This window comes from Phytophthora ramorum (genome assembly GCF_020800215.1).
Source record: "Phytophthora ramorum isolate Pr-102 chromosome Unknown Phyram_PR-102_s0026, whole genome shotgun sequence".
Classification (NCBI taxonomy): Eukaryota; Oomycota; class Peronosporomycetes; order Peronosporales; family Peronosporaceae; genus Phytophthora; species Phytophthora ramorum.
This window is the reverse complement of record NW_027150672.1, coordinates 1-268,187: the sequence shown is the minus strand read 5'-3', so window position 1 is coordinate 268,187 and position 268,187 is coordinate 1. Positions and strand designations below refer to the sequence as shown.

General features: G+C 52.9%; 68 protein-coding genes across 68 annotated transcripts; 29 read left to right on the top strand and 39 right to left on the bottom strand.

Moving 5' to 3' along the window:
* Nucleotides 1-8,330: 8,330 nt before the first annotated feature.
* Nucleotides 8,331-9,145, bottom strand: KRP23_15241 (uncharacterized protein; the record flags this gene model as incomplete). The annotated part of the gene is made up of 5 exons (XM_067886158.1): nt 8,331-8,365; nt 8,507-8,539; nt 8,779-8,830; nt 8,909-8,933; nt 9,054-9,145. The coding sequence occupies 5 exons, from the start codon at nt 9,143-9,145 to the stop codon at nt 8,331-8,333; spliced, it is 237 nt and encodes a 78-aa protein (XP_067736744.1).
* A 30,431-nt stretch (nt 9,146-39,576) lies between these two features.
* KRP23_15240 (Uracil phosphoribosyltransferase) lies at nt 39,577-41,410 on the top strand (the record flags this gene model as incomplete). The annotated part of the gene is made up of 6 exons (XM_067886157.1): nt 39,577-40,244; nt 40,360-40,512; nt 40,609-40,787; nt 40,887-41,038; nt 41,123-41,219; nt 41,301-41,410. 6 exons carry the CDS (start codon nt 39,577-39,579, stop codon nt 41,408-41,410), a joined length of 1,359 nt encoding a protein of 452 aa, XP_067736743.1.
* Nucleotides 41,411-45,240: 3,830 nt separating this feature from the next.
* Nucleotides 45,241-45,681, bottom strand: KRP23_15239 (uncharacterized protein; the record flags this gene model as incomplete). Its single annotated transcript, XM_067886156.1, has 1 exon — nt 45,241-45,681. One exon carries the CDS (start codon nt 45,679-45,681, stop codon nt 45,241-45,243), a length of 441 nt encoding a protein of 146 aa, XP_067736742.1.
* Nucleotides 45,682-46,866: 1,185 nt separating this feature from the next.
* KRP23_15238 (General transcription and DNA repair factor IIH subunit tfb2) lies at nt 46,867-48,466 on the top strand (the record flags this gene model as incomplete). Its single annotated transcript, XM_067886155.1, has 3 exons — nt 46,867-47,103; nt 47,182-47,256; nt 47,327-48,466. The coding sequence occupies 3 exons, from the start codon at nt 46,867-46,869 to the stop codon at nt 48,464-48,466; spliced, it is 1,452 nt and encodes a 483-aa protein (XP_067736741.1).
* A 165-nt stretch (nt 48,467-48,631) lies between these two features.
* KRP23_15237 (Protein GLUTELIN PRECURSOR ACCUMULATION 3) lies at nt 48,632-50,340 on the bottom strand (the record flags this gene model as incomplete). Its single annotated transcript, XM_067886154.1, has 4 exons — nt 48,632-48,771; nt 48,852-48,893; nt 48,967-50,115; nt 50,184-50,340. The coding sequence occupies 4 exons, from the start codon at nt 50,338-50,340 to the stop codon at nt 48,632-48,634; spliced, it is 1,488 nt and encodes a 495-aa protein (XP_067736740.1).
* A 1,307-nt stretch (nt 50,341-51,647) lies between these two features.
* Nucleotides 51,648-51,962, bottom strand: KRP23_15236 (Glutaredoxin-C4, chloroplastic; the record flags this gene model as incomplete). Its single annotated transcript, XM_067886153.1, has 1 exon — nt 51,648-51,962. One exon carries the CDS (start codon nt 51,960-51,962, stop codon nt 51,648-51,650), a length of 315 nt encoding a protein of 104 aa, XP_067736739.1.
* A 541-nt stretch (nt 51,963-52,503) lies between these two features.
* Nucleotides 52,504-53,100, top strand: KRP23_15235 (Peroxiredoxin-2; the record flags this gene model as incomplete). The annotated part of the gene is made up of 1 exon (XM_067886152.1): nt 52,504-53,100. One exon carries the CDS (start codon nt 52,504-52,506, stop codon nt 53,098-53,100), a length of 597 nt encoding a protein of 198 aa, XP_067736738.1.
* A 166-nt stretch (nt 53,101-53,266) lies between these two features.
* KRP23_15234 (uncharacterized protein) lies at nt 53,267-54,697 on the bottom strand (the record flags this gene model as incomplete). Its single annotated transcript, XM_067886151.1, has 1 exon — nt 53,267-54,697. The coding sequence occupies one exon, from the start codon at nt 54,695-54,697 to the stop codon at nt 53,267-53,269; it is 1,431 nt and encodes a 476-aa protein (XP_067736737.1).
* An 879-nt stretch (nt 54,698-55,576) lies between these two features.
* On the bottom strand, nt 55,577-56,173 carry KRP23_15233 (Peroxiredoxin-2; the record flags this gene model as incomplete). Its single annotated transcript, XM_067886149.1, has 1 exon — nt 55,577-56,173. One exon carries the CDS (start codon nt 56,171-56,173, stop codon nt 55,577-55,579), a length of 597 nt encoding a protein of 198 aa, XP_067736736.1.
* Nucleotides 56,174-56,714: 541 nt separating this feature from the next.
* Nucleotides 56,715-57,029, top strand: KRP23_15232 (Glutaredoxin-C4, chloroplastic; the record flags this gene model as incomplete). Its single annotated transcript, XM_067886148.1, has 1 exon — nt 56,715-57,029. The coding sequence occupies one exon, from the start codon at nt 56,715-56,717 to the stop codon at nt 57,027-57,029; it is 315 nt and encodes a 104-aa protein (XP_067736735.1).
* A 410-nt stretch (nt 57,030-57,439) lies between these two features.
* Nucleotides 57,440-58,036, bottom strand: KRP23_15231 (Peroxiredoxin-2; the record flags this gene model as incomplete). Its single annotated transcript, XM_067886147.1, has 1 exon — nt 57,440-58,036. The coding sequence occupies one exon, from the start codon at nt 58,034-58,036 to the stop codon at nt 57,440-57,442; it is 597 nt and encodes a 198-aa protein (XP_067736734.1).
* An 813-nt stretch (nt 58,037-58,849) lies between these two features.
* Nucleotides 58,850-59,446, top strand: KRP23_15230 (Peroxiredoxin-2; the record flags this gene model as incomplete). The annotated part of the gene is made up of 1 exon (XM_067886146.1): nt 58,850-59,446. One exon carries the CDS (start codon nt 58,850-58,852, stop codon nt 59,444-59,446), a length of 597 nt encoding a protein of 198 aa, XP_067736733.1.
* A 1,935-nt stretch (nt 59,447-61,381) lies between these two features.
* KRP23_15229 (putative threonine aspartase) lies at nt 61,382-62,596 on the bottom strand (the record flags this gene model as incomplete). Its single annotated transcript, XM_067886145.1, has 1 exon — nt 61,382-62,596. One exon carries the CDS (start codon nt 62,594-62,596, stop codon nt 61,382-61,384), a length of 1,215 nt encoding a protein of 404 aa, XP_067736732.1.
* A 153-nt stretch (nt 62,597-62,749) lies between these two features.
* On the bottom strand, nt 62,750-63,187 carry KRP23_15228 (Cytosine deaminase; the record flags this gene model as incomplete). Its single annotated transcript, XM_067886144.1, has 1 exon — nt 62,750-63,187. The coding sequence occupies one exon, from the start codon at nt 63,185-63,187 to the stop codon at nt 62,750-62,752; it is 438 nt and encodes a 145-aa protein (XP_067736731.1).
* Nucleotides 63,188-63,544: 357 nt separating this feature from the next.
* Nucleotides 63,545-65,143, top strand: KRP23_15227 (Malonate--CoA ligase ACSF3, mitochondrial; the record flags this gene model as incomplete). Its single annotated transcript, XM_067886143.1, has 1 exon — nt 63,545-65,143. One exon carries the CDS (start codon nt 63,545-63,547, stop codon nt 65,141-65,143), a length of 1,599 nt encoding a protein of 532 aa, XP_067736730.1.
* A 33-nt stretch (nt 65,144-65,176) lies between these two features.
* Nucleotides 65,177-67,633, bottom strand: KRP23_15226 (uncharacterized protein; the record flags this gene model as incomplete). Its single annotated transcript, XM_067886142.1, has 11 exons — nt 65,177-65,303; nt 65,363-65,582; nt 65,656-65,853; nt 65,918-66,158; nt 66,224-66,261; nt 66,327-66,409; nt 66,481-66,527; nt 66,593-66,784; nt 66,849-66,984; nt 67,054-67,372; nt 67,435-67,633. The coding sequence occupies 11 exons, from the start codon at nt 67,631-67,633 to the stop codon at nt 65,177-65,179; spliced, it is 1,800 nt and encodes a 599-aa protein (XP_067736729.1).
* A 231-nt stretch (nt 67,634-67,864) lies between these two features.
* KRP23_15225 (uncharacterized protein) lies at nt 67,865-68,284 on the bottom strand (the record flags this gene model as incomplete). The annotated part of the gene is made up of 1 exon (XM_067886141.1): nt 67,865-68,284. One exon carries the CDS (start codon nt 68,282-68,284, stop codon nt 67,865-67,867), a length of 420 nt encoding a protein of 139 aa, XP_067736728.1.
* A 3,291-nt stretch (nt 68,285-71,575) lies between these two features.
* Nucleotides 71,576-72,007, bottom strand: KRP23_15224 (uncharacterized protein; the record flags this gene model as incomplete). Its single annotated transcript, XM_067886140.1, has 1 exon — nt 71,576-72,007. One exon carries the CDS (start codon nt 72,005-72,007, stop codon nt 71,576-71,578), a length of 432 nt encoding a protein of 143 aa, XP_067736727.1.
* Nucleotides 72,008-72,667: 660 nt separating this feature from the next.
* KRP23_15223 (putative O-acetyltransferase) lies at nt 72,668-73,978 on the top strand (the record flags this gene model as incomplete). The annotated part of the gene is made up of 1 exon (XM_067886138.1): nt 72,668-73,978. The coding sequence occupies one exon, from the start codon at nt 72,668-72,670 to the stop codon at nt 73,976-73,978; it is 1,311 nt and encodes a 436-aa protein (XP_067736726.1).
* Nucleotides 73,979-74,107: 129 nt separating this feature from the next.
* Nucleotides 74,108-75,403, top strand: KRP23_15222 (M-phase inducer phosphatase 3; the record flags this gene model as incomplete). Its single annotated transcript, XM_067886137.1, has 1 exon — nt 74,108-75,403. One exon carries the CDS (start codon nt 74,108-74,110, stop codon nt 75,401-75,403), a length of 1,296 nt encoding a protein of 431 aa, XP_067736725.1.
* Nucleotides 75,404-76,269: 866 nt separating this feature from the next.
* KRP23_15221 (uncharacterized protein) lies at nt 76,270-77,160 on the bottom strand (the record flags this gene model as incomplete). The annotated part of the gene is made up of 1 exon (XM_067886136.1): nt 76,270-77,160. The coding sequence occupies one exon, from the start codon at nt 77,158-77,160 to the stop codon at nt 76,270-76,272; it is 891 nt and encodes a 296-aa protein (XP_067736724.1).
* A 425-nt stretch (nt 77,161-77,585) lies between these two features.
* On the bottom strand, nt 77,586-78,950 carry KRP23_15220 (BSD domain-containing protein 1; the record flags this gene model as incomplete). Its single annotated transcript, XM_067886135.1, has 2 exons — nt 77,586-78,010; nt 78,077-78,950. The coding sequence occupies 2 exons, from the start codon at nt 78,948-78,950 to the stop codon at nt 77,586-77,588; spliced, it is 1,299 nt and encodes a 432-aa protein (XP_067736723.1).
* Nucleotides 78,951-79,177: 227 nt separating this feature from the next.
* KRP23_15219 (Peroxiredoxin-2) lies at nt 79,178-79,804 on the top strand (the record flags this gene model as incomplete). Its single annotated transcript, XM_067886134.1, has 1 exon — nt 79,178-79,804. One exon carries the CDS (start codon nt 79,178-79,180, stop codon nt 79,802-79,804), a length of 627 nt encoding a protein of 208 aa, XP_067736722.1.
* Nucleotides 79,805-80,072: 268 nt separating this feature from the next.
* On the top strand, nt 80,073-87,308 carry KRP23_15218 (DNA polymerase epsilon catalytic subunit A; the record flags this gene model as incomplete). The annotated part of the gene is made up of 1 exon (XM_067886133.1): nt 80,073-87,308. The coding sequence occupies one exon, from the start codon at nt 80,073-80,075 to the stop codon at nt 87,306-87,308; it is 7,236 nt and encodes a 2,411-aa protein (XP_067736721.1).
* Nucleotides 87,309-94,215: 6,907 nt separating this feature from the next.
* KRP23_15217 (Helicase SWR1) lies at nt 94,216-101,934 on the bottom strand (the record flags this gene model as incomplete). Its single annotated transcript, XM_067886132.1, has 1 exon — nt 94,216-101,934. The coding sequence occupies one exon, from the start codon at nt 101,932-101,934 to the stop codon at nt 94,216-94,218; it is 7,719 nt and encodes a 2,572-aa protein (XP_067736720.1).
* Nucleotides 101,935-104,337: 2,403 nt separating this feature from the next.
* Nucleotides 104,338-106,683, top strand: KRP23_15216 ([F-actin]-monooxygenase MICAL3; the record flags this gene model as incomplete). The annotated part of the gene is made up of 1 exon (XM_067886131.1): nt 104,338-106,683. One exon carries the CDS (start codon nt 104,338-104,340, stop codon nt 106,681-106,683), a length of 2,346 nt encoding a protein of 781 aa, XP_067736719.1.
* Nucleotides 106,684-107,402: 719 nt separating this feature from the next.
* Nucleotides 107,403-109,898, bottom strand: KRP23_15215 ([F-actin]-monooxygenase mical1; the record flags this gene model as incomplete). The annotated part of the gene is made up of 1 exon (XM_067886130.1): nt 107,403-109,898. One exon carries the CDS (start codon nt 109,896-109,898, stop codon nt 107,403-107,405), a length of 2,496 nt encoding a protein of 831 aa, XP_067736718.1.
* Nucleotides 109,899-112,067: 2,169 nt separating this feature from the next.
* On the top strand, nt 112,068-112,682 carry KRP23_15214 (uncharacterized protein; the record flags this gene model as incomplete). The annotated part of the gene is made up of 1 exon (XM_067886129.1): nt 112,068-112,682. The coding sequence occupies one exon, from the start codon at nt 112,068-112,070 to the stop codon at nt 112,680-112,682; it is 615 nt and encodes a 204-aa protein (XP_067736717.1).
* Nucleotides 112,683-115,725: 3,043 nt separating this feature from the next.
* On the bottom strand, nt 115,726-118,350 carry KRP23_15213 (uncharacterized protein; the record flags this gene model as incomplete). The annotated part of the gene is made up of 5 exons (XM_067886127.1): nt 115,726-116,452; nt 116,527-116,595; nt 116,676-117,344; nt 117,402-117,592; nt 117,652-118,350. 5 exons carry the CDS (start codon nt 118,348-118,350, stop codon nt 115,726-115,728), a joined length of 2,355 nt encoding a protein of 784 aa, XP_067736716.1.
* Nucleotides 118,351-118,632: 282 nt separating this feature from the next.
* Nucleotides 118,633-120,882, bottom strand: KRP23_15212 (uncharacterized protein; the record flags this gene model as incomplete). The annotated part of the gene is made up of 1 exon (XM_067886126.1): nt 118,633-120,882. One exon carries the CDS (start codon nt 120,880-120,882, stop codon nt 118,633-118,635), a length of 2,250 nt encoding a protein of 749 aa, XP_067736715.1.
* Nucleotides 120,883-121,726: 844 nt separating this feature from the next.
* Nucleotides 121,727-124,199, bottom strand: KRP23_15211 (uncharacterized protein; the record flags this gene model as incomplete). Its single annotated transcript, XM_067886125.1, has 4 exons — nt 121,727-122,453; nt 122,519-122,587; nt 122,656-123,515; nt 123,576-124,199. The coding sequence occupies 4 exons, from the start codon at nt 124,197-124,199 to the stop codon at nt 121,727-121,729; spliced, it is 2,280 nt and encodes a 759-aa protein (XP_067736714.1).
* A 631-nt stretch (nt 124,200-124,830) lies between these two features.
* KRP23_15210 (Thaumatin-like protein) lies at nt 124,831-126,271 on the bottom strand (the record flags this gene model as incomplete). The annotated part of the gene is made up of 3 exons (XM_067886124.1): nt 124,831-125,679; nt 125,749-125,822; nt 125,890-126,271. The coding sequence occupies 3 exons, from the start codon at nt 126,269-126,271 to the stop codon at nt 124,831-124,833; spliced, it is 1,305 nt and encodes a 434-aa protein (XP_067736713.1).
* Nucleotides 126,272-128,896: 2,625 nt separating this feature from the next.
* KRP23_15209 (uncharacterized protein) lies at nt 128,897-131,659 on the top strand (the record flags this gene model as incomplete). The annotated part of the gene is made up of 5 exons (XM_067886123.1): nt 128,897-129,517; nt 129,594-129,784; nt 129,851-130,522; nt 130,595-130,663; nt 131,617-131,659. 5 exons carry the CDS (start codon nt 128,897-128,899, stop codon nt 131,657-131,659), a joined length of 1,596 nt encoding a protein of 531 aa, XP_067736712.1.
* A 7,445-nt stretch (nt 131,660-139,104) lies between these two features.
* Nucleotides 139,105-140,373, top strand: KRP23_15208 (uncharacterized protein; the record flags this gene model as incomplete). Its single annotated transcript, XM_067886122.1, has 1 exon — nt 139,105-140,373. The coding sequence occupies one exon, from the start codon at nt 139,105-139,107 to the stop codon at nt 140,371-140,373; it is 1,269 nt and encodes a 422-aa protein (XP_067736711.1).
* A 2,027-nt stretch (nt 140,374-142,400) lies between these two features.
* Nucleotides 142,401-143,720, top strand: KRP23_15207 (Zinc finger protein 143; the record flags this gene model as incomplete). The annotated part of the gene is made up of 1 exon (XM_067886121.1): nt 142,401-143,720. One exon carries the CDS (start codon nt 142,401-142,403, stop codon nt 143,718-143,720), a length of 1,320 nt encoding a protein of 439 aa, XP_067736710.1.
* Nucleotides 143,721-146,267: 2,547 nt separating this feature from the next.
* On the top strand, nt 146,268-146,894 carry KRP23_15206 (Heat stress transcription factor C-1b; the record flags this gene model as incomplete). Its single annotated transcript, XM_067886120.1, has 1 exon — nt 146,268-146,894. One exon carries the CDS (start codon nt 146,268-146,270, stop codon nt 146,892-146,894), a length of 627 nt encoding a protein of 208 aa, XP_067736709.1.
* A 1,536-nt stretch (nt 146,895-148,430) lies between these two features.
* On the bottom strand, nt 148,431-149,138 carry KRP23_15205 (Heat shock factor protein HSF24; the record flags this gene model as incomplete). The annotated part of the gene is made up of 1 exon (XM_067886119.1): nt 148,431-149,138. The coding sequence occupies one exon, from the start codon at nt 149,136-149,138 to the stop codon at nt 148,431-148,433; it is 708 nt and encodes a 235-aa protein (XP_067736708.1).
* Nucleotides 149,139-176,597: 27,459 nt separating this feature from the next.
* KRP23_15204 (uncharacterized protein) lies at nt 176,598-177,572 on the bottom strand (the record flags this gene model as incomplete). Its single annotated transcript, XM_067896010.1, has 1 exon — nt 176,598-177,572. One exon carries the CDS (start codon nt 177,570-177,572, stop codon nt 176,598-176,600), a length of 975 nt encoding a protein of 324 aa, XP_067736707.1.
* A 2,974-nt stretch (nt 177,573-180,546) lies between these two features.
* KRP23_15203 (uncharacterized protein) lies at nt 180,547-181,431 on the top strand (the record flags this gene model as incomplete). The annotated part of the gene is made up of 3 exons (XM_067886118.1): nt 180,547-180,600; nt 180,712-181,255; nt 181,313-181,431. 3 exons carry the CDS (start codon nt 180,547-180,549, stop codon nt 181,429-181,431), a joined length of 717 nt encoding a protein of 238 aa, XP_067736706.1.
* Nucleotides 181,432-181,551: 120 nt separating this feature from the next.
* On the bottom strand, nt 181,552-182,437 carry KRP23_15202 (Protein-S-isoprenylcysteine O-methyltransferase; the record flags this gene model as incomplete). Its single annotated transcript, XM_067886116.1, has 3 exons — nt 181,552-181,639; nt 181,706-182,084; nt 182,167-182,437. The coding sequence occupies 3 exons, from the start codon at nt 182,435-182,437 to the stop codon at nt 181,552-181,554; spliced, it is 738 nt and encodes a 245-aa protein (XP_067736705.1).
* A 12,870-nt stretch (nt 182,438-195,307) lies between these two features.
* Nucleotides 195,308-196,261, top strand: KRP23_15201 (Quinone oxidoreductase 2; the record flags this gene model as incomplete). The annotated part of the gene is made up of 1 exon (XM_067886115.1): nt 195,308-196,261. One exon carries the CDS (start codon nt 195,308-195,310, stop codon nt 196,259-196,261), a length of 954 nt encoding a protein of 317 aa, XP_067736704.1.
* An 867-nt stretch (nt 196,262-197,128) lies between these two features.
* On the top strand, nt 197,129-198,082 carry KRP23_15200 (Quinone oxidoreductase 2; the record flags this gene model as incomplete). The annotated part of the gene is made up of 1 exon (XM_067886114.1): nt 197,129-198,082. The coding sequence occupies one exon, from the start codon at nt 197,129-197,131 to the stop codon at nt 198,080-198,082; it is 954 nt and encodes a 317-aa protein (XP_067736703.1).
* A 638-nt stretch (nt 198,083-198,720) lies between these two features.
* KRP23_15199 (Quinone oxidoreductase 2) lies at nt 198,721-199,674 on the bottom strand (the record flags this gene model as incomplete). Its single annotated transcript, XM_067886113.1, has 1 exon — nt 198,721-199,674. One exon carries the CDS (start codon nt 199,672-199,674, stop codon nt 198,721-198,723), a length of 954 nt encoding a protein of 317 aa, XP_067736702.1.
* Nucleotides 199,675-202,547: 2,873 nt separating this feature from the next.
* On the bottom strand, nt 202,548-202,850 carry KRP23_15198 (uncharacterized protein; the record flags this gene model as incomplete). Its single annotated transcript, XM_067886112.1, has 1 exon — nt 202,548-202,850. One exon carries the CDS (start codon nt 202,848-202,850, stop codon nt 202,548-202,550), a length of 303 nt encoding a protein of 100 aa, XP_067736701.1.
* A 29-nt stretch (nt 202,851-202,879) lies between these two features.
* KRP23_15197 (uncharacterized protein) lies at nt 202,880-203,751 on the bottom strand (the record flags this gene model as incomplete). Its single annotated transcript, XM_067886111.1, has 2 exons — nt 202,880-203,288; nt 203,351-203,751. The coding sequence occupies 2 exons, from the start codon at nt 203,749-203,751 to the stop codon at nt 202,880-202,882; spliced, it is 810 nt and encodes a 269-aa protein (XP_067736700.1).
* Nucleotides 203,752-204,917: 1,166 nt separating this feature from the next.
* KRP23_15196 (uncharacterized protein) lies at nt 204,918-205,435 on the bottom strand (the record flags this gene model as incomplete). Its single annotated transcript, XM_067886110.1, has 2 exons — nt 204,918-205,010; nt 205,097-205,435. The coding sequence occupies 2 exons, from the start codon at nt 205,433-205,435 to the stop codon at nt 204,918-204,920; spliced, it is 432 nt and encodes a 143-aa protein (XP_067736699.1).
* A 217-nt stretch (nt 205,436-205,652) lies between these two features.
* KRP23_15195 (uncharacterized protein) lies at nt 205,653-206,120 on the bottom strand (the record flags this gene model as incomplete). Its single annotated transcript, XM_067886109.1, has 1 exon — nt 205,653-206,120. One exon carries the CDS (start codon nt 206,118-206,120, stop codon nt 205,653-205,655), a length of 468 nt encoding a protein of 155 aa, XP_067736698.1.
* Nucleotides 206,121-208,628: 2,508 nt separating this feature from the next.
* KRP23_15194 (uncharacterized protein) lies at nt 208,629-209,179 on the bottom strand (the record flags this gene model as incomplete). Its single annotated transcript, XM_067886108.1, has 2 exons — nt 208,629-208,889; nt 208,988-209,179. 2 exons carry the CDS (start codon nt 209,177-209,179, stop codon nt 208,629-208,631), a joined length of 453 nt encoding a protein of 150 aa, XP_067736697.1.
* A 16,704-nt stretch (nt 209,180-225,883) lies between these two features.
* KRP23_15193 (uncharacterized protein) lies at nt 225,884-228,635 on the bottom strand (the record flags this gene model as incomplete). The annotated part of the gene is made up of 6 exons (XM_067886107.1): nt 225,884-226,160; nt 226,234-227,062; nt 227,243-227,342; nt 227,432-227,764; nt 227,881-228,225; nt 228,354-228,635. The coding sequence occupies 6 exons, from the start codon at nt 228,633-228,635 to the stop codon at nt 225,884-225,886; spliced, it is 2,166 nt and encodes a 721-aa protein (XP_067736696.1).
* Nucleotides 228,636-228,872: 237 nt separating this feature from the next.
* On the top strand, nt 228,873-231,169 carry KRP23_15192 (Deoxynucleoside triphosphate triphosphohydrolase SAMHD1-like protein; the record flags this gene model as incomplete). The annotated part of the gene is made up of 12 exons (XM_067886105.1): nt 228,873-228,924; nt 228,996-229,018; nt 229,084-229,233; nt 229,297-229,529; nt 229,603-229,889; nt 229,961-229,995; nt 230,072-230,407; nt 230,479-230,544; nt 230,626-230,691; nt 230,754-230,820; nt 230,894-231,038; nt 231,136-231,169. 12 exons carry the CDS (start codon nt 228,873-228,875, stop codon nt 231,167-231,169), a joined length of 1,494 nt encoding a protein of 497 aa, XP_067736695.1.
* Nucleotides 231,170-231,322: 153 nt separating this feature from the next.
* Nucleotides 231,323-231,763, bottom strand: KRP23_15191 (Beta-1,2-xylosyltransferase; the record flags this gene model as incomplete). The annotated part of the gene is made up of 1 exon (XM_067886104.1): nt 231,323-231,763. The coding sequence occupies one exon, from the start codon at nt 231,761-231,763 to the stop codon at nt 231,323-231,325; it is 441 nt and encodes a 146-aa protein (XP_067736694.1).
* Nucleotides 231,764-231,801: 38 nt separating this feature from the next.
* KRP23_15190 (uncharacterized protein) lies at nt 231,802-232,737 on the bottom strand (the record flags this gene model as incomplete). The annotated part of the gene is made up of 1 exon (XM_067886103.1): nt 231,802-232,737. The coding sequence occupies one exon, from the start codon at nt 232,735-232,737 to the stop codon at nt 231,802-231,804; it is 936 nt and encodes a 311-aa protein (XP_067736693.1).
* Nucleotides 232,738-233,756: 1,019 nt separating this feature from the next.
* KRP23_15189 (uncharacterized protein) lies at nt 233,757-235,184 on the bottom strand (the record flags this gene model as incomplete). Its single annotated transcript, XM_067886102.1, has 1 exon — nt 233,757-235,184. The coding sequence occupies one exon, from the start codon at nt 235,182-235,184 to the stop codon at nt 233,757-233,759; it is 1,428 nt and encodes a 475-aa protein (XP_067736692.1).
* A 542-nt stretch (nt 235,185-235,726) lies between these two features.
* Nucleotides 235,727-236,200, top strand: KRP23_15188 (putative acetyltransferase; the record flags this gene model as incomplete). Its single annotated transcript, XM_067886101.1, has 1 exon — nt 235,727-236,200. One exon carries the CDS (start codon nt 235,727-235,729, stop codon nt 236,198-236,200), a length of 474 nt encoding a protein of 157 aa, XP_067736691.1.
* A 990-nt stretch (nt 236,201-237,190) lies between these two features.
* On the bottom strand, nt 237,191-238,147 carry KRP23_15187 (Quinone oxidoreductase 2; the record flags this gene model as incomplete). The annotated part of the gene is made up of 1 exon (XM_067886100.1): nt 237,191-238,147. One exon carries the CDS (start codon nt 238,145-238,147, stop codon nt 237,191-237,193), a length of 957 nt encoding a protein of 318 aa, XP_067736690.1.
* A 611-nt stretch (nt 238,148-238,758) lies between these two features.
* On the bottom strand, nt 238,759-240,071 carry KRP23_15186 (Quinone oxidoreductase 2; the record flags this gene model as incomplete). The annotated part of the gene is made up of 2 exons (XM_067886099.1): nt 238,759-239,891; nt 240,002-240,071. 2 exons carry the CDS (start codon nt 240,069-240,071, stop codon nt 238,759-238,761), a joined length of 1,203 nt encoding a protein of 400 aa, XP_067736689.1.
* A 904-nt stretch (nt 240,072-240,975) lies between these two features.
* KRP23_15185 (Quinone oxidoreductase 2) lies at nt 240,976-241,965 on the top strand (the record flags this gene model as incomplete). The annotated part of the gene is made up of 1 exon (XM_067886098.1): nt 240,976-241,965. One exon carries the CDS (start codon nt 240,976-240,978, stop codon nt 241,963-241,965), a length of 990 nt encoding a protein of 329 aa, XP_067736688.1.
* A 621-nt stretch (nt 241,966-242,586) lies between these two features.
* Nucleotides 242,587-243,543, top strand: KRP23_15184 (uncharacterized protein; the record flags this gene model as incomplete). Its single annotated transcript, XM_067886097.1, has 1 exon — nt 242,587-243,543. One exon carries the CDS (start codon nt 242,587-242,589, stop codon nt 243,541-243,543), a length of 957 nt encoding a protein of 318 aa, XP_067736687.1.
* Nucleotides 243,544-247,229: 3,686 nt separating this feature from the next.
* On the bottom strand, nt 247,230-249,044 carry KRP23_15183 (uncharacterized protein; the record flags this gene model as incomplete). Its single annotated transcript, XM_067886096.1, has 1 exon — nt 247,230-249,044. One exon carries the CDS (start codon nt 249,042-249,044, stop codon nt 247,230-247,232), a length of 1,815 nt encoding a protein of 604 aa, XP_067736686.1.
* A 1,548-nt stretch (nt 249,045-250,592) lies between these two features.
* On the top strand, nt 250,593-251,896 carry KRP23_15182 (uncharacterized protein; the record flags this gene model as incomplete). The annotated part of the gene is made up of 2 exons (XM_067886094.1): nt 250,593-251,237; nt 251,303-251,896. The coding sequence occupies 2 exons, from the start codon at nt 250,593-250,595 to the stop codon at nt 251,894-251,896; spliced, it is 1,239 nt and encodes a 412-aa protein (XP_067736685.1).
* Nucleotides 251,897-252,179: 283 nt separating this feature from the next.
* On the top strand, nt 252,180-253,436 carry KRP23_15181 (uncharacterized protein; the record flags this gene model as incomplete). The annotated part of the gene is made up of 1 exon (XM_067886093.1): nt 252,180-253,436. One exon carries the CDS (start codon nt 252,180-252,182, stop codon nt 253,434-253,436), a length of 1,257 nt encoding a protein of 418 aa, XP_067736684.1.
* Nucleotides 253,437-253,654: 218 nt separating this feature from the next.
* On the top strand, nt 253,655-254,857 carry KRP23_15180 (uncharacterized protein; the record flags this gene model as incomplete). Its single annotated transcript, XM_067886092.1, has 1 exon — nt 253,655-254,857. One exon carries the CDS (start codon nt 253,655-253,657, stop codon nt 254,855-254,857), a length of 1,203 nt encoding a protein of 400 aa, XP_067736683.1.
* Nucleotides 254,858-255,253: 396 nt separating this feature from the next.
* KRP23_15179 (uncharacterized protein) lies at nt 255,254-256,600 on the top strand (the record flags this gene model as incomplete). Its single annotated transcript, XM_067886091.1, has 1 exon — nt 255,254-256,600. One exon carries the CDS (start codon nt 255,254-255,256, stop codon nt 256,598-256,600), a length of 1,347 nt encoding a protein of 448 aa, XP_067736682.1.
* A 1,698-nt stretch (nt 256,601-258,298) lies between these two features.
* Nucleotides 258,299-259,157, top strand: KRP23_15178 (putative WRKY transcription factor 19; the record flags this gene model as incomplete). Its single annotated transcript, XM_067886090.1, has 4 exons — nt 258,299-258,595; nt 258,664-258,733; nt 258,815-258,964; nt 259,036-259,157. The coding sequence occupies 4 exons, from the start codon at nt 258,299-258,301 to the stop codon at nt 259,155-259,157; spliced, it is 639 nt and encodes a 212-aa protein (XP_067736681.1).
* A 408-nt stretch (nt 259,158-259,565) lies between these two features.
* On the bottom strand, nt 259,566-260,111 carry KRP23_15177 (TSET complex member tstD; the record flags this gene model as incomplete). The annotated part of the gene is made up of 2 exons (XM_067886089.1): nt 259,566-259,762; nt 259,832-260,111. The coding sequence occupies 2 exons, from the start codon at nt 260,109-260,111 to the stop codon at nt 259,566-259,568; spliced, it is 477 nt and encodes a 158-aa protein (XP_067736680.1).
* Nucleotides 260,112-260,241: 130 nt separating this feature from the next.
* KRP23_15176 (putative WD repeat-containing protein) lies at nt 260,242-261,641 on the top strand (the record flags this gene model as incomplete). Its single annotated transcript, XM_067886088.1, has 5 exons — nt 260,242-260,248; nt 260,348-260,447; nt 260,558-260,610; nt 260,678-261,461; nt 261,527-261,641. The coding sequence occupies 5 exons, from the start codon at nt 260,242-260,244 to the stop codon at nt 261,639-261,641; spliced, it is 1,059 nt and encodes a 352-aa protein (XP_067736679.1).
* A 289-nt stretch (nt 261,642-261,930) lies between these two features.
* Nucleotides 261,931-263,689, bottom strand: KRP23_15175 (putative magnesium transporter NIPA8; the record flags this gene model as incomplete). The annotated part of the gene is made up of 6 exons (XM_067886087.1): nt 261,931-262,328; nt 262,391-262,478; nt 262,571-262,753; nt 262,824-262,970; nt 263,046-263,396; nt 263,537-263,689. The coding sequence occupies 6 exons, from the start codon at nt 263,687-263,689 to the stop codon at nt 261,931-261,933; spliced, it is 1,320 nt and encodes a 439-aa protein (XP_067736678.1).
* A 2,737-nt stretch (nt 263,690-266,426) lies between these two features.
* KRP23_15174 (putative arabinan endo-1,5-alpha-L-arabinosidase A) lies at nt 266,427-267,437 on the bottom strand (the record flags this gene model as incomplete). The annotated part of the gene is made up of 1 exon (XM_067886086.1): nt 266,427-267,437. The coding sequence occupies one exon, from the start codon at nt 267,435-267,437 to the stop codon at nt 266,427-266,429; it is 1,011 nt and encodes a 336-aa protein (XP_067736677.1).
* Nucleotides 267,438-268,187: the final 750 nt, after the last annotated feature.

Genomic DNA, 268,187 nt, shown 5'->3' with positions numbered 1-268,187 from the left:
CTATATACTACGTAGTAGTGTTTTTGCTGAGAATGGCCCAAGCGTATGGCCGCTCCAGCTACAACAAGAGCAACACTGTCCCTTCCTACTGCAGCAAATGGTCAATAATACAAACTACCGCCAACTTTCTTAGGCGGGAAAATGCTGCTTTTCATGGACAAACTTGACTGTGTTCAGACACAGATAAACCAGAAAAAAAAGCAATGCTGCCGACGTGCACGCATACAAGCGACTGACTCAATTCAATTTGTCGCTCATCCAGCTTTCTCGATCTCCAACATTGCTTGATCGGACACAGCGGCGAAAATTAGATATGAATGGGCCTCATCGATGTCCCTGCAATTAATTGGCCAAAACTCACGGTAATGCACCTATTGCAATATGGATCCACCCTACTTCGCGTCAAGCGAATCGCGGAGAAACAACTTCTGCGTCACAATTCGAATATCGACATCGAAAGCGCCAAACAATCTATCTTTTCCTCATGCTGACACTGCAACGATTCCCCTCGTCACTACATGTGTAGGTTTATCCTTAGGACGCATTTTTTTGGCAGGACGCGAAAGTCAGCGGGCCTCCCAAGTAAGCTGGCTGCAACCGCTGCTAAGCCGTTGCCACAAGCCACCAATCCGACTCCTGGCACACTCGTTGACGAGAATTTGGCTTCTGTTGTCGCGAATTTAACCAACGAAAGTATGTGTAGGTTACAATCCACGGACACGTGAGGTTTTACCCAGTGATGCAGTGCCGACAGGGCAAATGCAGAGCAAACAGAACGCAGGGAATCCAAGACAAGAGTAGTCCATACTGCCGGACTGCAGCAGGTTGGTGGTATATCCTCTTTAATATCTATCTCGATGCCCGTGGCGATATAATCCACGCGTATCCACAATATCCATGGTCCATAGAAGAGGAAATCCGACTTTGAGCACGAAAGCAGCATTCAAAAGTCCGAGAGACACAACAAGCGAAAAATGTCAGCGCAGGGCAGCAGGGGGGGGGGGGGGGCGCCGCAGTAGAGTGACCACTTCTTCTCCTCACGACACATCCAAGCAGTTGAAATTCTCGCTTCCAGCCGTTGATGCCTTGGAAGTTTCAAGTTGGAGCCCCTAGAATTATCCACGGAACAGCTGAAGGGAGCCACATCTGCTCGTGTCTCCTGAGCTGATCTCCCAAGACACGGACACCATGTTGGAGCGCACAACGCAAAACGGCAGGAACCAGCGCAGTCACCAAGTCGCAGGCGGGCCTTTCTTCTGTCTCTTCCCGGTCCGGGCCTCCGGGAATCCTGGAGAGGCTTGAGTCAAATGTGCGTAATCAAAAGATTTGAGTCTGACCTAAAAATAGAAACTGTGACTCACAGTTTCCGGACCCAAAAGCTCACAGCGATGGTACCAGTGATACCAGCCGGATTGCTGTATTCGTTGAGCGGCATTCTGAAGCGCACAGTTGAACTGTCCGCACAGCCAACCGGGCGACTTGCAGTGATGAACTATCATCTACAATGCCTTAGTATCCGTTTACACCAAGCTAGTGTTCGCACATTCTTCGAAGTACTTGCTATCACTACTGTTTGCAAACTGTTTGTTAGTGTGTAGCTAATCTGGCCATAATGTATGTGGAGTTAGGCGGTTCTCGTTGGTGCATTGTAGATCTTGACCTCGGCTCGCTTGGTCTAAGCAATGACAGGCTGAGAAAAACTACTGCACCGCCACCAGTCATCTCAATTGAGCTCTGGCTTGCACGCATTCCTTCTTTATTTTCCAATGATCAAGCTGCCTATCAGTTCTTGTGCTTAGTATTGTAGGAAGCGCAAACAGGCTAACACGTTTGCAAATACCACTTACTGTTAGTTAGTGAGTAGTGATATTCAGAAACATGTCTGTGGAGTACACTACAAACAGGACTGCTGAAAATCTATTGAAAATCCATTGGGCGGCCAGGTGATCGTATCCACTTGACCGTCCAATACAGCACTGCAGTAATACGAGAGCTGACTCGGCTATATTTCTGCTGTTAGGAGCGCTGGTCAGACTTGCACATGTCGGAACATTGGAATCGCTTTGACACAGTCCTTGCATCAAAATAAATGCCAGATTGCAGCGTGGGGTGAATCACAAATATTTTCAATTGCATCGCCACCGGTACTGCACTATTGTATTGCAAAGTGATAGCCAACTGTAGCGACAGTGTCTGCTTCGTATGAGTTCCTTATTCGTTTTGGCCGCAGAACTCGGGTTTTGATTTCAGAAGCACGATGGTTCCTGGTAGTGAGACGGTGTCGCCATAGCGAATTCACCTTATTTCCGGTTCTGACTCTCTCCTGCTGGGACAAGTCCCTTTGCTACTGCACGATAGCTGAATAAGTGCCTCACGGTATATCGATTCCGCAAATTCAGAAAATTGCGTCGCTTGTCCGCTTATTTTTTTTAGCGATCTATTACGGTGCCATGCATATTGAAGTAAACAACAAATTGCAAGCGGAATTGGGACTCCAACGGCGAGAAACGTCAGGAATCCTTGCCAATTTTTTTCAACCACCTCTTCAATCCTCTGCAGCTGAAAATGTGCTCCACCTGGTTTCCTTCTGCCGCGCTATGCACCGACTCGTATTGTATTTCCAGAAATTCCTGCTGAATATTTGGGATAATTCTTGTTCAACCGCCTCGAAAGTGAGAAATGGTTGTAGCGAGGCTTCATCACCCAGTGACAGATACTTTGGATCCACATAGCTCAACGAGAGAATGACGTCTACTAGTGCTGTGATCGAATTGTAGCTTTCAACACTGGTGATGTGAGTGTTGATACTGCGGGCTGCTAACAACTGCGTACAATCGTCAATGAAAAAATCGTGACTAAGAAGTCTTAGAATTGGAGTGGTCTCCTTGCTCACAAATTGGACGTCAACCGCAATCGCCATCATCATGATTTGCTGCACACGCTGCGTTGAAAACGCGCCAAGCAGCAGACCTGCAGATAAACCATACCATTTGCTCTAAAGCAGCGTTCTTCGCCGTAATGACAGCAGCATGTTCAAAAAATTCCTAGTGAGAACGCTGAAGCGACATCTGCCACCTAGTCTCGCTCAGCAGCTTCCCCTCTGCGTATGCCTTTCTTCAGTATGGATTAAAGCTTGGTCACTGTCTCTAGACACGAAATTTTATTTGACCAGGGACGGCAGCGGCGCTAATGAGGTTGCTGAGTGTGCATGTCGCTTGGAGCCCCTCATGATTGCCGATTGCATCACTTTACCCGCGTCAGATGGATTCCAGATTTCCAATGCACTGCAGTCATCAAGTTGACTTCGTGTCGCTGCAGTCAACCTCCTCTTGATTTTGGTCTGCATATATTGGGATAATTCGCTTCTTGGTCGCGTACATTTTGACTGTTGCAGTGTTTCATCTCTCGACTTTATCACTACGCTTGCTCCTTGTTGTCTTACAGCACCTTTCACGCATTCCCGTCCTCGATATTGCGGCGGCAATACGAAATCATCGCGAATAAAAAAATCGAAACCGTCGTGAATCCAGAAGATGGCAACGACGTTCCAGTCTGAAGTTGGTATACCGGCCGATGATGTAGGAAAAATAAATGCGCAGCGAGCACGTGTTTCATTTCATACTGCGTCTTAGTAGAGACGCTTTCGCAACGGGGGCAGTGGTGGTTTGCTGAGCACGAACAAAGTCGTACTTCTGCTGCGTGAAAACAATAATAAATCCAATCCATCGTAAAGCTGGTCAAGATTCACCAGCACCACAAAAGTCATCACGAGTCAAGCACTGTCCAATAGCAGCGTAAATCTGAAAACTGCTGCTGGTCCTCATCGTTTGCCCTTTCAGCGCACAACCTGTCGCTCTCGCACCACGGCGATTGAAGCCTTAAGAGAAAGCAAGCACACCCAACCAGGTGTCATTCCCATCGACCACTTCTGCAGCCTCAACACCAATCACATCGTGGTTCCCCGAAATTAGCAGGACGCATCGCAGTTAACACGTTAAAACCGGATTTGCGCCTGTGGACATGTCACAGTAACAAAAATTAGAGTCCCGCGTATATTTTCCACGGGGGCCAACTGATCACAAAAACTGGCACAGTATGCGTTGGTACGCACGCGAGGCAAAGGGAGACGCACCTGATGTAGAGCTGGGCGACGAATTCGCGGTCGCTGCGACGGCTGAGGCACAGGGAGGCACAGGAGCCGACGTAAACGCTGGTCGCCATGATTGCGACTTCGCGGGGTTCTGTGGAAACTAATTTACCAACACAAATTACAATTTTTGAGTGATCTGAACGAGTGGAGAGGGATTGGGACGAACATGTGGAAACTGAAGCGCAACGAGATCGACACCGTTTGACTGCGAAATAGAAATTCTATGTTGCCATTCATCGCCACTTTACTACGGCCTCGGTGGCTGTGCGGGTCTGGATTGTGTTCGCCTCGAGTGGACTTTTAAACTCGCCAGAGATGACTTTGCATTCCCTGTTTAGGTTTTGCAAAGGAGACGTGTCAACCAGAGGAGAGGGATATTTCTGGGTGCACGTCCTGCCAAGGCTCGTGAATATATTGTTGGGCTCGCACACTGATGTGCACGGCTGTAGAGACAATTGCTGAATTTTCAAGCGTCAGGCTTTACTCGCATTGCATGCTAACGACGTTAAAAAGCCCGGTAAACAGCAACACGGGGTATTGCTGTTCGAGGGGGGATTGCACTTGATTTGCTGTTCTGACAATCCATGAATTGATATTTAACGGTGTGCTGCTGGTGTGGAGGTCAGAGATGTCATGATTGGTTTTGGTGGGTTCACTTTGGGATGGAGTTTTTGAGGAATTTACTGATGCAGCAGTACATGCATTTTCGTTGTCAAGGAAAATTGGACTTCTTTGGCGCAACTGTGCGTGGTTAATCATGAAGCTGTCGCTTTGTTATTGCGATTAATTTTGGTGGGGCCAAATGAAAGGCATCATGGCGAGTTATACGTTCGACTCAGTGCCGGTAGCACACTTAGCTGGGGCCCGAAGGCGAGCACGGTTTCAGCGACGTTAAAGACTCACACTCTATGGAATCTCAAGTAAAATTCAGTGATAATATGGGGACAAACAAACACAAGGAAGACCTGGATGTTCGAAACCAGTCAAGCCGCCCGATGATGCCGCGGGGACGAGCACCTCGCTATTAGGTCTGCTTTGAAACGTTGAATCGTGCCCAATCCAGTACTCTCTGGACCGTGAGATGATTTAGCGCTCTTGTTCAACGACAAGGAGTCACTGATTAACTTGTCTATTTTTCAATGATCGTGAAGTGTCAGAGTACTACGGCATTTTCGCTGGAGGAGGTTACGGTTCCTGCAAGGCTTGAGCAGAGCCTTGCTCGTCAACCAATGAATGAACACAATGAACAACATTTCCCCCAAAGCGTGGATGTATCGAGGGTAGACACGAGGGACCTGGATTGCATTTTGCACTATTCCTGCTCCATTGGACCGTTGCTCGTTGACAAGCGCTTCCTTTTGTATTTGGCGGTGGTGTGAATTGAGCGTAAATGGGGGTGGGCAAAACCTTCACGACTGCTCTCTAAATGGTGCCCTGAGAGTGGTTCGACGTGAATAAAATACAGCGGCGAGCACGTACAAAATGGTACGGTATTCTGCAGTATCACTCCTGCGCGATAGCTCCAGCTCGCCGACGAGAACCATTTTGTACAAGTAGTTGCATCACTTGTATCATGAACACGAGTTTGACCCAGATTGCCGAAGCGTGGCAGCTAGAATACCCGACGTTTGTGGCGGATAGTGAGAGAAATGTCATAAACAGAGTGATGCCGTGCAAGGTGGCTCCCAATGTAGCAACGCGACGCCACAATGTAAAACATGAGATCGTTTGCGCTCGAGTTGCCCACGTTCTAGGACGAAGCGCCAAGGACGCGCAACTTATTCGTGCGGTCTACAGGCTGTGGGCGAGCTTCAGACTCAGGTCACGAACGATTTGACATGAGCCTTCATTTGATCGACGTCTCGTCAGGTGTGCTGGACCAGCAGCTCGGAGACATTGCAACAAGCACGACAATAAGGCTTACTAAAACTTGTGCGCTGGTGTCGTCGGAGACTAAAGCTAAACATCAGTTGGGCACATCTGGGATTGGCATGGCCAGTAATCTCCGGCACCTTGTCTCAGCCCGCAAAATCGAGTTAAGTCTCTTGTGGTAAAATCGTGTGCCTTAGCTGGTCCACGTTTTTTTAGCTGGAACTACGTTTCAAACCTAATGTATACCGCACGTATTTCCATCGTCGACTCCAAGAGTGGAGCAGACATGCCGTCGAAGCAGCAGTCACTTGTCTGTCGACGCAGCAAATCCTCCGACGTAGATACATCAACCAGGATAGATAAACCGAGTTTTTCGCACCCTTCCAGTTCGGCTAAAGACACCCTCACTCGGATTCGGCCCCCACTGAATACGGAATCAGTCAAAGAAGTATCTGCTTCTTCGAGCATCTGGTTAGATGGCAATGCGAACAGATACAACTCCAGCGAGGCACCATTGGTAGACAATCGGCCCTTGTACTCGTATACGCAGCAGCTTGCACTACATAGTGCTGCACATACCGCAGGTGACCACCCATTCGGTAACGATTGGAGCGTATGTACTTGATCATCCAGAATGAGCACCGTCGCTGACGCTGTTGGAATCGTTTCGTCCAGAACTGAAGCAATAGTGAGCCGTGTGCCTTGTAACTGCACATCCACACATGAGAGCATGCGGGTTAAGGCGATGATAGATAGAAGTGATGGCGCAGTGGATGGACCACCAGCACTTTCGTTTGTCTCTTTGCTATCTGCTTGGAGAGAGAGCGATGCTGGGTTCAGCAACCATCGATGGCTCCATGCGCCACTCGGGGATGTTGAGTCCGCCAAAGCAGGTCGTGCTAGTGAAGGATCAGGCTTTTTGGGTTCACCTGGATGTGAATAAACGTCCACATGCTGGTCTTCTCCGATGACACCTTGACCTGGATTGTACCGCACACCCCGAGATAATTGCTGCTGCGTCAGATATGACTGGAAGAGCCTTCGCACTGAAGCCCCCAAGAAGTCGTTTCTGTGGAGTAGCAAGGCTGATGCAAACCGGCGAAGGTCCTGGTATTCTGGCTCCGTATAAATCACCGAAAGAACATTGTCCACCAGCTCTGAGATTGACACGTGACCATCATCGTTGTTCCCTGATGAATATGCATCATAATGTGGGTTTAAACGCCTGGCACGAGCCAACAGGAGCTGGCTCAGCTCGCCGAAGAGGTCCTCAACCAGCCGACTGAATTGCTCACACGACTCAGACAGCGACGGATGGTCTGTAGCCTCGTTTCCGTGTTCATACATGCATTTATCGAGCTCCCACGCCAGTATCTGCTGTACTCGCATTGATGAGCACGTATCCAGTAGCAGATCTGCGCACGCCCGCAACACCGCATGCTTACGTGCCAAATCTTTCGCAGTCATGGCATTTTCCAGTGACGGGTGAACCATACACCTGCCCAACGAAAAAGTCGAGACGATGTTTGCCGCCATCCTGCGCTCTGATGAAGCCGTCGCGAGTTCATGTTGTTGTGCCTGGTTGGACGGCAACAACCCAGTGAGCCGTTGACTCTGGATGTGGACGTTCATCTCATCGAAGTAAAAGGAGAACGCGTCAAGTGGTGTGAAACGCACAAAGAGCTGGAGCAGAAGCAACGTCTCAAGACGCTCCATCGTGTCGTGGTTCGACATGCTCTGAAGTAGCGTCAATGTTTCGCAGCAGACCTGACATTGAATTGTTCTTCCCCGCGACATCGCCCTCGGCGACTCGACTGAAGATGTGTCGGAATATGTCCTGGTTCCTATCTCGTCGTTCGTCTCCACATTTTTACTGAAGTTTGTAGAGTTTGTGCCCTCAAAATTGCCAGAAACCTGCTCGCCTTCCGAGTTCATCTGAGTATGGGGTGCCATAGTGTGGTCTGGGGCGAACGCTTCTACTGTGGACGCTGAGGGTGATTTCAACTCCGATACCGGCACCGACACCGGATCGCACGTATCTTTCGCTACGGCTTCAATATCATCATTTCTGTCGGACGATTCCTCACTGACAAGCGTTTCCTTCGAGCGACGTACATTGCTTTGGCGGCGATACGAAACCATCGTGAATGACGGTGACGTCTGGCGATAAACCACCGTTGCCAGTCGCACTGTGGATGATGGACGCTTTGGTAATGGATCCAGCATAAACATATATGCGGCGAGCACGTGCTTCATCTCTCGTTGGGCCTTGGTAGATCCGCTCTCGTACGAGTAGCACCACTGTGGACTAGTCGTGTTGTTGAGCACGTACAAAATCGTATTCTTCAACATAAAGGCAACACCACCATCACAGTGTTAGACGTCTTTCTTACACATCGAATCCACCAGCGTGTTTCGGGCTCCAGCACCTACGAAATGCACTGTGTGAATCCGTGCCGTTTGCCACGGGTAATCAACGCCTACCTCTGGGAACTGCTGGTGGTAGGTGTCGCTGGCCTTTTCAGCACGGACCCAATCGCTCTCGATCGTCTTCGACGCAGGTCGCTGCAAAGCACTACGTGGTAACGCGACGATAGCACCTGGTAGCACCGCTGCCACAATGTCACCCATACCAGGCTCGACTACAGTGGTCGCCGCCTCAAACCGCGCGCACACGACCAGGTTGCCATTCCGGTCAGCGATCGCCGCGGCATCGGCCGACTGGAAGGTCACGAGCAGATGCAGCGAGCAGCCACAATAGCTTCGTTGCTTGTGGTCCGGGCAGCAGTGCGGGAAGCAGCGAAACAGCTAGACGTGGCAGCAGTGTTAGTATCTCTTACTGTTAAGCTGGTACAGTCTGAAGCTCCAGATTAGTATTTCGTCTACCTTGGCGCTACGTTTCTTGTTGCTCCTGCTCATAGTTTTCGTTGGAAGCACCAAAACACATCAAATGAAGTTCACCTCATTACTACGGTACGATACCCTCTGGAGAACAATAAGTGAGACCAAATTGCACGGTCCACAGACGCACCTGACGTACGAGGGGGAGAAGAGCTCATGCTGCTCGTCACGACAGCCGAGACGCAAGAAGCGACAGTTCGTGACGTTCGGGCAGATCGCCATGCTTGTGCGTTTGTTTGCCGCTGGGGTCTCACTGCAATAAGGACCAGTTTTGAGGAATTGGCTGCTTTTGACTTGAAGTGAGTATGCCGCATCTGCAACAGTACTTGGTGCAGTACTAAGTACGATTGGGATACAATATTTTTCAACTGTATCAAACGCTCGAATGGTGCGCTGCTTCGTATTCTCCTGGGTTTCTGCAGCAAGGTTATATTGTAGAAAAGCAAATCGACCGTTGTCATAGATTGGGAATCGAAGGCTCTCAAGTGTGAACCCCAAGCAAGTCTATCTACCTGTGCTAGCGTTGTGGGCAAGAATCCCCGTCGCTGTTCTAAACGAAGAGCACCGTCCAGTTGAACGCAGTGAAGAGGTTTAAGCGGAGCACATCACCGGAATGTGTGGTTACTAGCGAGCTTATATCCTACACACAAGGTTTTCATGACCCGACCAGTATAACATCGACGCCGAAGGAAACTCGATGAATATAACCACCACAGTCAAATTGGAATCGACCAGCAATCGAATCATGAACCTCCATCAAGACCACGAAAGTCACCAGCAAGAAAAGCGTAAATCAGCTGTCAAGCGCAATAGCAAGGTGCATACATTTCTAGCACGCTACGATAGTTCTTACGAGCTGCGACTCGTTTGATGTCACTAAGTGCTTTGCCGAACAGCGCCCTATGTCTAGTACTGTACATTTTCAAGTGAATACGAAGACAATTTTGAGGGCATCAAAGTCGACCTATGGTCTAGGCGCTAAGCTACTTAGCATATTCTGCAATGATCAACAATATCGGCTGGTTGTTATATGTTTTCTTCAGGGACACATCACTCGATCGTCCACGATTTGGTGATGGACAATGGACAGAACCATCGGGGAAAATATTTTCTCCAAGCAAACAGCGGATAGATTGCTTCAGTCAATCACGCTCGGAGGCGGCTTACCGAACATGATCGTTTTGGTTGGCTTTACTGCCGAACTCGACGACCTACCTACCACCACCACGATTCACCCATGACATTATGATCCCAGGTTTCTCGCCGTCGACATTTACTTCGAATTCGTCCAGGTGACAGCGACATAGCCACGTCAATGAAGTTGTCGAGACTCGAAGACACGCATCGCTCGATAAAAAACGTTCAAGAGCTTGTTATTTACGGGTCGTCTAGACGGAAAGAAGCTTTGTTTACGACGGCGGGATGTCATCTAACGACATGGCACCCGTCCACATGTAGCACATCTTGCAGTAATTGCGAACAGATTCAATCTGTGCCACATCAGGCGAACGAAATGATTGCGATACAGTTTGTGTTGTGCGAACATTAGATTGATGAATGTACGAAACCACATTAACTTCACACACTTGCTCTGAAATTCCCGTGCTGCTCGAACCTCCCGCCCGCGATTTAGATAGGGACGATACCTCGAGAAGTAAGTCAAACAGGTATCCAGATCCGGGTGGAAAGAAATAATTGAAGCCATCAGTGATCACCATGTCCGCAGAAACTTTTGGCGACTGTCCGCTTGCTCAACCTCGCAAACGCGCCAAGGTTGCCCCATTGGTTTGTTGTATTCGCTTGTGGCACTAACATGTAAGCATACAAGCTATACGCAATGAATCGGGTCTTGACCCAACCAGCACGCTTATTGTCCAAAATTGGCGATTTTGTTTCCGCAGCAATTTTTTACGAATACCGTAAGCTTCATCGAAAGCCTTGGCGTGGGAAACAGCCTGGGGCCGTTCGGGATAGGACGCGTCAAATTCACAACAGCACCGAGAAAATTCGAAAACAACACTCGCACTTGGAATGCCGGTTTTGAGAACACAAACTGTTGTCAACTTGCACATTTTCAGATATCAATATCAAAACGATTGCGATATTGGCCAGATTTCCGGTGATCAAGAAAATTTGTGAAACAGAAGAGGGACCTATATGGACGCGGACGTCACCACGGCGGAAGACCCAAGTATCTTTTAACTCTACTCGTCCCAATCCTTTACCGAAATTCCGCCGATGCATGGTGTTGTCAGATCTGTCCCGAGCCATTGATGTATTCATCGCGCCCGCGGCTACATAACGACCACATGGAACTCATGATGATGCTACTCTTGCTGCATTTATTCGTCAGCTTCACACCTCCAGACGTATATCCTTCATTTCGGCCACTTGGACTTCCACAGTCAGCGACAAACTTAGCGCTGTTAAAACAAAACAAAAAGGATCCATTGCAGCGCGGAGGCTTGTGACAGCATCCCGTCAACGATTGCGCTGTCGATATCGGTGTATCAGTCGTTCCATACCGCAATCACAGCCGTCAAAGTTCCTGCGCGGGAGAAAATGGCCTTGCAATTATGGCGCGGGCTCTTGAGCGTTTTCACATCTCTACGTTTTCAAAACGATGACACACAAGGACGTAGTAAGAAAAAAACTCCTGAAAGAGTGGTGGACCGTCGAGCAAGTAATCCAGCTCCATCTACGTTGTGCGTGCATCTCAATAGGTTGGTAGCCAAAATTACGATGAAATCTGTTTGTAATCATACCATTTTGGTACTCGCCTCCAAGTCTAGAACGCCGAGTGATTCCCGCACATGTGGATGATATCACTTCATGCTGAGCAGGTTGTTGCGCGGACCAGCGACAACCAGGCTCGATGGAATTACCCGTTCAGCGACTGCTGCGGCGCATCAGCAGCAGAGCTTCCGTGCGTTGCACAACCACACCAACCAGGACTTGGAAGATGATCGTAGACAATGGAACCTTTCCCATGAGCTGTGGCGACGATAGACCTTGCTGCGGATGTTTCAAAATTCTCAAGGGGCTGGAATCGGCGATGATTCTTAGATCCTGGATTGATCTTGGTTCATCCTGTTGTCGCTGCAAGGAATGGTAACAATGACGGTGTTTCTGCGTGTAGTCTCTTGTTGGTGTGTATCGACCCGTATCCTGGTCGGTATGCTGCAGCTCGATATTTTATCTGGAAATTATAGCAAGACCAGAACCAACGGCACACATCTGCGCTTGATAATCTTGTCGTCTCGTGTAGGCGCCGCGCTCTCTGATCAGTGCTGGAGCGTACATGAGTACGATGGCCGTGATGGGGATGAGCTTGCTCTGTCTTTGCAGTACAGTGTATGGCGATTATATACCACGGGCCTGTGGTGTTTGAATGGTACGTCGCGTCCGTATTCCGACGTTGAAGCATTCATGTCGCTTACCGTCGAGCGATCTGCAGCGAGATAATCACCAGTGAGCGAGGTCAGGACTAGATAGTCGTTGGTGCTTATCTCCAGAGCATTCAGTACCCTTCTTGTCTTCCAGGCTCCGTGTCGACCAGCGGAATCGTTCCGTTTCGCCATGTGCGATTAGCACACTCCGTGTTCCCTCTATTTTTATGCAAGATCGCCATGATATGTATAGGTCGACACAATCTAGACTATATTATAGTCCCTCCACAGTACCGTATAATACTTCTTTGATCCGACAACTTCTTATATCCGACATCGCCCAGCAGCCAATTAACTCACAGCGAATTGCACCAGTGAAATATACTTCTTTTATCCGACTGTACCACTAGTGTACCAATATTGCGGCTGTCACCACCATTCACTACACTCTTGCAAGTGCAATGGCGAGCACAACTCCCTCACGACGAGGACAGCGACACTGTACTGGGAACAGAGGAGCACTGATATGATAGATGCGCAAGTAGGCCAAATCTCAGATAGACAAGATGTGATCTCGTCGCTGCTTGGCACTAACTAAATATATGTAGCCACTCGTTTTCGCTTGACGCTATTCACTTGAGAACGCGTGTATGCATGTGCGTGGGTACTTTGTGGGCTCGGTGCTCGTTTTGGGAGTGTTTCACGGTATAACCCCCCTCCAGAACACGGTTCAGACCATTATTCATTTTGATGAGTTTTTCATCAAAGCAGACATATGGTACGAAGATTGCAATTTTGCCAACGTCCACTTGCCCTACACCTATCCGAAGATTTAGTGTCGGGTCAAAGAAGAATTATACGGTAAGGAGAACTCAAGGAGAGCGAGGGAGTTTAGATTGGTGATGGGCGGTGTGGAATACACTAAGGTCTCCACCAGTAAGGTTAGGGAGCGACCGCAGCAGGCCAGACGGGTGCTCCAAGTCAAGACGAGCTGCTCCAGAGAGGAAAGGAGACGTACATGCATGACGGCTACTATCCCTGATCAATGCCATCCCAGCAGCAGTACCAGATTCCAGACGTCAGTTCGCCGCTTGGTGTGCCACGCCCAAAAACCGGCTTGCAACGAAATGTCCTGAAAAATAAGGTCAGCCCACTAATAAAGTGGATACGGTGCTCGATGTATAACGTTGGCTAATTCATTCCAGATGCAATGAATGCGTTCAAAACGGAATTCAATGAACTGACGTATTACCAATTGGGGATCCCTAAGGGCGCTCTACAAGTAGTCAAGGGAACACTTTTTACGAGTTCGTCCTCGTAATTACCTTTTCTTGTAAATTTTAGTGTGTGTTGAAGTGAGAGTAGCACTAGACTCGTTCTTGCTTCACCACGCGCAGGATGGACAACGTTACTCCGGCAGACTGGTGTCCGAGCAAGCCCCGGCCCGATGTAGTCGCAGCAACGATAGAGGGGGCTAAACGTCAGCTCATGGAATACGCAATGCAGAGCGAGTTTGCGGAAGTAGTAGACCGCTCGACACCTTACACGGTTACACTTATTTGCTCTCAAAGTGGAGCCAAACGAAGTCACATAGCGGAAGGGTGGACGCCACAAGAGGGTAGAAGGGCTCTACGGGCGAAGAAGGCAGACTGTCAGTACAATATAAAGGTGGCGAATGTCGGTGATGATTTGTGGTCTGTCACAACGTGCTACCAATCGCATTCGGGGGGATCATTTCTTGTCGGAGAAAGAGATTTCGTCCTTACTGTCCGCACGGCGCTTTTTGATGCAGAAGCACAACGTTGCGTCGCATATTGTTCAGCGGTGTAGCTCTGGCACCGAACCTAGAGATATATGGGCCCAGCTGCGCAACAGGTACAGTTGGGTCGTATATAAGGATGTCGACAACGTCATCGCACAATACCAAAAGCAATCCCAAAATGGGCTAACCTCTATTGAGGCTTTGCATGACAAGCTGAAACATGAACCTGTGATATCAGACAGCTTGTGAGATGATTCTAATCGTGCCGTGTCGCTGTTCTTTTCACCTAACTCTAGTCACCAGTTGATACACCGTTATCCCGATATGTTCCTAATGCATTGCACTTATAGTACCAACAAGCGCGAGATGCCTTTACTTCATGTTGTTGGAGTCACAGGTACTTGCAACAGTTTCACGACAGGTTGCTGTTTCGTGAGTGACGAAAATGAGCCCAGCTATATGTGGGCTCTTGAAAAGCTAAGCCGAGGGTTACCGCGACCGTCAACGGTGGTGGTCGTAGACAACGAGACGGTATTGCTTTCTGCCCTGGTGAAGTCGTGGAGGTCCACTCGGTTTCATCTGTGTAGATGGCATATCGAGAAAAATGTCACAACAAACTGAAAGAAACCAGGTCTGTGAAGTGAGGCGTATAATGTCTTGATGAAAGGGTGACGTACAGCAAGTAACTTTTCAGCGACTAGGGAATCGTGTTTTGAGAGATGGAGTATCCTGCAGAAGGAGCTCATCGAACCCTCGCCTGAGTCGCAATACGTATGGCTACAAGATCCAGTAGATGAATTCTCCATCCGTCTTCTACACGAAGCATTTGATCACATTGGCAGAAATACTGTCCCTCGACTGGATCAGATCGCTAGTTCTGCTGTCAACGAATATCACCACTTCGGGCACACTGTGTTGCAGTATATGGGGTTGACGCCTGGCAGCGAAGGGTCCTGGAAGATGGGACCGTGCACGTACTCGATGAGGTAGAAGGCCGTGCCGATGACCGTGGCGTCCTCACAGAACGCCCTACCTAGCCTTATCGTCGCTCACGCGGTCGGGATACGGCCGCGAGTCTACACTTGATGCTCGCGTGCTTCACAATATTGGCGGGGTGGGGGGCTTTGTATTAACTGATGTGGAATACGTAACTCATAAAAAGTGTGCCCTTGACTTTTTGTAGAGTGCCCTTAGGGATCCCCTATCAATTACATAGAGTAACCTAATATGGAAGAGCATCCGCCATGTACCCCACCAGGGTTCGGTCGTCTTCTGCATAGTAGCCAGGTCTGGGCCACTAGTAGTGTTATTTGTGTAGTAGCGGGGGAGGGGAGGGGGGGGGGGGGCTAGTAGTATTTGCTGTAGTACTATTATTTTAAACTTTAACTTGCCCAAGATCTTGAAAGAGCATGGTTTTCCATCCTCTCTCCACACACAGAACTGAGAACTCTCCGGCACGTCTTTCCAACAGCACTAAATCTTCGTGCACCTCATTGATTGTTGTTCTGGGGGGGGGGGGGTCGGGTCTCGTACGAGCCATCGGGAAGAGGTGGACCACCCGAATGGGGCAGGTGGGGCTGGCATAATTGGGAGGGAAAAAGGATTAGCAATGCACCATGTTAGATCGCTGATCTGAGCGACGATTCGTATTGATCTTTCTCTTGTCAAAGCCGTGGATGAGGGACATGCGTTCCTCCAAGTGCATCACGCGAAGCTGCTGCAGAAGGCCTGCCTGAAGCTGCATTTCGAAACTCAAATATAAGTTTTGTGTAGCGTACACGGAAATCACGTGTTTGTGATGTCTAACTGACGCCACAACAGCCACTGGTGCCAGTGGAGTTCCAGTCTGCTGACCGAGAAACGATCCCCGGTCCGCCTTTCATAACATTTGAAGACGTCGCTCACTGACCTGTGGTGCTGAGCTAAATATCATACAGCTCAAATGGGGCAGCAGCACACGATCGACGACGTCATTAACGATCGCGACACGCGGACACCAACGTGGTGACTCTTACCTCCGCAAAATTGGCTTGCACCCGATAAACGCGATCCTTACTGTTGTAACGATGGCCATCTTTATTTCCAAAAAAAACTATTGTTCGACTGGTAAATTGCAATTGGTATTGCTGGCTGCTTGCTGAGGTACTCACTGGACCTTAGTAGTACAAAGAAGCCCATGACCGTAGCCCCCCCCCCCCCCCCCCCCCCCCCATAGGAAGCGGTCGTGGGCTGACCTGTAGCTGAGACTCTTCTGGAAGATCCGAAGAGTTAATAGTATGGTGCTGTAGCCGAATTCCGAACGATAATACCACACAACTGCGCTGACCTTGGATGGTATGTATCGAATTTTTTCTTGGCGACATGAACCCACTGCCATATCTATAGTAAAGAACACGAGTTGGTGAGACGCTACGGCTGGGTAGTTCGATAACCAGGGACGGTACTCCATATTTGCATGCCCTCGCCAGCATTGCTTCCACGATGATGGTGAGACGACGGCCAATGAGTTGGACAGCCAGTAGCGGAGAACGCCTTGTAGATCCTCCTCCAGTACTTGGATATCTGCATATGTTGCCAAGAACACGCCGATTCAGACCACAGTAGCAATAGGTAATACTGTTGGGCTGACCCACAAACGCACATGACGTCAGTGACAGCTAGCGACAACAGAGCAAGACGGCAGCAGGCAGAATGACAGCAAAGGACAGCAGCAACAGAGGACAACGACAGCTGGACAACACGGGTCTCTAGCGGGCCAGTGACTAGCGCGTCGGCCAGCTAAGAGATCGCATTCAACTAGCCGCAGAGGATCGCGCGGCCAAAAAGCCGCGCGAAGGAGGAATGAGACAGCAGGACCGGAGGCGAGGCGATATGGACGACGAATGTACGGCTGTTCGGGCCGCCGGAACTTAACCCACGGAGAATTAGCTAGAAGTAGGAGTAGAGAGAGCTGCTCAGTTCTCAATCCGCTGCGAAGTGAGGAGAACTACCAGAGGTAACTTCAGCGCACTGCGAGGTGTCGTGCGTGAGCAGTAATATAGAAGCGAGGCATCGTTCGGATAGGAGGACGTGAAGCACCGATTGCAAAGGGTAGGCACAGCAGAGGCGATGTCCGGAGTGTGTGAAGAAGATCACGGGTATCAAAGCCCTATTGGTTGTGCGCGGAATCGGCAGCCCGACAGCAGGTTGTTCGGCAGTCAAGAAGGGTACCTGAAGCCTCACGGGTAGACAAGCCCCGCCGACGGAGTGACCTGAGCAACCGCAGGATAGACAGAGTGAAGATCTCCGGATTATATGATATCACCTGGGCGGATACGAGGCGAGTGGACACCGATGATCTTGTGTATAGGGGTTAGCTGTGTATATTGATCAGTCGGTGGACATTGCCACCGGGCACCTGTCTTGAAGCTAGAGATAAGACCTGGCACGGTACGGGGTGGATTGCATAGCAGGCCTGGAGTATTACTCCACAAACGTGAGTAAGGTATAGTACATGCTCTGGATCCTGCGTTTACCATGCGGTTTGTCGACCCTGCGAGGTGTCTGGCGGATGGTCGAATCCGGAAAACGGCAGCTGTCAGATGGCTCGGTTAATCTCTTGGCCAAAGAGGTTCTTGGAGTGAAGCTGATTGATCCAGGATACGGCTCATACATTATCACTCCAGCAACATATATGGGGGAAATTGAAGTCATCTTTCCAGCACGTACCCGGTTCCACGCTGCCAACGTCATACATAAATGTTCACTCAAGTTGATCGTAAAGCTTGGTGACTTAGAGGGATTGACGAGGAGGATCTCCTCGTCATCAAGCAGGAGCCGAATGAACTCGGGTAAAGCACAACAAGTTCTGCATCGGAGGCATTCATATAGAGGTTTGTCGTTGGAACAGATAGTGTGACAAAATAAACGGAGGGGTAGATCGTCGAGATGTTCAGACAAGATAATGTGATAGAACGACTGAAAATAAGGTCCGAGGAATCATTTAATCGAACAGACTGGAACGGCTGAACTCGTGTCCCTACAACCTAAAGCTGCTGGGAGAACAGATTGGCGAATAGGCCCGCCAGGTCGATTACGAGGACGACGTCTGTTGAAATGGTGACACTCATTCATCGAATGTGCTCTGTATGCAGCATGAGGCTGCGAAATGCAGAATTGATGTCGCTTTTCAGAAATTTTATCACGACAACATGATTTGTCGTTGTATGACACTCGGTCCGGCGTGCCAGGGCCACCGCACTGTTGTAGACGATGCCCGGGGTGCAGGTCGCGTCGAAACAATCGTTGGTAGATGTCGATTCAGGGGATGAATGATTGTGAATCGTAAGGCCATCGATCTGCCCTTTTATCCACGGTTCTAATCGGGCTGCATTGAATATTTTCCCATTGATGAAGTAATAAAAGATTGACCACCACGTAAGTTGGTCTTGACGAATGCTCTTTAGCGGTTCTAGCGAGATAAGTCGTGTCGTGTCGACTTGTGCTTTTCCGGCGGCTTCCGACGAGGAGGGCCTTCAGATGTCCACTAGAGGCATATGCCTTGATTTGCAATCTGTCGACATATCAATACCCGTGAAGTAGCCGCCGCAGACGGGCGGGGTTTAGTACGTTATTGGACCAATAATATCCGACGTCTTCACCACGGCGCTGGCGAACAAGGTACGGTAGTGATAACTCCATCCGTACCGCGTACTTTGATACAGCCATCTGCTCGAGTATACTAGCATCTTAATTGCAAGTCGCATTAACGCTCACCAGTATTCCGAGTTGACTTTGTCACGCTCGTACAAGCGATTGAGTGTATCGATGAAGTCGTGCTACCAAACAAGTGCGCACATATTCTTCCATCGCGAGCGATATTCCGCCTGGTACCACGCCGCGCCGTAAAAGTTACTTTCACCTAGCCAAGGCAAGTCAAAAGTACATAATGATCGAATTTGTTCACATTTATTATAATAGACCACTATAAACTGTACAGCTCAGTGGTCGGGACCGTAGGCTGTATAAAGTTTCGGGGGCCCACGTTGCAATCCTCTATCTCTGACGGACGAACGATGCCTATCAGATGAGTAAAGCTAATTCAAAGTGACACAGTCTGTGGTTTATTATACAACGCGATGGAGTTAACGCCGGCAGTGGAAGCCTGCCGAATATGAACTGTGTCACCGCCTTATCTGCAGCAGATATGTCGGGTCATATGCCCGACGTAAAATTTCGTGAGACGCAGATTTCGTGTCAATAAAATGCCCTAGCCTTAGCCATATGCCGTGTAGCCACCATAAACGATTGTCTATGAATTTGTATAGTTTAATACGACCATCACTCTGCTGACTTATTGCCTGCATTGTATCTTCCGACGGATCGAAGCGCCGCTCACTTTCCAATCTGTGCGAGAAAGCAGCAAGTCGACTTCAACTCAAGGTGCGTAAATACCATCACGTGTGTTATCTTCAGCTGTATATAACTTGCTGTGTATTGTACACACAGGAACAATGGTGCGCGTGATCCACTCCTCGACGAACTGGAGCCACCGCTACATCATGGACTCCAGTGATGAAGAGAACACACCGCCCAATGCCCCCAACCCACGACAGTTCGATGGGCCCAAAGCCAGCATCGAAGATAATGCCATCGGAACGGGCGCGACAGCCTCTTTGTGGTTATCGCCCGAGCGCATGAGCATATAGAAGCGGTCGGAATCCGTGACAATCTCACCGCTCGCCCCTGCTAAGCTTGCTGTGTCGCCTCTTCCGCTTCACTTACGAGCAGCAAGCCAACTACTTCTTCACCACTTCTCTTGGAGACCCCGCCCAGAGCGCCTCCTCGTCCAAATCCCAACAAGATGCGCCATCCTAGCCAAAAAGGTCGCCAAGATGACCACAGAGCACGCCGGGAAGCCTCCGCCCCGTATGCCCGTTATCATGCAGCGGCAAAGGCAAAACATTCTTCCATCGAGTCAGGTGTGGCGGTGCGCACCGTCTCGGACGAAGCTTCGCGGCCTTGTACGGAGTTGGCACGGTCGTATGACGTCTTCGTGCCAGACAGGTGGCTGTTCGGGGTTATCCAGCAGCGCGAGCACTTCAACCCGCCCGCAAAGGTCTTTCCCGCGATTTTCACTTTGGATCATGCGGCTGCTGGAATGCGTGCCGGACGATGACCTGCCACAATGCCCGTGTGAACGTCTATTGCAGCGTGAACTGCTGCCCGTACGAGGGTAAATGTGGCAACGGCCTCGATGATTCAAGAAAGGTGTTGTTGAGACACAATGTGCGCACGCGTCAGTTGGGCGTGGTCACTGTCGAAGGCATCAGCGCAGGTGAGGTGCTGGGCCAATATCTCGGCGTGATCGAGCACCTTGCTGCTTCCCGTGCTCGTCGTCCACGGAACGAAGGCTACCACCTCCTGTTGAAACAACGTCCGGAAAAACCTGCCTATCCGATCCGTGCGGCTAGCGTATGGGGAGTTTGATGAGTTTGTTAACCATTCATGCAAGCCCGCGGCGCAGGTTATCGAGGTGGCTAATGGCCGTCGCACCGCCGTGGTTGTGGCCACAACTGAAGACATTCGTCGAGGCCAAGAGTTGACGGTGGAATACGGTGACGACCTCTGGTTTGTCTGCCGGTACCATCTTCCAGGGTGTCTCCACCGTGATATCCACGGTGACCACGATCCATGAGTAGGCTGTGGCGGTGCACGGACGCCGAGGTGAGGTTCGTCGTCGAGTAGCTATGAGGCTTGTGCAGCAACATGCATGGGTGTATGAATGCAACGTGAGTGGCTGTAGGTGGTGGAAATGATGGTTCTCTTGGTGTTGGATGAGGCACAGGCGGCCGCGAAGCCAGCGCGAACGCCGAGCTTGACGTAAGAGGTTTGATTTTGGCGCCAAAGTGGATCTCAATAATCGCTTCGAAGTTTTTGACTTGCACGCTCTATTGAGCGCTTTACGCGCGCAGATTTCGCGCGTTCAAGTTGCTTTGCAGCAGCCTTTCATGATCCGGTTCATATTGGAGGTCGCGGGAGCTTTCAGTCGGGGTGGGTGCTGTCGCTGCTGGGCGCCTTCGCTTCTCGCTTCTCACTTCCTCTTTTGTCTCGAACCAGGAAGCCACCAAGCCTCTCTCCAAGCAACACTCCCAGTACGAAGACCCAAGCTGCTGAGCCGGTGAGTTGCTGCTCACTATCCTACTGGTGCTGCCGTGTTATACTTGTCTACAGATGGGTAAGAACTCTGGAAACACCAACTATACCATGGTCGACGTTGATCGCCTCCTGCACCTCGTCGAACAGTCACTGCCGTTGGGCAAGGATGAATGGGAGCGCCTAGAGGTGACCTTCAACTCCGGGTGGGCTCGTGGCTCCCCTGAGCGTGACTTCGAAAACTTGCGGAAGTTCAAAGTGTTGTGTAGCACTCGCAAACCCATGGGGATGCCGAACATGCTCCCGCACATCCTGAAGGCGAAGGAGCTCATGCAGGCAACCGATGCGAAGGCTAACGTCATCGAAATCGACGATGAAGCCGACCGAGAGCAGCGTTACGTCGAACCTGACTTCGCATTTGAGCTGACCCGGACGACAGTTTCTTTGAGGAGGACGATGGGGAAGGCGTCCACTTGGCCCAGGACAGCAACTAGCCCGGGCTCGACGACACGGCAGTTACTGACGAATCGGTGGCAGAATTCTCGACGGCTTCAAGTCACACGTCCACGCGGAGCAAGTTCCAGGATCTCCCTGCATCGTCGTTAGTCAATGAAGGCTTCGAAGCCTTCGCACGAACACCACGCCCAACGCCACTTCGAGCAGATCGAATCACATACACCAGAATCCTCGAAGCAGCGTAAGCCGGCCGCCAGCACTGCGGCAAGCAACGCGTAGGCCGCGGAGGACCACCTGTGGCGTTGGGTTTTGGTGCCGAACTGTCACGGTCTGGCGGACGTTGCACCTTTCAGTGAACGGCGACAGAGTGTCTTGATTGGCGGGTCTCATTTCCCGCGCTATAGTGACCTAGGAACAATAGTGACCGAGGTCTCGGCTGGGTCAAATAAAACCCCGGCCGAGGTTAAAAGCCTCGTTTGTACCCATTTCGTGTCGTATGTAGAGCCGGCTATACGATTTCCCACAGAGATCTGTTTACACTTGATATTTGTATAGAGATATAGGACTAGCCAAATGATGACCTACAGAGGCTCCCGGAGCTGTAGGATAAGAGAAATAAATCAGCAGTCTTCCCCACAAGCCACCAAGGGTCAAGTCCGTCTTCGGTAAGTCTAGCTAGCTTGTCTTAGAGTCTGGATACGCTCGGCTGCGTGGGATGCCTGTCAGCGAGCTTGAGGTACATTGAACCGAGAGTTTGTTGCTGGTCAGTCCAAGAGATAGGAGTGGCCGAGAGTTAGGGACGACGGAGAGTGTCGGTCCCTATATATTGGTGGAGCCCGAGTGTTCCCAAGTGTATTTCACTACCCGCCGAGGTTACCCTCGGCAAACCCGTATTAGGCGTGACTGCCGGTACCCTTACTTCTGAGGGACTGCGGGGGTTCGCGCGAAAGCGCAATATTGCATTCTAGCCCTCGCTCGGGGCTAGTAGTGCAGGTTTTAAGGTTAACCGAACTCAACCTTGGTATACAGAGGCGCTTACAACCAACCCGGTGTAAGGGATCGTTCCTGGTCTTCAGGTGTTGATCCAACGTTCGCTGACCTTTCGCGAGGGAAGCGTGTGTTGTTGGTGGGACTCATACCGTTCGGTAGTGAGATTTTCTGCGTGTTCCTACACGACAACTGGTGACGCGACCCGGGATTGGTGTGACCTTCTGTGTGTCTTGGTTACATATAGGTTCTTACCTTAACGAGCATTCGAGAGAAGAAAGAAGAGAAGAAGAAAGAAGATGGCGAAAGAAGCGAAGTCAGCGGTACCAGCAACGCCGGCGAGGTCAAGTGAAACGCGTAGCGAGGGTTCAGGGCGTTACGGTTCGTCGTTCGCGACGCCGAGTACGTTGGCGTCGATCAACGAGCGTTCGGACAGTTTTGATGAGCTGATGGACTATTCTGACGCCAAGGAAGATGACGAAGAAGATGACCTGGAAGAGAAGGCAGCTAAGCCCGAGCTTTCGGAAGCCGCTACAGTATCTGCAGGACGCAGCGGAGGGGTGAGGTCGCTTGCGCGAAACCTCACCGAAGAGTTGAACGAAGTGGCTGGTCCCGAACCAGCCAACGGTTACGACGAAGATGAGTCCAACGATCACCGATCGTCGGCGATGCCCGAGGATGCGAATTCTCGGCCGAATGGCGGCCGGCCTCCTCTTAACGGAGACACCCCGGCCGCCAACCGAGTTCTGGGTCGATACCTAGAACTCATGAAGGTGAAGAGCAACTGGATGCGATCCTTCGCTTCAGAGGTTGTTCGCCAAGCCATCTGGATGGAGCTCGGTGGCGAGTTAACTGTGTCCGTGGAGTCGTGGAGTACTCGGCAGGTGGCCGAGGACACGGTGCAACTCCTACGCGCTATGGGATGTGAACCCCAAGTGTTCCCGTCGGAAGCAGACCTCCGAGCATGGGCACCCGAGGACGCCGCTACGGCGCTTCGCAAGTGGAAGCAGAAGCTTCGGTCGGCCTTCGGGGTGGCCGAGGCGGGAGTTAGCCGTCCACCGAACGTCCGCCACGCATCGAATCCGGTCGACCCGTCCATGATTCCATTGCCATCGACCCCTGGGAGACGCCCCAGTGGGTCGACCGAGGCCGGCATATTTTCGGCCCAAGGTGCGACGTCGACGTATTTCCAAGACTCTCACATGGTAACGCCAAGGTCGGTCAGTCGTACAGAACGACTGGCGAGAGAGGCCGAGGGATATCGAACCGCTCCGACTGCTGGACGAAGCGCAAGTCGGACGCCCAGCCGACGTTACGACCTCCGCGACGACTCATCTGACGAAGATTCGTTCGACGTCGGAGACACCGGGGGTGACTTGGCGGGAGAATGGGCACGCCAAATTCGTGAGTTGAGCGCTGTGGAGAATGACAGTGCGACACCGAGGCTAGAGATCGCCACGCACCTCCCACTCGGAAACATCAAGCCGTACTTGGGACTCCGCGATAAGAGCGAGAAGTCCATGCAGTGGCTCCGAGCGTTCATATACGAGATGAAAGAGACGCACACGCCGCCCAACGAATGGTGCATGGCGTTTGAATTGAGCCTCCAAGATGGTGCTCTGCATTGGTACCGACAGCTGCCCCGCAAAACGAGACGCACGTGGAAATTGTTGAGCGATGCGTTCATTAAGTACTACTGTTCGAGGTTCAACCAGTCTGCGAAGGCTCGGTACTACTCGGCCAAGCGAGAGGTGAAGGAGCATGTCTGCGACTACCTCAACCGACTTAACGGCTATGCCCGCAACGCCGGAGTGCAGTTCGAGCATGGCGGTCGTGATGGAAAGGACCACGTCGAGCACTTCTTGGATTCGTGCGAAGACCGAGGTCTAGAAGAGTGTCTGTGCCATGTCCGAGTTAAGAATATTCACGACCTCGAGGATATGATCAATGATATCCTTCGTCGCAGGGAGCGAAAATCTGGACGCGAGTCCTCGGTCCGCCGCCCTCGAGGACAAGAAGTGGTACGCCGACGCGATGGCGGACGCTCCGAGGATCCGAGGGACAGCTATCGCCGAGACCGACGTCACCGAGAGGACGACCGTCGTCGAGAAGACCGTTACCGAGACGATAACCGTCGCCGGGATGACCAACCGTATCGACCGAGGGTCACTCTCACTGACGCACTGACCAACATAGTGACAGCACTGAATGCGGGACGCTCGGCGGACGCGCGTGGAGGATACCCAGACGTATACAACGGCGGATATGATGACACCGAGGAGTATGGGCCGGAGTCTCACGGTGGCGATGACGACCGATACTCCGAAGGGTACTCGGACGACGGATACGCGTCGACCGAGGACCGAGGCCACGTGGCTGCTGCAAACGACTCTGAACGTCGCAATGCGGCTGAAGGAACGTTCGCTCGCACCAACAACCGTCGGCCGAGGGCAAGTAATGGCCAACGCCCGTATGACCGAGACGACCAGCGCCCAAACTCCACCGGACGCGACGGTCGACGCCAATATGGTCCATGCGCCGCCTGCGGAGGACTCACCCATTCGACTCACTACTGCTTTAAGCGATGCAAGATGTGCAAGCAGGTTCATGATGCCGGGAAGTGTGAGGCCTTCCAGGAACTCACGAATCTCCTCCGAGCCAAGGTCGAGAAGAAGGATCTCTCGCCGGAATTGCAGGAACTCGTCTATGGGAGTCATTTAAACTAGGCAGTCCGCCAACTGAAACTGGGTTGGTCCCAATCGGGCTGCCACAGTTAGCCAAACCTGCGCTGGATGCGGACTATATGTTCGCATTCGCAGGTGTGAGCAAACGGCCTGATGACTTGAATATGGAATATGTGAAAACGACGGAAAATGTAAAGGAGAGAGGCATAAGCCTCGGTGAGAGTGAAGTGAATGGACGACGTGTGGACGGAGACGGAGTGGAGCTAACCGATGCTTCGATCCTCAGCATGGCCAAAATCGACCATCCATCCCGAGACCTCGGCCAGACGATTAAACTGTTATCTGGCGAGAGAATGGGGTGGTGGTCATCGCAGCGCTAGGACAAGAGGAAGCGATTGCGAGCCCTCGTCAATGGGCTGTAAACGACTCGCGAACGAGGATTCTGCTGGACACTGGAGCGAATGTCAGTGTGATTTCCGCGTCATATGCGAAACGGTTGCGCTTGCGCGAAGTTCCAGACCACGGTAGGAGTCTGGAAGTGCGAGGAATTAACCCAGGGGTGAGGGAGACCCGCAGACGAGCACTCGTTAAAGTCACTCTGGGCTGGGAGCGCGTGTACGAATTTGAAGTATGGATTATGGATCACAGTGCAGGAGTTGATGTGGTCTTGGGAACAGATTTCATGATTCCAGCCGGGGTCCGTTTGGATCTATTCCACGGCACTGCGAGATTACCAGACGAGGTAATGGTGCCTTTGGTGAAGTCACAGAACCCGGCAGAGGCCGAGCCGTACAGCATGCAAGTGACTGGACGCCCGACCGAAGACTTGTCAGTCCCAGGGCGTGAGTGGCGAGAATTTAGGCTACCACGACGACGGCCGCCTCTGACTACTCACGACGTGTGGGCCCGCCGGATTGGAAACTTGGTGCCCACTATAACGAGGTTTCGACGGGGACAGCCGACGGTGGTGCGACTAACGAACGTGTCACCGAAGATTGCTCACTGCGCGAGACACGAATCGGTACTGCTGTGGGTGAAAAAGGGGGACCTGCCGCAAGGAGATGGATACACTCGTTTGAATTCCGCTAAGTGTGAGGAATGGCAAGTCCTGGCGTACGCGGAGTGTCGGGACGAGACTTTGTTCGCGCGGGAACGCAAACTCTACGAACAATGGTTGGCAGATCAGCCACCCGCGGTAGAACGGCGAGACTATCCGACACCTCGCGGCATCCTAACTCGACCATCCGACGACTTGGGAGGCCTAGATGAGGGCCAGATAACGTTCGTGGATAGGAGTACTGAGGAACCGACAGAACGAGACCGAATGCCGTTGACGACTTCGATGCGACCCTCTGACGAACCCGTTGGAGATAGTTGGGTCGACGAAGATGACGAATCGGTGGCGACCGACACTTCTGATGGTGCGGATACCACGTCTACGAGTGAAGAGGACTCCATCCCAGTCCTCGGTGATGACCCAGAGACCCGATTGGACTCTGCCTTCGTAGCAATGACGCATGAGATTACCACGGGGAACGGTTCAGAGGGTGGAAACACCGATACCATTACGTCCGAACATTTGGCGAATGAGATCGAGTTGACGGACTATGCACACGAGTTGGCGTTCTTACCGGACCTGACCGAAGCCTCGGAAACGGTACTGGATTATTCAGGACCGAATGTTCTGAACCCGAGCGCGACAGCCCGTCAACAAGAAAGTCTCGTTGCGGTGCTGAAACGACACGAGAAGATCATGATTGCGAGTTGGAATGCTCTGTCACCACCGGCCTACGGCGTGGTGTGCGATATTGACGTACAGGGGCATCCACTCATCAAACAGAGAGCTCGGAGAACACCGCTCCGACACCTCCGGAAGCTGTACGAGCTTCTGAAAGGCTTGCTGAAAGCTCGCCTAGTGGCGTTTTCGGACAGCCCATGGGCGTCGCCCATCGTGATCGTGCTCAAGAAGAATGGAGTTGATATTCGGTTGTGCATCGACTACAAGCTGGTGAATGCAGTTACGGCGATTGTGGAGTACGCCATGCCGTTAGTCGACGACTTGTTGACCGGCCTGGAAGCCTACTTATGGTTCTGCTCGCTTGATGCAGCCAGTGGATTCTGGGCTATTATGATGACGATGCGGGCTCGCAAGGTATCGGCATTCGTCTGTGCACTCGGACATTTCGAATGGTTTCGTATGCCGTTTGGATTGAAGAATGCACCGATGATTTACCAACGAATGATCGACAATGCTCTGTGGGGTTTCGTCCAACCCAAAGGTGGCTGGCTCCACTTCTCCGAGCTTATGCGAACGGCCGAAGCCCACGCCGAGGTTGCACGGACAGGGGTGATCGACCCTTCACAGCGACGACCCGAGGGGTCAACAACTCGGCCGACCAAATTCGAAGCCGACCGCGAATCCTCGGTCACGCTTGACGCAGTAAATGGGTTAGTAAACAGCCTTGTGGCCGACATGTTCTCCACCAAAGAACCGGATGAATCCTCGTTGGTGCCAGTGTTCGACCGACGGTCGTTTGTCGATGATATCTGTTTTGGGTCCGAGACTTTCGACGCGTGCCTGGAGACGCTAGACCGACTGCTCCAACGGTTCACCGAATGTCGCATTAGTGTGAGTTTTACGAAGAGTATCTTCGTCCAGCCAAAGGTGGATTTCCTATCACACGAAGTCTCTGCAGAAGGTATTTGAGCCGACACCAAGAAAATGAAAGCAGTGACCGAGCTACCATTCCCTGCTTCGAAAAAAGGGATGCAGTCTTTCCTCGGTGCGCTGAATTATTACAGTCGATTCATCCAGGACTTCGCAGTGTATGGAGCAGCTTTGTACCAGTTGAAGGACGAAGACTTCACGCCTAGTGGCAGCCTCTCGGCGGCCAAACGAAGCTTCGCGGCGCTCCAACAGAAGGTTGCAGAGGCACCGATCCTCCGGCACTTTGACCGAGACAAGGAGGTGCATGTCACGTTATTCGCGAATGAGTGGGCATTGAGCTCCACTTTGATGTAATACCATGATGACAAGTTGCACCCGGTTCGATTTTGTGGCCGAGTCCTCAAGGAAGCCGAGATGAACTACCACCCTGCCGAAAAGGAGGTCTTAGCGCTACTGCTGGTGTTGAAAGTGTGCTACTCCCAGTTGGTGGGTCGGACCATCCACGTCTATACGCGTTTTTCGACGCTCGAATGGGTGCACAAATCTAAGACACTGTTCGGTCGAGCGACCCACTTTGCGGTTATGTTGTCCCCGTGGCACCTGGTGGTCAACCGAGTCAAGGAACGCGATTGCACGTTTGCTCAGCTTCTCCAAGCTGGCCTCACAAGCTTCGTGGAATTGGAAGAGTCGTTGGCCCCGGTTACACCGCCGACGAAAGGGTCACCCACTGCTCGTATGGACCCCCACTTGCTTTATGCCTGCCTACCGAGGTCCTATACCGGATTTGTGATGTCGTTCGATGGTTCGGCCAAGACCGAAAAGAACGGTGGATATGGCAGTTGCTCGTGGGTTTTGTGGAAATTACCAGAATGGACTGTAGTGACGGCTGCGAGTGCTTATCTCGAGACTACCACGGTAAACCTCGCTGAGTATGCTGGAATGAACAACGGCGTCTCGGCTGCGCTCGAACATGGAGCCGAGGATTTAGTCATCGTTGGAGACTCGAGACTCGCAATCCAGCAGTCCCTAGGGGTGATGGCATGTCGAAAGGAGTCTCTGATGGTACAACTGAATCGTCACCGAGAGCTCACGACCAAGCTGCGGTCAGTGAAGTATTTGCATGTGGTCCGAGAGTTCAACGCTGCGGCAGATTCGTTGGCAAGCGAGGCTCTCAACAGCAGAGAATCCAGCGTAGCTTCGACCGAGGCTAGGAAATTAGAATTGGTCGAGTTGAACCGGATCGGAGAGGTCATCTATGAACCCTCAGTACAGACCACGGCCGAAGAGAAACCGACAGTCAGCTTCGCCCGAGCCCAAGTAGCTCTTGGAATCTCCCGCGACAGATCTTTTTTTGACTTTGTGCGGGACGAACCCGACTACCTAACTGCAACAACCAGACACCAAGAAAAAGCGAGGAAGAAACGAGTCCAGTTTGCAGATGAAACTTCGGTGATAGGGCCGAATGGTGCGGCTGAGCGAGACGAAGCGAATGGTGTGACCACCGAAGCTCAGAGCGAGCTGAGAGGCGAGCAATCGATCAACGAGGCGGACCCTGGCGCTCCGAACGCAGAAGACGTTGACCCTGTGGTTATACAGGAAGAGCGCCGGAGACGAATCTCCGCCGCCCAGGATGAAGAGCTGAGATGGTCGAACCTAAAAGCGGTCCTCCGAGGCGAGGAAACAGACCTAAGCTACAGAGCAGCCAGAGACGCTTGGAAGATGGCCGACAAGTTCGTGCTTAGCGAGGATGGTGTACTGTATTTTCTTGGAACGAACCGTCGGTGGGGCAACGAACGCCGAGAGGAGACAACGATGCGTCTAGTGGTACCCACAACGATGATTCAGGAAGTACTACGGAGTTGCCATGACTCGTTGGAAGGTGGACACCAAGGTATCGGTCGAACTTACCACCGAGTCAAATCAGACTATTTTTGGATTGGACTATATGCAGACGCCGAACGACACGTCAAGTCCTGCCCCGACTGTAGTTCGAGCAAACGTCGACCACAGTTCCGAGGCTATTCGCCAGGAAATGTCTTAGCAGAGCGACCGTTCCAGATGGTGTCGATGGATTTCGTCATACCGTTACCGAAGTCTCGTCGAGGCAACTCAGCCCTACTACTGTTCCAGTGCGCATTCACAGGATTCGTCATGGGTAAAGCTATGTCGGACACTACCGCTCTGAAAGTCGCACAGGCTTTCGAGGAATGCGTGTACCGAAGATTCGGAGCACCAACTCTGATCCGACATGACCGAGACCCTCGCTTCATGAGCGAGGTGTTCCAGGCCTTTGCAGAAATGATGCAGTCTCGGTCAAGAGCGATCCTGAGCTATCGGCCGCAAGCGAACGGACAGCAAGAGAGGTCGGTGAAGACGGTCATGCAGTCGGTGCGGGTGTACGCGGAAGACCCGCTGCAGCAAGACTGGGACGAGATCGCGGAGCGATTGATCTTCGCTATCAACAACTCCCAAGATGGCACCCGAAAGGACACTCCGTTTTACCTAGTTCATGGGTGGGACTCACAATCCCCGCTGCGAGCGATGTCGTCGTCACTCAAACGAGGATTCGGAGGCCAGACTGACGCATTGGCATGGCGCCGAGAAGTGAACCGGCAACAGGAAATCTCGTGGAAAATGGCAATGGAGTACCAAAGAGTCGAGAAAGCTCGGAGGGCGAGAGAACACAATGAGTCGCTGGAACGGCGCGAGAGAGCTGCAGTACCGAATGCTGATGAAAACGAGACTTCTAGGTGGAGACGGGGGCAACATCTGACCCCACTGTCGAAGGACCGAGGTCTCTGTTCCAACCCGGAAGCAGAGTTTGGTTGTATATGGAACGAGTCAAGCCAGGGTTGACAAAGAAACTCGCCCACCGATGGCATGGGCCGTTCAGGATCAAGAAAAAGATCGAAGAGTTCGCGTACGAGTTGGAATTGCCAGACCAGAGCGGGTATAGATTCTACCCGGTGGTACACGTGTCCCGACTCAAGGCCGTCAACGAGTTCGGAGACCGACCGAAGAGTCGGTTAGCACCCGAAGTAACCGAGGATACGATGCTGGACTTCGACGAGGAGTTGTTGCCTGAAGATAGCTGGGATCCAGACCAGCTCGCTGGCGAATATGAGGTAGAAGCCATCCTCGATGCCCGATTCCCGCTGTCGACGGGCACTAGCCGTGCTGTCCGAGAGTTCAAAGTGAAGTGGATTGGGTATGATGAGCCCACGTGGGAGCCTGACTCAAATTTATCATGTGGTGGGCTACTTTATGATTATCTGCTGACTCAGCGCAGCGAACGACGATTGCAGATGGTTCAAGTTGCTGACGAGAACTAATCTGGAGAGCTACCGAGAGTTGAACTGTCTACGGGGGTGATACAGCCCGTAGCAACAGATGAAATCTGCTACTGTATCAAAACTGCGAGTGACCGACTATTGATGGCTACCAAGCCTCTGACGAGGCCTGGTTGCGACGTCGGTTGACGAATGAACTGCCTGCGGGGATGATGCAGCCCGCAGTGACAGACGAAAACTGCTACTGCATCGAATTTGCATATTTACATGTTACGGGAACATATTTCGAATGGAATTGGATTAAATGGAATTACTTGGAGCTCAAGAACTGCTGCTACGGAGGACTACGGGCTTCGGACGACACACTGGCAGCTTGAGGAACGAACGTGGAAAATTGGGAGGCCTGACCGAAGCCTAGACCTCAGTGGTCGACGCGAGGTTGGCCAAAACATCCAGGTCTGACCCTTGGGGAGCGGCCGACTCGCCGGTCGGTGCTGGAACCGAGGAGTGACTTGGAGAAGACTCTGAGACGTCTTCATCTTCTCCCTCCTGGGTCGGTCGACCAGAAGCACCACCGACAGAAGCTTGGGCAGCCCATGGAGCCGACGGCAACGAAGGATCCACCATCAAACCCGGCACCACCTCCGCCTGAGTCATCCCTCGGGGCACGAACATTGGCACCTGAGGGTTGCATGGGGCGAACGTGGTGTTGAACGGGTGGCTAGCCGGCGCGTCGATCCAACAATTGCGCCACGGCTGCCTGTCGTCCAACGTGGCGAGCTCTCCGAGCCAATCTTCTGACGCCGGAGCCCACTCAATTACCTCGAACGAATATTGGAGGTACGTGGGCTCCAGCAAGAACTCGGTGATCGACTCCCGAGGCTTGCCGGTGCGCTCGATGCACCATTCCCAACAGCGGTAAAGCATCTGTTGGCGGATGCGATCAGCACGGAGGTTACGGGCCTTGTTGTACTCGGCACGGAGAGCGACGACCGACGGATCGGTCGCTCCAAGTCTCTGTGCCTCGCTCCGCAGAAAAGTCTCAACGGCAGCTACCTGGCCCCAGTGGCGCCGCTCCCACAAAGCGAGACCGAGGTCTGCCTTCTCCGTCCGGTCGGTCGATACGCCTTGGAATTGGCGCCACATTTTCACTGTACGCGCCAACCCACTTGCGCGAATCGAATCTTGGACCCCGGCGGATTTTGGTCCAGCCCGAAGAGGCATGGGACCTCCGGCATCTTCTGGAGCACTTGCTGCCATGGATGAGCCGGATTAGTCCAATCCGCCAGGGCCCGGATCCCAGCAACCGAGCACGGGGACTCGACGCCCTTTGCAATAGGCGGAGTCACGCTCTGGTTCTGGATCTGGCACCAGGCAGTTTGTGCGCCTGGTGCCGTGAACCCAGGGGTCAAGAACGGGTTCGCCAGCATCGAAAGACGCTGGGAATCCACGCTCCCGGGAACCGTCGGCACGGCCGGAGCGAACGACAGCGTAGCCGTGACCTCGGAGTGCGCACGACGCGTCACAGACCGAGCCGCCGAAAGACGTGCGCGTGGCTGGCTAGCCGACGCTGCAGAGGTCTCGGGGGCACCCGCAGCCGACCCAACCGGAGTCGCCGGTGTCAGACTCGACGAGACCGAGGGTGGCGCCGAAACTGGTGGGCCGACCGAGGTCACCAGAACGGCACCCGACGACACAACTCCACTGACCGGACCCGGGGCAATGACACCACCACTGGTGGGAGCCACCGGGGTTTTAAGAACCTGGGGAGCCTCGGACGACTGGCCAAAGCCGAGGACAAAGTCGTCCGAAGCCTCCAGAGTCTCCAGAGCCTTCATCGAGCGCAAATTAGCCAGCACCGAAGCACTGCGCGACCGGCGGCCGTCATACCGCGGTGGAGTAATCACCGGGGACGAAAATGGTCCGGACGCAGGAACCGCAGCCGCCGGAGCTTCGGTGACGACCTCCTCCCCCGACAAGTCAACGACTTCGGCCGAAGATGGAGGCACCGAAGAATCCGGGGCAGGCGTATGCGCCGGAGAACCAGGTGACGGCCCCGCCGAAAGACTCGGTGAGGGTGTGGGGGTCGACACAGACACGGGAGATGACACTGGAGTCGACCCAGAGGCGCCCGAGGGTCCACCTTGAGTGCGAGCTCGAAGGTCGACAGACGGTCGGCCCAACCGCTTGCCAGCGGGAAGAGCCGACTTCGACAGCGAGCTCGGAGAAGAGCTGCGCTGTCGGAGACGCTTGCGCCGGTCACGCCGACGCCTGAAGACCGAGGGGATGAGCGGCAAGTCATCCGACTCATCGCTGTCATCCCCGGCGCCGGCAGACACCTCGGCTGGAGCCTTGGTCTCATCGCCAGAGCCCATAGCAGCATCGGGGCTGTCCTCCGAACTCTCGGAGGACGAACTCCGGCTGCGCTTGGAGCAAATGCTCGGAGGCGACAGCCCGAGCAATTCCCAGTCGATGTCCTCTGAGGTGATACCTGACAGAGGAAGCATGATGTGTTAGAGGATGAGAGACGACCGAACAAGTGGAGACCGAAGACTTACCAGCAGAGGCAAGGACCAAAGTGTCCACGTCCAAGTCGTGGGCGGCCGAGTGACGGCGCAAGACGGAGTTGTCTCGCTTCAGGCTTGCATTTTCTTCTTGCAGAGCCTGCAGCTGAGCCGTAACCGCACCCGCAGAGGCTTGAACGGACGCAGCGAGGTCGCTCCGAAGCTTGGCCAGCTGCGCCGTGTAGGCGACGAGGCCAGCTTTGAATCGCTCCCGATCCTTCCGGATCAGTCGCTGGGCGGCCGCCGCCGAGTCTCGGCAGCCTTGGCACGAGCCGACAGGCCTGCCACGATGTCGGCGTGGTGGCCAAGAGCAGCATTGGCGGCGTTGTGGTGCCGGGTGAGGGCCACGTGATCCAGGCGGAGCTGACGCAAGGTATCCATGGCCTGGTTGCAGTCGCTCGACACCTAGGCACAGAACACCTCGACCTTCTCACGCTGCTGCACCTCTGCATACAACCGATCCTCGGAGTCGGTGCACTGAGCTTGCAGCCGAGCGATCTCATCCCGGAGGGAGACGATCTCCTCGGACTCGGCGAGCGAGAGCCGAGCAGGCGCAACAGCAGCCGACAGAATCTCACCGAGATCTGTGGCGCTCTCCAGCCGACTGTCCAGGACAGAGTCGACGCGTCGTGGACGCTGGCGCGCAACGCCGACGACCAGGTGACCCAGCTGCAATAGTTGCCGCTCGATGGACGAGGGTTCCGAAGGCTCGGCTTGAGCACTACGGGGCAGATCACCGTCGGTGGGGTCAGTCTGACACCCTACCGAGATGCTGTGGGTCGCCGGCGACTCCGGCGGTGTCGAAACAACCGTCGGAGTGGCGCCAAGGAGGTACGCCAACACCGGGGAAGGCCCCGGCGATGACGGAGGCGTGGGGACGAACCCTCTGCACCCTCGCCCGCAGCCAGAGGCGTGGCAGCCGGCGACCGAGGAACGGTCACCGAAGCTCCAGCGGAGCCAGAAGCAGCGGACGGAGTGCCGCCAACTTCCTGTGAACGTGGATAAAGATGGAGACAAGCACCGAAGAGTCAAACGAGGTTCAAGGAGCATGAAGAGGAAAAGAGAAGACTAGAAACGAACCTCTTCGGACGTGTCGAGAGCATGAAGAGCGGCGGCCGTGGCCCGGCTCAGCAACGGCGAGCGGCGAGCCATCGGGGTACGACCAAGAGACGCCGCGACGCGCACTACTTGCGGAAGCTTGCGTCGAGGCGGGGGCAGTTGTGGCGTTGGGTTTTGGTGCCGAACTGTCACGGTCTGGCGGACGTTGCACCTTTCAGTGAACGGCGACAGAGTGTCTTGATTGGCGGGTCTCATTTCCCGCGCTATAGTGACCTAGGAACAATAGTGACCGAGGTCTCGGCTGGGTCAAATAAAACCCCGGCCGAGGTTAAAAGCCTCGTTTGTACCCATTTCGTGTCGTATGTAGAGCCGGCTATACGATTTCCCACAGAGATCTGTTTACACTTGATATTTGTAAAGAGATATAGGACTAGCCAAATGATGACCTACAGAGGCTCCCAGAGCTGTAGGATAAGAGAAATAAATCAGCAGTCTTCCCCACAAGCCACCAAGGGTCAAGTCCGTCTTCGGTAAGTCTAGCTAGCTTGTCTTAGAGTCTGGATACGCTCGGCTGCGTGGGATGCCTGTCAGCGAGCTTGAGGTACATTGAACCGAGAGTTTGTTGCTGGTCAGTCCAAGAGATAGGAGTGGCCGAGAGTTAGGGACGACGGAGAGTGTCGGTCCCTATATATTGGTGGAGCCCGAGTGTTCCCAAGTGTATTTCACTACCCGCCGAGGTTACCCTCGGCAAACCCGTATTAGGCGTGACTGCCGGTACCCTTACTTCTGAGGGACTGCGGGGGTTCGCGCGAAAGCGCAATATTGCATTCTAGCCCTCGCTCGGGGCTAGTAGTGCAGGTTTTAAGGTTAACCGAACTCAACCTTGGTATACAGAGGCGCTTACAACCAACCCGGTGTAAGGGATCGTTCCTGGTCTTCAGGTGTTGATCCAACGTTCGCTGACCTTTCGCGAGGGAAGCGTGTGTTGTTGGTGGGACTCATACCGTTCGGTAGTGAGATTTTCTGCGTGTTCCTACACGACACACCCTACTGTGCCAAATCGATCATCGTAAAACCGCGCCGCAGACAGCAAGAAGAAGTCGAAGTACCAGAACGTTTCCAACCGTCTGGGGGGAGGCGATTTGACTGAATGCCGCGACACCATCGGCGCCAAGCGCGCCCTCGAAGAAGACAAGGAGATCCTCGAGGCCAGCTGCGCCAAGGCCAAGCGAGTCAGGGCGGCAAAGGCGACTACCGCGCTCTAGACCAAACTGATGGGTCTCGAGACCGCTGCCAACAGCATGGGAGGGAGCTTCATGGAAACCATTCTTCTCCCTCACGAAGAAAACGAACGGAAGGCAGAGGCTCGTCGTGCCGAAGAGGAATAACGTCGCCGAGATGACATTGCGGCTCGTGAGGCGCGGCTTCTTACGGATAAGGCCGATGCCAAAGAGCGTCATTGTCACGTCAAGCTCGACATGGAGGAACGAGCTCGCCGTGATCGCGAGGAAGCCCGGGCTCGCACACAGGAGCTGATGCTGATGATCCAAGCCATCACCAAAAGTCCTAAGCTGGACTCATGAGGGCATGCCGAACGGAGTGAGAATCTCCACTTCATGCTCTATTCGTATTCATGTTGTACGTAGCACTAATCCTCGAAACTTGTCCAAGTCAAACCAATTTGCATGAAATCATATCTGCTTGTCGGCTTCAGTGTAGCTTTAGCAGCCTACTCGAGTTGTTCTGGCATCTCCATTTCTCCCGCAAAGGTTGTACGGATTTGCGAAATACCTATCGATCGCACACGGTAATTCACCATGCGGAACAAGTTGTTCAACCGGAGCCCACGAAGCGCAGGGTCGTAAGGTAATATAATATTGAGGCGGCTGTAGACCTTCTGGACGCTTCCCATTCCCCACTCAGCTGCCTGCCGAACTGAAGTGATGGCATTATGGATCATCCTGGCGGAACTCCTGAGCGATGGCCACAGTCGTTCAAGGTCCCCGTCCTTGAGCGGGGCGAGGATGCGTCCAGCCATGGCGGTTGAACACGGAAAGGCGGAGTCCGACCCAACATTCATCCGCGTGTCGGGGCAGATGGCGGGGTCTAGCAGCTTGGTTCGAAACCCGAGCGACGTGTCCGAGTCGTTCCACGACCCGGGACAATTATGGCGGCATCATACGATGCACCCGTCGGCAGCAAAGCAGATTTCCCGGTGACGAAAACGGAATGGAGCCAGCCATTGTACATGGCATTTTGCAGGTCGGCGTTGGACGGCTGCTGGACCTACACATTATCAGGCATTAGTATGGTAAAGTACAGCATGTCACACGAGCTACCTTAAAGTTTTTACCGTCGATGAATCCGAAAGTGTACTTGGGCAGGGGCTCACGGGCTTCCACTAGCTTCACCAATTCGGTTTGTCAGGCTGGGAATGGCCACGAAATCCGAGCAGGTGTGTAGTTGCTGAGCGTTTTGGATAGTGCATTCTCATCCCTCCTCAACGACCGCGACAACGTGCTCGGTGGCGCACCGAACAACATGCATGGGCTGCCCAGCTCCATCGAGCCGACGTAGAAGCACAGCAATAGTCCCAAGACTTGGTGATGATAGCGGAGCTTGGGCGGGCGGCTCCTCGATTGTGCACGCTGGATGTAGTAGAAGCGAGCAAAGCGCCTAATCAGCTGGTGAGAAGCAGATCTGCATACGAGCACGTAGTGGTAATACAAGGTAAATACAAGGTTTGCTAAAAAAAAAACACACACACACACAGTGATATTTGCGTCGTACCTGGTCAAACACGTCGCGGTTCAGGAAGTTGATATCGGTGCCGTACTTGTACAACATTATCCACGCCGAATCGTATGGCGTGTCCAAGCACTGGGCCAAAACGTGACGGCTCTGCATTGCGATCTTCCACGCTCGGCTGACCAAGAAGTGAAATACCTCCCGTCTCACCTCGCTCAGCTCCCTGCCTTGCACTGTCCAGCACCAGCATCATGTCGGATTCCTCGTCCGTCATCGCCGCGCTCGCTGCTTGCACGCAACTTGAATAATGACAAAATCTGGAAGTGAGTGTGCCCGACGTGTCCTAGACAAAGTGTCGGGTACGTTCTAGAGTACTTGAAACTACTATGGATCTTGTCTGATTCAGGACAGTATCAATGGGACGCACGCAGTGCACTTGTGGTGGACGTTTTTAGCGATAAAGCGACATATATTTTTTTTATGTCGGTCTTATCTGCTGCAGATAAGGTGGTGGCATACTTAATATTCGGCAGGCTTCCAGTGGATAACATGAGGGTGTCTACATCATGAATTTGTTGTGCTGGCAATAAACCATGCATGTCCCTAACCTCGTGTAAGGGGTCCTCACTGGGGGTCAGGGCTGTGGAAACTCCCCAGGTGAGAGAACTTGGCGAGCACAATATAAAAAGATGAGAGCCTCGGCATACAGTACCTGAGCATAATGAGCCGCTATCGCTATCGCTTCTGCAGCTAAAGGCGTTTGTGCGGCGAACGAGTCACACAAATTACGCAGCTACCTTTTGCGGTTGCGGATGGGGGCGTCATGTCAACTCGTGCCTGTGTCCACATGCAAGAAGCATTTCCGTGCTGGGCATTGGCACCAAGGTACAAATGGGCACGACACAAAACACAGCAGATAGTTGCTTTGAAGTTCGCGCTCGAAAGAAAACATGATGCGTGCCTTCAGCAGAAAGCTTAAAATTTGGGAAAGTACTACGTTTCACGTTCATTGCGAACGGGTTACGAGACGTAACATACGACTCTCCCCGCGCGCAGGCTCGGCATTTCCGTTTGCACTACAGCTTGCGATTAACTTCCATCGCTTTGACGGATCTGTAGCATCTATTCAGAAATCACACGACAGTCGCGTCCGTTAACGGAAGAACGGCAGACACCACTCAGCTTTGTTCGTGGATCAAGTGTCATCACGAAATAACTATGCTTAGATGCTGTTGTGTCAGCGCGTTTCCTGGGGTTCCCGATCTCGGAGAGCTGCAAAGTCCCAACATTGAGTCGTGGACGCTCAAGATGTGTGTGTTCGATCTCCAGGTGGGCTTCAGCTCGATCCCGATTTAACTTGCAGCTGTGTTGCTTGTGGGCGTCAAAACGTGCTCGTGTCCTGATGCTCGTCCTCGTTCGTCAGCAGACATTCCCAATCTTTGACGTTGTGTCTTTGGCGATGACCTCGTCCTCGATCATAGGACGATCCTGAACCCTCATCACGTGCCTCGAAGTCAGCCTCGCCAGAAACAGAAAAGGAAAGAGAGTGACGTAGCAAAACTGCAAGCACAGTCTTGAGCGCGGCCTCAAACTTGCAAACCTGAAACGATTTTGGCGAGCTACGACCAACTGCTCTTGCGTCAGCCTGCCACGTCTGAGGCGAGGACGTCGCTTATGAATGTTGAGTCGTGCCAGATGCCCTGCAACATGGAGAAAAAGCCTGTGCATCTTGGTGGCGCGCTCGAGGTATCGACGAGGCACACGATCCTGTGCGCAGACGGCCAATCGCGTGTCTGTTCACGCTTGCTATGTCAGTTTACTGGCCGAAAATTGCATCCAACTCGAAACATAATAGCAACGTCTTGATTTCTGAGGCCCTTCCCAATACACATCCTGAGAGTTAACGGCCCCCATGCGGTTTAACCGCGACGCGATCCACTCACAGCGCTCCATTCTTTCGTCTGGAGCTCCAGTCAGAGACTCCGGGGAGCCCCAGTCCTTCCAAGGGTTAGTGTTGCAAGCTAGTGGGGCCCCTCCTCCTGGTTCAGAGGATTGGGAGAGTGAGCTCGAAACAGCACGTGGTGGGGGGTATCCTCTCAGACCACGAGTGTACTATGACTCCTCTTCTATTCTGTCGGTTGGAGACGAAAGACGCGACTTCAGCAGTAACACCAGCGAGCAGAACAACAACGAAGCCATGCAGCAGCGCACTTTGGACGAGGACAAACCACCGAGTAGGAGCGCCTCGAGTGCGCGTGTACCGGCGACGAGGTCCCGTACTCGACATCAACTGAGCATTTCTACTAACCTTCCAACGGAAGAACAAGAAGGTGGCCAAGATGAGGAGACGAAAGAAGAGGAGGCAGCTCCGTCTCCTTCGAGCACCTCGGCAGGTGCGAAGAAAGCGCGCAAACGCCCCCAGTACTTAAGTCACGAAGTCCGCTGCCAGATCATCGAGCGCATCGCCGGTGGAGAGCAACAGGCAGCTCTCGCGCGGGAGTTCGGCGTCACTCGAGCAGCCGTGTGCCACATACAGAAGCATCGATTCGAGATTCTTTCGCGTCCAGTGAATCCGCAAACGTACGTCGTTCAAAGTTTGCTGCGTGCTCAGATCTAACCATCGCCGGATATGGCCTTCGCTAATGTCATGTTGTCAATAACGTGATAACGTATTGGTGTGTATTCGGTTGTCTAGGAACAGCGAAGTTACCTCGACGGCAGGGCCAGCAAGGGACCAACAGCATGTTCATGAAGTACGGACTCCATCGGCGCTTATGCTTATGACGACGCTGCGTGATCGCCGATCGGATGCATCCTCATTCCGCCGCGCTGCGGGGCGAATCATCATGTGCGCTAACACCTCTCCGCTTCAGGACGAACTGCATCTGTCTGATCAAGCTCGCACTATAATTGTGTTATTGTGATGCGACGTGATGTTGAGTAGGATTCTTTTCGAGGAGGTATTTGGCCAACTTGACGCCCGAGCCGTGGAAATCACCACCTCGAGTGGCCACGTGACCACCGGAATTGAGCGAAGGCATCAACTATGTGGAGTAAAGCTTGGGGACGAAGGGTATCCCTTTTCGGTGCTATTTCATCAAGTCGAAGTCGATGCCACAGAAGGTATGGTCTTTAGGTCTTTCACCGCTCAGCTTCTGAAGGGTTATGTCGCTGGCAATCCTATTCGGCTTGTGCGCGTGCTTGTCAATTTTGCTCAAACAGGCTACATCCACGTTGACGCCGTCACCGATCAGCGCGGTCTTAGGCAATGGTGCTTGGGTCGAATGGACCTGCCGGCTAGCATCCCATCGTGCAAAGTGCTTCTCTTCACCGCATCATGCTCTACTGGCGGGCGCGAGTGCAAGGCGATCGAGGTACACGAGGGACGAGATGACTTTACGCTAGCTAGCTGTAGAATCAAGTAAACGTTATCTTCTTGGCTAACAATGTGTTGGTAGACTCTTTGTGGCGTAGGTACTCTAGAGAAAAACATCACACTCGTCGCGATCATGTGTGCGTCGGACGGCCTCGTCGCCGTATGCAGCCACTTTCCACGTACGTTCCCTCAGTCCGTACTTCCGCCCCGTTTGCATGCACTCATATCGAGCGAGTTTCGTGTTTACAATGGATGAGTAGAAGTCCATGTTGTCACGGCAGCCATCGACTGCACCGTGGACCCATTAACGGGAAACATCGTCCCTGGTTTCGGCGACTTCATAGCGCGGTACAATGACGAATATGCATAGTTTGTTCGGATAAACGTTGGAGCCCACAACATTCTGTAGCATATTGTGAAACCGCGACGTGCTTTGATGCATCTTACTCAACAGGTCGTGACTGCGTCGCAGCCGTCAACGTGGTATACTATTCAGCGAACAGTATGCTACTGCAAATGGTTCATACAGCAGTCCCGTCTCATCTGGCAATGTCATCCACGCTGTCTGACCCAGCTATTTTGCCCACAGAAGCTAACACCTAACCTATCCTTGATTGAGCGGTGTCAACTGCCGTCGCATGGCTAGCCCAGCACGTCTTCGTCCTCACCATTCGGACACGCAGCGTTTAAACTGGCCATCGCTGTCTGTAGATGCCACATTAACAGCAGAGGCTGCCTTCTAGGCGCGCACAGTCTCTCATTACCGGTAGCTCTCTACAGGAAGAAGATGAGAAAACCCGCGTGTTGCTCAAGCCGAGTCGAACCATTTGAGCAGGTATAGCAGAAAGGAGTACATGCGTTGACTAACTATCTCTGCTGATGCTATTGTGGCCTTTGCTTTGTGACAGAGTTGCAGGGACTCGTGCTATAATAACACGGCCTGCTTTATTCCAGCATCCGGGGAATGTCACGGAGGTTCTGCTTGTTGCTTTGCATGTTGAGGTCCATCACGCATGCTCGACAATGCCAACGTCTGGTCTTCAAACTCGTGAGGTGGAACCGACAGGTGAGTCTATTCTAGTTTTGCTGGTGAGATAATGCGGGCAACTATCTGTCACGTGTGTACATGTTGATAGCTCGATGTCAAGGAGCACCTAGCGGATTTAAAACTCGCAGACTTCTGGCTCTAGATCAAATCGCTCGTCATCATCACATCGTACGATCATCCGCAAACGAAGGGGCATCAAGAGGAGGAAACTGTCACGGGATCAAGCTGGTTCAAGCTACATGCAATCCGGTAGGTACTTATACTCGTGGGTGATCTCTTTGATTCATGCAGCTCACATGCACACTAGATCCTCCACCTGCGGAGATTTTGCAGCTTCGGGTTTGAATTCATCTTGCACAAATCGATCATCATACTCGTCTCACCTGTCCGAGTGGCTACGAGTGGAATTGACGTGAGTGTATTTATTTTCTTCCAGATCGGCTATCAGAATCTAGCCATGGTGAGGTGCAAATTCCACCGTGCCATTGTGGTGGTTGCTTCGGGCAGCCTTCGTGAGCAATGCCCTTAAATCGCGGGTTCGAAGCGATCTAGTCTGTGTGGTTGGCTCTAACGAGTTGTTTGTGCATTTGCCGCTCAGAAATTATTGGCGTCGCGGCACAAGCTGTGGTATGGTTATTTTGGGTCTTGTGGTTATTGTGGGTTCGTCTACTTACTGAGCAATGACCTGTCTTACCGGAGAGTTTCTGCAGCCCACGATAATGATCCCAGTGATGTGTCAGATAATAATGCTCAACACGCGCCTCTTCGCCCGATACGCTCGCACTATCCTGAAAGTGTTGCTGACGACTCCAGGAACTGGTTTGAATTCTCCGCTTTGGACTGAGAACTCACGGATATGTTTGAGTACATTTCCCCAGGACGTTTCCAGCAAGGACTTAGTACGCCCCTGACGTGCGCAAACTATTGAAGATTGGGGGGAAAGTAGGCTTTTCAGTAAGCTCACTTCGATGTATGTATCAACGAAGGAATGGAGACACGCTCGGTGCGTAGAGACGATCCTTCAAGACAAGTCGTGACATGACAAATGGTCCACAAAACATGTAACCATTTTACCAACAGTCAAATCAATGGTGACTCACGCAAATTGAACCTCTATCCTGAACAACGAATTTGGCTAACCAGAGCAAGAGGAATCGATCGATCGAATGCGCTTCAATCCGTGACAGGTTTTATTACAGCAGCTTATCGTCATCGGTGCAACGCGATACAAAGTCAGTGATGCCAGTGAACATAGTTCGAGTGTGTGGATCTACGTATTCGAAAAATCGGAGCGGACGGTACCTGCACGAAAAGCGTACCGGCTAAAGATGCGTGGATAGTAACATGGTATCGTTGCTTTATTGTATGCATTGGTGGCTTCAGCTAAACAAGGGCGGAGTCCATACAGAGTGACGGTGCAGTACATAGCTATCTGGTTTTAATAACGCTTCACAACGATGTCAGTCCTGGCGGGTACATCAAGCCCAATTCGAACTACTGGCAGCATTGTGAGCCCCAACACACCACACGTGGCTTCTTTTGCTTTTGTTTCTTACAAAGGACTTGGCTAGTATCGTATTCGAGCAAGCCACTTCGGAGCTGCAGCAGTAGATGCGGAGCTTCTATAATTGGAATACAACGCCGTCATTTTAGCAGGCGTGCCAATCTACTCTTCCCAATCACCACCTGGCTAAGCGATGTGTCGTGCCATCGACAGTGTAAGCAGCATGACGCATTTTACCAAACGCGTTGAGTCACCAGCTTAGGAAAGCGCTGCAAGAAGGTCACGGGATGTGTTTCTCGCGCGTTGACCGCCGGGAGCAAGTTACTCCTGGCGCCACTTGTTCAGGTTTCTTCCCGCTCTGTGGTCCTGGTGTGGTTAAATGCGTAGTCTTTGGAAACTTACACGCTTAGCAAGTATACCAAGAAGGGCAAGACTCGTGCTTCCGTGGAGCCAAGCCAAGTTCCGATAGTCTGTGCAGGAACCGCTAGCAAGCTAGCCGAACCAACCGGCTGGGCAGATATCAAAGTTAATCAATCTCCAGTCGAAAGAAAACGTTGAAGCAGTACGCAAGTGCTAGCACGATAGAAATGAGAAAATCAAAGCTGCCCAGACCACAAGGCATTGTCAATACGAAGTAGTTCTGTTCAGCATCAACAAAAAAACGAGAACTCGCACGTACAGTGTACCCAGGGTTTCCACAAGCAGTGAAATCCTTCCCAAGGGTAGGCTCAGAAAGCAGCATTTGCAAGTGGCTTGCTACTATGGACGACAACAGTGAATACAGTCACACGAGGACCAGGCGAGCCGGTTTCAAGGTTGACATACATCAACACGACGTCCGTCATGAAGTCGCCCAGCTTGAGGCACACTTTCTGCGAAAGCATGAAGCAAATAAACCTTGCGACGAGGAATAGCCCATGGCACTGTCACCCGTAGATACTTCATTCGCCATGCGTACAGCAGAGGTAGCAAGCAATGCGACGCAATTTAGTGTCACCATCTGCCACATACTTCAGCTTTAGTCGGAGCTGGTGCATTTGTCCCCGTCATTTTCCTTCAGTTTTCCGAGCTTTGCGATCCGAACCAACAGCGATGAAAAGCCTGCCGCAACCACCCACAGTCCAAGAATCCCGAGGGCCAGTACTGTCGACGACGGATCCAACAACACCAGCCAAAAAGACCCTCCATCGAAGCTTCGAGTCTTCGTGATTCTGTTGACGGTGTAGTTGGGAGCAACGGTAAACTGCAGTAGCGGCAGCGTCCATACCAGACATGTACTGCCCACCACAAACACCACCATGGTCGTGCAATGCTGCAATGCTGTAATTGATCTCTGCAAAAACGTGTTTTTCCCATCTTGACTTGAGTTAATTCTCGCTGGAGCAGAGACTTGCGTGGTAAGACGGCTCTCAATCGGCCGCACCTGTCGAGCTTTCCCCAGCGACATCGGTAAAAGTACTGAACAAGTCACCAGCGTATGTCCTCATCAAAACCCGTACTAGCACGCCCCTGCAACAAAATCCGGCAACAAAAAAGCACACACAGAAATTATGAAAAATACAAATTTTCTTTAAGGCGCTTGATTTCCTGTCCACTCGGGTCTGACGAGTTCTTGGGTCGATGAATAAAATACCAGGCAGATGTCAGCCTACAGTGCGACGCAGAGGGCGCCCACCACGGCCAGCGCCACCAATGTCGAGAGCGAAACCGTCGCAGCACTCGAGACCGTCGATCCCGCTGCAGACGCGCTCTGCGTCGACTCAGCCGACGCCGAGCCTAGTGACGAGCCGCTGGCGCTGTCGCTCGAGTTGCTGGCGCTGCCGCTAAGGCTCACGTCCAGGAGCTCCTGCAGCAGCGTCGTGAGCTCTGATTCGCTCATCTGGCTGGCGCCCGAGATGTCGAAGAGGTTGGCGAGCGCTGGGTCGTCCGCCACGGCCGCCTGCACGTCGGCCAGCAGCTGCGCGACGCTCTCGCTGGAACTGGAGCTGGAACTGGAGCTGGAGCTGGAGCTGCTGTTGGTCGCCATGTCATGGGCCAGCGTCGCCGTCGTCAGGACGCACAGGAGGAAGCCGAGCGTCCGGAGCCCCATGTGTGTAAAGTTGGCGAGTCGAGTAAAGTTGGCGAGCGGATCTGCTACTCTCGCCTTCGTTCCGCGTGCTTGGGCGTTCTTTTGCGACTGTCTGTCTATCGCCGGAGTGCGGAGGTGGGAGAGGCCGCGATTGACTTGCGCGTTGTATGGCGACAGAGTTCAAGCGCCAGTCCCACGCCCTGGATTCTCCAGCCAATAAAAATTGGGCTGGCCAGCTGCGCGACTGAAAAGTAAATTGCCCTCCCAACAGGAATTTTCAGCTCGGGAGACGCACCGAAAGGATTTCTCATATACATAAAGACGTTTAATCAACTATTTTATTGTAAATTTCCTCTCTAGATAGAGGTAATTTGCGGATGAAGCATCCATTGTACCACTGCGATGGTACACTGTCTGACGTGGTAAGTGTTCAATTTTCGGATCACAAGCACGGCTCGCTGGCGTGAGACTCATTCCTGAAGCCTGCGCGGTGCATTTTAGTGCTTGCATTTCCTGCTGCGCGCGATGCTTTATTGTCAATGCCGCGCCTGAGTTTTGATTTCCGCATGGGTGCCCTCTGTCACGAGCGGATGCTATCACCACGCTCATTTGCTGTTTCCTGCACTCCAATGCTTGCATTGAGGCCAGCGGTAAGGTGTGGACTCCACAGCTGCTTGGCGATGACAGATGGCACTGGTCAGTGCTTTGAGGCGGGCCATGCCAGAGCCACCGAGACGGCTAGGCGGGCAGCACGAGCAAGATGTGGTGGTTGCCACCGGGTAGAGCACTGCTTTTTGAATGCACTATCGACACTATCCAACGTGTTTCGTCGCATTGGCCGTCGCACGCAGCACGGGGAAGGACCAGCCTGGTGATCTTTACTGAGTCAGGTTGCCATGAGCTGCTGCGGCTCTGAGAAGCGACTATCCGCCAAGGAATACGATCGTACAGCATGAACGTCGCACAACGGAGAGCGGACTGTGCGTTTTCGCTCGTGGGGAAGGACGTTGCCCTCTGCTAAAGCAGAACGGCGGGCTGTTGCTCAGACAATTTAGCTTTGTAACACATTAGCCTTTAGCTTCCAAAACGTCCATGTGGACACTGAGGTTTCAACGGATCAAAGACCCCTCAAAATTGTTCGCAATTGTGTTTCCAACACAAATCTATGTACGCCACAGTGAGGATCGATCAGTGCCCACCGCCAATATGGACGCCTTCGACTTCCTCGAGACGCTGCCGACGGCGACGCTGGAGCGTCTATACCAGGACCCATGGGCGTGTCAGGCGCTTTTCCAGGCACTCCCGCCCCTCGCGCAGCAGTTCGTCATGCGGCTGTTGCCCAGCAACGCCGCGGTGCCGCGCGCTCTGCTGGAGCAGTGGGTCGTCCCGGAGCCTGGAGACGCCAAGCGCATGCCGCCGCAGTTCCACGCCGCGCTGCACAAGGTATGCTATATGACGTCATATCATATGGTTTGTCATATAGATGGCATATCTCATAATGTGACTGGGTTGTTAATGCAGTTAGAAGGGTTGAGGGTGTTCGTGCAGCAGGACGGAGCGTATCGGCCCCACCCGACATTCCAGAAGCAGCTCATGGTGAAGAAATATGAGCAATGTTATCATGTTAGTTTTTGTGTAAAATGACGTTGAGATTATTGTTGTGTAGTATGCGCTGAGTAACTTGGGTGGGTCTCCGTGGGAGCGAGGAAGACTGCAACTTCCCAAGGACCCGGAGAACACGTATGCTGCGGCAGATCTGGAACGGTATGCGCGAGCAAGATGGGACTCGGTGCTGCACTACATGGTGGGCTCCACGGCTGTGCAGGAACCGCCGCAGTCGGTGGTGGACATCTTGCTACGCACAAAGCTGCTGCAGTCTAGTGGAGCTGATTCCAGGGCGCTGCACATTACAGATACGGGCTACGAGTTCATGCTCAAGGATATTCACGTGCAGATGTGGATTTTTATGCTGGAGTACATTCGCACGCTGGACAACACGGGTACACTGAAGCAGGAGGATATTCTGCAGTTCTTGTTCCAAATCAGCTACTGCCAGACGGGAGAATACTACGCTGTGGCAGATTTGACGGAGACTCAGCGGCTGCTGCTGGGAGATTTCATCGATTTTGGACTGCTCTTCCGCAAGCGGCCGACCTCGGACCGCTTCTACACGACGAGCCTGGCGGTGAACCTTATCTTCGGCGGGTCAACGGGTCAGAAGCGCAGCCAGGTGAGCCTCACGAGCTCGTTTGCCGGTGTGCGTGCCGGCGTGAAGTCGCAGGTGGCAGACCCGCGTCATGCTCCAACGGCTGACCATGGCGCGCAGCTGCTTGTGGTCGTGGAGACAAACTTCAAGATCTACGCCTACACGACGTCAACTCTGCACGTGGCCATGCTCAGTGTCTTTGTGGATATCGTGGCGCGGTTGCCCAACATGGCAATCGGGTTTATCACGCGCGAGAGTCTGCGCTCGGCTCTCATTCACGGCATCTCAGCGCAGCAGATCTACGACTTCCTCATGAAGCACGCGCACCCCAAGATGCGTCGCAACACTCCCGTGATCCCCGAGAACATCGCTGACCAGATCTACCTGTGGGAGCGCGAGCGCAATCGCGTGCAGTTCTTGGAGGGCATCCTGTTCGATGGTTTCAATAGCAAAGAAGACTACGAGAGCGTGCGCGACTACGCCGAGGACCTCAAGGTGCTCACGTGGATGGATCCTATTCACTTCCGACTGTCGATTGCCACTGCTGGTATCGACGATGTGCGCCACTACATTCAGACCCAGCTTTCGTCTCGATCGTAGACCCGCTGCTTGATAGCATTAAATAAAAGCGTGAAGTGAGGTTGCCAAATGGAGTAACTTACTAATGCAGCACTTGATAATAGTTAGTGTGGCTCCAGGGCGCGACCGCGAGATCAAGCAAGCCCTCTCTGTGTGCCGTTGCGCAGAGTGAGCCGGCGTTGCTGTCTATGCTAAGCATTCTTTCTCGTTGTTCGTACTATCGTCGGAGTAACGACTACGCGGAGAGGAAAGAAGTGATGAAGTGGACGCCGTGGACGACGTCGAGTCGAAGAGGCGCTTGTAAATGGACCCGCAGAGCATGAGAACTGTAATCGAGCAAGAGGACGGCAAGTTAATATCTCGACCGGACTTGTACCTAACAGCACCGGGAAAGAAGAGTTCGCACCTTTTGTCGACGTTGATCCAACCGGCTTCTTCCCGTACAGTTCTGCGCAAAAGACAAGGAAAACACGTCAGCACATTACTCCGAAAATCACGGGTGGAAGATTCAGCCGACGTACTTGATTCCTCCACTACCTCGTGGTGGAACGTAGAATGACCGCATACGCAGCCAAAGACATTTGTCCGGGTGGGGTCCTGCTTGTCCTGTGTGCAAGGCTCGACCTTCTGCATGCGGTAGACGCAGCACCTGCCTGGCCGGCAAAGCTTGCACTTGCCTCGAAGTCGTCCCTCAAGGTCGCGCTTGAAAACGACGTGGTCGATGATATCCTGTGGGACGCCCTTGAACGTTGTCGTCTCCAATACCGTGTCCAAATTTGTACGCACGTAGTCAGCACAGATTTCCAGTAGTGACGGCGGTGTCAATGCTCCGATATCAATCGAGTAGAGGTCCTGCAGTCTGTCGGTGCCGTCGTATCCTCCGAGTAAGTACATTTTGCTGTCTACGACAACCGCGCGGTGGAATGTGCGGCTGCTTGGGATGCTCCCCGTGGTGCAAACCTCACTCCACGTGTTGGTCACCAGGTCGAGTCGCTGCAGGTCGTTGAACCGACTGTGCGTCTTGTCCACTCCTCCAAAGACGAACATGTTGTCGCCGAAAATCACGGCCGTGTGGCGATATCGGTGTGGCGGGCTGTTGCCGCTCGTCTCCATCTTCTTCCACTCGTTCGTGACGAAGCTGTACTCGAACAGGTCGTTGAGTGTGTCGCGTCCATCCCAGCCGCCAAAAACGATCAGCCGGTTCGTATCAGCGTGCACGACGCCGCTGTGGCCGAAGCGTCTGGACGGCACGGCGCCTGCGGCCTGCAGCCTCGTCCAGCGCTGCGCGTGGATGTCATATCCGCAGAGGTCGTTGAACCGACTCGAGCCGTTGTAGCCGCCGAAGATATAAATACTGGACGAGTGCAGCACCATAATGTGGTCCGTGCGGGCCTCGGGCCGGTCCTCGACGACGCTGGGCATCTGGCTCCAACGCTGCTCATCGAAGTTGAAGTAGTACAGGTCATTGAAGTAGTTGCCGTCGCGGCCGTCGTAGCCCCCGAAGATGAACATGTCGCTCTCGTGCACGACGCCCAGTGCCCCGGAGCGTCTCGGCGGGAGCGTCCCGCGTGTCTGCACCTGCGACCACGTGCTCGAGTCCAAGTCCAACTGGTACAGATCCTGTTGTCGCCGTCTGCGATCCGTGCCGCCGAAAACATACACTCTGCCATCTAACAAAGAGAAAATTTCAGTACCGGTACATTGCAACCCATTGACGCCATCTATCCCTCCCACGCACCTTTGCTGGTAACGGTGTGTCCCGTGCGCGGGCTGTAGACGTCTCCGTGCGGGTGCAGCTTCTCCCAGGAGCGTACCTCGAGGCGACTACCGGTCGTGGACGCCTCCTTGACGCTCGCGCGCTCGTCGTTCTTGGTACTAACGGGGGTCACCGCCATGTTTCGTAAAGGTACAACCCAGAGCGTGCCGGGTGTCGGGTCCAGTCTACGAGTCGTAGAATGCCGAGCCAGATCGCAGGTGCTCGAGCCGCCGCGAGGAGTTTCCGGGGCCGTTTCCTGCCGCGCTTGCTTGCTGTCACTTGGGGAGTGCGGACGCCAGCAGGTCGTTACTTGGGCGATGCGGAATGCGGAATGCAGGAGTGATGGTCGGGAAGGTTTCCCTTGAGCTCAGAATAGCGAATCCCGCACTGAGTTTGGCGTGCGCTTCGTTCGTTGCTTCCGTTTTCCTTCTGTCTTTTCGAGCCATGGCTATTTCTACGGTACGGTCGGAGTGATGGTCGCTTCCAAATTACTTGGGTTCACTATACTCCCGACTTGAAGTGCGTCTTCGTGTCTCTTGGCTGCATGTGGTGTGGCCCACAGTAGAGTGGGATTTCGCTGCTGCGAATTTTCCCCTCGAGTCTGCGACGTGTGCGAACTCTCTGTTTGTAAGCTCGCCCGCGGTACGGCGGCGACCCGACGAAATCTTGCTCGACTCAGGTCGTCGCTGGCTCTGCGCCCCTTGCTTGGCGGAGAGGCACGTTGGCCAGCACGTCCTGCTGTTTCAGTAAGCTGGGACGGAGGTCTCGCTGCGATGCCGCGATGCCTCTGGACTCATTGGCGCTGGTAGTGGGGGACTCAACCTTCCCTGCCAGTCGCGAGTGTGTAGGTTCAGATGCCCGAAACCATCGCTAACGGCGAAAATAGCCCAATGTTAGTCTTTGCCAGTGAACGAAAAGCAAAGCTGATGGTGATGGCCAGTGTGGGCTGAAGAACGTTACGTGGCATGGGATAGCGCTGAAAACGGCCCCAGGTCACGCAAGTGGGCGAGCGCCAACGCACTCGTCGCCTTGCAGTTTGACGGACGGATTGGGCCGCTGAACCGCACCACCAGTCCATAATTGCCGGCTTCTGATGGCAGAAGAACAGTCATGTGGCGCTCAGTCCTCGCGAAAGCCTTGAGCACTGAACAGCGAGGCCATCGCGTCGCGAGGACGCTGGCATTCCGTTGCCACTCGAGGAAACGAAACACCGCGTCTTACGCACTCTTGAGCACAACCATCTTGTTGACAACGGGCCTGCTCATGAAGATGTATATCGCTGTTGAGGGATCTATTTCGCGTGCAAGCAACCTCGAAAACGATAATCGATAGAGTCAATTGAGGCTTATCACATCTTCTGCGAGCAGCTTCATGTATTACCATTACATATGGTAGAACTTTCGATTATTTTCAAAAAGAGGAATTTGAGCAAGCTTAAGCAGGTATCTACAGGGCGCCGCTGCGCTTCAGCAGGGGCTCCAGATCGCCGGACTTGTGCAGCTTCCTCACGTCCGAGTTGCCGCCGATGGACTGGCCGCCCACGAACACATTGGGCACCGTGCTCTGGCCCGTGAGGTCCTCGAGCGCGTCCTGCTGCTCGCTGCCGCCGTTGATCTGGTCCAGCTCCACCACCTCGAACTTGGCGCCCAGCTCCGTCAGCAGCGTCTTGGTCTTAGTGCAGTACGGACAGTAGCTCTTGCTGTACACGACGACGGGGGACGCAGCGATCTGGGCCTCCACGGTGTCCTTGGCGCTCACCATCTTGGGCTGTTGTTGCTGTGGTCTTGAGCTTGTCGACTCGAGGAGTGGGTGGGTAGGTGGGTGGGGGGAATTTGGAAGTGAGAGTGGAGGCGACAAGGAAGACCCACTGCAGAGTCTGCAGTGCAGACACCACAACGGGGTCGGACATTGCGACGTGTAAGCGAGTGAACAGGTTGATTACCATTTTCGATGTGCGGAGCTAGTCCCGTGGGCGGACAACGGCGTGGATCGGAGGAGGACACATCGTCTTCGCACCGATGACCGCCTTGGAGAGTATCTGACCGTCAGTCCTGTCAGCGCAGTTGAACGAAGATATGAGACCGAGTATCGCAGCGGCGGCAAGCTCCGATGCTGAAGCAGCAGAGCACCCACGTCCGCCCTCACTCCGCTCAGCGGTGATAAAAGAGGCTGCGAGGTTTGCTTGGACTTGCAGTCGCGGCAATCAATGTTGCCCCGGTAGACTGGCACCAGTTCTCATTCTTGAATTGTCTTCATCCGCAGCGCTTCAAAACACTCGACAACCCCACCAACGACTACCAAAATGGTTCTCAAGATCCGCCACGCCGCCCCCGCCTTCACCGCCGACGCCGTCGTGGACGGAGAGTTCAAGACCGTGTCGCTGTCCGACTACAAGGGCAAGTACGTCGTGCTCTTCTTCTACCCCATGGACTTCACGTTCGTGTGCCCGACCGAGATCATCGCGTTCAGCGAGAAGGCGGCGGAGTTCCGTAAGCTGGGCTGCGAGGTGCTGGGCTGCAGCGTGGACTCCAAGTTCTCGCACCTGGCGTGGATCAACACTCCCCGCAAGAAGGGCGGACTGGGCGAGCTCGACATTCCTCTCATCGCCGACTTCAACAAGGAGATCGCGCAGGCCTACGACGTCCTGATCGACGTGGGTGAGGAGACCGGCGCCACCTTCCGCGGACTGTTCATCATCGACGGCGAGGGAAAGCTGCGTCAGAGCACGGTGAACGACTGTCCTGTGGGTCGCAACGTGGACGAGATTCTGCGTCTGGTGGAGGCTTTCCAGTTCACGGACGAGCACGGTGAGGTGTGTCCTGCTGGCTGGAAGAAGGGCAAGAAGACGATCAAGCCTACGGTGGCTGAGTCGAAGGAGTACTTTGAGGTTGCCAACTAGAGAGATAATGGGTTTGCTATTGTTACGACGGCAGCCCTTAGAAGGCATATTTGGTAAACTGCAACACGATAACTTACAACTACTTCGTACTTGTTACGTTTTGTGGATTGGTACTGTGGTGGGGTTCCAACAAATATTCGTGATAAACAAATTATTAATGATCTTACTACTTTGTCCAGGAGAAACTGGACGACATTGCTGCTGCCAAACCAGCGTCAAGCTTTGACACGGACGCTCCGACCTCGAGAATAGGGACGGCTGCTTGGCTGTTGCGCTCAATCATCGGGCAATCCGACAACTTTTGGTTACCAGGTTTTGCTGCGGCTTCGATTGGCTGGTTGTTGGAACCGGAGCTTGGCGCCGAAGACCCAGAGTAAGTTGACACTGTTGACGTTAGATCATCGCCACGACCGTCGAATGAGTCGCGAACCGCTGCTGAAGACTGCTTCCGATGGCTGAAGTAGCTGCGGCGTTCGTCGTAGTGGTGGTACGTTGGCATAGCTGCCTTGGTAGCCACGTCGCTCAGGGTGTCGACCCAGTCCTCGGAATCCCGCGTTCGGCCTCCTTCAGACTCGTCGAAAGCTGTCGGAAGTGTAAGTTCGGGCTTGCGAGCCAGCGCCTGGATCATCGACTTCTCATCGAAGAATTTGCCCAGGACTTGGAACCACCGCGTCCATTCTGGAGAGACCGATGCTCGGAATTCCTCACGGCGTGGCGCTCCGTCCGCATCCACGCCAATGATGTGGAACGAGTCGTTCTTGTCCGTCAGCTGGACGCGCAAGACCTGATAGCGTTGCTCTAGTTTCCCGTTCACGGTATCTTCACTCGAATAGAGGCAGAGGCTGTCATCGCTCTTGAAGAGGCAATAGTACGGCTTCCAACGCTTGATCATGAGGCCCTTGCGCTTCTGCAACCAACCGCGCATAGTCACAGCCGTCAACTCCTTCTTCTTTGCCATGGGGAACCCCGCTGCCGCTGCTGTTGCGCTTGTCTGGAATGTGGTCCTGTTGGCATCACTCTCGCGGTTCATGACACTGCCACGTCGCTTCTGGAAAGATTGTTGGTGCAGACGTCGAGACATCTCGAAATCCTCCGTTGTGGCTGTAGTCCGCACGCTTCCCATGCTACAGCCCAGAGGATTGGGCTTAGACCCATCGAGGTCGTTGTAGTAGAAGGCACAGTAGTCTGCGCTGGCGTCGGGCTGTTGGCGACGTTCTGTGTTGCTGGAGCGTGCGACTCGGGACGTCGGACGAGTAGCCGCTTCACTAAGGCCTTGCTCCTCTTTCCCCTTCCTGCCACGCACCGAGGCTAATGTGAATCCGTCAAAATCAAACGCTGCCGGTTCATCCTCGTCCTTTTTCGGTGACAGGTCCGCGTCTGGAGATACGAAGGATGAACCAAGTCCAGGTGCATCGTAGCTGGCAGGTGGCGTCGTGCTCCATCCGAAGAACCCCGCAGGGTGCGAGGCCGAGTGCTTCGACGTAGAGTTCTGGATCGACTGCTGCAGAGTCGGCGACAGCAGCTGTAGACCACTTGACACTTTGTTTGCTCCAATCGAGTCCTTCCGAGGTCGTGACTGCGAGTGGTTTGCAGGCATGACGGTCTCCGCTTTGAATCGCAGGCTGAAGGTCGAGAAGCGCTTGTCGTGTACGTCCCGTAGTAAATGCAAATGTGAGCACGCTACGAACAAGTCTGGGATCTCGCTGTGGTCAAGTTTCCACGGATGAAGTTCGAGAAAATCGACGGAAGGTGCAAACCGAATGCTTAATAGTAATTACACTCGGAAGAACCTTCCGATTGACTTCTGTCCGTATCGTGCAGCGCTCGCAGTGGAGTCGGAGCACGCCAATGAAGAACTGGGACTTCGCTCCACGTCCAGTAGGCTTGGTAGAGTAACGATTGTCCCCGCTAAGATTTCAGGTTTGTCAAATAGGGTGCCGTGCAGGCTAACAGGTGGAGATGGAAAGTCTTGGCGCACCACGAATGTACCATGAGCTGCTAGACCTCACTGTGCCAGCTGACCCTCTCCGCTTGGTGGCCACAACGGTGGACTAGATAAGTGCATGCTCACTGCAGCCACATATCGGGCATGGATAGCCTGCTCCCACGCAGACTTGAAGTGCCCGTGGTGTTGTTGCCAGGACATATCCATACGGGACGATAGTCCAGTATACTTTCGTGGTGAAGAGAGCTGGAGAAGTAGCGAACGATTGGCAAAGTCGCACGCGCCGGCTTCAAGTGTAGCTTCACCGAAGTAACATCTTGAAGGGATCTCGCGTTGAGAACCGCTCTGAATACAAACTCGGTTTGCTATAAAAAAAACTGGTCACCAACAGCGCCAGCCGCAGTGTACGTAGTAATCTTATACCAGGACTTCATAGTGCACAAGCCCCAACTATCAATTCATAACCAAATCAAAGATGCTGAAAGTTATCGTGTTGCCGTTTATTTACCGACGCCACAAAGATCTATATCCCTAGTTGGCAACCTCAAAGTACTCCTTCGACTCAGCCACCGTAGGCTTGATCGTCTTCTTGCCCTTCTTCCAGCCAGCAGGACACACCTCACCGTGCTCGTCCGTGAACTGGAAAGCCTCCACCAGACGCAGAATCTCGTCCACGTTGCGGCCCACAGGACAGTCGTTCACCGTGCTCTGACGCAGCTTTCCCTCGCCGTCGATGATGAACAGTCCGCGGAAGGTGGCGCCGGTCTCCTCACCCACGTCGATCAGGACGTCGTAGGCCTGCGCGATCTCCTTGTTGAAGTCGGCGATGAGAGGAATGTCGAGCTCGCCCAGTCCGCCCTTCTTGCGGGGAGTGTTGATCCACGCCAGGTGCGAGAACTTGGAGTCCACGCTGCAGCCCAGCACCTCGCAGCCCAGCTTACGGAACTCCGCCGCCTTCTCGCTGAACGCGATGATCTCGGTCGGGCACACGAACGTGAAGTCCATGGGGTAGAAGAAGAGCACGACGTACTTGCCCTTGTAGTCGGACAGCGACACGGTCTTGAACTCTCCGTCCACGACGGCGTCGGCGGTGAAGGCGGGGGCGGCGTGGCGGATCTTGAGAACCATTTTGGTAGTCGTTGGTGGGGTTGTCGAGTGTTTTGAAGCGCTGCGGATGAAGACAATTCAAGAATGAGAACTGGTGCCAGTCTACCGGGGCAACATTGATTGCCGCGACTGCAAGTCCAAGCAAACCTCGCAGCCTCTTTTATCACCGCTGAGCGGAGTGAGGGCGGACGTGGGTGCTCTGCTGCTTCAGCATCGGAGCTTGCCGCCGCTGCGATACTCGGTCTCATATCTTCGTTCAACTGCGCTGACAGGACTGACGGTCAGATACTCTCCAAGGCGGTCATCGGTGCGAAGACGATGTGTCCTCCTCCGATCCACGCCGTTGTCCGCCCACGGGACTAGCTCCGCACATCGAAAATGGTAATCAACCTGTTCACTCGCTTACACGTCGCAATGTCCGACCCCGTTGTGGTGTCTGCACTGCAGACTCTGCAGTGGGTCTTCCTTGTCGCCTCCACTCTCACTTCCAAATTCCCCCCACCCACCTACCCACCCACTCCTCGAGTCGACAAGCTCAAGACCACAGCAACAACAGCCCAAGATGGTGAGCGCCAAGGACACCGTGGAGGCCCAGATCGCTGCGTCCCCCGTCGTCGTGTACAGCAAGAGCTACTGTCCGTACTGCACCAAGACCAAGACGCTGCTGACGGAGCTGGGCGCCAAGTTCGAGGTGGTGGAGCTGGACCAGATCAACGGCGGCAGCGAGCAGCAGGACGCGCTCGAGGACCTCACGGGCCAGAGCACGGTGCCCAATGTGTTCGTGGGCGGCCAGTCCATCGGCGGCAACTCGGACGTGAGGAAGCTGCACAAGTCCGGCGATCTGGAGCCCCTGCTGAAGCACAGCGGCGCCCTGTAGACGTCCTCGCTGTAACTTAAAACGACGAGGCGAATAGCTTTGCTGCAACTCAATATACGAAGCTTCGTATTTCGACTGACCATTCCGCAGTGGCCAATTTCATCTTAGTGAAGACGGTGAAAGGATCCAGGTAGAGGCTGTTCCGGAGGGGAACGGCGACAACAACAGCAATGCGCTACGATGAAGCCATACATGCCATTTCACAACCTTCAAGCCCAGTTAGCGCGGAGTACAGTATACTGCATCAATCCCTGCCTTTGACGTCACTGTCAACTACAGCTTCTTCACCAACAAACAAAGACGAGTGTGCTGTAACTTAACTGGTTTGCGACTTATCTACTGCTTGTCGCTATTTTCTACTCATCCAGTCTCCTCAGAAGACCAAACAGAGCTTCACGTCTTCCATCCACTTAGTTAGCGGCCTCGAAGTACTCCTTCGACTCAGCCACCGTAGGCTTGATCGTCTTCTTGCCCTTCTTCCAGCCAGCAGGACACACCTCACCGTGCTCGTCCGTGAACTGGAAAGCCTCCACCAGACGCAGAATCTCGTCCACGTTGCGGCCCACAGGACAGTCGTTCACCGTGCTCTGACGCAGCTTTCCCTCGCCGTCGATGATGAACAGTCCGCGGAAGGTGGCGCCGGTCTCCTCACCCACGTCGATCAGGACGTCGTAGGCCTGCGCGATCTCCTTGTTGAAGTCGGCGATGAGAGGAATGTCGAGCTCGCCCAGTCCGCCCTTCTTGCGGGGAGTGTTGATCCACGCCAGGTGCGAGAACTTGGAGTCCACGCTGCAGCCCAGCACCTCGCAACCCAGCTTACGGAACTCCGCCGCCTTCTCGCTGAACGCGATGATCTCGGTCGGGCACACGAACGTGAAGTCCATGGGGTAGAAGAAGAGCACGACGTACTTGCCCTTGTAGTCGGACAGCGACACGGTCTTGAACTCTCCGTCCACGACGGCGTCGGCGGTGAAGGCGGGGGCGGCGTGGCGGATCTTGAGGGTCATGGTGATTCTTGGAGTCTTGAGTCTTGCAGTGCAAAATTGAGAATGGCTCGACTGTTGGTTCGTTGCTCGACGACAGCCACCGGCTGCCGCCACGTACGTGGCAAAGGAGACGGAAATGACGCTGTCTGAAAGTATTGACAAATGTTAACGAAATGAGGGTGTACGCTCATCTATTGATAAGTGATTGCGAGTTGTTTGTGGTAAATGCATTGAAATGTGACGGATTGAATCAGTAGGCACATCATGCCGATCGCTGATTGGCGAAAGGGCGTCCGCCCTTATGCAACCTTGGGCACAGAAACAGGTCTGGGTAGGACAAGCGGATCAATTGTTGACAAGTGGCTTCTCTTCAGACTTCAAACTTCAAACTTCAGCCTGCATCTCGGTAGTTGGGCCGTCTCTTCAGTGGCCGACCGTGGCCGCTTGCAGTTGGTGTCGGATAGTTTTGGCAGGACGAGGTTGCAGTGTGCGGGTCGGACAGCGACCTGGTTTGGGTGAATACGATGATTATCAGTTCAACCTTCCGCTAGGATGTGTAGGAAGCACTTCAAACGAGTGTTTGCGTGGAGGCACGCGCTCGGTCGATGGGAAGACAAGGGTGCCTGGTACAGTCGCGATCAGGTGCTTGTCTTAGACACCAGCGGTGCTTTTCGACAAGATCAATAACTAATGTCACTCAAACCGAGACTTTCGTATCTTGGTTGCTCTACTCGCTGGTCTTGGCTACAGCTTGACTCCACTAACACTCATTCTTGAATTTACCTCGTTCGCAGCACTTCAAAACACTCGACAACCCCACCAACGACTACCAAAATGGTTCTCAAGATCCGCCACGCCGCCCCCGCCTTCACCGCCGACGCCGTCGTGGACGGAGAGTTCAAGACCGTGTCGCTGTCCGACTACAAGGGCAAGTACGTCGTGCTCTTCTTCTACCCCATGGACTTCACGTTCGTGTGCCCGACCGAGATCATCGCGTTCAGCGAGAAGGCGGCGGAGTTCCGTAAGCTGGGTTGCGAGGTGCTGGGCTGCAGCGTGGACTCCAAGTTCTCGCACCTGGCGTGGATCAACACTCCCCGCAAGAAGGGCGGACTGGGCGAGCTCGACATTCCTCTCATCGCCGACTTCAACAAGGAGATCGCGCAGGCCTACGACGTCCTGATCGACGTGGGTGAGGAGACCGGCGCCACCTTCCGCGGACTGTTCATCATCGACGGCGAGGGAAAGCTGCGTCAGAGCACGGTGAACGACTGTCCTGTGGGCCGCAACGTGGACGAGATTCTGCGTCTGGTGGAGGCTTTCCAGTTCACGGACGAGCACGGTGAGGTGTGTCCTGCTGGCTGGAAGAAGGGCAAGAAGACGATCAAGCCTACGGTGGCTGAGTCGAAGGAGTACTTCGAAGCTGCCAACTGAGCACTTAGCAGCAGAAGTCGTCCGTCCAGCTTCAAATTTAACCCCCCCCCCCCCCCCCCATTCACCGATGTCAGAGTATACGACAAGTCTGAAAAAATATAGAGGCGACACGTGAATGTCGGTTATTGTGTGAAGGAAATTCATAAAGTGTAGGAAGTATAATGCACTTGTGAGGGAAGCTGCTCGCCTTGTTGTCCAGTCCAGTGCAGCCCTCGGGTCTAACCTAAAGCTCTGCACTACCAGTCATATTGGACACTACCTACGCAATTTCCTCCCTCGCATTGTAGGCCGTACGCACTTCAACATTGTACTCATGAACCCAGCCAGCATCCGCAGCCAATTCGAAGGTGCTCTCGAAAGTGTTGTTGTTGGGTACGCCCCGAGGCTTCGCTGGCAGCGCTTCACTGCTCCAGAAAGCTCTCACTATCCGTCAGGCGCACACGTCCAAGCTCCAGCGTCGAGCAAGCGCCGTCCTCCGCGGAGGCAAGGATGCGGAGGAGGAAGAGGAAAAGATCGCTGAAGGAGTCCCGAGAGTCCGTTGTTCGCTGCTGAAGAGCTATCCGCCACATCCAAAAATGCTATTTTGGCGGACCTCTCAACGCGGATGTAAGGCACGAGGAGAATGCTGCGTCGACTCGAGGGCTGCTCAGCGGGTGTCACGTTACGCGACCTGCATGACGAGAATGTGCCTATCTGGAGATGGGGAAGGTTGCATGGCGATAGCCGGCTCAGGCATTAGCCCTTTCGGAATCTGTAGGCTACGTACGTATAGGACACTCTTCACTTCATGAATTGTTCATACAGACCCAATAAATTCTTCGAGGTCTACGTGCAACGGAGCCGCGCTTCATACTCCGGGTTGCATGGTACTATGAAGGACGAGAACACGACAACAGTTGCAGGAAGCTGCCGTGCTGCCGGAACTCCAAGGAAACCATGGAGCACATCTTCTGGAAGTGCCCATGCGTTCAAGCTTGCTGGCAGAAGCTTATAAGTCATTGGACTGCGGAACAGTGGACAAACACCAGCTTAAACAGCTTCCAAGCAAGCTGTGCCACTAGGAAAGCACCCCCAGTATCAACGGTGATCCGGACAGCGATCCAGAAGATCAACCCGGATGCAGCAGACCAATATGAGGAGGTCTGGAACCGACTATGGCGAGTGTTGTGCAGCGTATGCATTACAACGCTATGGATCCAACGCAACCAAGTCGTATTCAAGGGTGAGGAGGTAACCATAGATGGTAGTGTTAGGACATTTTGGGAATCCAGCATGAGGCAAATTCGAGCGATCGCAAAACGGGAACGTCGAAGAGCAGACACGAAGATCCAAGGAACACGGCTGCTATTGATGCAGCAGCATCTAGCTAGGACACCAAGAGAGAAGCCGCGAAAGGCGGCACGCCCCGTACAACCACCGGACTCACACGAGGAACCGGCGTTGCTAACCAGGCTCAAGACATACCAGACATCCTGCAACCACTGATAATGGCGTAATAGACAAGTCTGAATCTCTCTCATACTCCGGGTTGCATGGGCCACTGGTTGATTGCCGATGGACATGATATTGCCACGTACAGTAGCATGGCTTCGTCGAAGTCCGGGAATGGTGCATCTGCGATCGTCAAGAGCACGTGGGAGAACTTTACCCCACTGTCGAAAAGGCCCAGCTTTGGGTGGAGTCGCGAGCGCGAGAGCAGGTATTGCAGACGTGAAAGAACTCCGAGAGTTAGCATCCCTTTCAATTCGTCGAATTTGCGTGCGTTGCTTGACACCAGCAACTTTCCTTCGTTTCGTCGTGGTCTCCACCTTCGGTCCTAGATGGAAGACCATCAGAACAGCTTGAGTAGGCAAAAATGATACTGAGCAACAGGAAATGGCTCAGTTTCAACCTGTTTCTTGAATTGCCTCGAATAGGACTGCAGTTCGACAAGATTTATCCTGGTGAAGCATCAAGACCCAAAAACGACACGTGCACGGAGAGATCCTGTCTAGATCTGTCGCCTGCCAATTGTCGACTTTCAGGCCGACGCAAGAGCTGGATTTGCACTTGCGGCTCAGCATCAGCGCGACAGTGCGAAAACCCCACGCCCATGCAAGGCGTAGTGAACGCCGCGCCCAATTGAACAGTCCTCGACGTGCTAGAGCCCGGTGTGTCGTCTTTTTCCGCACCAGAAGTTTCTGACGGAGCAGACACGAGCGCTAACACGCCGCCTTGGGCTCCAACTCCGCCATTCACTTCACTCGACTCTAGAAACGTCCTGCGTAGTCCTCGCTCCAGATCCGCAGCCTTCTCCAGTCTCCGGGTCAACCGCCCCACAAAGTTACTGCGTATGAAGTGTTCTCCTCGCCCAGTGCACGCTACTGCAAATGCGTTCTTCGTCTTCTTCTCCGCTCCCCTCTTCCTCTTGCGACCTATTCTCTTGTCAACCAAAACAGCATTCGCAGCGTCGCAGCCCATTCGAGGACATCCAGCGAGTCCCAACCGACCAGGAACTTTGTACGCCACGCCACCACTCGACAATGCAGCAGCCACATTCCCCTTCGGATCCATGCAAATAGCCCCTACAGTGTCTAGCCGCTCATCCTCTTCTTGAGTCTCGTCACTCTCCAGAAAACGTCGATGCCACTTGTCCCAATAGTCTTGAGCTTTGTCCGTCACCTGGTACCTCTCCAATTCTTGGTCGTTCTCCGTCGCCGTCTCAAGTCCAAAGCCCCGTGCCAAGTGCCGAGCTTGGTCCCCTACAACCACCAGCGGCGGTTGTCGCCCGAAAGCGAATTTTGCGTTCGAGTCACCACCGCCTTCAACCTGCTGCAAAAGTTTCAACGCCAATGAACTGGGTCTTTTAACCCCACGGACAGCTCCACAGCAACTCGCCAAGTGCGTCTGGCCACAAACGACGCTGGCCTCGCACTCCACTCGCCCCCGTTCCGTCAAGTTCGCCCCCAGTCCAGCATTTGTCAACGTGCTGAGCTCGAAAGACTCGAGCAATTTTACGGCGATTTGCGGGGCAGTAAGAGGCGAATTGGCGGCTGCAATGCATCGGTGAGTGGTCTCAAGAGCCGACCGTAGTACAGAGAGGTACGCGGCTTCATTCGCAGAGCCGTAGCGCCCAGCACCGGAGTGAACAGCTAGCAGCCAATCGCCCATATAGCGGATTCGTGGAGCTGCCTAAATGAGCATGCTCGTGTCACCACTATTCTCTCGTATAAATGTCTCTTACACGGGTAGTTGTATTGAAAAAGTCAACTTATCAGAAACTCAACCCCGCCTTTAAGTAGCATGGTACATGCTGATGCGCTTTTAGACGCCGATGTCTTCGTTCCAGAGCTGCGGCTTGTTGCGGATGAAATCTTCCATGAGCTTGAAGCAGGTTTCGTCCTGCAAGACCGTGACATCTACGCCCCTGGAGCGCACGTAGTCCTCGGGGCCCTGGAACGTCTTGTTCTCACCTACGATGACCGTCGGGATCTTGTAGAGTAGCACGGCCCCGCTGCACATATCGCAGGGGCTCAGCGTCGAGTAGAGCGTGGCTCGGGCGTAGTCGGCGGCCGTGAGACGCCCCGCGGCCTCGAGGCAGTCCATTTCGGCGTGCAACACGGCGCTGCCGCGCTGGACGCGGCGGTTGTGTCCGCGCGCGACGATTTTGCCGTCGATGACGAGCACGGAACCGATGGGGATGCCGCCTTCATCGAGCCCCTGCTTGGCCTCTTCGATCGCCGCTTGGAGGAACGGGTCCATTCTTCGCTTCTTGGTCGTTTTCGCTAGTGGTGGATGGCGAATGACGTCGCAGGGGGCAGCAAAGACGAAGCGTGATGAGTGTGCCGATGGACGCAGAAGGGCATGGACGAGTGAGGCGCACTCTGTCAATGACCATCACTGCATGTAGCAAACGGCATGGTCTCCGTTGCACAGTATGCAGGGATACCGACTGGTGCTGTGGTTGAAGTTGAGAGCCAGCCACGTACCCTAAGGGTAACCCTTGGGGCCTAGCAGCTCATTTCGGATTGCCCCACGCAGCCCCCACGTCTCAAACCTCCGAGCCTTCGTACAGCGATGTCTTCTTCGCAACTCATGGCGCCGCATTTGTTCGAAGCGATGCTGCAACATCAAAGTTCCGTGGCGATCGTGTCGTCGGGTGTGGAAGGCGGAGAGACTTTGGAGTGGACTTTTGCGACGCTGCTGCGTCGAGCTTTCGCTCTGCGTGACGAGCTGCTCAAGGTGCTGCCTAAGGAGGAGCAACCTCGCATCGCTCTCCTCGGCGCTCGTGGGGCGTCGTACCTGATCATTCAATGGGCCATTTGGCTGGCCGGGGGCATCGCCGTGCCGCTGCATCCGGGACACCCGGCGGACGAGATGGACTACATCGTGTCGGACTCGGGAGCTGCCCTGCTGGTGGTCAATGAGTCGTTCACGGTACCGGGCTCCACGCTCGAGGAGTACATTGCTGGCCTCCCGACGAGGCTGAACGTGCAGGTGATCGTGCGTCCAGATGATGTCGAGGGTGGTAATGATACGGAGCTGACGGCTGAGCAGCAGAAGGAGGTGAAGCAGTGGCTGGAGACCAGAGACTACAGCAAGGCTGGAGCCTACATGATCTACACCAGCGGCACTACGGGGCGTCCTAAGGGCGTAGTGACCACGCACGCTGCCCTCACGGCGCAAATCAGTGATCTAGTGACGGCGTGGGAGATGTCCAGCCATGACCATTTGCTGCACTTCTTGCCGTTGCACCATGTGCATGGCATTCTGAACAACTTGCTCTGTGTCATGTACGTGGGTGGGTCTGTGGAGTTCCTGCCATCTGCCAAGCCACCCGTTATTTGGTCCAAGCTGGGCGAAGCTGCAGGCACAAAGCGCCCAGTGTCCATGCTCATGGCGGTGCCAACCGTGTACATGAAGCTGTTGGAAGTCATGGAGAAGCAGCCGCAACAAGATCCCAAGGTGTTCGAAGGTGCTCGAGGACTGCGCGTGGCCATCAGTGGATCGATGGCATGCCCCGTGTCCATCTTGAGCCGCTGGGAGAGCTTGACTGGACTGCGTCTACTTGAGCGCTACGGTATGACGGAGCTTGGCATGGTGCTCACGAACCCGCTGCATGGGGACCGTCATCTTGGATACGTGGGCAACACCTTCCCGAGTGTGTCGGTACGCGTAGTGGACCCCGACACGGAGACTGAGCTGCCGCTCCATGAAGAGAAGGAAGGCGAGCTGCGCGTCAAGGGGCCGTCCGTCTTCCGTGAGTACTGGAACAAGCCCGAGGTTACGGCCAAGGAGTTCGACGCGGACGGGTGGTTCAAGACCGGCGACATTGTGCAGTACAGCAACGAACTTCAGAGCTTCCGCATCCGTGGACGAGCGAGTGCTGACATTCTCAAGACTGCAGGCTACAAGGTGTCGGCTCTGGACGTCGAGCGGGTGCTGTTGACCCACCCGCAGGTGCTCGAGTGTGCAGTCTTCGGACTTCCTGACGAAACCTGGGGACAGATTGTGGCAGCCGTCATTCGTTCGGATGTGACGGGAAGCAAAGTAGGTCCGGAGACTTTTACTCCACCGCTTGTGGAGTTCTCAAAGGAGCACCTCGCGAGCTACCGCGTGCCGCGAAAGTACTTCTTTGTGGAGGAGATCCCTAAGAACGCCATGGGAAAGGTGAACAAGAAAGCGCTGGCCCAGATCTACTCGGCGGATACTGCTTAGTTTTCGAGCATGGTGTTTACGAACAATCGTTCGCTAGTTGCGCTTGGGGGAGAAAATAATTTCGCGACGGGAAGCTGGTGGCTTCGCCACTAATGCGTCGGTGGACACGCTACTGCCAGTAGTTTCTTGTGTCAGTTGAGCGTGTTCAGAAGTCGAAGAGCTGGGTGTAGTCAAATGCAGTGAGAATTGGTTTCCAGATCATGCGTGGGGTGTACCAACCGAAGGCTTTCGTCGATTTTGTAACACTGCACCAGAGTGTACATGTAGATCGCGACACTCTCCATTTCCTGGTACTTGGTGTCGCGCTTTTCAGTCAGACTTTGGGCCTTCGAAGCTGAGACTGCATCCAATATTGTCTTCGTGCGCGAGGACATAATCCAAGACTGCTGCAACGTCGTGCTCTTGTGAATCGAGCCTGTGGTGTCGATGCTGTTAAGCTCTGGGTCATCACATTAGCCCACAAAAATCACAGCCAGGATATAAGTACAACAAACGGTGAATTGAATTCGTACTCGTTGTCGCTGGTCGTTGAGACCACACCCGCGAGGCACCAGAAAGTTGCTGCGAAGTGGTAGCTGCCAGTATGCGCTCTCTCGCGTCAATTGGAACAACTGCGTCGATGGTGGAGTTTTCGCCATCACTTCCTGACGAGCTTCTTGTTGAAAGCGACAATGTCGGCGGGTGATCTTGAAGATTGAGTGGTTGGTGACCTGCAACATACAGAATACAGTTCTGTTGAGCAGTACAAGGTAGCAGAAAGCAGGGTGAACTAACCATTTGCTGGTGCGCTGTCAAAACAAAGTGTGGGAGAAGCTGGACCAAGCGATACAGGTGGACTGCTGAATTGTTGGTCCAGCCTGCCATTCCGCTCCTCTTTCAGGGACAATATCATCTTCTTCTGCCAGCCCGGTGGAGGGCGACCCAGCACAATGCTGCCTTGGGAGGATGTGGAAGTTGACGGAGATGGCGATGCGTGCGGACTGCCAAACAGGCTCAATTGCGCCCCGTATGGGCCCTGTGCATGAGCAACAAATGTCAGACATGTAGTGCCTTCTGGAGGTAATCCATAGCTCGCTGTACGATGTCAAGGGCTTTGTTGGAGAACTGGGACTGAAGAACTGAAGAAAGAAGCATTGTCAATCTTGAGCCCGCAGAGCGATGCTACGGATGGCAGCACACCTACCTTCGGCACGGCTCATTCTAAAGGACAATGGTGACGCCGCGAATGAACCCGATGGTAGCGTGTCGTGGGAACTCTCATGCATACTACAAGTGCAACGAAAATATTAACCCCGTATATGTTTCGCCTGTTCTTGAAAAATGATGTAGGGTCTTACGTGTCGTCTCCGTTCCTGAACGGTGGAGTTTCCGGACGAGAAAATGCCTGGAATTAATCGTTCATCGTTAAATCTTTCGGAGTGTACGGATAGGATTCAAGCAATGGCCTACCATGTCCGGACTAGAGCCAGCATGTGAGTTCTCATTGACCCTCCATAGTTCATATGCTCGCTGGCCGGTATCGCTCGTGCTGTCTGGAAATGCATCGATACCGTGGAAGCATCCGCCGTCGGGAGGATGTTGTTGAGCCTCGTCTTGTCGAAGATGAACGTCTTTGTTTTGATAGTAACTTTGTGGAGGCTCCTGTTATTTGCACAAAATCCAAGTGTCAGCGATTTTGAAGCCCCACCAAGCTACACAAAGGTACCTGTGGCGCAGCTTGGTCGCCATTTCTACTCGTGCGTTGCGAAAATCGACTGACGCGGTCATCGGAAGAAGCTGGTATGGATGAAACTCGGCTCGAATTCCTGGGTTTATTCTTGAGGAGTAGTTCTTCTCCATCACTTTATCCAAAAGCGTCATCTGTCAGCCACTAGTTGCAAAACCAAGATCCTCTTGGACACGCCACTTACTTGAAAAAGAGCATGTCGACACCAGACGCAATCGAGGATGGCGGCCGCCCCTCACGAACACTTTTCACCGACTGAGCAGCAATTGGTGGCTGGTCGTACTTTCTTGCCTTCTTGACGGGGGTGAAGATGCATCTGCTCTCACTTCTTCCGTCCTGAGCGTGTTGCTCCTGCTGCCGACGACTTCGTTTCTGCGTCGGACTCGGCCGTGCACCGCCGCCTCTACCAGCCTCCACAAGTTCAGCCTCGTCCGCCTTTCTCTCAGCCTCCATCTCTACAGCGCTCATGGCTCCTTTTCTCTCTAGCTCCAACACGCGGATATCTACAGGAACGCAGCCACCAATCAGTAGACCTGGAGAAGACCCCGTACCCAGCCAGCCAGACCTTGGGACTCTTCGTCGTCTCCGACTGATACAATGTACCAGGGCGTGGTCGAGTCTCGCGCTCTTGCTGACTGGGAGCTCCTTGGAGGACTCGTGGGCTTCACTCGCTGGCGCTGGACTTGCGAGGGAAAGTGCATCTGTCGACGTCGGCCTCGCTGCGAGTACAGCGCGCGGTGCTTCCCGCTCGTCATCCAGTTCATCTCGGGCCTGCGCCTTTTCTTGGCTCTTCCTGGGGCTTGTGCTGTCGACGAGGCAAGTTGCGGAATGAAGTGGAGCGCGCGGGTCGCGCTTCAACTTGGAGTGATGGTCATGGTGCAGTTGGTATACACTGCACTATACACGTAGTATACACGACGGACATGGATGGTGATCGTGTTAGGGATATACTAGGGGAACTGCTGCAACCTGGCTAAAACTGCTGGCTGTGATAGCTAGTCCAGGAAGAACCTGTAGACGTAGTCCTCGTCGGTCTTGTCCGCTGCTCCGACAACTTGAGCGCACTCACGGAACAGTGTCGAGACTTCTTCGGACATGTTGCGTGCCGAGCCGCGGTAGCTGATGAGGCAGTTATCCGGGATGGAGTGCAGCAGCTTCTTCACGGGTTTCATGCACCCTGAAGAGCGGCAGAAAATGAGGAAGTCACGTTCCGAGAAGTGGAGGACGTCGAGCAGTGAGTCCACGTCGATACGAACCCCCACGTCTTTCATGGCGCAGGTGCTGAAGAGCCTTCCGTTGTCGATCATGGCCCTGATGGGGTTGCCAACGACAGCGGGGCACTCCTTCCTCCCCAGCACCAAAGGAGCGGATAGCACCACCAGGAAGGTTATCGAGATGAGAGTGCAGTCGCGCATCGTGTCTGGAGCTGTGGTGTTGACACGGCGAAAAGAAGAGTGACTCGCAACGTTCCACTTGCGCGAGATGCAGATCTGGGGTCGGGTATATTCGAACCGGATGCAGCTTCAACCGTGGGCGTGAGTTATCCCCTGACACCTGCCCCTTGGTCGCAGCAAGCTAAGATGGCACAAATTTTGCAACACTCGGTATGGTCGAGGGACAACAAAGACGCGCCCGCCTCAACTGTGGCGGACACGTTGGACGTTTACTGTCCGAAAATCTGCTCGGTATCGAGTCAACACAGCAGATGGCAAAGCCTTTTGGGTACCCGGACTGGATACTACGATACTAAGGCATTTCGCGATGGCGAGCCGGTAAAATGGTCTGGCCAACCTGACATGATTTTACGTCGCTGCTGCGATGGTCACCGTCAGCTACAACGTGGACGTTAATGCCTGAATCTGCGGTCTACCGTCATGTGCAGTCGAAACTGCCGTGCGGCAAAACCTAAAATGGTCACAGGCAACCTTGTGAACCAAACAAAAAATGCTCAGCATTGGCTTCAGAGCGAGCAACAAACAACTCGAGTTGGAGTAGCAACCGATACTTATGAGTCCGCAGACCATGAATTCCGATTCAACGAAGCAAACCATTCGATCATCGAAGACTGAAAGCACACTCATGGGCCCGACAATGCCTATTAGCCACCATCGAAGACTAGCGGACTCCGTACGAGGGATTAAAAAATCTCTCAGCCCACGAGGAAAGATACATCCGAGTGGGGTGACATTCAGAATAGGAGGAAATTTCAGCCCAGACAAACGCAAACGAATTGACCTCGTCAAGGGATTTTCACGATTGGCTCTACGGGTTGCGGTCGGAGCGATGGCTTTCTGCTGCTTGGCTTGGACGAGTTGGCTGCTGCTTTTGACGACCAAACCGAATGGCACAGTAAACTGGGCCATGCAAACAAATCGCTTCGATAATGGCTCGTTTTGGCTTATGGTGGATCCTCCTGTAGCGATGAGGTGGCTTTCTGCATGCGGGCTTTCCTTGGTGGCAGGACTCTACATCTCTATCCTTGCGAAAATAGTAAGAGGGAAAGCCTGTGTCACTGATGACCCTCATTCATCTTTAATCAGGCATGTTGATGCTGTGGTGGAAAGTTTACGGAGCGGTATTTTACGGAGAGCAAGCGGCCAACACAGGTTTACAGCACACCTCAGGGGGTTAATCTTTGACTTCTTGCAAGATGACAGTCGTGCCGCGAAAACAGCGGTAAGGCGCTTTTGACTTTTCTGGGTGACTGGGCTTGTGTCGTTCGGACTAACTTCTTTCTATCGCTTTTCAGCGAGTCTGGGTCAAATTCGGAGACCTCACAGTCGAGTCGATAATTTTGTACCACCTCTTAGAGGCTGGGTCTCCCATCGCGTTAGTTTTTGCGTTTTTGGTTATCCTTGTGGCGAATGCGCTCTCGTGCGCAATAATGATGTTCCTTCCATATGACCACACGGGATTGTCCGAAGTCGTGGTGGATATCATGTACGATTTTCAGAATGTTCTCTACCTAGACTCTTACGCATGCTAACACCCCCTTTGTTGCTTCAAGCTTTGATTTTCTGATTGTTGTTGGCTATCCTGTGTTGACGGTCGTCTATTGTCTCTCCGCATTCGATCTGGATCAACGGAAAATCACCATTAACCTGGAAGTATTTCCCATTGGATATTTTGAACAAAATGCAAGTGTGATAGCAAACCCTGTCCAGACCGATATCATCTACAAGGCGTTGAAATCACTCCAAGTATTTTCGTTGATTGATCTCAGCTTGCGAGTGGGGGTTCATTTTGTATTTTCGTTTCGACTATATCGCTTGGCAGACGTCGTAAAATACCCCCACAAGAGATTACCTCGATTGTATCCTAGGTCGCATTTTGTGTCCGCCGCCATGCTTGTTGCCTTTGCTGTCGCGATGACTGTCTTCGTAGAGAAAAGCATGAGGACATCAACTCTGGCATGCCTACCTCACCCAGAATGCGCTGTGAAGGCCCACAGATGGACCATTGTGGAGATAGGTTCGCGTACCCAATGTCCCTGTCTAGCGCTCATCGATGGAAACCAAGCCCCAAAGACCTTCGACGAGTGGATGAATCCGAGTAATGTGACTACAAAAGTAATTTAGTTAGCGACGACTGGAGATCTTCGGACAATCCAACTGATAAATCGGCATTTGCCGCAACTACCCGAAGAACTTCGAAGTTGCCGCAAACTAAGGCATTTGTAAGTGAAGACACGCGAACATTTGCGATCAAGAGCTAACTTTGTGGCGTAGGTCTCTCGTTTATACGCACATAGAAAAAATACCCGTTTGGTTCAAGGAGCTCGGCGAACTAGAATACTTGTACGTCCAAGTATTTTGAACAGGAAGGACGATCGTGTATTCTCACCTCTTGCTTCTGCTAGGTACATTGAGGGAACATTCGGCAAGTCGCTGATAGTGCTGCCGGACGACATGTTTGACGGGATGGCTTCCCTCACGTTCATTCACCTCGGAATGCACATTCATTTGCAGCATCTTCCATCGTTTGATGGTCTGAAAAGTCTCAAGGCACTTGCATTAGCCATGTTTGTCTCTCTCGTTGAACTTCCACCATTTGATAGCCTCTACAACCTCGAGCGATTGGTACTGAGCTATGTGCCAACTATCGAGACGCTCCCTGACTTGAGAGCACTACAACACCTCAAGTCATTTTCTGTGAATTCTCGGGGTAGCTGGTGCTGCAATGGCTTCCTTGGACCATGTAATCTCCAGAATTCGTTTTGTGCGGGCCATACGTCCTGGGGAGTGCCACCAGCTTCGTGCCTACAAAACAAGTTAGCCTCTAGCGCAACGATCGCAGTCGTGAACAAGTTTGCCACAACGGTTTGCAAAGAGGAGGATTCGAAGGCACCTGGACCGGGATTCCCAACGCCAGAAAATATCGCCCAGTGCGATGGAGTTTTGTATCGAAAATGCAGCATTCCCGGGTACGCAGAATCAATGTGCCACAACGCAAGGTTCATGGCCATTTTCTGCAGCCCAGATCCCTTTGCGATCGAGATGCGACGCCGTCAAATTCAACAACGGGTCGGCAGTCCTTGTAATCCGGAGTATGAGGCGTGGCTTGGGTGTAAGTAAAATATTATTCACATCCGTCATCGTTGCCATTCCAGGCTCTGTAAGGCCAACAAGATCACACAACATTGACCCCCTGAAGATAAAACAAAGGCAAATACTGCTCTATTAACTGACTGGTTCGAAGCTTGTTTGCTAGTCCAGAAAGTATCTGTAGATGTAGTCTTCGTCTGTTTGGTCAGCAGCTCCAGCGACTTCAGCACACTTGTGAAGCAGCATCGAGACTTCCTCCGTCATGTTCCGTGTCAAGCTGTGGTATCTGATAAAGCAGTCGGCAGGGGTAGATTTCAGCAGCGTCTTCACCGGCGTGATGCATCCTGGGGAGCGGCAGAAGGTGAGAAAGTTGCGCTCTGAGAAGTTTTGCACGTCGAAGAGCGAGTCGACATTGTTGAGAACTCCCAAGTCGTTTTTTGCGCAGTTACTGAAGAGTTCGCCATCGTCGATCATGGTTGAAATGGAGTCACTCACGTCTGCTGGACACTCCGTTGCAGCGAATGCCAACAGAATGAAACCTTCTAGCAGCACCAGCACCAGGAAAACGGGTGAAGTGAAGGTGGAGAGACGCATGGATACGCTTGGGCTTGAGAAGAAGACGGAACAATGAGAAATGGGCATCCGCTGATGATCATTCAGCAACTCTGGCGGATAAAAGCGATCGCCCGTCTCAGTACATCTGCCACAGACATTGAGACGGTGCGTCAATTCCTGCAAGAAGATGAATCGACAGACGGTAAAGATCACGTGGTACGCTGTTAATAACCAGACAAACCTGGATAATGCACAAATTGATTTGGAGTTGCAGCAGACGGATGTCTTTTCGGTGGATTGTCCACTTGGGTCCACCGCTCCAATAAAGTGCGTGGCTAGCACTTGCAGTGCAAGTTGCACGTAGCACTCCGACCTCTATCATATTTAGGGTTCTGGTGGTATTGTAGGTACGAGGTTCTGATGCGTTTGGCTGTTCGTGTGGTAACGCAGCGGTGCAAATGATGCAAATGATTCTGAGGCTGGACAAATTTTCCAGCACGAGCACGTGTTCGCTCTGACCACCGGTGGGCCACAATGTTGCAACAGCACGTGCTCGTTTCAGTGGAGGTTTTTGTGCTGGTGTATGCATGGGTAGGAAGTGAACGCGCCGTTTACCGAGCTACCGGTACAGTCGTTGCCATTTAATAAAAGGAAGCTCTCGACATACCCGCTACCTTGTCAAAGCCTAAAAACTGCTCAATGATTCGTTCGGGAGCAAGCGCTGCCGATGTCTCCTTGGAAAGCGTCGCGCTGCTCGTGCAAGATGTCCCTGGGCACCAGTCCGACGTGAAAAATGCCGATTCTGATCAACCGACAGCCGTGACGAAGACACGTGAAGCTGCAGCGGCGCCCGCCAAGATTCTGTTTCTTGACGGCATTCGAGGACTCGCAGCTCTTTTGGTGGTAACGCAGCACTCGCACGAGTACCTGCAAGACCTGAATCTGGGCGCGTGCGCTGTCGACACGTTTTTCGTGCTTTCGTCGTTTCTGTTGACGATGCTCTTCATGAAGAAGAGCATGAAGTTGCTGGCGCACGGCGCTAGCTACCGCAAGTGGACGTTCACGCTGGCCGACTACTTCTCCAAACGTTTCTTCCGAGTGTACCCGCTGTTCGCACTGATAGCTGTGGTACTGTGGATGCTGCCCGACGAGGACAAACGCCGCTACTACTTGATCACCCAACCCGAAAACTACGACCTATACAAGGTGCTCACGTTCGACTTTGACCAGCGCTACTTTGTTCTGTGGACTCTGCCTTTGGAGATCACGTACTACTTCTTCATCCCCGTGTTTGTCTTGGCTGTGCTGAAGCTGCAGAAGTATTGGTGGGTCCCCCTCATTCCGGCGTGTACCTGGGTCGTGTACGAAGGCTGGTACACGTATCGCTGGGACCACATGAAGCTCTCACCTCACGCACCAACGTTCCTAACCGGATCCATGGCCGCCGTTATCTTCGTCAAACTTGACATGTGGATGAAGACCAACTCCATGACACCTCGCCCTGCTCTCCGACATGCGATCCGAGCCGTCGAGCTCGCCGCACTGTGGGTAATACTAAGTCTCTGCTTCCGAGGGCTCTTCTTCAACTGGGTCCATGCGAACGTAGCGCCGCAGACACCAGGCTTCCCGTTCATTAGCGTATTATTGACGGTGGTGCTCGTGATCGAGATGTTGTTACCTTCCTGCCTCTCCACAATGTTCGAGTGGAGCATGCTGCGTTACTGTGGCAAGGTGAGCTTCTCGATCTACCTCGTGCACGGATTCGTCATCTACGCCGAGGCGATCAGCAGCCAACAAAGCTACTACGACCGATTTTTCTCACGCTTCGGACTCACACTGCTCCTAGCGACGGCATCGTATCACCTGGTTGAGTTCCCCTCCCAACTGCTGGCACAGCACATCACTCGAGCGCTAGCAAAGCGAGAGGCTCTTGGATCATCTGGTATCATCAACTCCATCGCCCGGAAGCTCCGGGCAGACACAATAGTCGAGAAGGCCATGTACGCTTAAACTCATCTCCAAGGGCACCCAGACTGGGTTTATCTCCTGACTGTGTCATGTAAAGTTGCATTTAAGCTGAGTTTCAATTTTGTGTACACCACATATTCGCAACTTAAACCTCCGCCATTTGAATTCACTATGGCAGATGAGCAGGACGGGCGGCCGCGCCACTCCCGCCTGACGCCGTTGCTGTCCGAGCGCCTGCAGCTGTCCACGCCGCCACGCTCCCCGCCCACGAGGCAAAGCACGGTGCAGAACTCGGAGAAGCCATCGAAAAAGGCTCTTGGCAGGTCGCGGCGGCTACAGGACCGCGATGTCGGCAACAGCCGCAGGACGCCAAGAGCAATTTTCAATGAAGAGAATGACGATATAACCGAACATTCAAGTTTACAGCCTGCGCAAACTGAACATTCCATGACGAGTGATGTCTTGCAAGTTCTAGAGACCTCGGAGAGTGAAAAGGTGCAGAAAAGTGGAGATTTTGAAGATGCAGGACCTTATTGCCAAGATCGGAAACGTCCAGCTGCAGGACAAGCTCAGGACGGCGTGGAGCTGTCCCCAAGGTCACATCTGAGCCAGCAGAAGGCAGGAAAGAAGAAGTCCAAGTTGCAGATGAACAGGATGCAGGTGACGCCGTCAGGGCGGGGAGAAATTGTGCTGAAACGAGCTGCTTCAAGTCAGACGGTCCTGACGTCCGGGAGTTTGTCGCCGGCCCCGGTGCTGCCGCCGAGGTTGCTCCGGTATCATACATCAGAACAGTCGATGAATGTCATGAGTGCTGTGCCGTTGAAACCTATTTTACCGACGGTGTATTCGGGTCGGCATCCGGATTTGAATGTCATCACACCGGGGACTGTGGCAAACGTTTTGAGAGGTGAATTCAAGGACGAACTGGCAGATTTTGAGCTGCTGGATTGTCGGTTCCCGTTCGAGTTTGAAGGTGGGAGCTTGAAAGGAGCTATTTCGCTGTGTGATCCTGACAGGATGGATGCCAAGTTCTTCCTGTCGACGGCGCTCGAGAACTGTACACGGACAGCACTCATCTTTTTCTGTGAGTTCTCGGCTAACCGTGCTCCCAAAATGCTGCGCCATGTCCGCAATGTAGATCGCAGACTTCACGCTGATAGCTATCCAGAGTTGTATTATCCAGAGCTGTACCTTATTGATGGCGGCTACAAGCACTGCTTCGAGACACTGCAGACCGAGCTGTGTGCACCGTCAGCTGTGTATGTTCCCATGGATGATGAAAACTATGTCGAGGAGTGCCGCTTAGAGTTTGCAGCTTGGCGACGCCGCTGGAAGCCACACAAAACGGTGGCTAACTGTGCTGCGAAGTTGGAGAAACATACTAGCCAGCTGGATTGTGCAGAATCACTCGATCGAATTCGCCCAGATACCTCTAACGGTGTACGCTCGCTTTTCGACCAGTTGTAGAGCACAGTTATCAAAAGAAGCCGCTGAATGTGCTGACCGCGTTGAACGAATAATTTATAAACGCAGAGAATTCTCGTTCTGCCCGATAGTGATTTTTTCCATGATTGAAATCGTACTAGAAAGTTTGCACTTTGGTGATTTGCGATCACCAGAAACGTTGTTGTCGTTCACTAGCTCCAGCATGGGAAGGTTTTTGACGACGAAGGAGCGATGAATAAAATCTGATCAACCTCACTCCCATGACAGCTGAAGGATTTCATTCGAGAATAAGTGACCACTCGATTTCAACTCGTCACCATTGCTCGACAGGGTCACCGGTCAACTCGAGCAGGACTCTGAACATACTGGCGATGCACCTTCAGACGCGTGACGTACAGGTCTCGGCGCTCCAATAGACAACGCATTAGCCATCGATTTAAACGCACTTCATGTTTGTGAAGACACTCATCCGATGAGATCGCTTTGTCCGTCACAACTCACACACCCTCGACTCGACGGATGTCTGCTCACATTGGGGGATTTAATCATGAAGTGATGTGGTCGGGTACAAATCACTGACGTTGCTGTTGTCCCATTGCCCCCAGAAGACGAGCACAACGTACTTGCCACGTTCTTGTCAAGAATCGTGATAGGATTATGCTGCTGCTGCTGCTAATCCTGTTGCAGTGTTAGTGGAGCAGCGTCGTTGCTTGGAAGGCAGCTTGGCGACAGAAACCAATCTACAGGAAATTCTCTTCATCCCGACTTTATTCCAGAATTTCAACTACGTGTTACTTCGAAGTACTTCTTTTTCGTGTATGGCAGCCTTGCCTCAATTTTTTTTGCCTCAATTTCCCTTCTCGCCACCAATCAGCCGACGTCTTCCCCTACGAGACGTATGGAGTGCCCATGATAGCAGCGAACTCTCTAGGTTTGGCCTGCTGCAAGGCGGTCAATGCCGAGAAGACATCCGCTCGAGCTACTTGGCGTACGATGGTTTTGTGAGCGTTGAAGTAAAGCAGCAGTCGAGCAGGACACGTGATGCTCAGTCCGATGATCTGCGCCACCATCATCTCGTCACTCAACACATGAGGAAACATGGAAACGATGATCTGCCGTGTGAATCTCCCAGTGAAGCCACCGACAGCCTCCACCAAGCAACCACCAGGGTCGCCGCAAACCTTGCGGACTTGGGCAGCTTCTTCGTTGTCGGCCTCTGGGTCTTCCTCAACGATCGACAGCACTTGCGTCGTAGCAATGGAGCATGACCGGTGGTTGAAGTTGGGCTTGTCGAGCTGGAGATTGAACTCGTAGATGCCGTTAGCAGGCGCGGGTCCGTCCGACTGATCCATGAACATCCTCGAGAAGCTGCAGCCTTCGTCGCCAGATCGGGGCCTCTCACTGCCACCGAACAGGATTATATCCACTGTCCCCAGCACTTGAGTCTCCAGTCTCTGCCGGTTCTGCAGCAGACACGAGATCTGCAGGTCCCGACACTCCAGTAGGTGTTGCACCTGCTGCTTCAACTGGTTGACGTCGAGCGTCAGGTTGAACACTTGAGACTCATGTTGCTCGAAGTCTCGCTGGCTCTTCTTCTGCGCCACACTCATGCGGTACGGGCGTTTGCGCTGGTCGTCCGGCACGATCTTAGCCTGCCGCTTCTTGTGTTGAGCTCTTTTAGGCTTGGCCCGTGGAGGCTTGCACGTTGCAACGCTGCGAGGCTCGCCACCACCGGAAGGCGCTTTCATCGGCGAGCACAAGAGATCCGAGATGTTCATTGTCAAATGTCACGCGGGACTTGCTCGTCTGGAAGCGAAATTAGGAATGAAGACAGGTTGTCGAGGCCGCAGAGGGACACGCAAGCAGGCAGCAGACCAGATAGTGCCAGCCACCGGTTCAGGTCAAACGCAGGCGAAAGCATTTCAACGGAGGGCTCCGTGCTTAGGCGGCGGCACCGCTGCAGGAGCGAACTAATAAGTCTGCCCACTTCTGTTTTCGCCGGACTGGAGCGAGTCAAGCGAGGCGAAAAACATTACTTCGTTTGGCTCTTCTATGAGGGGTTGAATTCAAAGAGCAAAGAACCAGAAGAAGCAGAAAATCTTGCACACAAAAAATAGAGAAGCAGTTGGATACCGTACGTTGCTGCAGACGGAAGTTGATAGGATCGATGAAGTATGCGCGGGCGTCTCGCCCGACCACTAACTTAGTCCCACTCGCCCCAGTCCTCTCCGCGCTTGCTGGCGTCCTCGTGCGTCGCCGGCGTCGCCTCAGGGGCCTTGGCATCCGAAGCAGCAGCGGTCGCCGTCTCTGGGACTGAAATATCGTCGTCGTCGCCCCAGTCCAGGGCGTCGGCGTTTTCGTCGCCCTCTTCTAGTTTCAGGTCAGCGAGAGCGCTGGCGGGCTCCTTTCGAGACGAGGACGCGCCTGAAGACGTCGACTCCTTCCGCTCGTCCAGCTCGATCCAGCTCTCGCCGTCGCTAGAGGAGGTGGGACCGGGGGCCGCACTGTTGGCGGGTGCCTTGTCCTCCTCCTTGGACTCGTCATCGGGGAAAAACTTGTTCTCCTCGTCCTCCTTGGCCTTCGGCGAGTCCACGTCCCAGCCGATTTCTTCCTCGTCATCGTTCAGAGCTAAGGAATAAGCGTGAAATGTGTTAGCCACAGTACTTAACATCACACTATTCCAGTTTATCGTACCGTGCTCCAGCAGATCCGCGCCGCGCTGCTCCTGGGCCGCCAACAGCGACGCCTTGTAAATGTAGTGCGCCCAGAACACGTCCGCCTCCACTATTGACGGCACCAGCTCTGTAAACTTGGTCCCCACCGTCGGGTAGTTCTCCAACACCTCCTTTTGAATCTCCGCCAGATCCTCGGCCGGCGTCGTCGCTTTCCACTTCTCAAACGTCTCGACGTCAAGCGGCGGCTCACTGTACGTCTCCGAGTCTTCCTGCAGCGCCAGCAGCCTGAACCTCCGTGCACTCAACTCACTCTCACTCAGCTCGTCGTCGTCATCAAAGGCCGCTTCCCTGGCCAGGGAGCCCAGGAACTCGTCGGCCGAGTTGAGCAGCTTGGAGCCCATGGCCTCCAGCGAGCCCAGACTGCTGCCGACATTCAGAGATGTCAATTTGCTGCCTACAGAGGTCAAAGAACCCTGCATGGAGCTGCCCACAGAGGTTAAAGACCCCTGCATGGAGCTGCCCACAGAGGTTAAAGACCCCTGCATAGAGCTGCCCACGGAGTTTAGAGAACCCAAAGTGCTGGTCACATCGAAGGAGAAGAGCGAGTTCTTGAGGGACGTCAAGGGGTCGTCGTCGTCATCTTCGTCCTGAGTCTCAGTGGGATCTTTAGGGTTGGGTCCTGCGTCCTGGTCGTCGTCCTGCGTTTTCTCCTCTGCGTCCTGGCCGTCCGAGTCGACGCTCAGACGCCCCTCGCGGACGGTCTTGGACAGTTCAGCCACGTCCTCCTGCACGATGGCCTTGAAGTCCTGCAGGTCCGAGCTCAGCGTCGTCATGGCCTCCGCCGACTTGTCCTTGATGGCGTTCACCACCGAGTAGAAGCTGCTGAACGACATGGCGGCGACTTGGACCTGGTAGCTTTGGCTTTGAGAACAACATATGTACCGTGGGAACGGTACATAAAGTGCACCACACAATAACCTGTGCGTCACACCAACTACAGGCGCACTTAGTCTGACCTTGAACGGTAGGACGCCACACCCTTGGATTGGATCCTGTCAGTCTTTAATTTGCCTCGTGCCGCAGAAGTCGCTCTCTCCACTACCTTTTTTATCCAATCACAATGGTGCTTACCATCCGCAAGCCTGCCCCGGAGTTCACGGCCGACGCCGTCGTGGACGGAGAGTTCAAGACCGTGTCGCTGTCCGACTACAAGGGCAAGTACGTCGTGCTCTTCTTCTACCCCATGGACTTCACGTTCGTGTGCCCGACCGAGATCTGCGCCTTCAGCGACCGCGTGGAGGATTTCAAGAAGCTCAACACGGAGGTGCTGGCCTGCTCTATCGACTCCAAGTTCTCCCACTTGGCGTGGATCAACACTCCCCGCAAGAAGGGCGGACTAGGCGACATGAACATCCCCATCATCGCCGACGTCAAGAAGGACCTGTGCACCAAGTACGAGGTGCTCGTGCAGGACGGTGACGAGGAGGGCGTGGCCTTCCGCGGCCTCTTCATCATCGACAAGGAGGGCATCCTGCGCCAGATTACCATCAACGACTTGCCCATCGGCCGCAACGTGGACGAGGTGCTGCGCCTCATCGAGGCCTTCCAGTTCCACGAGGAGCACGGCGACGTGTGCCCCGCCAACTGGAAGAAGGGCGCCAAGACTATGACTGCCAACCCCAAGGACTCGCTCAAGTACTTTGAGGCCGTCGACGAGTCCTCGAAGAAGCGCAAGCTTTCCAAGTAAGCTACTTCACTCGAAAGCCACCAGAGACCCGCTTTCTTACACCAGACCAGCTTTTGAACAGTGGCACAGCGCCAGGTTGAAAAATAATACCAAAACACAACCATATCCATCGTCACTCGGGGTGAGTCACCACTGCCGGTGGACCACCCAAAAAAGCGCGCGAAACATGATGTCACTCTTCCCAAAACAATGACCCCTTCCCGCGCTTTTAAAGACCATTCCACGCTGGGGAAACTCCTCCGCATCCAAAGCGTCACCTTCCTTCCCCATGGCGACGCAGTATGGCGGCGGCAAAACCTCCCGCAACCCGTACAATCGCGGCGGAGGCTCGGCCTGGGCTCGCAACTCACAGGGCGCGCGCGCCAACGCGCAGCGCATGCGTCCGGGCCGCGGCATGACGGAGGCCAAGCAGTATGCGCTGTACAAGGGCGATGAGCTGGACCGCAAGTTCGGCTTCTTCCTGCTGCCAGAGCTGCTGGAGCAAGAAGAGGAAGCGCGCAAGGAGCAGCCGGACGCCGCCGCAGACGCGCAGGACCACGCCAAGCTCGGCTGGCTGTTGAACCTGCGCTCCTGCACGCTTCCTGACCCCTTGGAGGGCAAGAACGAGGTCAGCGGCCTGGAATTGTACTTCCTGGAGCAGGATGGAAAGGCATTCAAGACCAGGATCATCTATCAGCCGTATTTCTACGTGAGGCCGGAGGCCAACAGGTCGCAGGACGTGATCGCTTACTGCTTGAGGAAATTTGAAGGCCTCGTCGCTAAAGCCGAGAGAGTATTCCGAGAAGATTTAGACATGGCCGACCATCTGAACGGCAAGAAGGCTCTGTACGTTAAGCTGAGCTTCGCTACAGTTACAGACTTGATGACGGTGAAGAGGGAGTTAACCCCCCTCGTCGCCAGGAACCAGGAGAGATTGCAGGCTCGACAAGCCTATGAAATGCAGGGACAGGCCAGAGAGCAAGTCACGGAGGATGATTTGATCTTTGGAGTGGATACTGATGGAATGAAAGGAGCAGGAACTGACGAGAGCGAGAGCGCCCTGCTGGAGCTGAGAGAGTACGATGTGCCGTACCCCATGCGTGTGGCGATCGACCTGGATATCCGAGTGGGCGCGTGGTATCACGTGGACTATGACCCGACGTCGCCCTACGCGCCGTCGGATGTGAAGAGGCAGAAGGATATGGTGGATAAGGCTGAGCCCGTGGTGTGTGCATTCGATATTGAGTGTACCAAGGCACCGCTGAAGTTTCCCGATGCTCAGGTGGACCAGATTTACATGATCTCGTACATGATCGACAGGCAGGGATACCTTATTGTCAACCGCGAGTTCGTGTCGGAGGATATCCAGGACTTCGAGTATACGCCTAAGGAGGCGTATCCCGGACCTTTTATCGTGTTTAACGAGGAGAATGAAGAACAGCTACTCAAACGCTTCTTCGAGCACATCCTGGACGAGAAACCGCACATTTTCGTGACGTATAACGGTGACTTTTTCGATTGGCCGTTCATTGACGCGCGTGCACAAATTCACGGCATTAATATGGGCCGCGAGATTGGTATATCCTTGGACGAGCGCAGCGGTGAGTACCGCGGTCGTTGCAGTGTGCACATGGACGCTTTCTGCTGGGTGAAGCGTGACTCGTATTTGCCGCAGGGTAGTCAGGGTTTGAAGGCTGTGACGAAGTACAAACTCGGGTACGATCCTGTCGAGGTGGACGCAGAAGATATGGTTGCTCTGGCCCGCGACGAGCCGCTGAAAATGGCGTCGTATTCTGTCTCCGACGCTGTTGCCACATTTTACCTTTACGACAAATACGTGCACTTGTTCGTGTTCTCGCTGTGCACGATTATTCCCTTGGGCTCCGAAGATGTGCTTCGAAAAGGCTCTGGTACACTTTGTGAGGCTTTGCTGATGGTTGAAGCATTTGAAGGAAACATTGTTTGCCCGAACAAGCAAAGTTCTGCTCATGAAGAAAAGTTTTATAAGGGACACCTCGTGGAGAGTGAGACCTACGTCGGTGGTCACGTGGAATGTTTGGAATCTGGTGTCTTTCGCGCTGACTTCTTGTATGACTTCCAGTTAGTACCAAGCGCTTTCCAGCAGTTGATTGACAACATTGACCGTGATCTCCGATTTTCTTTGGAGATTGAAATGGACGTGCCACTTGACCGTGTTGCCAATTACAACGAAGTGAAAAGGGACATTGTTGACCGTCTTGTAGCCCTTCGTGAGCGACCAAACCGGAAGGAACAACCGCTGATTTACCATTTGGATGTGGCTGCAATGTACCCGAACATTATTCTGACGAACCGTTTGCAACCATGTGCGATTGTTAACGAAGCAGATTGTGCAGCATGCGCATATAATACTGAGTGCGGTCGAGCAGCGATCAAGCAGAAAGACGCGTCTTGCCAGCGTGAAATGGACTGGGTGTGGCGGGGTGATTTTTACCCCGCCACACGACCGGAGTACTACTCCATCAAGACGCAGATTGAATACGAAAATTTCTCCGTGGACAAGCCGGGAGGCGCAGCCAATGCGGACCCAGGAAAGAAGAATATCAACGCCTCATTGCCATTTGCTCAACTTCCTACGGATAAGCAAGAGCTGCTGCTGAAACAGCGATTCAAGTCTTACTGCTCCAGTGTGTACAAGAAGACCAAAGTGACGGAGGAGCAAAAGCGATCTGCTACCGTTTGCATGCGTGAAAATCCATTTTATGTGAACACAGTTCGAGCTTTCCGTGACCGCCGCTACGAATACAAAGGGCTCACTAAAGTTTGGAAGAAAAAGGTGTCTCAAGCCGCGGAATCGAAGGACCTACTCGCGACGATTGACGCGCAAAACAAGTGCCTTGTGTACGACTCGTTGCAGCTAGCACACAAATGTATTCTAAACTCATTCTATGGTTATGTCATGCGCAAGGGTGCTCGATGGCATTCGATGGAAATGGCTGGTATCGTCACACACACGGGTTCCAACATCATTACTGGAGCTCGTGAGCTTGTGGAACAGATTGGCCGACCGCTGGAGCTGGATACGGATGGTATTTGGGCTATTCTCCCCAAATCATTCCCGGAAACGTTCTCGTTTAAGCTTAAGGATGGTGGCTCTAGAAGCATTTCGTATCCGTGCGTGATGCTAAACGCAGATGTGCATGCGAAATTCACGAACCCGCAGTATCACGAGTTGGACCCGGCCACAGGAAAGTATAACACGCACAAGGAGTGCTCCATCCTTTTCGAAGTGGATGGGCCTTACAAGGCCATGGTTCTCCCTGCATCCACTGAGGAGGGAAAGCTGCTCAAAAAGCGTTATGCAGTGTTCAACTTTGATCACTCTCTCGCTGAGCTCAAGGGTTTCGAACTCAAGCGACGAGGTGAACTACAGCTTATTAAGGCGTTTCAGTCGCAAGTATTCGAATGCTTCCTCGACGGCGACAGCCTGGAAGAGTGCTACGCATCTGTTGCCAAGTGCGCGAACCGTTGGCTTGATGTGATTGATACCAGAGGCAAGTCGATGGATGACGAAGAGCTTATGGCGCTGATTACGGAAAACAAGAGTATGTCTGGCAAGCTGGATGAGTACGAAGGCCAGAAATCTACATCTATCACAACGGCTAGACGGTTGGGTGAATTCCTTGGTGAAGAAATGGTCAAGGACAAGGGCTTAACTTGTAAGATGATTATTGTTTCCCGTCCTTATGGTGAAAAGGTCACGGAGCGTGCTATCCCTACAGCCATTTTTGCGACAGAAGATGCGGTCAAGCGGCACTTTCTGAAGAAATGGTTGAAGGACCCGCACCTCCAGGACTTTGACATTCGTTCGATTCTCGACTGGGACTACTATCGTACGCGTTTCGCGTCGACGGTTCAGAAAATCATTTCTCTCCCTGCCGCTTTTCAGAATGTGAGAAACCCGGTACCTCGAATTGAGTTGCCGGACTGGATGAGGAAGCAAGTTCGTGAGAAGAATGCGAAGCACCAACAAGGAAACATGAAACAGTTTTTCAAAGCTGCAGCCAAGGGTGCTGATAATGGAGACTATGTCGCCCAACTGATCGATATGGAGGATTTGATGAAGGGGACACCACTTTCACGACCGAAAAAGCCCCAGCATCGAAAGCGAGGGAACAAAACAAGTGATGAAAATGACACCAGTAGTAGTACAATCGAAGAAATTGATGACGATGATATGGAAGGCGTGCCTGCGGCTAATGTTAAGCTAGGAGAAGTGCCGTTCACGGATTGGCTGAAGAACCGAAAGAAGAAGTGGAAGTCCATGCTTGGCAAGCGAAGGCAAGAGCGCGAAGAACGGATGCGCAGCTTTGGTGGTGCTGGTGGATTTGGCATGGCGAATAATGCACACGGCAGCGCAAAACGTTTTCAAAGCGGATCTACGAGAACACTTGCAGCAAAAGGAAACGGTGTTGGTATGGAAAACTTCGTTTTCGATGCGGGCAGCGCACTTCAGCGCGAATACTGGCAGATTGTGGAAGTTCAGCAAGAGCAAGGCGGACTGTTTACCTGCTGGGTTCTTACTGCACATTCTCAGATGCTTCAGCGTATTACTTTAAAGATGCCGCGCGTTTTCTATATCACATGCGAAGAAGCTGACCAAGAGGATCTGTTATTGCAGCTACCTGGTGCTCGACGTGTATCTCGGATTGTGCCGCACTATTCATCCAAGCCCCAGTCAGTGCTGGAGGTAATGCTCAGCGAGCGACAGTACCAGCAGTACCACAAGGAGATTAGTCAGATTCTTGGAGATCCTCATGTGAAGGGTGTGTACGAGCTGCAGGTATCTGCTTTGACCCGAGCTGTTTGTGCGCTCGGATGCGTGGCAAAGGTTGTGAACCCGCACCTCTCCAGCACGAATCAAGAGTATGAACTAAGCGACCTGCAGTTCCAGTCTACCGCGCAGGCTTCGTATCTCATGGAGCCTCAGCGCTCGCTAATGGCGAATCGAGAAGCGTCCTCACCGCCAAACTCACTTATGAGGCGGGTATTACTCTATTTTGCGCAGCAAAAGAAGCGCGCCATTCTGGGCCTGGTTGTGTTGAAGGAAGAAGATGACGATGTCAGTGCCGATAGCCTAGGAAGCGCCATCAGTGAGGGGGATGCCCACGTTTGGTACGTGGACCCGTTCTCCAACGTCAAGTCGCGAGGATCAGATTTGAAGCAGTTCTTTGATCAACTGCTCCAAGAATCCCAGGAGGAAGGTGGTGTTGCCCCAATTCAAAGCTGCTCATTCAAGACCCACGTTGTGAAAACAGCGCAGGAAGCTTTCTCAGGTGTAAATGCTACCCTTGCTCGCTTGGCCTCGAACAAGCAGCTAGCTCCAAAGCCGACGATCGTGGTTGCGCAGACGTGCATTCCATCTAGCAAGCGACTTCGCGAGAAAATACAAGGCCTTCACAGCTTCCCCATCGCAATGCTGCCATGGAACGAAGAAGACACGCTGTTCCCGGCTCTCACCTGGCGCAAACTCATGGGAGAAAAGATGCTAACGCGGTGTTTCGAGATGACTCAGTACTATTCGGACGTGCTTGACTGTGCGCGGTATGCACACTTGCCAGTCGGCAACTTTACGGGAGACCACTCGATTGCTATTCTGGACACCCTGTACTCGCGTATCTTGACCAAGCACAAGCATCTGTGGTGGCACTCGCCGACGTCGCTGCCCGATCTAGGTGGAAAGGAGCAGGAACAGCAGTTCCAGCAGCTCTTCAGCCAGTCGCTCCTTGGATCGGCCCAACAATCTGCACCAAAGAAGGGCGAAATGATCTCACAACACCGGGTCGACACATCGGTCGTGGTGTGCGAGAAAGGATCTTTTATTGATGTGTGCGTCGAACTGGAGTTGGATGGTCTCGCCGTCAATGCAATTCTTGTAGCTTCACAAATCCACAGTATCGAAGGGCTGGGAGTTGCACATCAGATGGAGATCGACTTTGATGGCAACGCTGATGGTGAACCTGACACCAAGGCAGAAAGTTCTGGCGCTGCAGTAGCGGAAGGCGATGCCGAGGAGAGTTGCCACGAAGCATTCCGACTGCTGCGTTTGATGGTTACTACGCTGTTCAAGGACTTCTTGGCCAGCCGCAACAAATTCGCAGATCACGTACTGCAGCAGTTCTATCGGTGGCTGTGCTCACCGAACTCGCTGAGCTTCGATCCGGCACTGCACGCGATGGTGAAACGACTTATGGAGAAGCTGTTTTTGCAGCTACTTGCTGAGTTCCGGCGTCTGGGATCCCAGATCGTTTACGCCGACTTCAGCAAGATCATCGTGTGCACCAAGAAGAAGTCGGTGCGCGACGCGCAGACGTATCTCAATTTCATCCTTCAGACTGTGCTGTCCAATGAACTCTTCCAGGTCCTTAACTTTACCCCGAAGAAGTATTTTTCGAACCTCTTCTTCATGGATGCAGAGAACTATGGCTGTATTCTGCTCAAGAACGTGGTGCCGGAGGGAGAACAGGAGGAGGAAAACGATCACGATTCCGAAGGCAGCGGTGAGAAGAAGCCTCTCGAGATTGTGTCTCACTGGAACATTGCAAACTACCTCCCACGCGGAGTTGATGAATACTTCCTGATCCTAGTGGGTCAATTCATTCGTCGGCGAGCCGAGTTCCAACTTCGCGAACTTCAGCGACTTCTAAAGGGTGGTGACGCCAAGCACGATGTAGCGGAGGACCCAGACGAGCAGCCACTTGACGATGACGAAAAGCAACTGACACCGCTTGCAAAGTACTCGCAACGATTGGTCTCGTCGTACTTCTCGGATAAGATGCTGCGTCTAGTTCCAGAGATTTTGACGTACAACATGGACCGGGACAGTTTCCCAGTCTTTGCAGGCTCACATCTCGCAATGGAATCCCCGGCGTTGGAACTCGTGAAGTTTGTGTGTGCAGTCTTCAAGCTGGAGCCGAACGTCGAGACCCAGGTAGGCAAGATGAGGCGCACGTTACTCAAGTTGTTACGCACAAGCGAGTTTGGGGATGAGGCGCAGTTCCGGAACCCGTCGCTGTCGTTCACCGTGCAGGATGTTATTTGTCTGTGCTGCAACTTGTGTCGGTCCGTTGATCTGTGTCGAGACCCCCAGCTTTTCAAGGGAAGTGCGTCCCGCTCCGATGAGGACGACGAGGGACAAGAGAATGCTGAGGATGCCGAAACTGCGTCTGCGTGGCATTGCCCTCGATGCTTTGCGCTGTACGACAAGACTGCTTTTGAGATGCGGCTCGTGGAAATGGTTCAGGCGCAGTCCGTGGCCTACCAGCTGCAAGACTTGTACTGTCGAAAATGCCATCTGCCTGCTGAGCACAAAATGCGAGAATACTGCCCATGCTCAGGCACGTACGCATTGATGCCTGGGGTCCGAGAATCGCTTCTCGAGACGCTGCGCCTGCTGAGGCGCATCGCCCAGCAGCACAATTTCGAGTGGCTCTTAGAGACAGTCCAGCGCCTCGAACGTGAAGCTGCACAGCCACTGCTCATGTAACGAAGGTGAAGAAAAGTGCCATAGTGAAGAGAACTTGGCCAATGAATACTATGAGTCATTGATCTCCAGGCGCTTACTGATGCAGCTCGATGACCCAGGTCATACTTCGCACTCTTGATGACGGACGGTATCAGTCAAATGCAACAACGCTTATAGGTCGACGCTTTGAGGTTTGCGCCCCTCAAAAGAGCCGACAAACGTGAGAGATGACATAGTTCTACACGTGCCCCCACGAGCAGCAGCACAGCAGAAAGCTTGCTGACGATCAGTGTCTCTTTGGGTCTACTCGATCGTGAATTCCGACTCGTAGAACGAAGTCCATCCAAGGATGTATCTGGAGCGACTTCAAGAGCACCCACGATCCCTGTCGATGTAAGTTGATCTCATCGTGTGGAACGAACTTCCTCTTGGCACAAAGTACTAAGTAGTATTTGCGCTTTTGTCTTGGCATTCACGTCATGAATATGGGAGCAAATTTCTATCTGACGGTCAGCTGAATTATCGCCTCAACATGCCGACCGTTCGATTTTGCTTTGTTGTCTCGCCTGACCAATTTGTCTAACAAAACGATGGCATTCGTTGCTGTTCACGTTCGTGTGGTAGCTCTGCATATGTGCTCAAATGCTTGAGCCAAACGCAGCTGCTTTCTTGTTGGAGAAGGTATGAAGCCACGATCACAAGAATGTTGCTCGGTCTAGAGCATTGATTTTACTCGCAACCAAGCCACGATTCGTATTCCCGGTGACACGCTTCACCCACACCAAGCTGAATTTGCCGGCGTCGCATCTTGATCACGTATGGGTCCGGCATACAGAAGATTGCCATGAACCGTGCATTGTAGCACATCGCCTCGTCAACTCCAGGAAGATTGCATTTTCGATACAGAACTCCATCGCACTGAGCGATAGTTTCCGGAGATGGAAAACCTGGTCCAGGAGAGTCTGGTTCTTCTTTTCTGCAAACGGTAGAGGAGAACTTCTCGACGACTGCTTTTGTCTCAGTCGAGGCCGTAGTAGTTGGCGGTAGACACGAAGCAGGCGGTATTCCCCAGAATGGATTACCCGCACAAAATGTATCCTCCAGGTTGCAATCACCGAGAAACCCATTGCAGCACCAAGCACCTCGGTCGTTTACAGAGAACGCTTGAAGCTTCGGCACTGAGCTCAAGTCAGGAATCGTGTCAACCCTTGGTACGTAAGACAGAACCAACCTTTCAAGGTTGTTGAGATTCTTGAACGCTGGTAACTCACCGAGCGAGACGAACACTGCCAGTGTGAGCGCCTTGAGATTCCGGAGACCATCAAAGGATGGAAGTTTTTGAAGCCGAATGTGCATCCCCATGTGGATAAACGCGAGTGATGCCATATCGTCGAACATTCCGTTCGGTAGCTCGAGAAGAGAGCTATCAAATGTCCCCTCCACATACCTATTTCGTGAACGATACACGGTAAATAGTCAAGATGAAAATGAAGCGGTGATTTTCTCCAATCGAGTTGTTGTTCAAATCAACGTACAGGTACTCGAGATTAGTATACTCCTTGATCCAGGTCGGCATACTCTCCGTATGCGTGTAAACTAGGGATCTACACACATACAAGATACAAAGCATTCATATACAAGATAGAGAAGTGATGAGGGGTTTACGTACAGGTGACGCATTTGACGACAGCGTCGAAGTTCGTCAGGAAGCTTTGGGAGGTAGCGATTTGTAAGCTGGATAGTCTTCAGATCTCCCGTCGACGCAAGCTGCGCAACCTTGGAGGTGACATTTTCAGGTTGTAACCAGCTACCGAAGGATTTTGGAGCTAAATCTCCGTCGATAAGAGCCAGGCACGGGCATTGCATCAGCGATCCGCGCTCTACAACTGTCCACCGATGTGCCTTGACAGCGCATTCAGGATGTGGTAGACACGCATCCGCTGAAGTCCACATACTCTTGTATACAAAAATGAATAAACTAATCGTGAAGACGACCAATAAAGCAGCAGAAGCGAAATGACGTTTGGGGTAGAGCCGAGCTGGTCGTTTACTTGGATCTTGAACGAGGTCGGCTACGCGAGCCAGTCGATGAGAGAAGATGAGGTGAACTCCGACGCGTAAGCAGAAATCCCAGAACGAGAAGATTTGCAGCGACTTCAAGGCTTCGTAGATGATTCCGGTCTGAACTGGGTCTGCGATCACATTTGCATTCCTTTCAAACGACCCGTTGGAAAAACGCTCAGGTTGATCGCGATTTTTTTGTGATCAAGCCTGAAAGAGGCGAGGCAATAGATAACCATCAGCATCGGGTACACTACGGCAACAAAAAAGTCAAAACTAGACAAGACGTTAGCGCGTAAATGTCATGTTCATGCATCGAAATCCAAGAACGTACACCGTGTCGACGACAGCTTCAGTCAACCCGGTAAAATCCTTCGGAAGAAACATCATAGATGCACACGAGAACGCATTCATCCCTACGATCGCTGTGAATGTCGTGACAAGTGCCAGGGGGCTCCCTGCTTCGAGAATTTGGTACAAAATAACGGATTCCACAACCAGATCTGCAACTTTGATCCAGACTCTCTGCGCGAGTGGCCAACACAATCGTTTGCCATTAGATGAGAAGCAGTATATTTATCTGCTAGCAGTACTTACCGCGATTTTCACAGCGTAGGCGTCTTCTTTCGCGACCAACAACACTGTTTGTGTGAGAAGCATAGCTGCTTTGCTTCTTTGTCGGGCCACTGGCACTGTCATAATACCTTCATGTAAAATTGACTTCATTGATTCAAGTCGAGATGGACGCACAGCTTTCCTGACGTGCTTCTGCCATCTGAGCAACTTGAAAATAACCGAGAGGTAAGCAATCGCTACCAGTGAAAGCCCGCATACAGAGAATGCTCTCATAACTCCTGGAGGATCAACCATAAGCCAGAAGGACCCATTGTCGAAGGTTTCAGTCTTCATGACCCAATTCACCGTGTCGTTCGGATTGATCGTCAAGAGAGTGAGCCACGCCGACCAACCGAAACAAGTGAACGCCATGAATCCAACCAAAACTTTCAGTCCCAACGTTGTCCAACGTGACGATATTTTGGAGGCGCCCTGGCTTTCAGATCGTCGCTGTGGTCGAGCATTCCTTTCATCCCGAAGACTAACCTCCGGTGGCTCTAGCCCCACTTTTATTTTCGAGTTGAGTGTTTTTCGCACTACCGTATTGGTGGCCGGCAACGTAGATCCAGCCGCTGATAGCACCGAAAAACTCATGATCTTCACAACGGGCTGGGATGGTCCCAGCCTTTTGTGTGCGCTGAATACACTCTTCGTCGGAGGGGATGGCACAGTCGGAGAGACATCGTTCAGTGACTCCTGATCACCTCGCGGTTTGGCGTTCGCGTGCTGTTCACCAGCCATTGCAAACAACTTGATTCGGAAAAGGGTCAATTCGTCTGGTGCTGACTGGATAGACTCCTGGAGAAGTGTACGTCGTCCCCAACATAGACCTCTTGTTATAGCTGTTGCAGTTTCAATCGACCATAGCGAATGCAATATGAGCATTTAGTGGCCATCTCGTCTTTCTATTGTTGTTGCAGGCTGGCACCAGATCGCTAGAATGACCAACACACCTCAAAGGGCTACAGGTACAAATGAAGCAGGCAGCCATCGTACATTAATCGGTGAAAGCTGCCATTCGAGCTTTGGCATACTACGTAGTATCTTACTTAACCCTCGCAGTCGCGACTACAAGTTCTCCTGGATTGGAAGACGACGAGTCTTGATGACAAAACGCCGGATACACTGGAGATCGTTGCGAACCCTGCATTGTGGAGAATAACTTCTTCATCAGATAAATTAAACCTTCGATTGATAGTTCCTCCACATCGTTCAGGTTACCGTTGTTATGTCACTACTAAACTCTTTCTGTTTCCAGCATCAGTTGACAGCTTTTCTCTCTTGCCTTAACCGAACTCTGCCTTCAAATTCGGGACTATCCGTCAGCTGCTGGATTTTGTGGTAGTTTGCTCCTTATCTGAAACAGGACTGCGTTCTCGATCGTAATTCATTGTTTGTGCTAGCAATTCTAACATCCAAGCCACGCTTCATAGTCAGGATCACAAGAATCACCGACGCCACGCCGGATCTGCTGGCGGCGCATTTCAATCACGTACGGGTTCACCGAGCACGAGATTCCCATCAACCGAGCGTTATAGCATATCGCTTCTCGATGTCCTGGCACTTTGCATTCCCGGTACAAAGTGCCATTGCATTGGTCCATACCCTCTTGCGTTGATGGGCCATCAGCTGTTCCAGGAAGTATCAAAGCACCACAAATGCTACGTGAGTATTTCTTCAGCACGTTCCTTGTGCCTTGTGTAGGTCGATCATCCGTCCGATCCACGGGAAGGCACGAAGCTGCAGGCGTTCCCCACAAAGGATGCGGTAGACAATGTGGACTTTGCAAGTCACAATCACCGAGGAACCCGTTGCAGCACCAGGTAGCGCGATCAGCGACTGCAAATGCTGTGAGTTTTCTCAGGTGCGAGAGATCCGGAAGGCTATCGATGCTTACTAGACTGGTAATCACTACACGCTCTAGGTTTGCTAGCTTGTCGACTGACGGCAACTCGATAAGAGAGAACAATAATGCCAATGTGAGTGACTTGAGACTGGCCAAACCATCAAAGGACGGGAGCTGCGTGAGAGGTGGGTGAATACCGAAGTGAATGAAAGCCAGTGCGCTCATTTCGTCGAACATGCCCTCCGGTAGAGACACCAACGATGAGAAAGCAGTGCCTTCAAAATGTCTAGCTCGAGCATTCGCAACAGCGCACTACCTAGTTAGATTACGATCAATTTTGTACCCGACACGGCAAGTAACTTACATGTACTGAAGCTTGGTGAATTCTCGTACCCAGCTAGGCATAGTTGTGGTATGCGTGTAGATCATAGACCTACAACGAAAACAGGTAAATGTTAACTCGATACGGTGTGCATAGTATCGAAACCGCACAAACTCACAAATGGGTCATCTTGGTACACTGTCGTAGCTCTTCAGGGAATGCTGGGAGGTAGCGATTTACCAACTTGATAGTCTGTAAATCCCCTGTCGTCGATAGTTGCGCCACTTTCTCAGTTACATCTACCGGGTTAATCCACTCGTCATAGGTTTTGGGGGCGACATCGCTGTCGATCAGCGTCAAGCACGGGCACTGGGTTACTGATCCACGTGTCACAATTATCCATCGATGGGCTTTTACGACGCATTCCGTATGAGTCGCACACGCCAAAGTGGATGTCCGAACACTTTCCTCGACAAATACAGTAAGGGCCACCACGAAGGCAAGCATCACTAACGCAGAAAAATAATGCCGCTTCGGATAAAGACTCGGGAGGATATGGTCGGAATTTGAATCCGATTTTCGAGGCGATATAATCGAAAGCAGAACATGAGGTTGACACCGACACGTACAAACATATCCAGCACACTTTCAACGCGAAGCAGCTTCAGGCTCTTGTGGATAATGTCTGTTTGCACTGGATCAGCAATGACGCTTGCAGAGTGCTCAAACGAGCCAGCTGGAAATGTGTGGAGGTTGATTGCCAGCTTGTTGTGGTCAAATTTAAATGTTGAAAAGCAGTGAGCGAGAACGATGATCGGATATCCGACAACGATGAGAAAGTCAAAGCTGAGGCAGGCACGACAGGTGAGAACAAGTTGCAGGAAAACACAGAAAATGGCAACTTACAAAACGTCGAGAAGCATTTCGGCGAGTCCTGTCTGTTTGTTGGGTAGAAACATCATGGTAATACATGACAGTGCGTTGGCTACAATGATAGTCGTGAAGACGGATATTAGTATAACTGGTGTCCCGGCTTCGAGGATCTGGAGCAGTAAGACTGCTTCAACAACCAAATCGACACTCTTGATGCAGATATTCTGTGTCCACAAACACAAGTCAAATTCTCAGTTGTCCAGTCCTTGATGTCCAGCCGAGCCACTTACCACAAGTTTTCGTCGGGGATTCTCGCTTTGGCTTAGTGTAATAGCTAGTTTTGCCGCAGACGATGTGAGTTCGTTGCGTGATAGATCGCTCGCAGCATCCACGACGAACTTCTCCACCCTCACTTTCATTGTGTTGAAAGAGTTAATGGACCGACTACCAGAAGAATCTCGAGTCTTCTTCTTGCGTGGTTGAAGAACTTGGACGATAGTAGCAGCATAGCTAAGTGTCGCAACCCCCAAGCCGAAAACTGTAGGCCACAGCAGATTCGGTGGTGTGTCCACAAGAAGCCAAAAGATGCCTTCATCGAATGTTTCCGTGTGCATGACTCGGTTGATGGTACTGTTGGGTACGACGGTCAATAAAATCAGCCAAATAGTCCACAGTAGGCAAATACAGGCCAGCGCTGCGATGCCACAGCGAAGCCACACGTGGTTGCATTTTGCTTTGCCGTTTGAAACGTTGTGGTTTTGGTCAGTCACCCGACTTGTTCTTCTCCACGGGCGTATTCGAGCTTGAATGGACGACGATAGGACCGATGCTTTGACAAGTTCCGGCCCAGGTTGTGATGCCAGTTTTGACTTGGGAGGATTGGAAGCACGGGGGAAGTGCTCGATCTCGACTTCATCTCCGCCAAAGGTGAGCGCAGCAACTAAAGTCATATTTCCTGAATGGCTCAGTCGGCGAATACTGTCGAAATAACAAATGAGAGGAGGTACTCACTCCCGAAATATGGTTGGCCAGACCAGATCAGTAGGGCTCGGAAGATATACTTAGGCGTCCCACGAAAAATAAGTTTGACAAAATATTGCTGTTGCCAAGGGCATTTTTGACATTTGCAGCTCGTTACTATCGAAAAATTTCTTTGCTATTAAATAGTTGCCGAGTACTCTGGTCAACGTCTCTATCGTCATGGTACTCGCTCAGTTTGCACTCGCTCCAGGTTTACTATCCTGCTTGTCCGGTTGGCAACTAGCACTACCCGAACTCTCCTCAGGTTTTGCAACTTTGGTTTCCAATATAGTACTCTCCAGCGTCCGCTGTTCGCCAGGCATTGGAGACGTCTTCGGTGGGTCAGCGGAAGGCACAGTCACCGCAGGTTTCGCCACAACAGATTTCCCAGCCACAGTCGGAGGGGCAATCGCTCGTGGCTTTACCTCTACAGTTTGTGCAGTCACAGCGGAGGGTACAGCTACGGCTGGCGTTGGTTCAACAGCAGAAGATGGCACACTCACGGTTGGCTTTGCCACCACAGTTTTTGGAGCCACAGCAGAAGCTCCGGGCTGCACTGACGGCACTGTCGGCCTCGCTGCTGCAGCTTTCGCAGCAAGAGCCCAGCTGCCAGTCTGCATCGGCGCCGTCGTAGCCACCACTGGATTGGCCGCGAGAGGTTTTGCAGCCACAGTCGCCGAGCCTCCGGCTTTCGCTGCCGCCACAGCAGAGGACACAGCCGCATGCATCTTTGCCGTGTTCGCCATCATTGCACTCATGGCCGCGGCCACTGCTGCTGCCGTTGAACCAGGAGCAAATTTCAGCTGAAGCGCTGACGGTGACATCAGTCGCTGCAAAACACCCGGCGCAGGTACTGGAGTCTGCGGCTCCTTCGGGCGTCGTGGTTTCACCACCTTCTCAACACGCTTCTCGCACGTGTCGCGCAGTACCATCTCACGTCCACCCACCATCACTTGCTGCGTCTTTGGGCGACGCTTGCGCCGTTGCTTGAGGGGCTCAATTATTGAGCTTGCACCCGGTGTGCCTACACAAGTCGTCGTAGCAACAGTCGTCGTTGCAAATGGAAGTCCAGGCCTTGCACTTGCGCTACTTGCAGCGCCAGGTGCGCTAACAGTCCGCTGCAAACTCGCTGCTGTCGTAGCCGGCTGCGCGCTTGTTGTTGAACGGGCTAGCGACACGGATGGAATGGTAGGCTTCGCTCCCAACGATGCAAACGCCATCGGCAAATGCGAGATATGCAACGGATTTGCCCCTTGCTGGAAAACAACCGGCCGCATGAAGCCCATAGGAATACCGGCAGCCATGATCCTATTAGGAGTGACGGCAGGCCTAGCCGAGGTAGCGGTAGAAGTTGCTACTGCTGACACTGACGGTGCTGAAGCGGCTGTAGTGGGTGTTAGAGTGCTGAAAGGGGCACGCGGCACCTCCTTTTCGAGGACACGATACGTCTTCAAGCGCAGCTTGCCATGGGAATGGGGTAGCTTGTCTGCTATCGCCTTACCCTTGTCCATATTGTTCAAACGAACAACAAAACGTCGACCTGAGTTGTCCACATCCAAGTTCCCACACGCGTTACCAAACACCACGTTATCTTCAATGATCACGTTGCCAGCGTGGTAGAGCAGCCGCAATCCAAACCGCGCATTCCGTTGGATCTTGTTTCGCCGCAGGATTGCGTGTCCGCTCAAAACGGTAACACCTGAGTGGGCATTACCCTCCACAGTGTTGAGGGACATCACCAACGAACCGCGCATAAGAAGCACACCTGAGCTCCCAGCGCCTCGAATGCGACAGTTTTGAAGCACCAACAACGTGTCTGCAGCGGGGATAGTAGCCCTCGTAGGTCCTGGCGCTATAGTCGTTGTCACTGGCGAAGCAACTGGCGTTGTAGTGCGTGACATCGTCGTAGTCGTCATTGGCACAGAACCCGGTGTGACAACACGGGGTGTCAACGCCGCTAGAGTAGAAGCCTTTGGGACAGCAGTAGAGACCGGAGTGGTAGAAGTTGGGGTCAGCGTAGCAACTCGCGAGGTAGAACTGGCACCTGGCGTCACAACCGGCGGTGTGATCCTTGTTGGAGTTGCAACCTGCGGCATAGTCGTAACGCGTGGGTCGGTAGAGACTCGAGCGGCGGTCCGCAGAGGGATAGCTCCTGATGTTGCGACTTCCGGCGTCGTTACCCGTGGTACAGTACCGATTGATGGTGCAGCAACTGGCTTGGAAGCTGTAGCTGTGGCTGCTGCTGAAGTTGTTGCTGCAGTAGTCTTCGCTGTGACAGACCTCGGTGTAGAGGTCACTGCTGCCGTAACCAGCGGTGTTGAAGGCTTCGAACTTGCAGCGGATTTAATGTCTGAACTATCGCGTTTCCTCTTTTTCTTCTTCCTTTCACCACGGCCCCACACGCAAATGCAGGCGTTGCCCAGACCATTCCCGTCGAACTCGCAGTACTCCACACGCAGCTGCCCGTCCCCCACCACGCTCAGTAAGTGCTGCCAGTTAGCCAGCTTTCTATCTCGCCTCCGTAACGCACGTCTGCTTTCTTTAACCATGGGTGCCGCTTGCTTAGCATCCGAACTCAGCTTTATCTCATCTGCAGATTGGTCGGGGTCACTGCTAGATCGAGTGAAGTGAAAGCCACAAATCACACCACCGCGAGCACTCCAGCGTAGCTGCGCGCGACACGAATGCATCTGCAGCTCTACGTGAGAATCAGGGGCTGCTAGCAACCTCAACGACTTGGAGATCTCAAGAGGTTCCTCCAGCTGGTATACACCCGCGCTGAAAAGTACCGTGTCACCTGGCGCTACCTTCGCAAGAACGTTCGCTAAAGACGCAGGCGACCCTGGCTCGAAGTCGCTTGCAGACACCTTCACGAACAACGACTGATGCTGTGCTGCAGTGTGCCAGCTACGGCAAACCATTTGCACGCGATAGCGTTCTGGATACGGAGTCAGCATTGACAGCACGCACTGTAACGCAGGTGGAGGTAAGCCTTCATAGCCTCTTTTCAGCGCGCTCTTGATCTGCTCATTAGCGAGCCAAACGGGGGGGCATTTCCACGTAGCTTCACGAGTGTCCGCATTGAAGTAGAACGGCTGCCCGGTGTTGGCACATTTCATGAGAGACCACGCTGCACCTGTAAGAAGACGCTTCCGTGTCTCGAAAAGCACGTGAGCGCGCTCACGACGGTACAACTGCGTGTAATGCTCAGTCATTTGCTCGGTGCAGACGTCATCCTGGTCATCGCCGTCCAGCTGGCCTACAACAAGCTCGCCTTCAGCAATGAGGCGCGCTTCCTCCTCTCGCTTTTCTTCCTCCGTCCGCTCTATATCTTCCAGCAGTGTCGGGGCAGTCGGATTTGCGTCGACACCAGCAAGAGCTTCCGCCTGCTGAGCTGGAGTGTACGCGTACAAAGGATCCACGTCTTCACGAAAATGTAGCGCGTACCGGTCCACTGGGTTCAACGAGTCTTCGAAACCTTGCAACGATGATACTGACGCCTTCCAGGCCTGCAGCTTTTGCTCCTCGGCTGCGTCACGTGCTTTCTCGCGGATCTTCTCGCCGTGCTTTCCGTTTTGATCGAGGGATTCCAAAAGCTTAGGGCGCTTTGAGCTTTGCTTTTGATCCCTTGAGCCACGTCGCTGCCGTTTCCGAGTCGGCTTGGCGGTTTTATCGTCGTCGTCCATGCTTTCGTCGTGCTCAGACCCATCGGGAGTCGATACCCCACGCCCTCTCTTTTTCTTGGCAGGTGTGTCTACTTCGTCAGCTGTATCATCGTTTGCGGTATCATCGTTTCCAAAACCATCATCTTCGTCATCCCCTCTCTCACTCGCAGCCGTGCTGACCGATACTGAAGAGGGCGTAGACGGTCTCGATGTGTCACCAGTGTGGGCTACCCGAGCCTTTGCACTTGGAGACGCCACGGTGCTACTACCAACGCCAGCTTCCTCATCAAACTCGTTCTGTTCTTGCAAGTATTCTGCCCGAGCACCCTTCATCGCAACGACGTCCTCCTCGTCCTCAAGCTGGGCCATGGCGTTTTCGACAGTATCAAATGACACTTCGTTGTCGTCATCCATGTCCTCATCGGTTCCCTCCTCTTCCTCTTCAGACTCGGACTCGATCTGCTCGGGTTCTTCGCCAGTGCTTCCGAGCATAAGCTCGCGCAAGCTTGCCTTGGAGAAGAAGTCAGTGGTAAACTGCCCCTCCGACATGACAAGGAAGTCCAAATGCCGTTTCTGTTGTGCCTTACGAAGAATATTCTCCTCCACTGTGTGCTCGCTCACGAGGCGGTAGATGTGTACGTCACGCGTCTGGCCGATACGATGAGCACGATCCTGGGCCTGAGCATCCATTGCAGGATTCCAGTCTGAGTCATAAAAAATCACTGCGTCTGCACCTGTCAGGTTAATGCCCAGACCACCACTTCGCGTACTCAGGATGAAGCAGAAAATCTTTTCGTCACGGTTAAAACGATCCATGAGCATCTGCCGCTTGTCCACCTTTGTCGCGCCATCCAGACGGAAGTACGTGTGTCCATGCAAGTTCAAAAAGACTTCGAGAATATTGAGCATCGAACTCATCTGCGTGAAGATAAGGCATCGGTGGCCACCGCGTTTCAATGTGCGCAGAAGCACTGCTAGCTGCTGAAGTTTCCCACAGTCAAACTGCACCAGCGCCTTGTCCGGGAAAAAGAGCTGCGTGCGCTTGAATGAGTCATAGTACGGTGCTAGAATGCGATGCGCAATAGGCTGCGCATGGTTCGTTTCAAGCTCCTCAGACCGCGCTTTGCGAGATAGAACAAAGTTTTCATCGTAAGCGAAGCCCCCACCTCCGTAGAAAACACGGGCGGGCATCGCGCGAACTTTCGGCACGTAGCAAACTGACTTGTTGACCAAAGGCTGCAACGACGCCAGTCTCTCCTCGGGGTCTCGCACCATGGCTTGCAGGGCCTCTGTAGGTTCACGGACACCAATAAACGGTCTATCGCGATGCATATGAACCTCCATGGCTGGGGAAATGAAGGTCGCCATGGTGCAAGCTCGAATAAGGCAGTGTCCATACATGGGTTCATCCAGATACAGGCCGACGTTGATTTTTTGAAGCTGTGAAACGCTTTCACGCTTTTGCTCCCAGTATTCCCGTCGCCTTGCTGCGAGCTTCATTATCCTTCGGACAATATCCTTCTTTCCTTCATACGCTGTCGGCACCGTGGCAATAGCATCACTTGGCAGCGGCGCACTCACATCGTAGAAGAAGAGCTCTCTCCGTCGTTTTGAAGTGAACTTCTCGCTGCGTAGCAACTCCAAACCTGGTAAATTACAGCCTGTCCAAAGCGCCACACGCGGACGCTCATTTACGATTTCGTCGACTAAATATCCACAGCGCGACGGAACACGTACGCGAATACTTGGCATATCCAACGGAGATGAGATAGGACGCGGCTCAAACAAATCCGGATGGTTGCACACCTTCCGTAGCTGCATGAGAACGTTCATCATGCTCATAAAGTTTGCTCCTCGGCCCTTGCCGCGGCCAAACATGGCACGTCGGGTAGTGCTACGCGAGATGAAATCTTCGTAAAGAAAACGCTGCCGCCTCGACAGTTGACATGTGATAACATGCTCGAATTTGCCTGGTAATTGCTTCGCTACGTCCTTCTTCAAGCGACGCAGAACAAACGGACGAATGATACCATGCAGCTGTGTCACGAGGTCCTTGCCGCCTTCAACCCCGTTGTCTCCTTGCTGTGCTGGGTCACTTCCATTCTCCACCATAAGTGCCAGTGGGTTCTGGAACCAGTAGCTGAATTCCTTACGCGACGCAAACACATGCGGCATCAGGAAGTGCATGAGGGCCCAGAGCTCCAGTAAATTATTCTGCAGTGGGGTACCCGTGAGCAAAAGCCGGCGCTGAGAACTAAATGTTAGCAACGTCTGCCACCGTAAGCTTTTCCAGTTCTTGATGTTGTGAGCTTCGTCCAGAATCAGATAATACCACTTCTTGCGCTTAAAGCAGTGTGCATCCTGCACCACGAGCTGGTAGCTGGTAATGCACACCTGAAACGCGTTTTGCTTTGACCACCCTTGCCGTAGTTCTTTGCGACGCTTTGCTGATCCAAAATACGTTAGCACCTTAAACGCAGGGCACCAACGCTTGAACTCCATTTCCCAGTTCACAAGGCAGCTTGTGGGCACCACGATAAGATGAGGGCCCCAGAGCCCCTGCGCGCAAGCTAAATGTGCCAGAAGAGTGATAGTCTGGATAGTCTTGCCAAGGCCCATTTCGTCTGCGAGAATGCCGTTGATACGCCGCTCGCACATACTGACGAGCCAATTCACACCTGCTTCCTGGTACTCTCGCAGATCTAGCCGTGATGTCAGCAAATACGGCCGCTTGTAGCCGCTCTTTTTCACAGGCGAAGAATCTGTCACAGCTACATCAGACCCTGGCGACCCGCCCTCTTCAGTCTTGGCGTCTTCAACTTCGGGTCGTCCCTGTCCCCTACTCGTCTCTACAGGATCGTGCTCTTCATTCGATTCTGTGGGCTCATCGTCGTGGTTGCTCACCTCCTCGTCTGACGGTGCAGTATATCGGGCTCGAAGTTCCTCAATGGACAGCTCACCCTCTTGTTGGAGTAATCTCAGCTCTTCTGCTGTTTTCGACGGCGACACCGCCCCTTCCTGCCTCTCCTCCTCTTCGATTGTCGTCTCGTCATCTGCTTGCTCTTCTTCATCGCGTCTCGTCGGTACAAAGTCAGCATCACCATTATCTTCCTCCTCCATGTCCACATTGTCCTCCTCACCGTCGCCATCCTCCAAAGCTCGTGCATACCGGGCTCGCAACTCTTCAACAGACAACTCATTCTCCTCCTGCAGCGCTGCAACCTCCTCCGCCGCCTGCCTCCTCGACACCGGTCCACTCCTTCGTTCCTCCGCTTCAATCGTCGTCTCATCGTCCTCCTCCTCCTCCGTCACCTCAAAATCTGCATCACTACTCGCACCACTTTCCACGCCTTCATCCACTGTAGTATACCTCGCCCGCAACTCCTCAACAGACAACTCGTTCTCCTCCTGCAGTGCCGCCACCTCAGCCGCTGCCTGCCGCCTTGACACCGGTCCACTCCTTCGTTCCTCCGCTTCAATCGTCGTCTCATCATCCTCTTCCTCCTCTATCACCTCGAAATCTCCATCTTCACTGCTCTCGTCCTGCATAACCTCATTAGTAACCTCCTCTTGTAGCACAACGCCCTCGATCGTCTCCTCTCCAGCCTGGAAACTGGCAGCCAATGCCGTCGCGTACTTCTCCGTCTGCTGCACGAGCTGCGTCAGGTGCTTGTGCATGTGCCTCTGTCGCAGCTCGTCCGCCTGCAGCTTGACCTTGAACGCGATGATCTTGTCGATCTTGCTCCAGAACTTCTTCACGTCGCGCCCCACACGGGCGGCAGCTCTGCGTTTGGCCAACAACTCGCTCTTCTTCTGTCGCGCTAGCCGTGCCTCCTGTCGGTCCAGATGCGATACAAGCGCCTGGCTCAGCGCCTTGGCGTTGCGAACGCGCCACTTGCGCTCCTGACTGAAGTCCGCGGCCATCCACTCCATCTCTTGCAGCAGAAAGTCGCGGTGCGTGCGGCTGTGGGAAAGCGAGGGCTCAGTCTCCTTGTGCAGACCTCTTCCCAGCGTCAGGGCCTGGATTTGCGTCTCCAGGATCGATTTCCGCTCAAGGAGAGCGCCTTCCAGCGCCTGTTGCTCGATTTGGGCGGTGCTTGAAGGCTCATTTTGGGTCCCCACGGTCGACTCAGACGCGGGGAAAGGCGGCAGCGTCTGCGTGGGACGGATAACTACAGGTTGCGCGGCGTTTGCGGCTCGGGAGGACGCGCGCCGCCGCGCCTGCTTGAGTCGCGCGTTCGCCATGACCCCGGATCGACGCGCGGGCAGTGCGGATTGGAAGGTTGGCCAAAAGGGAAAGCGGAAGTCGCACTTAAGCGGATAATGGCGTGGTAGACATGACTATGGCGTAGGAAAGTACTATTGTACTATTATTTTGGCAATCGATACTAAAGGATGTCATCACGAATACGCGTGTTTTCTTCGGCGGAAATCACCAAAGCTGCAGCAAGTACTAATACGTGTACATGTACGAGCACGCCGACAGCAAATCGTCTGTTCTTTAGATTCAGGTGTGATTTTTTTTGTCAAGAATCAGTCTTACGCAGACTGCGATGTTGATATCATTTTTTGGGTGAGTGCGACTTGTCAAGCAATCTCATTTTGCTGTGGGGGCTCCCGGCTGCGAAGTGTTTGTCTATCGACCGCCCTAAGAACGTGGCACCCCTGCCACTTTGGCAGCTGAGAAGAAACTCCCCGTGTCAACGTGGTGGTCCCGATGGTCCAGCAATCCTGGAATTCATGCGTTTACACATCGTGGCCCCAGTGAAACGAATCTGGCAACTTGCTACAAGCTGTACCCTACAACGAACGTCTAATGGTCGTGGCTTGTACGATGAATGCACTTACCATCAAGATGCGCCGTATGCAGATTGCGGCAGAAGTAGGAGACCCATGCGACGCGGAAAGGAGGGGATTCAATTTTTTTTATCCACATGAACACGAATACAGTACATGCACCACATTTCAATTCGTCTTCACCATCGGTACACGCCTCGTTCGCCATGTTCGTCTTAACTGGGCTGCGGTTGTGCACTCGGCCAGTATCCTACCTCAAGTTTTTAGCAACATATCCGACCACGAACGATCGGACCAAATCGGCATGATCATTATTCGGAGTGTCGACCGACCATTCGTGCGAACGGAAGTGGTTGATGTGTCCTGAATAAGATTTGTTCGCTACGCTAGCAGTTGAAAACGTGCCTTGCGTGACTGCTTCAAGTTTTGAATGACTGGTTTGGCTGCCCCCGACGTCATGGGTAGACTCATGCACTGAGTCCTGCACCGTCCACCCTACACATGTATTACAGTCATGCACCTCGTTTTCGGCACGGTGCACCATATCATAATCACGAAAGCATTACTTCTCAAGATGTGTTTAGCCTTAGTTTTCATTTAAAGCAAGCTATATTAGCCTAGGTTATAAGTTTATAGCACGCCAAACCAAGTTGCACCACTGTACATGTAGTAGTTAAAGACAGTTATTGTTGGCAAGTTGTCGACAATCGTCAGCATGAAAGAAGCACTTGGGATTTGCCAGTGTACAGACCAGACTCACGAAGCCACTTCAGCTATATAATATCCACCAACTTGGTGGCACCGAGAGTATTCGGCCAAGATCTCCCTTGCAGGCTCCCAAGCTGAAAATCTAGTGCATGGATAGCAGCGCACTCGACTTCAGATCAATGACGGCGGAGGTGAATCCGTGTTACGTGAACTACAAGCACTACCCGTAAGCAAATTCATTCCTGTCTAGTAAACGAAAACGATGCTAAGCAAAGCACCTCCAACACGAAAGAACATTTACGTTAAACGGAATGTTACTGCATTACCTGCTCCTGCAGATGTTGGACTCGACACCTTTACCGGCGGTATCAACTACACCGAGATGCCCCCGGATCTCAAACTGCCAGTGGGCATCATCAATCTATTCGTGTTGGACTGGATCGTACATGCAGACTTGTGACCGTCTATGGTAAATGCTTGCCCTTACATTAACGTGCCTGCCATTCAGCTGTCTGTCAATCAAGTGATCTAGATTCCCACGCACACAAGCGGACAGCGGCCACTGGAACGGTGGTGTTTTCGTGGTGTTTTGTTGAATGGCATTAGCTGATGTGTCCTGAAGCGAGCGCCGCATTTGCTCGCTGCTGTAGTGCATCAGTACATGCGCCGATACCCATACACTATCAAACTTGACTTTCGAGGCGAACACTATTTTAATAATAACACAGCATGCATTTAAAAAAACACAAATTGTGCATGTAGCTGGACACCGCGACAACTTTCTCGATAACCAACTGCTTCAATTGACGGCGTTTACGCCAACCACGATTGATAAGCAGCAAGTACATGTGCGACTGGCTGTTTCAAGGCGTTCACAGAGAAGTACGCATGGATCTGAACGACCGCCGACGAAAAAAAACATTGCTACGCTCCCGTATGGTGGGTATAGAACCCGGCTCGTGCATGCACACCAAGAAAGATACCAGCCTTGCTTGAAGCAGACACCTCGCGTGGAGTGATCTCCCTATCGCCTCAGGTGTGGGCCGTGTCGGCGTTCGGGAAATCGGATTCAGTTTCGATTTCGGACAGATCCGTTCACGTGAGCCTTAAAATCCCATGTACAAGTCGGAACGCAGACCTCCCATGCACGTTGACTATGACCAGTTCGAACGGGGCAGTATCGTTGATTGTGACGGTGAAGGTCCCAGCGGCATCGATGGTCTTGACATCGAGGACAGGTCTCCACTGCGACGCACGGTTCTAGAGTACCTAGCGACCGACGTGGGTGAGCAGTACCTGGACGATATCTACAAGGACGACGACACCGACTCCGATGGGCAAGAGGCGGTGACGAACCCGAACGAAGCAGACTCGACCCGAACGGAGAGGATGATGGTCGATGCGGTCCATTTCAAGGAGCGCAAACGGACGGACAAGGAGTTGGCCTGGATGAAGGTGAGGCAGCTCCTGATCGCTGAAGAAGAGAAGGCGTCAACGCACAAGAAACCGCAGAGTCGGTACGTGAACAGTTCTCCTAGACGTGAGCAGGGCAAAGACTGCAACACCGTCAAGCTACTGGATTCCTTGGCGCCCCAACCTCCAAGTCAAGAGGCCTGCTACGTGGACCAAGTGCCAGCAAAGCAATCGCGCGCCCAGAGGACGTCGCAGAGGAAGACGTCAGCACCTGAAAGCTCGTTTGCAAGCCATGTGGACCGCGTGGGCGCCAAAATCGGAAACTTTTGGCAACGTAGTCAAGGTTCGGATGAAATGAGCAACCACTCGACGAAGTCGTCTCAGTCGTCGTCTTCGTACAGCGAGCCATCTCGATCGGCGGTGCTGGTTGCGCTGGATCAAATGTCCAAAACCTGCCGACGGATGGAGTTGTCAGAGGTGGCGATCTCACGGATCTCGGCCCATTTGGCATCAATCGACCAGATCGTGCGTGACGACATGAACTGGCCGCAAAAGAGACGATCTCGTGAGCTTTCAAGCACGCAGTACTCGAATGCCTCGAGCGACTTTGGTACGGAATTCCGTGACCACCCGACGCCAGCTGCACTGTCAAACATTCAGGCGAAGGTGGCCCCGACCGTACGCGACTCGTTCAAGGCGTTCACTGCCGCGACCGATCTACGTGACACCTTGTGCTCTTTCAGCAACCTCATAAGAGATTGCGGCCTCAACGGCGCCAAGGTGGAAGAGCCGTGGCATGTGTACTATCACATCAAGGCGGCAGTGTACAGCAAGTTGGGCTACCGTCAGAAGCACCTCTTCAAGCTGCTGGACGCGCGATTCAATTTGGACGTGTACAAGCAGAGACCTGCTGCTAACAAGCGTGTGTGCATCGTTGGCGCGGGGCCTGTGGGTCTGCGTGCAGCGATCGAGTTGGCGCTGCTTGGTAGTCACGTGTCGGTGCTGGAGAAGCGAACGAAGTTTAGCCGTGAGAACATGTTGCACCTGTGGCCGTGGGTTGTCCAGGATCTAGCGGCACTGGGCTCCAAGGTCTTGTTCCCGAACTTTTGCAAGTCCAGGACGTACTTCCACGTGAGTACTCGATTGTTGCAAGTCGTTCTACTGAAGGTGGCGCTGCTGGTTGGTGTAAAGGTGCATTCGGCAACGCAATTCGACTCGATTGCGGCTCCAGGATTGGAGTCAGAGGGAGGAAACCCATTCTACTACATCAAGACGGAGCCTCAGATCCCGATAGCCGAGTTTACTGCGGTTCTAGGCGCCACCGGAACGAACAACCAGTTGGCTGAGCCTGCCGGGATCAACCGCTTTGTGTTCTCGAACAAAGAGTCTCTGGGCATTGTCTGCTACTTCCCGAACCTGGAGACGCCAGAGGAGTCCAAGGTGAAGGAGTTCTCGTGGACGTCTCAGCTCAAGCATCACATGCTGCACAAAATGCGTGAGGTTGGTATCGATCTGGAAAATATCGTGTACTTCCGAGGCGAGATGCACTACATGGTGATGACTCCGAAGCGCAAAAACCTGCTCCACTGGCAAGTGGTGAAGGGGAACTGTGAGAGTCCAACGGATTTGGTGAAGAGAGAAAATGTCAGTGAGAGTGCTCTTCACGAGTTTGTCAAGAGAATCATTGAGTTCGTTGGTATCCCGAAGAAAGCGGACTTCACTCGCGTCAATTTGCTTGATTTCAGCTCCCTCACCCGCGCCGAGAAGGCTGCCAGTGTTCTGACTTCGCATGGCAAGAAGCTCTACGTTGGATTGATCGGAGATTCACTGCTGGAGCCCGTGTGGCACGAAGGCGTGGGTACCTGTCGCGGATTCCTGAGTGCATTAGACGGTGTGTGGATGGTGGCGCAGATTGGCAGGACGCCTGACGAGCAGATTCTGGCTGACCGTGAATTGGCCTACCGAGTGATGCAGCGTCTGTCGGGTCGCAACCGTGACGAGATGCAGAAGAACGTGCGCAAGTACACTGTAGATCCCAAGTCGCGCTACATGGTTCCTTTCCCCCAAGTTATCTAGTTAGAAGTACTAAGATAGGCACCTCAAAACCTAAGTCTATCAGCCTGAATTTGCAATGATTTCGTGAAAGGCGCAAAACACAAAATAACATTCGATTATATCCGTCTGCTTGCTTTTTCAGATTACTCGGGTTTGTTTCATTGGCTTTCAACCACTATTGCACTATACCATGCAGTCGTTTTCAAATCGTGTAAGCCAAATCAAACCATGTAAGATTTACCAGTGGTAGGATGTACCACACTGTCCGGGAAAAACTCGAACAAGTAAAGTTAGCTTAAAGGAAATAGCATAAACATCAAATAGAAGGCCGCTTAACCATGGAGTAAAGTTAGCTTAAAAAATAAAGCGTGAAATTATTTGGGGTTTTCATGCTGTTAATCTCGCATTCATTCAGAAAAGGTACGATCGAGCTCGGAAATTGGGTCACCGGAAATGTTTATCGCGATCAATTATGGAATTACCACGGCAAACACGCTTTCAAGTGCGTTTTTCATTAAATACTACGCAAGTAAGGTTGCATTAGGGAGAAAGTCGAGTGCTCTTGGTTATCGTCGGGAAACCTCTGAAATGAGGTCGCACAACGGTATCTCTAAAACCCAGATCACAGTTGGTTCGTAGCAAGCAAGTAATTGCTGCGAATGTCTAAACATCAAAAGCCGGGAATGCTATTCACACACTTTTTCTCGCAATTCATTAACAACAATTACACTTCTGTGCATCTAAACAATCTGAGGGAAATGAACCATGTAGCGCGACTTGGGGTCTACAGTGTACTTGCGCACGTTCTTCTGCATCTCATCACGGTGGTGGCCCGACAGACGCTGCATCACTCGGTAGGCTATTTCGCGGTCAGCCAGAATCTGCTCGTCAGGCGTCCTGCCAATCTGTGCCACCATCCACACACCGTCTAATGCACTCAGGAATCCGCGACAGGTACCCACGCCTTCGTGCCACACGGGCTCCAGCAGTGAATCTCCGATCAATCCAACGTAGAGCTTCTTGCCATGCGAAGTCAGAACACTGGCAGCCTTCTCGGCGCGGGTGAGGGAGCTGAAGTCGAACAAACTGACGCGGGTGAAGTCCGTCTTCCTTGGGATGCCTACGAATTCAACAATCCGCCGGACAAACGAGTGGAGGACGCTCTGGTTGATATTTGTATCCCTCACCAGATCTCCCGGGCTCTCGTAGTTTCTCTTCACTACTCCACGAGCCAGCAAGTTGTGTCGCTTCGGAGTCATCACCATGTAGTGCATCTCGCCTCGGAAGTACACGATATTTTCCAGATCGATACCAACCTCACGCATTTTGTGCAGCATGTGATGCTTGAGCTGAGACGTCCACGAGAACTCCTTGACTTTCGTCTCCTCCGCTGTCTCCAGGTTCGGGAAGTAGCAGACAATGCCCAGAGACTCTTTGTTCGAGAACACAAAGCGGTTGATCCCGGCAGGCTCAGCCAACTGGTTGTTCGTTCCGGTGGCGCCTAGAACCGCAGTAAACTCGGCTATCGGGATCTGAGGCTCCGTCTTGACGGAGTAGAACGGCTTGCCACCAGTTTCTTCGACTTGAGGGGGTACAATCGACTCAAAACCCGTGGCCGAGTACACTTTCACGCCAATCAGCAGCGCCACCTTCAGTAAAACGACCTGCAATTGGCGCGTACTCACGTGGAAGTACGTCCTGGACCGGCAAAACTTAGAGAACAAGACCTTGGCTCCAAGCGTGGCCAAATCCTGGACAACCCACGGCCACAGGTGCAACATGTTCTCACGGCTAAACTTCGTTCGCTTCTCCAGCACCGACACGTGACTACCAAGCAGCGCCAACTCGATCGCTGCACGCAGACCCACAGGACCCGCGCCAACGATGCACACACGCTTGTTAGCAGCAGGTCTCTGCTTGTACACGTCCAAATCGAGTCGCGCGTCCAGCAGCTTGAAGAGGTGCTTCTGACGGTAGCCCAACTTGCTGTACACCGCAGCTCGGATGTGATAGTAGACGTACCACGGCTCGTCCACCTTGACGCCGTTGAGGCCGCAATCTCTCACGAGGTTGTTGAAAGCGGCCAGCGTATCACACAAATCTTGGGCTGCAGTGAACGCCTTGAACGAGTTGCGTACAGTTGGCGCCACGTTCGCCCGACGATCCGAGGGGTACGTCGGGACTCGGTACTCGATGTCGTACCCATTCGAGTCGTAAGTGTTCTGCGTGCACGACAGTCGACGCGACCCTCTCTTGTGGTGATTGGCGATGTCCTCGCGGACGATCTGGTCGATCGAAGTCAAGTGCGACGCGATCTGCGCGATCGACAGCTCCGACAGCTCCGATCGTTGGCAAACTTTGGTCACCTCGTCCAGCGTCGCCAGCAGCGTGGATTGGCTCAGATCGCTACTGGACGAAGAGGACTGAGAGCGCCACGAGTGAGAGCCGGCACTTCCGTGGACCGAGGCTGGTCCCCCATGCAGAAAATGCGCGAGTCGGCTGCCGATGTGGCGCGCAAACGTCTGTGGCGGATCTCTCGGGTGGGGAACCAGCCGCGTGTTGTTCGCGCGTGGCGTCGCGTCCGAGTATCCACTGCTGTTGCAGTGAGCCCCATCACTCCCCGTCCTCGTCAACGAGTCGAGCAGTTTGACGGTCCCGTAGTCTTCGCCGTTTCCAGAAGACGTCCGTGTTTTCTTGCGACCTGCCGCCTTCTCTTCTTCCTCAATCAGGAGCTGCCTCACCTTCTGCCACGCCACGTCTTTCTCCACTCGGTGGCGTTCCGCCTGCTCCTCCTCTTCAATCTGCTCCAACAGAACCGAGTCGACTTCGGCCGGTTTGACTACTGCTGCCCGCTGCATCGAGTGATAGGAACTTGACGTCGGAGGTCCGTCGCTGAGGAATCCTCCTTCCTCGCCGTCGGTATTGTCGTCGTCGGTGTCGTCCTCCTTGTACATGTCGTCGAGGTACTTCTCCCCGATGTCGATCGCCAAATAGTCGAGATGTTTCCGATCGTGGTGGTGAGACTTGTGAGGGGCGTCTTCGTCTAGATCATCCATGCCATTGGGGCCGATGAGTCCTTCTCCGATGTACACATCCTGGTTGTCCCCAATACTAGCACGTCCGAACGAGTCGCGAGACGCGTGATGAATCGGAGGTCGGCGCTCCATCTTCTGCATGCTGTAGGGTCTGGGCACCGGAGACAAGGACGGCAGGGTGGAATGAGCGAGAGCTGCCATTTGTCAGACCTTGAGAGACCGCGTCGAGGGACCGCCGCAGATTGGGAAGTGAAAAGACTCGTTCCCGAATGTCAAGGGTGTCCTACATACCTGATAGAACGCGTGCCATTTAGCGCTCCATTTGTTTAACTCTTAGACGTGGCTTCGGCGCATCAACAAGCTAACCATTATGGTTTCTGGACGCCAGGAAGCTTGGCGTTCGTTCAGAGCTTTACTATCTGACGACTTTCCTTTTTCGTCTGACTACTGTCCAACTTCCCTTTGTGTCAGGCTTTTCGTTGGATGAGATTAGCTCTTTTTCTTTCGGTGCAGCAGCCTTAGTTGGTCTGCAAGCTCATACGGCGCATCGTATCGTGCCACAATGGTCCACTGTGATCGACAAAGTTGAATTCAGTAGTACAGTAACTGACTTTACCCCCGTTTCTACCGTTGTCAGTGCAGCTCGTGTACTACTTCAGTGATCGATCGCAACGTGACTTGTGTTGGTAGCAGGTAGTACAGTTGTTCCTGTGTACATGTAACTTAGCGCTCCCTCTTGCTGCTTTCATTCCCGCCGACGGTTGTTGAAACTGCCTTCACCTCCCCCAAATTGCTGGTGCTGTGAATCACCCGTTAGTATCCAGGCACGCAATGGGGGTGAATCACCGAGGCTGGCGGAGAGCACTTAGCTATAAGATATCATACGATGTACGTTGGAGGTTGCTTCCACAAATTGTATAGAGAAAGGGATTGGTGGCCATGTAACATGTCCACCAACCTACTTGATCATGACTCATGTTCTCCAAATGCAGATATTCGAGATGCTCGACGAGTCTTCAAATCCCTTCGGACGATGGGGTCACGCACCTCTACTCTCTGTCAGGTTCCACGAGCAAACCTTGACGAGCTTCGCGGTACGGATCCGGCCCGCATTGGTGAGGCCAACATTCCAGACGACGAGACTACCATGTAGATACATCCTACTACATGCGGTTTGTACGCAGGCCCGAAGCAATCTTGTGCAGTTATCGAAGTGCACAGACGGAAGACCACGCTGGCTGCTTGTATAGCCTCGTTCGCTGGCCGTGGTCAGCGATGCGGTTTCCGTCTCTACTTGCATGCCAATGTTGGTCACCCTGAGTCAGAGGACAAATGAGCAGCTACTCGTCGATTCTTCCTTTCCCTTTGACTAAACTTTACCCAGGAGATTGATGTCACGCTTGCCCCGGAGCATTACCCAAAGCAGTCATATCCAGTTTTTCTTGGGAGAGTGGTGGACCACAAAAAAAAATTCCCGAGAACTGTGAGGCACAATACAAGAAAGCCAAAGGTCGAAAGTATCAAACGCGTAAAAGCAACCAGAAAATCCATCACTGAACTCCCGCGTCTGCATCACTACATCAATTGTGCCGTTCGGAGCAACTTGAAGCAAGATCAACCACATACAACGACACGTCAACTTTACGCTCTGCTTTCACCAGTAAAATGAGTTGGAGCCCCCACAAAGTAGCGAGGAAGCGTAGGATATACCCCAAGCGAAACTACTTGGTAGTAGTTTCCATCGTGGGTTTCTCTATCTTGATGGTCACCTTAGTAGACGAGAGTGCCCAAACATCGCAGAAAAGGCGCCTTGGCACTAGGTTCGTGCCCCATCTGGGGAATTGCGCTCAAGACGTACGAGGAATGGGTGCGACCAAAGAGAGCTACAGAGAACGTCGCTCAGCTGGCGACGATGCGATAGCTACAATGTGTATTATGGACAAATCGCTACATTCCAGTAGGGAGCTTGGTGCAGGTTGTGAAGGTGCTCGGATGGCGGTAGTTTCTCTATGACCAAGCTATAGCCCCCAAGAACCTCAACACTTTCGTTACTCTCAACCGTAGGGAACAGATGCCGAGCCCGCTCTGCCAACCTCATTTAGGTCATCGAGTGCAACTAGTCGCCGACATTTCCCATGAAAGGCCACAAGTGTCGAAATGTGCGGTCGGGAAGGGAGATATCTTCAAGAAAGGTTTCGCGTCCCTCGGCGTTGACCCTCGACGCTTGTGAGCCGCTCATGGTGCGTGGATCTTCGTGGTGAAAGATCCTTCGTCTCCGATATCTCGGTCATAGTTCGACTTGAACCGAAGGCAGGAGGCGTTCTCGATCGGGGATTCGTGATGAGGGCTGACCGTGGGGAGGAAGCGGCCATGCTGCTGTCTGCGTACCAGCAGGCAGCGCAACATGATGCAACAAGCATGAGACAGAGACGTCGTGCCATCCGCACTTTGTTCGGGGTCGTGGGGGCTGCCGCGTTGCTCGTCGGGTGCATTGCCGCCGTGGATGTGTTCGCGTTGAACGGTGGCGCAGTGGACACTATGACGCTGGATGTCAGTACCGGAGACGACGACGCGATGGCTATGGAGGCGCAGTTCGGCTGGAACTCAATCGGCTACGGCTGGTGCTCGCTCAAGTCGTCGACGTGGTGCATGTTCAGCAAGGACAAGGACAAGTGCAAGGACAACATCAACTGCTACAAGAACCGAGAGAGAAAGAGTGCATCCGACGGCAGTGGGAGCGGAAGCGGAAGCTTTGTCAACGTCACGGTGGGGGACTCGTCCACGGACGTTGAGGTCGGTTGGGACGACGAACCCCCAGCTGAAAGTCATTCGGAAGATGAAAGCTCGGCTGGGACTTCGGACTCGAAAGATGAAGCTCCGGTTGGGGAAGCTCCGGCTGCAAACCCGACGGAGCCTTTGGACTTGCCGGCGTCAGGTGGTGGCGGAGGCAGCAAAGAAGAAGCGGACATGGGGGGTGAAGACTAATCTGCAGAGGGTTGAGAAGAGGGTCATGAAACAGCTACGTGTAGTTGTGCAGGAATGAAAAGTGCGTTTTTCCATTCTTGTCTGGTAGGTGGGTCTCGCTGTCACTTGCAGCCCAGCCACGCCTCGAACTCTGGGTTACACGTATCCCCCACCCGTTCTTGAATCTGTCGCCGTCTCATTTGGATGATGAACGGGCTGTGAACACAACTCAGCACTGTGAATCGTAAGCTGTAGCACATGGCTTCGTCAACGCCTGGTTGGTGGCACTGCTTGTAGAGTGTCCCGTTGCATTGGGCCACCATGGACTCTGTAGGTGGCGGCTCCAGGTCTGTCGGCAGAAGCACCGGCCCGCAGATTGTTGCCGCGAACTTCGCAGTCGCCTTCAGCGTTGCTGGTGAAGCTGTTTGAGAAGGAGCCAAACACGAAGCTGCTGGTGTCCCCCACACGGGGTGAACCTTGCAGAGAGGGCTTTGCAGGTCGCAGGTTCCTAAGAATCCGTTGCAACACCAAGCCCCGCGGTCGTATGCGCTTAATGCTTGGAGGTTCTTAATGGAACCCAAGTCTGGTAGGCGATCAATTAGCGGCATCACCGATAAAACGATGCGCTCTAGGGCGTGGAGGCTATCGAAACTTGGTAGAACCTGTAACGGCAAAAGCCCAGCAAATTCCAGAACCTTGAGGTTTGTTAACCCTTGCAAGGAGGGAACCTGAGTGAGTGACAGATGCATACCGAAATGCATGTACGTCAGCGATGCCATCTTGTCGAACATGTCGTTGGGTAGAGAAACCAGTGAGCCGGTAGGTTTTCCCTCCACAAACCTAAGGCATTCAAAGAAGTTAGTATCGCTCTGTGGAAGTATTTTTGTAGATGTTTCGTACAGATACTCTAGCTTCGTAAGCTCGCCAAACCATTCAGGAAATGTCGTTGTATGAGTGTACATCAATGACCTAGCAACACAAAATATCCAAGGATAAGCTGCATCCGATTGTATAGCGAACACGAAAGTAGTACGTACAAAAATCTCAAGTTGGTACATTGTCGAAGCTGGCCAGGAAGTGTTGGTAAAAAGCGGTTTATAACCTGCACAGCTTGCAGGAGACCCATCGCTGCGAGATCCGCTACATCCTCCGTTATATCTTCAGGTTGTAGCCACTCTGCATATCTCTTGGGGCCAAAGTCGCAATCAACGAGCATTAGACATGGACACCGTAACTGGGTGTCGTCCTGTAGTATGGTCCACCGTCTAGCGAAAACAGCACAGCTAGGATAGGATTCACACACGGCAGCTGACGTTGTGGTGCTCTGTGCGACGAATATAACCAACAAAACTGCGTATGTCACGAGAATTACTGGAACAACTCGCTGTCGTTTGGGGTACACGCTGTTGTGAAGCTTGCTCGAGGCTTGAATTATCCCTGCTACCTTATGCAGGCGGATGCACAAGGCGAGGTTCACTCCAACTCGGCTGAAAAACTCCAGAACGGAGTTGATGCGGAGCGAAGATAAGCACTTGTAAATCACTGCTCGTTGAACTGGGTCAGCAACTGCGCTTGCGCCCCTTTCAAACCATCCTGGCGGGAACACGGCAAGATTTATCGCGTACTTTACTCGGTCAAAGCTGAAAGCCGAGAGACAGAAAATCAGGACGAGCGTTGGATAGAGGATGACAAAGAACAAGTCGCATCTGCACGGAGAGAATGGTCAATACAGAAACAGAAAAGCAAAAAAGTGAACTCAAAACGTGTCGTACACAAGATCAATAGTATGCTCAGCGAAAAAAACTCTCTTTTCGGGGAGCAGCATCATAATGGCACACGAGAGTGCATTGAAGACGATAGCCACCGTAAAAATCACCACCAGAGGGATTGGGGTCCCTGTCTCGAGAACTTGGACCAACATGACCGTCTCGATGACCAGATCCACCAACTTCATGGCTAAATTCTAGACAGCATGACAAGATTTAGCTGGAAAATAACAGCCATTGCACAAAAATCCCTACCATTCGTTTGTGAGCAACACTGTCCGTGTGAGAAATTGAAGCAAGTGTTGACGAAAAGTAGCGGAAAGGGGTCCAGTTGTCTCCTGCATTTTCTCCCAGGGTATTCTTCCAGCTATCAATTTGTCTACGCTGCTCATTGAAAGGAAGGACTCTTGGAAGGCGAGCTCCCGTGAAAACCAGCTCAACCAAGACGAAAACGTAGCCTAAACCAACAAGCGACAGGCCGATCGTAGCAGTCCAAAACAGTGGTGACGGGGTGTCCACAAAGCGCCAGAAGGACCCTCCGTCCAGGTTTGAGGAATTCATCACGAGGTTTATCGTCGCATTTGGGGCGACATTCAGCATTACGAGCCAAAGTGACCAGCATATGCACGCACACACTGCTAGTGCAGTGCAAACTTTCAGCTTCCTTCGAGTCCGAGAGGTTGGTTGCGAGGAGATATTATCTTTTGCTCGTGTGACGGTATCAACGATGCTCTTTGGCCCACTAATCGTCCGTTTAGCTGATACCTGCAGTAACATGGTAGGCTTGACAACAACCGCGTCTTTGGTTGCCATTGCAGACCTCCAGGAGCTGTTCTTGGGCTCATTTGATGCAGGTGCGAACTGTTGAACATCTTCGATCGCCCCTTCCCCCCACCGCTTCTGTCGAAGAGAATTGGCCACCATCTCGTTTCTTCCAGCCTGATTTTGGTTTAACGAAAGCAGACAAATGGAGCAGGACTCGAGGTATCAATAGATTTTTTTTTGGACGTCTGTGGATAACTTGCGTGTATTTGGGCGACTAGAAGCGTTGGAGTGGCAACGAGATCAACTTACTGTTGGACTCAAGTATGTCTTTTGTGTGAACATGCACCTACTAATCGAATAACGCACTAAAGCCACCTTGTTATCACCGTACTCTCGGACCACCTACCCATGTTGAGTGAGATGGCCTCATTAGACAAACGCAAAAGAGCAAGGGTCTCGTCGATAGACAAGGCAGGGGCAATCATCTCTCGTTTTCATCTATCACTGTAGCGCTCCGTTAGAGGAAGCCGATGTTACTTGCAGCCCAACCACCCTTCAATCTCAGGATCACACGTATCACCTACGCCTTGTGCAATCTGACGTCGTCGCATCTCAATCGGGAGGACATTCGTAGTGCAAGCAATCCCCATGAATCTTGCGTTATAGCACATGGCTTCGACGCCGTCGGGCATCACGCACTGGCGATACATTGTGCCGTTGCATGGAGCCATCAGCTCCGGCGTAGGTGGGCCTTCCAGCACCCCCACTTCGAGGTTTGGACCACAAATGGTCAGTGAAAACTTGTCTACGGCAGCGAGAGTCGCGTCGGTTGCCAATTTGTCCTTGCGATCGGGGTCCAAACACGAAACCGCGGGGCTTCCCCACACAGGATGCACGCCACACTTGGCATCTTCAAGATCGCATTCGCCTAGAAACCCATTGCAGCACCATGCGCCACGATCGGAAGCTGCGAAAGACTTGAGTTGGGTGGCGGACGAAAAGTCAGGTAAACTTTCCATCGCCGGCATGGACGCGAGCACCAGACGCTCAAGATTCTGGAGGTGGTCGAAATCGGGGATTTCCTCAAGGAAAAGAAAGCACGCCAACGTAAGCGATTTGAGATTTGTGAGTCCCCATAGTGAAGGCAGTTTGGCCAGGGTAGTGAACGTCGCAAAGTGGATGAACGTGAGTGATGACATATCGTCGAACATCGCATCAGGTAGCGCCACCATGGGGCTGGACGATTTGCTTTCAACATGTCTACTCATTTCACAAGTGAGATTTTTAACCCTTTAAGGAATAATTTCGACATGACAAACAATTGAGGTACGTACAAGAACTCGAGTTTCTTAAACTCGCTAACCCAGTCGGGAAATGTTTGCGTGTGAGTGTACTCCAGTGACCTGGGTAAAGAGTGCAGCCAAAAGAAATGTCAGCTTAGCGGTCAAACCAAACAGAAGCCAGGAACTAAATAGCCTCATACAGATGCCTCAAGTTCGTGCAGCGACGCAGTTCGTCCGGAAAAACTGGAATGTAGCGGTTCGTCAACTGAATTGTCTGAAGATCTCCCATCGCAGCAAGTTGGGCCACTTTGTCGGTCACGTTGGTTGGGTTCTCCCACTCCTCGTAGGTTTTAGGCGCAATGTCTCGGTCAATCATTATGATGCATGGACACTGGGTTAAGGAGTCCGTCTTCAGGCTAGTCCATCTCCGTGCTTTTACGACGCACTCCGGGTGCGGGTGGCATGCCACATCAGACGTCCGCATGCTCTCCTCGACAAACACCACCAAAAACACTGCGAACCCCACAAAAGCGCACACTGACAGACGATGGCGCTTCGGGTAGACGCTGCTCTGCTGCTTTTTCGGGTCCTTGATGAGTTCCACGACGTTGCGGAGTCGGTAGCACAAAGTCAAATTGATGCCCATACGCGTGAAAAAGTCCAGCGCGGACATGATCCGGAGAGACTTGAGATTCTTGTAGATCACAGCGGTCTCCACGGGGTCTGCGATAACGCTAGCTCCCTGCTCAAACCACCCGGCAGGGAAAACGGCCAAGTTGATGGCAAATTTGGCACGATCGAACGTGAACGTGGAGAGGCAGTACGAAAGGACGAGCATGGGGCAACCCACACCGATGAGAAAGTCAAACCTGGTTGAAAAATCAGGTTAGAGACTCGAAAGACACTAGTGAAAAAGTGCGACGTACATAATGTCGATGAGGGTCTCCGCAAGTGGTGCTGTCTCGTACGGGACGAACATCAGAGCCGCACAAGATAAGGCGTTCGACGCGACGATCGCCGTAAAGACGCCGATCAGTGGCGCAGGTGACCCAGCTTCGAGCATTTGATAGAGGAGAACTGTTTCCAGCGCCAAGTCTCCAAATTTCAAGCCGAGTTTCTGCAGACGATCGCATTATTAGTATACCCACCAGAACATATTGCCCACATTGAACTTACAACGTATTTCCTCGCCGTGCTATCTTCTTGAGCCAGAGAAGCCGCAAAATTCACCGCCGTGGAAACCATTTTCCCGCCTTTGTGCTTTTCATCCGCGCCATTGAGCACCGTCTCGACCTTGCCAGCGAAATGAACTCTCTTTCCGGAATTGTTGATGACGTAGGCTCGTTTCGAGTCGAGTCGACGAGAAACGAGCATCTTGATCAGAACCGCGAGGTATCCCAGAGCGACGACTGAGAGGCCAAACGTGGTAACTCCCGACAAAGCTGCGGATGGTTTAATCATGAGCCAGAACGACCCGTAGTCGAAGGTCTCCGTGTTCATGACGCGGTTCACGGTCTCGTTAGGGGCGACGTTCAGTACAATCAGCCACAAAGTCCACGCCAAGCAGATACAAACGGCCAGGCCGATCACGACCGAAAGGATAGGCGAATTGACACTTTGACGAGGGTCCCCAATTGGTTTGGCTTGCGCCTGGGCTTTCGTGTACTTGCTCGACTTCTTCTCGAGACTGGAGCTCTTAACGCTAAGTGCGTCAACGTCGGCACCTACGGGGTACACTTTTTTCGGGTTAGCAGTCGAAGTGCTCGCCAAAAGGGACTTTCGCCGTAAAGGACCTTCATTTCCCACGGTGGGAAACACTTCACGCCCGTCATCTCCTTCCTGTACAGGCTTGGACGTCACCTCAGATGACTCCATATCTACGACGGCGTTTGATCAAGTGCCGCTTGGTGGAGTCGCTGGGGGTTTCACAAAAATGGTTGGCTCGATAGCGGATGTATGTTAGGGATAAGTAAGTGCTCGAAGTAAACAAAGGTGAGCGCTCGCTCGTCATCGCGGTTACCACCACGCGAATTGCTGAAGGAATCGACGTAAAGGCTGTTGATACCCTGTTGATACGGACAGTAGTAGTAGAGGGTAGTATCGTAGTCTCGTATTTCCTAGTATCGCTAGTAGATAAACTGCTGCAGTGTGGAAAAGCTACGCCAAAGGTGTAGCCTCGGACAGTTTGTAGTTTTCGGCACTAGCACTGTACCATGTGCACGACATCGGGTACGACAACGTTCCCAAATGGGGGTCGATGTGCCAGCGCAGCAGCAACTGATTGAAGGTTCGGATGACCTTGCGCGGCAAAAGTCTAGCAACCAGCAGCAACAAGACTGAGCCCGCTTGATAGACGTGCTCCCCATAGAACAGGTAGCCTGTCAGCAGCAACGCCTCCACTGTAGAGCAGCGTCTATCCATGTACGTGGTGTACGCGAAGTCGTCGCAGTCGTTGAACAGCCTCGTGAAAGGAACCCCCAGACAGTTTTCCTCAAATGACGTGAGTCGCTGCTTGGTTGGCTGTCCTCCTGCCAAGCCTGCATTGCTGACCCGGTAGTGATACATGCGGGCCCCGGGGTGCAGCTTCGTGTACATTTTGAGTAGGAACGTGATAATTGCGGCTACCAATCCCAGTGCGAGCGAAGCGAGAGCAACCACAAACACCAAATTGTACGTGAACACGTAGCAGGAATCCTGGAGCCCGCAATACTTGGCTCCGAGTGTGGATGTTCGGCGTAGCAACTGGCCATTCTTATCGCCAATGAATGCCAGTGACGTGAGTCGATAGGAGGAAATCACTGCCCCCACAGCGACAGTAGCCGCAAGCAAAATGACTTCCCACGGGAGGCGAAAGTATCTATCGAGAACTTGCTCACCGCTTCGAGCCTTGATCAGGTTGACAGTCGAGTAGGCGAATGCGAAGAAGCACAAGGAGAGATTGAGCACCGAAGCCAGGGACAGCGTACCAGTGGATAGTCCGAGGTAGTACATGTTCGAGTTGAACGCGAGGTGATACGTCACCTGAGCCAGGTAAAAAGGCTGCATGCGGCCGTTCTGGCAGCGGTAGGCCCAGATCTGCGCGAGAATCACCGAGCGCTTGTGCGACATCACTTGGTAGAGACTAACGACGCCCATAAGCAGAATTTGAGAGACCACGACGCAAGGCAGGACGCTCAGCTCCACGGTATCTGCGTACCGACTACGGAACACGCTGATGATCTGCTCAAGTCGCGTAGGGTCTGTGGTGCTCAGGTCGTCCGTGTACTCCCACTCGGAGTTGTATTGATTCCGGACGCAGACGTCGCCCGTCGAGCAAACTGGCAGATCATCGGGCGCTTGCAGTGTTAACCCGTACGAGCGCCAGTGATCCAGCAGAGTGCAAGTGTCCTCGACGTAAACGCCAGTAGTATTCACCGTCCGAACCCGACAGCCAGCGTAGTAGGACCGAAAAAGAGGCTGCGTGACCGTGGTGAGTCCGTAGATGGTCGGCTTCGTCGTAATATAGCGAGAGATGGGAGGGAGGCTGCTCCCAGTGAACTCGTACGGGAAGAGCTTGAGGATGTCGGGCACGACCGCCAACAGGTCTTCTCCTTCCGTGGCAAAAACCAGCTTCTCTCCGACGATGCCTTCGTTCGGGATATCTGGCCGACAGTCTGTGTAGTGTGGGAACGTATTGATGTCCGCGACCGGCACGGAGGAGTACTCGGAGCTGCCTTTCACCGACTGGAACTTGTGCAGGCGTAGCAGAACGCCAATATTCCAGCGCGAAACGCACAGCTCTTTCCTCTCGACTGCAACCTCGAGCTCTCGTCTCATCTGCGGAGGCAGCGACAGTCCCAGGGTGTTGATGACGCTGAGAACGCCGTCCGGACCGCTAGCGAGCACGACGTTAGGCGTCCCCCAGTCGTTCGTTCCGGTCGAGCACACGGCTCCGTTGGCGTCGAGGTCGTCTGCAAGAGCGAGAGCTGCTGGCGAGAGGCGACTGTAGTCGTTGTTGGCCACGTCTGCAGTGGCGATGGCTTGCATGTCTTCGTACGCTGGTTTGCTCAGAATCGCGTCCGTCCCGAAGGCACTGAGCTGGATCAGCACCTTTCGGCAGGAGCAAATGCACCCAGAGCAGCCGCCATGCATGACCGAGTCCAGTTGGCTGTAGGCGAAGTAGCTGTCCTTAGCCTCGATAAAGAAAGTGGCGCTGGAGAAGTAGTTCGTGATGCCACACAAGGCGAGCAAGAGCAGCGGCGCGAGCAAACAGCGTCCGCTCACAGCCACAACCGCCTGCAAAACCGAAGGGTGGAGAGCGGATCTCCAGTTGCGACTACTCTGCTGACGCTGCTTCTCTGCGATGTACTGGGCCGCCCATGCTCCGCTGCGCCCGACGTCCTTGTTCGGCTCTTTTGGAGAGTCCATGGCTGGGGTACTTCGACAGTGAAGGTGGTGGCCCGGCAGCTGAGACGCTCAGCCTGCCAAACTTTAGGGAAGCTGCGTCTACCACGTTTGGAACGAAACCCTCCTCACCTTATGAGCGGATCGTTCAGAACGACACTGAGAGCGTTCGTGTAGACACGCAACATTGGACTGACACTGGGAGACACGCAAGATCAGTGTCTGACAAGAAGCTGTGGACGGTTTTGGAGAAAAAGTTGGGAACGAAGGCAATTCAATCATCAGACGCTGACCCAACAATTGATCGCGTTCAAGTCACAGCTTCGCTGTCGTAAATTTGTGGATTCTTATGCAATTCCCTAGCAGGAAGCACGACATTAAACTGCACACGGAGCGATCGTCCACGAGAGAAATCCTAGTCTTAAGGAGCTACTGCAATTGTACGCACTTGTCTGTCTTCGTGAGCCTGCGACGCAGCAAACTTGACAGCAATTGTGGTTGCAATACGTCTCTTTTGTTTTGCGAGTGCTTTCTCTATCTGTGGTAGCCATAGCGGCCAATGCACGCGGCTCCATTGAGTATTAGACGAGAGCGTTATGGAAGCTACACGTTTCTCTTCCTCGAGGCTTGAGCTCAACGGCTAGTTGAGGCTTCGGCCATCTCTCGTATTGGCAGTTCCCGCAGGGTATATTTGTTTTCGGAGAGATCGACGCCCCTGTTGAACAAATCGATTGTTCAGAGCTATCGAGACTGACACCGAACCAATGCCGCTCAAACTGTTCTAATGTCGACTCGGCACCTAGTTTCTTAGTGTATTGAGTCCATCCGAACTTTAATACGCCATCCCGGACCAACTCTAAATCTTATGCTACTTACACCCCAGCCACGCCTCGAACTCGGGGTTGCAAGGGTCACCTACGCCCCTCGCTATCTGTCGCCGACGCATTTCGATTGGAAACGGGTTTGCCGTACAAGCGATAGCCATGAATCGAGCATTGTAGCACATGGCCTCCACACCACCGGGCCATTCGCACTGTCGATACATAGTGCCGTTGCATGGAGCCATGATGTCGGGAGTCGGTGGTCCCTCGAGAACTCCAGGCTGGAGAACAGGACCGCAAGTCGTGGCGTCAAACTTCTCCACTGCTGCGAGCGTTGCTGCAGTCGCTACATTTTCTGTGCGGTTCGAAGCCAAACACGGTACAGCTGGACTCCCCCAAATCGGGTGCACCCCGCAGTTCCCATTTTGCAGATCACAAGTTCCAAGAAAACCGTTGCAGCACCAAGCTCCGCGGTCGGATGCAGCGAACGACTTGAGGTCCTTGATCGGGGAAAAGTCGGGCAAGCCACTGATCGCTGGTACGCACGAAAGTACCAGCCGCTCAAGGTTTTTCACTTTGTCAAAGGCCGGAATCTCTTCGAGGAGGAGAAATACAGCTAAGGTGAGCGACTTGAGGTTGCTAAGTCCGTCAAAAGGTGGCAACTTGGTCATTGGAATAAACGCTGCGAAGTGAATAAAGGTGAGTGCTGACATGTCGTCGAACATATCGTCGGGTAGAACGACCATGGGGCTCGAGAACTTGCTCTCGACGTGGCTAAATGGTTAAACGGAAATTAGAAATAGGCATCGGTATCCTGCAAAGCGGCAACCGGAACTTACAGATATTCCAGTTTGGTGAACTCTTTGATCCACGCAGGGAATGTTTGTGTGTGGGTGTACTCCAAAGACCTGGTAGAGCAGCTCAGATACAATAGTTAGGCTTAAAAAAAAAACTGGTGAGATAAAAAAAATCGTACAAATGCCTCAAACTTTTGCAGCGACGAAGCTCGTCCGGTAAAACACCGAGATAGCGGTTGGTCAACTGAACCGTTTGCAGCTCGCCCATAGCTGCGAGCTGAGCCACTTTATCCGTGATGTTGGGTGGATTCTCCCACTCCGCGTAGGTTTTCGGGGCGATATCGCGGTCAATCAACATTAAACACGGACACTGGGTCAATGATTCATCTTCCAGAATCGTCCATCGGCGAGCATTCACGACGCACTCCGGATGGGGTTTACACGCAAGAGTAGACGTTCGTGTACTCTCCTCGATAAACACGACCAGCACGAAGGCAAATACCACGAGGAAAGCCGCTCCGGCACGATGACGTTTCGGGTAGATGCTGCTCGTCAGCGTTGCCGGGTTGCGGATGAGGTCGATCGCCAGCCAAAGCCGCACGCAAAGGGTGACGTTGACGCCGATACGCGTGAAGAAGCTGAGCGCAGACATGATCCGTAGCGACTTCAGACTCTCGTAAATCACGGCGGTCTGCTCGGCGTCTGCAATGACGCTTGCTCCCTGTTCAAACCACCCCGCAGGAAATACCTCGAGGTTGATAGCAAACTTGGCGCGGTCGAACGTGAAGTTGGAGAGGCAGTAAAGCAGTACGAGCATGGGGCATCCGACGATAACAAGAAAGTCAAACAGAATGTCCATCAGAATCTCAGCGAGTGGGGCTTTCTCGTACGGAACGAACATCATTGCAGCACACGCGAGCGCGTTGGATGCAACGACCACCGTAAATATCCCGATCAGTGGCGTCGGTGACCCGGACTCGAGCATCTGATAGAGCAACAGCGTTTCGAGCGCCAAGTCTCCGAATTTCATGAATAATTTCTGCACAAAATGAGGGTAAGCGAACTTAGGATGGAAAGCAAGCACAGCAGGTCAACGTACAATCCCCTTGCGCGTCGAGCTGTCTTCGCGCGTGAGCGACGCAGCCAACTTGATCGTCGCAGAGGTCATTCGACTCCCGGTTCGCTGATCCACCACGTCATTCAAAGTCTTCTCCATTTTGTCCAGCAAAACCTTTGTAGTCCCGTGGTGGACTAGGTAGGATTGTTTCGCGCTCCGTAGACTCAACACAATCTTCACGAGAATGGCAATGTACCCGACAGCTACGAGCGACAAGCCAAACGCTGCGAAGCCCACCAAGACCTTAGAAGGGTCAACCATCAGCCAGAACGAGCCGTAGTCGAAGTTCTCGGTGCTCATGACCCGATTCACCGTGTTGTTGGGCACCACATTCAGCAGGATTAGCCACAGCGTCCAACCCAGACAGATACACACCGCTATCCCCGTAATTATGAGACCTGTCGGCGACCCATTCTTCAGCCTCGAGGCGGATCTGGGCCCGTTGTGGTCCTTCTTGAGTGTTTTCGTAGATGTTTGCAGTGGGTAGATCTTGTCAGGCGGGGCAGAAGCGACGTTCGTTGTGTGTTTTCGGTGCAAGGGGCCGTCAAACACTTCGCGTTCGCCATCTTCGTCCGCCTGAAGAGAGCGGAAGCCAGGCTTCTCCATCTCACCGCCTGCGACCTGGTTGCTTCCAGACGACGAACTCACAGAGAAGTGTTTTGGAACTTGGCTGGTTGACAAGAACGGGATGACGCGGATGAAACGGACGCACTTTGGTCCTGCGGGCCACCCCAAGCTGCCTATTATTACGCACAATGCCAAGCACGCCCATCGCTCTCGGAATGGGCGACAACATCTGAACAATAGCGATGACTGTACGGCACTGCATCAAACGACATAGTATGACGTCGACTTCTGAATTACACTCACCACCGAAGCCCTGGGCTGGTTCGCGGCGTCGCATTTCAGTCAGGGACGGGTTTGCAGTACAAGCGGTCCCGTGAATCGAGCATTGCGGCACGTATAGTCGACTCGGTCAGACCTCTCGACACAGAGTTTAATTGCCCCATCTACACTTTCGCTGACGAGGGTCTCTCTCTACCTGTTCTACATCAAATTGACATCTCCGCAGCAATTTAGTAAAGCCACAAAGTAAACGCATACACACGGGATTGTATGAACAAAATCCGTCTTCTCTCGTCGCTAGCCACATGGAGCGCTTCCACTTCGCGCGACTAGCTAGCTACCGTATCTACAGATAAAAAAGTGTGTATGCGCACATCCAAAAACTGCCCGCTTACAGCACGCTGACGTTGTCACGCGGGGTGCGGAAGTTGGCGAGCGCGCCGTGAGCCATCGTGGACTGCGGAGTCTTGCTTTCCATCTCCTCGAGCTGAGCCTTTTTCTTACGGACCGCGAAGATGGCGGCAGCGGCAACCATACCAGCCGCGCCACCGAGACCCAGCACAACATACGGCGTGTTGTTGGTGCTGTCAGTGCCCGACTTGTTGTTGACCGTCTGCACGTCGTCTTCCTTCGAGGAGGCAGGGGTCTCTCCAATCTGCTGGGTAGTGTCACCCGTAGTCTGGGTCGTCTGGTCCGACTGCTGCGTGGTAGTAGAGCCGACGCTCTCGGCGTTCACCTTGCGCAGGTTGTTCACACCGGCCTCAGCGGACCCCGACGCAGACTTGGACGACTGGTTGATGTTTCCAGCCGAACCAGCCGAAGCGGAAGCAGAGGTCGAAGCAGAGTTACCCTGCTGCTGGTTCTGCTGCTCCTCGGTAGGCGTAGGCGTAGGAGTGGGGGTCGGCGTGGGCGTGGGTGTAGGAGTCGGCGTAGGCGTCGGCGTGGGGCTGGGCGTCGGACTGGGCGTAGGCGCCTGCGTCGGGGCAGGCGTCGGAGCCGGCGTCGAGCCTCCCGTTCCGCCAGGGCAGAACGTCAGGTCGAAGTCCGTGGAGATCGGGCACGTGTGCGTCTTGGTGTCGTCCTTGGGGAACTGGTAGCCGTCGGCGCATCCGTCCTCCATGCACGTGAGCTCAACGCAGCGAGCGCCGTCCTGCGAGTGAGGGGAGATCTGCATGGCCACGTTGAAGCCAACGCCGCCAGTCAAGTCCTTACACGCCTGCAGGCTGGAGCAGTACTCGGGCTGAGGTGAAATCAAAAAGCATGACGTTAGCGTCCCTTTCGAACAGCAAACGAGTCAGTAGCAACGTACCCCGCTCTTAGGACCCGTGGGGATGATGCTGATGTCGAACCAGGCCATGCCGCCCATGCCCGAGAACTCGGCCACTGCAACAGACAACAGAACCAATTAGCCTATTATCAACGGTGAACTGATTGCTCTGCTTGAACGTACGAGTGGCTTGGGCGCCCGTGCCCCACTTGAACACGTGCGAGGCTGTACCCGCTGGGACGGACTTGGTGGTGGTGCCTCCTGACGCGACCTGCTCCGAGTCGGAGCCGCTGGGCGTCACGTGGGACAGCGTCATGCTCTCGTCGCACATGTTGGACACGTAGACGTTGAATCCCTGGGCGACGCCGTTGAGCAGCGCGAGGCCCATGAGGGCGCGCGAAAGCGTCTGCATGACCATCCTAGACAAGTTGTACGCCTTTGCTGATCCCTTGGAGAGATGCAAGAGCGTGGGGGAGAATTCCTGAATGGAGAGGCCACGGAGCTGCGGCCTGTCCTGTACGGTAGGTCTCTCTACCACGCGAGCGAACGACTGCGGGAGACACATCCAGCCGGTGAGAGAGCCAGAGGCGGATGATTAACGTTTTGCTGCTCGAGCTCGAGCATTTCTCTGTGCGGACAGCCCCCGAGCCACAAACTCGGCGCGACCAGAGCCTTGACACCTGCGTCGTTGGATTGCAGAGCCCGGGACTGCAAGCGTTACTGTAACTCACACCTAGTGCAACAAACCACCAGCAGGTTTTGCGAACTTCGCTTGTCAGGTTCGCATTGCGTTCTCGCTCTGGTGAATTCAGACACGAAGGGGCCACGGCATCCTGGCACAAGGTCCGTCCTTCACGACGCCGCTCTCGTCAATTTACCCACGTCGAGGTGACTGATGTCAACGTTCGCACGAGATCGTGGGCCGCGATCGGCGCCACCGAGAGACGACGGCGGAATATGCTCGAAAACGCCACTTTGGAGGTGCGCGGCTCAGAGCAAACTTCAAGCAGTCGGACGGCAAGGGACAGACTATCCTATTCGACTTCGCCACTTGACGCCTCGCCTTTGCCTTCCGACTCTGGCGAGATGACGGGACGCGAATGCACTTTGGCGGAAGCTTGCAACGTGCTCTTCTGCCCCAGAGCGAGGTGTCATGGTATGCCTGATACAAAGCTGCTCGGCTGTATCGGGTAAAGTGGCTATTGCGCTCTGCAGATGATCCCACGCGTGTGTCTGTATCGGTAAATGTAGCTCATGTCGGTGTCTGGGGCGACATGAAGCAGATGGGTCCAGTGGGAATGGGGCACCGCCTCCAGACGGTGGAGCCTGGCAGGCCGGAATTGAGCAGCGAGTAGCGTATTGCAGACATGCATGAAGTTACACGTACTGACAGTATTAATACATGTAACTTATGCAGCCCGTAGCACTTTACTGAGGGTTGCGACGATCGAAGTTGTCGGCAGAGGTGTCTTCCACCAGCTGGCGAAAAACACCTTGTTGTACTCAACGAAGGTCTATCCAGCAGAAGCGATGACAAATGTTCGTTTTAAAACGCGATGGAAGTAAGTTTAGCTGGAACTTACATTCGTGTTGAGTCCAGGTACGGTCGCGGTTATGACTTTGATCTCCTTGATGCCGCGCTTAACGACGCGGTGAGCGATGTCATGAGCACGAAGACGTTCGACCACATTGGCAACGTTCGGTCTGTCCATGGTGGTAATCGGATACATGAAACTTACTTTAGTGTAGTAGTGAGATTGGCCTGTCGGCAGAGCGCGTGGCATCAAAACAACGAAAGTCATCTCCTTACAGGTCGAGAGGGTTCTGGGAGAGCAAACTACCTTCGGTCACGAAGTTGGCGGCTTCTCTTACCCATGAGGACAGTTCAGCAAGGAAACTCGTTGATCGGAAAACCACGCTCACTTCTGTACTTCTTGCTACTGCTAAGAAACTCGGAATGAAAATTGTCGACTTGACTACTCTATCAGATGCTGGAGTCCGGTATTCTAACTGCGCTTCTAGGAACATTTTCAGCCGCTGTAGTGTTGAGGTTTGCTCCTTACCAGCACGCATTGCCTGCTGAGTCGTTGCACGGATATTCTGCCATGTACTTCTGGAAATCATTCTCATAAGCTGCGAGTGTGCCGTGTGGTAGATTTAACCGCTTGGTCGTCGTTGGATACTCTGTCATTAACTCCCACTCCGCTGTCAGCTTTGATCGCGCCAAGTTTGCCATTAACCTGCAAGTGTTTCCAACACGATGGTTTGAACAAGACGCCAAACAGAAGTCATCTACCAGAACCTCAAGTCTCTACGTATTGTGTAGTTCGTGAGTAAATTGGATTCATTATCACTCTCTGGTTGAGGCTACAGCATCTCGTCAATATCATTTTAAATTAAATAAAAAATTTTGCTACCGGCCGATATCAGCTCTACCCGACTTCTCATGGATCAAGAACCTCAAGTCCGTTGTTGCTCTGGATCGAGCAACTTGGTGCTGCAATGGCTTTCTTGGAGCCTGCGACTTGAACGACAATAACTGTAGATTTAATTTCGTATTGGGAGCTCTATCTGCTATTTGCCTGTCCTCGAATCAATCGTGCACACTACCGGTACATGTAGCGATCCACGAGACTGTGGAAAAGTTTGCTTCGACCACAACATTTGTGGGCCTATTGATCTTCCGGAAAATCCTCCTTCTGAGCAGATGATGGTCCCTGTAATAGCAACATGTATCGACAATATCAATAGCCAGGAAGTATTGAAGGCATGTGCTACAACAGGTTTCTGAGGAATCGAATCCATACTCCAACGAAATGAGACGTCATCAGACAGCTCAAGGCGTGGGTGATTTGTGTGATCCCGAGGTCGAAGCTTGGTTAGGATGCAAGCAGGTCCACAGCGGCCTATGTGATGCTGTCTCGATGAAAATGCGCAGCTATTCGCAAGTTATGCTTTGTAAAATAACAGAACCTCGATCATCTACGATGGCAAACGGCCAGAGTTGTGGCCATCAATCGGACGTAGCATAGCGTGGGGATAGAGGATATCTCAACAAGATTGACGAGTCCAGTTTCCACCTTTAGCTTTGCTCGATCGCACGTGATACCAAATAAGCTCAAACGACCAGGTCTGAATAATATTCTAGTTGCTCTTCATTGGAGGACAAGCACTGAGGCGCAGCTGGCAAATGAAGGACCTCCAGGTTAAGTTGGAGGAGGACGAGGATCGCGAGGTTTTTGCCGAGGCTTTACAGCAGAAATCCACTGCTGAAGGTGGCATCTCAACTTCACCGAAGAAAGTTCATCCATTGGGGCCAAAGAGCAACAGCGTCAATGTGAAGGAGCTCTCGACGGGTGCTGAGGTTACTGGAACAGGTCAAAGAAGACAGACTATCCTACTTCTAGGGGTTTTAGGCCTTGTAGTATGCACTTGTCTGGGATGGACGGGCTGGCTCATTCTCTTGAACGTCGCCCCCAACGACACAGTAAATCGCATTATGGACACAGAGACGTTCGACTATGGTTCCTTTTGGCTAATGATCGACACATCCAAGATGCTCGTACGGTTTGCTACCTTTGGGCTATCGGCTGTAGCTATCGCCTACCTCGGAGTGCTTTTCAAGATGGTTCTATCTCAGAGGTGCTCGAAACGGAGCCACACAGTCCGCAGCTCCTCTAGAGCAGCCAGTTTAATCAAGAAAATGGAAAAGGCTGTGGACGATGCCACGTCGGAGCGCACAATGTCTTCAAATGCGGCCACGCTGGTAGCGTCACTAGTTCACAAGGAGAGCTCAACAAGAAAAAACATCGTAGGTTCCATTAGAAAGCCAGCAGCGATCGCATGCCACGCGTTTGCTGACGTGTCTTGTTCTTACTTGCGTCCAGAAATTGCTCATGAAATTCGGCGACTTGGCATTGGAGACTTTTCTTCTCCATCAGACGCTCCAGGCTGGGTCACCCGCAGTGCTCATTGGCATCTTCACAACGGTGGTAGCGTCTAATGCGCTATGTTGCGCAGCGATGATGTTTGTTCCGTATGAGCGCGCACCGCTGGCCGAGATTCTGGTCGATATTCTGTAAGTAAATCGACTACTTGGAGAATTCGACATGGCTGCTAAAACTAAGTTTTGATCTTCCTACAGATTTGATTTCCTGGTCGCTGTGGGGTATCCGATGCTGGTGCTATTCTATTGCTTCTCCACTTTCACCTTTGACCGAGCCAAACTCGCCATCAACCTCCAAGTGTTTCCGATGGGGTGGTTCGAACAGAATGCAAACGTTATCGCTGACCCAGTACAGACTGCGGTCATTTACAAGATCCTCAAATCGCTCCGGATCATGTCTGCACTCGAGGGTTGCTCGAAAATGCTGGTCAACTTCATGCTCTGCTACCGACTGTTTGACGCAGTGGCCCTTATCCAAACCCCACGAAGAAAGCACCACGGTAGCGTGTATCCAAAGAGCAGTCGCCTCGGAGCTTCGATCCTCGTGCTTTTCGCCGTCGTTTTGATCATTTTCACTGAAGAAAGTGTGCGGACATCCTCCCAGGCGTGCCAGCCCCATCCCGAGTGTGCGGTTCATGCGCGAAGGTGGATTACTTTGAAGAGTGACCTACTGACCCAGTGTCCCTGCTTGATCCTAATCGACCGCGACATCGCTCCTAAAACGTTCGCAGAGTGGGAAAAACCACAGAACGTGATGGAAAAGGTTGCCCAGTTAGCCACGACGGGGGACTTGCAAGCTCTCCAGCTGGCAAACCGATTTCTGCCGACACTTCCCGACGAGCTTCGCCTCTGTACGAACTTGAAACACTTGTAAGGGATTTGGTTGCTGTAAATTGTTTTGCACGCGCTCGCCTTAACGCTTGTCTCTCCGTGTTGATGCAGATCTCTGATGTACACACACACGCAAGTTTTCCCACCTTGGGTCAAAGAGCTCAGGAATCTCGAGTTCTTGTACGTTCTGCCATCAAATGTAAATTTGATCTTTGGTGCTAATACTCGGTGATAATTGACTTGGAAGGCACGTGGAAAGCAAGGCCACCAGTCCGATGGTGTTTCTACCCGATGACATGTTTGATGACATGCCCTCACTCACTTTTATTCACCTCGCGTTCTTCCTTCCGATGTCGAGCCTTCCGTCGTTTCAAGGTCTGGTGAATCTCAAGTCGCTAACGCTGGCCTTGTTCATCTCTCTGAAGGAGCTCCCGTCGTTTGACACCCTCCACAAGCTGGAGCGCCTCGTTCTCGCGTGTCTGTCAGAAATCGACAGTTTACCCGACTTGACGGCACTCCAAAATCTAAAGTCGTTGGTCGCAGCAGATCGAGGCGCGTGGTGCTGCAATGGGTTCCTCGGAGACTGCAATTTGGACGACGAGAGATGTAAAGTGCAGCCGATTTGGGGCAACCCTGCAGCGACTTGTCTGCCCTCGAATCGGACCGAGAAAGTGGCGACCCCAGCAACGATTCAACTACTTCAAAAGTTTTCAAAGACCATTTGCACTCCTGTGCTCCCACCGGGGGCTATGGAGGGCCCACCCACCCCAGATAACACGGCTCCGTGTGACGGGAAAATGTATCGACAGTGCAAAAGAATTGACAATGTCGAAGCAATGTGCTATAACGCACGCTTCATGGGCATTGCTTGTACGGCCAACCCGTTCCCGATTCAGATGAGGCGCCGCCAGATTGCGCAGGGTGTGGGGGACCCGTGTGACCCCGAGATCGAGGCATGGCTGGGATGCAATGATCCGAATAAACGTGAAGTAAACTCAGAGCTCAGCTATGCTACGTTTCGCAAATATGTATAATATGCAGGTCTCAATCCCCACAAACAGCGGCGTAGCGTATATCTGAAAGGCAATCGCATTGCGCCGCATTCCTCACAATTTTTGCGGTACTGCTTGTAGTGTTTGTCCAGAAGAGCGTGCGAACTTCCACGATGGCTTGTAAACCACACCCAGAGTGTGTCTTGAAACTTGCGAACGCTTCAGCTGACCAACCAATAGTCCTCCCATATAATCCTCGCCGTTGCTAAAGCACCACTGAAGTTTGACCAATGCAATGCACGATAGACACACTCGATGATGCCGGGACATCGAACCTAGACATTGTACATACGACCGTACAGTCGATGGCGTTGAGTGAGCTCTGTACGATGGTCCTCGTGCTGTCGTGGGGTCTCACAAGTGCTCATTCAAGCGCTTTAACACCACGAATGTAAGGACCGAGACGTGACGAGCACGTCAAGGCCCGCATATCCAAACTACAACATCCACTATTACGCAAAGACAAGTGGGTAAGTAAAGACCATGCACTGTGGTGCATGATCTCTGTCGTGCACATTTACTTTTGTATAGCGCACGTCAACCCACTTCAACTTGAAGTGGATTGACCAATCAAATTCATTCATTTTAGCACCGCCTTGGGCACTGCCCAGACGGCCGGCCACACGGCCTTAACCAACTAATATCACTTTGCAATTGCGTCTAACCACCTACACGCTTCCACATCGCGGACTACCTTCACTCGCGGCCTTCTACTAGCTCAAGCTTTACATCTGGTAGCACTTACGGTCATTTTCGCCGGGCAAGTGGTCAGAAGATCTTCAATCGACCGACTCGACTCGCTACTTCGGCTTTCAGCTCGACTACTGCTACAGTATCCGGGTTAGGGTTACTGCTTTCGCATATACTGCTACTCTACGTGTTCTCTGACTTAGCGGCATTAACGCTTTTCGCTAGCCGTATAAAGTCTTGCATAATCGACATTAACGCTTTTCGCTAGTCGATTACGCTAACTAGCCTCACGCTTTTTGCTAACGGTTAGTTATCCGAAGGATTTGTACTAGTTTAACGCTTTTCGCTTCACTAGTCACCTTCCCGCACGTAAGCCTAGTATATTGCGGAAACCTTTGGCCTTGTATGACCAAGGTGAACAACCAAAAAAGTAAAAACCTCAACTCAAACCCAGACCCTAATCTACAAGCAGTAGATCGACTTCGTATTAAGGGATTAAACTCAGTTAATCGCCTTGCAAGCTTAACTCACCACTTACAAGACCAGGAGAAGAGTTTTCACTCCAAGTCCGAGCGTATACTTTATCGAGAAGCTTGCCGTATCCTAAGTTTACAAGTGGTGCGTATTCATAACACACTCACTACTGTATTCGACCGTGAACTTAAGGAGAGCTCGCGTAAAAGAGCACTTGAAGAGGCTCAAAAGGAAGAGCTACTTGTTCAGGGTTTCTGCCAGAAGAAATCCAATTACAAGGCAAAGCGCCAACGCTTGAATTAGCGCTAAGTAGCGTTGTTTAAGTGTTGTTTTAAACTTTTTCGCATTGTTTTAGTGTAATTGCACTTTGGCTCAGCCAATCAGTAGTTGCCTAAACCCCAGCACCCGTATAATTCCGAATTTGAGAATCCGCGAAATTTTCAGTCGTTTCCTGAATTTTCGCGTAATTTTCGAGTAAGCTTTGGCGTAAGCTTCGGGTATTTTTCCAGTCTATGCCTAAGCGTACTGCTCGTGAGTGGGAAGAAGATCAGCAACATCGTCGCATTCTCACCATTGAACAAGCCGTTCAACGCGCTTTCACAGTTCGTGCTGCTATCCATTTGCAGTACGAGGTTACTTGCTTGACGGAACATCTCCGTGAAGTTTTCTTTCCGTTTTTCGAAACTCACCTCGACCGTGTTATCAAGACTGAGTTTGGACTGTTTCTCTACGAGACCGTCGACAACTTGAACACCTGCGTCAACCGCATCGACACCGAAGTTCGTGCTTTCGTTGATCGCGTTATCAGCATCAAGCGCGCCCGTTTCGAGTAGCTGTTGACAGTGTCGTTATAGCTCTAGTTCTAGTAGCTAGCAGCTGTAGATTCGTAGCGTAACTTTAATCAGCTTTTAGCTCAAGTTACACTATCATGACTTCGTTAAATCCTGGCGGATGGTCTGCTGACCGTCTGACACAGTCTGTGGTCGAAATGGTGCAGAAGCAACAAGCACTAATCGACGTTTTGACTTCGCAACGCAAGGAAGTCAAAGTTGAAGGTATAAGCCTACCTCGCTTCTATGGAAACATGGGTGACTCGGTTGAATTGTACTTCGACCAAGTTATTCATTACTTTGAGGCGAAGAACATTAATTGGCAAGATGAGAATCAGAGTAAGCGCATCATTGCCATGATGACTGCCAATTTCAGGGGAAATGCTGCTGCATGGTACATGCTTTGCAGGGATTCCATTAGTGACGTCCAAGACTTGATCCAGAAGCTCACGAAGGAATTTGTTCCTCCGGATCTTCAGGAGCGTCTTCGAGATCGATTGTACAGTCTCAAGCAAAAACGTTGTTCTAGCTTGGAGGACTACATCTCTCGGTTCCGCGTTGCTATCATGCAAGTCAAGGACATGAGTGAGCTTGACAAGATCACGTACTTCATTCGAGGTCTTGTTAGCCCCACGAAAGAAGAAGTTCAGTATCGTCGTTGCACGACGGTATCTGAGGCTCTCTCAATTGCACTCGAGTATGACAGATCGCACTTTCGTGCTGGTCCGTTTCAGAAGAATCGTTGGACACCTCCAAGATCTTTTGGACGTTCCAACTCCACGTCATTCGCTCGTTCCAACACGGCTCCACAGCGTCCTGCTGACAATGAACCTGAGCCTATGGAAATCGACACTGGTCATGTGCATAACCCCCGCCGTGACAATTATCGTCGCCCTGTTCAGAACAATAACCGCAACAGTGGCAACCCGAAGAAGTGTCGGTACTGTAAGAAGCCTGGTCACACGATTGAACAGTGCTTCAAGCTTCAAAATCGACAGAATCATGGAGCGAACAACAGCTTTCCGTCTAACACTAAGCGTGGTCAGTTCGCTGTTCACACTTTGGCCACTGAAAAGCCAGAGTCCGTTGAAGTTGTTGAGATAAATGATCTCAACGCTGCTACCATCCAGTCACTACCAGCTCCGAATGAGTTGATTCGGAAGCCAGGTCTGTGTGAAGGCAAACGTGTTACCATTATGTTAGACACGGGAGCCACATGCAATGTCATTCGTCCTGGATTGGTGGATACTATTCCTGACACCATGATCTCTCAAGTCACCTTATTTGACGGAAGCACAACGAAAAAACGTGCCGTTCACAAGGGCAAGGTCACTATTGAGATGGATGGCTATCGATTCAGAGACTTAGAGGTCCTGGAATGGTCTATGAGTCCTGAACACGATGTCATTCTCGGAAAACCTTGGTTTACCAAGTACCAACCAATTATTGATTGGCGTACTCATCACCTGCAGTTCAAACCGCAAGGAATAAAGCCAGTGTTGCGCAAGGTGGAAGTATCTGGTGCTGAGTTCAAAGCCAAAGCCAAGCGCCATGACTACGATGAGATTTACCGCGTCAAAATTACTCCAGCTCAACCTGTCACGGAGGAACCACAAGAAATTGTGCCTCTCCTTGATGAGTTTGCTGACGTGTTTCCAGACGTTTTACCCGATGGGTTACCTCCTCATCGACGCGTGGAATTCGAGCTCAACATGAAGTCAGATGCTATGCCAAGCACACGCGCACCTTTTCGGCTCTCGAAGACAGAACAAGATGCCCTTGATCTGTTTGTCGAAGAAAAGTTGAAGAAAGGTTGGATCGAACTATCCGATTCACCTTGGGTCTCCAACATCTTTGGTATCCCGAAGAAAGACCCGAAATCAGGGAAACAACTTTCTCGAGCTGAGTGGCTACGGTCGGGAAATGCTACGTTACCGATTCGTTGGGTGATTGATTATCGTTGGCTCAACTCGCAAACGATCATCGCCAGAATTCCACTCCCAAGAGTTGACGAAACATTTGACAAGATGTATGGATGCATCATCTTCTCAGTCTTGGATCTCGCGCAAGGTTACCATCAGATGAGGATTGCCTTGAAAAGTCGTCAGTACACAGCGTTCCGCACTCATTCTGAGACCTATCAGTGGTGTGTTGCGCCAATGGGTCTTGCTGGAATGCCAGGTGTCTGGTCACGTCTTATGCGTGTCCTACTAGGCAAATATCCGTTTATCGTGGTGTATCTGGATGACATTTGTGTATTTTCCAAGAACATGAAGGAGCATCTGCAGCATCTCCGCACGCTCTTCGAAGTGTTACGCAGAGAGAAGCTGTACTGTCATCGTTCGAAGTGTCATTTTGGGCAGAATCAAGTGCAGTTCCTGGGTCACACCGTGTCAAGTCAAGGTATCGCGGTGGATTCCAAGAAAACTGAAGTGATCACCAATTGGCCAATTCCCATGAACCAAAAGCAATTGCAAAGCTTTTTGGGTCTAGCAGGCTACTACCGTCGCTTCATTTACAACTACGCGACAATCGCCTTACCGTTTGGACCTCTAGTCAAGAAGGACCATACCTGGAATTGGAATGAAGAGCATGATACCGCCTTCAGCAAGCTAAAATCAGCATTGCAATCCGCCCCAGTCCTGACTTTACCGAATTTCCCTCTTCCGTTCATCGTGACAACCGATGCTTCAGGATATTGTGTGGGTGGAGTACTTTCGCAAAAGCACAACGGACACGATCATCCGTTAGCTTTCCTCTCCAAGAAGTTGGGTGTGCATGAACAAAATTGGCCTACCCACGAGAAGGAACTCTATGCAATTAAGCTGTCGCTGGAAAAATGGCGTCATTACCTCTATGGTCGTCATTTCGACATCTACACGGACAACAGTGCATGTCAGTGGTTGTTACACCACCCGAAGGTTTCTTCGAAGCTTGCACGCTTCTTGACCTTCTTTGCTCAGTTCGACTTCACCCTGCATCACCTGAAAGGATCGATGAATGTCGTAGCTGATGCACTATCCCGTCCTCCAATGGATTCAACTCCGACTGCGTTGATATCACCACAATTGGCTCCGCCTCTTGTCTGCACAATCAGTTTTCATCATTGTGAGTCTGGAAGTGATAAACCGACATCGAGTTTTCGCGTAATTAGCGATCTACGCACAGTCGATGCTTTGCTATCGACCCCAGACAGTCAAATCGCGACGGTTCCAGCCTCACAGAGTGTTGCGCGTTCCGCTATCAATACGATCAGCTTTCATACGTGTACACCGCAGTGTGCCAGTTTTGGATCACGCTACCATGCACAGCAACATGATGGAGACTCCCAGAAGGTGAATACGACCATGATATCTGCAGCTCTCTCGCCTGTTGAATTTTCGGGGGAGGAGATGGCGGATGTTTCTACTGGTCACATCGCCTTACATGATCTTTCCGATGGTTATCTCTACACTCCTGTTCAAGATGCAGAAATTGCCACATCAGTTGTGCAAATGCAACATGCAAGTTCGCTAGGATGGACTTCGAATCTCAAAGAAGAGTTCATCAAAGCCTACCGCACTGATCCCGGATTTCGTGACAAGTGTCGTAGTCCGCATGATCCATACATACTCAAGGATCAATTGCTTTATGTGCAATTCACGGACAACAAGGAGTCCAAAGTGATGAGACTTTGTGTCCCGAAATCGCAGCGCAATCATCTAAGGACGAAGATTATTGAGCAATTTCATGATTCCAGTATTGCCGCGCACCCAGGAATTCGTCGTACGTACCTCCGTATCAAGCAATGGTACTACTGGGCGTCGCTTCATGAAGACGTTTCTGATTACGTGCAAAGTTGTGAAACATGCACACGTTGGAAGCACAGCAACGCCAAGAAGAATGGCAAGCTGATTCCAATTCCGATTCCTAAGGAATGTTGGGAAGTCATCTCCATGGATTTCGTTACTGGATTGCCAGAATCAGATGGCTATGATGCTATCATGACCATCGTGGACAAGTTATCCAAGCGTCCGATCTACTGTCCCGTTCACACTACCGATGATGCCAAAGAAATCGCTCATTATTTCTTCGACAACGTCGTTCGGCATCATGGAGTGCCTGCAGTGGTCATCAGTGATCGTGATCCCAAATTCACATCGCGATTTTGGAAATCTCTCGCGCAGGTCATGGGTATACAATTGAATATGACAACGTCGTACCGCGCTCAAGCTGACGGCCAAACTGAACGTCAAAACCTGGTACTAGAAGACGCACTTCGTTGCATGGTCTCGTATCATGGTGATGACTGGGCTGCCAAGTTGGGGACGATTGAGTATGCTCATGCCACGCTAGTCAGTGCCTCTACAGGACTTTCGCCATTTGAAGTAGACACAGGGCGTAAGGAACGCAATCCCTTCGGAACTTTTCCTACGCTGTCTACCACAGTTCAAGTACAACAAGGACTGTCTGAGTATGCAAACCGCTTCAAGGATGAACGTGACAAAATTATTGTCAAAGCCAAGGAGCACCTACTCAAGGCTCAAGCATCGCAAAAGAAGTACTACGATCAACACCGTAGCAATGTGCAATTCAAGGAAGGAGATTTGGTTATGCTGGATACACGCCGTATTCCACTCAAGCATGCTGCGAAAGACATTGACGTCAAACGTGCAAAGTTAGCTGCTCGTAAAGTTGGTCCGTTCGTTATCAAGCGCATGATCAACGACAACGCTGCTCGTCTGATTTTGCCACGCAGTATGAAGTCGCTGAACCCTACTTTCAACGTAGACGTTCTCAGCCATTACGTCTCCAACCCGGACAAGTTTGAGACTCGTGTTCTTCCGAAAGCATCTCGCATCATCACGAATGAAGTCACTGGAGAAGACCTCCACATTATCGAGAAACTTCTACGCAAGCGTCAGTTCAATCGCAAGACTGAGTGGCTTGTCAAGTGGCATGGTCTCCCAGACCACGAATCTTCGTGGGAACTCGAGAAAGACATCAAGCACGTCTCTCACTGGAAAGTTCTCGTCGACGACTTCAAGCGCCGTCAACGTGAAGTCAAACCCGGGAGGATGTAAGGACCGAGACGTGACGAGCACGTCAAGGCCCGCATATCCAAACTACAACATCCACTATTACGCAAAGACAAGTGGGTAAGTAAAGACCATGCACTGTGGTGCATGATCTCTGTCGTGCACATTTACTTTTGTATAGCGCACGTCAACCCACTTCAACTTGAAGTGGATTGACCAATCAAATTCATTCATTTTAGCACCGCCTTGGGCACTGCCCAGACGGCCGGCCACACGGCCTTAACCAACTAATATCACTTTGCAATTGCGTCTAACCACCTACACGCTTCCACATCGCGGACTACCTTCACTCGCGGCCTTCTACTAGCTCAAGCTTTACAACGAAACCATTTGGTTTAACGTCAACTGGGTTTGCGGAAGGCGTCGATGGAAGTGACTCACGAGTTGAACGGTTGCTGGCCTTCAGGATCCCGACAAGTGCTTTGAAGCGATCCGGATGGATTGAAAACGATGTCGGGAGCACAAGAGTTTTGGACTTCAGAGCGATAGAAGACAGAATGAAGTTCACGCTTCCGGAAAACGCCTTCCCGGCTGTGAATTTGTCCAAGGAGCAGCAAGGCGCGTTGATTCAGGAGGCAGAAGAAGTTGTTCGAGAAACACTAGCAGCGAACGAAGCTTTCCTGGCTGCCGGATCGACATTCCCTAGCTCGAAATGGAGATTGGTGCGGGCGAAAGATGGACTCAATGTGTATCGCGAACGACCGACATCCCAGGCACTTGGGAAACAGCAGAGCACAGATTCGTCCTCACCTACGAGTCAAACTTCGTCTCGGTCAACGGATCCTTGTTCTTCAGGTCGTGCAAGGAGTGATCAACACACGGAGGTGTCGTCGTCCTCGTCGGCGATCGACAAGAACCCTCTCATGAGGCGCCCGGTGATGGTTCTGCATGGAACGGTGGACGGCTCGCTGGATGACTGCATGTTTGGCACGTTTGCATCGACTGACGAGGCTTGGAAGTGGAGGAGCTCGCACATCAACGACCGTCTCGACGACGCTCGCATCCTCGCTACTATTCGAAAACCAACGTGCGAAGACCCGTTCCAGTTCTTGGGCATCAAGTGGTTTGCCAAGGAGAGGCCGGCGGTGCTTTCGAGCATCATGCAGCAGCGAGACTACCTCATCATGGAGGCTACGGGGCTCACGCGCGACTCGAAAGGCAACAAAATTGGGTACTACCTCATGCACTCCATCTCATTGCCTGGTATCATCCCGGAGCTCACAGACTTAGGCATTATCCGTGCCAAGTTGAGCTTGTGCTTCGTCGACCGACAGAGTGGCCCCGGCAAAGTCGAGAAGTACTGCCGCAACTACAGCGACCCCGGGGGCAAAATCGTGGACCGGGTGGCTGCTGCTGTCGGAGCTGAAGCACTCATCAGTGCCTCACGCGTAGTGGACTATGCGTACGTCAAGAAGCTCACGTGGCTCATGAAGCACAAGAGCCAGAAGGACCCGCCAGCTCGTCGTGAGAGCGGATTCCCTCGACCCAAACGCTGCGAAACCTGCTTCAAGAGCTTCACGATGTTTGCTCTCAATGGAGGTGCAGCCTGTCAGATCTGCCGGCGCGTGGTCTGCGCCAAATGTAGCGTGGTGAAGAAGATGACCGTCGACGTGTCAAGCACCGGCGCTGTCAAGCAATGCGCATTGCGGTTCTGTTTGAATTGTCTGATGGAAGCGAAGGACCAGTCCGTTTGGGAGATGGCGCTCAGTGGAGTGGAAACCGCGTCGGAGACTTCGTCTGCCACTGGATCCGGCTGGTCGAGGTAAGGTAGCTGAGACTTTTCAGGATACATCGAGAGGGCCCATCCTGGATCAAAACAAGACTATCAGAACAGCCATCTATTGGGCGCCCTCTGTTGTTGCCATGATCAACACACGAGTCACCTCCAGAGTCCTTAGCAAGCGATGGAACGGATCTGCCAGGACGTCAGTTCGAGGTGTGATACCAGTTTTACAGGCCGCACCGACATAGCTCAACGGTAAACAAAAAACTAAGCTGCGGTTCGTCAGCGGAAGCGTTTGTGAGGCTTCTGTTGCTTCCAGCTGAGCCACTTTCTCGATCAGTTTATCCATTCGGCGTACGTCTTTGGAGAAATCTCGCAGTTGATCAGTCAGTGCCAATAAGCCTTTGTCAAGAATTACGCATAGTTGCGTTCTTACGGCACATTGTGAAGTAGCTGACGAGATGTCCCGGTCCCATCCCCTCACAAACGCTACCGGTGGGATGGCAAAGCTTATGAGGACGATGCCAGTGTCTGCAAAACCGATTGGTTCATGTGCATGCACTCTGGATCGAGGCGCTTGGTGGAGTTCTCAAGGCCCGAAATGCCCAGCTCGTTCTGTGTGTGTGGGATCCAGCTGCTACCTGCTTACCTTCGGATGAAACTGCATCAGCAACGACCTTGGCGACGGCAAAGAAGCTCTTCCAGCACTGGCGCCCTTGCCCTTCCGCCTGAAGCTGTCCAAAGCACTCCGACTGAAGAAATGATGGCTCCGAGGAATGGAATCATGTATCAACGCCAAAAAGCATTGCTGGTACGTGGAACTAGTACTCCATTGAGATGATACGGCGTCAGATCACTCAGGGTATTCCTGGATCTAGAGATGCACGTGAGCCTTTGTCGATTCGTTCTGTTCTGGTGGTGGAAGGCAAATGCGATACGCCCCCATCCTCTCTGATAATGCAATTGAACATGTAGCCATACCGACGTGTTGTACAGTATCCAAAACATGACTACAAAAGAAAGGCTCTTGGCTACAAAAAGCTCCAGGCTGAGGACATCGAAAATGTGTGGAGACTCTCTGCTGGAGAGATCACTTGCATGTGCTCTGCTCTGCTTGTCACTGTGCGTTCCAGCGAAGCTGTGCTCGAGGATAGCCTTGATGCTGGGATCTCGGGGAGCCGGCGCAGACGACATGGCCGTGCAAAAGCGCCCAAAGCTGCTTGCGCAAAAGGATGAAAAGCGAGGCATAAACAGCTGCTGCTTGACGCGTAATCGTTTCCCGTTTCACGTAGCAGAGTGCTTGGGGAGTGCAGGGGGGTGAAACCGCGATTGCAGCAAGCAATGAAGACAGCACCAACGCCGATTTTCGCGCCAACGGCAGCATGGGCTCTACTAGACAGCAAGACCGGCAATGCAGTGTATGGATACCGCATAATCAACGTTGGTGGCTGAAACAAATCACATCATCTCGGATTTCACTAGGATTGTTGCCATACGATTTGTGGACACCCGAAGCCGGGGCTATGTTTTGTGATTGACACTCGATTCTTTATGGACATAGCCGGACCAAATCTGCACACAAAATGCTCTAAAACAATCGCCAAGAAGACATTCCTTCGGTAGCACTCCTGTGCAGCAATCGTCGTTGCAGGATATCAAGACCAGCAAAGGAAACTCAAAGCAAGCAAGCAAGCAATGGGGAATGGGCTTGTGCATGTGCAAAGGGCTCCGCGTTAAACCGCCTTGCATGGTCTTTGCATCGCTCTTGACCTCCATGTATCAGATCTCTGTAAACCACTATACCTCTGCTAACTGATAGATGCCCAAATTAACACGGAACCATCTCTATTTGATGCTACCTCCATATACTGCATACCCTTCATCAACCGTGCAGAGAAAAGTATGTGTTTTCAGCGGAATACACTCAGAGCGACAGGGCGCAGGGCTGGAAGGCGCGTTGCGGATTGAGGGGCTGTAGCTCACATCGCTTCGGGTCTCTTCATTATCCAACTCGCTGCCTCTCGCGCAGGCCCGCCCCGCTCTTTGCACTTCAACACGAGTGTCGAATACATGCGCATGCAAACGACGCCGTCCTCCGCGCTGGCCGGGGTCGAGCCCGTGGTGTACGCGCCCAAAGCAGCTTTCCCCGCATTCCGCCGCATTGACGAGGAGGATGCGCATCCCCCCCATCCTCCTGCCTCGTCAACGACGTTCCAGTCGTGGCCCACAACGGACACCAAGGCCGAGACTCACACACAGATGAGCCCCAAGCAGCCCAAGCGGGACGTGTTCGTGTGCCCCGAGGTGCACTGCGGCAAGCAGTTCCCGCGGTCCTTCGCGCTGCGGCGGCACATGCGCATCCACACGGGCACCAAGCCCTACGCGTGCGACTTCCAAGGCTGCGCGCAGCGGTTCAACACGTCGGGCAACTTGAGCCGCCACAAGCGCATCCACAGCGGCGAGCGGCCGTACCCGTGCTGTTTCGAGACGTGCGGCAAGCGCTTCAACACGAGCACCAAGCTCAAGCGCCATATGCGGATCCACTTCCCGGACGGCCAGAACCTCTTCCGCTGCACGGAGGCGACGTGCTCGTGGGCCTGCGACAACTACAAGGAGTACGTGCAGCACCAGAAGCTGCACACCAGCGTTGCCGAAAGCTTCACCAACGACGAGAACGTGGACGCCAGCAATGGCAGGAGAAGCCCCAAGTCAAGCCGCGTCCTGCATGCGGACGAGCTCCCGAACGACGACTTGTACCAGCAAGACCGTAGCCGCATGTACGCGGCTCCGTCCACGCTCATGATGATGCAGAAGGAGCGCGAGGAGAACGACTACCGTCGAGTGGCCAGTGGACCCAAGCCGTTCCTGGACGACCGGGTACAAACTGCACCGCGACTCCCGTTCCCCACTCGAGCCTTTCCGTCCGAGACCATGGGGATGCCCGGCAGCGGGCTGCTGGGCTCGTCGTTCCACCAGCTCACACACTTGCCGCCTGCGCACCGGTACTACGATGCGACACCGCCAGCCAGTTCGGTCGAGATGGCCACGTCGAGCAGCGCGAGCTACGCGACCGTGGGCTCCTACGCGTCGGCCCAAGTGCCGTACTCGTACCTCCGCGGCGAGACCGTGAGCGCGTACCAGCCAACGGCTACGACGACGTCGTTTATGTCGAGCTCGGAGCCGTACTCGCAGCCCATGCGGCAGGAGGACGTCGACCGCCAGTACGAGAGCTCGTCACCGCACGAGATGCGGCAACAGCACACGCCTCCTCATCAGACGCAGACGGGGTACGGAGGCAACGGCTCGTCCAGCAGCGGCATGAACCCCGTGCCGGCCGAGTTCACGGGCGAGGAGCTCAGTGCGGTGCTGGAGCTGATGAAGGACTCGTAAGTGGAGGAAGATGGGTGGATGTTTTGTTTATAAGCTCGGAGGCTCAAGTGGTGCAGTGAGTCGGAGTGCAAAGTATTTTAGTTGCTGAAGTTGGGAGAGAGCTCGGCGTTTGCAGTTTTAATGTTGTAAATAAGATTGCTATAGCGTTCTCAACATCACCGACGCCTTGTCAATCTGTTGGAAGAGCGGCACCTGTCAGACGGAGGACAGAGGTTGACACGTGGACATTGTCCGCATTGCGTCCACATTAATCGCCATGTTCGTCTGCAGTGTCCGTTGGCTCGGTCAACTCGCCCATCATGCAAGTCGAACCAAACACATTGCAGTTGCCCGATGGGGGTCGCTGATTTTTGAAGTCCAGGCGTTGTGGTCAGACAGTGGTATTCGCCGGTGGTGCGTCGACTGGTGACGCGCCACTACGAGCGAATCAAAGTGCTCCGGCCCGGTCCTGCACGCAGCGGGACTGTACGCTGTATCGGTGCCCCAAAATAGTGGCTGTAGCCATCACACGTATTTTGGGTAGTTCTCACTCGTAATTTGGGTCGCCAACTTCAACGTGGTTGGCTACTTGGTCTGTACGAACACCACTCGAGTGACTTGAGGGACATGTTTTCACAAACCCAAACAGCAGTACGATACGCTTGAAGGCAGCAAATGACAGCTGCTTCGATTAGAGCCTGCACTGCATTGAGGGTTGCGCCAAAGCCTAGGCGCTATCTTCCTGCAAACAGCCTTAAGCCTTGATTGATGTCCCGACGCACTATCCAGCTGGTGTTGGAGATATTTAATGCTATCTGATCGATTGTAGTCGCCATCCATCCTGCAGAGGGACAACACACTCTGTTCAGGCAGATCAACACCCCAATCAAACGGCGGTGGAGCGCTGCGTTGCTGTTTTCTCTTGCTCAGCATCCCCTGCTTTTTCGTTCTTTACAGTTCGCTACCGTGAGTTAGCGCAGGACTGCACAAACGATCGCCTTTGCATCCTGGCACATGGCTGCCAAATCAAACACTTGCTGCTCGCTGGATTGCTTCTTGTGCACTATCCCTCGCTACATGGCGTTATTAATAGCAAAGGGGTCCCAACGGCAGCTGGATGTTTGTCCACAGCAGTCCACATGGGAGTGTCTAAGTATGAGCTCACTCCTGTGTAACACATGCAGCAGGTTTACTCTAGTGCCGTTCCTCGAGCGCCATCTTTCCGCCGCCATCCCACAGCCTTGCTTGTGCTCTTCTCTGTGTGCCGAGGGATCCCGTGGAGCAGATGCCCTAAAGTGATACCCCTGCGTGGAGGAATTGAGCAAAAAGCGTTGGACTGCGGCCAATGACCAACACCGCAAATTGTCCGCAGGTTGGCTCTGTCAGCACACTAATTTATTTTCCCTGAGCTCCACTGCGACGAATATGGCGTGAATTTGGCAGGTTGTCGCCTTGAATGCCTCCAGCACCATGTGGCACGCTTACACGCCCGCACTCCTCGAAGATTCACGTGTTCACGCGCACCGATTGCGTGCAAAGTGATCGTCACCGTACTGTACGGAGGACAGCAGCATGTAGAGCAACCCGTTCCGCTACCCACGCCAAATCGAGCAGCTCTTCCTCAGGAAGTTCCTGGTTGCTGGCTCTGTAGTGTTTAGTAACATACCACTGTTTACTGGCGCACTGCTCGGCATGGTCCTGGATGCCGCGCTCTATCCATCTCGCGCTGCAGGCTTCGGGGTGACATGGTGACAGGTGACTTGCGCCACACTGAGGTGTTACAGTGCTGCTGGATACACTTCCCCGCCAAACTTTGGCGCACCGAGACTCATGCTCAATCCGACGTCGCGGTTTTTACCCGCATTAGCTTCGCATTCCCGCGTCAAGGTCGAGGGTCTCTCAGGGTCTCTTGCAAGCAAGCGAACGGTGCTTGGGTCAAGATGTTAGACGAGCCCTGGCGCGTGATGGCGCGCCGCAACTTGCATCGTCGCCACGAGGCGGGGCCCTCTCCAACTTGGAGAGAGGAGACTCCAAGCAGACATCGCGAATGCACATGTCGGCGACCATTCCTGGTTGCGCGCATGAGCGTTGTGATCAATAAATTCAGCCGAGCAGAGCGACGCAATATCGCTCCCATCACACTGCTCGCGGTCGGGAAGCGTTAAGCTGCCCCTTGCTTGATCTCCGCTGCACCCGACCTCGCGACACGCGAAGCGCGGCTGTACATGAACAATTGCCCAGGCGGGTGTCAACTTTGCTGCCGTGTGCGCGCGCGCCGACCCAAGTGACTCACCTCGCGGAAGATAGCGCAGCGCTTGGCACGGCCAGCCGATCGTCTCTAACCCGACTTGGCCGGGGCGTCGCGCGACGAGAGACCCCGCGCCCCGGCTTGACCGGACGCTAGACTGTGCAGCCGTAATCCCAGGCGGTCCGCACCATCACGACAGCCGCCCTTGTCTCTCGGTCGGAGCGGCGCGATGTGGTCTTCACTTTCACTTTTGCTTCGCAAACCGCATTGACTCACGCCCCGTAAGCGTGCAGCACTGCTAAAGCCGCCATTAACGCACCATGTCGCGCGTTGCAGCCATGAAGCAGCCGGAGCCCGTGGCTCAGGACCCCGCAGACGGCACGCCTGTGAAGGAGGTGGCGCCGTTCCTGCGCAGTCTTCGCCGCATGCTGGACACCGAGAGCCCGCGAATTCTGTGCTGGACGCCCGATGGCAAGGCCTTCGAGATCCACGACATGGCCGCCATGACGGGCTACGTGCTGCCCAAGTACTTCAAGCACCGCAAGTACGCCAGCTTCCAGCGGCAGCTCAACTACTTCCACTTCCGCAAGTGGACCAAGTCGCGCGCCGTCGTGTGCACCTTCTCCAACCAGTTCTTCCAGCGCGACCAACCCGCGCTCACTTGGCGCATCACGCGCAAGCGCGCGCTATCCCCGGCCAAGCACTCGTCGCCGCGCAGCAGCATGTCGTCGGAGCTCGAGGCTCGGGCTCCGACTCCGACCCTGCAATTCGCCAAGCAGCTTGAGCCAGCAGTCACGGTGCTGCCCTCGCAGCAGCCGGAACTGTTCGACGAGGATGCGTCGCTGGCCTGGATCGACGTGCTGTACCCGGAGCTGAAGCTCGACTTGCTGGAGGACGACCTGAGTCCAGCCGACTGCTTCTTCTCGGCGAAGCTGCTCGGGCTGTAAGCTGCACCAAGCTGCAGATTTATTTAACGGCGGCGGCCAACGTTTAGACTACAGAGACGTCTTCGACGTTAGACGCCTACTGCTTAACCAAGTACATGTACACGTACAACCACTTTGCTTCTTGTTGGGGCCAGCCAGCCAGTACATGACGCGATCATGCTGAGGTGGCGGTCTCGCCCCCATGCCAAACCTGACTGGCCCACGCGACACATCGCGGTCCTGGGTCCTGTGAATCCAGGCAGCGCCGGGATGGATAGGCATCGAGATCCCCAGGCAAGGCGAGCAGAGCCTTTGCGCTGGGCAATGCCTGCCTCGTCGCGGATCGCTCACCACAGTGGGATGGTCGCCATAATTAAGTGGTGGTCGTATCGCCATCATGAGCGAGGCCAGCCAGCGCCGCAGCGGCATTTGCCCAAGCAGCCTGCCGCCCTGGACGCCGAGAGGAAAGGAGATCGCTCGCCTGCTTGCTCGCTCGCTCGCTTTCAGTGCGAATAGTTCGCTGCAGCGGCGTCATGATGACTGTGTTTACGAGCGCTGGACGAGAGACCCTGTTAATAGTGCCATGTCATTATACCGAGAAGTGCCACTGCTGTAGCCGGGTCGTTCTGAGTCAGCAGATACTGAGTCGAGCATGCCACTCTTCGTCGGGCATTGATGAATGCTCGGCCAGCGATGCCCACCAATTTTAGGCAGTAGGTGCGACGAGCGAGCCTCGGACCTCCTGATGGGATGGAGAAGGGAACACGTTACTGATACCGAAATTCCGGTAGCATTTCTGTATTACGGTATGGAAATCTGTAGTTACGGTAGGCCTTGGGAAGCCGGAGGGGATGAAGCCGACTAGCTCGGCAAGCCGAAACAACGCCTGTGGTTTAAGATCCGTGTGCGCAGCACGCAGGCTTAAACCCAGGATCAAGCATGGTCACATCTCGCTCGGCTTAGCCTTCTGTCACCGCGCCCCCAGGGGGGTTGAGGCGAGGCTTCGGTGTAGATTTCCTGTCCGAGTTTCGTGATTTGTACATGTAGCGGGATGGCACCCGCGCTCGATAGATCTTCATACAACAACCTATTTGGTGCAATCATTCCTCACTTTTTCGGTATCAGTAACACGACGTGTTCCAGGGGGAGGAGAAGTGCTTCAATTCCGTGCCCTTCTTGAATCGATACGTGCCTCGCCAGCCGCTGGGTACCTCGAAGGTACCGAGAGCTTGATGGAGCTTCGTCACATCTGTCCTCGAGAAGGACCGCCGATCATCAACGGTGGCACCGTTGGCTGCATAGGACAGCTCCCGTTTACTACAAGCACATCCAGGTGCGTAGCGTCTCGGTGGGCCCCCGCTGTCTTTGTGTTGCACCTGCCAAAGCTACATCGACGCGAGGACAAGCTGAAACGTTCACTAACTCATGGTATATTGATGGAGGTCTGGCTTCGCCTCAGACGCATTACTTGCTCCAAATAAAATAATCTCACTCGTACACGCAACGCACGCCACTCACAAGTTGCTTTGGTCTCTCGGTTCACGTTTGCCGTGCGCGTCACAACGCGGCGTAGTCGAACGCGTGGTCGTGGAACGAAGGAGGTGCCGCGCTGTCCAGCAGCGGCTCCAGCGACGAGTACAGCACGTCCACCCAGTCGAGCGACTCCTCCTCCAGCAGCTCGTCGCTTGCCTCCAGCGGCTCGTGGAACGTGATCTCCGACACCTCGCCGTACACGTTGCCCAGGCCCAGCTCGTTTGCGAGCGAGTACGCGTCCGTGGGGGACGGGAAGGACGCGCGCCTCCTGGGTTCGGCCAACGGCAGCTTGATAACGATGGCCTTGGGCGCCTGACGCGCGAACTTCTTGGTCTTGGGAGACTTCTTGGCCACCGCAGCGGGCGTTGCGCTGCTCTCAGTCTTCTTGGTAGTGCCGTCCACCGAGTGCACAGACTTCTTGCGTGTGATACGCCAGGCCAGCGCCGGCTCGTCGCGCTGGAAGTTCTGGTTGGAGAAGGTGCACACGACGGCCTTGGACTTGGTCCACTTGCGGAAGTGGAAGTAGTTGAGCTGCCGCTGGAAGCTCGTGTACTTGCTGTGCTTGAAGTACTTGGGCAGCACCTCTTTCATCATGGCGGCCATGTCGTGGATCTCGAAGGCCTTGCCATCGGATGTCCAGCGCAGGATGGCGGGGTTCTCCGAGTCGAGGATCAGGCGCAGACTTTTGAGGAACGGGGCCACCTCCTTGCAGTCTCCGATACGCGAGTTCATGTGGTTAGTAGATCGGAAGTCTGATTTCGAGGGTGCTTTCTGAGGCACGTTGGACGCGATTTGCTTGTGGTTTGCGCGGGGCGGATCGCGCTGCTCGTGATCGGTCGAAGTGGGGCGTTCGAAGCAAATTGCTGAGTGGAGTGCAGTGAGAGCTGGATCCCGGCCCGTGTTGAAGTGGTACTCTCGACGTGGCGTCGCGTTTCTGTATGGGCCGTTACCGAGCAGAGACGAGGCGGTTGACACACTGGGCCGGTTGAAGCTCTAGCGAGCAATGGTGCATCAAAAGGAGGAGGGTCTTCAGTGAAGGCCACCCCCGCTCGGCACGACGACCGTGCTTTTCGGCCTTGAACCTGCTGATACCTGGCGTCAGCGTCTGCGCGGCCCTTTCTCCTTGACAAGCGCCCTGCTTCTCGACACCCGTCATGTAATTTTGCCGATGGCGTGAAGACCCGTGCCACTCTGTCGCCACTGCCGACCATGGCTGCAGGCTGCAGCACGCCCGCCATTCAAGCATGGCAGGGAAACGCTACAGTACCGTTGTTTGCGGACACCACGTACAGCCGCGCGCGCCGCGGCGCTCCATGGCCGAGGCACACTGCGGCGGCCCCGCATGGAGCTCGACGCTGCGTTGGAGAGGGAGACTCAGCATGTTGGAGGTACTTGTATCATACCACTCTCTGACGATTAAGGCGTCCAGGTGGACATCACTTCCAAGCAGCAAGATCTCCCCTCATAGAAATGGGGCCGCAGCAACGGGCTCACTCGTCGACAACGAGCAGGTCGCGCCGCTCTATGGATATCGCCGACGCCCTGGGCGAAATCACTGTTGCTTGTCCCCGCGTCTATCAACAGGAGCTTGGTCGTGCATGGTATTTGGCGGGAAATGGCGCTGCTGGTCCTGAGATTCGAGGTCGCTTTGCAGCGGACCGCTACTCGTAGCCAGCTGTCACGCCAGTCTGGTGGCGGCATCGGTCACAGTTCGCGAGGCGTCGAAGAGCCGACGAGATGTCTGCGTGCCTGGATTGGAGTTTACGGGCATGACTCACTCGCGCAAATCCGAGGCGCCCGATCCGCTTCGGTTAGTTAGCCAGCTCTACAGTTCTACTGCAGCAATGGTGCATTTCATCCCACGGGCGCCGCAACTGTCGATCGTGCAAAGTAACCTGGTGGGCGAGCGGAGGGCGACGTTTGTTGCAGAGATGCCTATTTAACAGTGTTACTACTGTCGCTTCCTGGCATAGCCTGAGTCTTTTGATGAGCCAGAGTTCTTCTGGGCGTACTGGCAAGTCTGATTGGCATCAGACGGTTGAAGTGTGAGCGATGCAAGCGAGCACGAGTTGTATATGGTCAGTCAATGTGCAAACAGTTCTTCTGTTGGGACCACCGGCGCTTGTCTCGCTATTCTCAGCGTAAATCTGACATTTGTCAAGTCTCTGAGCAAGCACGATGAGTGCTTCAACCTGCTTTTGAACAGCAATACCGCCAGCGAAGTGGATGCCTCCAATCAGTACTGGTGCCGAGCGAGCAATGATCCGACCCAGCGAGGGCTAACTGAGGCAATCGCGCATTGATCTGTTTTTGGGCTCCGCTTGGTGGCCGATAGTAACATCTTCCAAACCCTCTACAGCATCCTGCACACTGAGCCTGCCAAGGAGTTTGGAAAACATTCGCTAGGGCAAGAAATTTCACGAGGGCTATTTCGCAGCGCGAACGCCCCCCTTCGACTGCCGCAGTGCCCTACAGCACGTTGCAGCAGATAGGGCGAAAACCGACCACAAACAAAAGACTGCAACTCGCCTGGACCCCCCCCCCCCCCGTCGAATCATACAAGCTACAATGCACTTTCTTTCCTTGGAACGGACAAATTCTGTAAAACGAACCTCATTGAGAGTAGCTCCTGCTTAGTAAGATAGCACAATACAAGGTACAGTACACATTTTGCTAGAAACGTTCATCACCATGGGCCGACTGATTCAAGGCTCTCATTTCCGAGCACATATTATAATAAAACCGGTATGTACAACGGATGTTAATATTGATGAGGCCGACTCATGTAGATACAGTAATTAGCGGCAATCCAAGCCTAGGTGAGGTATACCAGCACATGTATTGGTTGCTACTTCTCCATTAATCTTTCCTCGTTTATGCCGGATACCAGTACTTGCTAGCTGGAACGTAAGTTGTGGAGAATGCAGGACCATTCTTCATCGTAAGCAGTTCAGCCAAAATTAGTCAAGCCCTTTGTGGTGTGTATTGGAAAATCGGCGACGACAGATTAATGAAGACAGTCTCAGCAGTGTGTCGTCAAAGTTGATGTTGCGTTCGACATGTTTGATGTGTGACAGATATTTCTGAGAAACCTACAAGTTCTGGTTGGGCGTACGTACGTAAAGAGAGCATTGGTCGTCTCAGTGTATTATACCGAATTGGACTAAGATAACGCAGTTTGTCATTGTCAGCACTACTTTTTTTCATTCATAAAGGTATAACTTTCGAAAGCAAGAGGAAGCACCCGTTCAAATTTGATAAGCCTGCAACCATATTTCAGTGTGTATTGGGCTCACATGTACTAGTAGTACGACGCAGTATTCCCTTACTTTGCGTGCTACTCCTAGCGCTCAACTAAAGTAGCCGATTAACGACAGTACAATAGCATAACGGAGACATGTTGTTGATCTCTTATTTTTGTTTTCAAACGTTGCTGCTACATGCTTGAGTCGACAGTTCACTCAGGCGAATTCCTGGGAATAACATATATTGCCAGGTTGTCAAACTGCACCCACCTTCTTTAGTCCCTGAGTTTGTTGTGGTTGGCAATGGTATCGGAATTGTCGCGAGGGGTCTTCTGCTCTTTGCTTTCGTGGATGCTCTTACGGACGTTGGCGCTGACATCCGATACGCTCAGCACGGCAACGACGATGATGACCAGGATCTTGGTTAGCTGCATGGTAGTTGCTTGAGTTGAAGCCGTGAACTGTTGTCTTGGGCGGGCTTGTTGTCTTGACGCGTTCAATCAAATAATGACACTCAGGGAAGCCCTGCCAGAGTGGCAGGACACTCCAAACAGCGTAAAGGTTGATGCATACTGCTGTGCATCATGCGCTGTGTATTCAATAGGCAGAGATCAATTGAATCTTGAGCGCAACTGCCCTCTTGGTTGGCCAGCACACACGATTATCGATCGATCATCGATTCGATGGTGTGTCTGTACCATAAACCTGCATATGGTTGAGGTTATTTCGCTGCAAATGGCGTCTATCGCAGTCGTATGCTTCAGCTACGAACTTGTCTATACATGCACTTTGAAGTTGAGCTCATGTAAAGGAGAAAGACGATGCTTCACGTACAATCCTATCCATATATGGATGCTCTAGCATAGCGATATGCAAAACAGAAGCAAGTCGATGTTGCAATTATCGCATTTGCCAACCAAGAGGCTCTCGAGCGCGAACCGAGAAGGCTAACCAGCGAACATTCAACTAGTGATGGAGTTGAAGTTGAGACTACAGCATTCCCCGATGTCAGAGGGTACGACAAGTTAAATCCAATACGTCGGCATGTAATGAGCTTTCGTGTTTCACAAAGTGCAAACCACTACATGCAGTGAGGGGAGCTGGCCCAGTTGCCCAGTCCAGACATGGGAAGGTCTGTCCCCGCAGCTCTCTCAAGTCTAACCTAAAGCTCTGCACTACCAGTCATATTTCGTTTTCGTTTTTCAGTGAGGTACATTGATGTCACTTAGTGGTGCTAACGACTTCCTATGTCATCGCCCCTATGTCGGTAGTTAGCCTTCTCCAGGTCCAAGCTTACGCTTCCCCGTTACGTGCCGGTATCCTTATTGGCTGTCAGCCACGACGTCCGCTTGCGCCGCGTTGTCCTCGTGTGTTTTCCATTGTATCATGTCTCCATCTAGGTGGCAGAGTACCTTCCTCCATTTCCCTGAATCGGTGCCCGCGTCCGCCGTGTACTGTTGTACGCTTGTTCTGCTTTCGAGCGCTGTGTTTGTCAGCTCCATCGCCATACGGTTGGCTTCTTTGGCGTGGTGTAGCCATTTTACTTCCCGGAGCCTATCCACGATGCGCCGACTCCTCCAGTAGATTTGTGTTAAATGCCGTGCCTTTGGGGGCTTGCGTTGCCTATGCTGTGCAATCAGCATCTTGTTCGTGCTCACCACCCATATAGCGGTTCTTCTCGCACGCCTTGAGTTCCATGAGGAGCCCTAGGTGTTATCCGAAACGTGTATAGTATACACTCCTGGCCAAATTAATCCGGCCACTCATGCATTTGGCCGTAGCTCAGCCAATATTTGAGTACTCGCGCTGCGCTTTTGATATGTGGTTTGTATTGTCTACAGTAGCAGGGTGTTTGTGCTGACGTCCAGAGTTTTGCGGTTTGTAATGTAGCTTCCATACAATAAACCGCTTTGACCAGGTGGCCCAAACTTCCGGCCGCCTCTACCTATACAGCTATTAAGATAAGTGAGTTGAAATGATTGTATTAGTAAAGAGTTTTTGTCCCCTTCATCTCAATCACTTCAATGCATCGGCGAGGCATTGACTCGACTAACTTCACCCGTGTAGCCTGCTCAATGCTATCCCACGCAGTTAAGATGGCCGTAGTTAGTTCAGCTACGCTAGCGTACTGCCATCCGTTAGGGAATACTTTGTGTATACTTTGTGTGCCATCAACGTCTATACATTTTCTATAGGATTGAGCGGGCGGGCCAACAAACAAGTTTGATGCCCTGCTTCTAATAAACATCCATAGTTTCCCGCGATATATGGATCGATGCGTTGTCTTGTTGGTAGACAAAGTCCGATACTTAGATTAAGTGAGCGTAGGGCAGCAAAAATTCCGACACAGTAAAGATATACTGAGCCGAAGCATGTCACCCCATCAATATCGGAATCTTCGATCTGCCCTTCGTTTCCTCCGGTAGCAGAGCACGTTGTTTTTAAGGGGCAAATCTTCGACTTGATGATGGGTCTTAGGAAGTTGAATCCGACATCGACCGTAGTGGACGAAGTCGAGCCCCCCAGAGAGGAGAATTCCACAAGATCATCAGCTTAGCGTTGAAGCCGCTTTTGAACCGCTGGCCATTGTTGCAGACATGGAGGACACCGACTCCTTGCACAAGCGAGTGTAGACCTTGTATGTATCCGACGCCCATCGGCCATGAAATTGAATCATGAGGGCATCGACCCCCCGACCGATACATGTGCGTAGCTCCTCCAGATCGTAGCGAGTGTGTACCAAAAGATGAAGGTGACTCGCCGGTTCGGCCTGCCGCCTGTTGAATCGCCATCGAGTCTGACCGAGCTGTGACCGCCTTTGTCATGCCATTGCGGTCTCTGAACATCGCAGCTGGGAGTTTGGCCGGTAATGTGCTTCGAGCTCTCATAAGGAGTAGTGCGCCCAGAACAGGGTACAGGACCACGTGATCCGATCGCTGGAGCATCAGCAGGGTTGGAGGTCCGATCTGGTAGGTTTTTGATCCCCGGAGTTTGATGTGGACTGTCGTAGCTTTCGCTGGATCTAACGTGGGTTACCCGTGTTCACCTGTGACGGCCATGTCGGAAGCCCTCAGCGCAAACCAACAAAACTTGCCACCACACACGATGGCAATCTCCGACCGACGAAGCCGGAAAAAGAAGGCCAGACACAGTACCCCCCACCCCCCCCCCCCCCCCAATAGCGCTTGGTCCGAGCCGTTGGAAATGTTGAGCGAAGAGAAGCACGATACCAGAAGGCGGATTGATACTGGTAATTTCCGCTGGCTGGGTGTGTCGAGACGCCGGACGCCTTTCAAGAGCATGCGGATTTATGGATGATCGACTGGAAACGTTCGACCGGCCGCGATGAAAAAATGACGGATCCCCATGAGGTTGTGTACAATAGACGAGCTGCGAATTGGGCGTCCAGAGCCGTGGACGATGAAATCCGAGATGAGTTGCAGACGAGCGGTCTCGGAAGCAAAGTCAATCCAGTGGTTGATGCCTCGTCGAGTTATCCAGCCACACCAGAATCGGAATGCGGCGGCGTATATCGAGAGAGTAGAGTTGACCACCGAATGCTCTCGCAGGTACAATGCCAGGTTGCTTCCATCGTGTCGCTGCAAAACGGTGGCTGAACCTGTTCCCATCCGAACGAATTCTGGCCGTCATGAAACGCGGCAACGAGATTCCGTTCGGACACGGAAAACTGGTAGACCAAGACTCGCCTCCGGGATTTATCGACGGCGCACATGCAAATATCAGACGTGTCGGTTTCGATCGTAACGTCGCGTGGCGGGTGCGCCCTGAAGTATGCCAGCGGAACCCCGTTCAGGACCGGGTTTCGAAGTATCAAGGTCCACCAGCGTAGATCCTCTTTCATATCGGAGTCAACAGTGATTGATGACCAGCGACTGAGATGCCGTTCCTTGCGCCGAAGACATTGTAGAAACGGCCGAGCGGAGTGGACACAGGCTGCGACGTGGCGGAGAGATCCCATAAGGGATCGATACTGCGTCCAGGTCATCGTATCCGCCTAGTGAGCGTCGTGAACGGCAATGGATGCTTTCGTAATTTTGTCAGATGGCATTGACACAGAGGCGGCCTTGGTGTCGAACACCAGACCGAGGACCCTATGACGCGTGTTCCGCCCGGTGAATTTGTCATTGTTCACGGCGGCTGGACCCAGTACTGACATCATAGCGGAGCGAAGAGATTGCTCAACGTCGGCGCAATTTGTACCCCTATCGGCCACCACACACACATGATCATCCACCCAGAAATAGTTATAGAACCCGTCCGGGTAGTCCGCATTGCCAGTATTCCCGTGGATGTGTGCGATGGATCCACCGGCCACGTCGTAGTGCCCGGGCGACCCTGCCCAGCCGAATCCTGCTGAGAGGTCGATCACCCAGGCATTTTCGGATGGGATTGAGCCGGCAAACGAATGAACAGAATTGCTGTGAATTCCCAGGTTGCGGAAGGCTGCGGCCACATCACCAAGAATAAGCTTGATGTCATCGACTGGGAACCGGTCTGATTGTTCCAATATTTCTTTGGCTATTGGAATTACAATGGACGTATTCCGCCGTTGGTATGTCGGCCAGGACGTTGAGGTCATTGACAGAGCTACCGTCAGGGTAGGACAGGTCGTGGATGACATGACCAGAAGTGTTGGGGTCCCCGTCGCCTTTGTCGACCACTCCAAACGGACTGAGAAAGTTTTCTGGCCAAAACCTGCGTATGTCGAGGTCAACAACAATGCACCACCCCAGATCCTGCTCTTTGCGAATGTTTTTGCGCAAAACGTTGGTGCGAGCGGCAGCGGATGGGTGGTTGGCTGGGCGGTGTGGTTAGGAAGGAAGCCGTTGCAACGTAGTCACGTGGATACCTTCGTTAGCGGTGCGTAAGGGGTCGTCGAGACGCCGGTATCCAGCGCATGTGTCGCGCACCACGGCGGGCATGATGGCTTTGTTCGGACGGTAATCAGTGTTGGACTGTCTGCGCAAGAGCTCAATGAATTGAGGAACCGGGGTTTGGGTGCGGCGAATGAACTCCGACAACACTTGCGGCATCGGCGTGTTGATGGAAAATCGAGGGCGCTCAGGTGTCCCCTGGTGCACTGGAAACGGCGCCGTTGGCAACGCCAAACCGACTTTGGCTAGGGCCTAGGCGAGAGTGCTCCGCCGAATGCTGGCCCAGAGATCTGCCCGATGCAAACCGTGCTGAAAACACTGAGCAGTGGTGCTCGGAGAAGGAGGCGAGCGTAGACGTCGAACTCGCTGACCTGGGCCAATTGGTATTGGGCTGGCGAACTGTGTACGTGAAGCGTCGCGGTGCTCAATAACTGGTGGGGGACGGCCCACCGTAGCCGCGGTAGCTGGTGGGGTAGGATACGCCCTGAGCGCTGCTTGGGGTACGTCCGCCTCAGGGCGTAGACCGGCCGAGGCGGAATCCTCGGTGGGTTGAGGGAAAGCGGGGGTGGTACGGGTGGTTCTCGAGGCGCTGCCGTCGAATGGGTCTGTAGATATCGAAGCGTTGCCGTCGACCGCTGTGATGGTGGCCGAGGCGTAGCCGCTGGCTGGGTTTCGACCCGCGTCCTTCCCCGATGAAGGGTGGTCCGATTAGGGTGATATGTGGATTCACTGTTACCGTAGGAGGTACATGTGACGTTGTTGTTGTTGTCGATATTACCTGATCTGATCGATGACCAAAGCACCGGTGAGCTGGCGGGGCCTCGGCAGCATCAAGTGCGGCGGGGGCCAGTGGGGCGGCGCGAGAAGCCATACATCGTGTTGATGCGCAGCTGCAGGTCACGAGGCAGCGAGTCAGGCCACCGGTGGGTCCGGAAGGAGAACGCACAGCGTTCGCGCGTGATACCGAAGCACATTTCCCCGCCAAAATACCTGAGGCAGGGCTCATTCCTGTCTGCACGACGAAGGATGATGTGGCGGATGTGGTCGGGCATACCACTTCGGCTGCGAAGAGTCGGGCGACGGCTGCTGGCGGTGCTGCTTGCGGCGGCGCCCTCGTGTTGGTGACGGTGATGAACACGATCTTGTAGGATCATCATCCATTCGATGGAGTGGAAGTCGATTGAGTGATAAAATTCCACTACCAATGTTGGGAGTAGTCGGCGAGGTGACCCATCGCCTAACCGATGTACATGTTCACGAACTGGAGCGTCAGCGTCACACGAGACGGGTCGTTGGCCGCATCGGCCGCTTGGTTGTCGAACACGAACTGCCTGAAACGCCCTAGCAGTATGTTCATATGGTCGTACCACAGCTTGGCCGCAGCGGAGACGAGTCCGGTCAGGGCCAATAAGATGTCGCCGTACGACGTGCACGCCGTTGGTGCCTGCAGCAGGGCTGCCGTCGCACCGATGTCGGCTGCACAGTTGACGTTGCTCGACCCTCGATTGAGTCGCTCGACCACCGAAAGGTGCCGGAAGTGGAGGACCGACAGTCCGCGAGAGCCCGCACGGCCGCTGTAGAACGCCATGAGCACGGTCGGTGCCGTATCGAATTGAACGCAGTCTATCTCTCGTAGCGTTAGAACGAAAGACAGCGGGGAAACAAATGTACCATTATGTTGAAGCAGATTGGGAAACACCCTGTGGGCTGCCAGGATGTGCGGTAACCGGATTTTTTTGTCAATCCTAACCGTTGGTCACATGTCAAATCCTTCGTTAGGTCACGTGATCTAAGGAAAGCTGGTCACGTACAAAATCATTAGAGGTGCTGGGAAGACACATTAGTGTATTTTATGTAGTCTTTGCAAGGTTCTTCTCGCTAGGAGCGCATAAGTGGTCATCACGAACCAACCACGTTGTCACCGCCGTAGTCGAATGAGTTGTCAGGTTCACTTTCCTCTCTACCCTCCTCGATTTCGTCGGTGTCATCATCCTCCGCGCTAACATCACTGGTATCCGATGCTATCTGTTCAGTTCTGGTCGTACCTTGCTCTTCTTCATCACCACTTGTATCCGATTCTACGACGTCGGCTTCGTTTGGTAGCGTTGGTGCTCGCGGGAGTAGGAACCGTGCTCGTTGAGGTGGTTGCGCAAGTCCTGATTGTAATGGGTCTGCTTAGACCCACTACTTAAGCTTACACGTGTGCGCACGTGTATGAGGAAGTGTAGGAGTATTTAACTTAAGTTCAGTATACTTGTATCCGCAAGTATACTTAAACTAAGACAAAGGGACCAAACGGAAGCTTTGGTGGTAAATGAGAACTGTATTGATTGTAAATGGGGTTTCCTCCTAAAACTGATATTTCTAATGAGAGGTTCTGCCATTGGGTGGCTGGCAGAACCCCTATCTATTGAATGACTCTCATTGGTAGAAAGGTGTTACTTTCTACCAGTCATATGCTTTTGCTATGAATGTGGACCACCCTGTGGAGTGGTCACCTGAATGTATCCCTTAGTGCATGTTGCACTAAGGTAGGAGGTGAACCGAATGTGTAGCCCCGCTACATTATCCCCCCGTTAGGATTTGACGTGCCGGTCTCGACACGTCAATCCGTATTTTCTTCGGGAGAACACGTGCTCATTCCCAATGAGCACGCCAACGACGTCTTCAACTAAGACGCCGGCCGCAGCCTTAGCCACGACCGCTACTGACATCGCCTCGACGGCGATGTCGACAAGCGCGGCAACAGAGAGTCGCCTCTCTGTTGCTGGGTACCACTCGAGATGGCATGAGAAACATGCCATCCGAAACAAGTCAGGCAAGATCATTGCTGTCGAAACCGGAGTGGGCATCTATTCTCCTGGTGGAGAGGGAGTTCCCCTCGACTATGGTAGTGAAGTCGAGGAGGGGGAACTCGAAGGAGACAAGGACACCTTGTCTCCGGGCCACACTGTCCCTGCGTCGTCCACGCGAGGACGACTCGAACGCTTCGGGCTCGAAGCGTTCGCGCAGCGGCAGTGGAACACCGCTCGCTGCCGCTGGAGCCTTAACGACTCCGCGGGATGGAGATGGCTCCGTTCCATCCGCTGTTGTTGCGGCCTCGCGCACTGAGCCAGTGTGCGAGCCGTGGATGCCGTCTCAATTTGAGATCAGCAGCCGATTCGGTGCGACTGTGCCACCGAATCTGTACGCGCTGTATTCGTGCAACTCCGTCGTTGACGATGACGTTGCGAAGCGTTTGCACTTTGATCCGATGACGGACCAAAGGCGCAATTATTACATCGGGCTCTTCCATGAGCTCCGATGGTTTGCGAGCAAGAAGACTTCTCGCAGAAGCAAAGTGCCCGAGTGGCAGGCACTTTGTCAAAGTTGGAGTGCCTTTGTTGAAAACTTCAACAAGAACCCCGCTGGCTATCGCGACCGGATTAGCCAGGCGCGGGAGCGCTACGAGAAGTTCTCGAAGCGTGGTAAACTTGAACGACTGCACCATGGTGCAGTCGGTATCGGACTTCCTTGCGCAGTGCCTTATGACACTGCTTGTGAGTACTGCTACCCCGGAGCAGTACGCATCACCGAGCGGGACGTCAACGGGTACACGTCCATGTGTGTACCTGACGACCTCAAGACCCTGCGCGCCAGTTTTCAGGCGCAGGCGTCTACTAGTGCTGCGACTACAGCGCTCGCCCAAGTTTTACGCCCTTCGGCGGAGGTGGCGGTGGCGGCCTTCGTACGCCGTCACCATTTCCGGAATGTCCTCCATCAGGACATTCCGTGATTCCCACGTATCGTGTTGGGGAGGAAATCCTCTCCAACGAATACGAAAATGAACCGGACCTCGGGTCTGGTTCCGATGACCAACAATTCGCTGGACGATCCAGCGAGTTGCCCCGCGTGCGTCTCGCAACGGGGGGGGGGGGGAGAAGACGCCCCGGGTTTGGTCAACCAAACCTTCAGTCTCGCTTGGAGGCTGTTGAGCGTCTCCAAGCGTCGCAGTTCGCTGCTCTGCGTCAGGAGCTGAGCTTGTTGAAGGCTCAGCTCGCGGAGGTTGCGCAGACGACCTCGAACGTAAAGGTCGAGGTCGGGACGAGGCTCTCTTCCGCCTTGAAGCGTGTCGCCGCGCTCGAGAGCGCTTTGGTGAGTCACCAGACGTAGGTGACTCGTGCTGCACGTACGGCTTCAGTCGCCCAACGTAAAACGTTGGGTGCAAGCGCATGCTGGACGGTATGTCCAGTGTGTACGCGTTGCCATGCTTCGCCAACACGGTGAATGGCCCAATGAAGCGCGGAGCAAGCTTGCTTGCTCCGAAATCGGAAACTGCATGTTTAGCTAGGTTCTGAGTAGCTAACAGAACTAATGAACCAACTTTGAATTCATTTGTGTTTTCCCTGCCGATGTTATCGGCATTCAGCTTCTGTCGATCGACAGAAGCTGCTATTGCATCTTGGACAAACCGAATTACGGCTTGTCGACGCTGGACAAAGTCCATTGCATCCGAGCTGAACCCCTGGTTCAGTTCGTGCTCCTTGTTCGCAGCAGGCCCGGCCTGCGCGTGATGTTCGTTGTCGTTTAAAGTGTCTACGCCCGTCGTAGACACTGTCTTGTCGTCGCCATGACTGCGCGCAGTACGTGCGCGAGTCGTCACAGCTGATACATTGCTTGTACCAGCGTGCTTATCCGGTTGTTTCGAATTAACCGGATACCCTCCCCCACTTAAGGAAGGAGCTACCGCACCGAGTACGCTCGGTACGCGTGGGTGCCTCATGGCATTCACGTAGAACGGTGTGTGTCCTGTCGAGACATGCACCGAGTTGTTGATGGCGAACTCCGCCATCGGCAAGCAGTCGCTCCATTGATGGAACGAGTGCGCGTAGCTCTTCATGGTGTCAACCAACACGCGGTTGACACGCTCTGTTTGTCCGTCGGTCTGCGGGTGATCCGCAGACCGACATGGACAACTGCGTCCCAAGAAGTGTAAACGCTTCTTGCCAGAATCGCGCTGTAAAGCGCGGATCCCGATCTGACACGATGTCGAGTGGCATACCATGGTGCCTAAACACCAGATCAACAAACAGACATGCCGTCTGTTTGGCTGTCACCTCGGCTGGTACTACAGCAAGATGCACCATCTTGCTGAAGCGGTCAACAAAGACCACAATACCAGTCCTCCGCTTGTTGTCTTGCGGAAGACCAAAAACAAAGTCCATTGAAATGGACTGCCAGCACTCCGACGGAGTCGGTAGTGATTGAAGCGGAGTCTGCGAGTTGGGCGCAGGCTTCACGCGCTGGCATACCTCGCAAGCACGAACGTACTTGCGTACCCATTTGTACTGGTGACTCCAGTAGAAGTCACGCGTGAGAAGCAAATATGTCTTCTCACGGCCAGGATGTCCCGATGTCGGGGCATCGTGGTACTCGTACGTGATCTTGAGCTTCAACTCATGATCATTCGGCACGACAATGCGATCTGCGTTGTCGTCGACTGCGCTGTAAAGCAGCAGACTATTGTGTACACGATAACGGTGTACGCGGGCACGAAGGTGTTTGGCCAGCTTCTGACGAGACTTGTCAGAAGGTGTGGAGAAGTACTCCAACAACTGCTTCGCATCCGCATCATGCGCGTATGCGGCCTTCACGTCATCCAACAAGGACGACGAGGGTGTAGTCGGCCTCTTGCACCGCATAATCTGGTCGACTCGAAAGCGCGTCGGCCACGACATTCAACCTTCCAGGTTTATACTCAACCTGGAAGTTGTATTCCGCAAAGAATGACAGCCACCGTGCCATTCTTTGGGATATGTGCGGCGACTTAGTCGCCGTACGCAACGATGCGTGGTCGGTGTAGACCACGAATGGTCTACACCCAAGTAGATACACTCGAAACTTTGCGAGTGCATACTTCATGGCAAGGAGTCCCTTGTCATGTACCGGGTAATTGCGCTCAGCTGGCTTCAGCTGACGCGATTGGTAGTAAACCACACGATCACGACCTTCGTGATCGAGTTGCACCAGTGCGCATCCGATCGCGAAATCGGATGCATCGCACACAACGTGGAATGGGCGATCTTGGTCGGCCACCGCCAAGATCGGCGCCTCAGTCAAGCCCTGCTTGACTGCTTCAAAGGCCTGCTGACAATCAGCAGTCCATTCCCATGCAGCATCTTTCTTCAAGAGCTGCAACAGCGGGCGAATCTTGCCCGCGTAGTTTCTCACGTACTTGCACAAGTACGTGGCGAGTCCAAGGAACTGCCGCAGTTCCTTTACGTTTGAAGGCGTAGGCCATTCCTTGATCACTCTGACCTTTCCTGGGTCAGGGCGTACGCCGTTTTCCCCCACGAGACACCCAAGTACGGGTATCTCGGTCGCCCCGAAGATACACTTCTTCAGGTTCGCGTAGAGCTTGTGCTTTCGCATGAGCTCAAGCAACTTGCGGAGATGCTCTGTGTGCATCTCCACATCCGACCTCCCATACACAGCCCGGCTGTGAATGAGCACGTCGTCGAAATAGATCGGTGCGAAGTCGCGCACCGAGCGCAACAAGTGCGTGACGCACCTGTTGAACGTCGCTGGGGCGTTCTTCAGTCCCTGCGGCATTACGAGCCACTCCCAGAGCATGCCGCTCGGAGTGCTTACCGCTGTGAGAGGGATATCACTCTCACGCATGAGGATCTGATAGAACCCGTCTCTCAGATCCAGAGTACTGAAGATAGTACTCGAGGTCATCGAATCGATGATCACATCTTTTCGAGGTATCGGCGTCTGCGCCGGTACCGTCGCATCGTTCAGCTTGTTATACGCATGATCGATGCGCCACCCGCCCTGTGGTTTCTTCACACAGAACGTAGGCGCGCTGTGCGGGGACTTCGATTCCCGCACTTGTCCTGCATTGCGACGACTTTCAAAGAAGTCGTCGATTGCCTTGACTTGCTCACGCGGCAGTGGCCACTGTCGCGTGACGCAGTACTTCGTTCCCGGCACGAGATCAATCTCGTGCTGAACACCCTTGTCCTGCGGTAACTCCGCAGGAATGTCGTCCGGGAGTACATCCTTGTACTCACGCAAGACCTTGTAAAAGGGGCTCGCCTTGAGCGAGTCCCAGCCTTGCTCGTCGAAGCGTTCCTTCTTCGACTTCGCGCTGAGGGCGTCCGCGCCCTCAGAGATGAGCTGATTCAGCTCTTCTGCTTCACACGTCATCCTCTCGACGTCCGAGAGGATGCAGATCTGCTCGATGCGTCCATCGTGCAGTTCGCGAGCGAAACGCTTCCAGCTTGTGACTGGGAGCGACATCAACTCCGACGCTAACGTCGGAGGATTATTCAGCCTCATCTTCTTGTATTGGAGACCAATACTCGTACGCGTCAAGACACTCAGTGTCTCGACGGTCGTCTCCAACTCCTGTGTCTGCCCGGCAGACACTGCTTGTAGCGTCTCGGTCCCTGACCGAGACTTGCGCAGCTTTTCTCGCTTGCGCCGTTCACTTCTCATGTGGAGCCCGGCTCCGCGAGTTTCTTCTTGTCCAGGCCCGGCCGTGGACAGTTGTTCCTTGTATTCGCCGGCGGGTTCTACCCGCGGGCGCACGCGTTCAAGCCCGGCTTGATCGCGCACCGCTTCGTCGTGCAGCCCGGCTGCACGCGAGCTCGCAAGCATTTCCGGTGCGGGACGTTTGCAACCGTCCGCACTGCTTGCAGCGTCGGCTCCCAGAGCCGACGCGTCTTCTTTACCTCTACGCCTAACGGCGGAGTGTCTTTCGACCAATTGTGTGTCGACATTACCTGTCGACACTACCGCGTCGCCCCGGACGCTTCGAGACCCTCTCGAATCGGATTGAACCAGGCCCTGCTGATTCGGTTCACATCTTCTCCCAACGACTCTCGCAGTCGTTGGCGTTCGCTTGGGGCGACCGGAGACAGCCGCATTCCGCGCTGTCTCTAGTGGAGGGCCGCATGCACCACGCGGTGCATGTGCTGCGCCGACAGGGCCATCGCTCTCTGTCGCGCTGCTGCTGCTCCCGAAGCGCACGATCGTGCGCTTCGTCCAGTCGATCACCGGATCATGCCGTGCAAGCCACGGCATGCCCAACACCATATCGAACTTATCGTCCAGTTCGAGGACGATAAGCTCGTCGACGAACTCCTTCTCTTGGTAAGAGAAGCGTACGCGTACGATACGCTTCTCGGTTCTAACAACGACACCCGTTGCTAGTCTCACTTCCAATAGACTTCGAGGTGTTTCTACCTCCTCGAAGTCAAGCCTTGGAAGGCTCTGCAGTCGAACAAAGTTGTTCGACGCACCACAGTCCACTAGAGCACGAAGAGACCTCTCTCTCTTCGAGCTTACCTTCAGGATGACAAGGTTCGGCTTGTCATCTTGCTTTTCTTGCAGTGAGATTGACTCTCACTGGGGGCAGCGATCTTCAATGCAGCGTGTCCGATGTCGACACACTCGACCGCATCACCAGCAGGGCGCCCCGCGCCTGCTGGTCCCTCTAGTTTTTTGTTAGCCCGTGACGATACCCAGTATCGCCACGACGCCTCTTCGCCGCGTGCACAGGTGCTGTGCACTCGCGGGCATAGTGACCGATGTTTCCGCAGCGGAAACAACGCACATTTGTTGATCCACGACGCTGCTGGGAACCAGCTGCCGTCGCACTCGAGAGGTCCATTGGTTCGGGACCTCCCGACGGCCTTACCACCGGTCGTGGCATTAGCGGTGGGGCGTTCACATGCAGTTTAGCCTTTCGCAGGCTAAACTCTTCTTGCATTGCGAGCGCAATTGCAGCCTCGAGAGTATTTGGATACTCTCGGAAGAGATAGGTCTTCACAGGCCCATCTCTAAGGCCCTTCATGAACGTGACGACCTTTGTCGCCTCGTCAATCGGGTTGGTCACGATGTTCGAGACCAAGTACCGTGCCCTTTGGGCGTAAGCATGCACGTCATGCTTGCCCTGTTGCAGATCGAGGAACTCCGCCCTCGATCGGAACTCGTTCTGCGGGGGCTCAAACGCTAGTTTGAGCTCCTCCTTGAAATCCTCGTACGTGCTAAAGCACGTAGGGTCTGTGAGTCGGCGTCCGTACGCCCAACTCCTTGCTCGTCCGCCAAGACATGACATGGCGAACGCAACCTTCGACAACGGGTCGACGATACGTCGAGCCGTAATGGCAGTGTCGACCTCGACAAGCCAACGGAGGAGAGGTTCGCCCTCTCTTCCAACGTAGCTGCTTACGTGGAGTTTTAATGACTCCACGCGCGGTGTGGCCGATGGCGACACCGAAGTTCGAGCAGCGGTTTCACACTGTTCCTTCACGATGAAACCCAGAGCAACACCGTGTTGCTCCGTCGGTGATAGCGTTCGCAACATCGTTGCTACCGCCGCTTCCCCAATGACTGTTGACAGTCGTTGGAGGACCTCCCACTCTGGTTCCGACAGGTGGGGGCAGTCTGCACGCGCAACATGCGTTGCAGACGTGTTTGGGCTACCCACGGACATGTTACTGTCCGAGGGCAGGTTCTCAGCCCCGCGTTCGTATTCCATACGAACGTGTTAGTCGGTCGTTGGACGGACTACAAAGTGCTACCAGGTGTAATGGGTCTGCTTAGACCCACTACTTAAGCTTACACGTGTGCGCACGTGTAGGAGGAAGCGTAGGAGTAGTTTACTTAAGTTCAGTATACTTGTATCCACAAGTATACTTAAACCTAGATAAATGAACCAAACGGAAGCTTTGGTGGTAAATGAGAACTGTATTGATTGTAAATGGGGTTTCCTCCTAAAACTGATATTTCTAATGAGAGGTTCTGCCATTGGGTGGCTGGCAGAACCCCTATCTATTGAATGACTCTCATTGGTAGAAAGGTGTTACTTTCTACCAGTCATATGCTTTTGCTATGAATGTGGACCACCCTGTGGAGTGGTCACCTGAATGTATCCCTTAGTGCATGTTGCACTAAGGTAGGAGGTGAACCGAATGTGTAGCCCCGCTACACTGATAGTACAGTTGTGCGTTGGTTTGTGTACTTGCGCGACAGTGACTCGAGCATGGTGATCAAACGATTCAGCGAAGGATGAGAAGCTTGAATTTTTGAGTTGAGGTGACGATGAAAACGCTCGAGAGGATTATTAGTCCTGCTTACAATTTCCCGTCTCATACCATACACGTTCCAGAACGTGGGTGAAACGATACTAGCCAAGTGCAGCGAAAGTAGTTCCAAAAGAGACGCCACTTCTTGCGTGAATATATAATTCGTTTAGCTTCACATGCGCGTTTGATCTTGGCTTTAACCCATGCAATCCCTTGGACCTTGATTTTGCTGGGATCGACCACAGTAAGTATGTCAAACACACTTGGAGCCATCGCTAACTCTGCTTCCACTTTGGGGATCCCGTATGCTTTGAGCTTGCGACGGCATGCCTGCTTAAAGTGAAACAAACGGCCGATGATTCGAACTTCAGGGAAGTATTGGCGAATCGCACCAATTACAGCTTTCTCGAAATCACAAACGATCTCTTTGGGGACCAGTGTTTTGCCTACAGAGTCCTCGACGCATTGCAGCAATTTCAAGTAAGCTGCAGCCGTCATAGACGTCACGAGAGAGAAGATGACAGGAATGTACAGCTCGCTGGAAGGGTCGAGAACCATTATCGTCACGCATTGTTTGTAGCCAGTGGGAGCAGCACGAAATGTTCCATCAGTGAACCATGATAGGTTCTCAAAGCGCAGCAAGTTGACGAACCTGTCCGTCCGTCTGTCATTCCGTACGCATATCGAGTGTGACGCAAATCCGGACTTTCGGTTGGCTATAAATAGCTGCCAAACGCAGCGAAGGCGGCTCTCCCATTCGCTATTATTATAATACGAGCCCTCTCATTGGCTATATAGTGGAACCTCCCCGCTATTGGCTATTATAATGCGTAGAGTGGACTACATCACATCGGAACTAGCGGAATTTAATCACTGCTGATTGGACAAAATAAACCGCCTTTCAACGACGTTTCTTTTCATTTCCATTTTCAAAACGGCGCTCCGGCGACGGACCGACTCGACCGAAGACCGGGCGCGATAGCTTCGCAGGCAGGTCGTCTCCGCCGCAGGCAGGGTAGGTATAAATTAATCCTATTTAATTCTAATACATATCGATTTCGGGAGTGCCGTCTGTTGCGGATAACTGGTATCTTCAGGACAGTCGAGGGGTAACCGTGCGTGTTAGAGGAGGATAACTGGAGCCGTTCATTGTGTGAGGAAGGCACAACTGCACGGAGGGATGGGTACCCTATGACGGCCACACTGATGAGGCCTAGCCAGCCCCTAGAGGATCCCATCCCTGTCCAGCGAGCCAGATCGACCTCTCTCGAAGCAATCGTGACGGTTACCCCGTATTTTCGAGCCTTCTGGTGAACATGCTATTTGGGGGGCTCCCTTCACCCCCAGGAAGCATAATTCCAGGTTAGAGGTTCGATAAAAAGACTGCAGCTGGCGGCCGAAATGCGTTCCAATACAGTCCGCCATCCAACCTGCTCTTCGGAGCCGCGGTGCTGAGGCGCCCATTTATGCTCGCGAGCATAGTGGGAAGTCTCATACCAATCCGGGGGACTGGGGTGGGTACACACGGCGATAAAAGCCGGCCTAGCCTCGGGCTTGATGCCGTGTAATGGGACCGGCCCGTAGTGTGGTAACATGCTATTTGGGTTTCTTAGCAGTTACGGCTGTGGCGGACACTTTCCAATCAAAAGGACGAGTCGGCACTATTGTGACAAGTGAGGACCACTCGACGGTGGCCATTTGCAGTGATACCGGTGGAAAACCGTTGGTTTGATGCAGTCTGCGCGCGAACTCGGGGTTTGTACGGCCCTTTAATGCCTATGATGCCTTGCTGCTAAAAAAATATATTAAAAAATATTCCCAAAAAGCTGACACGTGTCCCTTTACAACCAAAACGGTTAATTGCCTGAGCTGATAAAGCTCAGTGGCATTGAGCGCGACCGGTAGACCTCCGTTGCCAAAGGAAGCAACCAAAAGAAAACGAATTTTTTTTTTAGGTACCGAGTCGCACTTCAGCACCTCTAACCCGCAGCTGCGTCTCCAAAGGTATTGAGACGCAGAACAAATGCGGCGGGGGGGGGGGGGGGGGGGGGGGGGGGTGATTTAAAGGGGTAACGGTTGATGTGAGGGACCAGAAACAAACAAAAGCAAACGCGGCAAGGCTAATGAGGTGTTTTACAGCCGTGCAGGACTCGGGTTCGTGGCGGGGACTGTGCAAGACTGGCGGTGCTACACGGGTATCCTGCAGGTGTGTCTCCAGAAGGCGGCTCCTTGCGAATTGCGAGGTACCGACCGTCCTTTACTAACGACTGCAGTTTTGGGTGGTTGTTTTCCAATGCGCGTGCGTATTTATTGGGAAGTCCGCTAACGCTGCATTTGCTGTTGCAGTTGTTGCGGACAGCACCATGGTGAATGTCGGCAGCAAGCGGGAGCGGTACGGCTGTTTCTTTGTTGTTGTCAAGTGTCCCTTGCTCAGTGGTCTCTTTTGTTAGTGATGAGCGGCGTCAGGAGCTGGACCAGCGCCATACCCAGGCCCTCGATGCTAACGCGTCACCAGAAGGATATGAGTCTCTAGCGTCTAAGAGGCGACGGTTGGGACGCCGCCGCGCGGCTCAAAGGCGGTTTCGGGTGGCAATGGAGCAGATGGAACAACTGAGCCTACAAGAGGCGGCCGCAGGTAGAGGGGACGTCGTCACAGTTGCAACGGGTGAAACCGCCCCTCCTGTGCCGACGGTCGTTGGACAAGGGGCGACTAGCCAGCTCTCTGCGGGTGCTCCAGTGCAGAGGGCAACTGACCCACAAGCAAATCCACGTCGGATGAGAGAAGCGCAGCGAGCGCGTTCCAGACGAAGTAACATGACCGACTCTCAGCGGGAGAGTGCGCGGCGGCGTGACGCGGAGCGAAAGCTAGCCCGGCGAGCCCAACTCCGTGCCGAGCAGCTTCAGGACGTACGAGAACGAAACCGGATCGCACAGCAGGAACGTCGGCATAATCTAAACGAATAGGTCCACGCCGCGGAGCGTGAACGCAACAGTGCTTCTCGCGCGCTGCACAGGAGTGTACACGATCGCACTGAAGAGCGCAGGACAGATCGTGAGCAACACGCCGAGCGCCGGTCTCAGCTTACGCAGGAGGAGCGTGCTGAAGCGCGATGGGTAAACCAAGAGTAACATGCGGAGCTCCGGTCTCAGCTTACACACGAGGAGCGCGCTGAAGAACGGATGGTAAACCAAGAGCAACATGCCCAGCGCAGATCACAGCTCACGCAGGAGGAGCGTGCCGAAGGACGGATGGTAAACCAAGAACAACACGCGGAGCGCAGATCACAGCTTACGCAGGAGGAGCATGCTGAAGCGCGAAGGGTAAACGAAGAGCAACACGCGGAGCGCAGATCACAACTTACGCAGGAGGAACGCCGAAGAACGCATGGTAAACCAAGAGCAACATGCGGAACGCCGCAGAGAACAGACTGAGGAAGAAGCACTTGAGCAACGCGAGAGAGAGCGATTTCGGCGTAGATCGGCTCGACGTGGAGAGGCGTCTGCAAACCATGAGGATTTTGACGTGGCCTACGTCCAGGGTCCAGACGTTGTGAATGGGCGCCATCGGCTTCCTCCCACCACTGTTTGTGAACATTGTGGCGCTTGGAAGTGGCCTGGAGAATCAAAAATGAGCTGTTGTCTGGAAGACAAGGTTCGTCTTCCCCCTTTACGGCCTGCACCTCCAAGATTGTTGCAACTGTACCGGGATCCAGCGTTTCGACAGCACATACGAGCGTATAACCAAGCTTTTGCGTTCACGTCCATTGGCGCTTCGTGCTCCAACCGATCCTTCCAGGACGTCAACCAGGATGCAAGCGTAGCGGGACAGAGGGGCGTGTACACGTACCGCATCCAGGGTGCAATGGGTCACTACTTGGGATCTCTACTCCCCTATATCGATCCCGCCACCGGAGAGCGCACAGACCCTAAGTTCGCGCAGATCTATACTGTGGACCCGGACATGCAGCAGCGCGCCCAACGCCGCAGAGGAATTTTTGCTGACTTGGATCCTGTGGCGTTGATGGACATTGAGCAAATGATGGAGCAGCACAACCCATTCGCTCAACAGTTCCTGAGTTTCGGAGAGCAAGTGCGCTCGCGAAACACGAGCGACGTCGTGGATATGGTGTTCCGCCTCCAAGAAAATATAGCGCATCCTCGGGCATACAATTTGCCTACCGTTTCTGAGGTAGGCGCGACGCTCATCGAGGACGGCAACCTGGATAGGCATCGCGACCTACTACTGTATACTCGGGATAACAGGCTTCTGCGACTGTTCGAGACGCGTCCGGAGTATGATCTTCTCCAGTACCCTCTTCTGCTTCCGTATGGGGAGCTGGGTTGTACCTACACAGACACATACGCGAACAGAGTCAGACGTCGCAACAAGAACCAGATGTCCCTTCGCGAACATGTCGCCTTCCGGTTGCACCAAAAAGTGGGAGATCAGTCTGCTCTTCATCAAGGTGGTCGTCTCTTTCACCAGTGGTGTGTCGACCAACGCGCTAAGTGCGAGCAGGAGCAACTTCGCTGGGTGGCCTCACATCAGAAATGAAATTCACGCCGATCAGTACCGAGAGCTTCAGGATGCACTGCTGAACGAAGGAACAATTCAGCTGGAAGCAGGCGAAGGGCTACTCTCTGAGTTTGACAGAGGCGATAGTACGTTGGTCCACCCTGATCGAGGCCGTGATGTAGATACCCATTTTCTCAAACAAGTGGGACGCCGCGTTATTCTGCCCTCATCTCATATGGGCAGTCCTCGAGCAATGTACCAGTCCTACCAAGACTCAATGGCCATTGTTAGAGAATTCAGCAAGCCTGATGTGTTCATGACAACGAACTGCAGCCCTACATGGGAAGAAATAGTCGAGGCCATTGGGTCCGATCAACAAAACGCTCAGGACCGCCCCGATATTGTAGCCCGTGTCTGGCAGCAAAAACTGCAAGCTCAGCTTAAAGACCTGAGCGAAGGAGTGCTGGGCCGTATGGAAGCGCGGATTTACGTGGTCGAGTTTCAAAAAAGAGGGCTCCCTCACGCGCACATCTTGATCATTTTGGCTGAAGAGGACAAGCCACGTACTCGCCAAATCGTAGATCGTATGGTGTCTGCAGAGCTTCCTGACAGAGAAATGTTCCCGCAGCTATTCGAGACAATCATGACATGCATGCTGCATGGACCCTGTGGAGCGGCAAACCCATCATGCGCTTGCATGAAGGACGGGAAGTGTACGAAAGGATATCCGAAACCTTTTGCAGAGGCGACAAGGACCAATGTGAACGGCTATCCGGTCTACAGACGGCGTCGATGAGCTGAAGGCGTCCTGGTATGGAAGGGCAGGGAGTACGACAACGCCACTATTAACCAGTGGGTTGTTCCGTACAACCCGTACTTATCCCAAAAGTACAATTGCCACATCAACGTCGAGGTGTGCACGGATATTTCAGCTGTGAAATATCTATACAAGTACGTCTACAAAGGGTCTGATAAAACTGTGCTACCTGTCGAGGTAGTTCGCGCGGGTGGAGAGCTCCCTCGGCAAGAGCCAAACGAGATTCTGCGCTTCCTCACGGCCAGGTACATATCTCCAGTTGAAGCCTGTATCCGCTTACTCGACTTCTTGATCCAAGGAAAGACACACGCAGTCACTCAGCTTACCGTTCACGTCGAAGATGCCCAAACCGTGTTCTTCAGAGCGACGGAAGACCCGGAGCGTGTCCTTGGTCGTGGGAATCACACAATGTTGACCCGCTTCTTCGAATTGTGTGCGAGCGACGAACCCGAGAACCAGATCGCGGAGACAATGCTGTACCAGGATATACCCAAGGAATTCCGCTGGATGGGAAACACGAAGTGCTGGGTTCGACGTAAAAGGTACCAGGCTGCAATTGGTCGGATGGTGCATGTTTCACCGTGTGATTTGGAGCGCTTCTATTTACGCCTGCTATTATGCCATCGCCGAGGACCGAGGTCTTTCGAAGACCTGCGGACAGTTGATGGTGTGCTGTGTCCCACGTATCGAGACGCGGCTGAACATGCCGGCTATCTGGAGAACGACAGCGAATGGGTTTTGTGTTTGTCGGAGGCTGCCGAGTTCCAGATGCCGTACCAGCTGCGCCAGCTCTTTGCAACAATCTTGGTCTACTCGGCGCCTACGGATGTTCGGGGTCTTTGGGACCAATTCTTCAAAGACCTTTCGCTTGACTATGCGTACAGGAACCGAGAGATGTTGGACCCTTTTAAAACGTCTGTTGTGACGTTCGACACACTGAAGAGTATCCAAGACTTGCTCAGTGTCAGTGGGTACTCCGTCCAAGACTTTGATCTCCCTCGGCTGAGCGAGTTCCCTCGCCTGGTGCTTGAGTCTGTTCTGCAAAACAATCTCATCCGACGAGAGCTAACGGGATATGACGCGTCTGTTCTTGAACAAATTGTGAGCGAGGAGGACCACCTAAATGAGGAGCAGCGCTTGACCTATGATCAGATCACCCAAGCTGTCGAGGACCCACAGGAAGGCAGGAAGCTATTCTTCGTTGATGGACCAGGCGGTACCGGGCAGTCGACACTGCTTCGGAACATACTGGCAAAGGTTCGTCTATCCGGAAAAATTGCAATCGCGGTCGCTTCCAGTGGGATTGCTTCTCTACTGCTTATGGGAGGTCGGACAGCGCATTCTACCTTCAAAATCCCATTGAAGATAGACGGCGAATCTACTTGCAACATCAACAAGCGATCTCAGGTCACGGAATTGACGAAGAAAGCAAGCTTGATAGTTTGGGACGAGGCACCCATGGCGCATCGGCACGCGTTTGAGGCAGTGGACAGAACGCTTCGTGACGTTTTGGATAACGAGGCAGAACCTTTCGGTGGGAAAGTCGTTCTCCTTTCGTGAGATTTCAGGCAAATTCTCCCGGTGGTGAAGGGCGGCTCGGCTACAGAAACAATCGACGCATGCCTGAAGTCATCCGAACTGTGGCCACTTTTCCAGAAGGTGCGTCTGACAGAGAACATGCATGTTCGCACGGCTGCCACCTCCGATAGTGCTGCTGAAATGGCTGCGTTTTCCGAGTACCTGCTGAAGGTTGGAGAGGGGAGACATGAGGTACACAATGATCTGGGAAATGCCTACATTAAGATTTCACGCGACATGCTAATCGACAACCACGCCGGTGATCCAGATGAAGACGAGGAGATCCGTCCGGGAGCTATTCCGCGAGGTAAGGTGCAGGGACAAACGGTGCAGTACCTGGGACTGTACTTGGCGACTCCTTGCTTTTCCCACGGTCAGCTGTATGTGGCCATGTCAAGGGTTACGTCGAGGTCGAGATTCAAGGCATTGGTCGAGTATCCAGAGCGGGAGGAAGCAGACGGAGTGTACACGGTGAACATAGTGTACCGACAGCTGTTCGAGAGGGCGTAGGCAGCGACTTCGTGTGAATGCATATTTTACGAAAGGAATACATTTGTCGGTTTGCATAGCGCGGTAATTGGTGAGAGTCACCATTCCCCCTCGAGCGCAGTGAGCACGCCTGCGGTTTGAAGCCCGTGTGCGAATCACGCGGGTACAAACCCAGGACCAAGCAATGCATGTTAGACAAGCGGAGGCGAAGCTTACGAGCCGTAGCGGGCTTAGGGTTGTGATACAAGTCAACAGTAAAATATACTGATGTAAAACATAAGCCTGTCATAGTAAAAATAGTAGTGAAGCGACATGGAAGAGCGAGCGAACGGACACTAACTAAACATGCACCCGCCGCTCGCAACGCTGGCGGCCCTCAGCTAGTAATACCAATCATTCAAGTTAACTTAGGTGTACAATCGGGGTGACAGAAACATTCGGAAAGGTCATCAGCCTACGTTTGAATCATCGTCATTCCGTACACCCTGAGGTAAGTTAAATTTGTCTGTGAATTGGCTGAAAAAAGTGTATGAGTCCAAATGGACTTTTTATTGGCTGGAAACCAGGTGTATGTCTTGACATAGGGAATTTGTTGCCATCGGCATTGAATGTCTAAATGTACAGCGGTAAGTTATTAGGAGGTACATGCATTTACTATTTCATGGTAGAATTAGGCAAAAGGCTCCCATTTCCTGGGTTTCAGATAAGTATGAGGATGTAGTCACGTAAAAGGAAACAGAAATGCCTCCTTTTACAAACAATGGCTTGAATATACTATCTGGAGAATGCAAATTTACATTTTGGTTATTTTTCTGACCAGCAGCACTTTTTTGTTGTTAAGAAATTTGATTTATCGCACATTGTTGGTCGTGAGGCCTCCAATTCAGCTTCATTTGTGGACCTCTGCACGCCATTACAATCATCTTGACTGCAGTTATGATTTAAGGCCAACCAGTGCTGTTTCCGACTAATGTTAGCGAATCCCAAGTCTACTATCTGAAATTAGACAAGTGCTCTGAAACGGAGTGGTGCATGACTTAAGGATTGTACTGTTTGGTCAATTTAAGGTTCATCTATATATTCAGTCCTAAATCTACACTGTTTAAACCAGTAGTTCCTTCGAGACCAGGAAGTAGTGAACTCCCATTTCACTAATATATTAATTTTTATGTACGCCTCCGTTCAAATGGCGCATATTTCATCGAAGCAGGATATATCGGACAGTGTGGGTAGAGCTTTTTTTTCTAGCTATGATGCTAAACTTTACAAACCGCGATCTCCACGGGGGTGTTTGTTGCACGCGTAAGCAGTACTAGTGGCAGTACTACAGTAAAATACTGCGTAATTTGAGCTCGTGAAGCAGTATTTACTGAGTAGTTAAGTAGGTTCTTAAAGTAATGCCGTGCTTTGCCCGGGAAGCTCTAGATATGTATCTCAGAGCGAAAGCTGCATACATCAGCAATACCTTTAAGTAACATATATATAAGGTGGCTCTCTAAGATGCCATATATTGCGCTTTGCAGATTTCTGTCACGTTCGAATCTAAATTCGTACGACTTGTCTTGCAGGAGATGACAATAAATCGTACCCGAATCGGCTTTGGCACTGAAGCAACTATGAATTAGCGCCATATACGAGCGCCCGAAGTAGCTGGACAATTTACAACTCAATACTTCGAAATGAAAGCGCGGGTTTCAACATCTGAAATGAGCATATTATTAATACAGAATAATACTAGTAGTTGAGAATGTTACATGTGCATTAGCCATATAGTACTTGTATACGTGTATCAATAACTATCGGGTGGACTAAGAGATGCAACGTATGGTCCGTGAAAACTTGGGCAGGAAGCAAGACCGCAAACATCAAATTCTTTGGTAGATGCCCTACCCAGCACAATTGTAGCTTTCCGTAGCTAAGCACCTCTCAACAGGAAACTTTGCCGATTTCGTGGCGATGAGATGAAATAATACTTGGGTTTGATTTTATATTGCGCGCTTTCATATCTCTGTTGAAGAGGATCACTAGTTCGTTTCTGAACCAGCCACGTCACCATTTGCAACCGGCTCTGGATCACTTCAGCTGCAAAAGTTCTCGTCGGTCAGCTCCTCCATACTGGGGCTCTTGTCTATAGGAATGAGAAGCTCATCTACGCCATTTACATGTACGTTTAAATGTAAGTGCGGTGTATTTTCCACCCTGGGATAGGAATACCAAGTGGTTCCTGACCCGATCAGACTTTTCTGTGTAGTATTATATCCTGCGCCTTGCGGCTCGCTGACTTTTGTACCCGGATACGATTTGATGTTCTAACCCATTTGGTTTCTGCTCGTGTTTTTAGTGCCTTAGCTACGCAGGTTATCGTGGGTATGCGCGTTCGACCGTGTGACATTGTGATGTTCAAAGAGCTTAACAACCCACGAAACCAATTTGCTGGTACAGCACAGGATCTCCTCCTACCTGTGTCAATAGCGATTCGTTCATTGTTAACCATTTAGAATCTGCATTGAATTCGTTATGGTGCTACTAAAAATCGATGACTCGCTTGTGAAAGAGCATCACGAAGGAGCGTCCTTTACCCCGCCGTCGGGTAATTCTTCTGGAGCCAGGCGAAGTAGTCCCTGTAGAGCTGATAGAGCTTATCGTTGGTCTTGACACCCATTTTTTGAAACCTTTTGAAGACGGGGTCCGAGTCCATCCCATTGGTTTTCCATTTCGCGAACAACTTTCCAGCGAAATCCTTGTCCTCCATCGCCCGATTGAGCCGCGTTGAGTCAAACAAAAAGTCTTTGGCCAAAACCTTTTTTGACGATGCAGTGGGGTGGTGAATCTGGAGCCAGGCGAAGTAATCCGTGTAGAGCTTGTAGAGGATATTGTCCTTCTTGACACCCAGTTGCTTAAACCTATCGAAGACGCCGTCCGAGTCGATTCCATTGCGTTTCCATCGCTGGAACAACGTGGTCGCGTACGTACCGTCGCCCATCGCCTTTTGGAGCTTCACCCTGTCAAACATCTTCTTATCTCCCGTAACTATACCGAGTGGGTGATGTGTCTCGAGCCATGCGAGGTAATTCTTGTAGAGCTGGAAGACGTTATCGTCCTTGTGAAGGTTATGCACTGTCAATTTCTTGAAAGCATCGTCACTTTCGAATCCGTAACGTTTCCACCTCCGGAACAACGTTTTCGCGTATTTGGAGTCTGCTATCGCGAGCTTGATCTTCTCCGTGTTGAACATGTTGGCACCGGACAATCTCTCTTCGCTGTGGTCGTCTCCATCCGCTGTTTCGTGGACCCGCAGGAACCTCTTCCCGTTGTTACGCCCCACATCCAGCAAGCCAGAGTCTGGGGACGCCATAGTGGAGACAATCATACCCTTGTCAGCACCCGCAGATAACGCGGTGCCCCTTGCAAGAAGAGTGAGCGCCGATACTACCGCAAGGAGAGATGGCAAGCGCATTGTAGATTCCTGGCACCGAAGAGAAAACCACTTATGGACTGGAGGACGAACTACGGAATGGAAGCGGATGATGGGGTCGAACAGCAAAGTCATTTGAACGTCTGCTTTCGAAGCAAACCGTATATGGTACGCTCCGAGCTTGCACGCAATTGCACTACATGCACTGACTGTATTATACTGTGCAAGGCCATGCACATTGCACTGCAACCTGCCGGGTGTGAGTCTACAAGCTCCGTCGTGCGACACTTAGTAGCACAAATCGTTCGGCTTTCACTACTTGCGCATTCCTTTCACTTGATTTTGGCCCTTATCCTGGGCTGGGATGATCTTGGGGTGGGATAACCAGATGCCCTCAATTGGCCTCCACAATAATGGCCTTCTAGAGCCTTAGACGTGAGCGCACTGACATTTTAAGTGACCCGAAAGGGGTGTCACTCCCACATGATTTCATTTCGCAATGCAAACCATTGGTATATCCAAGTAACTTTAAAAAAAATCAAACCCCAGTTGAGCATTCGGGGACCCATTCCCTTCTTGTGCACTAGAACCAGCCTCACCACCATCTGCAATCGATTCCGGCTTTCTTCCGCTGCAGAAGTTCTCGTCAGTGGGTTCCTACACGGTGATGTTTTCGTCGGGGGGATTGATGAGCTCATCGGATCCCTTTGCTTGAATGAAAGCGCGACAGTGTTGTCGTAAGTAGGGCTGTCAACGTTTAGCGCTAAACTGACAAAAACTGAAACTAATCTGACAACGTTGTCAGTTTAGTTTTTGCACGCGAAAACTGACACAGACTGACACTAAACTATCCAATGCTTTGTTTCATACATTTCTGATCTTGCTCGGTTGTGAGGTCTTTCCCTTCCGGCGGGAAGCTCCCGCCATCCCGACCCCAGCATTTTCAAGATGGAGGTCATGGAAGCGATCGTGCACGCTAGTGACGATGAAGATGGCATTGATGCACAGCCCCATGCGCGCAACGAGCTCTTCTAGCTGATATGGCGCAGCTTGTTCAAGAGAGAGAATTCGGCGTGTTCTCGTCTATTCGCATAATGTTGAGTATCATCATCCAGAGGTATATCGTCAGGTAAGTGCGAAACAGCTGGTGATAGCTGAATAGTTTAGCGTCCGTTTGTGTCACTTTAGGCTAAACTGACAACTGCACAAAACGTTTTCTGTCAGTTGTCAGTCTACGCAAAACGTTGACAGCCCTAGTCGTAAGTACCACATACAGTCCTATCCCAAGATACGTGCAGTCTTTCTTGTGTAGATTAGTCACTCTGAGAGTGACTAATCCGGGGTTCATAAATCTTGCGCAAAGCGAGCAGATCTCCACGGAAATGCTATCCGTCGTCTGCTCAATAAAACCCCCGTAAAAGCCTCAAATGACTTGAGATCCGTGTTGATGAATGGAAGAGTTTGCCGTCCTCCTGTAGACAGTCCAACAGACTGACAATGCCGATATGTTTTAGCTCATTTTTCCTCTTGACAATGTTGACCAGTAGTTGATCACTGAAACAGTAAAAGCTATGATATTCGCCGGGCATTTTCATCAGTGATAGATTCAATTTTATGTTGGTATCCTCTTCAACATCATCGCAACCTGACGTACGTAACCATTGTTTTTTGCAAATTACAGAAGCCGCCCCTACTTTTCAAATTGCTTTCTCAACTTCTTATTCAGGATACCATAATATACCATATTATGGTACACAACCTATCAAACCTTGATGTATCTCAACGCTGAGTTTAGAATTTTGTCGTGTACTCAACAAGCGTTTGCTGCTGCCTCGCCTCAGCATAGCAAATATTTTCCATTGAAAGTCGTTGAAAGGTAACAGAAGTGGGAGCGGTTTCTGAGCTTTCCCGAACGACGTGACTCCAGAAGTTCAAATTCCGCACCCAAACTCAAACAGATCGGCTCCCTCCCTCCACAACGAAAAGACTCAGCCTACTTCTCCACCATGCACTACGTGTGCCCTACTAAGGACCCGACCTCCATTTCAGTGAACACGATGCGTTGTGTCTCGTTGTCCAGACGCATCCGCCAGACAAAGCCTAGATTTCCTGAAGAACAAGAAAGCCCTATCGCGTGCCAGGGAGTTGGTGGAGACGTACCTGGTGGAGCCGGTGCTGGAGTTCGAGTCACGAAGAACTGTATTGTTGGGAAACTAACTGCAGCCGTCTATGCTGGCACTGCAAAAGGTTCGATTTTACAGTGGCTCGAGACTTTGGACAAGGCGATGGGGGAGAGCGACAGATGCATCCTGCTGCTGCTAGACAATGCCTCTGATCACAAGATAGTAAAAGTTCCGCCAGCAAACGTTACAGTCAAGATGCAACCTTCAAAAACTACGGCAGTGCTGCAGCCTATGAGCCAAGGGGACATCGATTGGGCTTTCTACACGAGGTTCCACTCCGCCTTCTCGACGGAGACCCAGACCGGTATGGTATTGCGCCATTAGAGGCATTGAGTATATTTGTGACGCGTAGAGGAAGATGCCTGCAGACCGTATCAACCAGTATCCCTCTCATGTTTTCTTTGTTTCTCGAGCGACAAATTAAATCCTAATGAGATATGTTCTTAGAAAAATATTGAAATGGAACCATGCTATGCCATCAAACTCCCCAGCAATCTAGCTGGCAGCTGCATAAACTACGCCGTTTGTAAAACTGCACTCCTGTATAGCTGCGCTGTGGTTTCTCTGATTTTGTTTGACGGCATGCGCATGCATTTTGAAGTCAACAGCATCAAGAAAGCTGCAGCTCATTAAAAGGATTTCGTTACCTCCGCCTGGCTCAAGTCAGCGCTGCAGTCGAAATTGACAATCGAGCACCGTTCAACTGTGTCAACCCGGAAACCCCCAGAGGCGCTGTTGGTAGCAGTCGGGCTGGCAAGAGGCAAGGACCACACACTCTAATCTAGAATTTCAATGATGACCAATTCCCTCACACAATTTTTGTCAAAACTCGGTTTACTATTTATTCAGCTTCTATCGCAATATTCAATCGCGATAATCTCAAAATTAGACTTTAACCCAATAATCGCTCAAACTTTGGCCGCATAATGGCGACGACGCTCAAGAAGTGTCTGAAGCTGCACAAGCTCTTCATGGCCGAGGTTCGACACCGACCCTAGCTGCTCTTCGACTCGGTAACTCATCGCACCTCATGCCGCTAACTTTTTCGATTGTCTATTGCGTCTTGTTTGCTGTCGTAACGACTGGCGCAGGTGGCTCGCAGCTCTCGCCTCGAGTCGGAAGGTTCGCAGGTGTTGGCGTCGCTTGCAAATGTGAGTCAGCGCGTACCGACGCTCCTGCAGACTGGCGGTGCAAGCCTGAACGACAATGATGATGCAGACGGCAGCGTGCAGGTAATGGGCGTGTTGAGCTACTCAAGTAACAGCCAAAATCTGCTGCTGCAAAAGCACTTTTTGGCGCTGGAAAAGAGCCGCGGATTCCTGGCAGACATTCTGCGCGACTTCCAAGAGTTTGTTAAAGGATTGCGGTCGCTCACAAGTGACTGCGTGACGCTCGTGGATGACGCACTTGGTGAAGGAGAAAATGCTGCAACTGCGGAGGACGAAATGGCAGCCGTGATTTTCCCGTTGCAGTTGCAAGAATGGATGGAGACGGTGTTGGCCATGTTCGAGCATGAGGTTTTGCGCAAAACGAGGCTGGTTGCAGACTTGGAGTACAGCGATACAGTAAGATTGGCTGCTGTGTCCAAACAGTGGAGTGCAAAAGGCGCCATGGGCAACGTTGATGACGACTACGGTGAGTATTTTCGCTTTGTTTCGCGACTTTGTTGGTACTAACACGTGATGCATGTAGTGCAAACAGGGCTGCAAATACCACAAGCCAAGGCTTCGTCTGCCTCGCAGTCCAGCGAGGCCGAGTCAGACCCTTCCAAGGGCAAAACCAAGAAGAAAAAGAAGAAAGCTAAGAAATGAAGTAATCGTCTTGTTCGACCACTGGTCTCTAATCTGCCTACGTTGTTCCCCTCAGCGGGACAAGCTACTCGTGTCACCTTTCGCAATGTAGTGCACAACACACCTCGACTGCACAAAGTCTCATACAAACGGGATGCCGCTGATAGTGCGGGCCTTGTACGCAGGATACTCGTCCGGAAAGAACCCGAGCAGCAGCTGCTCCTCATATCTGCATCAAAATACAAAATAAAACTTAACAAACTACCAACATAACCGTAGCAATGTGGCAACGTACGGGATGCGGTCGTGGAAGAAGCTCCAAGCCACGAGCGAGTAGCCCACCGCACACACCGGGTTGGCCAGCAGGATCTGACTGCCCACGATCCACCAGAACCAGCCCAGGTAACTCGGGTGGCGAATGAAGCGGTACACTCCGTGCGTAACCAGCTGATGCTCCTTCCTCTTGAAATACTCGATCCGATGCGAAAAATTGCTGGCGGCAGTGCTCATAGCTGACACCCGGAAGAACTGGCCCATAACCACCAGTGCGAGGCCCACCGGCCGAATCAGAGGGTGCAATTTCCACCCTGGTACGAAATACAGTTCCAGCCAGAACTCCACACAACTGAAGAGCACTGCTAAATGGTACTCCCGACTGTGATTAAGCAAGAAGGCTGCAACAAAAATCGCAACATTTAGTTCGTTCGAGTTGCCTTTCGTTAGATGGCGCCAAGATTGCATACAGACGGAACGTACACTCGTAGCTGACGTTCGAGGGGCGGTAGGCGGCTGTGAGCATGAACTCCATCACGTGGAAGAACCCCAGCGCCAGCGCATAGAGACTCCACTGTGCCAGGCAGTTCCAGCGCAGCGGCGCCAACTCGTCGCGCGCGGCACCTGCCAGCGCTACAAACTCGGCGTAGACCAGCAGCGACAGGTGTAGCGCCATGAACACGCCCAGCCCGAAGGCCGCCAACGCCACTTTCCCGAGCCCACGATCGGAGCGGAAGGCCTCGGAGCGCAGCATGGCTTTCGCCCTCTTTGAGTGAAATTCCTCTTTGAGTGAAATTGCCATCTCGGATCCAGCATGAGGGCTAGGGGACGAGTGGACGGTGATACTGTCTAAAAAAATATTTTGCGCTGCACAGGGCTCGGAAAGCGAAACGTCGGGCAACCGATCCTCCTTTGGACGATCCGTCCACATGAAGGCCGTATGCATGGGCTCCAGCTATTGTTTTAGTGGTAGTGCCAATTTCAGCGATGTGGGGCTCTCAGCTGGGTAAATCGAGTTAAGTTCCCACGTCTACAGTCCAGAATGCATTACCGCATGCGAGATTTCCGACAACAGCTTCTTTGGCTACATGGCGGCTGGCAAGACACACCACGCTGCTACCCCTACTACACTTGCTGACCTCCTCTTAATGAAGGACGAGCTCGAGAGGGGGAAAGCGAGAGTTCAGCGATACCATGCATTGCTCTTTACCAAAGCGCGCTTCTCGTACGAACGGATGATGATACCTGATCACTACTCGAGACTAGCTTACCAGCCTACACTATTTGCGACGCGCAACGACTTGTCTGTCTTTGACAGCTACCAGTGTAATGTGTTTCTCTCTGGATAACATTTTCCGGCAAAGACAAAGACGGAAGTGAGCCCAGCCGTACTTTTGTGCATCTCACTGCATGAGTTCAGCTATCTCGCGTTGCAGTTGCAGTTGCGAGATAGAATGTCACTCAGCTTGGTCGCCAACTCGTTGCCGATGTCGTTATCGAGGTAATCCACGATGGTCTCGAACGCGCAGCTTGGCGGCGGGTTGTCCAGTATCTGGCTCGACACCACGCCGGCCTTGGACGCCGTCTGCTCTTTGGCATTCTTCAGCCAGCACATGCCGCCGTTGCGGTTGCTCCACGAGAACGAGTTGTTGCAGATGCCACAGCACGTGCCAGCGCTACCCCGGGGTTGTTTCCGATGTCATTTATCAGATGAAGTATGCAGGTATTTGGATTGATATAGAAGTACTATTCACTGTAATTCGCCTTACTGCTGCAACCTGTACCCTTGTCAGTCAGCCTTCATCAAACATCTCTGCTAACCTGTCGTCAAAGCGTGATCAACGTTCATGGTTTTCTACGTGTTGCAAACGTTTAGTATCTCCATCGACAGGTTGTTGAACCCATCACAAAATGTAGTTGATGCGTCGGGCGTTAGGATATGGATGAATACGGTAAACTATCGGACCACACTATTTATTTGTATACTCTCTGAGCTCCTAATCATATCATTCTGTAAGATTTTGTCCAATAGATTTCAAGTACAGGCGACATTTTGACCAATAGGTGACGTAAAGTTAGATAAGTCCTATAAGCCATTCAATCGGACACATCGGGTCCTAGTGGTCTGTGGAATATGTGTATGCCCTGTCAAACATCAGGTGATAGATGTATCACTGGCATGTTTTTGTTTTATCTGGCTGTTGTAATGGGATTGGAAGAACTCCAACCCGGCAACTATTTGCGAGTCAAGGCGACGGCTGTCGCAACGTTCAAGAAATTCCTGAAGGTAGAGGAAGTTGCAGAGGAGTTTGTAACAAAATGCATTGAGAGTGATGAGAGTGGAAAGAGTTTTGTGTCTGTGCTGGATAATTTTGGTATGTACCTTGCATTTAGTGAACGTAAAACAGGTAAGATGTTAGCTCGAAACATTGCTATGCAGTACTATCGCCAAGCCAAGTTTTTGGCTGTTGGATAAATTTCCCCAGCATCGATCTTCTTTCTGCGGACCACAGAAGCATGGTGGTTATGGCGGTTGTCATCTCGAAGCTGCTTTTCATTGGCAGACACCAATGGCCAGAGCCCACCACGGTCCGCGCCTTTCAAAAGATGATCCACAACTTTGTGTGGCATGCCAGATTCACGGACGAACCCGTAACTGGTCAAGCATGGTTGAACGGCCATGTGGCGGCTCTGCCACGGAAAGAAGGAGGCATCGCCATTCCTGATCTCAAGCTGGAACTGCTCGCCCACGCGGCGGTGACAGTGAACGCGTGGGCACTGGAAGCGGATATGCGCACGCAGATCGTGGGTGATGTCATCGCGGAAGGACAGTCCATGGAGCAAACGACCGTGCTCTACGTGTCCCCGAGACACTCGGAGCCGACGAAGCATGGCCAACGAATGCAGGATACACTCCGGAAGACAGTAGTAGCACTCTGTACCACTTATGAAGTAGCAGAATGGATTCCAACCAAGGCAGAAATGGTGGTTGCGCTCCACAGCGTCACGTACTTTCGTGGACAGATGGGGCTCTCCTGGCGAGGGCGGCGGCTTCACATCGACACGTCCTCACTAAAAGGGCGGCTTTATGACCGATACGTCGTTGTGGAAGCCCACGTCAACGGTGTATTCTGTACGGAGTGGCTACCATACTTGGTGCTCACTGACTTAATATTGTACTCGGAGAAGGGGACCGTGATCAACCCCAACACGCGCTACAGAAAACTCTGCGCCCGCGGACGACAATTGAAGAAGGTGGTTCACTGGACGTGGTAGAAGGCGGGAGGCTTGCTTGTTATGGAGAAGAATGAGAAGAGTGGTGGGGCTGAACCCTTGGGGCGATCAGCTGCTCCTGAGGGTCAAACTCCATGCAGTCTCGGTCTACAACCCAGTCACGACGGGACTAGACTACCCACACGCAGGGTGTGAACGAGTTGTAAAGGTCGACATATATCATATTTTTTGGGAATGACCAGCGGCGAAGACGCTGCGGCATATACTGGTGGCCAGACAGGAATCTGCAGGGCTGAAACAGGAGACGTATGAGAAGGCCATATTTGGGCTAGATCTCCCCATGCTTCCACTAGGCTTAGCGACGGCAACAGGGGCGATCATCGCGGAACTGACTGATGAGCTGGTGGAGGTGATTGGCACCACAGTGGAGCGGATGGCGGCCAATTGCTGGAGTCTGGGGGCAGCGTTGTACTTGCTGGCGGTATGGAGGTGGAGGATTGCACACTTTGACAATCATAACGATGTCTCAGACGCGCATCACACAGCAGGCCTGACGACTAGGCTCCGCAATGGTCATAGGGACGTGACAAGAGATTTCGAGGCCGCGATACCGCTGCCCATAAGTATCAAGATAAGTGAGGCTATCTGCGAGGTGCTTGGGGCCGACTGGAACGGACAAGACGGCCGCCTGCCGCAACAGGGCCACTGCTTCCTCGTAGCGACAGCGGGGATCAAGGGTGACGATGCCAACAGATGCTGCAGCGACACTCTGGTGGTGAAGGTGTACCCGGCCACGGGCGCCTACGTACTCCAGTACGTGAGCAGCGCCACATATGGAGGCGGGCGAATGACGTCCTTCCGAGCGGCCTAACTGGGGCTCTTACGCGGACTACGCAGATGCCTTGCTTACAAGTGGGCGCCGATCCATGTCCTGGGGGACAACGCCGATATCCTGCGCCAGCAGAATTCAAGGACACCACCGAGGGCCAAACATCTCAAGCGACTAATGGAAGACTAGGCGAGCGGCAGACGCAGCGGATGTCCTCAATTAGTTAACCCAATTATGCGATCAGAACCGAACAGCCCAAGAGCTGTCACGAATGGCAAAGGCGACTGACCAAGAAATGGAGTGGAACGCAGCGAAAATGTCAAGGGCAGGAACTCGCTGGGCGGGTATTACCGGTCTCATTCAGAAGGACGTGAGGCAATGGCTTCAGACTCATGAAAAATCGGACACCTCGGTGACCGTAGAGGGGACGGTGTAACCTTAGGGAGACGCCCCTTGCTGCAGGCAAATGGACGGCGATGGAGGATGCCGACTCGCGGATAGCACTATTGGCATCGGCTGAGAATGGGCATTAGGTGGTGTTAGCTCTAGTTAATTGACATTAATGTACATCACTTCAAATTCAAATCGATCTTCTTTAGAAGCTCGTTTGCTAAAAATAGGGAAAACACTCGACAACTTATTCGTGGGCAGAATTTACCGGACAGCTGTTGAAAGTTTCAGGGTGATCACTTAAGAGAGGTTTTCTATTGACAAGACCACGCACTCAAATCTACTCGTGCCTGGATGATTCTACTTGGATGTGACGAGCAGTTTTCACCTGCTTGCGCAAGATAGTCGCCGCTGATACCCAAACTAGCTGACCCCACCGGCGCTTCCTGTTGTTCTCCGTCCCCAGCGGCAGTTTGATTGCGTCTTTGCACTGCTGGAATACCTCAGCAGCCTCGGCAAACGAATCCTCGGCCGTCGAAAAGCCAAGGGCTCGCGCTCGTTGCTCTATTTTCATCACCAGGAACTTAAGCTCGCACAATCTATTGCGCTGATTTGAATTGCTCAAGTCGAGTGGGCTTAGTTGACGAAAGGGGGGGGGGTAGATTTTTGGCAGTATCACCACAACACCAATACACCCACGCTTGTTCCGCAGTACCACTTGGCAACTGCATACAGTCCGGGAACAAATGCATGCCGCCACCCCAATGGTAGACAGGATACGAAACCGTTTCTCCATTATTTGGTGCAGTAGACTGTTCTGTCGTCTCATTATCAACTTCGGTACATCCACCATCACCATCAGTGTTGTCGCTAGGACGTAATAGTTGAAGTACCCCAGCATCCTTTAATAGCTTCATGGTCGAGTCCGCCATACCATTGCACGTCGGAACACCAAATTGAAATGCACGTTCGTCCAGTAATGCGGATACCCCAGACACCAAACGTTCGCTTATGGCATCCTGAGAAGCTGTATTTTGTTTCATGTCTGCTTTACGGACCACTATTTCTTCTCCTAGATCATTTCGTGCAGCGCGAAGTTCGGTAAGGATTGTCACGTGTGGTGGAACGTCTGTAGGCTGGATAACGCAAACCGTTCCGCTTGTTGTGACAGTTGAACGTAGGTGAGTCAACAGGTCGGCGTCGGCAAACAGAGGTGACTGGAAAAGAGGGTGACTGTCGGGGAGATGTTGTTGTAGGAAGTCAATGTGGTATACCAAAGACGCCAAAGCAAATTCTGCAACATATTCAACCGATCCGGGCAAACCGGGAAAACAGAGCCGTTTTGCTCGCTGAACGAATTCGTCACGAATGGTAAAATGAGGAGGCAGAACAGCAAATTCGGGTTGTAGAATCGGAAGACCGCTCACCGTGCGCCCGACGAACATATCACCTGCAGAAACGTTTCTTAAGTACCGATCTTGAACACCGCCCATCGACCATCCTGCGCGAAGATGAACTGCAATAGCTGGAGGGCAGGATGTCGACCTGGACGAGGAAAACGTAGACGCACCCTTGCGCATAGAATGCGTGCCGATATCACCGGCAACCGTTCTGCGGCGTTCGAGCTCAGCTGCAACAGATGGTGTTTATAACACACGGCCTAGCACCTTCCTAAAGCGCTCATACTGATCATTACCGGGGAATACATGCTTATTCGTTGTGTCAACCCCGTATGCTGCCCAGTACACTCCTACAAAAACAAAAACAGTTAGTGTAGCCAACTGCGACGCCCATGCAATAATATTTATCTTACCAAGATCAAGAATGGGGCATACCTCCGGAGCTGTTGGATTTGATTACACATGACGTGGATCGCGAGGCCGAGACCCGAGTTGATCATTTTTCATGTGCGCAATATACACACAATGAGCGTCTTCACGCCATTTCAAACACTGGTTACGCGAATGGGGACAGCAGACCAAGCTGGAGAGCTGGGAGCTGCTACATCAAGTTGCCAGAGAGCTGTGGGCAATAGGTTGTGCGGTGATGTCCATCTGGAGATGGAATGTCTATATAATGTACGGCAGAGGGACGGCGCCCACAACGATGGAGGAGCAGATAGCAGGTGCGGTGAGCATGGTCACTGAGGCCTTCAAGCGGTACAGGTTAGGACTGTACCCGATCACGAAGGAAGCGCACCCAAGGTTGGAAGTGGTGGATGTTTGCATTCAGCAATAGAAAAGGGTGTTTGACAAGCAGCGACACAGAATAAAAGACGGAACAGTGAGGGTTAGTTTCTTTAATAGCAGCTCTCGCGGGAATCCGGGAGCAGGAGGAAGTGGTAGTGTAGTAGTGCAGCTAGGAGAGTCAAGTGGTGATAACAAGGTTGCATGGGCGGCGGCAAATGTGCTAGGAATAGATGGTACGACAACCAACATCGGGGAATTTATCGGACTGCACCGCTTGCTAGCCAAGGCAGTGGAGCAAGAATGGATGAATCTCAACGTGGTCGGCGATAGCGCGCTGATTCTGGAATGATGCAGATACGAAAGCCGCCCAATGCGAAAAAAAAAACAGCAACACTGGTACCAAGTCACAAGATGCCTGACGGAACTGTGTGATGAGCGCAGCTGGAGACACCACTACCGGAGGAACAACAAGATTGCGGGTTGGCTACCAATCCAGGCGATAGATCAGCAGCGGAGCTCAGCGTGGACAGAGCGCGTAAACGAGGAAGGAGAGACATGCACAAAGACGTGATGCGGTTCATGGCGGTAGATCTTCAAAGATGGACAGAGGAGTGGAAGATAGCAGCTGATTTGAACCAACGTAGCTCTATGCGACCGAGTTGAGCAGTGAGCACGATTGGAGGCGGAACGAAGTGAGCCGATCATCTACAAGCTGACGGCGGGAATCTAGCTGTATTTATATGACAGCCATAAATTATCGAGACCTACTCTCGTGCGCCTTCGCTATTCAAACGTGGGCTCTGATATGGAAGAAGGCGAACATTCAAGCAACTCCGACCCACGTACATATTCGCATTGACAACATCTCAGCCGCGGCCTGACTGTCAAAATCGTTATCGCGAAATTGTCGAGCGTCAGTCCTTGTCCGCCCGCTGATTCTGTCGGAACAATCGTTCGAGCTGCGTTTCCCGTCGTCTCACATACCCGGCATCGCAAACGCAGTGGCAGACGCGCGCTCATGGCACCGGGGAGATGTGCGCGATGCTAATATTTTTAACGAGCTAACATTTAGATGGTCACATATGTAGACGCCTCACAGCATCGATACCCTAGAGTTCGCCTGGCGTAGTATCTGCGAGATCACACGATTGCTAATTTCTCCTTCAAGCTTTAATCCAGGGCATTTTCCTGCTCGAAACGGTGGATCGCACACCGCGGCGTAGACTGGCGCATCCACCGTCCTAGCTCCTTCCAACTCGACTTGCTATCTAAGTTCATCATCGACAGCTCGCTACACGGCTTTGGATCTAACCAGGCTGTACGTATCTCTCCAGTGAAGGCCAACCTCTTCAGGATTCGTCTCTTCATTCCGGCCGTGGGCGGCGAGTTCCCAATCAGTCATCCACATATTCGCATGCTTCTCACAGATACCGCACGACCGTGGGAACCAAGCTCTCGGGTGATAAAAAGAGGGGCTGTATCTGGCCTTCTTCTTCCTACTATGAAGCCCCGAGGTTGTCGACACCACCAGCACCATGCTTCTGTGGTTCGCGTTAAATGATACAGTGGTGCACCTCGTTTTCGGCAGGACGGACCACATCAAAGGGCAAACTCGATAAGCTATGGGAGAAAGCCACAGAGATTATAGTACTGCTATCTATTAACCTAATTCAATACAAGCGAAAAATCCATCGTTGACGCTATACTTATGTGGAACCAACAGTTTCTAATAATCCGCGGTGGTATATCACTCCATCCTCCCGAACATCATTTTATAGCTCTGTACATGTCAACAGGCGCGTATGGTGCGCCACTATACACCATGTCAAGCTCTCCCTCTTACTTCATTGTCTGGTAGTGATCCTTAAGGCTCTTGCTGATGCCTTGATCCATCGGCTGCAGCGCTGCTGTGGTATTAGGCGATAGCTTACGAATCACTACGTTTGACAGCTAGACTGGCTCATTGTTATGAGACGAAACGTTGTCAATTAGGAGCAGCACGTGCTGTTGTAGCGACCGCATACCCTCGTTAAGCTGTTCCAGCCATCCATAATTCCGGGTGGTATTCATACGTCGCGATTCTTCAACAACCGCGGACCTTTGGCCTTCGCGATGAAGGGGGAGCTGGTCGGTTCCATCAGCGTTACTAGTCAAGCACACTGTGATTCACTCCTTGCTCTGCTTCTTCCCCTTCTCCGTTTTGTCTACCATCAGCAAACCCTTAGGCTCTCTCCAATAGAAATGACATTTCATCCATGTTGTAAACATCATGGTATTTGACGACAGCATCCTGAAGCCCCATCTTCTCTCCGCGTACTACTTGCTCGTCCAGCGAGCCACCCTCACCGTGACGCAGCGTAAACTACAGACCAGTGCGCTTTTGGAAGCGATACAGCCAGATACAGTGCAGTTGGGTAGCTGTACGCCTTCATGTTGAGCTATCCCAATCACAGTTGCTCCGGTGAAGGTAGCGTTGGCGTGCCATGCTTTGCACTCGTCGAACGTCTGCATGAGTCGGCTGTCTGTAGCACGTAGAGGGGAGTAGCAATGGTGCTTGCGGGCGTGGTGAACTTCTGGGACGTCGTCGTAGTGTCTCTTACGTATGAGGATTCCTTGAACGGTAGAGCGTTTGACGGGTGCTTGTAAGTGAAGGGTGGCCCAGTTAGAGAGGGCAGTTTGAGACGAGGTTGGCTCAGCCTCGGCTTTCTCACACAAAGTGCGCTTTTCAGCGAGGGTTAAGGTGTAGTACGCGGATGGACGACGTGCCATTGCAGGTTGAGGTTAAAGTTAAAGTGACCATTTATATTCGAGTGGCCTGAAGATTTGAAGTAGAGCAGCCGCGGCGTGTCATCTCTCCTCGAGGAGGGGGAAACCGTCGAGGTTACCGCAAAACTCTTATCAAAAGGCACCCCTTGCAGGCGACGGTTGAAAAATATCAACCTATCAGATTACTCCATTTTGATCATCTATCATGACATATCAAAAGGCACCCCGGAGATAAATTACCACCAGTCGATAGGTTACGCAGCGAGCTAGCCATTCATCAGCTCTGCACTTCGCCATTACTCAGTCTGCAAGAATGCCCCGAGGAAGCCGCCCACGCGTGAAAGGCTTCGAGGCTTCGCCAAGCCAGTGCCTTCGCACTGCTATCAGCTACCAGCGCAAGTATATTATTAATAGCTTCGTCGAGCAGAACGGCATGGCAGCAGCAGTAACACGCTTCTATCCCTCTCTCCAAGCGGAAGCCCGAAAGCGGAAGAAGCGGCAACTGCACAAGTGGTTCGAAGCCCGTGATGACATCGCCAAACAAGTTGCCCAAGGCAACGGGCACCTCTGCAGAGAACCACGATCTGGCGTCGGCTGCATTCTTCCTCGGGCGGAGGAGGACTACCTAGCCTTTTGGATAAGGGACCTGAGGCGCGAGGGCGTACCAGTGTCTCCGCTCATGCTCCAGATGAAGGCACGTGCAGTAGCAGGTGAGCTGGGTCTTCGCTTCGACCAGTTTTCGGCAAGCTCGTCGTGGCGCCTCCGATTTCTCAAGTCGTATAGGCTCTCACTGCGGCGCCGGACCAGGATCGGCCAGAAGACCCCCAGCGACTCGCGTGAGGTGGCGGAGAAGTTTCGCGAGGAGGTGCAGAGGATGATGCTCAAGAACGGCATCACGGAGGTGTACAATGCAGACCAGACGGCGCTCAACTTTGAGCATCTCCCCACGCACACCATCGACGAGACTGGCACACGAACGGTGTGGGTCCGCAACAGCGGGAAGGAAAAGAGCCGCCTCACAGCCATGGTTCTGGCTGACTCGAGAGGCATCAAGCGCGCCCCCTTCCTCGTTTTCAAGCAGCCACCGTCCCGAGTGCCGGCCACCGAACAGCATAACCACAAGGAGCAGCAGGGTTTCGGTCGAGACCTCTGGAAAAAGGTAAAAGCGATGCAGGCATCGACTGGGATGCCGATCTACTGCAACAGTCGTGGGTGGTGGAACGCTGAGCTTTCCGTGTTGTTCTTGCGGTTCCACTTTGCAGCGCGGACTGACATCGATGAGCCCGTCCTCCTCATCTGGGACGAGTTTAGTGGGCACTGGACTTCCGAGGTGGAGGCGTGCGCTAAGGAGCTGAATGTGCTTCTGCTCAAAGTCCCTGGTGGGTATACTTCCGTCTGCCAGCCTGCTGACATCGCGTGGATGCGACCCCTCAAGGTTCAGCTGCGCGCCGAGTGGCTGTCGGATATCGAGAAGCAGTTCGAACGTCATCAAGGTAAACAGAGTAGATTTGTACTAACAGCTCCCACACGAGAGATCGTCGTGGGTTGGCTACATGCAAGTTGGGCCAGGTTGTCTACGAGCACCATTGTGGCAGGATTCAGGAAGCTTGGCGTGCCGTCGGATCAGCGCAAAGTCCCGCTAGATGATGCAGGGGCGTACGATGCAAAGCTGCAGGTAGTAATTCAACTTCTCGAAATCTGCAAGATCGGTGAAGACGTCTCAAAAGATGCAGAGCGAGATAACAGCAATAAAATGGGAAACTACAATTGTTGAGAATGAAACGGAGGGGACGTAAGTAGGTGCACCTACTTCTCTTGGAACCCTGGCACCAAGATTTCATCATAAGATGACTTAACTTTCCGAGTAGCCACAAGGGGATTTGAACCCTGAGTCTGTCGCATCAACGACAGCCGCTTTCACCAACTGAACCAGCGAGGTGGCCGTAATCTATTCAGGAAAATATCCTTGATAAATAAATTCCGAGTGATGCAGCTGTTATTTATTTGCAGATGCCTCTTCCCATGCATTCGGCATCCCTGGTGCTGCAAGGGGTGCCTTTTGATAAGAGTTTTGCGGTAATTCGACAATGGAGATGGGCAACTCAGTTGCGCAATTCCCTGGGAGTCATCATTCTATTTGGCAGGTTATCGAGAGGTACCCGTGCCAAAAATGAGGTGCACGACTGTAACGATGTCATTAACAGTCGGCAACTGCGGTAAGCCAACCGAGAACTCCGGAACCGCCATCTCGGTGTGTATCCGCCTACGCGGATCCAAGAACAACCAGGACGGAAAGCCCGTCATGCGGATGCTAACTCGCTCCAGGCACCGGTTCCTGTGCCCCATATTCGGTTCAATGCCCCATAAGCAAGCGATGATGAGCCTGCATTACACTATTCCCGCAGCGGGCTTCATTAGTCGCCTTGACAGGCCAAATTGAGTGTCTGCAACACGCGTAGCACGCACAATAAAAGCGGGTGAGCAAGAAGTAGGCGAAGACCCAGACCACTTTGGCACGCCCTTACTGAGGTCAGGAGGCACCACGAACATGTACCGAGTCAATGTTGACGTGCTAACGATCCAGTTCCACGAGCGCTGGGCGTCCGACGTTTTCAAACCCTACATAAGATGGTGCCGCGAGTCGGTCGCCGGCGTCACCGCCAAGATCGCTAGCGGATCGAGGTCGTCAACGGTGTTACAATGACTGACGTGTGCTACTGTTCCTTTGTGGGCGCGGTAACATACTATATAGCTGCAACATAAGTTTGACCCCAAAACTCGCTTGATGTTGAGTAGTGGAGACTGCTCCCGCCGCACCGTGTGGTTAGAGCCTCAAACAATCAATTATTGCAATCTCGACAATGTAAAAGACGGATATTGCAATCTCACTACCATTGACACTCTTCCCCCGTTGTTTTATTATTGCATTACGACCGTGTCATGGCATTATACTGTATCACTTCGAGCAAGTGGTAGGAAATCAGGACAACAGCCGTCCTTCGAGGAATTCAGCTCACACATTGCAGTGCTTGGCAGCGAACATTTTGCTGATAATCGCATCGAGCTTCTTTGCAGCAGATTTCTGTATAGACCAGTAGGGCAGGTAGTAAAGAGCTTGAGGCAAATCGAAGCGTGCGCTTCGAAAGCACCTACGCTCCATCGATCCCTGAACTGGAAAAGTAAAATGCTCAGTCAAAACTACTTAGCAGTAGCGACAGTTCCAAGCCGAGTTGCATCCACACCACTCACTTTGCTTGGCCAGCAGGCAGCAGCAATAGGAGCGAAGCTTATCATCGACACAACTTGGATCAAATCAACCAAGCGATCCAGCAGTGCAGCGCAAGAAACTAAGCGCAGCATCCAAGAAACACTTACCAACATCATGACTCGTGGCGCAGTACGTGCCATTCGCGTGCAATGAGCGCGCCCATTCCTAGCATCACCGCGGCCCTAATAACTGGTGAGCAAGCACCGCTCCCGCTCCGAAATACCTCGCGTCAAGCCTTCACCGACGTGTCTACACGCAGCTTGCGCGTTGCAATTCAGGACGAGCGTTGAAAACCGTATCCTCAAGCAGGGCTATCTCCGTGCACATGGGGCTGTCTTCTTTGCAACGATCCGCCTCGACAGGAATCGAAAGTGATGATGGCCACGCCTCCGACGCAGCAATGGAATGGCGTGGCGACTTCATTCTAGTCTTGCCTGACAGGAAAGATCGTACAAATCCGACACGCATCCAGGCGGCTTGAACAAGAGATGAGCGGCGGATGAGTGCGCTGCGCTCGCCGACGACGCGTGTCCTGCAAATACGAAGGGCAGGTGCCGGCGTGACCAGCGAGCGGACACATCAGCGCGTAGGTGTTGCACCTCCGGCGCGAAAAAGACGCAGCTGTAAGGTCTCCGCAAGCAGGAGACTCTTCTACATGGCGAGGGGATCCTCATTTGACGCGATTGAAGTGGAGCCCCTGGTTTGGATATGTCTGGCTCAACTGCTTGAAAGTGCCTGGAAATGCTGTCAATCTGCAGATAGTCTTTCGCAAAGACACGCTGCTGTCGGTGGAGGTCTGAAGCTCTTGGTGCCGTCCACACCACGGCATCCGGCGTATGTGTGCGTCTGAAATCAATGCTGCTTTCGTGCACCGCAAGCAGTTCGCTCACATTGCATTTTGCATTTCCGAACGCACCTGTTCGCTCCTCCTTCCTCCCCTCTTCCAACATGGTCAAGTACGTGCTCACCGGCGCCGACGGCAACCTGGGCGGCTTCGCTGCCGACCACATCGCCGAGGTAAAGAACGCCAACGACGAGATCGTGTTCACGAGCTACAAGTTCGACAGCGTCCCGGCGGAGAAGAAAGCGGCATGGGAGGCCAAGGGCATCAAGGTTGTGCCTGCCACGTACGATGACGTTGATACCCTGAAGAAGGTGTTCGAGGGCGCTGAGGCGGTCGCCTTCATCTCCACCTGGCTGATCGGCGATGGTCGCCGCAACCAGGCCAAGAACGTCATCAAGGCTGCCAAGGAGACCGGCGTGAAGCGAGTGTGTTACACCTCATTCGTCGGTGCCGGCTCGGATAAGCCAAATGACCAGGTCCCGTTCCTGCCTCGTGACCACCACTTCATCGAGCACGAAATCTACGCCTCGGGTCTGGACTACAACATCCAGCGTAACTGGCTGTACCAGAACAACATCCCGCAGTTCTTCGCTCAGTCGTGGCACTTCACGGAGGACCGCTGGCTCATCAACAGCCACGACGTTCCTGGTGCGTACGTCGCCCGTGAGGATTGCGGCCGTGTATTCGGCGCTCTGCTGCTTGGAAAACAAGAGAAAAACACCGTTGTCGATGTCACTGGACCGGAGCCCGTGCTCGACAAGGACGTCTTCGAGTGGATGAACTCCATCAGCGGATACAAGGGTGAGTTCGTCGACATGCCGGATGAGGAGCTGCGCGCCTACTGGCTCGGCCGCGGTCTGCCCACCGACGTGTACGGCGACTTCTCCAAGCTTCCCATGAAGCTGTGCATTGGCGACCTGCTGTGCTGCGGTGAGACCCTGGCTAACGGTTCGATGAGCAAGGTCACTGACACGGTTGAACGTCTGACCGGCCGCAAGCCGCTCGGCTACAAGGAGAACCTCCTGCAATACAAGGAGATCTTCCCCAAGAACCAGTAAGCTGTCTGACTGGCTTGAGTTGCTGGCTTATAGGGCTTGGATATGTTGGATTTGAATCGTGTCAATAATAAATCTACGCTCGCAGCTTCCGTCTTCTACTTATCGTGAGCAGTGACTTTTATTCAAGTAGAGCGGTAAATCGTAGCTGGGGGTTGTCGAGGCTCTACTGTAGAGTCTAGATTCAGTATCCTGATACATGTAAGTGGAGTTGGAGGTGCAACCAGGACGTCAGAGCCATACGGCAGAGCCCTCCGCGCTACCAGCGCCATGCAGTATTATAATAGCGATACATGTATCGGTAGCAGACACTTTGCAATATCAGAGCTTTCCCATCCCACACCACGCATTGTCGAGACCGTCTGCTCCCCGAAACCTGCGTTCAGGGGTCTTCACAGCAGCTCTGGGTCGCGTACCGGTAGCGTATTGAGTAAGTATTCCCGGAGTGATGCCTCCGCCATTGACGCACGGTGCCAAGTGCTGGTTCACCCTCCATCGCCGAGGTGGTGGATTCATGGTGGTGCCGCAGGGATGTTGAAGTGACTGTCAAATAGCTTGATCTTTGTATGGTGTGGAATTCAGTCCTGTAATACATGTAGTCAAATAGTAGCAGATGGAGACCTGGCCGGCATCCATCCGATTCAAATCTTCGGAGGCTGATCCTTACTCGGTCTCTGCCATGTCACTACATGTGCAGTCGAGTGGTGAGAGCTGCAGCACGACATCAAGCAAAAACGGGAGTGGGTCTCGTGGTCCCTCCAACTTGCCCGTGCTCCAAGTCTGACGTGGCAACAAGTCTCACTTTGCAATTTGCAAGCTCAGGAACAAGCTCCTCCTCCCTCCCTCCCTCCTCCCCTCCCTCAATCTACGATGGTCAAGTACGTGCTTACTGGCGTTGGCGGCAACATCGGCGGCCATGCGGCTGACTTCGCCGTGGAGATCAAGAAGCCCGAGGACGTGCTGGTGCTCACCAGCTCCGACGTCTCCAAGATTTCGCCCGAGCGTGTGGCCAACTGGAAGGCCAAGGGCGCCATCGTCGAGAACGCTGATTACCTCGACGTGGACAGCCTGAAGAAGGTGTTCGAGGGTGCCGAGGCCATTGCTTTCATTTCCACCTGGCTGATCGGAGACGGTCGCCGTGGCCAGATGAAGAACTGCATCAAGGCTGCCAAGGAGACCGGCGTGAAGCGTGTGTGCTACACGTCATTCGTTGGTGCCGGCTCGGACCTGCCCAATGACCAGGTCCCGTTCCTGCCGCAGGACCACCAGTTCACTGAGCAAGAGATCTACGCCTCGGGTCTGGACTACAACATCCAGCGCGACTGGCTGTACCAGGACAACACTCCTCGCTTCTTTGCTCAGTCGTGGCACTTTACCGAGAACCGCTGGCTTAGCAATAGCCACGACGTCCCTGGTGCCTACGTCGCCATTGAGGACTGCGGCCGTGTGTTTGCGGCGCTGCTGCTCGGCAAGCAAGAGAAAAACACCGTTGTCGATGTCACGGGGCCCGAGGCTGTCACGGACCGCGAGATGTTCGAGTGGATGAACTCTCTTAGTGGTTACAAGGGTGAGTTTGTCGACATACCGGATGAGGAGCTGCGCGCCTACTGGCTCGGCCGCGGTTTGCCCACCGACGTGTACGGCGACTTCTCCAAGCTTCCCATGAAGCTGTGCATTGGCGACCTGCTGTGCTGCGGTGAGACCCTGGCTAACGGTTCGATGAGCAAGGTCACTGACACGGTTGAACGTCTGACCGGCCGCAAGCCGCTCGGCTACAAGGAGAACCTCCTGCAGTACAAGGAGATCTTCCCCAAGAACCAGTAAGCTGTCTGACTGGCTTGGAGTTGCTGCGTATGTTGAAATCGCGTAAAAAGTAAAAAAAAATATCTTGTCTAGCCGCGTATGCCCAAATGTTTTTTCAAGTACTTGGCGACACAGGGAGTACTCATTTGGAGCATTTTTTGTTTATGTCAAGTCTGACATTTTGGATTTATTTTTCTTTGATGCAGTTCATGCATCGAACCCTCGCTGTTCGCTAGTCGTTGTAGCAATGGCCGTAGATCGTGGCAGCTTCAGATGCAGATACTTTGTAAAGAATGAGGGCAGGGGTCAACCTCCGATCCGCCCCGCTGACGCCTCTTTTGGAAAGCGTTAACGCGCCTATGCAAACCTTTGATAAAAGCTCGGAATCTCAGTGAGGCACATGCTCTACCTGCTTGCTTGTGTGTGCAGTGCGTGTTGTACTATGTTAACACTGAAGTTATCAGGTGTCCATTGACTTCTGCGTCCAAGGAAACGTTGTTGACTTATGTTCACGCGCAGGTTCTCGGTTCTGCATGTTAAACCTGGAGAAAATGACGGTGCTAATGGTAAAGATTACAAGTATTAACTGATTTCATTGAGCTTTAAGGGGCAGCGCGAGGGGTGATCGTACTCGCAATTCACAGTTCTAGCAAAAACACTTAGTCGCTCTTGGGGAAGATCTCCTTGTACTGCAGGAGGTTCTCCTTGTAGCCGATGGGCTTGCGGCCGGTCAGACGTTCAACCGTGTCGGTGACCTTGTTCATCGAACCGTTGGCCAGGGTCTCACCGCAGCATAGCAGGTCTCCCATGCACAGCTTCATAGGCACCTTGGAGAAGTCGCCGAAGAATTCCGTGGGCAGGCCGCGGCCGAGCCAGTAATCGTACATCTCCTGATCGGGCATGTCGACGAACTCGCCCTTGTAGCCGCTGATGGAGTTCATCCACTCGAACATCTCGCGGTCCGTGACAGCCTCAGGGCCGGTCACCTCCACGACGGTGTTTTTCTCCTGCTTGCCGAGCAGCAGCGCCGCGAACACGCGGCCACAGTCCTCAATGGCGACGTAGGCACCAGGGACGTCGTGGCTGTTGTTGATCCAGCGGTCTTCCGTGAAGTGCCACGACGGGGCGAAGAAGCGAGGAGTGTTGTCCTGGTACAGCCAGTCGCGCTGGATGTTGTAGTCCAGACCCGAGGCGTAGATTTCCTTCTCCGTGAACTGGTGATCACGAGGCAAGAACGGGACCTGGTCATTGGGCAGGTCCGAGCCGGCACCGACGAATGACGTGTAGCACACACGCTTCACGCCGGTCTCCTTGGCAGCCTTGATGCAGTTCTTCATCTGGCCACGGCGACCGTCTCCGAACAGCCAGGTGGAGATGAAGGCGACCGCCTCAGCGCCCTCGAACACCTTCTTCAGGCTGTCCACGTCGAGGTAATCAGCGTTCTCGACGATGGCGCCCTTGGCCTTCCAGTTGGCCACACGCTCGGGCGAAATCTTGGAGACGTCGGAGCTGGTGAGCACCAGCACGTCCTCGGGCTTCTTGATCTCCACGGCGAAGTCAGCCGCATGGCCGCCGATGTTGCCGCCAACGCCAGTAAGCACGTACTTGACCATCGTAGATTGAGGGAGGGGAGGAGGGAGGGAGGGAGGAGGAGCTTGTTCCTGAGCTTGCAAATTGCAAAGTGAGACTTGCTGCCACGTCAGACTGAGCCAGCCACTGGTGGCTACAGACTGCGGATCCCGGCGGACGCCGAGGGAACTCGAGATCCGCTCCCGTTTTTGCCTTCATGTGGAAGGACGATACCTGATTTGCATCGGAAGCTGATGCTGTGGCGAGAGCCACGCCGCCGGCAATTCGACTGGAGCGGTAGAGACCGAGCTAGGATCTAGCTTGGGATCTGATGACGCCGCAGTCTCCATCTGCTTCACCTGGGTGTGTTTTGACTATTGCCCAGGACTGGATCCTTTCTATACAAAAATCAAGGTATTTGAGCCGTTACGACGGTCACTTCAACATCCCTGCGGCACCACCATGGACCTCCACTCGACCGACCTAAACCCTGTACACGGCAAAGGAGGCTAAACCAAAAATTGATACAGTAAAGCTTGCTGCATCAATGGCGAATGCATCACCTCAAGGGCACTTACGACGCAATACGCGATGAGGGGCTGCTGTGAAAACTCTTGAAATCCGGTCTGAGGCAGCAGATGGTCTTGATAATGTAGCGATAGATTTCTGTTGTTGACACCCCTTCGGCCTTTCTTGCGTCGAGCTTTACCTCACCGATCCTCGCGTGCGTGGCGTGTTCAGCCTCATATAACACATGTAGTGTTGCTCAAATTGTGGAGAATGCATCCCGAGATAGAGGAGGACTCTACCCTGTATTGTATTGGTCTCGTCCTTGATGACGCCATGTTCACAGCTCTTGTCGATTCGCGGCGAGCTCACATGGACATCGCGAATTGTTATTCCCAGCCTGATCCGTCTCCGCCTTCGCCCTTCTGCATCCGTTTACTGTACAAGGGCAATACCCGCTGCTCACTGGGGCTGCCAACCAAGATGAAGAGAAGGGGTAGATTGCAGTAACTCGATATTAAAGTGTCTTTCAAGCTTGAGCACTCAATACATGTATCGGTTCGGCCGGGGAAGGCTTCGGGGAACAGGTAGCGAGCGAGCTGTAGACTACTCCATGCTGGTTGCAAGACGCCGTCAATACGACTCGAGGGAGCGTGGTGTCGAAGTTCACTTCCCCGCAATGGCGGCGCTACGCAGCCCATTTGGACACTTTGATCCGCCTCGAAATGTGACGTTGCCGGTGGGTCCTTGGAACCAGAGAGGAGTATTAATAGAGAAATGGAGCCTCATCAAGCGAGTGCAACGCGATGATCCCAGTACATGATATTATAAGGTCGGCGCTGTACCAGCCGCTCGCGTGCTCTATGACTAAGGGCGATAACGAGCCTGCATCTTGACTCAAGATATTTGAGTGCCAGCATTTGACAAAAATCCTCAACAGCGCATGACGTAGCATGAGAAACTCCACGACCTACCCGGATGAGGACACAGTCAACGTACGATGCCTTGGTGGTGACCACCGAGCGTATATTGCTACTCTGCATCGCAGTGATAGGAACACATATTGGTCTATACGGTGGGAAAATATTGCAACTCAAATGCCAGACTTGTCTGGGGCAGTGGCGGGACCGAGAATACGATCTGCCGAAGAAAATTCCATTGTAGTTTGTCCTTCGTTTGCTCCTTGTGCTTTTGAAGATCTAAATATGTCGATATTTCAATATCCTTGCACAATGGTTCAACACATTGCAGATAATACAACCCGATTGCAAGATGTTGATGAGAAATCCTTGCCAATACATGTATATTCAAGCACTGGTGCATCTGCATCATGAACCAGCGCAATCGCTGCCCGAGACGTCGTCAACACGCCCGGCGCGCATGTCGTTTGCGTTCGAGCTCATGGTCACGACCACGGCTTACAGTATCCGCCATAAAATCCGCGCGTATACCCGTGGACGCCGAATCATTTGAGCTGTGTGTTGGTGCTGGTGCTGATGCCGAATAGTCACCTCGGCACGTCACATCACACAGACTGTAGCCCGATAGCCAGAAGCTACGCGTGAATAACGCTCTTGGACGCAGATGGTAACAATCACCGCCAACATCAGTACTATGGATACGTACATTGAAAGGGGTTAGCTGTTTCATAACTTTTTTCTACAGCTATCCACAGCTCTACGCATACACAAATACGACTTTCTTCGTCGTTGTCGACACCTATGATGCCATTCGATACGGTCGAACGGGCACGCCCGACGGCGTGAAGGCCCATTCACCAGTGTCCGTGTCATCGTCATCATCCTCTTCGATCAAATCGCTTTCTATAACCGACTTGGACTGATGCTGAGGTTGTGAGCGAGACAAAGGCTGTGCTTGGGCCTGAGCGGTGCCTCGTGAAATGCTGGCCGTGTCGGACTGCAAACGTCTTCTCCTGGAAGTTGCTCGGTCCTTCTGCGCCGACAGAGGCGTGGGAAGTCCGGCTTTCTCGAGGCACGAGTAGCAGATGTGCATAGGTACGAGCCCGACCGCGTGCAGCTCGACGAGTTCCTTGGACGCACAGGATCTGCACACCACATGGCCGCATGCGTGACAATTCACTCGGCTCGACAGCACTTGGAACGATTTGCTGCACTGCTTGCAGCTCTTGCAGAGAGCTTCGAGACCCACTGGGTCTTCATGACGAACGTTCGCGAGTCCAATTGCTTCCGCCGGAAGTGTGAGCAAACTCGAGTGAGTGTTGAGCCGAACCTCTCCATCAGAAGTCGAGCAGTAAGGCCTGGCGCCCAGCCACCAGGCTCAATGCCGACCATGTACACGATCTTGGTGTAGCCTTGGGCCGGATCGTTGCTTGACTGTCTCCGTCCCGAGCGTCGGAGGAAGAACCCTGACCTGAACATCGGGCAAAACTCTAGCCCAGGCTTTTTCGTAGCTTCAGCAAATCCGGGTCGTCCACGGAGTCCCAAAGGCAGTACCCGATCGTGGATCCGTCAGGTTGACGCAGCATATCCGTAGCCACGGCCACGCAGGTGTCCCGGTTCACCATCAGCCCAGGTGTCTGGAAGCTCGAGTACTTCACGTACATTGAGCTCATGGGACGCTCCTTGGTCGGTCGACGTAGTACCGATAGGATTCGAGTCTCCAACAGGTTATCGTACAAGAGGCGGTTGTTGCGAAGCAGCGAGTCGCTGTCGGAAATGAGGAAAAACTTCATGATTTCGTCCACGGTAGCATGGGTATGGGTCACGCAGCAGAAGCGAGATTGCCCGGGCTTGACGCTGGATCCATATAATACGAAATGTCCTTCTTGCGGAGCTTGGGTTTCCACTGCACGTTGCTGGAGTTGTCCGACAGCATGGAAGCCATGATGTTCTGCACGGATTCGTTCACGCGGGAAATGATCTCGCGACGCCGAGCAGGCGACAATTCAACAAGCGGCTCGCTGTTGCTACTGCCCCCGCTGCTAGTGGATTTGTCGCTTCGATGTCGCTCGAGGCTCGGGAAGCCCGTGGGGATCTGCTGAGCCGGACGCGGAGCTTGTTGGGCTTGAGTGCTTAGGTTAGGAGCTGGTCTTGATGGTCCTAATGAACACTCGAAATTACGAGCGCGATAGTCCGGAATCTGCTGAGACTGACGACGAGGCGGCTGTGCGCTGCTCGAGCGGTGGTTTGCCACGGGTTGAGTTGGCCCGAGGGAGCGACCAAAGCTACGGACATGGTCTGGTGCGGTTGTGATGGTCGTGTGGGCTCAGATGTCCGTCGCTGCGGGACCCGCTGGGACTGTCGTGCAGGGGCTTGTGACTGTCGGCGGGGGTCCTTGATGAGACTGGCGCTGTTGCGACTGTGACGGTCGAGCTGCTGTTGCGCTATTCGTGAAGGTCGCGACAGCTTTGGGGTCTGCTGTAAAGGCCGCTGAGACCGTCGTGGCTGTTGCTCGGTCTGTCCGAACGGGTCGATGGTCTGTTCAAATGGCCGAAGCGTTTTCTCGAAGTTGCTCACGCTCTGCTTTGCTGCCTGTCGCGCCGGACGTGTCGCCAGCTTGGCGCTGCTGCTCACGCCCCACTGGCGCTCCGATGGCCCAGTGGGAGACGTCGTCCACCCTTCCTGGTCGCCCATGGTCGCGGGATATTCACGACGTGGTGCGGAGATGGCGGATTCAATTATGGAGAGCGATCAGCTCCACGTCGCAGGCCACAGGCTCGCACCTTTGGATGTGCATCAAGATGGCGGACGAGACAAGTTGTCTGCAGGATAAGCAAGCACAGGCGCTGTCCAGCCCTACTGACGCCGGGAGCCGACTCGTGCTGCCACTACGACCGACATAAACGCAGCAACATCAAAGCGACATCACTGCGCTCTATTGACCCGTTCCCAGCAGCCGAGAACTCTGTCAAGCCTTGATGGAGTTCTTGTCCGTTAGCTTCGTTTGTTCACTTCTTCGACTCGTCGAGCGCTTCCTGGGATACAGGTGGGCCTCTCGACGATCGGATGCTGTAGATTGTCACACCCGCGTAAACTCGAACCTACGCTTCAATTCACGAACATCACCTCTTTTCCTCTTGAACGGGGCGGACTCAACCGAAGCAGTGCGAGAACAGAGCACTACATCAGATCATCGTTAAAACCTTCGGATATTCAACACGGTGCGAGGTGGCGTTCTCGCTACCGCCGCGCGTATCTCGGCTTCACGCCATCTTTGATTCGCGGACTCGCACCATTGTTGGCTGGCTGTCATGCTCAATGCATGTACATGTACCACAACGCCAACAACTCCAACAACGATGAAATAGTTGAGGTGAAGGACCGCTCTCAGTTCACTTTCCACCATGGGTTGCATGCTCTTGGGTAGCGATCTGCTCTCGAGATGGACAAGGTGACCGCAGTGGATATTGTACATGTATACTGCCGAGCAGATCATGTTGATGCTGAAGTCGCGCCATCATCTCCACCACAGTGGAGTGGCAATCCTCTTGCACGAAGGAAGCTGAAGAGGTCAGCGCACGGATACAGGAGCCTGGCACGACCCGAGCATGCAAAATGTATCACTGTCCGTGGCCATGTAAAGGCTCCATACTGTTCATCCCACTGCGAGGAACTGGCAACGCTCGACTCGACGGCGAGCATTACATACGTCCTCGAAGAGGAGGCGCTCGTCAAGATGTACACGTACGGGTAGAGGGACCTCATCACCAACATAATAAAGCAGGTAGGCACGAATCATTAGCAACCCAAATTCATGTTGAAGCCCCCCCCCCCCACCACACACACACGCACATCTTCCATCATGGGAAGATCCTACTTGAATCCGAGTTATGACGCAGGAGGTCTCGGACGCCAGACCCGTTGCTGTTGAGGTTGCCCCGAGCTGCGATGGCCTGCAGATTCGTTGTCAGCATGCCAGTGTACTCCAGACAGGACTGGCAGATACGGACGCGAGTGACCATTGCCCCAGGCACATTACCTCTTCCTTGAAGAAGCAGCCGCGGCCACAGACAACCTCGCCACACCTGACGCAGTTGTATTTCTTGGCCAACGCGTTGAAGCTCCTCCCACACACGTTGCAAGCTTTCGCGCCGCTCTTTGGCGTCCAATCGTCCAGGTGAGTGAAAGTCTCTGGGTCTAGTGTCCGTTTGCGATAGTGTTTGCACACCCGTCGACAATTGCCGCCGAAGATGGTCATGTGAATGCGTCCCAATAGTTGAGGGACGACGCCCCCGATCTCCACGTTGATGAGGTAGCACACCTTGGTCACGGCGTTGCGCATGCCGGAGTTCAGGAAGAAAAATCCGGAATGCCACATCTTGCTACGGATGATCTTGTCGGTGGCGGACCGATCGGGACATCCGGAATGTCCACGGAGTCCCAGAGGCAGTAGCCGACGGTGGAGCCGTCCGAAAGCGTGATCATGTTGGTGCTCACGCACACACAAATGTCGCGGCCGCTCATGAGTATCGGCGTATCGAAGCTCGCGTAGCGGATGTAAACCGACTGCATGGGGTTGACAACGGTGGCGGGTTTCAAGACCGACAGGATCTTGGCCTCTGCACGTTGCGGTACATGATCCGCACGTTCTTGAGCAGCATCTCGGTGTTGGAGACCATGAACATCTTCATGATTTCCACCACGGGGGCGTCCGTGACCCCCACGCAGCAGAAGCGGGTGAGTCCTTTGCCGACGTTCTCGTCCACATAGTAAGCGATGCCTTTCTTTCGCATGCGGAGCTTCCATAGCGTCAGCGAGGCTTCGTCTCCCAGCATGGAATTGACCACGTGCTGCTCCGAATCTTCCATATGCTGCAGCATTTCAGCTTTCCGTTCGGGGGAAAGCTGAACGGCGTCGGCGATCCTTTGAGGACCCACTCGACTGCGTGACAGACTCGATTCTGGTGGCGGGTTGCTGCTGCGTTGAGATCGATTCAGCTGTACGGCGGTGTCGCCGGGCTGTCTGGACATTGACGATCGAAAGCTCAGGTTGGTAGGCGACATGGAGTTGGAAGAGGATTGAGTTGTCGACTGGAAATTAAGGAATGGCCGAGTACATCGCGCCGAGCACAGAGAGAGATGACGAAAGTGAACCACCTTGGACCATCTCGCAGGGGAAATACCATTGGTGTCGACTGTTGACTTCAAGATCATTTCGCGGTGATTTGATGACTCTAGACGGTGGACCACTGTGGCCCTCTCGCTTGCTCGTCTGCGTTGCAGGATTTCTGGACGTCGCGACGTTGATATGAGATGCTCCATGCTTCATCACACGTCGACTAAAAGAGGTTTTGCTTTGATCCGTCTTGTTCTCAGGATTTATAACCAGTCCAGAGTTTATCATAGGCTACCTTTTTACAAGTGAGGCCCCGTCAAACAAAAGGTGCTAATACACATTTAATTACTTCTGAAACGGAGCACACCACGGTGAAGATCAGCGTCTTAGGCCCATTCTCAACCGGTACATGCGACCGCATGCGGCCAAATACTCTCGTTTGATTGGCTTACTTGCTGCGTCGCCGCATGCGTCGCGGAGCAAAAAAAGGCGGTCATGCGGCCATTTCGACGCATGCGTCCAAGTTGCCGCACAGCTAGGGTGGGGGACGCACGGAGACCTGCCAATCACAGTGCTTCAGCTGCTACAGCTTCAACGTCTTATCAACTCACTTTGCCCTTGCTGCATATTTGTCATTGCTGGACATCCGCTACCATGAACAACAGTATATCGACTATCAACGAAGAAGACGAGTTCTGTGCAGTTATTCTTCCTGTAGTGACCGCAGTCCTGGCCGTTGCCACACAAGCGGAGCCCAGCACTATGCAGGTTGTTCGTCGGCGTATGGACTGGAACTCGCACGCCCAGAGGCTTTTGCTGGAAGGAGAGTTCAAGCAATATTATCGGAAGAGCTACGCAGGATTTGAGAGGCTGGTTTCGTTAATTGGAGCGGAATTGGCTGTTGACCCTCTTCAATCGGCTCGGCGAGCACTAGGTGAGCCTCCTGTCTCTCCTGCTGGGATGCTGCAGACTTGTATCAGCTGGCTTGCTGGTGGCAGCTTTCACCACATTCGTGTCATCACTGGAACTAGTTGAGCCGGATTTTATCGAATCGTGCATGCAGTGCTGGCTGCACTGAATAACTGTACCGCCCTGGCAATGGTTTTTCCTCAAAGCGACAACTCTATGGAGTTAGCAGCAGCGAGTTTTCGTTCGATTAGTACGGATTGGGCAATTCCCGGTTGTATTGGAGCAATTGACGGGTGGTTGTGCCCGATTCGGGTGCCACGATCATCTGAGTGTGGGCGGGTTGTTTCGTTTTTTTTCGGGACACTATCAGCGCTACGGTTTGAACGTACAAGCCTGTGCGGATTTTCAGTGCCGGTTTACCGCAATGGCGTGTCGTACACTGGTGGACGGAACGATTCGGTGGCTTTCCATCAGTGGTCGCTCTGCAAAGTCCTTGCTCAAATACGGGGACCTTATTTTGTCGTTGCTGATAACGCTTACACACAGAGCAGAATGGTCTTGACCCCATTTAATCAAGCTCAAGTGTTGAATAAACCAGATCGAGATAACTTCTATCTCAGCCAATGTCGGATCCGCATAGAAATGGCGTTCGGGCTCCTCGTCAACAAGTGGAGAATTTTGAAGCGCCCTCTGTGTGTTTACTCCGGATGGCACCTCATGTCATCCACGCTTGTATGCGTTTGCAAAATTTTGTATTGACCAGCGTGTCATGGAGTCCCCACAAACTATGCGGTCAACTATAAAAGCAATGCGAAAAGAACTGCGCACGTGGAATGGCAGCAGAGATCTATCATATGCTCAAACTGAATTCGAGGTAGACGGCGGAGAAACTATCCAGCTACTAGATGAAACAACCCGGAGCATCATTGTTCAGAACATAGTCTCTAGAGATCTGCACCGGCCATCTTACAACCTTGAAAGGAAGAATCACGATAAATAAGACAGAATACCATCCAATGGTTCCTGTTACAAGAGAGGATATGCTTAGTTTGTGTTGGTACGGAGCCTTTCGATGCACGATTTCCGCTCCTCCAGCAATACAGCACGATCTTCTAGTAAACGATCCTTTGCTTCATCGTCATTTGCGGCTGCGACTATTGACTTGTCAGTATCACCTAGATGCCGGCGGATATCACCCAGTATGTTGAGCAACTGGGAGTGCTCCGCGCTCTGAATCGCGGGCATGCTCTGCTTCCGTTTTCCTGTGTGTGACGTAGGTCATCAACGCAGCTGCAACCTTCTCTATAGCTTCAGATCCTTTGCGGTGTTTGTTGTTGAACGTTGGAGCTGTCCCGTTGCCTTCCTGCGACTCAGAATCCAAGGTATCTAACTCGTCATCTTCGAAGAGTCCTCCTTTGACAAAGTTTATGAGCTCCGACTTCAACTGCATTGACCATTTTGCAGACATGAATTAGAAATGTACACCAGCAGGTAAATCGAACGTTGCGACGTACCTTGAGCCACTTTCGTAGATAAAGCACAGCACCTTAGTTCTCAACGAAGTTACGGAACTCGTTCTCGTGCTGGCCGGACTTGGTAAACCGTTGCTCAGCTGCAAAGTACTTTTGGGTAAGCTCCTTTGCCATTGCAAACAGCTTTTCAGGTGGGTGGGGTTTAGTCACTGAAGGATCAATGCCACTGAAAAGTTCGTCTTCAAACATCAGGTTCCTCTCGTGCGTCTTCGGGAAGATGTGCACATAAGACTCGCGAACCTCCTGCCAGAAATTGCTCTTCGCGTTGGTCGCTTGCTATCCAGAGCAGCACGTGAAGCGGTATCACCTAAAACGAATCCACGAGAGTATATCATCGTAAGGAACGATATCTAACTCAAAAGTATAGCAGTTACCTGTTTGGCTGTAGCGCGTAGCGATCTCGTCCGAGAACAGAAATTAATCAATCTATATGGACAGTGCTTCGTTCGCTTGGACACAGCGTTGGTGCCCATTGTGAGACCAGCATCGCCTAGCATGATGCCGTCCATAGCTGCTTGAGCAGCATCGTGCTGCTTCAAGATTGCTATGCGCTCGTCCTTCTTCATTTTGACCTGACCTTCAGCTTCCTGCGTGTACACTCCTTCCTGATCGCATCTGCACACCAGCTTGTATAGTCCGTCACAGTCGTTGTCGGGAGATCAATATCGCTGTCGTCAGAACTATCGCAGCCTTCTTCGTTGGAGCGCCAAGCTGTTTGAACTCGAGCGAGATCTGCCTGCAGGTTGCGAGGCATAAGGGGGCTGCTGGCTGGGCCAATGGACGAGGTAACCCATCCAACTGGAGTTGATTAAGTTGACTGCTGAGGCAAAATACCTGGAGCAGGACTCATGCCCATGAACCTCCCCGCTGGGCTTCACTGCGGCATGGCCAGGGTCTGCGCGTTTGGTTGATCGGCATTGATGGCTATCCAGATATAATGACCCCCTGCATTAGTACCAACAAGCTCCCGTTATCGCAGTCCACATCACTCACCGCTGCATTCTCCTGCATATTCACTCTTCTAGTGCCGACACTTTCTTCCTTGTGCGGTAGAAGGCTTCTCTCAGCGGCGGGTGTTTCAGAAGTGAGCTTAAAAAAAGATATCCACGAGAACAGCAGGCTGAGGGTGGGGCACGCACCAAATGCGGTGGCATTTTCGTTCTCAACCAATGCGGCCGCATGAAACATAACTGTGCGATGCGGTGCGGCCGCATGCGGCCGGTTGAGACTGGGCCTTAGGGTTATTTAAGCCCTTATCTGTCTAATCATTTTTTCATAATGAGCAGCCAAAAAACTTATCTTGGGCCGCAATTAAAAAGCAAAATATTTTATTCGTTTTGTATACGTAAAAAAGTGTGAGGCATCCACTTGTTGCCCCATTGTCGTCCAATTCGTCACGTACGCGATGAAATGCAACTTTTTCCAGAGGTATCATTTTGATCGAGGTACTTTTTCGGATGACATACGTATCATTTTGTTTTGCTGAGGATTCGCCTACCCTATATGCTTTCTTGGCTTTTTCTTTGTGGCTGTTGCTGTTGTGGACGGGCCTCCGCGATATCCTCCATTACACTCTCGAGCTGCTGAATAAACGACGTGTCTTCTCGCTCGTCCTGGATGCGTTTTGCTTCTACCGCCATGTCTGCTTTTCGCTTCAGTCGTGCTCTCTTCGTGTCTTTCGACTGTGCCACCTCTTTCGCTTTTGGGGCGCTATACAAGTAGTCATTTAGAAACTCTTGGGAACAAACGGGCAGATCTTTCTGTACATCTGGTCAATTTTCTCGGCAGCTTTGGTGGCGTCAGAGACACCAAGTAGCAATTGAACATCAGGGAGACCTTGTCGCTGGTAGTCATCACACAGTCAATTTCGCGCCGCACATCCTCTGAAGTCCCCTCGTCGTGTTGCCGTGGTTTTTGGCGAGAATGTACCGCGCCTAATGTAACTCTTATATCGCTGCACCGTGACGAGCGTGATACCATAGCACGCGCAAAAGCTCAGCGCACATACTCGCCGTACAAAGGGCAAGTAATACTTGAATTTGTCTCGAACACCATTTCCACGCCGAAACTTGCACGTGTCAGCCTCCATAAGTACTGTTAGTGCCGTCAACATGCTTGTCACCCGTTCCGTATTCTCCATATTAGATACAGAAAGCAAAAAATCCCCAGAATGGCCTCCTTTCCTCCCAAACACTTCGCCTCACACGAGTCCTCTTCGATCAGTCGAGTGGCCTTTGCATCCAACGATTCGTCGATTAGATAGGCGCTGAGGTCTTCATTGTCTACACTGTCATTTTCACAGCTCTCGTGCGTTTCATAGTCGTCGTCCCCCACGCTAAGAACGACAGGAGACTCGTCAGTGTCAGACCACTCGCTACCCAGAATATCGTGCGCTGCTGCCTCGGCAGGCTAAGCTTCTCCAGTCGCCCGATATTCCCCAGCATGTGGTGCGGCGACATCCGCGTCAACATCCCCTGTGTTTCACGTGGCTCGCGCTTCATGTCGACTAGTCTTTCCTGACGATGGCGCGTAATTTATCGTGCCCAAAGAAATAACGCTGTTTTCTCAACAACTCTTAAAGTACGAAAACGGGTGGTCCAACTTTAACGCCCGTTTTCTTGAAAAACCAATATATATTGGTATCATTTGTTTCCCGGGGTCTCTAAATCTTACATTATTGTAAATTTTCCTCAAGTGGATAGTAATACAGTTGTGCCCCTGAATTTACCAGGGTACTCAGTACCTGAGATTGATAAAGTTTGCACTGACCCAGTGTCGTGTGGACTAATGTTTGCCGTTTATTAGATGTACGACGCATGAATACGGGAGCACAGCAGTAGTATCGGCCGATTAAGCAGCTGAAAAGTAATAAATGATATGAATCAAGCTAGTCCACCGACTGTGTGAAAGCTGGGTCCTGCAAGACGAACAGATTCAGAGTAGCATCAGATTGAAGATCTAGTCTAAGTTACACGATGTCAAGTTATTATCCAGATTTTTTTCCGACGTTGGCCTGGATAATAGTAAACGCTCATAAGCACCCCGCATTATCAATACTGATTTGATGATACCGAGAGTATAGTGATTTAGTTCACGTCTTCTCAGCGGATTTGGACTGCACGTATACCCATTCAGTGGAATACGACATCGCATACACAATGGCATTCTGGTCAGACAGATTAGTGCTCTCACCCACGTTCTGTCATTTCCTTTGCACGCCGTCACAGTGCGATCAGTACTTCAATTTGAAAGAAACATTGATTTGGCCGCATACCATAAGTTGTTGGATGCGAGCTCCCATTTGAGGCTCATTCGCAGTGTGTATTCACGTTTCAACAGGCCATTAAATTGCCCTGCTGGATTGTTCGTGGTTGCGTACAATCTTGGCGCGTGGAAGCATTGCCAGCGCCAAAACATCTTGTTCAGCCACACGGATTGGAAGTACATGGTAAAGGCTTTAGTGGCTTCATTCTGCACCATTACAGTACGTGCTGATTCCATATCGTTAAAACGCGTCAGGATCATTGTAAAAGTACGAGTCGTAAATGACCGAGATAAAAACACCAGCACGTCTTGGATCGATGGACAACCCTCGCTCTAAATCCTTCTTCAGGACAAGAAAGAAGCACATGACGTGGGCCAAATGGTTACCCTCGTCCTAAATGCGCTCTATTGCGTTGTTTTGGCCGCCGTCAGCACCTCCAGTTAAGAATTACACTGCATATTTCTTTCCTGTACAGCGGTAAACAAATTGGCCTGAGAGCCGCCAACGCTTTGTGGTGCATTGACCAGTAGTCTGAGACGTAATTTCCATTACCACCGGGCAAATTCATTGGAATTTCCGATGACTATTACTGGGAATCCCTTCTGACTTAATTTGAACGTGTGATCCATGTGAATACTGAAAATACCAGGGGGGGGGGGGGGGGGGGGGGGCATCCATGCGGCGCAGCAAAGTCTTTGATGACAAGCCCACGAGAAATGGCTCCTTGCCAAATCCATCTAGAACGAGTGGTTTCCCGATATTACTTCGGTCCCAATCAAACGTGAAATCTTGCCTCGTCTTTATTCCGGTAAATGCTATTGTGTACTATTTCCTGGGTCTTGCTATTGTCGTCATTGCACCCAACTGGCTTGCACGAAACGTAGCTCACCCGATTTTGAAATGACCGTTGGCATTTGTTCCTCAGTCAGGTGTAGCTTGCTCCCCATGATGTTTCGTATTCTCCATGGCTTCAGGCCTTGCGTTGTCATATCTTTGCAGAACGTTTCCTGCCGTAATGTTATTTCCTTCTTTTGTATCTCGTTCACAATTGTTGATTGCTGGTTCAACTCAAAAATAGCGTAGTATCTGAAACTTCCCACACCAGGAGCTTTCCAGGTCGACGGTCACTTTGCGTATGGAATGCATTGACGACATTTGGCTGAATTACAGACAACCAAAGTGTCCTTCATGGCATAGGGAACAGGATTGATGCAAAACGTGCAGGCTGATGTCTGGGTATATGTAAATTCGAATGTTTTGAGGCTTTAGAGGAAGGTCCCACCGTCGGTGGCCATTCCCCTGACGCTCAGGGACTGCAATGGTGATGTTGTCATTATATTAACGACAGCGTTTGTTGATTCATGGGTGGGTGACCGGGGTCTTGTCGGGTGATGTCTCTGTATTTGCACTTTCTCGAAGGGCTATGGTTCCCCAAACCTCTTTAACCCAGATGTCATAGTTAAATCGAGTTTCAATTGCAAACATAATGTAGACACACACAGTACTTGTGGCAAAACTGATACGGGCACGACCTTGCCACCACATTGACTGGCCATTCGTCGTCTAGCACTCCCTCAAACTACATCCGATGACAGGCTACAACATACTACTGGGCATTGTCCAACACGTAGTAAATAGTTTTATGCGTGTAGCCAAGAGCTCGAATGATTAATATTAACGGGCGGTGGCACAATGATAACCATGTTAAAACACACAGTACACGGCATAGAGACAACCACCGAGCGAATTCCATAAAATAATCTGCTATTCAAAATCAACTCAAATTGCAGATGCAACTACTGATTTGCAAATTATCTTATTTATAGCATATATACAACCAATGTGTAATAACAATAATAGAGGGTGATGTGTATTGTGTACTAGTCCAATTCAGTTCTGAACCCTAAGCACCATTCAAGCGCAGTGTTTGCATCTGCTCCTGTTTGCAGCAGAATGCTCATCCGACGTTTCTGCCCATGCGTCCCATTCTTCTCTTAGTGTAGCTCCTTATATCAGCTCAGATTTGTAAATCTTCCGTCCATCTCCTCACATCTTGCTCCATGCACGCCATTATACCTACGAGGATGCCATGGTCATGTCTGCTGTGGTAAAATCAAGCATCGTACTGCGCTCGCTGTCCATGGCCCGTTTCGCCAACCTGTCTGCCATTGTGTTGTGCGTCCGATAATGGTGCTTCCACGACTCCACGGCACCCAGGTCAGCCAACTTACGCGTCAATCTGTATCAGTATTGCAACTTCCGTGTTTTTGGTCGTCGTCGATTGGAGAGCATGCCCAACTCTAGTGCACTATCCCGACTACATGCATCTCTCTCTCCCCCCCCATTGCTTTTCCACCGCGTTTGTCAATAATCGACGAAGGTCGATGAACTCCGCCAAATTATTAGTGATGGATAGCCTGCCCAAAGCTGTTACCGCTATCCATATAACCTTTGGTTGGTCGTCCGTGATTTACACAATGACGCTCTCGCTTCCTCCTAGGCCTGAATTTCCTATCATTCTCTGCTCCACATCAACCTTCACTCGCCAACGGTGCACGATTCGATCGACAATCGTTATTCTGTGCACCGTATACTCTGTAAGCGGTCACAGTCTCACACGATTCTCTTATACGCTTCGTGCACAATTTTACTTATACCCCTCGCTGCCTCTGCTAATGTCATCTCCGTTGAATCACCCTTGTAGCGCTGATCGACATTCCGTCTCCAGATGGAAATTATTGTGGCCACACACCCAATCGCCCACAATTCTTCTGCAACCTTGAGCATATTTTCCCACTCGCCTAATTCATGTTGCTGTTCCCACTGAGCCCATATGACAGATTCCTTAAGCTACCACTGTAGACGTCAGGTACCACGCTCGTTGCTTACTATGTCACTCAGGTCTACTTCCACTGCTCCCCTTTTATGAACAAAATTTTGCCAAAATTACAGCCTTTCTAGATACAGCCAGGCTAAGTGGACTACCCCTCTGTGTGCGCATCGTGGCATTGATTGGCCTCACACTGTTACTTGTGGTCCTTTCCAGTTCACAATCGCAATTTATTGTAATTCAGTTTGAGCTCATTTTGTGTGTTATGCTGTTACTACTTTGACACTGTTGAGTCGTCTCATGTCAATGTCTCACGTGCTTTGTCTCACGTGCTGTACATCCCGGGATGACCGTTCCCTCAGCTGGCTTTGAATCTTGCGATGCTTTGCTCTCGTCGCTTTCTCTCTGCATTTCGTGACGAGCTTTTTTGAAATTTCTCCAGGTTTGACTCTAACGCCTGTTGCCTGTCCACATAGGTGCATCTGTGTCAGCTTCGTGTGAGGCGTAATCCACATTGGGGATTATAGGACATCCAACACTCTCGCTATCGCCTCTGGTACGGTTTGGTCGTCAGCGTCCCAGTTCAGTGCTGCTGTTGGCGTCCCTCACGAAGACTTGGTCGTACCATAGACACCTTCATTTTTGAAGGTATGTCCTTCAACCTGTGGCACATCTGTACCACATCAGCTTCAGATATATATAACATCTTAGACTGTGTTATTGTTGCTGCAATATGGGCTCTTTGATGTATCGTATTGATTTAGTATCTGTGAGCGCTAAGTGTACCCGTAAAATTCGCATGGATCTGGCCCAAGCCTCCTCCGTTGTGTCTTCTGCTTCAGCAATGTTTTCAAGATATCGGGTGCTCTCCGCTTTGCCCACCCCTGACCTCCTGCTTCTGAGTTCATGTTTGACGCGTTTGGGCTTCCCTAGTTCCTAAGCTGATCGTTGCTGATTTTTTGGCGTTCAATTTCAGTCCGGACCTAGCCGAGAATCTGCAGACTCCTGCTCCGCCGCCCTCTGCATGCTGTGGTTTGCGATATAGACGGCAGTGTCTTCAGCTTAGCCTGCGACGCTCGTTCTCTAACCAAACGCACCTTCCTCAATCACTATTCCGCTTAAGGTTGTATCGTGTATTTCATTGTACCGGACATCAAACGCTCTGATAAACAGTACTCGTACCAGTGGACACCCTTGCCGTATCCCCCGTGTCATCGACACCGTTGTCGGAATGTCTCGATTAAGTGCAATATCTGCACATCCCATTTTTCTAGCAAGTTGATCTTGCTGTCTCTGACAAACCAATGACCTCGCGGATCGTTCTACCCGGCATGAACCCAGATTGTGTGCCATGAACTAGCTGAAGTTTTGTGCTCCCACACTCTCCACACCAAAATTCGAATGTGTATTTTATAGACCCTGTTGAGTAAGGCGATGGGCCTATAATTAAGCGGGTTCAGGAGCCTCCGCCATTGCTGATACTGAACATGTTGGATTCTACAAACGTCGCTGGTGTTTCTCCGTTACTTATGCAGTCATTATATAGCTTCGTTAAAAGTGGTGCAAGAACCTGCCGATAGTACTGTCACCACTCGTATTGAGCTCGTCCGGGCCACAGGCCAACCCTTCTTGGAATGCTTTATAGCCGCGCCCACCTCATCTTTCGTGATGTCTGCATCGCTCCCCACCATGTTCACGGTAGCCCAATACTGCGTCTCCTTGTCAATGTAGTCTGATATGCCATCCTTCGTCTCTACCTCTCCATCAAAAAGTAGTATCCAGCTCTGCACCTATATGTCTGCTTTTGTGTGAACTGGCGATTCAACTCCGCTTCCACGAGACTTCAGCTGAGGGATAATGTTGTCCTGCAACGATGCCCGTCACTAGCTTGCACGTAGCGGTGAGGAAGCGTCCACTAAGCTCAGATTCACTGAGACCAAGTATTTAGTCTGGGGTAAAATCAACCCTGTTTTATTATTGCGACCAGGACAGGTGCCCTCGGATCCATGTGAACCACTCAAGTACAGGTCGACACCTGATTGGTCGAACTGGTTCTGGCTCCTCACTTTCAACCTACCATATGATGACAACAAGGCACACGCTAGCCGTACCTACTTTGTAGATCTACCTAAATAGATCTACCTGCATATGAAAATGGGAGGGGCCCATTACATATACCATCAAAATAAACTGACAAATATCACTCAAATCGGCCAACACGTGACGTACTCCAGCATTGAAAGTCGCCGGGGCGTTAGAAAGGTCCAAAGGAAGCACCAAATACTCATAGGCACCGTCCGGTGCTTGAAACGCAGTAAATTGTACATCGGAATCGCGCACTCGAAACTGGTAGTAGCCACTGAGGTAATGCATGCAATTAAATTAGTAGCCATTTTGCATATTGATGATATTCTTGTCTTTCCTAGGTATGGTAATGAAGTTCTTTCGAATGGTATGCGTATTGAGGGCATGTTAGTGTGTACGATCGCCGCACCACTGATTTCTGAACACAGAAAATAGGTGCACCGTTTGACGGTGGTAAACGTCAAATCATTCCGGCCGCTAACATCTAAACTAGCCAGTCCAAAATCACGTTTCTTGTGCCGGGAGGAAAGGAGTCACTGATGTCGGAAAATTGTTTCCTTGGTATCGATTTCAATTTCGTGTTCGCCATGCTCGAGAGGTGGTAAACATGAGGGCAATTTCTGCTGAAAAACCAATTTGTGTCGCAGTAGCATATGATAAGCTGGACGGTCACGGTATTATGTAATATCTATTAGCTCCTGAGACGCTGGTTTGCTTTCCTTCTTCATTCTTTGGTTGAATCACACAAAAAACACTCAATATCCAGCTGTTTCTTCAATATGCAACGATATGCTTACCGCTGATGTATTTAGTCGTTCCGTTCTGAATAGAAACATACCCACACGTGAACATTTCACCAGTACTTCTCTTCGGTCGTACCGGAGACAGCTCCGGTTCAGTTGTTGTCGGTACCGGATGTTGCTGGGGTGGACTCACCGCGCTATCAAGGGCTTCAGCGTCCATTTGCGGAGACGTCTGTGCCATCGCATGAGTTTGATTCAAAGTGGTCAACATGTTCGTCATTCCTTAGAGGAGGTTTGCCAAATTCCCTTGAATGTCGGTTATCTCAGCAGAACCTGTCGCAAACGTTGGTCAACGATGTTGTAACCTTCAGTCGCAAGCTATCGTGCAACGATGTCATCCCTTGGCGCAAACCATCTAATGATGTCTCCAGCTGTTGATATTGCGCTGGGTTGTTGGCCACAGCGTCGTTTTCGCTATTTTCCAGTTCCAATAGTTGTCGCGCGGGAGCTGTGTCGCACATTCGTGCGCGCCGCGCAGTGTTACGCTTCATCATCGCCATCAAGGTCTACTTTAGTTAAGCTCACTACTCGAGCTCGGTTAAAGAAGCGATTTGGTAGCACTTGCAGCGGAAGTTAGGTAGGTGGAGTAGATGTTGTCGTGGCGCCTCTCACTCAGTTCGTCGAGGTCGTGAAGAGCCATACAAAGCTGCTTGGTCAAAGCAGAAGAAAAAAACCCAGTTGAGTTCTTTGTGTATGATTCCGAAAAAAACTAAAATCAACGCTCGACATTGGCCAAGCTCCTATGTGTTTGTGCAACCTGAATTGCCACGAGGCACCAGCCATGGGTGCGACCCGATCTTGTTGCTGATAATATCCACGGACGCAATATTCTAGTCCCATTCTCGTCGCTTGCTGTATGTAGCTCTGTGACAATTGGGTTCAAGGATGGTAATTAAATTATATATCTTCTCTAGATCAAAAGAAACGCCATTGGGCGTGATGAACCGTCCACAAACGTTGCACAAATTTGATCAAGGTCACCGAATAGCAAATTCTGTCAGCGTGCTGTACACCGGTCTAGTACTGTGAGAGATACAACGTTATTGTCGGAATAAAAATATGTCATTGACCCAAGCCGGCACTACTTGTACAATAAGCCGGCTTTGCGCATTTTTTCTGCATCGACTGATGAATATGAATTGACGAATCAGCGAAAGCGCGTTGGCGTGAAGATCCCATCTTCAATCATGTACGTTCTTGACTTCCCGAAGCAAGTGCCATCTGCCATATTAAATGGCATATATGTTCGTTATTTTAGTCGCCTCGAAGGTTGTGTAGCTAAACAGCTCTCCAAGTACCCCCTTCCTTGGCTTATTACGGTACTGCCGCGATTCTCTACAATGAATCCGCAGAGACGCTAGTACAGCATCACATCGACGTTGACATTTGTGGCCTCTGACGTGCTTGAAAAGCTGGCGACGCAGGGTCAGCAGCTGAACATACTCCAAACCAGGGCGGAGCTCCTTCAGCGTTATCATCGTTGGCGTAGCGTACAGCAGGTGCTGGTCCCTTTTATCGGGCTAAGACTTTGCTGGCACTTAGATCTTCGTGCGTAGTAGTTCCGACGTACACAAGTGATTTGGTGAGGGAGTCCATCAGCCAAGCGCTACATGTCGAGATCCACTCAATCGCAAGTTGCGGCGACGTGTTCGCGTACACCACCGACCCGGTGGCTACTAAGTTCTGCTGTTAGTCTGGAAGGCAGTGGGGCGGAAGCTTGGGACAGGCGCTCGGAGATAAAGTGATAGCGTCGTTAATATCCGTGAATACATTTGGTTTTCCTCTCACGCGCTTGGTTGGTGGCTCACCCTGTGCCTCAGGTTTCTCTTCCAAGTTTCCCCGTACAGAATAGCTTCTTCTTGGCTGTATGTCTCCCCCAAGTAATTGCAGTTTCCTGCACTCTAACACGCAAGTCACCGAGCGTGCACACTAGAGCTTCTCTATCTGCACGCCTGCAAGCAAATTTCGCTCCTTGATGGCTAAGGCCATCTGGTCTCGATTTTTTGCAATTCGCTTGCTATCTGACAAGTGCTGGGGGATACCGCTCGCGTAAAAGGTCCACGAGTAGAGACATATACCCCACAGGGGTGGCCATAGTGAGACGGCTTACTCGAGCACTTGGCTTAGTTTGCAGGAAAATGGAAAAGACAGTTAGCAACGAATAAAGTTTTGACTAGGGTGAGCATCAGGAATCAACAGTGTTTAGCCATGCTAGCAATTGAGCCCTCATTCTTGTTACCCAGAGCTTTGAATTCACTGAAGCATTGCCTCGCTGCAGTCTCCTGTCCTGCCGTTCTTTGTAGAGTGATAAGCCGTCACGCCACGTGCTGCATCTTTCCAAATGCTAACGTAGTAAAGGCTTCGCCACCAACGGCCACAATACTATATTTACTCTTGAATTTTGTATGGGATATTATTCAAGAACAGCTATGAATTTCATAAGTAGTTGGAGAACCGTTGGGACTCAGGAGATGTCGAGTATGATTAGCTAAAATGTGTCATGCGCTTGCCCTGATTGGATGGATATCACGAGCGATAATAAAGTCGGGAGTAAGCTTACTTTTCCCCGCTGAAACAACACAAAACAACATTGTGTTTCGACCAATAAAAATACCCCATACGAAATTCAGAATTCGCGAATAAGGGTTCAAAAGGGAAATCTCGCATTCAGTCGTAGAAAATTATCTAGGTGGGAGGAGACGCAGGCGAAGAGAGCCGCCCCTTATTGAAGGGCAAGTGCGCCTCCTGCGGCAAGAAGGAGCCGCCGAAGACGCGCAAGGTGATCAACCGCGAGTGCTACGTTCGCCATAAAGATAAAATCTTCAGCAAACGCTTCGAGTAGCGTATTTACGAATGAATTTTGCTCATCTTCAAGAACGATTGCGCACGTACCTCAAAAGAACGGAGAAACATCTTGCGTCAGTTGCGCTAGCTGCGGCTAACTTCAAGGCGAGGCAAGAAAGGTTCATCAAGCGCTAAAGGAGGATATTGCCAAGCTGGAAAAGTAGATTACGGATTTCGAGAGCAAGGAACCATGTACGACATACGAAGAGTTCATGTAGTCCCCGAAGTAGCGCAAAGACTGACTGTGTACTAGCGCTGAGCAGTGAAACAACTAGTTCGACTCTCCCAGGCATAACACTGACGAATTCTACGACTTTTCAATAGTGGATGACCTGTAGCTTAACCTATTATGCATACCAAAAGTACGAGTTCAGACCAACAAGTACGTGTCAAATATACCAAGAAATACGAGTCATACCAAAATGTACATAAAGGTCAGAATAAAACATACGGTATTTTGTTCAAAGCCTACAATTATCTACCTATAGAGATGCAGAATACTCTGATAGGTCCTCGCTCGGGTGACAAACATCGTCACGGTTCTTGTGATCCTTTTTGATGAAGGATGCTAGTATGGCAATAGTGATTGCGTGACACGTATCAGAGTCCTCGACGTCGATGTAGTGTTTGGCATAGTAGCTGTCAAACACAGGGATCACATGATCCTTCCACCGAGCCTGATCCATTTCGTTCAATAGCTTAGCGAAAAGCCCGACGTTTTCCCCACCAATTTAGCAACGCTGTACCGAGTGATTCCAGCTCTGGCACGCTCAGCTTTGGTCCATTTTAACAGTGGCTGGAGCAAATTCAATGATTCGTCTGGAAGCCGCCACCAAGAAGATTTGGGCACAATCTTTTATAGCGGGAAGTTCCAATGTTGTTGGCTGCTCGGACTGCTGTCCTGTGTCTTGCTCAGTATTTCCTGGGCCTGCTGTCCTGAAAGGGGGGGGGGGGGCATTGGTGGAAATCGCCAGCACGCTGATTTGCGTTTTCATCGTTACAGAACCGATCCTTCGTTAACATTCTTGTTCGCCTCATAGGGAGCACGAAGATAACTGTGCAAATATGATTTGTCCAGCGCCAGACAATCTGCTAGCTCACTTTCTTCCGATTGGATTGTAACATCGAGAAGGTATCTCACAAGCGTCTCAGTGGATTCGGAGACACTCCACCCAACCCACCATTTTATCGTGCGCAAAGACGAGCGACACTTAGGTTTTGTATACATGAATCGGTATTGAGCTCCAGCGCGACGAAAGGTGTGCAAAGGAAACCAGCCGTTCGACCAGTACTTGATACATAACCCGAAATCTGTTTACCAAATCAATTAAGGTCACGCACGATGCAATTGAAATGTGTGATGAAAACATGCTCATACATCTGCTTCCCCCAACCAACGGACAGCCTCTCACAACCTGTAGCTTGTCGTGTGTCTTGAAAACCCTTTGTGGCACTGGTTCGTGCTGGAAACACGAAATCATCATCGCACCTTTAATGCCCTTCGTATTTAAAGCATAGTCCACCGAAATGCACAAGTGCGTGAAAGCACTTATAGATATTTCATTCTTTGGCACGTGGTGCAAGTTATACATTCATCCTTCAGCTACAGCCGTCTTGAGATTGAATCGCGCGTACGTCCCATACTCAATGCCTCATCTGGAGCGACGACACTGGAGCGGTACTGCTGTTGTGACAGATCCTGTCACTTGCGCGTCAAAACCTCGTTAATATGGCATAGGCCGTAAAACGCAAACGAAGAAACAGCCTTGAGCCAAACACGACTTGCTTCACTGAAACCCGCAACACCACCCGGAGAATCAAGAAACGCGTGGAGAATGGTAATCATGTCGAATAAGATGGGTACCGCTTTCGCAGGCACATAGAGCCTTTCTTTTTTCAGTCCACATATGAATTGGCGTACGAACGGGTCTCTGGCTGGATTGCCGTATCTATGCTTTCTCCAGAATCACCTTCCCGAACACACACGTGTTGACGTCGGTGCCGTCACTGTGTTCATGAGATGAAAAGTAGCTAACAACGGCAGACCTTGCCTTCCCTGCTATTTAGAGCGAAATGAAACTGGAAGCTGAGATGTGTTCGGTTTCCGTCGGTCAAGACATCGAAGACGTCGCCAGCCAAATGAGGAAATCTGTCTTTTCTGATCGAGAGGAGTGCGCTTGGAACGGATGAAACTACTTAGGATACGAAGGAGCGAGGCTGGCAGCTCAGCTGAGTTCAGTTTTAGGTTTCTTCTTCTCGACCCACCACTCCACCCGAGAATGCGATGAATAAAAGTCTACTTACCCCACGACCTCACGATCACTGAAAACTCTGCAACTAAGCAACCAAGACAACAGGAAGCCCGTGATGCCGTTCTTCTCGAAGGTTGGGATACCGTTAGTGACGCAGAAAGCTTCAGATTTCTAGAAAATCGCCTCGTAAACGGTCTCTGTGGCCTTCTTAAATGCTGGTCTTCTTTGGTCAGCTCTCATCAGGTGAATTATTTTGCGTGTAAAAATCGTCTGAAAAGTGTAGTCAAACAAATTTGTGCTTCTGATTGGTCAAATACCACCAAACAATGCCCAAATGATGTATGAGCACAAACGTAGAGTATTGCTTCCTCGTACCAAATCAGCGCTTCAGACGGAGCACCAAACGTAGAGATATTGCTTCCTCGTACCGAATCAGCGCTTCAGACGGAGCAAAAGCCACTTTATAGGGTTAGGTTAGTTTTAATACAAATAGCAAGGTGTATGTAGAGAAGGCTACAATTGGGGGGGGGGGTCAGGTAGAGTTAGCTCTACAACAATCGGAAAAAAGGTGTTGTTCGTATAACTAGTGTCGGCACTATAGCTGAGATCTCATTAGTAGTTAATTAGGCCCTCGATCGGGGGGTTTCATACTGACACAATACTTTAATCAACATATACTCAGTCGGTCGGCAGCTTGGTGATATTCATCCACCTGCAAATCAATCCCTCGGCTCATCTCATCAGGCTGATTAGACGTACATGTACAGCGTGTACTAGACCTTGTACGAAACAACATGTACAGTTCGCCACATTTCGAGTTTAACGCTACGAGAAGCACACCACATGAAACACTAAGATGGCATCTGCATTTATTACGACGGTTGAAAGTATTGACGACTATCGCACAGATCGTTCTGAGACTCAGTCCGGTTCCAGAGCTGTATCGCGTCCACAAGCGCAAGGATGTTGGCGTAATGGCACTCATGCCTCTAGTCGCATTGCTATTGTGCAACCACATGGTATAGCTTATTGAGTGTCCTGCCCTCCATAACCAATTTTCCACTAACAATTCTCTTCAAATGTCTACCAGGTTGATCTACGCCTACACAGTCAAAAATATTTCCGCTGTTCTCCGTGTGCGTATATGGTGATGTGTAGCGACGCTGTACATCGTTATCTACGCCAAGTGGTGCTCGGACCGTGTATACGTGGCCAAATCCATTGTGGTGGCAGGAATACTGTTGGCGTTGGTTACCACGTACGCCGTTTTGGTCGCGAGTGGGGCTATCAGCCAGTCAAGACACCAGCTCGGCCTCGTGCTTGGCTATTTGGCTAATGTCGCAACGTTCGCCATGTATATCTCTCACTCGAGAAGCTCAAGCTCGTGATCCAGACCAAGTCGTCAGCAGCAATCCCCGCACTTCTGTGCGGCATCATCTTCGTCAACAGCACCCTGTGGCTCATCAACGGTATTGTCGACGACGACCTCTTCATCGTGGTGCCGAACGTGGTGGGGCTTTACTAAGCGCAACACAACTACGTTGTATGTCTACCGTCCCAAGAAAGAGGTGTCGGCAGCAGACACGAGTGGAAGCGAAATCAACGCTGTGCTGGGTCTGGAAACGGGTTTCTGAGCAAGTTGCCTTACCAAAGAGTCCAGCATTGCTCTACTAGTGTCACCCAAGCATTTTCTGAAGTAGAAGTCCAACATTATTCCCCGAAGGGCGTCCTATAGGTACTACGACGAGGTGTTTCTGGACGAATGGGGCTGGAAGCTGAAGCACGTAGCCACCTGAAATTACCCCCCCCCCCCCCCCCCCCCCCCCCCCCCCCCCCCCCCCCCCCCCCCCCCCCCCCCCCCCCCCCCCCCCCCCCCCCCCCCCCCCCCCCCCCCCCCCCCCCCCCCCCCCCCCCCCCCCCCCCCCCCCCCCCCCCCCCCCCCCCCCCCCCCCCCCAATCCACAAAAGATCCTTTGGTACACTATTGTTGAAGTTTAACCATAACAGCCGCACAAGAGCGGGAAAGCTGCTGCGTCATAACTTCCGTCAACTCACCACGTCCGGAACATCCTACACAGCCACACTGCTTTTTCATTACTCGTCGCAGTACCTCGTGACGCTTTAATGCGTTCCAAAATTTTGCTCTGCGTCGTGAAGTGCCCCCACTTCTCCTCCGAGTCTTCTTTTTATCGTATCACAAAGAACCTTTGCAATCTTGACGTTGTTTTCGTAGTGGTTGCGGGATATGCGGCCCTGATTTCCATTGAGGAGCATCGAGCGACAAGGAGTTTCACAGCGTCGATGTGATTTCTGGAGACAGCACTCCTCAACGCCTTGCTGACGCTGGATTGCTGTAACTCCACGTCCAGCAGCACCTTCACTGCATCACGTTGGCCTTCTGCTGCAGCTTCTTCGAGCGCACGACCAAGGTAACCCAGCCGCAGTTCTCATGCACGAGGACACTTAAAGTCCCAATGTCTCCTCTCACTGCGACCACTTGAATCCCGTCAGTGATCACATACGGCTCTTGGTTATTTCCCATTCGGTTGCTGCGACACAGCCACTTCACGACATCGCTATGCCCATTCTTCGCTGCAGCGTTCAACGCAGCACTCGAGCACCTTGTGAAGTAGTGAGCACGGAGCCACTTCACGACGTTCACATGTCCGTTCACCACAGCCTCATCCAAGGCGGCGATAGAGCATCCTTCATTGCGAACGACGTACAGCCACTTCGCAATATCGAGTCGTCCTCGAGCCGCTGCTCCATCCATCGCATTCTTCGTCCACTTCCTAGTGGTCCATGCACACGAACGACGTACTGGCAATCGTTGTAGACGGCGGCGTCGATCGTCTCGGGCTTAAGGAAGTCATTGATTTGGTCAACCACGTGCGAAAGCGCTTGAACTCGCCCCGGTAGCAAGGAAGACAGATGTGAGTTGCGGTTCTCTCATAGTTGGCATTTTGCACAGTGACCGTCGTCTTGGTGCCTTTGCTGGGACGTGGCGTCTTGGCACCCACGTTTTCTCTTTTTCGCAGTGAGAAACGCAGTGATGGAGTCCACCGCGCGTGTATTAAGAGGTCGTCGCCTAGAATGAACAATGAAGTGAACGCACACTTTACCGATACGTTTTTCATTTGAGTCCAGCTTCGGGTACGTCAGCTCTCACTACATGCCGGTTTGTCAGTTTTTTTATTGGGCCAGCTCAATTTCCTCTACGTTCGCCTTTCCTTCGTTTTCACCCTCGTCTTTCGCGTCCTCCAACCTCCTGGCCACCTTCTCGACCTCCTCGGTAGAATCTTCTTCGACTTGGTCAGTCACGATTTCCTCGTCCTTTCCTGCTTGCTCTTCCTTCTGTTCTTGTTCATCGACTTGCTCGCTTTCCTCAGACGCTACCTCCTGAGAGGTTTCTTGGGGTTCAGCTACAGGAGATGCGTCTTGCCACTCTTTTCCGGGAACTGAGAGTCCGCTTCCACACCCTTAGCGGCTTCATCTTCACCCCCCGTAGCCATCGCAGTACTGGGTGCAGCTTCTGTAGATACCTCAGCTTCGACACTCTCATCACAATTTCCTTTTGCTTTAGCTTGGCCAAGATGCGGCGTGCGGTGTCGGCAAAGTCTTCGGCATCATGCGTGGCTGCTAGCACGTCCATTGCCGCCAGCATTCGGGCATCCCCGCTGCATACCAGCTCTTCCACGTGCTCACGTTCGTCAGCGGTCATGACACCTTTATCCTCCAGCTCCTCCAGCAGAGCCAAGACCAAATGCCCCTCCTCCGATTCATTCCGTTTGGCGTCTGCCATCACGTTCTTCAGCTTCATCGCTTCGAGGCATGCGATTCGTGTCAATGTATCGACGAACTCTTCCTTGTTGCCGTCACTCAAGTAGACCACCAGTGCTGCTACAACGCGGTCATCACGAACCTTCACGAGCTGCAGAAGCCGTTCAGCTCCACCGCGAGGTAGATTTCCCCCTCGTGCCAGCGGGGCGATCCAATCGTGCACGATTGCATGGCGATGGCGCTCCCAGGCCGCCAGCTCGACCAAAATCTCGAGCGTTTCAATGAGTTCTTCAGCATTCTTGTCCTCGTTGTACACATCCACTGCAGCTAATAGTCGCGGGTCGTGAGCTTTTAACAGGCACATCAGTAGCTGGATTTGCCACAATTCAAGACGGCCGGACCTTCCGTACTCCGCTAGAAGTCGGGATACAGCCTGGCCCTCGTCAATAGGTTCGTCATCTGTTCCAAACCGCGCGTGTTTGACCACGAGAAGCAGCGTTTCTTCGAGTTCGTGTACGTCTCCGTCTGCCTGGAACGCCTCGTTGGCAGCTTGCAGGGCCTCGTTGCCACCGTGGAACAGCACCAATAGACCTGCCGCATTCCGGCTTGCACCACTCCGCGCCTCTGCATCTGACGCACGACGTCCTCAAGGCTAAGACCGCTAGCGGCGCACCATTCAGGACGTTTGGCCTGCTTGGCTCTGCTCAATCTGTCGCTGCAGTTTGGCCACACGCTGGAGTGTGTCCAAGAGTTCGGTGCCATCACCGTCACCTGCAAACACTTCATAGGCACTCTCCAACAAGTTGTGCTGCTGCGCCACCATTCTGCGCAACGTGTTGGCATCGGTCGGGGTCAGATGCTGAGCTTGCCACTGTCCGAGCAAGAAGCTCAGGTGTCGCTGCCATCCGAACGGGTTTCCGTCCTCTCGTCGCTGTCTTCCCACTGGTTTTCTTCTCGAACCGCGTCATCCAGTCCACGTGCAAAGGCAGCAGCAGCCTTCTCCTCGTCGCCAAGCTCCATCGTAATCTCCTCCACAATGCTCACGAGCGCATCTCTCAGTGCACTGACATCGCGGTGATCACTCTGCTCAAAGTCCCGCAGAAGCTGGAGCACCTGCGAGTCGTCCTGAGCCACGAGTGCCTGTATGATGTCCAGCTCCAGACTCGTCAGCATGTGCTGCGCGTGCAGGGACCGCACCACCGACACTGCAGAGGGAACAGCCGCCGCAGCATTGCGCATCCTCTTCTTGGCCGGCGAGCCGTTCGTCTGGTGAGCCTCCCTTTGCTCTTCTTGCTAGCAATAGGCTTGGGCGGGTTGCATCCGAGCGCTGCGAGTCTCTTGGCTGTGGTCTCCAAGTCCGTCAAACTGCCTCCGTCGTTCTTGTAGCTCTGCAGGGCACTGAGCAGCACCCTGTTGCCCCCCAGCACGAGCTCCAGCAAGTGAGCTCCATGGTCCTCCGGCAGCACGTGTCTGTCCAGCAGCTTCTCCAGCATGTTCAGCAGCTGCATCGTGTCTGCAAACCTGCCCTCGTCTACATTGCTGCCCTCTTCTCCAAGGCTCCACTTGTGTCTCGTGGTGTCCGCCAGCGCCAAGACCTGCGTCTGAACCTGTGGACTGAAGACTCGGCGGCCAATCGCCACCACTTTCTTGGCCACGAGCTCAGCTTGCAGAGTGTCCTCCTGTCTGTCCTTCTTCGTTGTACGAGTGTCCTCCTTTCTGTCCTTCTTCTCTGGGCGAGTATTCGCTGTAGCGTCCTCCGGTCGTACAGCTGCAGCAGAAAATCCTTTTCTGGTCCACCGACGTCCTCCCGCCCATCACAGCCAGCACCTGGTCCCTCTGCTGATCACAAACGTCCCTCAGCACGGCCGCTTCAAACGCGGACAGCTGCAGCTCCGTCTCCAGCGCCTGTAGCAGCCTCTGCAATCTCTTGTCGGGTGTCCTCAGGTCCTAGAGCGCGCCCAGAGTCGTTTGACGGCGCCATTAACGCGGACACGCGCCCTGTCAGCAGCTCAGGCGCTTTGCAGGCCACAGACAGTGGCACGAGGCGCGGAATCCGCTTCTTGCGGCTTTTTGACGCTTCTGGGGCCACTTGGAAGCCGCAGCACGCGGCCCCACCCGTCTGTAGCGCCGCACGCACCAGCATCTGCAGCTCCTGCGCCTCCATACCCGCGTACAGCGCCAGCGTCGCCCCGAGAGCTGCACGTACGCTACGTCCCCTGCCATGCCGATTCACTTGCTTTCACTATGTTATCAGGCGCAGAAAAGATCGTGGTGTGGTGCGGTGTGGTACACGTAGTCGTACCCGTAAAATGGTACGTCGGCTCACGAGAAGTGCTTCTGTGTCCATTGGTGAGAGCGTCACTGTCGATTTGCTGAGTTTGACGACGTTTTGGCAAGGAAGATGAGCAGTGTGTGGCCTGCAGCGGATGACCCGCGCGCCAAGCTCTTCAACGGTGGGTTATTGTCTGCGTAACCATGCGTGGAAGGCGAGATATCGCTCACGCAAGAGTTGTGGCACTTTCAGACCAGGTGCATGGCTACATCAAAGTGAACGGCCTGTGCGTGTCGCTCATGGACACGCCGCAGTTCAGCGGCTGCGGGACTTGAAGCAGCTAGGCACGCTCTACTACGTCTTCCCGGGGGCCTCGCACAACCGCTTCGAGCATTCGCTGGGCGTGAGTTTCCTGTCTGGGCAGACTGTCGACCGGTTCCGACAGCAGCAACCGGAGCTCGAACTTACAGAAAGAGACTCGAGGCTTTTGGTACGTTCGTGTAGCTGCAATTGGAGAATATTCAAGGAGGAGACTGATGAGTTTTGGCTGCAGAGTGCTGCAGGACTGCTGCACGATTTGGGTCACGGCCCGTTCTCCCACGTGTTCGAGCACGAGTTCATGCCCAGAGTGGCGGCTGCGCGAGGATACGGTGGTCCTGACGCGCCGGCGTATCACCATGAAGATATGTCGCTGCGGATGATTGAGTACATGGTGGACGACAACAATATTGACTTGGAGAGGGACGATGTGCGGTTCATCCAGCAGCTCATTGTCGGAGCGAAAGAGTGAGTCGGCGAGTTGGGGTGTTGCGGTTATGCAGTGAAGACTGACGGAATATTGGGGATTGGTGGCTGGCAGGACGCACATGGGCTCGCGCTTGGACTCGCGGGGATACCTGTACGAAATCGTGGCGAATGGACGCAACTGCATCGACGTGGACAAGTTCGACTACTTGGCGCGTGATATGCTCAACCTCTTCGGGCTGCGCAAGGTGTTTGACTTCTCTCGACTCACGATGTTCAACCGCGTGATCGACAACGAGATTTGCTACCACACGAGCGTGAACCTGGACATCTACGACATGTTCCAGCAGCGCTACCAGATGCACAAACAGATTTACAACCACCGCAAAGGCAAGCCGTCGAGTTCATGATTTGCGACGCGATGCTTCTAGCTGACAAAGAACTAGGCATTTGTGCCGCCACGCAAACTCCAGAGGAGTTCCAGTTCCTCACGGACCACGTCGTTCACGTACGTATTGAAGCTGTACGTGCGCCGATACTGTTGAAAGAACTAGCTCTTACCTGCGTTGTTTCGTGCTCTGCAGTCAATTGAGGCGTCCAAGTCGGAGACCTTGTCCGATGCTCGAGCGGTACTGAAGCGTATGCGTCGGCGTGAATTGTACGAGTTCATTGACGAGTACCTCTTGCCGCCCGAGCTGATGTCTCGCATCCCGCGATTCACCAGTGAAGAGCTGGCTACCCAAACTTCCTACGACGGCGTGACGCTGGACCCGGAAGACATCATCGTTTTTGATGGGCGATTGAACTACAACTTTAAGGACCGGAACCCGGTGGACAACGTGTCCTTCTACGGATCCAGTGATCTCAACTACAAGTTCCACATCCCGAAGGAGGAAGTCAGCTTGCTTTTCCCTGAGAAGGTAGGCACAACATCCATCACTGTTATCTGGGTGACCTGACTTGACTATATCTGGGTGATGACCACAAACAGTTTGAAGAGCGTATTATCCGCGTGTACAGCCGAAACAAATCGCACAAGGTCCACGCTGCAATCCATGTAGGGCCCTGCTACCATTTTGCTGCTGATCTTGTGGATATAATTTTGACGCGGGTGTGTACAACCTTTTTGCTGCAACAGCACGCCTTCCGCAACTACATTCGGCAGTTCAGCACGACGCTGCCTCCTCCGTCCCCGTCTTCCAAAGTACGCAATGTTTGCAAACATCTCGCATCGTCAAAGGTGTTTAGCTTGTATCTGCTCTGTAGATTTATGGCCAAAGGATTTCCGAGCACGTAACGGCATCGAAGAGGAAAGTTGTCCGGAAGATACCAGGTCCGTCACTAGTCAGCACATTGAGTGCTCCAGGGCCATAACACTAACCGACATCTTCGTTTGTGGTTTGAAGTGCTGCCAGTGCTGCCAGAAGACAGCACCGAACACGAGACGAACGACAGTAGCAGTCCTTTGGTGTCCTCACCTGCCAGCAAGCGGCTCAAATCTAGTGGCTCAAGGACAGCAAGTACGAAAACCAGCTTCCATGATGGTACAACGTACGTCTCCTGTAGCTACACCGATCAACGCCATTGACACAATGACCAAATGATGGCTTGTCTATTTTACATGGATGTACTTACAAGTATTTCAAAGTGCTTCAGTTCTCTGCGTGCTGCCGCTGAGCTAATGTATGTCTTCCCGCGATCGGCATCGAGATTTAGTCGCCCCCAACCTTTGCTCAAGTGTATCAATGACGTCGCGGAAGAGTGGATCGAAAAAGGTTTTCCACTGAGGGTACGGGATGTACTTGTCCATACCGCTCGGATCGGACGTGTGGACGCTACGTCTCTTCCTCTGCGGAATTCGTGCCACCTGCAGCCGAGATACTGGCACAGATTGCGATACCCCCAGCGAAAGCGTTGCGCGGGAAAATCTCAACGATGAGAGTCTCGGGTCGCGTCCACATCACGTTGACCATACCAGCGCCATGCATGCCGATCACGACGTCGCTGTCCAGCATGGTCCGCATTTGATCGTGCATGGTCATGTTCACGAAATCGAGAGCCTGGAACTCGCACTCGCCGAGTTGATACGCGTCTTGGTACTCTTCACGCATGCGATCGAGAACCTCGTCTTCGTTTTGCCAAACGCGCTGTACCCGACGCCCGCTGTAAGGTCTTCGCGAGATGATGGTAACCAGGCAGCGTCGTGGATCGGATTTGGCGTTGCGTGGCGACACAGCCATGCCCTTGAGGGACAGGTCCTTGAATTCAGCAATCATTGCGTTGGCATGGCACGGCTGGTTATCGTCCAAGTGGCTCATGAGCGGCCCTGTGACTTCGTACGGGGCCAACACGCCGACTCAAAGCGCACAACTTGGTTCTGGAACACTTCGCCGCTTACTACCGGCTTCTCGGGGCCAAGAACAGCATGTCGTAGGTCGTCAACAGGAGCTGGCCAAGCTCGATCGAGCGTCACAAGCTGCGTCGTGTTCCGTTCCCAGCCCAAGGTCTTCATCATGACCCACGCGTTCAGTATCGCCGAGATCTGGAAGAACGGGTTGTGGTCGTCCTTCCGTACGAGCACCACCGCTCTCTGCAGTGTCAGCTCTTCACCGCCGGAATCAATCTGGGAAGCCCCGCAGTTGGCATCTTTGCCTCCAGGCCCTCCGACGAAGAAGTCCTTCCAGATATTCGGAGCTCCGTGTGCTCCGTCTTGCAGCTCAGCGCAATGACAGAGCGCAGAGTTCTTCCTGAACTTGAACCTCGGGTCATGAGCGCCGCCGTCTTCGGCCAAGCTGTCAATATCCTGCGCCACTTCGGCGCCTCGTATATCCAACGCAAAGTTCTCCAGCTTAGTAGCACTCAGCCCGGCTTCAGGTACGTGGAAGAACGAGTACGGCGAGCTGCTGTTGGCACCTGCAGTGCAGAATGTCCGCGACGAATTGCGCAACCTCTCCAGTAGTCCGTAGTCTCTGGTATAGAGACAATCTTCGCTCGACCCCTTGGTAGGCGGCCACTGCACGGGTGGAGCCATACGCTCCACCTTCTCGCCCAGAGTCTCTTCATCATCTTTGTATTCATCTCGGACCTGATGGTGAATCGCCTGTTGGAATTGCTGAATCCTCATGGGGAACATCTGCAGGTCTTTGCCAATGGACTCGATGCTTCCGTTGGCGCTGGGGCTTGTGGACGTCGTGGGGACCCGGAAAGAGGCCAAGGTCTCGAAGAGATTGAGGAACGATACCACCGCCATGACGGAGACCAAACCTCCCCACAGCAGCAGTCGTCGTCTAGAGCATATCGGCGCTCGGGAATCACTGGAGACCTTCTTCATCAGAGGGCGTGCTTATCCATTCAAAGGCTGACAAAGGAAGAGTGACCGGAAGGGGTGCCGCGATCTGGTCTCAAAAGGTCCAGTTAGCTTACGCGGAACAGGAGCATTTTGCGTGCTTGGTCGATCTGCGCGGATGCTTCCCGCACAAGTGTACGCGGCGTAGAGCAGGAGGCAATCAATTCAACTGACGTGTCCAACGCTCCCGGGGAAGCCCAAAAAAGTTCGTACATGGGCATCGGCTGCTTGTGGCTACTTGTTCTTTGAAACCATCATGCTTGTATTTGCCACTGATGGCGATGAAGAAGATGACAATGTAGTAAGAGTGACTAAACCCACGTTGACTACATTCGATGCGATAGTACTCAGTTCGTCGAGATAGCTCACCAATCCAAAGGGCTAAACCATGGCAATCCGATGACGCTGGTCAGGACCAAAAGCTAGACTTTTGCGAAGTTGAAAAGCGCGCGACGCTAACGTCAATAATGACGTTACCGGCACGATTCATTTGTAGCGTTCGGCTCGAGTTAAAGAAATCCTCGACTAAGCGCCACGCCTTCATGAAAACATCCAACGTGACAGCGTCATTTTCTGCCTCCTTCTCCAAAGGTATCGGGAATGGCAATCATCGGCGTGCGACGACGGCCCAGCAGCAAAGAGCTTGGTATCGTAGAATGTTTTGACAGTGGTGCGCTTAAGGGAGGTGGCCGGTCTTGCCTTCAGAGATTCTGTGAGGATGCCCGACTTAAGGTATCACATGTTATTTGATATTTTGAATGGTGACGTTGAAGCGATTGTAGATGCCGCGCTTGGGAAAGCTGGGAGCTGCCAATCCCGCATCGATGCACACTCTGATCGCAACGATAGCATCGCCGCCGCTATTTGTTGCGAGCGCATTCTCGTTACACTGTCGCGAAGCACTAGAAACAGTGAAAGCCAAATTATATGCGGCTGCGCTGCTGAAGCGCTTGGTCCACAAGCAAGCCTTCAATCATCTCAGCGCTGGCAGCGATATTTGCCACGGTAGCACTCAGCACGAATTCAGCCAGCGCTCCTGTCCTCGCATCCCTGCTAAGCCTTTGATTCGACAGATCGGGCTTGATGGAGTGGCACGTCTGAACGAGGGTGGAAGCGTCACCCTCGCACGCCCCTCCGACATCGTGGGGCTTGATGATCACGTAGCCTTTTTCTCGGAAGCGAATCCCTGCGAGTTTCTTGTGCGAGAACTCGAGTGGTTCAATGTGCGATTGCCAGACGACGACCACGCGGCTCTCCTCGACGTAGCGGCGCAAAATCTGCTGCACGTAGAACTTGGCGCTCGTCTTGGACTTCGAGTCGCTCATTTCCAAACCGAAGTGCTCAACGATCGTGTCGTCTGTGCTCTCAAGACGGTAGCAGCTTCCTCTCGTGGGGTTGAAGTGGTTCCATCGGCGCCACCAAGCTTCACCCGTAGCGTGCATACCGAACGGCAGGATCTTGCTGTCGAAGATCTCCAGGAACATGCCGTCCGCACCGTCACGCATCTGCGCCTTGCGTGAGGACACGTTCGTGAGCTCCAGGCCGCTGGCCTCGAACACGCGCTCCACCTCGTGGTACGATGCCTCAACACCATCAGCCAGCTCTTCAAAGACTGCAGCGTCGGTAGCTTCATTGCCCGTGCGTGACACGTGAACACGCGTCGTGCGCTTGCTGCCGGACGATTCGGCAGGATGTAACGTCGTGCGCTGGTTGAGCAGCTTCTCCAAGCTCCTGGCGACCTGAATCTGGCCCTCCAACAGCATCTTCAGGTGGGCATTCTCCCGCTCCGATCTCAGTCGACATTCGAGCTGGCGAGCACAAGTCTGCGCCCACACGAACGGCTGCCGGTGGTCCATTTGTGGCGTTGCATGTACCGGATTGGCAGTCGATCCGTCGCGGTTCTTGATCTCCTGTAGTTGGTGCGCTTTGAACTCCAGCTCCTTGGCCTCGGCACGTAGATACGCCAACTCCCGCTGGAGTTCCTCCCGCGCCTTGTTCGGGTTGTAGTTACGCTTCTTCTCGCGGGCTGGTGCCTGGGTCAAAACCGACTCGACATTCCGGACTTCCGAAGAAGTTGAAGCAGTGGCAATTGAGTTCAGGGACTCGAAATGCTGTAGTTGCATTGCTACCGTGGCCAGATCCGCTGGAACTCGAGGCGAAGGCGATTCCGTGGAGATGTCGGTCATGAAATCGTCCAGTAGTTGAGACGTCTCCCAGTCGGCACTATCAGTCAACATCAATTGATCCGAGTATTGCGCGTTGTTTGGCCTTGCGGCACTAGCGCTCTCGTCAATGAAGGCCAGGGTGGCTTCGAGGGATTCGGTGGACTCGGGCTCCTGTACGAAGAACATGTCTGCTGGACGGCGTCGATCGAGGAATGACGGCTCAGAAGGTTGTGGAAATACACCTGCTAAAGTCGATATTGCAAATCCTAATGTCTTACCAGTGGTTTTTAATTTACAATTTAATAGTAGCGAAAATAACCTTGATGTGGAAACAGATACAACTCTAAAGAACAGGATATTGGTTTCCGCAGAACATTTGGACTCGAGCTCTGTCGACCTCGCAAAACACACGCTGACTGCACTGATCCCTGCAGCAATCGCTGGAGAAACATCCAGATATGAATAACACGCTGCCAGCATGCTAATCAACAGCCTTGGGGTCTGTAATGACTGCAATCACGAAATCGTGCTGCAGGGTTGTGGTGACTCATCGACAAAGCGATTAGATGAGTGGTATTGTAGTTCAGGAAGTCAACAATCCTAACCAGGAAGTCATTTGGGACACCGCTTCATGATCGGTTCGTTGACATCCCTACCACGCACTTTCAAATCTGCACTTGACTTGGCACTTCCACTCCTCTTCCTCACATTACCTCCAATTCCAGACAATGACTCTGCTGGTGACTTGCGTGGAGACCCTCGAAGACTGGGAGAAAGCCCGAACCATCCGGCTGCAAGTGTTCATCCACGAGCAGCACTTCGAGGAGGACGGCGAGTTCGACGCCGATGACGTCCATCCGTCGGCGCTGCACTTTATTGGCACGGACGTGGAGCAGAACAAGGTGGTGGCCGTTGCACGTGTGCTGGTCGACGACGTCAAGCGCAATGCCAAGCTTAGTCGCGTGGCGGTGCTTTCCGAGTGCCGTGGCAAGCGGTACGGCGTGGTGCTCATGGACGCTGTTGAGGCCTACATCCGCGGCCGCGTAGATCTGTTTATTCTGGCGGCTTTGATCGAGAAGAAGGGCTTCTATGAGAAGTGCGGCTATCGCTGCATCGATGACGAGATCTTCGTGGACGAGGGAGCCAAGCAGTGCTGGATGACCAAGCCTGCCAACCCGCTAGGGGATACCGAGTCGGCGTAGACAGGCTACGCGTACAATATAATCTAGAAAAGAAGCATCATTTGCGCAGACAACGCTGTCGAATAGTGTATATCGTGGCCAGAGCTTCCGCTTCCTCGAGCGCCTTCTTCATGCGTCGTAATTAGCAGCCACGGCGTCCTTCGTCTTTCCAGCGCTGGAGCTTCTGGGCAGGACCAAGTTGTAGGTGGTGAAAGCGAGCTCGTCTTCAGGTTTGGCGAGCTCGATGGTAAATTCAGTAGCAACACCGTTGCGGTTGCAATCGGCTCCCATGAGAACGAACTTGGTCATATTTGGTGCGGGGTGTAGAGTTGAAGAGGGACTTGATACTGTTCTCAGTCGGAAGCAAATTGTAACGTGAGCGTTGAGCGCACCAGAACCGTAAGTTTCCCGAGTCCGATTGCGGTACCGGGCGCAACCTGCAATATATGTATGCCCTCTCTTCAGCAAGCACTACGTACGTGGAGTCGCTGCAGTAGCGAGCTTTCCCGCACTAATATCAACGTTCATCTCGTCATGTCGCGAAGAGAGCGGCTGCAATGTTAGGCTGCTTGGAGCGAAGGTATCTTGGTGCGTGGCCGTCGTTGCGACCTCAACAACACGCAGCGGTGAATAAACCCGACGCAACCTGGCTGGACATCATCAATGCGCCCAGAGATGATGGCACCAGCGTCGGCCGTACAGCCACGTAAGGATGTTTTCCATGTACAAGCAGTGCCTCTGGATGGATTCCAGCCGCAGGATATTCACTTACGCCGAGAGGGTTGGTCTTCCCAATCGGGGTCACGTGAAGTGATGCCTTCGCTGCTTGGTGAACCCACTTCAACATGTCATTTGATTGTAGGCAGACACGAGGCAAGCACCGTGATTCGCCCACATGATTCGCCCACAGCAAGGCAAGAAAGTGGAGGGTGGTCATACTACGTGGATCGATTGAGGAACATCAACTGAAGCCTATAGACGAGAGAACAGGCTTGTCTTCTAACCGCAGCCTTACTCCTGTTTGGGGAAGATGGCGCGGTACTTGAGCATGGCGTCCTTCCAGTGCGTGGGCTTGCGGCCCGTGAGCTTCTCGACGGTGTCGGACGTCTGGCTCATGGAGCCGTTGGCGACGGTCTCACCGGAGCACAGCAGGTCGCCGATGCAGAGCTTCATGGGCATCTGCGAGAAGTCTCCGTACACGTTGACCGGCAGACCGCGGCCCAGCCAGTACTTCTCGAGCTCCTCGTCCGACATGTCGACGAACTCGGCCTTGTAGCCGGTCTCGTTGCACATGAAGTCGAAGATCTCCTCGTGCGAGACAGCCTCGGAGCCCGTCACGTCGTACACGTGGTTCGGCTCACCTCGGCCGAGCAACAGAGCAGCTTGAACGCGGCCGCAATCGTCACGAGCCACGTAGGCGCCACGAGCGCCGTGCGTGTTGGTCAACCACCGGTTCTCCGTGAACTTCCACGACGGTGCGAAGAAGTTGGGGATGTTGTCGGCGTACAGGTAGTTGCGCTGGACGCTGAACTGCAGCCCCGAGGCGTAGATCCGCTGCTCTATGAAGTGGTGGTCACGCGGCAGGAACGGGATGTCCTCCTCGTTCTCGGCCGTCGAGCCAGCACCGACGAACGACGTGTAGCAAATGCGCTTGACGCCGCACGCCTTAGCGGTGTCAATGACATTCTTGGCCTGGTTGCGGCGACGGTCGCCGATGAGCCACGTCGAAATGAACGACACCGCCTCGGCACCCTGGAACACCGGCTTGAGAGTCTCGGGCTCGTCGTAGTTTGCAGCCACGACCTTGACGCCCTTGTCTTGCCAGCGCTTGAGCTTGTCAGCCGGAATGCTGTCTAACGTGTAGCTTGTGAACACGAGCTCGTCTTCAGGCTTGGCGATCTCAATGGCGAAGTCGGCCGCAACACCACCGAGGTTGCCATCGGCTCCGGTCAGGACGTACTTAGGCATGGTGATTGCTGGAGGAGAACTGTTGCTTGGGGCTTGGATGCAAATTGCAAAGTGATCGTTGCAACCTGAAGGACCCGCTGTCGGCAACGCCGCCTGACGCCATCGAGGTGTCATGGAGACTGCGACACCCAATACTGCTGTGCTCTCTCTCTGCTCGCTTCAAGGGTATCATGGACCACAATTTCTCTAGCAAATCGTCCGTGGCAAGACCACGATCAAGCTTTCGGTCGGCACAATGTGCCGCACATGCCTTCAAGAACAAAGACACGAATGATTTCTGCTGGCGGGGACAGCATTCCATAGTGAAAGGACTTTAGCTGCCGACAACCAGGGCCAACTGCTCAATGCTTGGAGCTGAATATGAATTGGCGTCTTGTGCGTGGATATCGTTTGCAGACTGTCATTGTGTTTGCCCGGCATCGAATCGGATCTCTTGGTCCAACAACACAGTGGACAAAAAGAGGCTGAGGAACGTGCAAGCCATCGACCACCGAGATAATTTTAAAGAATAGATTCCGTATCACTGAAAATAAAATACGAGCTGCGTTTGCTACGCGGGTCATCAAGTCACAGCCGCCACACGCTTACAAATACTTCTAGGATGCGAAAGCTTACTCCGGCTTGGGGAACAAGTCCTTGTACTTGAGCAGGTACTCCTGGTAGCGGGCGGGTTTGCGACCGGTCAGCTTCTCCACCGTGTCGGACACCGAGTTCATGGAGCCGTTGCCCAGCATCTCACCGCAGCAGATCGCGTCACCGATGCACAGCTTCATGGGCAGCTGAGAGAAGTCGCCGGTGGCCATGTCGGTGGGCAGGCCGTGGTCCAGCCACCACTGCGTTAGCTCCTCGTCGGGCATATCGACGTACTCGCACTTGTAGCCGGTTTGTTCGCACATCCACTGCATCAGATCCTTCTGCTGGACGAGCTTGGGACCGGTCACGTCGTACACCTTGTTGGGCTCGCCACGACCCAGGATCAGAGCAGCGAACACGCGGCTGCAGTCTTCGCGCGCAACGTACGCGCCGGGCACGCCGTGGCTGTTCGACAGCCACTTGTTGCCGCAGAACTTCCACGACGGCGCGAACAGGTTCGGGATGTTGTCCATGTACAACCAATTACGCTGGATGTTGTAGCCCAGTCCAGACTCCTTGACGATTTTCTCCACGAAGTGGTGGTCGCGCGGCAGGAACGGGATCTCTTCCTCGACATCTGTCTCGCAGCCAGCGCCCACGAACGAAGTGTAGCAGACGCGCTTGACACCGGCCGCCTTGGCAGCAGCGCAAACGTTGCGGGCCTGGTTACGGCGGCCGTCGCCGAATAGCCACGTCGAGATGAAGCCGACACCCTCCGCACCCTCGAACACCTTCTCCATACCTTCAACGTCGTCGTAGCTGGCGGCCACCACCTCGGCGCCCTTGGCACGCCATCCGGCAACGACATCCTCCGGGATCGACTTGAGGTTGTAGCTGGTCAGCGTGAGGTGGTCACCAGGCTTGAGGATCTCAATGGCGAAGTCGGCAGCGACGCGGCCGAGGTTGCCATCGGAACCGGTGAGCACGAACGTTTTGGTCTTGCCCTTGGCGAGTTGCGAGTAGGCCCGCTGTATTACAGTGTGGGGTGATGCACTTGCAAAATGGCGCGTTGCATGGTGTTGTGGGATTCGGAGGCGAGGTGATAAGCTTGACGAAGCAAATACAAAATGAACTTGTGCTGTGGTGACCAATGGGGACTTGTAGCAACCGCCTACTCGTCAGAAAACTAGAAAACTTGGGTTCTGCTAGACATGTTGCCACGCTTTCATAAACCGGCAATGGTGGGTCCAAGCTCGGTTTGACTAGACAGACGCCACGTACGAGTCCAGCCAGTGGAATAGATGCTCTGTCTGCCGTGGCGGTCAAAGCGGAGACAATACCAAGCACTCATCGGCCCAGTGCAGTCGAGTTTTTGCGTCGCCAAAAGCGGTCTTGTGATGAGTGCAGCCTTTAGAGCTGGAAAGTGAGCAGTTTTCTGCTTGGTGCAAGGTGACGAGCCTGTTGCACAGGGTGGACTGTTCCTGTTTGCGCTCCAAGCTGTAGCGCGTAGTCAAACACAAAGTGGCGCGTCAACTCGGTTGATGAAAGTACCGTAGACTCTGCACAGGCAGAGATTCGGTGCTGCATTAAGGCTGTAAATCGGTACAGTATGTTGCCGAAAGCGTGAAAATCATCCTAACGGGGAGAGACCCCAGTCAGGAACAGGCTCCATGCCAATCTCGGCCAAAATACCAGTTGCCTTGAACTCAACTGCATTTCTATGACTGCTTGGTGAAAGTTTACCTGGCATCTGCAACAAACATCAAGTGTTTGAGCTCTTCCGGCTCAAGGTGTACATGGAGACTGAACTAGCTTGCTTTATGCGAGGACACACATGTCGAGATCTAAGCTTCTTTTTTACGTAAGACACTACGCTGAAGTAGCAATGCTCGGAGATGGTAAGCTTATGGGCTTGAAGTCGTGCAACAGCAAACCTCGCAGACACGGAAGCAGCGCATTCCAGTTGCAACACTGGAACACATGTAAGCGTTTGGCCGCCGATGCGGTGGCAGTGTAATCCTCTGGTGGGTGCGCTCGACGGTGGGGGCCATGCCTATGTGAGCCTAATGTCACACTTCCTAATCAATCCGCGCTGCGTGGAAATGTTCGCGTGGCCTCCTCGGCGATTTGTGACGGCAAAGTAGGCAGGCACCTCTGGGTGCCAATTCAAGCCAAGAAAACGCCGCCGCAGATCTCACTGTGCAATTGCCTCCAAGCAGCGCAAGCAAGCTTCCGGTCTCCACTCCCCATTCTCAATGGCCAAGTTCGTCCTCACCGGTTCCGATGGCAACCTCGGCCGCGTCGCTGCCGACTTCGCCATTGAGATCCTCAAGCCTGGTGACCACCTCACGCTGACCAGCTACAACCTCAAGTCGATCCCGGAGGATGTCGTTGCCGGATGGCGTGCCAAGGGCGCCGAGGTGGTGGCCGCCAGCTACGACGACGTTGAAGGTATGGAGAAGGTGTTCGAGGGTGCGGAGGGTGTCGGCTTCATCTCGACGTGGCTATTCGGCGACGGCCGCCGTAACCAGGCCCGCAACGTTTGCGCTGCTGCCAAGGCGGCCGGTGTCAAACGCGTCTGCTACACTTCGTTCGTGGGCGCTGGCTGCGAGACAGATGTCGAGGAAGAGATCCCGTTCCTGCCGCGCGACCACCACTTCGTGGAGAAAATCGTCAAGGAGTCTGGACTGGGCTACAACATCCAGCGTAATTGGTTGTACATGGACAACATCCCGAACCTGTTCGCGCCGTCGTGGAAGTTCTGCGGCAACAAGTGGCTGTCGAACAGCCACGGCGTGCCCGGCGCGTACGTTGCGCGCGAAGACTGCAGCCGCGTGTTCGCTGCTCTGATCCTGGGTCGTGGCGAGCCCAACAAGGTGTACGACGTGACCGGTCCCAAGCTCGTCCAGCAGAAGGATCTGATGCAGTGGATGTGCGAACAAACCGGCTACAAGTGCGAGTACGTCGACATGCCCGACGAGGAGCTAACGCAGTGGTGGCTGGACCACGGCCTGCCCACCGACATGGCCACCGGCGACTTCTCTCAGCTGCCCATGAAGCTGTGCATCGGTGACGCGATCTGCTGCGGTGAGATGCTGGGCAACGGCTCCATGAACTCGGTGTCCGACACGGTGGAGAAGCTGACCGGTCGCAAACCCGCCCGCTACCAGGAGTACCTGCTCAAGTACAAGGACTTGTTCCCAAGCCGGAGTAATGTAGCTTCTCTGCCTGTAGCTGATACTTAAGTAGTATTTGAACTCCTCCGTGAGAATCATCCAAGTTCACGCGGGGGTTTGCTCTTGGATATTGTAAAGCTGTTCCCTGCGGTGCCGCCAACTTCTGACCTTTGTGGCACAGTTGCTTGCACGTGTTGAGTGCGTTGGCAGAGCACCCGAAGGGATGCCAGTCGCTTGTGCATGTAGCACCCCAACTCAAATAGCGTTATAGTACTTGCTTTATCATCCAGTAGTGATCGGCTACCTCTGTCTTTCTTATTTCAGACTGTTCGCATTTTACTGTATTGGCACAGCAGTCTTGCTTTCTGGTACATGCACATCTGCGGTAAGGCAGACCTATATGCAGACCCAGCTGCAATCGTCTGATAAGATTCATCGTGAGTGCTACAACACATTGCTGCCATGTCAACCTTATGGCATTTCCTCCTTTTCGACAATGGTCTGTGCCGCGCAGACCACGAGGGAGATCTTTTCCCAGAGCGGTAAGGAAGATTTGAATGCTGGCACGTGCCGACCGCAGTGCAATGCCACGTACGTTGATCAAAAGTTTGGCTGCGGTGTCCTACTGCATTCTCACTTTCAATCTTGCATCGACAAGCAATAACCTCCTTCACTGCCACTGTCTCCACTATGGTCAAGTACGTCCTTATGGGAGCTGGCGGTAACGTCGGTGGCGCTGCGGCCGACTTTGCCGCTGAAATCGCCAATCCCGAAGACCACCTCGTGTTCGCGAGCAGCAGTCTGGACAGTATTCCTGCCGAGAGGCTCAAGCGTTGGAAGGACAAGGGGGTCGAGGTCGTGGCTGCCAGCTACGACGACCATGAGAGTATGAAGAAGGCGTTTGAAGGTGCGGAGGCTGTGGCCACGATCTCCACTTGGCTGATCGGAGACCGTCGACGCAACCAGATCAAGAACGCGCTCGAAGTGGCCAAAGAGATGGGGGTCAAGCGCTTTTGCTACACGTCTGGTGCCGGTGCGGGTGTGAAGGCTGAAAAGGAGGAGGATATTCCGTACCTTCTGCGTGACCACCACTACATTGAGCAGCTCGTCTACGCGTCGGGTCTGCAGTACAACATTCAACGCAACTGCCTGTACGCAGACAACATCCCCATGTACTTTGCTCCGTCGTGGGAGTTCTGCGGTGACAAGTGGCTGACCAATAGCCATGGCCAGAAGGGCTGCTATGTGTCCCGTGACGACTGCGGTCGTGTCCTCGGTGCGTTGCTGCTCGGTAAGGGCGAGCCGAACACGGTGTACGAGATCACTGGCGGCGACGGTGTCTCGCACGAAGAGATCTTCGAGTTCATGAACAGCCACTCGGGCTACAAGGGCGAACTGGTGGACTTGCCCGACGAGGAGCTGAAGAAGTGGTGGCTCGACCGAGGTCTGCCCACCGATGTGTACGGAGATTTCTCCAAGCTCCCCATGAAGCTGTGCATCGGTGACTTGTTGTGCTCCGGTGAGATGGTTGCCAATGGCTGTATGACTCCGGCATCAGATGCCGTGGAGAAACTCACGGGTCGCAAGCCCACGCACTGGAAGGACGCCCTAATCAAGTACAAGGACATCTTCCCCAAGTCGGAATAAAGATTGCGCACTGGATGTTGTACCGGGTTAGCATTAATTCGCGTTGAAAATCCACACGATTACTCTTAATGCTACATGCTCTGGGGAGGCGAAAGCAACTACAACGCTGTGAGCTCAAATGTGTAAGAGCAAGAAACGCAGGATTCTAATTTAGATTTTCCTTCTCTTTTGCTCAAGAATAGCAACCAGTCAGTCCACGAAATCTGCTCGGTCGGCTGGCAGAAAAAGGTTAGCCCTACTTGGGTGTCAGTGATGAATATTGCCAATGCCACTATCGGATCTCAGCGCGCCGCATGCGGATACGAGGACGAGCATTTGGTTATGTATAATTCGCATCAGTTGAAAACGTTTTGCTGTCTGGTTGAAAAGCGCGAGTGATTGACACGTCAGAGGTAAGCACGCCTTGGAAAACGGCAACTCCCGTGGACAACTCCCGTGGACAGAGAGTTCCGACCCTCGAAGAATGACTCCACCCTCGCTACGCAATATTTCCCCTTCGCTAAGTCAAGTGGGAAAAAAGATCCAAGCGCCAACCACAACTGACCCCTCTGCACTGACGGATGTGTGCAAGGTGCCGGCGTTTGCACACTTCCGGGCTGTAGCTGATGCCATGGATATTATGGAGCATCCTCCACCGTTATGCCCTGCTTGAGAGGGCTCGTGAATTATCCCAATCAATCGCCCTTGAGCCTAGTGAGTCGCTGACAGCGCAGCCGTCCGCTGTGGCCCCACAGCAAGTCATTATGAGATCTGTACAACTCACGCTGGGAATGTGAAAGGCTAGTCCTCCGTTGCGCCGCGTCGATGTTGAAGCGAGCGTTCAGCTTCGATTTTCGACTAGAGAAATGCTCGAGTGCCTCTTGGGCGACCCGATATCTCAGTTGCCACAGGCGCACATCAGTTCGTAGACCAAGCAGCTTTTAAACAGCCCACGATACCGCAAGCGATGCTCGCTGCGGACCCATGCGGCGAATGCTTTTGCATACAGACGTCTAAGCTGCCACAGCTCGATGCAGTTCCTTGGCTTTTTCAAGCTCCTGCCTGACGATGAACAATGCCACGACTGGGACATTCAAGTCTACGCAGTTTTGTGTGGGCTTTCATGCCGATCGTGCGCAATATCATCCTCTCCGCCAAGCTGAACTGCGCCGCCTGTCTGGCTGGTCCGCCCTCAACTGAGCTGAACACTGGAAACGACCCCCCCCCCCTCCACCACTTGTCGGCGCGTCAGAAACTCCCATCGCGGCGTGAGGAAAAGCCTCGATCGAAAGGATCGTTTCTCGCTGAAGTGAGAAAAATCCAAGTTGTAGAGCGCAAGACTGGCATGCAGGCCACTAGGCTGCTGCCTCAACTGTCCTGTGCTAAAATTATCGGAGATAACGTAAAAATTGTTTGCTGCTTCTTGCGAACTCTTCACGGGACCATGAACCTTGGTTTTTGTTGCGACTTCTTATTCTCTCTCGAGCTGATACCGAAGCCATTCCAGTAATGAAGGCGCAAAGTTGATGCATGTATTGTGACTCACTGACTGGTGCGTCTGACTTTACCAGGTTCGTTCACATTACGGTCGACAATTGTGCCTTGTTCTTCGTTTTTCGACTGGAGATATGAAGCAAAAGGGATCGCGGATAACGGATAACAGCGACTCGGGCACTTACAACCATCGACAGCGAAAGTCTCAGATTTTGCTAAAGCAAATGCTTGAGCAAAACGAATGCAGGCGATGCACCCATGAATGATAAAACCTAGCGCAACAAGATGGTCAATGCGGCGTGCTTCCCGCCTCCGCTTTGCAAGAACTCGCACCTCTACGATTCGACGGCGAGAGTGGTACCGGACTTCAAGTTCAGTTGTGTGCCCCTTCGTGCGCAACGTTAATCGCCGAAAGGAAGGACGTACAGTACTGGTGCTTGGCAGTCTGGTCCACCCTGCAAGTAGCATCCTCGTGCTGCGTGGACTGACCATGCAGAGAAACGGTCCTCAGAAGTCGGCGCGTCAGAAACTGCTCCGCTGGAAGGCTCTCGCGATCCAGCGCCCCGCGTACTGCATGAATTCGACGTGCCAGTGAGTATGCGTGGTGCAACTAGTGCAGCGTCTCCTGTGCTGCTGAAGCTCGAGAAAACTCCATGGGTGTGGTGTAGTCGAGTGTGATGTTTCTCCGCGTAGCCGAGCCGCCCGTTCCTCACCCTCTGCGGCATGTTGCCGCGGTTGCAGTGCTGCTGACCCTCTGACGCCACTCTAGGCCAGGCGACGGCAAACAGGGCACCAGCAACGGATGACGCACGTCAAGTGGAATATTCCATTGCAACGCCTTTTGAGCCCCTTCGGCAAGTGGAAAGGCACAAACACAAAGGATAACCTTCCAAAAGGACAGGAACCTCTCGGTGAACTCGCGAGTCCTCCGCTCCGGAGTCTCACATCTCAATTTCCCCACTCTCCACCAGGAGTACCCCCCCACATCGCCACCATGATGTCCTTCCGCACATTCCTCCCGCTCTCGCAGCCCAGCTTCGTCGAAATGCCCCAACTGCTCGGCCTCAAGCCGACCCAGCAGTCCAAACCGGTCAACAAGTGCTCTCTCAACTTCATCCTCTCGAACGACAAGGCCCTCGCGAAGCCAGCGTTGCTGCCTTCGTTCCCGTGGACATCTCCGCAGCGGGGGTCGTCCAACAAGACGTTCGCTCCGCTCCTGGCACCTCCGTCGGGTCCGTCCAAGATCGCAAAGCGCCGTCGTCTCCAGAATGTCAGCGTGTCCAACGGCAGCACGAAAGTATCAGGCAAAGCAGGAATGGTTCTTGCGGACGGCACCATCGTCAAGAAAGGCAGCAAGTACTGCATGGTCGAGGGCTGCACGAGCCGAGCCAAGCATGCGCGTCGCTGTTGGCGCCACGGAGGCTCCGTCAAGTGCAAGGTCCCCGACTGCGCTAACCGAGCAAAGACCAAGGGCGTTTGCTGGTCGCACGGCGGCGGCACCCTCTGCTCGTTCAGCGGCTGCACAACCATCTCCGTCTCCAACGGTGTCTGCTGGGCCCACGGCGGTGGCAAGCGCTGCGCAATGGAGGGCTGTGCCCGTCCAGCCTACGAGCGCACCGACCACCTCTGCACGCTGCACTTCGAGGAGAAGCAATACATCCCAGTTGCACAGCAGCAACGCTCAGTGCCACCACACGCACCAGTGCTAATGCCGACACACCTTCATGACCGGATCCACGGCCAATTTTTGAGGCAGATCACGTTGCTGCCACCAATTCAGAACTTGCTACAACGACAGCCACACATACATTTGAACACCTACATAGCACACACACACACACACAACTCCATCGGGAGTACTTACCCTCAATGGGATAAATAATACAGAGGAATGAATCAATCATCAACGCCAGAGTTAGTGAAAATGTGCTTGATCATTTGGTACTTGAACACGGGCGGAAGTGACAGCAGTGCTCCTTCCTTCCGCCGAGCTGATTTGGTAACGAGCACCAATTCTTGAGGATAATCTTACGGTGGGCTCCTGCTCCTTACTCGCTTGAGGCCACATGCGTATCATTGTGCATCGCTGCATCTCTAAAGTAATCCGACACCCTGCATCGTTCGTCTTCTAAGCTCAGCTGCATGGTTTCATCGGCAATCCAGGCCACGATGTGCGCCAGGGCACGGGGTTCACGCAAATAATTGACTAAAGCTTACGACGCTTCGCCACGTAACACTGCCTGCTGCTCTTCGAAAGCGCCATAGGTTTCCCGGAAGAGCGGGTGGAAGAAAGCCATCCACTCGTCATACGGAATGCGCTTGTTTTTGGTGTTGGGGACAGGGTCTTCGCCAATATCCTGCCCACCCCGAAATTCGTGCCAGTCGCAACCGACAAATTGGCACATGTTACGGTATCCCCAACGAAATCGCTCCTTGGGGAAAATCTCCACCACCGTCGTCATGGGTCGAGCCCAAATCACGTTCACCAATCCGGCGCCGTGCATACTAATGATCATGTCGCTCTCGATGGTCGTATTCATCTGTTCCGCCAGCGTAAGGTTCACGTAGTCGATGGAGCGGAAATCGACGTTGAGACCCTTGTACTCGATGCGCATGTTGGCCATCACCTCATCCTCGTTCACCCACATGCGCTGCAATGTGCGTCCGCCGTACGGGCGACGAGTAATGACAGTCACGATCATGGGTCGAATGGTGGTCACGCCGACCCTGCGCTCCATCGCTGGCGTAATGTTCAGCGTCTGGAGCGACAGCGACCGGAATGTCTTGAACAACTCCGACTCGTAGCATGGCTCGTCGTCGTTCAGGTGCTGCATCATGGGACCTGACAGCTCGTACGGTGCAACCATGACTTCCCCGCGGAAGTGCACGCGCTTGCCCATCAGCGTTGCGCCGTCAATAATTTCATGATTCGGGGCCAACAGTCCCTTGTGTAGTGCATCAATTGGTGACGGATATCCTCCATCTAAATGAATCACTCGTGTCTTGGTGACGTCCCAGCCCAGCGCCTGCAGCATAATCCACGCGTTGAGCGCGTACGAGATCTGGAAGAACGGGTTATGGTCGTCACGGCGTGCAATGAGCACTACAGGGTCTTCAAACACGAGCGTTTCGTTTTTATCCGGTGCCGTTGTCGGATTTTTGACAAAATCCCACGCTGAGCGCTTGTAGTTTTCCGGTTTCCGCGGCGAGATGGTCGTCATGGGGATCCCGTCCTCGGGCAGCGACGTGAGGGACGGCTGCCAGATCTGTTCCGCTTTCCTCTCCTTGTCCCCCGGCAGCTTGCGGAAGTGGTTGGCGAGCTCGTCACACGCGCAGTTAATGAGTCTGGGGTTGAACTTGAAGCGCGGGTCGTGCTTGCCACCGTCGTCGGCCATGCTCTTGATGGGTGCGTGGATCTTGACGCCCACCAGGTCCAACATGAGGTTCTGGAACGTGGCGCTGCGGATGCCGCCACCCACGCGGACCATGGACACCTTGGTGGCCTTGTCGGGGCTCACGGGCGCCAGCTTGCTGCTGTTCCATCCCCCGTCTACGCAGAAGTTCCGAGCCGCCTGCTGCACCTTATTGATGATGCCCACGTCGCGCTCGGCGTAGCACTTATTCTTGGTCTCGACGCTACTGTAGTCGTGCGGCGCCTTGGTACGTTGCACGACCTTGGCTTTAAGTTGTTCCTGCAGCTGGAGTTGCGCCACTGTCTGCTGTGTCACGGGCGGTGCGGTTTCGGGAGCGATGGTCTCTTTGATCTCAATGTTGCTCGAAGCGTTCTGTACACTCACAGACGCAGACGCAGACGCCTTCTGGTACCCGTTGTGGCGCACGGGGCCGCGCACGCTCAGCGCTGATTGGCTCTTGGCGCCGAAGCTCGAGGTGGCGGCCGATAAGTCCACGACGCGCGCGACCATCGAGAGAGCGCCCAGCAGCAGCAGCACGAGCGCCAGCGTCTGAAGCAGGCGCCGGCGCGAGGCGATGGGAGACGCGGACGCGGCTGCCGCGTCGTCCTTGGGCATGGCAGGGGGCGGGGAGAGCGACGGAATGCTGACTGTCGGACGCCGCGAATTGGCTCGAATAACGGAGAGAGGCGCCTGCCCGGCAAGTGGCGCCATGCGATTGGCCGAAAAGACGTTTCGACGAATCAAAACGCTGGAAACGATTAAACGCGACACGACAACCGTTGACGTGGACCGGGCGGAATCGCCAAGGAGCTTGCCTCGAATCGAGGCTCGATACCATCCTGCGCGGGATCTTGGTGCTTTTACATTGTGTGGCAGTAAACGCTCGAGGAGGAAGGTTGACGGTCGAGTTTCGTCAGATTTGCTTTAGAGGTGGGTTAATGGCATGAGGACGAGGATTAGCATGTACCGTAGGTGTCACTCAAATACACCAAGCATAATGTAAGCTTTCTTGCCTCGGAATTGTAGTTGTTCGGGAGATTTTCAGTGGCAGTGCTGCAGGCTAAATCGCACGTGAGACTATGCCCGCTGGTTAATTAACAGATAATACCACGAGAGGATGCTGCATTAGTGGGGTGACGAACAGGGCTACAGACTAAGTCCCTGTATCCGTGTTCGGGCTTTACTTTCACAAGCACAGCTCCAAGTCTACACCTGCTTGGCGAAAGTGCGAAATTGGTCTACATGTCAGAAAGCAAAACGGAAGGCATCTCAACTCGAATGCTAGAAAAGGGCTGCGATCACAGGCAGGGGCCGCGGGCTTCGCAGCACCACAGGGACCTGGATCACTCGAGCTACTGAAGCGCGCCCGAAAGCAAGCAGGCAGTTGGGCTTCGATGGCGTCGATGGTTTCAGCTTCGTCGCCAGCAAACTTCCTTTCCGCAGGAAGAACCCAAGCGACTTTTAGATCATGTAAGCCTAAAAACGGGCGCCTCGAGGTCGGTTCGGCCCATATCTTATCCAAAATTTGGATAACGTTAAGCCAAATGCAGCCAGCGGAAACCAACTTGGGGATTTGCCCACCGTACGACAACGGCGCCCCAAGCACCAAGTCAAGTCATGGCCACAGCCAATTGAATTAGCAAAATGAACCACATACCTGTGGGCGTTTCCAGTAAGCAAACGCGAAGCCAGGACGAAAGGTCTAAATATTTATGCGAGGCTAGACCGAGCGCCGTCATTCAGAGTCCAAAGCCGCAATTTTACAACACGTTTTCTCTGCGGCTTACGCAATGCTACCGCGGCAGTAAAGGACGAAAGGTACTCCCCGCGTGTCTGGGAAGTAATCGCCTCACACTTCGAGCGGGATAGCCGATGATCCGTCGTCTGCACTACACTAAAAGCCCATATCGCCCGAAAAACGCCGGTACACTGTTTTTCGTTTTAACAGCGCATATAAAAATACAAAAACCGTGTTAAATTGGATATGTGTTATCCGTACATGCTCTTAAATAGCACGAGTAATCAAGACGAATGACGGACTTTAAACCAGCATTCTTACGCAACATAATTTCATCTTAACGCAACTTAATAAATTGTAACTCAGGAAATTACCGCGGTGTCCTCTCACAATCCAAACAACCTTCAAGGGCTCACTTCAAAACGATGCAGCGCACTTCCATCGCATTCTCCATCGTCCACCTGCTGCTAGTACTACCTGTGATCGCATCTGCAGCCGTCACATCCACTGGCATCGCTGCGTCCACGGATCCTTTGGCGCAACAATTGCTACAAAAGACGTGGACAGTCTCCACTGTCACGCTCGACACGCTTGAGGTGCACGTGGCCGGCAACGTGTTCGTGGACTACGACGACTCGCTCAATGACCAAACATCCGCCAAGATCGTAATGCGAGCCAGCAAGGCGCGTCTGCTGGACGCAGTGGACGTCAGCGACATCGACAACGGCCTGCGTCTGCGCTACAAGAACCAGCAAATGCACGTTGAGAGCCTGGTGACGACCCACATCCTATTGAGTAAACCTAACGCTCTGCGCGAAGTTAGCGCGACCAACTCTCAGAACGTGGTGCTGGGAGAGAACGTAGTGGAGAACGAGAACCAGGCGGCGGGTCTGCACTTCTCCACGCACGGCAGTGGGCACATTTTCGTCGGAGCGCAGACAGTTGACGTGCGCTCCGTCGGCGTCGTCGTGTCTGGAGACGGTGGCGTCCAGTTCCAGGCCTCGTCACTCAAAATTGGTGAAGAGTTGACGGTCTCTCTGGGGGCTCGGGCCTCGTGGCTGTCCTCGCTGGTAAGAGTTTTTCTGCCAACAAAATGGAGGCTGCTGTTGCCGGAACGGGCAAGGTCTTCGTGCAGACTCCCAAGCTTCAGGCCGAAACTCTCGCAGCTGAGATTGTGGGGAACGGACATATCACGTACGAAATGTCTGGTGTCTGCGGCAATGAAAAGATCCGCCTGGCTGGCGAAGGCTCGGTAAGCGCTGGGTCAATTGCGTGCAAGAACGCTGATGTCAGCATCCTTGGCACTGGTGAAGCCGTGGTGCAAGCCACGGAGCGGTTGTCGACCATGCTGCTGCTCACGGGATCCGTCAAGTACGTGAACGGGCGACCACAGTCCATCCAAACGTCGGGCCTCGTCCTTGAAAGCAGCATCGAGCCAGCAGAGGCTGTTCCAAAGACGGAGTTCACGCCTGCCAGTCCGCCCAGCCGTGTTGCTACGGGCGTCTTCCTGACTGTGGAGGTCGCCAACAACAACGACAATCCGTACGTCCACGTGCGTCCCGTCGTCGAGACGAGCATGAGACTGCAGAACTTGAGCGCGTCCTTGCCCGAGAGCATGAGCGCTCTCGTTCTCTTCGAGGTGGCGATCGTCGCGATGGCGTTCGTCGCAGTCTCCGCTTTCAAGTTCCAGCAGCGCCGGATCCGCAACAAGTATCAGACGCTGCCGTGATTCGTTGCCTCCTCCCATGTTTTGATAGTAATTTGTATTCTCAATAATGAACCGCTCAATATTCTCAATAATGAACCGCTCAAACCTTCCGTCACAGCTGGACAACTTCAAGGTAAAGTTGCTATTCTAGCCAGTTCCACATTGTGTGAACATGATGTGGTAGGTATTATTGCTGACTTTTGTATGAGTGTATCCACGCTCAGCAGAGACGTTGGTCCGTATCCACCCCTGGTCTGCATGTGTCGCTGTAATGGGCATTTTGCCGTCTACGAGCGCGTCGGGCATGGAAATCGACGCCACCATCGCGTCCAAGTCGAGGATCCCGCACTGGATTGAGGTGCAATGCGAGACTGGCAGCGGTCCATCCTGTGATGCGCAACGGGTGGACGCTGTGGCTGTACAGGGGCGTCACGACGTCTTCATCCGTTACGAAGCACCGGACACCGGCAGCAATGGAGCTGTAAGAGTGCGGGTCGTTAAGGGGGACGCCCGTGACCCGAAGGACCTTCTGGTACAGCTCCGTTGGACAGGAGAGCTCCTCACGTTGGACATCACTGCATCCAGGAAGACAGTCGAGGTCGTGTTACAACAGAAGGACCAATTGCAGCGAGTGGTTGGTCAAGGGTCGGGCAATGTCATCGTGGAGGACAATGTGTTGGCCACAATGGGGCCGAGTTTGTCCATTGCTGTTCTGGGCAGTGGCGACGTGTTTGCGACGTCCACGGAGACGGTGAAGGTGGACACGTTGATTCTGACGTCGAAAGGAAGTGGACTGCTGCAGACGTCGCTGTCGGAGATCAGAGTGTCCAAGGTGCTGCTAGAGTATTTCTCGTCTGGGGACGTTGTACTCTTGAGCACTTCGGAGGGCGATGTGGACAGATTGGCCATCATTGCGGAGGGATCGGGGGACGCTTGTCTGAGCTGGGGTTCGCCTCTGTCTATCAACCAACTGGAGGTGCAGCAGGTGGGTTCGGGCGACGTATCAATTGGACCACAAGGCTCGTGTCAATCGGCAAAACTGGCAATGCAAGGATCAGGTCGGCTTGATGTTGGCGGAGTGCTGTGCGACCGCGCAGACGTGGACTTGATGGGAAGTGGGAAAGTGGTCGTGCAAGCCGCCGACTCGTTGTGTGTTGCGGCGTATGGCAGCGGCCACGTGAAATTCAGCGGCAGCTCACCCAAGTCCATCAGCAGTACAGGGTACAGACGGTTGTATCCGACGCCCGTCAAGAGTTCGTATCTCCCAGCGACCTGCAAACGCCACAAGATTCCGGCCATCAAGTCCAAGTACGCCGCTCTCTCGAGAGGCGTCCTCGCCTCAGCGGGCATAGGTGTCGAGCTAGACTCGGCCGAGAGCAGCTCGGGTGCTGCCGGCGTTTTCTGGGACGGTATGAACCGAGACAAGGACAACATCGTCCCGCTGACTGCATTCGTGTTTCTCGTGGCGATGGTCCTGCGCTGGTTCAACAACTCACGCCGCCGAGCTCGAGAGGAGCAACGCCAGCCTTTGCTTGGAGCGCAACGAAGAGTGTACGTCTGAATGAGTGGAGCCCTATCCTGTCGAGTATACCAAGAATTAGGAATAAATGAATTGAATAAACGCGGCTTGTACGCTGCATGTACCTTCGACTCGCAGTACGAGTGCCGTAAATGCACCATTCACGGTAGCACAGTGTCAAATCGCCATCTGGTCGCGGTCACAGGACAGTGCCAAGTCGAACTCGACTCCTCCAGTTGCCTCGCTCCACCGCAAGAGCGATGAATGACACGCTATCCGCCGACGCAGCTTCGTACTGGACAGTGCGCTGCACTCCTGGCGGTGCTCTTTGCAACCAAGACCAACCTTTCGTTGTGATTGTCACGGGCAGCTACGACGTAGTGCTTCGGTATGCGGACGCGGACGCGGCTGGCGATGGCGATGTGGCTCGGGTGAGCGTCAAGGACAGCTCTCCGCATAACGTGCTCACTCAAATGATGATGATCGATGGTCTGCCAGTGCTTGAGCTTCTGGCAACGAAAGACGACCTCGACGTGGTTTTGCTGCGCAAGGAACGTGTGCAACGGGTGGTGAACCAAGGCTCCGGGGACCTGACGGTGCACGAAGACGTACTGGTGTCCAGTGGGTCGAGTCTCACCATCGCCGCTGTTGGAAGTGGGGATCTCTACTTAAAATCCTTCACGTCGCTGACGGTGGATGAACTCTCGCTGGAATCTCAAGGCAGCGGACGTCTTCAGGCCTCGTTCGCTGATTTCGACGTCAAGTCGCTGTCGATGAAGGTGATTTCCTCGGGCGATGTTACTGCGCTCGCAGGGGCGAAAGGAACAGCAGCTTTATTTACATTGTCCGTTGAAGGTTCTGGCGCTCTGTGTCTTTCTTCTGGGTCGTCTCTAGAAAGCGACCAACTGGTCATTGACAAAATTGGCTCGGGTGACATCTCGCTGGGTCCGCGTGGGTCGTGCCAGAACGCAGAGATATCTACGAAAGGGTCTGGCACCATTGATGCTGGCGGCATTCAGTGTCATAACGTCAACGTCGACCAGTTGGGCAGCGCAGATATCGTCGTGCAAGCGACTGGATCGTTGTCGGGGGACGTCTACGGACGCGGACATTTGAAGTACTACGGTGCTGCGCCGCACTCGATTGACAACGTCAACTACATGGGCCTTGTGACTGCAGATCCAGCGTCGAGCTCGTACCATCCGTCAGGGTGTAAGGCGAAGGCGTTTCCACACCTCAAAGCGACTGCAGACACTGTCGGTAGCTCGGCAGGAGTCGCGGGCCAAAGCGCTGGCGAGGACTTCAGCTATGATTTGGCGATTGATCAGAGCAACATTCTCTATCTGGCAGGGGTAGTCTTCCTCGTGGCGCTGGTGCTGCGCTGGTTCAACGAGTCCCGTAGACGAGCTCGCGAGGAACAGCGCCAGCCTCTCGTAGGTGCATCACGGCGAGTATACGTCTAAGGCCCGTTCTTATTTTCCCGTAGCTACCGTAGGCAGCAAAAGTGGCCAGCACTGAATGCATCGATCATCGTTCCATGACAGCGTATCGGATAATGCACAAGGGGAATCAATGCATCGTCGGCTGTGCCTGTAGATCAAGCGAGCATGGTTGCAAGACTCTGCTGAAGACGTCAGGAACCTCGAGGCAGCATTGAAGCGGGCAACGATCGTCCAGACGTGTGCTGGACGTGCGGTGGCACCCCATGAATGAATGTGGAGCTCCAAGGAATGTATGTTCACTGCAACTTGCAAGCCGGAAGGTGTCCCTCTTCGTCTCCCACAACGCAATTTGCTGTCAGTAACGCACCGGTACTCCCTCTTCAAGCTCCCAGCTCTTTCCTGCTCGCCAAGGTCGTGATGAAGTGCGCCACGCTGTTCGCTGCGCTCGCTGTCGTCCTGTTTCAGCCGGTCGCGGAAGGAGCTCTCTCAGTCACCTCCACGGAGCCGATGCGCGCCTACGACGTCAACGGAGCCTTCCTTGAAATGGTGTGGGCCGTGCGGGGTGAAGACGGTGACGTGCTCGACGACCTAAAGGTGCAAGTCGCGGGCAACGTGTTTGTGGATTATGACGCCTCGCTCCGTGCTGCCGACGGCGGAATCGCTGCAAAGGTGATCATGCGCAGCAGCTCGCCCGACATGATTGATCTTGTGGACGTGTCCGTCCATGAGGCTGAGGGCAGTGGAATCCGAGTCCACTACAAGAACAAGAATGCAAGAGTGGTGGGCGAGGTCGTGACGCTGATCATTGTGAGCAACCCCAATGTGCTTGCCAGCCTGAGCGCTACACACTCGGACAACGTCGTCGTGGGCGATGACGTTGTGGTGACTAACGACCCGACTGCCAGTCTTGAGCTCGATACAAGCAGTGACGCGGAGATTTTCGTGGGTTCCCTGGAAAATGACCACTTTTCACTGAAAGCCATCGGCATCGCTAGCTCTGGCGATGGCCACGTGCAGTTCCTGGCCTCGTCAATCCAGGCTGCTTCGGTCACTGTCTCCCTTTCGGGTGACAGCAAGGCGGCTATCCTTGCAACTGACCGCATCACTGTCGATTCCCTGGTCTCAACCATCTCCGGAGACGGCAAGGTCTTCGTTCAGACTGCTGATCTCCAGTCTGAAAAGCTATCGGCTACGTTGTCAGGAGACGGGAAGGTGTCGTACTCTTCTGCAGGATCCTGCGTGGACCAGACTATTCACTTAAGTGGAGACGCTGCTGTCTACGCTGGGTCCATCGTCTGTAAGAATACGGTCGTGGCCACCTCTGGGGACGGCAAAGCGATCGTCCAAACTACAGGCTCTCTCACGTCGGTGGGTGGCGGCTCCGTCAAGTACGTGAACGCGCCTCCACGCCGCATCGTGTCTAGCTCAATTTTCCGGAAGCACAGCAACGTCAAGCCGGCTAAGTACAACAAGTTCAAGACGCACCGCCCTTCGACCCCGCCTGCCCGAGCCCCAACCGAACTCACTATCGTCTTGAAGGCAGCTTGGTTTGGTGATTCCCCGCACGTTAGCGTGTACATGGGCATTGGGAGCTCGATTGTCATCGAGGGCACTGGGTTGGCGATCGCCAATATCCCGGAGTATCACCCCGGTGTTGGTCTCTTCGGTGTTGGTGTTGCAGCGGCTTTTATCGTAGCTATTGCTGCTGTCGCTTTCAGGGTTCGAGAGCGCCACGTGCGCGAGCAGTACAAGCCGCTTGTGTGAGGCCTTGGATTGAGGTCTAGGAGAAGGCATTACATTCAGTGATCAGTAACATTGAAAAATGCTGTGTTGTACCCTGCCTCGCAGCGCTTGCATTTTCTTCATGTGCTACCTAGGTTCCAGCAATGCACACGTTCGTGCCACTAACTGGAACCCCAGGAGTTCTTCAGGCCCTGGACCAGGTAGCACGACAGGTCTGGTAAGTGAGATATCCGAAGTGGTGTCGGTCATGCCTTCGACTTGCTATGTCATGGCGAGAGTGGGGCTGTCATCGCTGCTGTAGTCGTAGAGCGGTAGCATTCATCGCGTTCACGCCATCACACGAAATACCAGCTGCGCGGTCCTAGGAATACCAACGCTAGTAAACCCGAAAAATCAACAACAACAGTGATTGACCAGGTGGATGACCGAGACCGCTGAACCGCTGGAAATCGAGCAGCGTCCGAGGCTGGACCATGGTTTACTGGCGCTGGGATACGATTCTATTAGAGAATTGGCGGCGTTGTCAATGCTGCAAGTATACAGGGGCACCAAGCACTGCACACAAGAAGTACTGCATTTACGACCATCATAATCTCCTGTTGACTCATTGTCCGCGGGCGGTCTGTGCATCGCCGGACAACAGACAACATGCACCGCACAATCTACCCCCCACGTTACTTGTGGTGCAGACGTTTTACTAGAAGTGTAGGAACCACACACTGCAGCAAACAGAGTGAGTAAAGTTCCGCTAAACCATGAGCATTCGGGCAAGGCGAGCTCACAATCCTTGTCAACGGCAGCAACACCAACGCGGCTCTCCAGCAACAGCAAAGCCGAACACACATTGTACCGATTGCAACCGTACTCTAGTACATGGTCTTTGTGCGAAGTCGAAATGCGAGCTGTGGGCAGGGCGGCTGGCGGCCAATCGATCGCTCTTCTCAGTGTCTTGCACCACAGATGCCGTGCAATTGCAAGCTTCTGCTTGCTTGGACCTGACTCATAGCTCGCAAGAGAATGGCCAATGTTGGAGATTGGGACCCGGAGTCCAAGCAGGATGCACAATGGCGAGGCGACGATGGTTTCCAGCGAGCAAGCTGTTCGAGGCCTCGTGCACTGCATGCAGTGATGTCGCGAACGGAGTGGTGTACAGCTTGCAGAATTGCAGGACCTGTGTCCGTCAAAGTTACTAACGGATACGTTGGTGCGGCTGGCAGACAAAGTGCCACCTCGGCTCGAGGCTCGACTAGAAAGCCTCTTGTACGGCATACGGAGACCACAAATGTTCACATTTTGACGCGTGCACGTCGGGCCGTATGGTGACGGAACTCAGCTAGGGCATGACTGCTGCAGAGAGAGCTCCAGTTCCTCTCATCCTCGCCAAGGCTCGGCTTCAACGCACGCAGCTGAATGAACAGAGCTGTCGCAATGGTATCGTAGTCGGGTCAGGCCCTGGTCACCGCTCGTGCCTCCGTCTCCACCAAAATCGCGAGACACCCCACAAACTTTGCCACGCCACACTTTGGAGACCGAGCGAGTAGGACTTGCACGGTCTCTACCAACTGTTCGAGCCGAGCGGAGCTTGTCCGGTCTCGCTCTGTTTCGCTTTTGCGTTTTGGTGGAGATATCAGCACACGAGTCTCCGAGAGACCGAGTGTTTTGGTGAAGCCCCCGCGTTTCCACCGAGAACCAAACCAAGGCGGCCGAGAACACTCCATCATGTACGGCGCCGTGAACCGCGAAGACGCAGAAAACGAGGGCCAAAACTCGGCCGCGAGCTCCCCACACTCGATCAAAGGCTCGCTCGCCTTCATCCTGGACGATGAGGCTCAAGAATGTAAGCGCTCGTCCGCTTCCGCTCAGCTGGCTGCAGCCAATGAACCAGCCGCTACCAAACACAAGCAATCCTCGGTAGCAGGCAGCACGATCAGTAGTTTGTTGGCGCCAATCACCCCTGGAGAGGACGAGAACGAAGCACGCGATGCCACCTGGACAGCTCCACCGTTGGCGAGAAAGGTATGTCGATTCTTGAGGGGGGGGCTGTTGCAACTCCCGTCCTGACGATTATGCTTCACTCATTGCAGGGTAGCAAGTTTTGCATTGTTGAAGGCTGCGGCAGCCGAGCCAAACACGCGCGGCGCTGCTGGAAACACGGTAAAGCAAATCTTGCTTGAGGTTATTGTTCATGACAAAGCGATCGTGGTTGTAAACCTGCGTCGTTACTACCCATTACAGGTGGCTCAGTAAAGTGCAAAGTGGCTGGGTGTCGGAATCGTGCCAAGACGAAAGGTGTATGCTGGTCACATGGCGGTGGCACCATCTGCAGCGCCGATCAATGCACGACTATTGCGGTGTCTAATGGCGTTTGCTGGGCACATGGAGGAGGTGAGTCGCAGGACTGACGAGCTCTAGCCTCGACATGCTTTCTGACGGTTCCTCTGCTGTTTGAATTACAGGAAAACGCTGCGTGACGCCGGGGTGCTCCCGACCGGCGTACGAGCGCACTAGGAATATGTGTTCCATGCACTACAACGAGGGGACCATTACCAGCTTTCCAGCATCTAAGAGAAAGGTATAGATCAGCAGGCATCCGAGAGGAGACCTCGTCTTCACAACGTCGGCGTCTGGAATTCAATGCTCTACCTAATATCATGTATTCTTCCTGTAAAAGATTCCCCACTGCAGTTGTTTTCCGCAAGCTCTCCTGTGAATCGCAGGACATTTTTGGGGATAGTACATACACTTACAGATTACCAAGATGAGCCCAAGATATGTATTTCGTGAATTCATTACTTCCAGCTATGCCACACGAGCGGATGCTCACTTTGAAATTGTGCAGCTTGATTTATCAAGTCTGGCAAGGAGGAGCTTAGCTGCGTATTGGAACCGCGAGGTAAGACCGCTTTAAGCTACAGGTCACCGGATATCTAGGTGATGTATGCGCCAACCCCCACACCATAGGAGCTCCTCACGCGTTAGGCTGTTCCTATTTGGACGGATACGGCTTGAGCTTGGTCATCTGGTCGATGCTGGCTTCGTCCGCGTTCTCTAAGTGTCCCTGTTGCACCATCTCGTCCAATGCCACGACCACCTTGGCGTAGTTGGCCAGTAGGCTGGCCTCTGTGAATTTCTTGTCTAATTGAGTCGTCAGTACCGCGTGCAGCACTGTCATGATCTCGTCCACTGCCAAGTGAGAAGTACCAGTAAACGTAAAACAGCTATAACCCTCGCATTAACGCCTGCAGAACGTACATATGAGTTCGTCATACTCCTGGTTGCCCGAGAGCATGAGCCGGAGTTCTCCGATTTGGCGAACGACGACGAACTGCGACTCGCACACGACCAATTGGCTCTGCGCCGGTTCAACGTCTTTTTTGCCTTGTTTGTCGCCCCAGAGGTCCGGAATTTGCTTGCAAATAAGCGCGAGTTGGGCCTCGTACGTCCTACGTGCTTCCAGCGTCAATTCTGGCTGGAAATACCGAGAGAGAAGCACATAGCTGGCCTCGTTACAGCAGATCAAGCTGTGCAGCATGTTGTTTGGGTGACCTTGCCAACGCGTCCAATGGAAAGGCTTGAAGGACCCTATTTTAGCCAATGAAAAAGCGGGACGCGAAACGACGCACCTTTTCAAGTCCATTTTGCGATCTTCCTGCACCAACGACATGGACGGTGAGGATATGTGGCTATATGCTTTAGTTGTGGCTGTATTCGATGGTTATTAGAGCTTTGCGATTGATTTTGTGGCCGTGGAATGCTTGGATTGACTAGAGCCGATCAAACGCTTGGCGCCCAGCGTCACGATCAGTGACTGTGCTTCTGAGGTCTTTTGCACGAGGTTTTCTCCAGATGGGAGGCTGCTGGCCGCCGGGTGCGGCGACGGAGCTATTCGAGTGTTTAATGTGCACGACGGCAAGTTGTCGTACACGTTGATGCAGCCCAGAGCAGTTATGGGTTCGGGTTGCCATGCACGGCCATCAGATTCCGTCCACTTACGAGTGCTACCAAGACCAAAAACGTGCTGCTCGCTGCAAGTACGTGGGCTGCAACAGTCTGAGAGACGAAGTTAAGGTGTTGATGCATTGATACGTGTGGATGCAGATTCGAACGGGTCCGTGGAGCACTGGCACATCACATCGGGAAAGTGTCTGAACGCGATCAGCAACACCCAGAACCAGCTCTACGCTCTGGACTATCGTGAGGACGGAGCCATGTTCGCTACAGGAGGAAAAGATCACGCGATTCGAGTCTACGATGAAGCCACGAAGGCGGAAGTTTCCTGCATGGACAGCGGCCATGGCACTCTCACTGCAGGTCACTCGAACCGCGTGTTTTCGATCAAATTCGTCCCCGAAGACGATAACACTATCGTTTCCGGTGGATGGGACAACACGCTGCAGATCTGGGATGTACGTGTCGGTCACTCTGTGCGTGGTATCTACGGCCCGCACATTGCGGGAGACGCAGTGGACATGAACATGCGTGGAGAAATCCTCACAGGCTCCTGGCGGCCTGAGAACCCGCTCGAGCTCTGGGATTTTGGATCGGGCAAGCGCATGGCGACTGTGCCGTGGAATCACAGTGCACTTCGATCGGAGCCCTGCTTTCTGTACGCCGCGCAGTTCTCCAAGTCGAAGACTGGACAACAACTCATTGCCGCAGGAGGCAGCGGCTCGAACGAGGCAAAGGTCTTCAACCACGACTCCAACAACAAGCTTGTCGGGACCATTGCCGGGCTGAGTCGCGGTGTCTTCTCACTGGACTTTGCTTCTGTCAACGATAAAATGGTCGTAGCGGGCGCTGATGCAGCTATTCGCATCATCGACATCTACGACCACACTCCAGGCGAAAAGGGCCGTGAGCGGCCCACAACCCCCTCGATCAGGTTTGTTCCCCGTTGTTCGTCTGTCGGTTCTCGAGTCCATCCTCATGTTTTTGTTATTCCTACAGGAATGCGCTGATGCCGAACGAAAGCTTGACTCGTCTTGCATCGCCAACAGCAAGCACCGAAACGCTGAAAGCTCCATCCTCACCGATGCACAAAATGGCAGTGCTCGACGATTAAACTTTTGGATGACGAGGAATAGTCAACGATATCAGGTAGGCTAGCACTGCTGAAAGTCATCTTCACGTCGAAGTCAAACCAGTCGCGAAGGCGTGTAGTGAAAATTCTTACAGATCATCATTTCAATTGTCCACGTACGTCTCGTAGCTTTATGATGGCGCGCTGCTCGACTGGGTAGCTGCTAATCACCTCCAGCATCGACACTCCATCCTATCTATTCTTTCTTCGTTGCTCCTAGTATATGCACGCACCCTGCCACGCATCCTACGTGGTCGCGGCGCTAGTTAGATTAGATAGACCCGCTGTACAAACGCTGCTCCTCGAGATCATCTCCGTGGTGCCTCCGACCGTTAGAACCCTGCCAGTGGCCAACGGGATGGCCATTCCTTTGACCATGGTCATGGCCGTTAGTGTGTCCGTTGGTGTATCCTGTGGTGAGCCCGCTGTGGTCACCTACCCGGCCGTTTGTCGGGGTATATCGCAGCGGTGTGGTCTCGTTTTCTCGGTCATCGAAGCTTTTCCGACTGAAGCCGCTGTAAGAGTGACCTTGAGGCGAAAGTGGCATGAGCGCGCCGAAATGCCCAGTCAAGTGTGCGCGGTGGCCCGGCGTGTTGTGTTCGGGGTCATTCGGGTCGTCACTGTCCGATTCACCGTGTTTTGCCAAGAGGTAAATGCCCATGATGATAACTGGAAAGCCAACATATCGTAAGTCTTGTGATGGTCAAGAAAATAGAAAGACTCAAACTTACAAGCGAGCGCAATGGGCAAGCAAATCCAGTCGAAGAGTGTGAAGTGCGTGTACTTTTCGTAGAACACCACTCCGCCGATGACACTCGACTATAGCCATCAAAACAACAAGAAAACGGTGTCAGTTTTGCGTCAATGTGCAGTTCTTCATCAAAGCGCTCGCCACTCAAGAGAATACGCACCCCGATCCAAAAGCACTGGAACATGGGGAAAACACTGAGCGTATCTCCAACCATGATTGCGCGGTTCAGCAAGTCTGTCTGAAGCACCAGCGTGCACATCATGCCACCCATGAACAAGTACGTCGTGAAGTAGACGAACTGGTTTTCGCCGCTGAGCGTCAAGATCAACAAGATGGACGCGCACTGCACCAATATCCCCACCACATCGTTTAAAAAAATCCACCCTCTTCAAAAGACCTGGTCACTATCTTACCTTGGCAAGAAGCACCGAGAAGGAACCAAAGATACCCGACGCGGTGGCATACAAGAAAGGCAGCAGTCTGTACTTGGACTCGTTCAGCGCTCTGGGCAGTCTCGAGATGGCTTCAACCTGTCCGAAGATGCCGCCGAGCACGGCCGTCTGTTGCAACAATAAACGGGAGGTACTCTTTAGTCTGATATCCTGCACCTCTTTTCCTGGTATCACGGCGCTCACCATGACGCCGAGGTAGATGAGGAAGCCCAGCTGGAAGAACTGCTTCTCTAGCTCCAGCAGCGACATTTGCTCGTCCGGCTCGTTGGCCACCGTGCTGAGCACGACGCCGATAATGATGAGCAGCGTGCCCAGCACGTCTGTCTTGGTCAGGATCTGGCCCAGCCACAAGTGGGCGAAGAAAACGTTGGCCAGCACTGTGAAGCCGCCCCCCACGGCCGCCACGAGCGCCTGCGGAGCGAAGCCCAGCGCCTCAAAGTCTCCAATGGCCCCTAGCACAATGAGGACCATGCCGATGAGCCACACGGGGCGAGTGTAGTACGTCCTTCGCTCGAAAAGCGGCTTCTCGTCCTCCTATACATAATAATTAGACGATCGAGGGTCAGCTTAGTCGAGTGCGGTATCACGTATCAAGAGTGCGCAATAAGGCCCATTGTCATGTTTGTCGAGCGCGCACTCGATTCGCATAAGCTTTGATGGGGGCGCCGTCTTACCCGCACGTGGGAGAGCTTCTGCACATTGACGCCGAGGTTGGAGAGCACCGCGGAGCCGATGACGATGCCCAGGCCGATCCACTTGCCCTGCACGTTGTCCGCGTCGTCGTCGGGGCCGCCCATTGCGGTCAGGAAGCGCGCCACGCCCACCATTATTGCTCGAGTGAGAGACAGCAAAAATGTCTGATCGTGATGCTGCGGCGGAAAGTATTTTTAGGGAAGATCTGAGACGGCTAAACGTGATTTTTCGGATGATGCTCCCGACAGAATGGGCGCAGCAGAATATTACTGCACCCGTCTGGCGTTTTTCTATATTTGGTCGGATAAAAATGTCTATATCTATACGCACGGCCGGATAAAAATATGCAGGTGTATAGTTTAGTCGGGAGCAGCAACCTCGACCTGTAGCCATTCTCTCCCACAAAGCTGCAATTGGGCTGCAGGAAGGCACGTTGCAAGATCATGGTCGTGTAGATGTAGCGCTGCAAATATCCAGGATAACGATGATGCTACGTCGCGCACGACGGCGAATGACGACACTGCTGTCCATAATCGCTGGTGGGCTCGGCCAATTGCAGGCGAATGTTGCAATAGCGTGGACGCATCCTGGACGTGATTGTGCTGCCGCGATGGATCGCGTGCCGGTGTTGTCGAGCCTTCCAACACGCAGTTCAGCTGCCTACTGGGCTTGTATCGGCGGAAATGCACAGATACTTTCCATGAGAAAAAGCACGTCGCTGTGTTGGTATTCGGCACAGTGCGTTTGCAACCGCTGCTTGCGTCTGCTGGTGCTACAGCTTTTTTCTCGTGATTCAAAAGCTAAACTACAACGACAACTTCACAAGTCGTGAAGTTGTCGTTGTAGTTCAGCTTTTTCGTAGTGTCGGCGTTTACGCCAATTAATCCAGGCAACATGAACCTGGAAAACACGATAAATCGACGTAAAGCGGGCATCGGAGCCTCGTACTAAGAAACAGGGTATGGCGAGTGAGCACGACGGGAGAAAGGAAAGCTGAACCGAAGTTTGGTGATTACATTCAATACGGATATTGTTGAACGCGAATACTTGAGTATGTATATTGATCATCCTCTGTAACGGCGACACCATTCCTTGGCTTCCCGAGAAACCTTGACGAGTACGAACGCCACAACTGCATGCCCTGCAGTTCGTCGACTGGCGACGGCAATTCACAGTTGAGCGCGTAGTTATGATCAAGGATTTCGAAAAATGAATACCATTCAAAACAATATCTATTTTGGCAAAATTCTACATGTAGCTCCAGCGACACAAGCGGTTGCGGTGTCTGCTAGGTCTCCGGGCCAGCGTCAGGCTCCTGCGATCTCATTCTCACATTTTATTTCGATAGTACAAGCAAACTGAAATAATATGTTGGAGACGTGTGTGTCCCATTCAGCTCCAACGCTAACTATAATGGCGCTCGATAGAATACACGTAGTATTTTCTAAAGTGACTGGAACCCTTATACTTCGAAGTATTTGATAGCGAGTAATCCAAGCCTCAAGCTGACCAATTGTTTATTGCTGGGCGTCGTCGTATTTTGTTATTTATGTCTTGGATGGCGTGAAGTGCACGCTGTATTTATCTTCATAGTTTCCATCCCTGGTTGTGATATCCCACCCGACAGCTTTCGTCATGGTCCACGCGTCCGAGATCTAAAAAACTGGATTAAGGCCATCCATCGAACTAGCACCAGCCGCTGCACGATTCAGAGTAAGCGCGTTGTCGGGCAGTTTTAACGGATAAGACTGGCAAGCAGGATTGGTTTTGCCAATGCTGGCGAAAATATACTTCCAAATATTTGGTGCACCATCCGCTGCATTTTGTGGGAGTTAAGCATGTACTTGAACCTCGGGCTATGCATGAGCCCCACCGTCTTGTACCAAAGTGTATGTCATTTGATAAGCTTCAGCTGGGGCCTCAAATATCGAGCACGAAATTCTCCAGCTTTGTGGCGTTAAACTCAAGCCATAAAATGTGTATAGGGACCTGCCAAAGTCGCCGCTGCAAAATGAATTCGATGCCGCTCTACTAGACTGCGTTTTGGATCCCTTTTCAAGCGGGAATTCTTGTGAAATATGGGTGCGCGCGCTAGGTATTGAATCGCGTTAATATCGGGGACGTTTGGATATTTTGTTGTCATTCGACTTCTCCACTCGGTTTTCTTGCGTGGCGCTGCTTGTCAAAATGTTATTACGAGGAGATGTCCATCTCGATAAAGCCTCACTCCTTAATTCGTCATGCATCCCGCTCAGTTCCCAAGCAAACTCAAGACAATTTTTTCGAGAGGTCGGTGCCACTGTTTAGGAATCGATGGTGGGTTTGGGGCGATCTGTTTACTTCCACGCTGCTGATGTTCCTTGCCAACTTCTGGTCGCTCGAGAAACCTGTTCTCTTTGGAGCTCACCAAAACCAAGGCTAGTAGCGTAGCGCGAAAGGAAACGAAGCCATCATTGTGCTAAGTGCCAGCATGGATGCGTCAACGAACAGCGCGACGCAAATGACGACCCAAACTCGGTAACAACCAGCATGGTGTCAGGCTATTACACGGCAATTTCGGCAAACGCCATGGTACAGCAGGGCAACCCAGTTGCCACAATGGTCAACGACGAGCTAACTCTTTGCCGCGCCTTAACAACACTGATACTTGGTGACCCAAGAAATATGAGTTACCCAACGGCCTGCACGGATTGATCAAGGATGCATCGCAGCAATTGTTCGTTTTGCTCTCATTTAAAGTTCACTGGAAATGTCCGTCTTAGAAGAGAGACAAAGCATTATCTGACCGGGTCATGCGAGGCGGATGAACTGCACAAATTTACGTGAATCACTGCCTCGCTAACTTGTCTGAGAAGTTTGGCTCGTCGTTGACTACTGGGTTGCGCCAGCAGACGTGGTAACCGGCCAGCCGCTGGAGAAGTCGAGCTTGTTCCAGCCAAACTGCTTCTGTCCGTCAGCGTACCCGATGGTCGTGTCTACGTAGTGGTAGTACAGAATGGGACCGTAGGTCGGGTCGTCGTACACACCCTGACCGCCGGGACCGTACACGTTGTCGTGCGATTCCAAAACGATAACGCCGCCTCCCTCAGTGCAAAGCTTACCGTCAGCATCACGGAAGTCCATGACGCCGGTCTTCGAGCGACACACCTTGATCTTGTATTCTTCACCAGCCGCCGGCTTGGTCTTGTCAAAGCCGCAGCAGACGCCGTTCGAGTAGAAAAGGTAGTTGTAGTCGCCGTTCTTGAACATGTTGGCGCCTTCATCGGCGTGGATACCCGCGGGCTCATACGCGAGCTTGGCGTACGTGTCTGGAACTGCCGACGTCGGCGGGTCGGCCATCAACACTTGGAACAAACCGTCCTCGTAGCTGCCGAAGATCATGTAGTTGCGGCCATCCTCGACAAAGAGGTCGGGATCGATTGCATTGTACTCGCTGGAGTCGTTACTCTCCACGCCAGTACTTCCAAGGTCCTTCCACGTGCCGATGTCCATGCTCGTAGAGGTGGCGACACCAACCGCGGCCAGGTTGTGACCATCGAAGGCCAAAGCTCGGACAGCGGAATAGTACAGGTAGTACGTGTCTCCAACGAGGTGCACGTCCGGAGCCCAAACGTCCATGTCACCATCCCAGAGCTTGATACTCGTTCCTTCCGGCAGAACCGAGCCCTTGAACGTCCATGGCCCGGTGATGTCAGGGGCTGAGTGGACGGCGATTCCTCCTCCGGTCGAGAACCGGAAGTAGGTGCCATCTTCACGACGAATGATGCTGGGGTCGTGGGTGTTGACGCAAGTACCAGAGCACGCTCCCGGGTTCACATACGCGCCGGTCACTGCATTGAGGAAGGCGAACCCAAGCGTTGCAACGGAGAAGAGCTTCACCATGGTATTTAATCTGGAGTCAGTTTGAAAAGAGCCGCTCGTGTTGCTTGTCCGAGGAAAAGCGAAATTGAGCCAACAGCAATGAGATGGTGAAGTTTACGGGTCCAAGCCAGCGACGTAAAGGAGCTTATTAAAGGTAAACATCATGGCGTATTACTACTTCTCGATTAGCTGGTATTACAGCACACTGTCGCTAGGTAGAGTATCATTACATATATTGTAAAGCGTCCCAGCGTGCGGAACATTGTACATGTATCATAGTACATGACTGATTCGAACCGGTAGAAGTCAAACAATTCTCTCTGTGCGCACAAATTGGTTGCAGCAATCGGTGGTGGTGTGACGCAAACGAAATGATATCACCACTTCAGGGCCTTACCTGGGTTTTGTGACTAATAAGGGATCGCATTGGTGACTGAACATGTAGCTCCTTTACGGCACACGCATGAAAGATTGGTGATGGTCTTTCTCGGTGGGCTCTAGGGCGATTCAAACCCAGCAGCGATGTTCCCAAATGCTTGTCGTCCGTCACAATTATCCTGACCGTGGTCTGATGCGACGGGATAAGAGCGCTGGGCATGCAATAATTAGAGTAATTAGAGTTGCTACTTTAGGACTGTCTTGCTCGCTTTAATTAAACTGGTAGCTTTGGTCATGTGGGTCGAGTTCGCTGCCCAAGTTGCCTCTAGTGAATGTCAGTGGCAATGCCTCACCAGGTTCCAAGCAGCGAACTCCCCGTGCTTCCCCTTTTCG